General features: G+C 43.7%; 1 protein-coding gene across 1 annotated transcript; it reads right to left on the minus strand.

Moving 5' to 3' along the window:
- Window positions 1–450: 450 nt before the first annotated feature.
- NR3C1 (nuclear receptor subfamily 3 group C member 1) lies at window positions 451–165,402 on the minus strand. The gene is made up of 9 exons (XM_075900312.2): window positions 164,811–165,402; window positions 161,256–162,426; window positions 51,678–51,841; window positions 40,076–40,192; window positions 25,335–25,613; window positions 21,701–21,845; window positions 6,936–7,066; window positions 4,336–4,493; window positions 451–3,706 (listed from the first exon to the last, which is right to left on the minus strand). Exons 2-9 carry the CDS (start codon window positions 162,410–162,412, stop codon window positions 3,554–3,556), a joined length of 2,304 nt encoding a protein of 767 aa, XP_075756427.1. The 5' UTR covers window positions 162,413–162,426; window positions 164,811–165,402; the 3' UTR covers window positions 451–3,553.
- Window positions 165,403–288,358: the final 122,956 nt, after the last annotated feature.

The raw sequence follows: 288,358 nt of genomic DNA on the forward strand, positions 1-288,358 counted from the left end.
TGAACTTGACAAATGGTAGCGCTTTTAACCACTCAACCAGTATATACACAATCCCCTTTTAAACATTCTCTCCTTTGGTTGGCTCCTGCAGTCAAAACTCACACAAACAGTTCCATATGAGACTAAGTGAAGCAGGATTGGGCCACTGCTCCAGGCACTTTCTCCTCCTCTTTTCCTGTTCTCAACACTTAATTTTTGAGAGACGAGAGAGGCTATTTTTTAAGCTAGGTTGGCACTTACACTCTTGCTCTCTAACCAGCTGCAAAGCTCTTAACAGATTTTAAGTAGAATTTTGTTTTACAAAAACACTGTACAAAATTGAAGTTCCTCCTCTTGCTATCTCATGCTCTGGCTTATCCTATCTAAGGCCATTCCTTTCAGTTTCCATGTGCATTTATAACATACAGCATGTATCTCTAGGGCTGTCCAAATGTCCCTTTGTCAGATGTATGCACTATGTGATAAGGCACTGAAGAGACAGAAATCAAGATTCTCTCTGCTTTCTCCAAAGTATAGGTTTTCCCAGTGCTAAAAAACTAAACATGCAGGGAACATGTACATGATTACACATTTAAAATGGTGTGGGTTTAAGACTTTAACAGCACATACAGAATGAATTTTTTCTTCCAATACCATAGTCTCCTCTCTTCTTTGAATCCATAACTCAACAATGAATACATGGGCACACAGATAAAAGGGGTTAGAGCCTCTTTCCTCTGATGTACTTATTCTCACAAGGCAATACTATTTTGTTCATTTTCATTTCAATTACTTTTCTATTGGCAAACAAATAACAGCACAAATCTTTGTCCACATATACTATGAAACTTCTTGAGAACTCTAATTGAGGTATCTCAGACTAAAATAAGAGATTAATACATTGGAGTGTCTTAGATTAAAGTTTTAGATCACTCTCTGAATAAAAAGTTTTCAAGATCATACTTGTAATTGAAGAGCCTTTTTAAAAAGCAAACACTATTAATCTCCTAACTGTACCTCAAATAGCATGAATTATTTTCATCGAGTTGGGTTGCCAATAATAGTTAAAATACTTTTCAAGGTTTAGCTTAACTGTTACAAAATGTACATATTCTTTAGAGATCATTCAGAGAGAACAGAATTATTTTTATTAAATGTCATAGTTTACTCCAAAGTACTGAATATAACATCTTTGTAATAGGTATAACATTCAAAAAACAAATTTAAGAAATGACAAATATGCAGTTTCCTATTCACCTGGAAACAAACATTTGCTGAACACTAGAAATGTATTAGTGTATTGTGAACAATCTATGCTCTATATTTAAATATTGCTGGTACCTGTAAGCACATTATTGCCAATTTTTTCAAACTGTTTTTGCTATTCCATGTGAGGCTGTATATGAAATTAACCCCATAAGTTCAGTGATGTACATACATTTTTTCGGTTTACATTTTTCTGCAGTGGAGGTCAAGTAAACCTACAAAGTGTGAAGATTTACTATTGGAATGTGAAGGGTAACCAAACAGGGGTGGTTCCAAGTTCCAAGCTGTGGTTCTATACAGTGATCTAATGAATGTAAATTTCAGCCCTAGAATCAACCTACTCAATATGGGTTTCTTCCTTCCTAAGAAGATAAACAAATGAGAGAGAGAGAGAGAGAGAAAAGAGTACCTCTTTGGATATCTAACACCTATTCTGCCACAGTATTAATATTTCCAGAAAAACCACAAATTGCATGGGTTACCATTCAGCATATTTGTGACCCCCTACAAAAACTAAAATCATGTGTCATGGTAAAGCAATCTGTCATCTAAAAATCACTTATTTTACACTATACAAGCTATTTAGCAATCATTCAATAAGTTGCTTTTAAAGCTGCAGTAGTCCTTCCCTTCTTTGCTTAGACTTCCATTAGTGAATATACCAATTATATATATTTGAAACTATAACTAAATATAAAAATATATTAGGGATTTCATGTTTTATCAATTAGATTTTTGTCTATTTTCTATTAAATAATTGGGCTATTTTGAATAAAAAAATCTAATTTCAGGGTGGCTTAGTAAGTATTTAAATTATGTTTGTACAGAAAGTTGTTAAGGTGCACATAGAAAGGGCTACCACAGCTTCTCAACCTTTTAAAACATCATTATCAATGGTGACAAGAAGTTCACAATACATATGGTAATTTTATGGCACACTAGTAATTTGACATGAAGGGATGCAGCTTTACAAAGACAGAAGTCTGACACACAATTCTAAACTCCAAAATCAGTAGCGGAACCTTCCTGCTCTTCAGGAAAAGTAGATGAACCGATCAGTGACAGATGAAAATGTGAAAATGGGTGACTAAGCACACTCAGATTTGAGGTTTGTATACCCAGCAAGTTATAATTTGTCAGTACAGTTGATCTGTTTTACTGTCTGCTTTAAGATAAAGGTCTAATTGAAAAAAAAAAAAAAAAACCCTTCAAAAGCCAATAAATATTAAAAAATACTAGGCACAATTACAAGTCTGTCTCATAAGCCAAAGCTATTTTCCCATATCAACTTGTATGATGAAACATTTACGTGTATGGAAAATGTGAATTTCTCTACATAAGAACTATTTTTTAAGCTATGCATATTTTTTGTGAAAGTTTCCTGATGGGTAGTCAGGACTGATCTTGACATTAATGCAGCCCAAAATTACTGCACTTATGGCTGTTGTATTATATGAAAAATCAGTTCATTTTCTGTATAAAATAGCCTGGGCTAATTGTCTATGAATCTATATTTGCAACACATTTTCATAAATACCAAAAGTGTGTTTAATTCATGTTTACTTGGGTTAGATTTGAGAATACTCTATCCTCCACCCTTTAAAAAAAAGCCAAATTTGTATGATCATCTTGACAATTAAAACAAGTTACAAAAGCCAACCCATTTTCACATGAATATGCTCAAGGATTAATGGCTAGAGGTCATTTAGGAAAGCTACAAGCTGCCCCACCTTAAAAAATAGTTGTACAATAGGCATTTTGAAGTATTACAAAAATCATGTAAGAAAAAAATGAGCAAGCCTAGGTTCACGGTATATAAAGTTAAAGGAAATTGCTAAAACCAGACAGTAATAGCTATAAAAGGCACAACTTCCCTTTTCTGATATACACTTGTAAACTTTCTTCAGGTTACATGCATAAATCAAAATGCTACCTTAACTATACAAAAAACCCAAACCATTTTACTGGAAAAAAACAAACAAACAAACAAACAAACCAGAAAATGTTATCCAGCCAACTGCAGTAATTACTAGTAGAATGCTCATAAGTCAGCCTTAGATCTCCGCACCACTAGTACAGGTGCATATAATGGTTAATTTTCTTTCCTTTCCTCTCCCTCCCCATTCTAATCATTCAATGTGAGCAATCCGCTGCTTCTGTAGTTTAAGTCTTGGCCCTCTGTAAACCATATGTAGTGCATAATAACAAAAGAAACACCGTTGCAAGACAAAATTAACAAGTCTGATAGTTTGTACAAAAAAGCTATAGTTTAACATTTTCTTAAGGCAATCTTTTTGTATTAAGGCAGTCACTTTTGATGAAATAAGAGCTTCTTGATATTTCCATTTGAATATTTTGGTATTTGATTGCTGATGATTTCTGCCAACATCTCTGGGAACTCAATACTCATGGATTTGTCCAAAAACGTTTGGAAGCAAAAGTTTAGAAGATTTTCAACCACCTACAATTGACAAAGAGAAGGTTTACTCTCACACTAGAGCACCAACCTCCCCTCCTCCCACTTTTTTCAGTTTTATTCATTTTTGCTATAAAGAAGATTTTGTATATACCATTTTAAAATTGGGATAAACCGAAACTATTTTAAAATTTAGCTAACACATTCATATTTTAAAGGCTGTAATGTTATATTGACTACTATGTCTTTCTGTAATGATATAATAGGTTAAAAACTACTATAATAAATTTTAAAACATTTTTGTGTTACTCTTTTTTAGAAAGAGACAATACATTTTAAATCTGGTCAATTTCAAAACAGAAGTTAAAAGTAGTTTAAAGTATTATTACACTTGCCCCTGAGACTGTCTACCAAAATTGTGTGCAGTGCACAGAGTAAATAAACCAAAAAAGGACAAAATTCTCTAATGACCTTCTAATAATCTTCTGAGATGTTACCTATAAGACGACAGAAATACAAATACATTTCTCATTTTTTTAACGCTAACAATGTCCAACAAATTATTTTATCTTAACCATTTTATGTGGTCTGATAAGTTCAGGTTATAAGGGCATAGTACCTTTACACAAACTTATCTATACAGAATGCATGCAGTGCACATTTTAAAAACTTACATCATGCATGGAGTCCAAAAGTTTAGTCAGTTGATAAAATCTCTGCCAGTTCTGGCTCGAGTTCCCCTCTCTCTTCACTATGGCTTTCCCCAGCTCTTTGATGTACGTCATACGAATCTCATCAAACAGAGCCTGACTCTTCAGGCCCTCCTTGGGAACTGAAACATTGAAATTAACCTTTAAGATGTTACAGATCTCAGCTGGTTCTGATAATACATGTCATTATAGAAATGTTCTCTTCACATTATTTACATGACAAAAATTGGCAAAGGGGAATAAAATCTGGGATTTACATTTTAATATATATCTGGACCTAAGCAGGATTTGTCCTGCAATTGTACCTTCTGGAGTCTTTGGGTCAACTGAAGTACAGGTCTGTGCACTTGAAGTGAGTGTAGGGAGTTTCTTTCTTCTGTGCACTGAAAGTTTCTTCCTATGGTGGGCTCAGGAAGCCTGCATAAGGCAGCTGTTCAATTTGATGCAGAGAAGAGATAAGAACTGGATGGGTGGTGGAGAGTAGATAAGGAAGAAAGAGCCTGGGAATGAATTAAGATGGGGCTGGAAGGCAGACTGAGGCAAAGAGGGCAATGAGACTGGAAAGGGAGGGAAGGAGGAAAGGGTAGACGAGATTGTGGAATGGGAGTGAAGGGGGGGGGGGGGCTACAGCAGCCAAGATGGAAAATTTAAGACTGGTATTCAGTAGGGAGTGGAAATGGGGTGGAGGTAGAAGACAGATAGATCAGACAGGGATGCAGTGTGTTTGTCGTAGGAGAACTAGGACTGAGTGGGCAGAGCTTGTTTCAAGAAGGGCAGACATCTTTGAAACTACCTGCAAAGTATTTGTGATGGTCCACAGACTGACAACCTACTACTGCTATCAGTTACTATATAATTCCACATGGCAGATATCTGCATGGTGAATATAATTTTTGCAAAACTGCTGATTACCCACATCTTTGTCAGTATGATCCCTTATGATGGAATTAGGTTGTTCCAATTTGTTTTTTAAAAATCTAAGACATTTTATATGCCTCCTCCCTCACACCCAGAGGTAAAAGAGCTTTAAGACTACAAAATCAAGCACTCATAAGAAATGCTAGAGTTAAGATTGTGCAAGCTGAATTTTGCCTGCTTGTGAAAATGCATCATGATCCAGTCTTCAATTATATTCTCCTCAACCCCTGCCACCAATCTCTCATTCAGTGCACAGTCTGGACCCGCTCCATAGATAAATCAGGACTACACAGTGAAGAAAACTGTTGTCACTAGGACCCCTGCCTCACGTGTTTGCAGAAGTTGGAAGATGTAGTTCCTGTCTCATTCATTTTACAGGAAGAGAAGGGATGGTCTCATAGCAAAGATCTCTCAGTGCTGCCCTGGACAATTGCATTCTACTCCTGCTTCTGTCAAAGAATTACAATGTGATGCAAGGCAAGCTCTGAATATGATGCAAGGCAAAGCACTGAAACCAAACTCTTCACAGGTGGTCATTAAGTGGTTATCATTTTCTGGGTACCTGACCTGAAATCCTGTAGTCTGATTTACAGAAGTGCTTATCTTTTGCAAACTGAAGTCAATGGGCGCTGTACTTGGAACATACAAATTGCCATGAGACAAGCTCTAAAAATCAGGTTGTAGGTGTCTCAAACTGGACATCAAACACTGATGGGTAATTCTGACCATAACCCTTCTGTACCACCTCTGTAAATGGGGTTAATGCCCAAATTATCCTCTACTACAATCTCACGAGCAGCGAGATCTGTGTATCAGCTTGAACCAATGCTGCTTTGTGGGCCATTTGTACATGGAATAAGAAAGAGTACTGTTGCCGTTTCCTCAATCCTGAATGATGATTCTGACTTGCAAGTTTTCTTGGAGGCCAAAAATTCTCAAGCAAAAGTTCTTTTGACAATGTTACTTGAAGTCTCATTTTCGAAAGTGAAACATCTATGGGACATGGGTGCTTCTGAAAATTTACTTTTAGCCTGGGGTTTGAAGCAGATCCATTATTTTGTATAGAATAGCAGCACAGACATTATCTATAGGATGGTGTCTAGAGAATTAGAAAATGACTTGGTACACATCCCCAAAGATTTATACTATATATCCAAAACAGTCAAGGAGTTTGCAGAGTTTCTCAACTTCAGTTTCCAAGGACCCACGACACACATAAAAGTGTGGAGCTGAGAGGTTATGAATGCTTCCTTCCAAAATAACCTTTGTCCCAGTTTTTGGGCTTAGCAGGCAAAGCCTGCACTAGGTTCCTCCGCCAGGGGAAAAGAGGGAAACTACTTATGGAATAGCTTGGAGTTTTGCACATTCTGAAGATTTTCCCTGTGTGTTCTTGAAACAAATATCTTACCACTGGATAGTTTCAATTTAATAATATGTCTAGTTATAATCAGCAGAAGCAGTTTCTGTAATAGCAGCATGCAGTCATGCTAGAAGAGGAGCATTTTTTGCACAGCGTTCAGAAAGAAACTCAATTTTGAGCTTTCACTGTGTGAGAGATACCTGCCATAGCATCCACCTACCGACACACAATCTCATAATGTTTGTAAGATTCATTCTTCACACAGATTTTGTAACTGTCCACTTACCTGTAGAGAGAAGCATCAAGGTTTTCATGCAGAGATATTCTTCATATGACACTTGAAGCCGTGACAGCTCATTGGAAACCATAAGCATATGTTTGCATTGGTCATACATACATGGTAGATTCATTCTCTGCCTGAAAAACAAAAGCATAAAAATCAATTAAGTAAAAGATCTGGCTCTCCATTTCTTCATCTAAGAGGTTTTAAAAAAAAAAGGGGGGAGGGGGAAATCCCACAAAAGATTCTTAGTCTATGCAGTAAAGTTTCAACAGAGGAATTTCCACTTCCAACAACTGGTGAATTTATTTTGGACAACTGATCTGATAACTGGATCTAGAGGATGGCCAGAAAACGAAGTGGGAAAAAAATATTAAAATCCCACTTTGTATTCTGGTAGAGAAATCCAGTTTCACAACAGAAGCTTATTTAAGCCAGGCCACACACTCCTACTAGCAATCCTACTGGTTGCCAAAAGGCAACTTTTGAGATTTCATTTGAGGTAACAAAACACATTTTCTATTCAGTAGTTTTGCGACAGGTTTCTCTTCCCAAGACTGGCATTAAATCTTAGATTTAACAGTGTGATCCATCACTGGGTGCAATGAAATGAAATACCACATTAAGAGGGGATTTTCAAATGGGTCCCAGGGAGTGAGGTGTCCATATCCTATTGAAATTAATGACCCCTGAAAATCCACTCCCTCATTGCCTGCAGAATAAATAAATATGACAGGAAGGCAAAGGAAAGCTACGAGAGGGATCACAATGCAGTTACTCCTTTTGCACACCAGGAACCAGAAGAAAGAAAGGGCAGCTGCCTCACGGCACAGAACAGCCAGCTGCAGAGAGAGCCAAAGCGAGGAGGCCTGGGATATGGGAGGGACGGACAGACTGCGGTTCAGAAGGTCTAGGGGACAGACCGTTGTAGGGGTACTATGGGTATAGGAGCTGGTGGTGTAACAGTATTTAGCCATGGACGGAATGGCAGGAGGAGTGCAGGGCTATATGGGGATGAGGTGGGACACGTGTGTCTACATAGCACCCTTTCTTCGAAATGGCTCATTTCGAAATTTGGTACTGTCTACACAATGCCAAATTTCAAAATAAAGCGCTATTCTGAAACATCCCTTAACCCTCGTGCAATGAGGTTCAAAGGGACACTGGAATAGTGAACCTGTTGTATTTCAATATAACAGGCTTGCTTTTAAGACATGGAATAGCTATTTTGGGATACCTTTGGTATCTGCAGTGTAGACATAGCCATGGAGATATATACAGGTATGGTTAAATGAATGGGGAGTGTGGGTGCATGGGGACAGGGGAAAATATGCCTGGCTGAGTGGGGAGTGGCTAAGGGTCAGCCAGGGCTTGCATGGGGAGAGGCTCCCCATCTCCTTAACACCTTCCCACTTCTCCAAAAACTGTTGTATATCTCTCCTCTCCATAACCAACAACTCTCCATGTTCACTTTCACGTGCCTTCCCAGCAATTACTTCACTCTCCCCTGCTCCTCGGTTACCAGTCTCCTCCAAGCTTTTGCAGTTTTGAGGGGTGTAGGAAATATTCTTCTGTATTGCAGTTTAAACGTATTATTACTCATTTTTGTAATAATGTACCTAATAAGGAATTAAAAAAAAATCCAGAACCTTTTTTTGTTGTCTGTATTGTTACCGACATATTTTCTGGCAAGTATTCTGCAAGTAATTACCAAAATTACTGAAACTGGAGTGACGATAGTGTATTATTTTGACAAATAATATATGCAGAATTTTGCAAGTTTTAAAATATCGTGTGCAGAATTTTTAATTTTTTGGCACAGAATTCCACCAGTGACCCCAAAAGCAAAACTAGGACTTGCATATGAAATTTCCCATTTCTTTTCACACCTAGAATCTTTTTTAAGATCTCTTTCCAATATTTCATGTAAATGAAATGAACTCCAGGAACTTTCATAAAAAAAAAACCCGATTGAAACCAAGAAAGAAAATGAATTGAGATGAACAGTTTAAGAATTTGGTGACTGCACAGTAAGAAACATGAACAGCTTTTTAAAACTGTATTAAGACTGACATTTGTGACATTTTTCTTTTCCTATATATTTCCCTGTAAACTACAGATCAAGGCTGGGCAATAATTTTTGATGGGGGAGCCACTCCAAGAATTTGGAAAGTGGTCAAGGGCCACACTCATCCATATTAATGGAGGAGGTGCGGGGTCTGGGATGGAGGTTGAGTGCAGAAGGGAGCTTGCAATAAGAGACTGGGGTGCAGGAGTGGGTGTGGGGTCTGGGAGGAAATTGGGTGAAGGAGGAAGTTGTGACCTGGATTAGAGGACTAGCGTGCATGGGTCTGGGTTGTGACCTTGGGCAAGAGAGGGTTGTGACCTGGGTACAGATGGGGATGAAGGGGTTTGGGCTGTGACCTAGAGCAGAAGGGGGGTTTGACTTGGGGCAGGGCACTGGGGTGCAGGGGCTTGGGTTGTGACCTGGGCCAGGAGATTGGGGTACAGGATCTGGGAGGAGAGCTGAGTGCAGGAGGGGGGCAGAGGGTTTGGGTTATGTGGGAAGGGGGAAAAAGAATGTGGGAGGGGATATGGGGGCAGATTTGGTTTATGTGGGGTGGAGGGCCAGAGGGTTTGGGTTATGTGGGGTGTGGGGGGGAAGATTAGGGTGCCAGAGGCAGGCCGAGAACCAGCCAATGGGATTGTGCTGGGGGGTGGCAGTAGTGCTCTCCCAGGCTCACAGCTGTTCAAACAGAGCCCCACAATGCGGCACCATCCACTTTTCTCAGCAGTGGTGGGGGGGAGGGGCGGAGAGGCGTGGAGGAGAAGAGTTGCCTGAGCCTCCCAGGGCCAGATTCAGCCCGTGGAAAGTATTTTGCCTAGGCCTGCTATAGACTAATACAAGAATTTAATAAACAAGAAGCAGTTGAAAGTATACACCGTATTCTTACAAGGCAACAGACCATATGAGTCTGTGAATAAAGATTAAGAGACTCAACTTTTCTGTGAGACCTTGACATAATCTGCTTGGTTAATTTTCCGCTGTCTCTTTCAGGTACCAAAAAGTGATATTCTTTAACTTTAAAGTAACTGAAACACATTTTGTCACAAGGTTCAGCAATTTTACTCTTGTAAAGTATTACCATGCCTGGGCAGAAGGTTAACATAAATATTATAAAACAAGCCAGTCTATTATTTATTTTTATCTATTATAAATATACCCCATCAGTAAGTGTCTGAATGCCTGTACAAAATCAAACACAAATGTTAATATTACCAAAGCTACATAAAATGCACTCTCTACCAAAAGCTATAGTATAAGCATATCCCCCCTTCAGACAAGGCTAAGTAAACAGATGAGCTTTGCACTGTGTCCTGAAGGGCAACAGACAGGCTGTCAGAACAATGCGAAAACTAATTCAGCAGAGAGTTCTCAACTCTGGAAAACAGTCTGGGAGCAGGTCCCAGACATTCCATTCTGAGATCTCCTGGCCAGAGAGCATCAAATGACCTCAGCTGCTTCAGTGTGCACAGGGAAGAAGGAAAGTGAAAAAGGATTATGTACCAATGATGGAGCAGGGAACCAACAAGAGTCAGGGCTCCTGGGTTCTTTTCCCAGGTGATTTTGGTAACTACAGAGTAATTTCATTGCAATTATACTGTTACTAAAGGGTATGTCTACACAGCAAAGTTATTTCGAAATAACAGCCCTTATTTCAAAATAACTTTCCTAGCGTCTATACAGCCAAACCACTATTTCAAAATAAATTTGAAATAGCGGAGCACTTATTTTGAATTTGGTAAACCTCATTCTACGAGGAATAACACCAAATTCGAAATAGCTATTTCAAAATAAGTTCTGTGTAGACATCGAGGTAGACAAGCAATCAGGGAAACTTGAGAACTGGCTGTCCCGGGGAGTCCCTGTAAGCACAGACCTCAGATAGCCTTAGGCAGCAGCCCCACACAGTAAGCCCTGACCCAGTACCCTGCTGGAACTGGTTCCGGCCAGCCTTAAATGCGATTCAGAGTCCACTCAGCATAGACGCGCTATTTTGAAATGCATTTTGTGTGTAGATGTGATATTTCGAAATAAGCTATTTAGAAATAACTATTTTGAAATAAGTTATTTTGAAATAACACTGTAGCGTAGACATACCCAAAGCGTGCTTTTCCTTTTTGAGTATGTAAGTCTGTTTTTGTAAGAAGAACATTAACTAGGTAACAGATTTACTCATTACAGGTTGAACCTCTGTAATCCGGCAACCCTGGGACCTGACTAGTGCTGAACTAGAGAATGTGACAAACCAAGGGAGGTCAATATTGGCTAGCTGCATTACCAAGACTTCCATTGCTTACTGGGCTCTTAGAAGACATATAGGAGTAATTTGGAGTTAAACAGCAGCACAGAACATTATGAACCAGGACTGGTGAATGTAAAAAACATTATGGGACCATGGAAAACTTGGCCACACCCATGATAGATGGCGATCTGGCTAACTAATATCATGCCGGACCATGGATGTTGCCAGACCAGAGAGTGCCAGAATAAAGAGGTTCAAACTGGATTCCTATAATGGAGTACTTGCTTAGAAAGTGATTTTAAAATTGATGAGAGTTAGGTCATTTTACTGTTTATGAACCAATTATGTCTCATTCTTTTGATCATCTAGAAGTGCAAGGAAACAAACTAGGGAGTTATTTAACAATCAACTATCTCAGTATTTAGTCAACTGCCAATCTCATGCCATTCAACAAATGGTAAAGAGATACACTGTGTGTTTCAAACATAAAATAATGAGCCAGTCTCTAAAAGCAAGAACTGGATCCTAATGCATAAAAGTCTGTTTTAAAGATTACCTTCTTTGAACTGGTCTTAATAAAAATATATAGAATAGTGGAGTAAACTTTACATAGACTATACAATGTAAGTTAAAATCGATAAAGTTTACAGTTAAAGGGCATATGAGGTTTGTGTGGGAAGCAAAAGAGAGTTAAAGGCATGTGATTTTCAACATTTGATATGAGTCACTCAGCTCTCTTAAATCAATGAAAGAATAAAATCAGTAAACAAGGTGCTGACACTCTCAACAACAGACTGTACTAATTCAATAGTCTAACTTACAACCAAATATTATTAAAGGAAACTGTTCTGGGAATATGAAAACTTGCTTCTTAAAAACATTTAAAAAAGCCAAAATACTGAATTTTCTTTTCACTTAAGTAATGCTTTATAGGGCATTGCTATAACATTGTGGAGAAAATGAAATAGAGGAGCATACATCAGAATGAAGAACAGAGAGTTGATGAGTTGGTGAACAGGCAAATGAGAAAAGGAGTTTCAAAATATGATTTATAGAATCCTCTTTTAAAACTGTTTCATGCCACAGCTGCATGTGATTTGCTGTTGCTTCGTATGATTCATGTACAATTGGGACAACTGAAGACAATAGTTGAAATAAGTTGATATAGGCTCTGATATAAAGTGTATTTTGCAAGGCAATTTTTGACAATAATGATGCAGCACTGCAGAATTTTACTTTCACAGTGCTAAAATCTTAAAACATGTTCTGGAGCTAGGATATGTTGGGCTGCCAAGCTCCACCCCAGCTTTTAAAATGGGTCATATAAGTACATGCCATAGTAGGGCATTTGTAAGCCAATACACATACACCTTATATGTGGCTTTCTACATTTCAAGATATAATGTGACACATTTGTTAAGCATTAAAATATTAATCCACCAAAGAATATGGGAACGATTTTTAGAATTTGATTTTGTACTCCTTTCCCAGGCCTTCTTAATTTTGTTTTTTTTTTTGGGGAGGGAGGGGAGGAAGGGAAGGGTAAAGGTATTTTTATTTCAATGGGTGTTAGGAATCAAGATCAGTGATAAGTAACCTGAAGGCCACCAGGGTGAACTGTGGGTCACAACATTCTGCTGGTATTGACCATCTGAAGCCCCCCCCCTCCGCCCCCAGCAGCTCTCAGCACAGATCTGCACCCCTTCCCCTGTAGAAACAAAAAAACCTAGCTGTGGGCACTCTGCTAATCATCTGGGGGGCACTCTGCTAATCATCTGGGTGGCACTAGAATCTCTCCTGAGCAGCTGCAGAAATGCAAAGCTTACAGAGAACATTGTCTTCACCTCTCTGAATCACACCCTAGAGTAGCAGTACTCACAAACAATTAATAAATTTCTGACACTATCTGGTATGCTAATAAAAGCTGTGTGCATGCTACACTATGACAGAATTTTAAATACAGGCAGTCCCCGGGTTACGTACAAGATAGGGACTGTAGGTTTGTTCTTAAGTTGAATCTGTATGTAAGTCGGAACTGGCGTCCAGATTCAGCCGCTGCTGAAACTGACCGCCAGTTCTGACTTACATACAGAATCAACTTAAGAACCCCAAGCGTCCCCAAGTCAGCTGCTGCTGAAACTGATCAGCAGCTGATTCCAGGAAGCCCGGGGCAGAGCAACTCTGCCTCGGGCTTCCTGTAGTTAGCGCTGGTCAGTTTCAGCAGCGGCTGAATCAGGACGCCTGGGGCAGAGCAGCTGGGGTGCAGACCAGGGAGACGGGGAGCAAAGCCTCTGAGGACGCCGGCAGCGGGACAGCCGCGGGGCATCTGGGCTGTCCCGCTGCCGGCTTCCCCCGCGGCTTTGCAAAGCCACGGGGAAGCCGGCAGCAGGGCAGTCCAGGCGCGCCTGGGCTGCCTCGCTGCCCGAGCCCCTCCGCGGCTTTGCAAAGCCGTGGGGGGGGGGGAGGGCAGCGGGGCAGCCCAGGGAGATGCGGAGAAAGCCCCGGAGTACACAGGCGGCAGGACCGCGAGGTCCCGCAGTCCGTGTACTCCGGGGCAGCCCCGTTCGTAACTGCGGATCCAACATAAGTCGGATCCGCGTAAGTCGGGGATTGCCTGTACTAAATAGCACATTTTATTTTGAACAATCTTTCCTTCTCTCCTTATCCCATATAGTTTTGTTAGTTTCTAAGGCTACGTCTACACTGCAGAATTATTTTGGAATATGCTATTCCAGAATAGTTATTCTGAAATAGTTTATTTCAAAATAGCATGTTTACACTGCAGGAAAGCTTCAAAATCAGTCCGAGGCAGGCTTCCCTAACGTAGACATGCAATCTCGATTTAGAGCCTCAGAAAGAATAACTCAGAATGGCCCTGGTAAAGGGCTATTTCAAAATAGCAGAAGTGGAGCATCTATACATGCCTTATTCAAAATAGCTATTTCGGAATAGGCATTATTCTTCATAGAATGAGGTTTACAGAAGTCAGAATAATCCAGCTGTTATTCCGAAATAACTTTGCTGTGAAGACACACCCTAAGGTGCCACAGGACTACTTGTTGTTTTTAAAGTTATAGACAAACATTGCTACCCCTCTAATACTTGGAAATATTAAGACCAGGTCTTAATGAAACTTACCACTCTACCTGGGATTGTGAGTCTGTTCTGTTACCTAGGTTAAACAGGGTGGAGCCTAGTTCATACCCGGATGTGAGACCTTCAAAACACAACTAAGTTCAATGGAAAGTGGTATTAGCTATTCAACAGACAGTAGTCTTCCCTTTCAGTTAGCACTGGACCAAAGTCCCAGCATGGTATTAAGGCAGAGGTAGGCAATAATTTTTAATTGGAGCCACTCCAAGATTTTGGCAAGTGCAAGGGTCACATTTCTACCAATGGGGTTTGGAGTCCGGGACAAAGGTTGGGTGTAGAAGGGAAGTTGGGGTAGGAGACTGGGTTTAGGAAGGGGTGTGAAGTCTGAGAGGGAGTTTGGATGAAGGAGGGGGTTGTGACCTGGGGCAGTGGATTGGGGTGCAGAGTCCAGAAGGGAGTATGGGTGCAGAAGAGGATTCTGGCCTGCGGGAGGGGCTCTACAAGTGGGTGCAGGGCCTGGAAGGGAGATATGACCTAGATGAAGGAGGTCCAGAGGGTTTAGGTAATGACTTGGGGCAGGGAAATGGGGTGCAGGGTCAGGGCAGGAGCAAGAGGATTCTGGCCTGAAGGAAAGATGTAGGAGGAGGTGTAGGGTCTGAGAGCGAGTTGTGACCTAGGGGAAAGAGGTATAGAGAGTCTGGGTGGTGGCTTGAGGCAGGTAGTTGGGGGGGTGGAGTGAGAGGCAGGTTCTGGCTGGGAGACACTTACCTAGGCAGCTACCAGTCAGCAGCCCTGCAGGAACCTGAAGGCTTCAGTCACAAGCTGCTCCAGGTGGCTCTACTCTGAGTAGGGTGAAGGAGTTTGGGGAGGGGAGAGGAGGAAGAAGGAGACTTCACTGGCTAACCCTGCCATCAGCAAAATATCTCAGCTGCCATTGGTCAGAAACTGGCCAATGGGAGCTGAGAGATTTTGCTGAGGGGCAAGACAAAGCACAAAGCCTCCCTCCTCACTCCCAGAATGGAGCAGCCACATTTAAAGCAGCTGCCATTGCACTGTGCTTAAGTGTTCCAGTGAGGCAGCTGTGGGCCAGCTCTGGTGGCTTGGCGGGCCACATCTGGCCCCTGGCAGCCTCTTGCCCACCCCTGTATTAAGGGATGCTGTGTTTCAATTGATGCCATCTTTTGGGTCACAAGTAAAAAGGTGGCCCTGGCAACTTGTGTTTTTTTAAAATCTCAAGACATTTTTTTTGCAGTTATAGGGATATTGCCCTGATGTCCTAGCTAAAATCTCTAGCTTTGTTAATTATATTCTTCCTCCAATGCCCGAAGTTATCCTTGTAGTCTCAGTTGAATATGATATTTAAAGAGGTAATGTATTGTTTTTGTGTGTTATTCCATAGTTGCCATGCTTCGCTCAGAAACAGGGTCGGCTCGAGCAATTCCTGTGTGCATGTGCAGCTCCGCCCCCGGGCACACGGTGCATGTGTGGCCCCGCCCCCCCATGCGCTGCGTACTTTACAACTCTAAGGGGCGCCAACGGTCCCCGATGACAGCTCTAAGGGGTGCCGCGTGGCCCCCGGCCCCGGGCGCGCAGTGCCCCTTACAGCTGCCATTAGGTGCCCTCCATAGGTTGGCGCCCCAGGCAGCTGCCCGGATAGCCCCCCCCCCCTTAATCCGTCCCTGCTCAGAAATATCTGCAATTTACTGACAAATATCATTTGAGAAATTTCAGCCAGGAAGGTAATTTTGGGCAATATGTAACATATTGACAATAAGAAGTTAGGCAGAAAGTGCCAATCTAATGTTACATACAATGCCACAAGCCCCTCTCTCAATATACATGCCTTGCTCAAAATTAACGAAGTTGTGCATGCAAAGGAAATTTCAAGATTATAACTAAATAATTGAAATAAATTAGTTATGTCTGAAAATTAACCAATGCTGTTAATTTATCGTTTAGGCTGTCAGCTCCGTGGAGTACACTGTCTTGTCTCTAAAGCTTTATGCATGCTTACAGAACTATATTAAATAGCAGCTTTCAACGATAAAGGATTTTGTTCACCATTTAGGACATTAGATGGTGTTCATCCTATTATCAATAGTACCAGAACAATCAACCACATGAAGGTTACAGCTATTAACAAAGACATATTCAAAACATTTTAATGCATAAACAAAGTGAGAAGGATGAAAAACTTCAAGGCTTTTACATAATTACTTAAAGAAATGATAAAGGATTACAAAGGACAAGACAAGTATTTACACTAAAAATGAAATGGAATGAGCACACGAAAAGACATTTGAAAAACAAATGGCCAATTATACATAAAATGAAACAATTACTGGTTCCCATCATGAAATAAAGATAGGACTGGACAGAAATTCCAAGGATCTCAAAGTAGTTTAACTGCATTATACCAGTCTCAAATCACCCCAGAGTGAGGTGGCTATTATAACCATTTTAAATAAAGGAAAACTGAAGCATAGTTTAATAGGCCACTTCTGCTCACAGTGAACTCAAAAGCCACACTGACTTCAATGGTAAAGGATCTGGCCTTAAGTGTCAAAAATTACACAGCAAATATGTGGCATGATCTGGATGAGGATACATACAAATTTCCGGACTCCCAGTGTGGGGTGGGATTAACCCTGCAAAATAGCACAACCTCTTATGCAATGGATACAATTCCAATTGTAAAGCCAGTATTAGGAATCAAAACCTAAAAATCAGAGTAAATATAAATGAGCAAAACCACACTGACTTTCATAGCTTCACTGGCACTTTTGGCCCATTACAAAATATTGGCATTGAAATTGTAATAATGATATAAAAGTTTAGTGGCTCTATATTTCAAGCAACAGTTTATATGCTATATAAGGGATGATATTCTAGCTTGTGAATAAAAGAGAAGCCAATTTCACATTTTTCATAGGAAAACTGAATCTTGAACTGTTGACTGAAATTTACAGACTACTTCAAGTAATCAAGTGAGTCACGAACATTTTACTTAAAAGGTCACAAAATATATTGTAAGAAGAATAAAATCCTACAAAAAGGACAAAACCAGTAAAGAAGCACAAAGCCAATAAAGAAGGCGAAGTGACAGATAATAAAAGCAAAGCTATAGCATGGTTTTGAGTTATTTTCTTGATGGCAAAGATGAAAATTTATTTGCTTAAAAGCAACCAACAAGCAATCATACGGTAATTTACAAAAAGGAATAGTGCACACTAGAAAAAGCAAGCTAACAATTAATTAGTGTCTTGACAGTTTGTCCTCAGAATCATTAGCTTAAACACCTAAGATCAAATGTTTTTATACAATTAGCTCATCTTGACTTCCATTGATCCTGGGCGTTATTTTAGCATAGTGATGCCACCTCTGAAATCCACATGCATTAGGGCCTAATTTTCAAAAGCACCCACAGCTGCTTTTGCCTTCAACTAATGTCAGGAGTATTCCCTACTTCTGGAATAAGTCTCTAAAGCTTATTGTTTTCTTATCTGGGAATAAAACAGAGAAAGTGACTTCTTCCTATTAGGTGCTAATATACTGCACTAGGAATTCTCTAATGCCTCCATTTAATTTAGGACAGGTTTAGACAACATGGCTACGTCTACACTGGCATGATTTTGCACAAGAACTCTTTTGCCAAAGAGTTCTTGTGCAAAAACTCTTCCAGAAGAGAGCATCTACATTGGCATGTGAGTTTGCGCAAGAGATGTGCTTTTGTGCAAGAGCATCCATGCCTGTGTAGATGCTCTTTTGCGCAAGAAAGCTCTGATGGCCATTTTAAACATAAGGCTTTCTTGTGCAAGAAATTCATGTTGCCTGTCTACACTGGCCTCTTGCGCAAGAACAGTTGTGCAAGAGGGCTTATTCCTGAGTGGAAGCATCAGAGTTCTTGCACAAGAAGCACTGATTTCATCCATTAAAACGTCAGTGTACTTGCGCAAGAACTCGCGGCCAGTGTAGATAGGCAGCAAGTTTTTACACAAAAGCAACCACTTTTGCACAAGATCGCGCCAATGAGACACAGCCCATGATGGTAAGAAGGCAGTTTTCCCATCATTGCTGTATCATTGGAGCCACAACAATGGAAGGTTACCTGTAATAATTACTGTGGACTATTTTGACAATTTCTACTACCTAGACAGGTTTTTAAAGATGAGCCAAAGGGGATAGTCTCACTGAGATTCATATAAAGTCGAAAGAAGGCACAGAGCAGCAGCCCTTACAAGCAAATTACAAATTGTCTGGTAACTTCAGAATATTATATTTAGAAGAAACAAAATGGTGTTAGAAATACCACATATACCTGTCATATACTGGTTCTGACTGACTTAAATACATGGGCAACAGCAGTTTCTTAAATTAGCCTCCCTATTTATGCTTTAGCTTTTCTTTCAAACACAAGCCCGCCTTCCCCAAGGTCTCTAATCCAACAAGACTCAAACCTGAATGAAAGGGCAAAAATAAAAAATATAAGCATCTAAAATCTTACCTTCAGAAGAACTTAAAAGCCAATGAAAAGCCTAGTGGCACCTTAACAAAACATGTACATGTACGAGCTTCTGTGGGTACAAACCACTTCTTCAGATGTTATACCCACAAAAGCTCATGATACTATCTACATGTTTTGTTAGTCTTTAAGGTACTGCTAGACTATTCATTGTTTTTTAAAGTTTTTCCAGTTATAGACTAACTCGGCTATCCCTCTGAATCTTCAGAAGAGTTCAACAAATCAATATACATCACTTACCCCAATAATGCTTTATTTAAAATTAAATACAATACAGTTTAACTTAGATGCACAAAATTGTGTTTTCTACATGATTATATTGCTTACCTAAAAAGAGCATAGGTGAATTAGTGTCCGAAAGTGCACAGTACTATTCAAATACGATTTATTATAGTTACTATTCATCTGTTATATATTTACATGGTCTCCTGATCCATAATATCTGACATATGAGTCCATCACCTCTTACCCAAGGGAAGATTAAGCTCAGGTGTCAGAGGCAGGCAAGAACTTTTGGCAGAGGCAGGAAAGATTCTTAAGAAACCTTTAACCCATGCAACTTATTAGGATAAAAGCCTTCACAAATGTAAAAGAGCAGAATGGGTATCTGTCAGACCACTATCATCCTTCCCCAACAGTTTTTGGCCCAGGATTCACACTGAATTTTGGATATTGTTTTGATTTTGTGATATAAATCCTTTCATGCCTCTAGAACCATTAAGATGAAAATATTAATATAAATAAGTACTAGCTGGACTTACCCAGCATTGCTCGGGAAACTGGAGGAACAAAATTTAGAAAATTTAGGAAAGGAGGGGACCGTGAGCCAGGGAACCCCCAGAACCACAGACCCTGAGGGCTGATGGCTCCTGGCTCACACCTGGCCCTGTGAGAGCAGCAGAAACTTCCTCCCCCCAAGACCGAGCAGCCATTCTGTCCATAGCAATCACTACTTACATGCGAGATGGTGTCTAGGCAGTCTGGATGCTCTCTTTCAAAAAAGCGCATTGGTTTTTCGATGCGCTTTTGCAGTGTGGATGCTCTTTCGCAAGAAGTTTTTTGGACAATCTCTTCCGAAAAAAGCTTCTTGCTCAAGAAGCCTTTAGTCTAGACATAGCCTCAGGGAACAACTTGATTTTTTTACTCTCTTTAAAAAAAATTAAAAACAACGTACCACATTTCACAAGATAGCTTAGCTGTATTTAAATTAAATACTGAAAAAAACCCCTCTAAGTATTAGTCTTTAAAGTGCTGCATAGTCCTGTTTTTTTGTTTCAGCGAGACCAGACTAACACAGCTACATCTCTATTATTATTCAAGAAATCGTAGTGTCATTTGAGTTTAAGTAGTGCTGTAGTGAACTAGAAAACTTGTAAAATAGCTTTGTAACAGTTCTTAAGTCTTCTGAAAACATTATCCACAGAATAGAAACATATGATTTAAAATAAATCTAGTGTGTACACACAAATCTGATTTTAAAACCACAAATATTGTTCTGGATTGTATAATCAAAATATCAAAAACTAAAAAGTTTAAACTATGTTAGATTTAAAGCTTAATACTATTTTTATATTATATGCAGTATTGGCCTGATTTTCTTTTTGAATAATGTTATATGCTAGCATAACTCCACTTAAATGGGTGCATCTGCCAAAGTGGGTTTTATCCACAAAAGCTTATGCTGGAATAAATCTGTTAGTCTTCAAAGTGCCACAGACTGTCCGTGGTTTTAAATGGATTTGCTCGCAATTTACAAGAAAGCAACCAGAAGAGACTGAAAACCCCGTAAGTGCAAGAAAAAAAATCCAAATGTTCTAGAAAATTACTCATAAAATGCACAAGAACAAATGTTTCCGAAAATAGACAAAACTGGTTTGCCAAGAGTGTTCTCCTGGACACACAACTTGTCTGCAATCTGCAACTTTCTGAAATATGCACTTTTTATAGTAGACTCCTATTAAGGAGTTTGAAACAAAACAGATGTGGAATTACAAACACAATCCACAGGCTGACTTGTACAATTAGGGTGACATAGAAGCATGATTAGCTACTAGGCTATCAAGTGATTAAATAAATTAATTTGCGATTAAACATGCTGTTAAGCAATAATAATACTCCAGCTGACCCCGGGCTCCTGTAGCGTTGCCCCTTTGAAGCGCCACAGCGGCATTTCAAAGGGACAGTGCCGCGTGTAAACGCCTGCAATTAATGAATGTTAACTTTTTAAATGCATTAATTCTGCCTTGCATTAATTGCAGGCATTACCATGCGTTAATTGACAGCCCTATTAGCAATTCTTTAAATAGTTTCATAAAATTCTCTTTTTAATGGGTTCAAGTTAAGCAAACATTTTAATTATATAGCAGCATCCAGACTGCCACTGATCATTTCAGGGACAATGATAGCATTGTATGATTGTTTAGAAGTTTATACCATTTGCCAATCTTTTTTCAAGGAAGAACTTTTAGAGAAACATTACGTTAGCATCATTTTTTCCTGAACCTATAGGACTTATTATTGAAATGAATGATGTAGGTGCATCAGCAATCTAGAATCCATCCATCCACCAACGTACTTTCCCCCATGCTCTTCTAGACAAAAACACAAACTTTAAGCTAGCTCTCAAAGGCAACAATTCATTTGACGTATTTAAAAGTATACACATGTACTAAAAGGAAACTGATTTTGTAGGCACAATGTCAGTACAGCAGTGATTTTTGCACAATTTTCTTACCTAATGATATACATTATTAGTGGGATTTACTCTCAAGATATTCTTATGGCAGAATAATGTTTCAGAGAGTTTAATACAGCTCTAGTATGCAGGGAAAATGACTCACACTACTTACTCATTAATAATCAGATCTGGAGCAAAACACAGCAAGTTTCCATTTGACTGTCTATATGATCTCCATCCTAGAGCAAAAGCCATCAGGAACATCCATGAGTATTGCAGAAGGGTCATTTGATCATCCAAATGTAAATTTCGGAAACCTAAAATACAAAATATAAGAGTATAGGCAATGAACACATCATGCTTAGGAAATGCTCCTTTTCAAATCTATCAAACAATCATAGAACTGGAAGAAACCTGGAGAGGTCAAATTCAGTCCCCTGCTATCATGTCAGGACCAAGCACCATCTAGACCAGGGTTTTCAAACTCTGGGTCACAGATTGTAAGGGCAAGTCACTAGGGCTACGTCTACACTGCAAGGTTTTCGTACAAAAACCTGTGGTGCGTCCACACCTCAAATGCGCTTTTGCACAAGTAAATCAACAGTTAAATGGCAGAAGAGAGGGCTTTTGCCAGTGTAGGTAAACCTCCTTTTACAAGGCATAACTCCTTTTTGCGCTACAGCTATTGTGCAAAAAGGCAAGTGTGGACATTCCAGAGGGGTTTCTTGTGCAAGAAACTGCTATGGGGAAAAAGCACAGGTGGCTCTGATGGCCATTCAGTGTGGCCGCTCCCTTGCGCAAAAGCACATCGCTTTTGCGATGTGCTTTGAGGTGTGGACGTGCTCTTGTGCAAGAAGTTTTTGCACAAAAACTCTTGCACAAAAGGCTTCTTGTACAAGAAGCATGTAGTGTAGACGTAGCCTAGCTGGCCACGAGGCGCTTTGTTTACCTGCACCACTATAGGTATGGCTGATTGCAGCTCCCATTAGCCACGGATTGCTATTCCTGGCCAATGGGAGCTGCAGGAAGTGGTGCAGACCAGGACACTGCTTCCCACATCTCTGACTGGCCAGGAATGGCAATCCATAGGCAACAAGGACTACAACTACCCATACCTGCGGAGGTGCATGTAAACAGAGCATTTCCCAGCCAGCTAGCTTGCCCTGATCTAGACCATCTCTGACAGGGATTTGTCTCACCCACTATTAAAAATTATCATTACAAATAAAGCGTTATTAATACATAGCAACATGTGTTTCTTTTCTTTTCTTTTTAATTACTATGGTGCATGGAGACTTTAAGACATACAAATTGGGTCAAATTGCAATAAATAGATATAATCAAGTACTTCTGTATTTTATGTTGTTAAATGCTAAACAATGAAGATGTGGTATATTTTAAAATTGCTTCCTGGAGCAGATTTAAAATGCAGGCAGCTTTTAATCTATGGTGGTAGATCATGTCAAGCCCTTGTTGTTTTTAGCAAGATTTTCTGCCACACTGAGTCCTTATCAAATTTAGATTTGAGTTGACTTCATTTAACTCCATCAGATACTTGACATCCCCAAAAAAGGTCACTGCTGTGCTATTTTCCATAACTCTTTAAAATGATAATATCAGGTGAATTAATATATGACCAAATTATATAGCCTCTTAATCAGGTCTACTTCAAAATAAAGGCAGGCCATCACTGAAGGTAGGAAACTCCCCCCTCTGTATTGCTACTTGTATAAACATTAATAGTGATGTTTAGAACTAATTTCAAATCTGTTGGGTCAAGCCCTGTAGCCTTCACTCAAGCTTTGCTCAGACAAATCTCTCCCAAAGTGAAAACTTCAGGATACAGCTTATCTTCTTTTCTAAACATCTGTTTCACCATTTATGTTGTTAGGTACTAGGGTTAACAAAAGAATCTCTGTTCCTTATCGGTTCCATTTGCTTGTGTTGTTTATTTTTAGGGTTGCCAAACTTTCAAGACTGTTTTGGATTCTCTAGGAATTAAAGATGATGTCATGTGATGAAACCTCCAGGTATACATCCAAGCAACACTGGTAACCCTATATATTTTGTGTCTGAGGTAATCATCCTCTCACTGTAAAACATTTCCACAGCAACCAACTGTGATATCCCAAATGGAGGACAATTCTGCAGCAGTGCAAGAAACAAGAGTAAATAAACAAGCCTGTGCCCTTCATTCACCATTGGTAAGGCTACATCTGGAGTACTGCATCCAATTCTAGGCACCCCACTATAGAAAGGATGTGGATGCACTGCAGAGGAACCAGTGGAAAGCAACGAAAATGATTAGGGGGATGGAGCACATGACCTACGAGGAGAGGCTGAAGGATCTGGGCTTGTGTAGTCTGCAGAAGAGAAGAGTGAGGGGGGATTTGATACCAGCCTTTAACTACCTGAAGGGAGGTTCCAAAGAGGATGGAGACAGGCTGTTCTCAGAATGACAGATGGCAGAACAATGGTCTCATGTTGCAGTGGGGGAAGTCTAGGGTGGAAATTAGGAAACACTACTTCATTAGGAGGGTGGTGAAGCTAGAACTTTAACAGGGTTCAAAAAAAGAGCTAGATAGATTCATGGAGGTTCGGTCCATCAATGGCTATTAGCCAGGATGGGTAGGAATGGTATCCCTAGCCTCTGTTTCTCTGGAGGTGGGTGACAGGGGAGGGATCACGTGAGGATTACATGTTGTGATCACTCCCTCTGGGGCATCTGGTATTGGCCACTTTCAGCAGACAGGATATTAGGCTAGATGGACCATTGGTCTGACCCAGTATGGCCATTCTTATGTTTTTACCATTGGCATGGGTAAATTTATGTTTGAATCTAATCTTTCCTTGCAACTCCAAATAGGCATATTTTTCAAAAAAGATGAGACCGCCTTGTAAAATGAGAGGGCAAGTTATGTTGTAACTTTGTATGTCACTCTTCAGATTTATTAATGGAACAGGTAAGTCGCCAATAGCACTTGACTATAGCCAAACACAGCAGAAACAGGTGTGTCAGTTTTCCTGTTTATAGCACCCTCAAATGCTGAACATCACCACTTTATCAGTCTGTCCAAAGACCATACAATAGGATGCCATGAATGATGTCGGAACTGGAGGATTCATTTTAGCTACCTGTTTTCTAATGTGACAGAAGGCCAAAGCAAGCTGTAAATACAGCATCCTTACTGACTCCACAAATAGGAAATATATTTGCAATTCTCCTTTAAGAGTTCCACATAACACACTAAATTTTGTGGAAGCAGCTGTGGTAAATAGGTTTTACTTCTGGCCTGAGATTAGAGGTGACTATGACTTCCTATTCCGGTAGGAAGGATGGGTAAAGTGGAGGAAGTAGAAGACAAAGTGGCTATGAAGACAAAAAAATACTGGCCAATTCAATAAAGGAGAAAGGGATTGAGAAATGGGTTGCTTCCTGAATGATAGGGACCCTCTTGCTAAAACTTAACAATGAAGCATTGAAAACTTCTGTGGAAACAAAACCAGGAAGATTTCTCTTTTTCTGTGTTAGCATTTTTAAAAAACTATTCATGTGGTGGGTTTGTTTTATCCCCCAGGGACTGAACAGTCCAAGTTAATTTAACCTCATGTAGTAACCCAAAGAAACCAAAAAGAGATTTTGGGTCTATATTATGTCTGTTTTGAGGATAGGTATTTGAAACAAAATTGAGATAAGATATTAATCAATAAGAGTGAGTCCAGAAAGGTCTTAAAGGAAACAAAGTAAAAGATTAAATACTATGATTTGGGACAAAAACTCTTTAACCAAATATCTCTTATGTTACCTGGTATTGCCTTTGCCCATTTTACTGCAGCTACCACTTGCCGTCCTCCCAACATATTGAGAGTTGACATTATACGCCACGTTGAGTCAGGTAGCGTACTGTCATAGCCCGAATACAGAACTTCCGGCTCAATGACTTCCAGCAGGGAAACCAGAGTAGGGGTTAACTGTGGTAGAGATGCAGGAACTATGGTCTTGCTTACTGGACTTTCAGAAGCATCCCTGGCTGCTGTCACACTGGACTGCTGAATTCCTTTGATCTTCTTCTTTGTTTTTCGAGCTAGGGAAATTTTTAGAAATTACATGTAAATTAAGTAAAATAAAGAGTCTACAAAGTAATAAAAATACAAGATAGGAAGTGCTGCTTACATAGAAGTACTCTCTTTTTCTTTAGACGAATCACTGTTAACTTAAAATGTTTTCAGAGGTTTTTGTAAAAATGTATAACAGCAAAAGCTAACTTCCTCTTGTAAACTGATTTATCTCAGAGATTTCCAAGAAAGGAGAAGTCAAGTTAATGTACCAGAGATACAGAACAAGGTAGACAATGAACCATATTGAGTGTGACCAGTGGATTTCAATGAGATTTCTTAGTACCGTTCTTAGGATTGAGTAATTATCATAGGCTTAATATGCGAACTACAGAAAACATGCAGAAGAAAGGAAAACTGCATTTTATAAATAGGATACTACTGAATATTCAGAGCCAGGCAAAACATTTTTTGGGGATGCCACTGGGCAAGAAAAGATGATTTTTCTCTGGCAACCCTTCTTCAAACAAATTATTACTGCAGTAATTAAACAGTAAATACAGGCAGTCCCCGGGTTACATGGATCTGACTTACATCGGATCCCTACTTACAAATGGGGTGAGGCAACCCCGCACTAGCTGCTTCCCCCCAGCAGACCAGGGAGACGTGAAGCTAGTGCCCCCCCCCAGCAGACCAGGGAGACGCGGAGCGGCTTTTCTCAGCAGACACTTCAGCTTGAGAATAAAGGACTGAGGGAAGTGAGGTGTGGGAGAATAAAACTGAGCTCTGGAGAAATGTTTGGCTAGAGTTTCCCCTACAATATGTACCAGTTCCGACTTACATACAAATTCAACTTAAGAACAAACCTACAGTCCCTATCTTGTACGTAACCCAGGGACTGCCTGTAATAGTCTTATGATATACCAGATAAACACAGCATAAACGTTATATTGCCAGAGATGTTAGCTCTAAAATAGAAAGACTACTGGGTAATATCACAAGTAACAGTGTCTCCTGCTTCCCTTTTAACTGTAGACTGCCTACATATTTTTTTGCAATAAAGGAAATGAACAACTATTTTCTCAAATCTACATCTTGGTACGTACTGGGATACCTACTAGATATCAACAGCATACAAGAATGCCACTTCTAAGGGGGAAGAGACTTAAAACACAATATAGATATAATGTCCTCTAAAATACAATATAGATATAATGTGAGACTGTTGTTTTCTCATTTAATTGCATCCACACCATTGTCCAGATGATTACAAATTATGGATTATGACAGAAATTGTCTCAATTACCATTTTGAAAGTGTACAATGATATACAAAGATGCCACAAGCTCAAGTCTGATCTGCCATGAATGGCAAATGAACACACGATACAGAGCCTGTCTGGTTACTTACAACCCTCAGTTTAAAATTCAGTAACTTTTCAATTATTTTATTTCTACCCATGTTGTATGTAACATATGTTTGTCAAGGACAGACAAGTTACTTGCACTGAATATTGGAAGTACATTGATATTACATGTAAAAACATTGCACTGACATACAAAATATCCACAGAACATTTTTTTAAGGATATGCAACATGAGTAGATAAATTTTTTATGTCTCCTTGCCAACTAGTGCCTTGATGAGAACTAATGCATTATTAGAAAATGTATCAGATAACTTAGTGATTTTACATTTTCAAATTTTTGGAGGTAATATATACTTAAAATTAAATGAACAAATATATTACAGCAATTATAAGGCAGTAACTGAAATAGAACACAAAGTCAGAAAATGCAAAAGTTTAGCATGATGGCTGTATTTTGGGAATGGAAAAAAAACCCTTTTAAATCTTTTAAATGAAAAATGTGTTCATACACTACACGTCGCCAGAATCCTCTTTGTAGTTTACAATCACATTTTTTAAAACTCTCTCTCCCCTGTTCTTTAAAAAACTCAAAACAAATGTAGTAAGTTGATCTTCCAAAAGGGGCCAGAATTTTAACCATTATTTATGCTGTTGTAGAGTTACTTACCTGACTAATCCCAGCAACACTACTCAGGTAGATAATTCATTAATGTGAGTAAGAGGTTCAAAATCTCTGTTTTAGGCAAGTGGGTGAGTGCAATTACAGATTAGGCCCTAAGTGACTATCTGGACAAAAAAGTGAAATTAGCAAAAATACAACTGCCCAAAGTAAACAAGAGAAATATATCATTTCCTACAATTTTGCCATTCTGATATTTCAGAGCGTTGGCAATACAATTTTCAAACGGAAAAGTGGTTTTTAAATTGTCTGTGTCTGTTTAAATAAAAGCTTAGTATTATAATTAATTCTACATGTTTTTACACCAGGATTTTCCACTGTCCCAGATGCAGAGGCAATGCTTTACTGGAGGATTTATCCAGGAGCAAATCAACAATGTATTTGTAACCTTTCTCATGCAAATTATTCCAGCAGCAGCAACCTTTGTGCCTGTCAGGCTGAACAAGTACAGGCAGTCCCCGAATTACGCAGCTCCGACTTATGTCGGATCCGCACTTACGAACGGGGCTCTCTCGCCCCGGAGCTCGCAGGCAGCGATCCGCCACCTCGACCTCCGGGGCGAGAAAAGCTGCTCCCGATGCCCCAGGTCTGCTGGGGACCGTCTCCAGCAGACCAGGGGCAACGGGAGCAAAGCCGCAGCCACGGTGGGTTTGCTCGCGGTGTCCCTGGTCTGCTGGAGACGGTCCCCGGCAGACCAGGGGTACCGGGAGCAAAGCCGCAGCCGCGGCGGGTTCCCGCGAAGCGTGGGAACCCGCCGCGGCTGCGGCTTTGCTCCCGGTGCCCCAGGTCTGCCGGGGACCGTCTCCAGCAGACCAGGGACACCGCGAGCAAAGCCGCAGTGGCGGCGGGTCCCACGCCAGAGCAAAGCCTCAGAGGCGCGGCACCCTGCCGCTGCGGCTTTGCTCCCCGTGTCCCTGGTCTGCTCGGGGTGGGGGGGAGCGCAGCTAGTGTGCCCCCCCCCAGCAGACCAGGCTTTTGTTGTGGACCCTGGGGCAGAGCAGCTGGGGCGCCGCCGGTTGGTCCCGCAGCGCCGCTCTGGGCACTACTGGACCAACCCAGCAGCACCCTAGCTGCTCTGCCCCAGGCGTCCTGATTCTGCCGCTGCTGGTCAGTTTCAGCAGCGGCTGAATCAGGACGCCTGGGGCAGAGCAGCTGGGGTGCTCTGCCCCAGGCGTCCCCAAGTCAGCTGCTGCTGAAACTGACCAGCGCTGACTATAGGAAGCCCGAGGCACAGTTGCTCTGCCCCGGGCTTCCTGTAATCAGCCGCTGATCAGTTTCAGCAGCAGCTGACTTGGGGACTTGGGGTTCTTAAGTTGAATCTGTATGTAAGTCAGACCTGGCGGTCAGTTTCAGCAGCGGCTGAATCTGGACGCCAGTTCCGACTTACATACAGATTCAACTTAAGAACAAACCTACAGTCCCTATCTTGTACGTAACCCGGGGACTAAAGCAATAATGGGGAGCAGCTAGGTACTGCTCATGTGTGAAAAGGATAACACACTTCTGAACAGAGAATCACTCATTCTCTCATTTATAACTTGGTTATCTGATACACTGTTTTTCCTTATTCTGTTATGAACATGCTCCTCAATATTCAGTATTATTCACATGTCCAGTTTTTGAGACTTTTGGGGAAAATGTTACATTAGCTTTTTACAATCAAGAAAGTATATTTTTCCAACTCTCCAATATGTCATGAATGGTTCAACAGATGTGTTTGTATACTAAAAGATGTGTTTGTATACTAAAATCAACAGATTTTGTACAATTTCTCCTATTTTTTTCATCTGAGTCCAATCATAGCACACTTCCAGTGTACAGATATTTGCGTTAATAATAATAGAAAGAAATATTTATAAATAACTTCATAAAAAGAGATGGATTGGAGAAATAATAGAAATATTTGAAAAGTTAGCTATTAGTAATAACAAACAGATGTCATAAATTTTCTTTTATTTCAAACAATTTCAAGAAATTGACACATTACAATTTTCAACCATTTTACTATAGTTTAATCCTAAAAAAATTACATTAAAAGAATGTTATTACGATTGCACCGTCAAGCACTCAACTACAGGTTCCATATACAATCTTAATTTTTGGCTTGCCCCTGCATATTATATTACAATCTTTACTTATATGAATATATACTATTTTCATGGGACAATTGGATGAACTTTGCCCAGCCAATTTCAGTTCTCCTCTCCCAACTCGTCTGATTCCACCTCATTGCCTAGCAGTTTTCCTTTCCAGGTTCCTCATCTAATCTCAGAGAGAATTCCTATTTCCTTTCTGCTCCTTGTCCCATTCTCCCTCCTGCCTGGCTTGTTGTCCCACTTTCTTTGTGAAGCCACTCCCTGTTCTCCTCACAGTTCTTATCTTATGTCTAACCTTCCTCAACCCTTGTTCCTCGCCTTCTGGTTCTTAGACTCAGGGTATGTCTCAGGGTTTGTCTACACTACTGCAGTAAATCAACTTAATATATACAACTCACCAAGAGGGAGTTAGTGTAAGTTTAGGAAAAAGAAAGGCTCCCTGCTCTTAGTTCCAGTTTCTGGTTCTACCCAGACTCCAAACAGTTGGGAGCAGGTGTTACATGGAAAGTCTGGATTTGTCCCTGTAGTCCCGAGCTGGAGCATCCACATGCAAAGTCCTATTATATGTAAGAAGTGTGAGAGAATGTCACAGGCAAATTTGATCAGCAAGAGAGTTTTGGATTTATGCTCAGAGAAGACATCTTTCTGAGATTAAACTCTTAAAATTGACACAAGTCTCTACAATGAGTGTGAAAAGGGAAAGCCTTTTTCAAAGGCTTACAATTTGGCTAAATTGGGCATATTTTCACAATGATGACAAAAGGCACATCCTTTACACAAAGGCCATCCAACTTGTCCAGTTTCAAGCCCTCTTTTCCAAAGTCAGATGGTATAAGGATGTTAGAGGAATGGGACCTAACTTTTTAATAAGTCCAAAATTGTGGCTGGTGTACAAAAATGCACCCACAAAAAATTGCATGTGATCTTTTTCACAAAGTCAAATTTCCACTCATTATAGGAATCTTGTTGAAAAGTTGGCCCTAGAGGTTCAGTGCTTAAATCATCGTAGTTGCACAGAATAATTTAAAAAAGAGAAAATATTAACTGTAAGTGCAAGATAGTGGGATAGAATAGCCATTTAACTGCATGAATTCTTAGGGATGGTAGATAGCAGATAACAGAACAGTCGTCTAACTGCATGAATTTTAGCGCTTAGTTGACTATTCCATAGTCGCAGTGGAGGGGCCGGCAGCCAGTGCAATTTGGTTCCACTCCCAAGGAGCACCCTGCCACCCTGCGCTGGTGCCTCTCTATCCGAGGCAGCAGCACAGGGTTCCAGGCAGGAGTTGGTCCACGAGGGGAGCCAGTTTAAAAACCAGCTCTGTGCCCAGACCAGCTGCCTACTGCCCCACACTGCTACCTCTGATACAGAGGCAACAGCATGGGGTGGCAGCAGCGCCCATCCATGGGGCATCAGAGTTCCCTGCGAACAGAGGCTTCTGGCGGTGGAGGGAGTGGGTGAGGCTGCCACGAAGCAGCCTCTGTCTGTAGTGGCCCAAGCTAGTCATGGACAGAGGTTGCTAAGGCATCAGCCTTTGTCCACAACCAATTTTAAAGATGTGTTTGTATACTAAAGAGCATTTAATTCTGTTCAGCCAATCATGTTACTCCACTCCTTAAAGAAACTGAACCTTATAATAAGGGTGGTAATTTTCTCATGTTACTTTTGAGGAAAATTATCAATTAACTCCAGCAAAATTCAATAGCATCACTGATTTTTTTTTCTCAATCACCTTTGAACATCCAGACTTCTGCATTAAGGTGTTTGTTCACCCATTAGAATAGCAATCAGGGGTGTAGAAGTGTTCTTGAAAAATATGAAAATGCATTTATACTCTGATGGTGTCTGATGGCACCATCAGATGGCAATGTGGCTTCCCAGGCTTATTCTCTTTGTGCAATTCCCTAGCAAATCTGTTCAGTTTAATGGTGTTTCCCACCACCAACTACCAATTTCAGTAGATTCACCCTGAAATCTGGAGGTCAACCTCCAGCTCTCCCTGTTTTTGATGGGATGCACAAGCGAACTGAAGGATTGATTTTGAGCATGCAATTAGAGTGCAGAGTAAAAATTCTGTTGATGAACTGTGAGACAGCAGCACAGCTATAACACATTTTTTTCTAACACAAGTAAAAATGTTTATTCTCAACACAAGGTGAGGAGACAAGACTCTATAAAAAGGACAGGAATCACCTCTCAAATAAGAAGGTGCCATTTACATGATCAGTTTTACGAGTAAACCTCACTTCGGCAAATATTCAAATACGCAATATTTTCATCTTTGCATCTCAAGATTACAAACTGCCAAGAGAAGTTTACGAGTGATCAGTGCCGGACCAAGCCATACTTGCGCCCCAGGCAGCAGGTGCGTGCCACATGCGCGGCCCCGCCCCCGGGTGCGCGGCGCCCCTTACCACTTCAATCAGGCGCCCCCCCATAAGTTGGTGCCCTGGGCAGCTGCCCAGCTAACCCCCACCTTAATCCAGCCCTGTGAGTGATATTGCTTTGCATTTGGCTGCCATGCTCTTTTTGAACTGGAAATAAATTTATGATAGGCTTTGGGGATTGCTAGTTTCCTAAAGGCATATATTATCTCATTATTTTCTTATACTACCACATGTATCTTGTCTTAGTCTTATACTGCTAGGTCTTTGGGGCAGGGTCAGTCTTTGTTTTCTGTGTTTGTACAATGGGGTGCTGATGTATGACTGAGGCAGGCTCTACAGTAACATAAGTAATAATAAACAAACAACATTACAGAAAACTACATTAAAAACATTAGGTTTGAAAAATCCAGAATGAAAAGTTAGGAAATGCCAGAATCAATGTTGCTGTTGCTGCCATTTCAGGAACCCGGATCTGAAATGGCTCACAGCAGCCCAGAACTACAATTGCTGGAAAAGTCCTGCTCCGCCCCAGACTGAATCATGCTTAGTGTGGATGAAATCTTCAGGGATCTTAGGTGCTAAATCTAAGAAGTCTACAGAGCATGCACAAACTATGATTTTTCAAAGGCTTTTAATGAGACTACATTTTGGGAAGATCTATTCAAAACAACAAGGAGTCCTGTGGCACCTTAGGTCTACACAGGGAGTTATTTTGAAATAACACCTCTTATTTCAAAATAATAAGCAGAGCATCCATACTACCAAGCCTATTATTTTGCAATAATGGGCTGGTTATTTTGAAATCTCTACTCCTGCTTTCCTCAGGGAATAACTGTTATTTCAAAATAGTTATTTCGATATAGAGTTAGTGTGGATGTTCCACTGCTGCTAATTCGAAGTAACTACTCCTCAGAATAATTCGAAGTAATTACTCCCCTGTGCTTCCTGGGGCTCTAAGTCAAGATACCGTGTCTACAGTAACGGAGTCTGCTTCGGACTCATTTTTGAGGCTCCCTCATAGTGGGGGGACACTATTTCGAGTTTGTTATTTCAGAGTTATTATTTCAAATTTAGTTATTTTGAAATAATTTCCTAGTGCAGACAAGCCCTTAGAGACTAATAAATCTATTAGTGGATAAGCTTTCATGGGTAAAACCCCACTCTTGGGGGAAAAAAAAAAAAAAGAGAGAGAGAGAGAGAGAGTGAGTGAGTACAATGAGGGATATGTCTACACTGCACATTGTTGCGCAAGAAGATATGCAAATGAGCAGGGCTCGACAAACTGCTGTTTCTCCTCACCCATGGCGAGTAGATTTCAGCCAGTCGCTCCGTGTGCCCCATTCACCAGTGCTGCGTTCATGCACAGTGCCAGTCTGGCACATGCGCGATGCAGGGCTGGCGAGTAGCTCTCGCCGCAGTTTGTCAAACCCTGTAAATGAGGCGTGGTAATGAATATTGCTGTGCCTCATTTGCATACCTAATGAGCCGCCATTTTTGCAGAAGGAGCTTTTGTGCAAGAAGGAGCTGTCTATACTGCTCTTTCTTGAGCAAAAAATCCCTCTTGCACAGGAGCCGTTCTTCCTGAAAATAAGTGGCAGAATGGCTTCTATGCAAGAGGGGTTTTTTGCACAAGAAAGAGTAGTATAGACAGTTCCTTCTTGAGCAAAAGCCTCTTCTGCAAAATGGTGGCTCAACAGATATGCAAATGAGGCACGGCGATATTCATCGCCATGCCTCATTTGCAGGGTTTGACAAACTGCGGCGAGAGCTACTCGCCAGCCCTGCATCGCGCATGTGCCAGACTGGCACTGTGCATGCATGCAGCACTGGTGAATGGTTCTTCTTGTGCAACAATGCGCAGTGTAGTCGTAGCTCAAAAGAAAAGTTACTTAACAATTAATGCTGATTTGATTAACATTTGATAAGTAACCTGATAAATGAGTTTTACCCACAAAAACATTTGCCAAATAAATCTGTTAGTCTCTAAGTTGTCACAGGACTCCTCATTGTTTTTGCTGATACAAACTGACATGACTACACCTTCCACCAGTAAAAGTTCATCTCTGACACAAAAGCTGCCACCTCTAACCATGCACCACCCATATTTTAAGTCCCAATAGCAAAGCGTTGGGGTGTTAGAGCTTTTCAAAGAAAATGCTGATGGAATTTATTAATATGTGCCAAACAATATTAGAAAAATTAATTCAGCTGGAGGCAGTTACTTAGGACAAATAATTTAATCCCAAACTTTTAACATTTGGCAAACGTCAAACATCTGAAAACAAGGTGTTATAATTGGAAAGTTTAATAATCGATTGTGCTACCGTCCTCATGTATGGCAATGCTTGTAACATCTACAATTAAGGTTGCTCAGCACTTTCCAATAAAAAAAACTGTTTTCAGTTGCTTATAATGATGAGTGACATCTTTTTCTTAACGATGGCAAAAATCCCTATCAAATTCAACAGAGTCAGGATTTCGTCCTTTATAGATAACCAGATAGAACACAACCCCCTTCCCCCAACCCCAAAACAATGTCAGTTTTTATTCGGAGGTCATCAAGTGTGAAACTATAGAAATCACAAAAATATACAGCTGAAAGGTACCTCAATAGGTCTTTAAACCAGCATCTTGTGCAGAGGCAGGACCAAAGAAAGCTCTACACTAACCCTGACTGGTGTTTGTCAAACTTGCTCTTAAAAACCATCAGTGAGGGGAATTTCCACAACCTATCTTGGAAGTCTTTCAAGAATTTAACTATCTTTAAGCTAGAAAGTTTCCCCTAATATCTAATCTAAATTCCCCTTGCTGCAGATTAAGTCCATTACCTTTTGTCCTATCTTCAGTGAACATGGAGACAATTAAAAATGAGTAGTCTTATGGCACTTTAGGGAACGTCTACACAGCAACATTATTTTGAAATAATTAGAGTTATTTCCAAAGAACTTAGTTCACATCTACAAAGCAGGCAGTTATTTTGAAATGTCAAAATACTGTCAAGCTGGAGGACTTCTTACTTCGACTCCTGTAACCCTCATCGTACGAAGAGTAAGGGAAGTTGGAGGAAAAGTGCTCTATTTCGAAATAAGCTACACAACTGACATGGCTCAAGATAAGTAGCTTATTTCAAGGTAAACCCTGCTGTGTAGACGCACCCTTACAGACTAACATATATATAGCAACATGAGCTTTTGTGGGCAAAACCCACTTCATCATATGATGAGTTTTCGAGGAATAAAAAAAATCAATTAATGTATAACATAAAAGAATACCAATTCCGCACTCTCTTGCTGTAATTAGCTGGTGAAATTCCTTTGTAGAAGAACGACTATTTTTAAATCCATGATTTAATGCCCAGGTAGGTTAAAATGTTCCCCTACAGGTTTACGTGCATTACCATTTACGATGTCTGATTTGCATATATTTATCCTCTGCCATAGAGACTGACTAGTTTGGCTAATATATAGGATCGAGGAGCATCACTTGATGGCATATATCAGATTAGAAGATGTGCAGTTGTATGAGACCCTGATGTTGTGGCTTGTGGAATCTGATTATAGGCAGTTCAACTAGAGAACAAGCTGCAACCAAATACTACATAAGAAATTAAGAATGGTCATACTGGGTCAGACAAAAGGTTCATCTAGCCCAGTACTACAATAGTGCCAAATGAACACCTGTTCTCACTTTCAGGTGACACTGCAAACAAGAAGCGGTAGCATTATCTCCTGCAAATTGTAAGCAAAGTTTTTTGCCTGTCTGATTGGCTGAACAAGAAGTAGGACTGAATGAACCTATAAACTCTCAAGATTTAACATTGTTTTATTTTTTGAATGCAGTTTTTTTGGTACATAAATCTATATTGGAAGTTCAAAATCTGTGATAAAGAGAATGCACTACTGTACTTGTATGGGATGAACTGAAAAATACGATTTTGTTCTTTACAGTGCAAATATTTATAATAAAAAATAAATATAAAGTGAATACCTTGTATTCAGTGTTGTAATTGAAATCCACGTATTTGACAATTTAGAGAACCCAAAATTAGGGATGTTAGATATTATGTAATTCAGCAGTTCCCAATCACTGGTCCACGGACCCTTGCCTAATGGGCCGTGGCATACTGCCAGGCCATGCCCCCAGCTGGGCTTCACAGGGGAGCACAGCAGTGTTCCTTCTAACGTGTATGCCTGCTCGGCATGCACCAAAAATTTGAAGTCCACCCGGCTGCTCAGCTCATCTGGTGTGGGGCCACATGGCAGGTGGCTTGGCCCTAGCTTCAGCCCTTCCCCAGGACTGGAGTTGGAGCTGTGTGATAAGCAGTAGCTGGGGCTAGAGCCGAAGCTGCAGGGAAGTGAGGTGAGGGGGTCATGTCAGCAGGCGGGGTGGAGCATGGCGTGCAGGCAGCCTGAGGTCCATGTGCCGAGAGAGAGCTGCTGCAAGACGAACCTCCAGCACTGAGGAGGAGGCTGGAGCTGCATTGCCAACCCTGCCTATACCGAGTGCAGACCACACTGCGCGAGGCTGCACCATGAAGGCGGGATGGGGGCCTCCCTGGCTGCCAGCAACCTTGCCTGTGACCTTCCCTCGCCTGTAGGGGAGCCCCAGGAGCTGCTAGGTTTGATCCAAGGCCCAGAGTCTTGGTGGTACAATTTTCCCGTGCAGTGCCACCGCTGGGGGCCACACTGGGGGAAATTCCGAGTTGTTAATCCCTGTGCAACTGCCCCCATGCACTGGGACCTGCCACTTTTCACCCAGCTCCCCGCCTGGGTCATTCCAAGCAGCCTCCTTCCCCTCTTCCAGGTCTCTCTGCCCAGCCCTTGGGATACTGAACTGTGGGTTCTTAAGGGGTGAGAGGGTTCTAAGAGGAAGGGGGCTGACAGTGGGGGGCCACTGGGGCATCTGGGTGGGGAGCTGGCACTGGGGGGCTCTGGAGGTGGGGCTAATAGTGGGAAATCTATGAGGGCAGGGCTATGCGGATGGGGCTAATATTGAAGACTAGGGACTGGCACTGAAGGGTACTGGGGGGCTCTGAAAACAGAAGGCTGGCACTGGGGGAGCCTCATGGTGGGGGGCTCTAAGCCTTAAGGGGTGGGGGGACTGGCAGAGCAGAAGCTAGCTGTTGTAAGTGGCTCTGGGGACTGGGGCTTTTGGTGGTGCATAATGAATATGCAAATAATATTCCCCAGGGGCACTCCTGGCCCCACTCCTGGGGAGTCTTCCGCTAAGATTTTCCATCTTTGACCGGGTTGAATTTCTTTTGGGTGGGTTTAAATTTCTTATGAGCAACAGAAATATTGAGGTAGTGTGTGGATGTGCACCCACCAGTACAAGATCTAAATATATGTTTTAAATTGTCCACAGGTGTGGAAGAACATATATTAAAACAAGGGATAATTAACAAGGAACAATGTTTGATTATTTAATATGAAATCAAATACAAAGAAAATTAACACTCCCCTTGGTTGAGGAAGTGGGTTGTGCCCAAGAAAGCTCATGATACTATTTATATATTGTTGTTTGCCTATGGTGCTGCTATAGAACCATAGTTTTTTTTTTTAATTACAGACTAACACGGCTACTCCTCTGAGACCTTGGAGATCATGTATTATCATCCTTTGTAACAGACTGATGCATGTTTCAAAGATCTTGTAAATAAGGTTTCACCCTATAAAACAGCTTGCATCACACCTAGTACTTGCTGCTTCTGACTCATAAAAGCCAGAATTCTACCAGATAGCAAAGATCTGTCCTTAATGCAATATAGTTTACCATGTATTAATTAGTAACACGGGATTTAAATAAATCATTAAGATCCATGTTTTCGATATTTGCAACACTGAAAAAATTCAGTTAAAGAATCTTTTTCTTTCTTACCTTAACCTATTAAAACAGCAGTGGGAAATAATTTTTTATGGGCGTCCACTACAAGAATTTGGTAAATAGTCAAGAGTCACACTCTTCCATTATATTAAGGGAGGAGTTGCAGGGGTCTGGGATGGAGGTTGCGTGCAGAAGGGAGCTTGGGGCAACGGACTGGGGTGTGGGATCTGGGAGGGAGTTTGGGTGAAGTAGGGGATTGTGACCTGGGGCAATGGACTGTGGTGAGGAGGGAGTTCAGGGCCTAAGAGGGTTTGTGACCTGAGAAGAGGTGTAAGAGAGGAAGTCTCTGGGAAGGTGTATGGGGGCTGGAGCAGCGGTGCAGAATGTGTGGGTTACATTGGGTAGGACAGAAGGCAGGCAAAGGGTTGGGAGATGGAGGGAGAGACTTGGGAGCCAGAGACCTTACGTGGCTCCCAGCCAGCAGTCCAGCGGGTTCCTTAGCCTGGCCCCTGCCTTCCAGTCTGTGTATGTGCTATGGGGAGCCGCTACAGGATCCATGTTTATTGTTCTGAACTGAATGCTGTCAGCCCAGGGGATGAGGAGCACTTCACATGCTGCCTGTCCTGCAAACAGGAAGCTGCTATAGGTAAAAAACAACCAATGGGAGCTATATGGTGGGGGCAGCATGAGAAGCCTGTTTCCCCTCCCTTCAAGCTCTCAGTGTTCAGAAACACACACGTTGCCCTGCAGCCAGTTTTCCTGAGTGCCGAGCTGGAGCGGGGCAGGCAGGGAGCCGGCTGAAGCTCTTGCAGCCAGATATGGCCTGCAGATCACTTTTGCCCAGCCCTGGAGTAGAGGCTGGAGCCAGCTTCTCCAATTGTTGCAAGCAGCTGCTGCTGCTGCGTCTGCTCCTCCGAGAAGATAAGTGCCATGCCCCCCCTTCACCAACCGATCAGCTGAGCAACCTGCCTGCGGGGGGAGCTCTGTACCTCTGCATGAGGCTCAGAAAAGGTTTCCTGCCTCGTTGCGCTGCTGACTCTGTATCAGAGGCAACAGTGCAGGGCGGCAGATGGGGACCAGTCTGCCAGGGGAGCCAGTTTAAAAGCTAGCTCCCCTCGCAAGACTGGCTGCCTGCCATCCCACACTGCTGCCTCTGATATAAGAGGCAGCAGCGCAAGGTGGCAGCAGCCGCTGTCCATGGGGGGGTCCAACTTCCCAACAGACGATGACTGTTCTGTGGCATCTCAGCTCTCCTGCAGACAGCGGCTGCTGCCTTGGATAGAGGCTGCTTCGTGGGGTGCGTGCTGGTGGGAGCCAGCTTTTAGGGGGCTCTGTAATAGGCAGCAAGTGGGGGGGCAGGTAGGTTTACCGCATGTATCGGCTCTACCCTGCCACCCTCATTCTCTGCCTCGTGTACAGCTAGTTCGGATTAGGAAACCTAATCCGAACTAGCTAGTCCGTGCTGCGTGTAGCCGCGCGGCACGGAGTCCGAACTAGCCGGCATTTAAAAATGGCGCCGGCCGACTTCATGCAAATGAAGCCCGGGAAATTCAAATCCCGGGCTTCATTTGCAAGTGCGGATGACTACATTACCCCCGCTAGTTCGAACTAGTGGGGTAGTGTAGACATACCCAGAGAGAGTGAGAGAGAGAGAGACCCTGGCAATTGTATGGAAGTCTGATTTTATAACGGAACATCCCATTAATGTCTTTGTTCAAGCATTCTACATTTCCCATCTCACCCATGGCAGGATGCCACTGACTGAGGTTCAGGGAAGTAAAGATAGCAAGGCATATCTGTGGGTATTGGTGGGAGGGGAAGAATATCCTAATTTTTGTGCATGGGAGTATGTAATGAATAAAACAGGACATAGGTGCAATGGCATATTATAGCAGATTGTTAAAAGACAGAATATCGTAAGAGATGTAGATGTTGAAGGAGCGCTATAAAGATTAGAAGAAGAATGCAAAGAAAATTTTAGTTTTTGCCAATAAGAATGTGGAAGTATACCATACAATAATGAATAACTATTTTAAATATGTTAAGGAGTTGCCCAAATGCCTGCTTATATCTTAAAACTGAATGATCCTCATCTGGGGTTCAGAGACAAACAATCCATTCAAGTACATTACATTACCTTCTAGATTCATGCCAGCTTGAAGACACTTCCGGTAGCGACAGGCTGGACAGTTTTTTCTTCGAATTTTGTCAATGATACAATCATTTCTTCCAGCACATAGATAATTGTGCTGTCCTGTATTTACAAAAGAAAAACACACATCTATAATTAAAATAGTGGGTACATTTGTGCAGTTCATTTTGATCTTAGAGTTAAGAAATTGAGAAGTATACAATGTACTAAATCACCACACTCCTTTTTAGCAGATTTTGGTATAGTAATTTTGGTATCTACAATTTCCCATTATCCCACAGATTTCCTAGGAAAGATATAGGAAGAACCCACTAAAATGTTTAAAAATTCTGTTTAAGGCCAATTTATGCGGGTTTTAAACTATTTTTATCTGAAATTTATCTCAAGTCATCTCCTACTGCATTTTTAAAAATTTTTTAATAAAAATATCTTTTTATAGAGTCACAAAAATTTAAGATTATAATTCTCAGTAAGGAAAGTTAGAAACAAAGGGAAATTATTGAATAGTCTAAATGCACCATATAATCTCCTTGAAATAAATCTGATAATTAAAATTAAAAAAATAGACCAGTTCATTTAAAATATCTAACTTTCTTGCTTATAGGAAAATATCATTTCTGAAACAGCAATATGTAGCTTTTCACTTCTGTGGTTAAAGTCATCCAATATTACCAAAGCCAGTTTGAGTGTGTTCATTTTAAAATACTTCAGGATATACTGATTTTGCCACTTTTAAAACATGGAGGAAGGGATCATCGGTTTTGGAGCTTATGAAGTGGCTAGACTAAATCCCTTGGTATTTATGGTATTATTGGTATTTATGGATCGAAAACTAAGCTGACCTCAGAAGTCCAGAAAATTAAACTACATAACTTAAAGAGTTGCTTCTCTCCATGATGCAGTTTTCAGCAGCTAAAAAGGAGAAACACTACAGTATATTGGTTATTTTTAACTGTTTTACGTGTGACTAATTTTCTAAAGATCTTTTCCTGTTCAGAAATAACTGTCATTAAAGGACAGCTTCTTATCCAGTCTGAAAACTAAAATAGACATCAGAAGCTGGTCTCTCTTCAGCTGGCCTAATGACTTCATATAGGCTGATTAAAAGGTAATTCTTAGATCTCGTAGTCAATGAGTAAGAACGGAATCCAGCTCTCTCTATAATGGATTATTACAGTCCTGTTCATTGTCCTGGAATTTTCACATACCATTCAACGGCAGGTTGGACCTCCCTGGTCTGGCACCCTCAGGACCTGACTGGTCCTGGATGAAGGATTTTGCTGGATGAGGGATATATGGGTCCCCTGCTTTCAGCTCCCCCCTAACCCTGGACCAGCTGCCCTGCTGGTCCCCCCACCTTTGTGCTTACTATGCTGGGAAGCCCCGCTGCAGTACTCTGAACTCTTGGCTCTGCCAGAGAGACCCGCTGCTGTGCACTGAGCTCCTGGCCATGCTGGGGAGCCCCGCTATGGAGAACGGAAATCCTAGCTCCACCAGGTAGCCCTGGTAGGTTGTGCCTGGCTGCCTAACTGTGGTGTGCCAAGCAGCCCACCAGCAGGGAGCCTAGCTGCCAGCCCTCCACCAGGACTCTCTGGTCCTGGAACATCCATGATTCTGCTGGATGATGAATGTTTCAGGACCACGGAGTCCCAGATTACCGAGGCTCAACCTGTATTGCAATTTGCAAGTGGGAAAGAGAAGAAAGCTTTTTACCTTTGCATTAGTTATTCAGCAAGTTTTCTAAAAATACCTGTTAATTTAATATGTTTTGCTGCAATGTAACACCATTACTGCCCCACCCAGCAACCAGGCAAAGGCTATTCCAGAGTGTTTGTTTAAAAATAGGCACAAATTGTTTTGTGAAGTAACTGGTATCCTCTCTGTTCTATGTTGCACTAAGGAAGTAATTTCATTGTAAAAACTCCTTTTGCAACTTTCTCTGAGAATGAATCAAGTGTATAGGAAATAGATTTCACACTCATTTAATTGGATGGCATTTAAAGTCTTCAGAGTGTATGCCCATATTCTAGATTAATCGATATTTTGCTTATGGGAGGGTAGTCTGGAAAGTTTCTGGTGTAAAAATAAGCATTCAGCTTTCCCTGATATTTGAATCGTGAAATCTCCCTACTTAGTAGAAAAAAGGTTTGATTAAAGTGTGTCAGGTTAATTTGTATAATTTGGGTTGGGGTACAAAGACTCTTACAGTGGCTTCACTCAGGCTTAATTCCTTAGATAGCTGATTTCTTGAAGGGAGCTTTTTGCATTTCGTTTTGTATAAATACCAAAAATCTTCTATTTGGAGAAAACGAAGCAACAGGGACCCCAAGTCACTAAATTCCATCGAAAATGAAAGCAGTAAATAGACAGAGCACAACCCGGACACCTCATTATCAAATATGTAAGTATGTGTGTATGTATTTCTATCCATAGTTATACAAATATAGATACATGTACAACTAAATGCTGCAAATCAGCAGAGTAGAAAGACATATTAAATCCTGGGATAGGATGCAAAAGGGTAATTCTTCTTGCTTTCAGAATATGAATGCTGCAGAACAATTACAGAGGATGTTCCAAGTAGGTAGCCTTTAGGGCTACTGCTTTCTTCTTGATACACCACCACTTATGGGGCTGATGCACCCTCTTTTGCAGTCTATGATTAGTGATCCGTAGGGATATTAAAATGTTGTAATTGGTTAACTGTTAACCGCTGGAAAATTCAGCGGTTACACGGTTACATGTGGGGCGGCAGCCAGCTTTTAAGCCAGCTCCCGAGACACACCGGCTGCTGCACTAGCTCCTGCCTGCTGCCCCACTCCAGGGGAGCCGGCCGCTGCTACATGTTGATGTTTCTGATATAGAGGCAACAGCACAGGGTGGTAGTTGGCTCCCCAGGAACTGGTACGTGGCAGGAGCCAGCTTTTAAACTGGCTCCCACCTGTCGCTCTGTGCTGCTGCCTCTACAGAACAGCAGGCGGCTCCCCAGGAGCTGTACTGGGAGCCACATATAACCATTTGGGTAATAGATAAGCATGAGCTTACCTTTTTAAATGGCTACACTCTTACATCCCTGGTGATTAGCTCTCATTCCTTTCTGAGCTGGAATGCTTAATTGCTTCTATGTTTTTATATATCCCCTCCTCCAATAATTGTGTAACGAAAAGAAGAAAGGTGATTCCAAACTGCTCGGCTTCATGCAAAGCAAGGCTATGCAAGGTACAGAGATATTGTCTAAAAATGACCCCTGTCAGTCACCTTTGTAACTACACAAAAGCAGTTCAAGCAATATACTGGAAAAGGTAGCTAGTGATCAGAGATCAATTCAGAAAATTTTTAAGAACGCTTATTGCAGAAATGAATACTTCATATGCAGTGCTATACTGGACCATGATGGGAACAGGGAAAGATTATTGTTGATCTCACCACTCTTACATTATCAACCACACACCAGGCATACCGATTCTGGATATCAGAATAGACCAAAGAAATCTGCTGGTTTACCAAAAGGCCACAATGTAATTTATTGGTTCTGTCTCTTGAATTTCCAACACTTTCCCACTATTGCTTGTGTGCCTTTTCTCATGCTTTCCCCTTCTTCTGAAATGACACTCCTCTCCCACCTTTCAATATACTCATCCTCCTTTGAATACTTCCTCAAAACCCACTTGTTCCATTTGGGTCTTTGCCAGTCTCTACCACATCCTCTTCCACTGTCTTTTTCTCAACTAAAGAGACTATCAGGATTTTCAACTTATTTGCCCCTCCTTTACCCTTTACTTTGTCAATGAAGAGCATGAGCTCTTTACAACAGAGTCAAATAAAGTCTCATTTAAGTTTGTATCAGTGGTTCTCAACCTGCAGCCCAGTCAGCACAAGGCTGTGGCCCATATGATGTCCTCGGGGCCATACAGGTAGTATTGGATGTGCACATATGTTGCTCACAATGGTAAACAGGTTGAGAAATGCTGGTCTATATAAATGCGTCATGAAATGTTCTGATAATATAAAAAATTAATAATTACCACTATTATTGCAATGCTCTAAAAAGAAGATGTAAAGTATGTGAGTTTCTCATACACTTAAAATAAGAATTCTGCCTGGTGTACCATTTAATCAAACTGTACAAGGATAAAGATTATTTCATAAATATACAGTCAGTAATCTGCAAGGATTACAAAAGGAAGGTACAGCAAAAACAGACCTTTACGCCACATATTCTTAATGACATTTAAATTACAGGGCCTGTCATGTCATATTTTTTCCCCATAGTTCATTCAGGAGTGTCACAAAGCTAAAGCCGGCTAACTAAACTTCCCTTTTTAAAGCAGTTCCAGGAAACTGAAACAAGTCCATAGGACTGTGGCCCAGATTTTCAAAAGGGCTCCCATATTCTCCTGCTGAGAACAATGGCAACCACTGCGTGCACAGCACTTTTCAAAATTTGGCTCTGTTCTTTTAAATTTACAGTATAAGAAAGGTGAAAGATTTATACTATCTGAAGAGAAACCAGAGTACATGCATGACACCAAAAAAGTTCTCTGTCAGAGTCCAGGTTGGTCCTATTCCCTGAATGGACACCAATCTGCTGTGAGGAGGTCTAAACACTGATGACCATGTTTCTCTACAGCTCCTTAGGTCGGGTCAGTGATTCAATCAACCCTATTAATAGCTCTGGGTCACACTCTCCTCTCTTGGCAGCAGTATGGATAAAAATGGATGAGTTTAACTTTTTTTGTACATCAGACTTTTAAATTTAAATACTGTTTAATTAAAACGTAATACTAAAATTATATTTTAAATTATGATAACCTCTGTTTAGGCCTAAACTTGGTATAATCCATTGAAATAATTTAAATTAAATTAAAATATTAAGCAGTACATGTTTGCTGCCAAGCATTTTTTTTGTTTTTTGTTTTTAAAAAGAGTCAGACCACTGAACTCATGGAAGTCACTGCCTAAACACCTGAAACTAGAGTTTATGAAGTATTAAACTCCACTTACCCTTCCCTAGCCCCCCTTCCTGATGTACAAAATAAAGAAAACGTGTGGTCAAAAATAGAATCTCTCTTTATTGAACAAAACTCGGGGAGACTGGGAAAAGGAGGTGGGAGAGGGGAAGAGAGAGGCTGGGAGAGGGGAGGGCAACTAAAATGATCAGAGGTTTGGAAGAGGTCCCATATGAAGAGAGGCTAAAGAGAATGGGACTTTTCAGTTTAGAAAAGAGGAGACTGAGGGGGGATAGGATAGAGGTTTATAAAAGCACGAGTGGGGTGGAGAGGGAAAAGTTCTTCATTAGTTCCCATAACAGAAGGACTAGAGGACACCAAAGGAAAGGAATGGGTAGCAGGCTTCAAACTAGTAACAGAAAGTTGTTCTTCACAAAGCAAAGAGTCAACCTGTGGAACTCCTTGCTGCAGGAGGCTGTGAAGGCTAGAACTAGAACAGAGTTTAAAGAGAAGTGAGATAAAGTGATGGGGGTTGGGTCCATGGAGTGCTATTAGCCAGGGGGTAGGAGTGGTGTCCCTGCCCAAGGTTTGTGGAAGGCTGGAGAGGGATGGCACGAGACAAATGGCTTTGTCACTGTCGTCGGTCCATCCCCTCCAGGGTACCTAGGGTTGGCCGCTGTCGGCAGACAGGCTACTGGGCTAGATGGACCTTTAGTCTGACCCAGTATGGCCATTCTAAGCTCAGGGTTGGGGGTCTCAGTGGACCACCTTGATTTTCATGAAAACCTGCTCCTGGGAGGCCGCTTTCCTGTGCCTAGTGTGGAGGTCGTGGACGAGGTCCACGATGTCTGCACTAGACCAGGCGGGTGCCCGCCTCTTGCGGTCCTGGGCAAGCTCCCGGGAGCCGCCAGCCTGGTCCCGGGAAGAGGGGGAGGGCTGGGGGGCATCGGGTGGCTGGCTCGAGCTGTGCCAGGTGCAGGGTCTGCCAGCTGGGTGCTGGCAGGCTTTCACCTGGCACGGGCATCATAGCCAGCCCGTGCCCCTTTAAGGGGTCCGGGGCCGGGAGGGGGGCAGACGAGTTTCCCTGGTGTTGGCCAGAGTGGCCACCAGGGAAAGCTGGGGAGGGCTAGCCTCCCACTAGTTAGAATTAAGGGGCTACACACCCCTTAATTCGAACTAGTAAGGCTTAGTCCTCGTAGAATGAGGTTTACCTAGTTCGAATTAAGTTCTAACTAGCGGAGCGCTAGTGTAGCGCCTATCAAAGTTAATTCGAACTAACGTCTGTTAGTTCGAATTAACTTTGTAGTGTAGACATACTCTCAGATCTTAATGATTTATTTAAATCCCGTGTTACTAGTTAATACATGGTAAACTGTATTGCATTAAGGACAGATCTTTGCTATCTGGTAGAATTCTGGCTCTTATGAGTCAGAAGTAGCAAGTACTAGGTGTGATGCTTGCTGTTTTGTAGGGTGAAACTTAATTTGCAAAATCTTTGAAACATGCAAAGGATGTTTATATATGTTTTCCAAGGTCTCAGAGGAGTTGTAATTAAAAAACAATGGTCCTGTAGCAGCACCTCAGGGTAACAAAAATTTATGAATAGTATCATGAGCTTTCTTGGGCACAACCCATTTCTTCAGCCAAGGGGAGTGTTAATTTTCTTTTTATTTGATTTCATATTAAATAATCATAAGCATTGCTCCTCGCTAATTATCCTTTGTTTTAACATATGTTCTTCCACACCTGTGGACAATTTAAAATATATATTTAGATCTATGGTTTTTGTTTGCACATTCATACACTACCTTAATATTGATGTTGCACATAAGAAATTTCAACAGTTTCAGATTTCCTGATAATTCTGAATAGCCTCAGGTTTTCACAAAAGCTTCTCACTATATCATTAAGAGAGCTGAGAACTGTTTTGGACTGCAAGTTTAATTTCAAGGATCAAAGCCCCATATATCTGTGTGAAACTGATTTGGATCCTACTGTTTTCTGGGGAGAAGCCCTTAGGTAAGAGGTCAGCAAGAGGCTGCCAGCAGGCTGGATTCAGCCCACCAAGCCACTGGATCTGGCATGTGGCCGCCTCACTGGAACCCTTACACAGAGAACTCCTCACTCATGAAAGAAAAGGCTGCTCTCCACTCTGGACTGCAGGACAGAGAGACTGTATGCTGCTCCTGAGCCCCAACAAAATCTCTCAGCTCCTGTGGGCCAGTTTCCGACCAACAGGAGATGATAAATTTTGCTGAGGCCAGGGACAGTGTGTGAAGCCTTCTCCCTCCTTACCCCCTCTTATTCCTGGAGCAGACACCACAACCTAGACTTCAACAGATAGCCTGCCTCAGATTCCTGCAGAGCTGTTGGCTGGGAGGTGCCTAGGTAAGCACCTCCCAGCCAGAGCCTGCCTCTGGCATCCCACCCCTTTTTTCCCCTGCAACTATCTTCCCCAGACCACCATTCAAACCCTCTGTACCCGTTTTCCTCCTTCTCCCATGTCACATTTCCCACCAAGACTCTGCACCCCCTGCTACACACCTGCCCCAGGCCAAAATCCTCTCCTGCACGTATACCCCCTCCCTGAGCCTGCACCACATTCCCTTTCACTTGGATACCACCCAAACCCTCTGCACGCCCCTCTCCCAGGTCAAAACACCCTCTCATTCCTGCACCCCCTACTACAGTACCTTCCCCAGGCTAGAATCCTCTCCTGCACCCATATCCCCTCCTGGACCCTGCACCCCAAGCCCTTGCTCCAGATCACAACCTACTCCTTCACCCAAATTCCCTCTCAGGCCCCACGCCTGCTCCTGCACTCCAGTCCCCTACCATAAGCTCCTTTCTGCACCCAACCTCCATCCCAGACCCCATGCCCCCTCCATAGAAGCGTGGCTCTTGGCCACTTGCCAAAACCTTGGAGTGGTGCCCCATTAAAAATTATTGCCCACCCCTGCCTTATGTTGAGAGGTATTTAGGTTGAGAATAATGTCCACCCATGTTAGCATTGTTTGTAAAAGACTGGCAGCTAGCTAGAATGATTCACCTTAAAACGAGTTAGAATTGCTGCAAGCTAGAGCCATCAGACACCAAACCTTTTCATCTGCCCTTTAAGAGACAGCTTGATTCTTCCAACGCAAGACTGACATTATTCTTAGTGTGTGAGACTTATGGCAAGCTTTTAAATAAAAAAATCTTTTCCACCAACTGCTTGTCATGCAAGGAAGAAGAATTTGTTCTATTACATAATGCTTATGTATGTTACCCAAAATCCTATGGGCACATCTGTACAGCAGGGAGGAAGCTGAAATAAACTAGGCAACTTGAATAGTTTATTTTGGCTTTTGGTGCTGTCTGCACTGCAGGTAGTCCGAGAAAGAGCACTCTTCCTCCAACTTCTCTTACTCCTTGTACAATGAGGGTTACAGGAGTCAGAGTAAGAAGTCTTACAGCTCAACATTATTTCAACATTATGTTGAAATAACTGCTTGTACTGTAGACACAGACTTTGTTATTTTGGAGTAACATCAATTATTCCGAAATAACACACATGTGTAGACACATCCATGGGTGCTTTGGGGGTTGGGAAAGAGGTTGAGCTGCCTTACACATTGCAAGCTCTTATCAAGCCTATGTCTCTCTCTCTCTTTCTCTAATCGTTACCTCCCTGAAATCAAGGAGAAATCTTGATAGTCGTTAAACACAATGCTGTTATCTACTGATCTCAAAATGTACATACACACCTTTTACATACATACATATATACAATACAACAGGCTGATGAACATTATTATTTATAGCAAATGTTGAAAAACTGCTATAATACCATTATGGAATCATTTAAGATATCCTATATGGAAATTGATGTTATCACACATAGCTGGCATACAATATATTTCAACTTTTGACATTCAAATTCTCATATGCTATATAAGTTATCACATATTAACACACACAATTTACATAAAGATGATACCAATAACACAACCAAAACAAAAACAAATGATACTAAGCCAAAATAGCAATAAACCCTTTCACAAGGGTCAGTGAAAGAGCATTATAGAAATGTAAATGTACTCAACTCAATTTTTTTATTTTTTTATTTTTTTTATTTATTAATTTTTTTTTTTTTTTTTTACAGTAAAACTCTAGTGGTCCGGCATTCAATGGTCCGGCACTCCTGATGGTCCGGCACCATCTGGAACCCAGAAGTTCTCCGGGCAGCCGGACAATTGGAGCTGCTCTGCCCCCGGCTTCCCCTATTCAGCCGCTGCTGAAACTGACCAGCGGCTGACTCGGGGAAGCCGGGGAAGAGCAGCTTGGGTGCTGCCGGGTTGGTCCCGTAGCGCTGTCCCTCGGCGCTGTGGGACCAACCCAGCAGCACCCCAGCTGTTCTGTCCCAGACTTCCCCAAGTCAGCTGTTGCTGAAACTGACCAGCGGCTGACACCGGGAAGCAGCTGACTCCGGCAGCTGGGGTGCTCTGCCCCGGGCTTCCCTGAGTGAGCCGCTGGTCAGTTTCAGCAGCGGCTGACTTGGGGATGCCTGTGGCAGAGGAGCTGAGGTGCTGCTGGATTGGTTCCGCAGCGCCAAGGGGTGCATCCCCCCCCACAGCCCTCATAGCCCCCCCTTCCCATAGTCTGGCATATCTGATAATCCGGCACCCACCTCCTGGGTCCTAAAGGTGCCGTATTATCGGAAGTTTACTGTACTAAGAACATAGACTGGATCAGGGATATGAAAGGTTACCGGTTCTGGTTAATCAGTGGGGACTGGTGCAGCTCCCTGCCTGCTACAGGCAAGAGGCTGCTTCAGCCCCGCAGGGCCCGCTGTGGACAGGGGCTGCTCCAGCTGACTTGAGGAACTCTGTGTCTGTGGTGGGGTAGGGAGTCGTAGGCAGGGGTTGTTTCAGCCAGGCTGGAGCAGCCCCTGCCTGCAGTGGTAGGAGGGAGACAGCTCCAGCCTGTTTGTGGAGAGCAGGGGGACTGCTCCAGCCCAGCTGGGCTACAGTGGATATCTGCGGGCTCCCCCTTTAGAAGTATCTTCACTTGCTATAAGGTAAGTAACTTTCTCTTCTTCTTTGATGGATGGTTCCTATGTCTATTCCATTGCGGGTGACTGATAAATATTATTCAAATGGGAGGAGATTGTGAGGATGAAGGTGACAGCTGTTTAATGGATTACTGTCCTAAAGGATAGGTCACTCTTTCTGTGGCACTGAAGAGGAACCTGCTCTATTGCTCCTTGAGGTGGAAGGACTCTACTTCTTGTTTGAGACTCTCTCATGAGAATGGCCCCTGAAAAGGGGCAGGAACAAAGGATCTGGAATGAGCAAGGGGGTAAGTTCATCTGCATAATGAGAATGGATGATAATTAACTCCTTCTTATCCATTATTATTGCACTTGAGGTCTGGAAGAAGAGTGCTAGGATGTGTGGGATTCAGTGGTGGTGTTGTGTCTTGAATGCCTAATAGTGATAGAGATGGGGGAAATCGGAAAGAGCAAAAAATCATCAGTTGGAACATGAGACTTGCTATCCCTGGAGCATGAGGGGTACTATCTGTCTGAACCAACAGAGCCTGAGCAAATATTATCTGTGCCACGGTTGAGCAAGGTAAAGCTGATATTATTGGTGTTTGGAGCTCCTGCTGGCTGTCCTTTGTTGGTTCTGTCAATTCTCAGTTTTTGGGCTTAATCGGTGCCAGATGAACCAATGCGGCCAGATCATGGTCTGGTGCTGACAGAACCCTGGATTTATGGACTTTCTTTTCACAATCATGAGACTCAGGATGTTCAACGTCCTAATGGGCTGAGCAGGAATATCTCTGGATTTACGCAGGGTTGTATCCAACTTCTTAGAAGTGAACCTGGAGGAGGATTTGCTCTCACGTTTGTGAGAATGTTCCCTCCCTTCTTGACAAGACCCCAACAAAGGAACTGTGGGAGTACATTCCCTTGCCCATTTGAGACAGCTTGGCAGGAAGCACAATCCTTGCTGAATTAAGCTACTGAACTCTAACTGGATCTGACTGTAGTCTCCTGGCTTTCTCCATTAAGTGCTTCTTAAGACAAATTCCCATCCTTCATGTTACTACTGGGAAAAATGCACCAGATATCACACCGTGCCATGACATAAGATAACCTAGTACAGGCAGCACAGATGACCATAACTGAGAAGGAGCATAGGCAATAAGGGTAATTTCCCAATAGGAAGAACTATCCAATTATAAAACTTGATTAAAACTATGGAGTAAAATTCTTTACTATATAGTTTTACAGACTGAAGAACAAAGGAAGATAAAGACCCAGACAGTGGGGGAGTTGAACTAGGCAATGCGGTAACTGGAAGGAACTGGTGCTGTGGTTGGTCAGCTCAGCTCTTTACCTACACAGTTGGAAAGTTGAAATCACTGAGGATAGTGAGGGAACATTAGCAGATCAACTGACACTGCTCTCAAAATTCTCCTACTCGGGGCACTGTGTACCCACAGTGGAATACATAAAGATATTAGGATTTGTAGATAAAATAGTTAATTTACCATAGGGCTCTAGGGAGCAGCAAGGATGCTTGCACATTAGACTGTAAATGTATTTTATCATTTTAAACAGATAATAAACTCTTCAAAACACATCCTACCTTCCACAGCTCTTTTGAAAAATACTTTGCAGCTGCCACAAGTTAGGACACCATAGTGACATCCAGAGGCTTCATCAGAACAGACCAGGCAAAGTTTGGGAGGTGGTCCTGTTGCTGTCGAGGCGGTGGATGGAGAAGAGCTTGCATCAGATCTCACTCCAGGACTAAAAAACAAATGGGAGGGAAGAAATTTCAGTCATAATTCTTGGAAAAACATGTCAAACACATTTCATTAATAGGCACAAGAGGAGTCACAAATTTGAATAACTTTTCTAATGTGCTTACATAGTGTATTTTGTAAGTTGTTCATTTTTAGATCTGTGAAATCTATCATCTTTGTGACAGATTATATAGTCAGTGATATGTAGATATTAAAATATTGTATTGCTTATATCAGAGTCATTATGAAAACAATATCCTTTTTCCAGTTTACTAATTAATCAAAGAAATTCAAGATGGAACTTCACATCTTGAAATAGTTTCCCACAACAAGCAAGTCAGCAAGAGAAAATTCCTATTGCTTTCTAGACTTCAATCATACTGAAAATTAACCCCTATATTATCAGAAGTAATGGATCCACTCCGTCCAGGAGCTTAAAGTGTGTGTGTGTGTGTGTGTGTGTGCGTGCGTGTGTGTGTGTGTGTGTGTGTGTGTCGGTCGTCCAGGAGCTTAAACTAGGGTGGGGGGGGGGGTGATCGAGTTAAGTCACACAACTTCAGCTATGTGAATAATGTATGTGAAGTCAATGAACGAAGATCTACTGATTGCAGTGTGTCCGCTGTGTGCATTGATAGGCAACTTTCCCATCAACTCCCCTTTGGCGTTTCGTTAAAATAGCATACCAGATTTAATGGGAGAGCCATCAGCAGACAATTTATTTAATCTATACTAGACTCAATAAATCAAACTTTGCCAGACTGACTGTTACCCCATCAACAAGCCCTAAAACGGTTAACAATACCAGAGTTCCCAGATATCCTTAATGGAGAGGAAAGGGAATTGGAGGATTAAGAGAGGAATGTTCTTTAATCTTCTACTGTAAGTCCTAGGGATGTTAAATTGCAGTTAATCAGCTAGTTGGGTAGTCCAGAAGGGGGGTGCTCACTACCCCCCTGCAGCTCTGCAGTTTAAATTTAGTAGGAGCCCTGCAGATGCTTACTACATTTAAAATGCAGAGCCACAGAATCCTGGAGCCGGCATGAACCGGGACTGCTTAATCCCGGTTTGTGCAGGCTATGGGATGCTGCAGCTCTGCCCCCTCCATCACAGAGACAGTACTGGGAGGGAGCTATTTTTAAGCCAGCTCCCTCTCCCCTGCTGCCTCTGACACAGAGGCAGCAAGGGGGCGGGAGCGAGTAGTCGACTCAACTATCTAATATGCATATGCTTACTGGGTAGTCGACTACTCCCTTACATCCCTAGTAAGTCCCCATATTTTGTAAAATACACAATTTTATTAATATTGATTTAGATTGGTATTTCCCAAAGTGCTGAATGTTGAGTTTCAGGGTGAAAAAAAATTATGTACCACTGCCCTCTCAATGCATTCTTAAGGGCCTAATATCTTAATTTATGCATCTTCAGCCTCATTTCCTCCCCTCCTCTTTGCCTAAGGTAGTCCTACATCAGCCCACCTCCACTTCATAATTCACTTATCAATCTTCATACTACTTCTTCTTTCTTACACATTTTAAGGAGATGTGAAAAAATCAAAAGTTCCATTTGCATCTGAGTTAGCATCAGCTAAATATATGGGACAATTCATACATAAAAGGTACTGTTCCAGGCTCTCCAGCAGATAATGCTGCATCAGTTATACGTGCTTTACAGCCAAAACAACCAGAGACTATCAAACAAATAATAATAAACAAACAATACTAATACTGCAACTAATATTAAATACAAAACTTCTGAATAACAATGAGGTCTATGCAGTTCCTGCATTGGTCCTTTGTATCCATTTCCAGGGAACAATTAAAACTTTGGGGATCACTGCTTTAGATCCCTTAGCTGCTTAATAGTATAATTCACAAACACTTCCACTTGACCTAACGTTTTTGTAGAAAACTAAACTGCATTTAACATTTATTTTGTTGCAAATCTGTTTTCAGAGAGCTTTGCTGACAGGCTCAGTGTGTCCTGTTCAAACACAACAGCCGTTTGTCTTTGGGTCATCAGCAAGAGAGAGTTTAATAATTGTTACCCCATAGCAGTGGTCTCCAACCTTTTTACACCCAAGATCACTTTGGCCAAGCCAAGATCTATCCCACCCCTTCCTGAAGACTCCACCCCTTCCTTGAGGCCCTCTCCATTCCCCTCCTCTCTATCACTTGCTGTCCTCAGCCCTTACTCACTCTCATGGAGTTGAGACATGAGGCATGGGCTCTGGATTGGGAATGAAGGTTTTGGGTGTGGGAAGGGGTGAGAGGTGCAAGCTCTGGGAGGGAATCTGGGTGCAGGAGGAGATGAAGAAGGGGATGCTGACTTGGGGAGGGAGCTCCAGGTTGGAGAGTGTTGGGACGCAGGAGTTTGGGTTGGGGTATATGAGGGGCTCGGGGCAGGGGGGGGGTTAGGTGTCTGATGGGCTTGGGACTCAAGTTTGCAGTGTGTGGATGGTGCAAGAGTGTTGTGGAACAAGACTGGGGATATGGGGATGCAGGAGTTTGGAGCTGTGAGGGGCACAGAGTAGGGGGTTCAGGTGTATGATGGGCTCAGGGTTGGGGTGCATGGGAGGTGCAGGAGTGTTATGATACTGCGGCCAGATGGGGGCTTGGCCCCAATTGGGGGCTTCTTGACCAGGCTTAATTTTTAAATAAAATATTATGTCCAACACAAAACGTTTCAACATTGCCTTTACTTATGGGAGGGACTGGGAACCTATTTTGGGCCAGGGGTCACAGACCCACAAAAAAGTCAGTCAGGGACCACACAAATGAGATGTAAAAAAGCCAAACCAAACCAAAAACCCTGCAAAATCCCCCATGCCTCACTGATGTGGACCCAACTGAGACATCTCACTCCCCTGATACTCCAGCCCTGATGAGGGGTGGTGGGTGGGTACGACTGAGGTTCAAGGCCTCAGGCCAGATTAGCTCTTCTGCGGTTCTAGGGTTAGTGGATTTTGTGGGCCCCACAGGCTCTGAGGTGGGGCCAAAAATGAGGAATTCAGTGTATAAGACAGAGCTGCCAGTGAGTGGGATAAGGTTGGGAGTGCAGAATCAGGGTGGGAAGTAGGGTACAGGAGCAAGCTGGGGGTAAGTGTCTGGCCAGTAGGGAGGGGGTAGGGTGCTGGATAGTGTCTGGCCAGGGGAAAGGAGGTAGGGGCAGCTTGACTGGTAGCTGGGGGTCTCCAGGGATGCGGTTCTCTTGGGCAGGATCTGCAGGCAGCTTTGGAAGACACATATGTGCGGCATCTTTAAGAAATCCAGCCACTCCAGATCCTCTGCCGCTATGTTAACTACCACTCCCACCCTGCCTCCTCAGAGCATGGAGAAGGGAGGGAAGGCAAGAAAGTGTGCACGCTGCTGTGGGGAGGGGAGAAGCAGCATGTGAGCACCTCCTGAAAAGCCAGCTCTGGTGCGAAGCCTCAGGGCTTTCCCCCCCACACACTGCAGGAAGCTGGAGCTAGCTCCAGTTTTGTAAGGGGTGGGAGGTTGTAGTGCTAGTGCAGGCACCTTGTTGCGGGTGGGGGGATGGGAGTGGGAACACTGTCTTGCAATTAACTGGCAGTGCCATCACGATTGACAGGTCGGTGACCACTGTCCTATAGGGTGTATACAAAAATAATAAGAAAACAAAAATTAGCAGAACCATGACAAGCTTATATTAAGAAAGAGTTTGACAACTTTCCTCTTTTACAAGATTAATATCAATAGCTAAAGAACTGCAGCCACCCAACATCTGGAAATTTGTCTGAGAAAAATTAAAATCCATGCACACAAAGTGTATGAGCTAGCCAGAAACAGATTCTATTGAGACAAACAACAAAATGCAGAATTACTTAGAACATCTAAAAAAGACTGTAATATAGGTATGAAAGTAGGATTCTTTATTGAATGAGTTAGTGTGCCCAAAAAAAGAGTAATAAAAATAAGCAAGCATCCAATGTAGAGGTAAATCCACAAGCTTATTTATCAAATGATGAATAAGAACAGACCCAAGTTCTTGTTAGAGAAAAATGAATAAGATCAAGCACAAGGCTAAATTCTGCATATCATGATTTTTGTAAATGGATTTGGAAAGTCTTGAGCAAAATAAAAATAAAACTCAATGTACCTTTTATGATGCATAATAACTTAACTGAAAAGTCAGGCAAGCAAACATGTTTAGTGGTAGGGATCAATACTTACAGGAAGCTTTGATTAGTGTTAGAGAACAAATAGAACGTTTCACATAAATAGCTAATGGAGAAAATACACATTTTTTGTTTATTCAAGTCTGTTTTGGTTTCCTAATTTTATTTGTTGATTTTCTTATACCTAACCCCTATCCATCCTTCAAGTCCCAGACCATAACTTCTATCTCAAACACAAACATTTTGGCAAACTGAATAGAGAGGAAAAGTTTCTTTAAGGAAAATACTTTAACCCATATGATCGCTTTTATTGTAGTTCATTGTTGTTCACTGTACAGGGAGTCTGAGTCAAAACATCATGCAGAAATCATGAAAAATATATAATGAATAGTTTTACACCATCTCTTAAATACTCATTAATTTGCTAATTTTGCACATTTTAAAGGATAGATTACAAAGCAGCATTTCTTAAACTTCTTAAGACTGAGGAACACCAAACAATATTTTTTTTTTAATGGGGAACACCAAGGATTTTTTGTAGAGCCAAAGAGTGGCCATTTTGAATTCTGTTGTTCTCTGCAGCACACCTCCAACTGCCTAAAGAGTATCAGCTCCCTCCTTGCAGAATCACCTACAAACCATTGTTCAAACAACAGACAAATCAAGATTATTTTCTCTCCTCCCCCATCTTAATATTTTTCAGTGGGATACTTGATGTTTCTCATTAAGACAATTATATTTAGTACCAAACCTCCCACCCCCTACCATGTTCAACAATTTCTCTTCATTTCCTATTGTGGAGAAAATGTTCAGTTTCATTAACAGGTCAAGATGACATTCAGTACAACTGTCCATTCAGAGAATCCAGGAAACAGAAGAAACATGTACATGGAACAGAGTTACTTTTCATATTCACTTTTGATATTTGGCAGTTCTCACTATTGGTAAATATTTTTCTAACAATAAAAGCACACAGGACCAGGAAATTTGATATTTAAGGAAAGTTCCTGAAATAATTACTGCTATTATGAGTGTCTGTATCTACTATCATCTACAGAAGCATTCAAACCTTTCTAAAACTGTGATTGCTATTTAGACACTTAGTCTTTTCTAACTTCCACATTTCACTTTTCCTAAGAAGGTAGCTACTTTGTACCTCTTCACACATGATGCTTGAGTGAGGTGTTTTCACTATTTGCTTTCATAATGCTTCTCTGGAGTGCTTTAAATCATCTTAGTGGACGAAGACTGTAAGATGCACAAATAAGCCTATGACAGAAGATCTCAGCCTTCACAAAATCATAGGTTGCTGTTTTCTTGCATTGGCATTTAGAATGGAGAGTTATCATCAGATTATTTAAAATTCACTACTGGTGGACCAGCAGTGATGCCCTAGCCCAGGGCAGGAGCCCTTAAGCTGGTGCTGGGGCAGTACTGTTACTGGTGCCCAGCAGGAGTGCTCAGCCTGCCGGATTGGGCTGGGACCAGACTAGCAACAGTTCCCAGGTGGGGGTGCAGAGTCCAGCATCAAGGCTGGACCGGCATGGATCCTGGAGGTCTGGAAGCAGGGAGTCAAATTGTCAGCAGAGTCCATTCAGCCAATGACCAGGAGGGGATCCAATCTGGTGGCCGGGCTGACAGCAGGTCTGGGTGGGATGTGAAGCCCAGAGAGGAGCTGGCTGGGTCTGCTAATGGACCCTGGGAAAGCCTGAAATCCATCAGCAAAGGGGCCAGAATTTACCTCCCCTGATCCGGCAAGCTCCCTCATTTGGAATCACTCAGGGTATGTCTACACTACAAAGTTAATTCGAACTAACGGACGTTAGTTCGAATTAACTTTGATAGGCGCTACACTAGCGCTCCGCTAGTTCGAACTTAATTCGAACTAGCGGAGCGCTTAGTTTGAACTAGGTAAACCTCATTCTACGAGGACTAAGCCAGGTTCGAACTTACTAGTTCGAACTAAGGGGTGTGTAGCCCCTTAATTCTAACTAGTGGGAGGCTAGCCCTCCCCAGCTTTCCCTGGTGGCCACTCTGGCCAACACCAGGGAAACTCATATGCCCCCCTCCCGGCCCCGGACCCCTTAAAGGGGCACGGGCTGGCTACAGTGTCCGTGCCAGGTGCAAGCCTGCCAGCACCCATATAGCAGACCCTGCACCTGGCACGGCTCGAGCCAGCCACACGATGCCCCCCAGCCCTCCTACTCTTCCCGGAACCAGGCTGGTGGCTCCCGGGAGCTTGCCCGGGACCGCAAGAGGTGGGCACCCGCCTGGTCTAGTGCGGACATCGTGGACCTCGTCCACGACCTCCGCACTAGGCACAGGAAAGTGGCCGTCTAGGGCAGGAGAGCTGCCAGCCTGGCCACCCAGGAACAGGTGTGCATGAAAATCAAGGTGGTCCACTGAGACCCCCGACCCTGAGCCCTGAGCTTACAATTGTCCATCTAGCCCAGTAGCCTGTCTGCCGACAGCGGCCAACCCTAGGGACACTGGAGGGGATGGACCGACGACAGTGACCAAGCCATTTGTCTCGTGCCATCCCTCTCCAGCCTTCCACAAACTTCGGGCAGGGACACCACTCCTACCCCCTGGCTAATACCACTCCATGGACCCAACCTCCATGAATTGATCTCACTTCTCTTTAAACTCTGTTCTAGTTGTAGCCTTCACAGCCTCCTGCAGCAAGGAGTTCCACAGGTTGACTTTGCTTTGTGAAGAACAACTTTCTGTTACTAGTTTGAAGCCTGCTACCCATTCCTTTCCTTTGGTGTCCTCTAGTCTTTCTATTATGGGAACTAATGAAGAACTTTTCTGTATGCACCCTCTCCACCCCACTCATGCTTTTAGAGACCTCTATCCTATCCCCCCTCAGTCTCCTCTTTTCTAAACTGAAAAGTCCCAGTCTCTTTAGCCTCTCTTCATATGGGACCTGTTCCAAACATCTGATCATTGTAGTTCCCCTCCCCTCTCTCCCCCTCTCCCACCTCCTTTTCCCAGTCTCCCCCAGTTTTGTTCAATAAAGAGAGATTCTATTTTTGACCACACATTTTCTTTATTTAGTACATCCGGAATGGGGGCTAGGGAGGGGTAAGTGGAAGGAGGTGAGGGAGGAATGGGGTACGAGCCCCCGATGGGGAGGACTGGGCTGGCTCTGTGGGCTTCTCAGGGTGGATGCTCTCCTGCAGCCCCCCAATTGCTCCCTCTCCCGAGATGGCAGCCTGCGGCAAGTACAGCTGGTCTGATGGCCGAGTGCTGTGATGTGCCCAGTGTGGGTACTCCGGGCAATCCAAGCCAGGACTGCTTTGCAAGCGGGGCACCCCTGAGAACTGTCTATCCGGGGTGGGGGTCGGGTCCCTTTAAGCACAGCCCTCGGCTAGCCTGAGGCAGCAGCTCCATGCTCTAAGTCCTCATCTGATGCCCTGCCAGCACTGCTTTCGGCCATCCTTAACCCCGGTTCAGGGTCCACTTAATGTGGACATGCTAGTTCGAATTAGCAAAACGCTAATTCGAACTAGTTTTTTAGTCTGGATCCGTTAGTTCAGTACCACATGGGGAATTATTGGTTAAATTGGAAAAGATAGGGATTAATATGAAAGTTGAGAGGTGGATAAGCAACTGGTTAAAGGGGAGACTACAGTGGGTCATACTGAAAGGTGAACTGTCAGGTAGGAGGAAGGTTACTAGCGGAGTTCCTCAGGGATCAGTTTTGGGGCCAATTTTATTTAATCTTTTTATTGCTGATCTTGGCACCAAAAGTGGAAGTGTCCTAATAAAATTTGCAGATGACACAAAGTTGGGAGCTATTGCCAATTCAGAAAAGGATCGGGATATCATACAGGAAGATCTGGATGATCTTGTAAATTGGAGTGATAGCAATAGGATGAAATTTAATAGTGAGAAGTGTAAGGTTATGCATATAGGGATTAATAACAAGCATTTTAGTTATAAGCTGGGGACACATCATTTGGAAGTAACAGAGGAGGAGAAGGACCTCGGAGTCCTGGTTGATTATAGAATGACTATGAGCCGCTATTGTGACATGGCCGTGAAAAAGGCTAATACGATCTTGGGATGTATTAGGTGAGGTATTTCCAGTAGGGATAAGGAGGTGTTAGTGCCATTATACAAGGTATTGGTGAGACCCCATTTGGAATACTGTGTGCAGTTCTGGTCTCCCATGTTTAAGAAGGATGAATTCAAACTGGAACAGGTACAAAGAAGGGCCACTGGGATGATCCGAGGAATGGAAAACCTGTCTTATGAAAGGAGACTCAAGAAGCTTGGCTTGTTTACTTTAACCAAAAGAAGGCTGAGGGGGGACATGATTGCACTTTTTAAATATATTAGAGGGATAAATACCAGGGGGGGAGAGGAATTACTTAAGTTTAATACCAATGTGGACACAAGAACAAATGGATATAAGCTGGCTAGTAGGAAGTTTAGACTTGAGATTAGACGAAGGTTTCTAACCATTAGAGGAGTGAAGTTCTGGAACGGCCTTCCAAGGGAAGTAGTGGGGGCAAAAGATCTATCTGGTTTCAAGATTAAACTAGATGGGTTTATGAAGGGGATGGTTTGATGAGATAACAGGATCTTGGTATCTAATTGACCATTCATTATCAGTGGGAAATAGGTCAATGGAGGGATGATAGGAGTTACTATAGAGAACTTTCTGGGTGTCTGGCTGATGAGTCTTGCCCACATGCTCAGGGTTTAGCTGATCGCCATATTTGGGGTCGGGAAGGAATTTTCCTTCAGGGTAGATTGGCAGAAACCCTGGAGGTTTTTCGCCTTCCTCTGTAGCATGGGGTACAGATCACAGCTAGAGGATCCCTGCATCTTGGGGTCTTCAAAGTATTTGAAGGCTTCAATATCTGAGATATAGGTGAGAGGATTATTCTAGGAGGGGTGGGTGAGATTTTGTGGCCTGCACTGTGCAGGGGGTCAGACTAGATGATCATAATGGTCCCTTCTGACCCTGGAGTCTATGAGTCTATGAGTTCGAATTAGCTTAGTTCGAATTAACTAATTCGAACTAAGTTAGTTCGAATTAGCGCTGTAGTGTAGACATACCCTCAGACCTCCAGGGTGCCAGACCAGGGAAGTCCAACCTGTAGTTCCACTGCAAGCAAGTAGGGTTGCTAACCCTCCAGGATTGTCCTACAGTCCCCAGAAATTAAAGCTTAATCTTTAAAGAATATTTGTGATGATACTTCCAGGAATACATACAAAAAAAGAATTTATTTTGGCAATAAATGCAGAAATCAATCAAAACTAAACTTTTTTTTGTCAAGTACAGACTCAAAGAAATGTAGATTGGAAAGGACCTCAAAAGTGATCACCAAATTCAGTCTTCTGAACTGAGACAACATACAAGAATTCCTAGACCATCCTTGACAGGTGTGTGCCTATTCTTAAAAGCCTTTAATGAAGGGGATTCAAGACCCTTCACTGAAAGCCTATGCTTGTGTTTACCTAACCTTTATTTTTAGAAGGTTTTCTTATTATTTAATCTAATTCTCTCTTGATGCAGATTAATCCCATTACCTTTTATTGCATCTTCAGAGGACATGGAAACAAATAATCACTATCCACTTTATATAGCCCTTTGCACATTTAAAGGCGATTCTCCCTCCTTCAATTTCACTCTCATTTTCTCAACATTAACCATTCTTTATAATTCAAGTTTTCTCATCTTTTATAATTATTGATCTCTTCTGGACTCTCTCCAATTTGTCCACATCTTTGTTAAACTGGGCAGCCCAGAACTAGACACGATATTGCAGCTGGGGCTATACCAGTGCCAAGGAGATCAAGACAATGATCTTCCTATGTTTTACATATGATGTTTACCACACCCCAAAATGATATCAGCATTTTTAGCAACTGCATCACATTGTTGACACATATTCAGTGTGATTCTCTGTAACGAGTTTCTTTTTTGATGTATTATTGCCTAGCCAGATATTCCCCATTTTGTAGTTGTACATTTGAGTTTTCCTTCCCTAAGTGTAGTTCTTTGCATTTGTTTTTATTGGATTTCATCTTGCTGATTTCAGATTGAGTCTCTGATTTGTTAAAGTTGATTGGAGTTCTAATTCTGTCCTCCAACATGTTACCAGGGCCTCCCAGCTAAGCAGCATCTGCAAATTTGATGAGCATACTCTTCAGTCCCTTATTCAATTAATTAATGAAAATACTGATTAATATCAAATTCTGGCCTCACCCCTGTGGGTCCGTCCTGAATACATACCCCCTCATTGACAGAAAACCCTTGATAATTACTCTGAATACAGACTTTTATCTATGTTTGCACCCAGCTCACAGTAATGTCCCTACTTTGCTTATGGGAATGTCAGATGAGACTGTGTCAAAGCCTTAATAAAATCAAAATTCATCACAACTAGAGCTTCCCCTTTACCCACTAGGACAGTATCCCAGGCAAAGAAGGAAATTAGGATGACTTGGCATGAATGATTTTTGACAAATCCATGTTAGCTATTATTAGTATCCTTATGTGCATATAAATTGATTAATAATTTGTTCCAATAGGTATTGAAGTTAGGGTGACCGGTATATCATTCCCCAGCTTCTCTTTATTCCTATATTTAAAGACAAATACAACTGTTTGCCCTTCTCCAATCTACTGGATTGGAAACTTTCCCATCCTTCATGAATTCTCATAGATAATTGCTAGTGATTCTGAGATTGATTCAGCTAGCTCCTCAAGTACTCTAGACTAATTTCATCAGGCCTTGCCAACCTGATTATATCTTGCTTATCTAAATATGTTATTTCCCTCTTTCAGATTGCATTAAGTGTCTAAATATCTGGTCACTATTAACCCTTTTAGAGAAGAATAAAGCAAAATAGAGCACTTACTCCTTTTTCACAGAAAACATGATTAAAAGTTTCACCAACACTAATTGAATCTTAATGCTTGAACTGAAATAGCCAAACCAGGATGTACAAAACAGGGACTCCAGTTAGAATGACTGACATCTGAGACCTAAACACTAAATTAAGAAAAAAAATCTTTCAGCTTGTGTGCTGGAGAAATAAAAACCTTATGTCATATAAGATTTTCAGGCACCTTACACACTGCCTTTTATTAAAAAAGGTTAAAACCAAATTGGCCAACTTCTTCATATTTTTCAGACACACATTGTGGTTATTTTCTCTATTTCTAATACTTTCTTTCATCAAAGAGTACTTGAATTGGATCTTGGAAATGTTAGTTGGGGAAATTACTGATAGAAGTCCCAGAAAGAAAACTTCACTTCTGATCTTAGGTAGAGGGAGATCTATGACTAGAAAATGGCTTGGATACACAGAAGAAACTGCCTTCCCTCATTGCCTCAAATTATGTCCATGAGTGCCAAGGCAGCTAGGGTTTGGAGAAATGAATGATGTGAAAGGCCTTAGATATTATCCAATGCAATACAGAAAATACAATAAGGTAGTCTGTGACTATACTATATAATTATATGATCCCATCATCAGTATATGCCTCCAATGTTTACCCTCAATAGGTTAAATATTAATCTAATTCTACAGTGGGGAAACTGAGGCAACGAGCAATCAAATAATTTTGCTATGCTCTCACAAAAAGTCTGTGACACAGCTGGAAAGTGAACAAAGGCTTCTACTGCATGGTGGAACAATTCTTTCCCTCCAGACCAACCTTTTCTGAGGGGGGAGGAAGGGAGGAGAGGGAAATACATTTAGAGACGATAACTGTCTATCATTTAATAGTGTATTCACTGCTATTACCATTTTTGGACATGGGGAGAGAATGCTTCCTTTTGCATCACCTTGATATATCTCCCAGATCAAAGGAACCACTGTCTTCAAACACAGGCAAGATCAAAACTCCCATGCTTCCTTGTTTTCTTATGTAAGCTAACTCCTATTGCATGAAATTGCTTTTTTCCTGCCATATCACGAACAGGGCCCAAGAATGCACTAAACTCTTATTGCCACATTAAAATGCTACAAATTATCCTGGAATAGTTATAAGATTAAGTGAAGATCTGTTCTCAGTTCCAGAGATAAGCTCATTAGCTTTCGCACTTGCTGACCAATGAGCTTTATATTCATCTCTTTGAATTTCTTGTCTGTGATTACTTTTCTTACCATCCTTTGAAGAAATAATTCCCATATAAATTATCCTAGAACCAGTTAACCCATTAAAATGTGCTCTCTTTCTATATTGCCCTATTGTTGTCATTTTCTCTGCAGACAGGATAACATAAGAACAGTCACATATGGTTAGACTAATGGTTCATCTAATCCAGTATCCTGTCTCCAACATCCAGTACCAGAGCTTCAGAAGGAGCACAAAGAACAGGAGGTTGGCTGTTTATCTTGCATGACTGTGAAAGCAAACAAGAAATAACAGGTAGGGATAACTAATCTGTTAACTAGTTACTGATCCAGGAGAGAACCTTCCCTCATCATCTGCAGACAGGGGCTGCTCTGGCCAGGCTAGAGCACCCCTGTTTGTGGGGACCCGGCAGGGCTGGAGCAGCCCCTTGCCTGCAGTGGGCAGGGAGCTGCTCCAATTTCCACCAGTTAACTGGAACCAGTAAGCATCAGCTGTTAAGAGTGATGCTTACCAGTTAACAGGTTAAACTTTCATGCCCCTAACAACGAACCCTTAAGATACAACCATATCTGCTCCAATTCCTCAGACAAACACCTACAAGATCTTTATCAAGCATTTTTAAAACTGAAATACCATCCCGGGGAAGTGAAGAAGCAGACTGACAGAGCCAGACAAGAACCTGGGAGTCACCTAGTTCAAGATAGACCCAACAAATATAACAACACACCATTGGTTCTCACCTATAGCCCCCAGGCTAAAACCTCCCCAGCTCATCATTGACAATCTGCAACCTACCATAGAAAGCGATCCCTTACACCAGTGGCTCCCAACGCGGTGCCCGTTGTGCCATTTCTGTGCGCCCATGGAGCAATGTGGGCTGGCCCCGCCCCTGGGCGTGCGGCAGGTGCCAGCCCTGGGCGCATGGGTGGCCCTGGCCCCGGGGTCGAGGCGCATGTCGGTGCTGGCCCCGGGCGCGCCGCGCATGCCGGTGCCGGCTCCAGTCCCAGATGCGCCGCGCATGTCGGTGCCAGCCCCGGGTGCGCGTCGCATGCCAGTGCCGGCCCCGGATCTGGGTGTGCCGCACATGCCGGTGCTGGCCCTGGCCCTGGGACGTTAGTTCGAATTAACTTTGATAGGCGCTACACTAGCGCTCCGCTAGTTCGAACTTAAATCGAACTAGCGGAGCGCTTAGTTCAAACTAGGTAAACCTCATTCTACGAGGACTAAGCCTAGTTCGAACTTACTAGTTCGAATTAAGGGGCTGTGTAGCCCCTTAATTCTAACTAGTGGGAGGCTAGGCCTCCCCAGCTTTCCCTGGTGGCCAACACCAGGGAAACTCGTCTGCCCCGCTCCCGGCCCCAGACCCCTTAAAGGGGCACGGGCTGGCTACGGTGCCTGTGCCAGGTGCAAGCCTGCCAGCACCCAGCCAGCAGACCCTGGACCTGGCACAGCTCGAGCCAGCCACCCCATGCCCCCCAGCCCTCCCCTCTCTTCCCGGGACCAGGCTGGGGGCTCCCGGGAGCTTGCCCAGGACCGCAAGAGGCGGGCACCCGCCTGGTCTAGTGCAGACATCGTGGACCTCGTCCACGAACTCCGCACTAGGCACAGAAAAGTGGCCGTCTAGGGCAGGAGAGCTGCCAGCCTGGCCACCCAGGAACAGGTGTGCATGAAAATCAAGGTGGTCCACTGAGACCCCTGACCCTGAGCCCTGAGCTTAAAATGGCCGTACTGGGTCAGACCAAAGGTCCATCTAGCCCAGTAGCCTGTCTGCCGACAGCGGCCAACCCTAGGGACACTGGAGGGGATGGACCAAAGACAGTGACCAAGCCATTTGTCTCGTGCCATCCCTCTCCAGCCTTCCACAAACTTCGGGCAGGGACACCACTCCTACCCCCTGGCTAATACCACTCCATGGACCCAACCTCCATGAATTGATCTCACTTCTCTTTAAACTCTGTTCTAGTTGTAGCCTTCACAGCCTCCTGCAGCAAGGAGTTCCACAGGTTGACTATTTGCTTTGTGAAGAAGAACTTTCTGTTATTAGTTTGAACCCTGCTACCCATTCCTTTCCTTTGGTGTCCTCTAGTCCTTCTATTATGGAAACTAATGAAGAACTTTTCTGTATGCACCCTCTCCACCCCACTCGTGCTTTTATAGACCTCTATCATATCCCCCATCCATCTCCTCTTTTCTAAGCTGAAAAGTCCCAGTCTCTTTAGCCTCTCTTCATATGGGACCTGTTCCAAACCCCTCATCATTGTAGTTACCCTGCCCTCTACCACCCTCTCTCTTCCCCTCTCCCGCCTCCTTTTCCCAGTCTTCCCAGTTTTGTTCAATAAAGAGAGATTCTATTTTTGAACACAATTGTCCTTTATTTTGTACATCAGGAAGGGGGGCTAGGGAAGGGTAAGAGGAAGGAGGTGAGGGAGGAATGGGGTACGAGCCCCCGATGGGGAGGACTGGGCTGGCTCTGCAGGCTTCTGGGGGTGGAAGCTCTCCTGCAGCCCCCCAATTGCCCCCTCTCCACAGTTGCCCTGAACTGACAATTCCAAATGAACTATGTTTATGCAAAAAGCCATATAATCTACAATAAAAAACCCCCACAACTAAATCTCTTTCATCTTCTAGCATACATGTTAATAATTTCAGAGTTCTGTGATCCATTACAAAAAGGTATCCTAACTAGGTAATAGGCCTTACCCCTGAATGAATAGGAGTTCTTCTTCCAAAGAGCATAGTATAACAAGCAGCATTACCATAAACAGCCATGGCATGCTGGTAATCAAATGGGCAGGTTGGGTTTTGATCTAATAATGATTCTGTTGATATACTTCTGAAGCTGGTCTTATTTAGCTGATGCAGGTGTTCTAGGTAGGGCTAGTAGCAATGTCTATAACTAATGTTGCCCAACTCTTCCTATTGTAAGATCTATGATTCCAATGCAGGGGAAACAAAAGCTGGTCCAGAGAAGAGGGAAAGGAGTAGAAAGGGACTAGAAGAGAAACTGCCTGGGAATTGGAGGAGATGACACGAGAGACAGATTGGAAGAAGAGCTAAGAAAAGGGGAAATGGGACTGGCTGGGCAAGAGAGACTAGGACAAGAAATCTGAACAGTGGACACAGATTGTTTACATGAGAAGACTGGTGCTGGTCTGAAACTGGGAAAGGGACAGGTTGGAGGGGAGAGGGCAGAAGAGATCAATCTTGGGGGAATGGGCAGAAGACTTCTTGCCCCCTACAGCACAATTCCCTCTAGAGCTTAGCATGGAACCTAAGAATCTCAAATCCTGCTAGCAAATATCTGAGAAAGTCACTAACAATGAATATCTCATTCACACCACCAGTGCTAGCCCACATTTAGAGTGACAACATTAACGACTACCATGTGCTGCTCCATCAGTTTCAGTGAAAGATTATCTGTGCAGTGCATCTAATCCTGCTGATGGCCATGCATGTGAACGTGATGTCACATGATGAAATTTCTGTGTTTTCAGGTAGCTTTTTTAGGAATGTAGGAAATTACACAAACGAATGTACAAAGATTACGGCTGCAAACTCAAATACTAAAGATAGAAAGTGCTGGACTTAAGACTGTGCAACTTTAAACTGGTCTACCTGTGCATATGCATTGGCAATCATATGATCACACATTTTTCCAGGGACCCTGCCTCATTAAGTGAGCAGAACGGATGGTGTTCAACTAATAAGCAGCTATTTTCTTTTGTTTTATTCCCATTATTCAGTGTATAGCCCTAGTCTTTTTACTTAACATTATTTTAACACTATTATGAACACTTACGTTTTCCTATGGAATTCACCACTACCGAATCTGAGTGCTTCACAAACATTCATTGATATTAAAAACACCCCAGTGAAATAAACAGGTATTGTCATCACCATTTTACAGACAGAGAGCTGAGGCTCAACAAGATTAAGATAAGAAAGTATCTATTAATTTTTGGGTGCCAAATACAAAAAACCTAGGACTTGCTTTTTCTGAATACTTTAGTATTATATAGTACTTTCTATATTTAAGTACATTTCTCATTTACTTTAGCTGCAGCTGTGAATGCTCAGCACTTTTGAAAGGAGTCTACAGTTTCTCTAACTGGGCACTCATAAAATTAGGAAAATTCACAATGAACAGTTTGCTTTTAGTGACTTGACTAGCACCACAGAAGAGCTCTAAGAAGAGAAACTCCAGCTCTCCATGACGACATTCAGCTACCTTAATCATGAGGTGCCCTGTTTTACTGCAACTCTCTCTCATTTGCTATGCTTCTTCCAAAATGTTCATCATATGGGGCAGGGATCTTATAGATAACAGCTTCCTTCAGAACACAACTCTGATTCATTGCTGGAGCAGGTGCATCTTGTGCACCTGTTGTGTGTGTGGGGAAAAATAGTATCTGATCATTTAGTTAAAGACCATGTCAAAATGAATATGCACTAAGGTGCTGAATTAAGGTTGCACAGCACCTAAAATTTTGGTGCTGGACTTTGCAACAAACAATGTGTGTGCAAAATATATCCAAGTTTAATAGTCTCCTACAGTAATCATATATATGACCAGACTTTTAATACCATTCTTTGTATATCTCAAACTATCTTCACTCCTCCAGTTCTGACACTACACAAATATTTAGTGACTTAGAGCTTCTTCAAGCCAGTTCACGAGATGATGATACCATTCTGATGGCATTGCTTGCTGTTGTTTTTAGACAGTATGAAGTCTGTACATAAGAATATACCGTAGTTTCACCATTTCAACCACTCAGTTGTCTGAGACATTTATTCACAATTCAAGTTTGATTTAGACTGTCAAATCCTTGTGATGTGGAGCTAGCATTGGACAAATGTTAGCTGTGCCAAGCACACTGCACACATCAAATAAGCAGATTTTTAAAAAATCCCCAAAATTGTGCAATCTGGTAGAGAGAAGAAAAGCATTACTACTTTGATTTCCACAAGATGTCAGACAGTAAGTCCAGTGTGGTAAGGCACTAACCTGGGACAAGGCACTAACTTGGGACATGGAACACTTTGGTTTAGTTTCCAACTTTATCCTAGAGTCTACACATTATCCTGGTAAAGTAATTTAGATCTTGACTCCACTAGAGAAAAAAAGTGTAGTTTTAAAAGGTCAGAAATAATGGTTGTAAAAATGTACTTTGTTCTCCAGTGTGGACATGTCAGTATCTATAAAATGAAGATAATAATGCTATTTTGCTACTTCATGCTAGGTGTAGCAAGCATAAATTCTTAGAAGATTGGGTAATGCTCAGACACTACTATAATGGGAGCTACTACATTACCTAAAATAGATTTGAGTACCAAAAGATTATCAAGTTACCTGATGCCTAGCTTCTCCTTTCTTAAAGCTTTGAAATTTATGACAAAACTACTTTTAAAGAAACATTTATCAATTTTCATAGAGAATGGTATGACTATGTTTTTAAAGGGGTTGTTTTTTGCATCTCACTTGTGTGGTCCTGACTGACTTTTCTGTGGGTCAATGACCCCTGACTCATAACAGTTTCCCAGTCCCTCCCATAAGTAAAGACAATGTTGAAACATTTTGTGTTGGACATAATATTTTATTTAAAAATGAAGCCTGGCCAACAAGCCCCCAATTGGGGCCAAACCCCCATCTGGCCGCAGCATCATAACACTCCTCCAACCACTCAGACACCAAACCTGAAACTATCATACACTGGAACCCCCTGTCCTGAGCCTCTCACTTCCTCAAACTTCTGACCCCCCACATCCCCAGCCACAACACTCCTGCACCATCGACACACTGCAAACCTGTGTCCTGAGCTCATCATACTCCCAACCTCCCTGACCTGAGTCCCTCATGTATCCCAGCCCAAACTCCTGCACCCTCACAGCCACCAGCCTGTGGCTTGCTCAGCACCCCAACCCTCACCTGCCCCCAACACTCTCCAGCCTGGCGCCCCCTCTCTGAGCATCCTCTTCTCTACTTCCTCCTGTACCCAAATTCCCTCCCAGAGCTTGCCCCTCTAGCCCCTTCCCTTTTTTGTGATGGTATGCCCTGGGACCTATTTTCCCCCCATTTTCCTCTGGCATGGCCTTCCCCTTCCCTCCCCCCCCCCCCCCAACAACTTCCCACTCTGTGAGCACTCTACCCACCACTATTTTGGCTCTTTGTCTCTAACAGGTTGGCCACCCCTAGCCTACATCAGATAAAGACAACCTTTCCTGACTCTATGAAATACTACCAGATGCTGCCTTTTCCAAGATTGTGTGAAATTGTATTTTGTTTGCCACACAAACAGAAACTAGGATGAACACAATAAATGAAAACCAAAGAATTTCAGACAACAAAATGCAGTTTTAGTAAACATTTAACAAACTAGTTTTGTATATAGATGTAAACAAGTAGTCAACTATATGATTAATCGATAAGCCTAGGCTTATCGGTTAATCTTGTCAACTATTCACAATTCCCCCCACCCTTTGCTGCCTCTGTATCAGAGGCAACAAGGGCAGGAGTTGTGAAGAAGGAGCTGGTGGGGTGCTGGCTCAAAAGTCTGTTCTCCCCACCACCAAGTCTGCAGTGCCACCTGTCCCCCCCCAGTTGCTGTCTCTATCAGACACAGCAGCACGGGGAGAGGGTTGGGCAAAGGGAAGCTACTGCGAAGCAGCCTCTGTCTACAGGAGGAGTCTGAGCTCCCTGCAGAGCAATCTCTGTCTGCAGAGAGCCTGGGCCCACTGCAGGCAGAGGCTGCTTTATGGCAGCAGTTACTGTCCGCGGGGCGGGGGGAGGTCTGAGCTCCACGTGGACAGAGGCTCTCTATATCTCACAGAGAGCTCAGACCCCTCGTAGACAAGGGCTGCCTACCACCCAGTGCTGCTGCATCTGTGTGAGAAGCTGGTTTTTTAAACTGGCTTTCCTTGAGGACCAATACGGCCTGGCACTCTGCACTGATGCCTCTAATAGAGAGGCAGCAACTTGAGGTGGCAGCGAGCTCCCTGGGAGTGGGGCTGGTGCGCACTGGCTGCAAGCCCCCAACCCCCATGGAGCTATATAATAGTCGAATAACCAATAGGAATTCATGCGGTTACTTGATTATTCTATTACCTGATATCTAACATCTCTAGTTTTGTGATTAACATAAATCTTTACTAGGGATGTAAGCGACTAGTCAACTACCTGATTACCTGATAAGCATATGCTTATTCGGTAGTCGAGTAGTGACTCAACTAGTTGCTTCCCCCCCTTGCTGCCTCTATCAGAGAGAGGCAGCAGTGGGGGTGGGAGAAGCTGAAGCCAGTGCTGTGGGGGGAAGCAATTTAAAAGCCGTTTTCCCGCAAGCACTGTCTTGGGGGGGATGGGGGGAGAGAGAGAAAGGAAGGCAGAGACATAGTAGAGCGACCGGGCACAAGCCAGGAATTAGCTGTCCCGGCATGCGCCCAGTCCCAGATGCTGCACCTCTGCTTTTTAAATATATTAAGAACTGCCAGTTCTTAATTCCATTAACTACTCGATTACCTGATTAAATGCAATTTAACATCCCTAATCTTTATTCATAATTTCTTAATGTAAAGCAGCATAAGGAAACACTACCACCTGAGCAAAAGAATTTTACTTTCATTGCAGAATCATATTTTAACCATATCCAATATTAGTTAACTCTGACTCTTTTCTAATTAAATGAAGAAAAAATGGAGGTGATAGGGAGACAGGAATACACATTCAGAAAGACAAAGAAGTGCTTTAAATTGTAGAGTTATATTCACAAACCCTGAAAATAATTATTTCCTATTTCAGGATCCTACACGGAACTTCATTTGAAGGAAAAAATAATTAATTTTAATTAATTAATTTATATCTCATTTAACACATACACTTCATATGTAGGATTAAGCTACCTCACAAATGAAATAATAATCGCTTTCCTACTGGATTGCTAAAATGACATCAACATAGGAGTTCATTTGCTTTTCTTTATAAGCAAAGCAAAAGAAAGAAAAAAAGACAGAAATAAAGACTGGCTGTAAAGAGCAGAAAGAAATTAGCTTTTCAGAAATAAAATTATTTATCTAACAGCAATTTTTTGTTAATGATTTGCCAGAGATTTCTCAAAGCAAGCTCAGAGTTCAAATACTGGCAAAGAAGGGTGCAGTAAAACTCTTGGTCCTGTGAACTACAATGTCACTGTACAATGCCAGTGGATACGTTTGCATGAAAGGATTTAATAAACATTATTACAATTGGAAAAAGAGACTAACATTCATTTGGCTCCATCAGAGTTACACTGGTTGAGAGCCCCCAGGAGACTGGGAAGAAAAATCATAAGAGAATAATGAGTTAAGTTATACAAAAAACCAGATAATCTTATTGCTAGAATATTAAAACAGAGATATGAAACATCGAAGCTCATAAAACTGACAGACCTGTAATTACCTATGAAAACTTTAAAAGAAAGATGTCACAGATAAAGTTATTCACTGAAGCAGGAAACCTTCCTTCAATTCAATTCTTTGCTACTGACAAAAGTCCTTAATGCTTTTAAATACAACAGTCCATCCTTGTTTCTTTCAAGTCTTAATTATAAAATCTCCTTGATTCAATATGGTTATAGTACTTTTAGTCCCAACTGCATTTAAACACTACAATTTGACTAGAACACTTCTTTTAAAAATATTTCAAATTTGTTTTTTTAAATGTAAAATCTCTATTGTGACAATGTGAAAGTAAACATCTTCAATACTCCTTTTATAGAATCACTGTAAACAATAATTGTAAACATGATTAACATTCAACCAGTGTACAAAGGCTTTAGATTTTTTGATGATTAGCACTCTAAACTTAGTCGTGTTTTCAATTTTATCTACTGCTTATTTAAAAAAAAAAAACAATGCAAGAAATTGCATAATGTCAACTTGTTGACAAAACCGAGTATGTTACACTAGCATACAATGAAGGATATGCATTTGTCTCCAAGAAGCAATTTGGCTACTAGTCTGCAGCTCTATCATTTGGACTTTCTAACATACAGGTGAAGTTATACATGTAAGGTGAAATCTACATGCACCTCTTATTCTTCAAAATATAAAATTACAGAAGACAGCAGTCATTCTAAAGGTTGTATTTTCCCCTCAAAAGCCACGACTGTGTCTACACGGACGCGTCCTTGCACGAAAATGGCCACTCCTGCGCAAAAACATGCCTCCTATCTACGCTGGTCACGCGTTCTTGAGCACGTAAACTGACGTTGTAATGTAGAAAATCAGGGCTTCTTTCGCGAGAACTCTGATGCTCCCTTTCAGGAAGAAGCCTTCTTGCGCAAGAGCTCTTCCAGAAGAGGCCAGTGTAGACAGGCAATATGAATTTCTTGCGCAAGAAGCCCTTATCGTTAAAATGGCCATCAGTGCTTTCTTGCACAAGACAGTCTACACTGGCATGGATGCTCTTGCGCAAAAGCACATCTCTTGCGCAAAAGCACATGCCAGTGTAGACACTCTCTTGTGGAAGAGTTTTTGCACAAGGACTCTTCCACAAAAGAGTTCTTGTGCAAGAAGCTGCCAGTGTAGACGTAGCCCACATGAAAGTAGAGTCATTTATGATAATGAGTTACACATTATCAATTCAAAGAAATTAAATTAGGCAATTAAATGAAATGCTTAATAGTTTAAGGATAGGAGTGGCTCTAAGGAAAACTGCTAAAACATAGAAAACAGGCTAAGCAATGCACTAGGGATATCTGTTGAGTAGTCATTAACCGGTTAACCAATAAACGAGTGCTTATCGGTTAATGTACCAGTTAACCATGTCAAACCCGCTCCCAAATGAATTTTAGCGGTTACACGATTATTTTTTACGCCAGTCATACTTTTTCCATACCAGTCATGATTTTATAGACCTCTATCGTTCCCCCCCCTTTAGTCTCCTCTTTTCTAAATGAAAAATCCAAGTCTTTTTAATCTCTCCGATATAAAGAGAGATTAAAAAGACTTGGACTTTTCAGTTTAGAAAAAAGGAGACTAAGGGGGGATATATGATAGAGGTCTATATAATCATGACTGGTGTGGAAAAAGTGAATAAGAAAAAGTTATTTACTTATTCCCACAATATAAGAACTAGGGGTCACCAAATGAAATTAATAGGCAGCAGGTTTAAAACAAACAAAAGGAAGTTTTTCTTCACTCAGTACACAGTCAACCTGTGGAACTCATTGCCAGAGGATGTGGTGAAGACTAGGACTTTAACAGGGTTCAAAAAAGAGCTAGATTGATTCATGGAGGTTAGGTCCATCAATGGCGTCCCTAGCCTCTGTTTCTCTGGAGGTGGATGACTGGGGAGGGATCCCGTGACGATTACCTGTTATGATTCCTTCCCTCTGGGGCATCTGGTATTGGTCACTGTCGGCAGACAGGATATTGGACTAGATGGACCATTGGTCTGACCCTGTATGGCCGTTCTTATTGAAATACACAATTTCTAACATTCCTAGAATGTACCCTAGAAGATGATTTTGAGCAGTTACACAATTAACAGCCTTACTCCCAGGGAGCCACCTGCTTCCTGCACTACTGCCTCTATACAGGCTCTCAACTTAACAGCCTCTGGTTAGGTCTACACAGCAGTGATATTATTCCGAAATAACATAGTCCGTGTCTACACTACAAGCAATTATTCTGACATAATGTCAAAATAATGTCGAGCTGAAGGAGTTCTTACTCCGACTCCTGTAACTCTCATTTTACGAGGAGTAAGGGAAGTCAGAGGAAGAGTGCTCACATATTCCTGCATTACCTTAACAATGACTAATTATGTACAGGCAGTCCCCGGGTTACATGGATCCAACTTACATCGGATCCCTACTTACAAACGGGGTGAGGCAACCCCGCGCTAGCTGCTTCCCCCCAGCAGACCAGGGAGACGCGAAGCTAGAGCCTTCCCCAGCAGACCAGGGAGACGCGAAGCTAGCGCCCCCCAAACCCAGCAGACCAGGGAGACGCGGAGTGGCTTTTCTCAGCAGACACCTCAGCTTGAGAATAAAGGACTGAGGGAAGTGAGGTGTGGGAGAATAAAACTGAGCTCTGGAGAAATGTTTGGCTAGAGTTTCCCCTACAATATGTACCAGTTCCGACTTACATACAAATTCAACTTAAGAACAAACCTACAGTCCCTATCTTGTATGTAACCCGGGGACTGCCTGTACTTCATATTGTGGCAAAGTAGAAATATAGTTTTCAAATCAAATATGAAAAAAAATGTCAGAAACAGGTTAATTTACATTATTAAAAATAATCTCAACTAGAATATTCAACACAATTTTTCCTTGCCAATTAAAAAAGTCAAGAGTCTTTAATGCAATTTCAGTAATGTTTTATTGGTGAACTATGGTGATACTGTTTATTACTGTTACGGTTACTGTTTATTCATTATCAAAGATGTGCAATTTTGCCCATAAATGGAAAAAAGGATGAAAAATTATTGTTATCCATTTTGATAGATTAAAGGACAATGTTCACCTTAAATAGATAAATTATAGGCAGGGATGGTAGCATTGCCTATTAGGGATTGCCCAACTCTTTCTACCAGCCTGCCTTTTCAGTTGACTGTTACTTTTGGCAAACTTTACCTGTTTGGGCTGAAGTTTTCCATGCTGGGTGCCTGTGTCAGGCTCAATGTTTCTGGAAGATTTGAGTCAAAACTTTTCCACTATATCTGAGAAATAGGCTAAGGAAAAATAGGCCCATGTTAAAATTGTGGTGATCATTTCTTTCAGAAACTAGAGCATTCTCATGCTTTGGAGCAGGGGCTTGAAATTTTGCAGGTATAATCTGATTCAGGGATGTGGCTTTTCTTCTTTCCATGATAAAAATCTGCTTAAATTTGGCCAAGTCATATATATTTAAAACATTACACTTTGAGCATGCTTAGTGGTGTCTTGATTTTAGCAGCCAAATCAAACATTTCTTCTGTACTGAGCACACTCCAGACTGGAGATCAGCAGAACTTTTTCTGTAACTGCAGCTCTCGGTTACTCTGGGTCATGTTGGGTCTTGATCCTGAGAGCAGGGAACTTGTGTCTTATGAGCGCTCAATGAGCTGCTGTTGACTTAAAAGGAAGAAGCTGCTTGATATTGACACATCAGGAACAAAAGAAGAATGTAGGGAAAATGATATGGAACATGGTAACAGATTTTACATGGAGCCAAGATGCTGGGAATGAGTTTGGAAAGAGTCCCAAAAGAGGGTTTAAGATTGGTATTCAGTGTGGACAGCGAACTGGGAATGGCATGGCGAGAAGACACAGTCAAAAACACAGTGGAGTGGTAACTGGGACTGGCTGGGTGGGGATGGGTCAGTGAAGTCAGTGCTTACTACAGAACACTTTCCTCCAGAGCTTGAAATGGAAGCCAGGATTCCTGAGCTTCACTCTTTCTATGCTACCAGCAAACATCTACGAAACCCACCAACAAAGTGTTTCATTTGCTTCTAATAGTGGTTCACACAGAGGATAACAACCTACTAGTATTATAATTTATGGTGTTAGCACAAGTAGCAGAGATTTAAGTAGCGGATCTAAAGATCCCAATCTTATGGATGACCCCTGTGAGTTATGTGATGATACATAATGAACCTTCTGTTTGTTTCTGTTTGCTTTTTAGAAATTATACACAAAAAACTAAATCACCATTATTGTCATCAAGGTTTCAAAGTGAAATACTCAAAAAATTAGGATTGCTTATGCAAAGTTAATTTGGTTCCCTTCTAAGTAGGTATTATTATAAAGGCTTTAACTACATGATTACTATTACTGTTTTTTCCTCCCCAATTCACTGCACAGATGCATTTTTGAGTCTACCTTTACAAAACTAAGTTGAAAGATCTGACCACAATGTGTGTAAGTATCATGTTCATATACACGTGTAATTGTGTGTGTGTGCATAAATACACTTCCATTTTTAAATATGCCTTGATAACATTATTAAATACATCATCTTCCTGTTTCTATCACTAAGATTCATCAGGATACCTAACAGTTGTTAGGAGAAAACTGAATGAAACGAAAAGGAGGCTTTACATTAACTCAATTAATTTGAATAATGAGGTGCTTGACGTGGTGTTTTAAGGAAAAAGTATTGGTTGCTCTGATGACAAAAACAGAGATGACAAATCTGAGATATTGTCCCAACTTGAGGTGTCATTAGAGGAGGTTTTAACAAACTGATAAACTTAACAGTTTATCTGCGACCAGATGGCATTCACCCAAGCATTCTGAACAAATTAATATGTGAAATTGTGGAACTATAAACTCTGGTTTGCACCTTATCCTTTAAATCAGCTTCTGTACCTAATGCCTGGAATAGGTAATGTGACACCAATATTTAAAAAGGGCTCTAGAGGTGATCCTGGCAATTACAGACGGGTAAATGTTAACATTAGTACTAGGAAAATTAGTTGAAATTATAGTTAAGAACAGAATTTTCAGACACATAGATGAACATAACTTATTTGGGAAAAGTCAACATGCACTCTAGCAGATACCTTAGTAATCTACTATTGTTCATAAGAACGGCCATACAGGGTCAGACCAATGGTCCTCCTAGTTCAGTATCCTGTCTGCCAACAGTGGCCAATACCAGATGCCCCAGAGGGAAGGAATCATAACAGGTAATCCTCACGGGATCCCTCCGCAATCATCCACCTCCAGAGAAACAGAGGCTAGAGACACCATTCCTACCCATCCTGGCTAATAGCCATTGATGGATCTAACCTCTGTTAATCTAACTAACTCTTTTTTGAACCCTGTTAAAGTTCTAGACTTCACATCCTCTGGCAAGGAGTTCCACAGGTTGACTGTGTGCTGAGTGAAGAAAAACTTCTTTTGTTTGTTTTTAACCTGCTGCCTATTAATTTCATTTGGTGACCCATAGTTCTTATGTTATGGGAATAAGTAAATAACTTTTCCTTATTCCGCTTTTCCACACCAGTCATGATTTTATAGACCTCTATCATATCCCCCCGTAATTTCCTCTTTTCTAAGATGAAAAGTCCAAGTCTTTTTAATTTCTCTTCATATGGGACCGGTTCCGTCCCCTTAATCATTTTTGTTGCCCTTTTCTGAATCTTTTCCTATGCTAATATATCTGTTTTGAGATGAGGCGACCACATCTGTATGCAGTATTCAAGATGTGGGAGTACCATGGTTTTATATAGAGGCAATAGGATATTTTGTGTCTTATTCTCAATCCCTTTTTTAATGATTCCTAACATTCTATTTTCTTTTCTGACTGCTGCTTAACACTGAGTGGATGTTTTCAGAGAACTATCCACAATGACTCCAAGAACTCTCTCTTTTGAGTAATTGTATCTAAATTAGTTCCCAACATATTGTATGTATAATTGGAATTATTTTTTCCAAATGTGCATTACTTTACATTTATCAACATCAAATTTAATTTGCCATTTTGTTCCCCAATCACTTAGCTTGGTGAGATCTTTTTGAAGCTCTTTGAAGTCTGCTGTGGTCTTAACTATCTTGAGCAGTTTGGTATCATCTGCAAATTTTGCTACCTCACTGTTTATCCCTTTCTCTGGATCATTTATAAATAAGCTGAATAGGATTGGTGCCAGGAGGCCCTTAGGGGACCCCACTAGTTACCTCTCTCCACTCTGAAAACTTACCATTTATTTCTACTCTTTGTTTCCTGTCTTTTAACCAGTTATCAAACCATGAGAGGACCTTTCCTTTTTTCCCATGACAACTTACTTGAGAGTCTTTGGTGAGGGACCTCGTCAAAAGCTTTCTGGAAATCTAAGTACATTATATCCACTGGATCCCTTTTGTCCAAACTTGTAGTAAGGCTCAAAGAACCTCCTTTGTGAACAGAAGCAGCTAACGGAGTTTAGTGAGCGAGTTTAGAGGGGGAGTTGGAAGGGGACGACGTACTCTTGCCATTCTTTAAAACTTTTAAACTCAAATATTACTAAAACTACCCGATTTTAATAAAAGCCCTATCGATAACCTAATTAGCTATACGAGAGAATGCAGGCAGAAGCCCAGAAGCAGAGTGGAAGTTAACCTGTTTATTGCACCCTATGTAGCATGTATGATTACCTGCCCTATGGACAGGTAACGTAGGTGCATATTCAGTGTACGGAGCTCCTAGTCCTCAGAGATTCCTCCCCAAAAGATGGATTATTCTGATAAAAAGAGATATTTTGGATTCTGAGGGTACTCCTGACCAGACTGCAACAATTTTAAAAAAAAGTTATACCAAACTGCTGTACTTAACCAATGTCTCTGAACAAGTCAGTCCAGTAGTAACACTTCAGAAACCTATAAATAAAAAAATTGGTAAAATTCCCCCTTCATTAACCTATATGAAGTACTTTATCACTAATGGCTAAAGTGTGGCTTCAAAAATAAAATGCAGACATGTTATTTTTGCATTAGGTTTTGTTTTGTTCCTTTATCAAACACTGTAAGTTATTAAAAATGCCATTGACCTGTCACCCAAAGTGTGTGAAAGAAAATTCAATGTCCAGCTTTCATCTTTGAAACTCCACATTTCTGAACACAGAAACACATCCTAGATTAATGCATGCTTCCTTCCTTCAGGATCCACCTCTTCTTCAGAGGCCTGATTAATACAATTTACAGCCACACAGTATCTGGTAGTTTTAAAGTGCAATCAATTTTAATGGTATGATGGTTTAAATGAAATATATGCTTCATTGTCACATAATCTACTTACTGTGTCTATATAATAGCCCTCATAATCTTTGCATTCTTTTTTATCTACCTTTTAAAGTGTCTTTGCATTATGAGTCATTGCTCAGGTGTAAATGTATTAAGCATGTTTTCCTCATGCTTCTAACCCTTTCATATAATAACAAACTCAGCACAGGCATATAAAAACAAACTTATAATGGGAATTTAAGGGAGGACTATGCATTTCTCCACAATGGAAACAATATGACAGTAGCTAATTTTAGCTTTTCTAGAATACTTAAAAGCTGGTATCTGAGCATACGAAGTCCTTAAACACCTTCAGTGCAAAATAGCTTTTAAGAGTCTGTCAAAGTTTCTTTTAAATTTTGCTTGTTAAGCCATACTTCTTCCCCTTCGCCCACATACCTTGTGAGTCGTTTGCAGGGAATCTGAAGGTCAGGTTTAGATATATAAATGCCAAATATTTGTTTTCTCACTGTACAAGGCTAAAGGCAGAAAGCGATTCTCTCATATTAGTATATTACATCGTAACTTACAGAACAATAAGGAGATACTGAAAAATGTAAATTGTTTTAAAGGAATGTAAAATAAAGTTCAAAATACAAAACACACCATTTAGGTTTACATTTTGCAGTATACAGAATTAAAGAACGTTAGATTATAAAACAGCCAAATGCTTATACAGGCAGTCCCCGACTTACGCGGATCCGACTTATGTCGGATCCGCACTTACGAACGGGGCTCTCTCGCCCCGGAGCTCACAGGCAACGGTCAGCCACCTTGAGCTCCGGGGCAAGAAAAGCTGCTCCCGGTGCCCCTGGTCTGCTGGGGACCGTCTCCAGCAGACCAGGGCACCGCGAGCAAACCCGCAGCAGCGGCGGGTTCCCGCGCTTCTGAGGCTTTGCCAGAGCAAAACCTCAGAAGCGGAGGACCCCGCCGCTGCTGCGGTTCGCTCGCGGTGCCCCTGGTCTACTGGGGACCGTCTCCAGCAGACCAGGGACACCGCGAGCGAACCCGCAGCTGCGGGGGGTCCCGCGCTTCTGAGGCTTTGCTCTGGCAAAGCCTCAGAAGCGCGGGGACCCCGCCGCGGCTGCCGCTTTGCTCCCGATGCCCCTGGTCTGCTGGGGACCGTCTCCAGCAAACCAGGGGCACCGGGAGCAAAGCGGTCCGGCGCCAGAGCAAAGCCTCAGAGGCGAGGCACTCCCCCGCTGCCGCTTTGCTCTCGGTGTCCCTGGTCTGCTGGGGGGGGTGCAGCTAGTGTGCCCCCCCCCCAGCAGACCAGGCTTTTGTTGTGGACCCTGGGGCAGAGCAGCTGGGGCGCTGCCGGTTGGTCCTGCAGTGCCGCTCTGGGCACTACTGGACCAACCCGGCAGCACCCCAACTGCTCTGCCCCAGGCGTCCTGATTCAGCCGCTGCTGGTCAGTTTCAGCAGCGGCTGAATCAGGACTCCTGGGGCAGAGCAGCTGGGGTGCTGCTGGGTTGGTCCAGTAGCGCTGAGGAGCAGTGCTACTGGAGCAACCCAGCAGCACCCCAGCTGCTCTGCCCCAGACGTCCCGAAGTCAGCCGTTGCTGAAACTGACCAGCGCTGACTACAGGAAGCCCGAGGCACAGTTGCTCTGCCCCGGGCTTCCTGGAATCAGCTGCTGATCAGTTTCAGCAGCAGCAGCTGACTTGGGGTTTTTAAGTTGAATCTGTATGTAAGTCAGAACTGGCGGTCAGTTTCAGCAGCGGCTGAATCTGGACGCCAGTTCCGACTTACATACAGATTCAACTTAAGAACAAACCTACAGTCCCTATCTTGTACGTAACCCGGGGACATGTACCCTGACACAACAGGCAATGGGAGTGTAAATATACAAACAAATTAATGAAGAATGGCATATCTCTGTACAGGCTTCTGTCAAAAGATCAAGGGATGAGAGCAAAACCAGACAATTCAAGTGCTGTAGTTTCCCTGTGAATTTACTGTTATTTTACTACATTTTTCATCGCATCATGTGAAATGCCTTTCAAAATGTACACTTGTTTCTGAAAAGCAGGCTCTTCCTAGGCCCCATTTCCATTTGGTTTTCATTGACCAGCTTTACTTTGGCACTACACTTCAATGCTAACAAGGATGAGAATGGTCGTCTACTGCACAGGATCTCGGCTTTGACTTTAATTAATTTACCAAGCTCAGAGGTTGAAAAAATAGGCATACTAGAGTTTGTTTACACTCTAAAAAGACTGCATTGTTTCAGCTCACCTCAGAACCACTTGTTTTAGAGACATTCTTCTATATTTCTTTAAAATGGCGTCTGCTACCATTTTAGAGCTCATACAGGAGTGGAAAAGAAACATCTAAAGAGAGAGAGTGATGTGATTTTTTTTTGTTTGGATACTGTCCAGAATGTAAAGGTTTCAAGGGCACAGCCAGAGCTTTCTTGGAATGGATAAATCGTAATTGCTGTTGCAGCTGCAACCTTAGGTAGAGCTCTGATGATTTCAAATGTACTACAGTCTTGCAGTATTTAAGACAAATGTAATTCAATTATATTTTAATATTTTAGTAGTATTAATTTGTTACTGTAAAGCAGAAAAAATACTACATAGATGCAAGGATTTCTATGTAATTCATTTTTTTTCAATTCTGTTCATAGTGCATCTTTAACTTCCTTTACTGAATGACCTGAGAGAGAGTCACAGATAGCAGAAAGCAGCTTCCTGCCTCTAAAAAAGCATTTAAGTTAAAATATGGACTCAAGCCATCTTGGAGCTTCTTAAAATCTTGATGCTTTGAAGAATTAGACCGTTAAGCTTCAATATTGCAAGGACTTCTTGTTTTATGCATACATGAAGCTTCTTTGGTTTCAATGTACTTTGTGCATGAAGTTAAGCACATAAGGCAGTCTTTAGTTTGGAGGACCACCACTGCTTAAAAAGCGTAGTGAGGTTTGAAGTAGGTAGAGCCAGGTTCAAAAACCTATATGAACAAGACAGGGGTTATGAAAAGACAAATTCTGATTTCAACCAAAGAATGTTTGGAACTCCTTGTGTCCCCATTTTATGATGTAAATGTAAGCAAATATTCTTTTTAAAAAACTCTGGTAATACTTTCCATATACAAAATAAACATACTATTTTCTGGAAACAGATTTTTAGTTTACCAACTTTATAATACTGTATTTCATGAGAGAACACAAAGTCAATTACCTGCCAAAACATGAATCATAAAGTTGATATTTTAAGGACCTGCCAATAGTTTGTTCTATAAATATCTTACAACATTGGACTCACTGAAAGAATGATATTCCTGCAGACAAATATTTTCTAAATGTTATACTGATTAAAAGTGTCCAAGCAAAGAGGGCAAGAACAAAGTGTATTGACTGTACAAATCACATACCAAAAATTAATAAAATGTGTTCTGTGCAGAACATTTTAAAGTTACACACATCACATATTCTTTTTTCTTCTAATTAATTAGATTGTAATACAATTTAGATACAGAACAAAAAGGACCCCTACAGTATAGAGATTTGTACTGCACAATAGACAGAGCTCTGAATAGAACTGGGCCTTCATTATGTTGATGCCACACAACAATACAGAAAGACAAGTCTCTTCCCTTTAGAGCATACAATTTTCTTATATTATCTGAATAGGAAGCAGTTTGCAGACCCAGATTAGAGATTTTTTGGATCATGTGCACTATGGTATTTGGGGGCTCAGTGGGGAATGTTAGAGAACAAGTCTGCCTGGTTCCCTGCTTCTGCACAATGGCTCTGAACCCAGCACACAGGTGGAGCCCGCTACAGTAACTTTTCCTCCTTGCTGGCCCTGGGTAGCTCCACTCAGTGGCTGAGAGCTCAGGGAGATGGGGGTCCTTTGCAAATGAGCAGAGATGTAAAATCCAGTTTAACTGGTTAAATGGTTAAAAGCAGTACTGCCACTGGGTTAACCATTAACATCCCTACTTGCAATACTGTCCATCCACATTAGAACTCAGGGTATTTCTACACTGCAATAGAAAAACTATAGCACTGAGTCTCAGAGCCTCAGTTAATTAACTCAGGCAGTAAAACTAAACACTGCAGTTTAAACATTGGGCCTAAGATGGGTCCATGCTCCAAGATCCATCTTACTCACAGGGTCTCAGAGACTGAGCTCCACACTAAGCCCAAACGTCTACATTGAACGTTAGCTCCTCAGCCTGAGCCACAAGAGGCCTAGCCTCCTGATCCAGACCAGCCACAGGTATTTTATTGCTGCGTAAGCATACCTATGGTGTTAGATGACAGTTCTGTTTTGTTTATTTATGCTTGTTGGCCTGACATCCCCACAGTTGTCGCTCTTGAAGGAAGGGTGAGATTATGCATACCTGGTCTTGGCTGCCTATAAAGGCCACTCTTTCAGACAGAAATTTTTCCTAATAAGGAGGGAGGGAAGGAAAGGGAACAGAAAAGAACTCATTAACTGCTGAAGAGAATTCTCCCACACTGCAAAAGCGACAAGGAGTCCTGTGGCACTTTATAGACTAACAGATGTATTGGAGCATAAGCTTTCATGGGCAAAGACCCACTTCGTCAGATGCCACAGGACTCCTTGTTGCTTTTGCAGACCCAGACTAACACAGCTACCCCTCTGATACTTCACTCCCATACCTGAACTGCTGTCCCTCATGACTCCATAGCCATCTACTGGGGGAAGGAGATGATGGTGCTAGGAAAGGATGGCAACCTGCAACAGAAGCTAGAAGCAATAACCAGGGCACTAGGGCCTAGTTACCCACAATAGCAGCTGGGAATGAAAGCCCAATAGCTATGACATAGGAACCTGCAGTGGCAGTTGAGGACTACAGCCGATTACTTTCCCAGTCAGCAGGAAAATCCCTATCCCACTATCACATACTCAAAGGACTTATGAGAAGGGGTATATAGCTATAGCCTTTCTACAGCACCTACAATTCTCAAAATTCACAATATTTAGTGCACTCTTCCTCTGTGTGTTCTGAGTTGTTAGTTTTAAATATTTAATTATTTTAATTTTTTGGTATGATTTGGATTCCTTGCCTTCTTCCAGTAAGCTGGGATAATTCTCTTTGTGGGTTAATGTGTGTGTATGCTTAGGAAACAGCTTATGTTTAGAACCTGCTATTTTCTGTAAGGATGAACTGAGGAACAAAGTGCTGAAGATTATTTGCCGTGATGCACTCTGTTGATTTATGCAGTTTGAAGGAAACAGATTTTATTTTGTGCCTCTAGTGTGCCTCCCAGAAGAATCACTGCATCAGACTCTTCAGAAGATGAAGGGGATGGGGGGATTTTCTTGTGTGTTTACATGATTTAGAGTGGGGCAACTGGAGGCATCTGTGGATCTGACAGATCTCTTTCACATGCCTCCCTTTGATCTACCTCCTCAAGAGAGAGAAATTTCAGAACGTTTGCCTGGAGAGGACGAGCAAGAGGCCTTTTGCACTGGACTGAGTGCAGAAGGGGACATCCCAGTGTTCCAGGCTTTGCTCAAGTGAGATTCCTGGATGTAGCTTGGAGATAGGCTAACAATACCTAAAAAGGAATAGACTCAAATCCTACATATTCAAAGGGTTTCCTTGGCCCATTGCTACACCTGGAGACAGTGCTGGGATTAATATTTCTTGCATGAAGTAGCTTTCAGCCACTGTAGTTCTGCACATGCTATGGAAGAGAGAGATAGCTCCTGGCTCTGGCTCCAACTCTCTGCGGTCACAGGGCTGCAGGGAATGGGCTGAGCAGCTCTTCTGTGCTCAAACATGGTTTTCAGCCCAGGCTCCAGTGGCTGGTGGAAGCTTTCCTGGCCCTTTGATACTGTGCTTTAAGTTATTGGAGGGAAAGGGGGGAGAGCCAGCTCTTGTTGCTCCTGGGACTGATGCTGTCATCCCTGTGCAAGGTCCAGGAGATTTTGCTGCCATGGTGCTGCTTTTGCTTCCTATGAGCTTTGCTTCTTGAGATGGGGGGAGGTCCCAGGAAATCCTTCCTCAGCTGAGCATTTCTATGGAGATCCAAACTTCTCTCAACAGACACAGATCTCTCCACACAGGCATTTAATCAACAGAGGAAGTGTAAGAGACATCTGGTTTTCCTTCTCAACCCTTCTACCACACTGCACCATTGCAAGAATGAAAAGGGTACAAAGAGTCCCAGAATCTGCAAAGAAAAGAAACTCTATGTTGATAACGACAGACCTTGACAGCCAGGAGATGTTATGCCTCTCTCCCCCACTTCTTTTTCTTCTTTAAATTTGCTCTGCAGCATGAAGGAATGTTCTGCCTGTATGCATATATCAAGCTTCTAGGGCAACGGAGTGTTCTGCCTGTATGCATATATCAAGCTTCTAGGGCAACATCTAAAGGCTCCAGAGGCAGATGAAAACTTTAGTGGTTTCTTGAAGGTGGAGCAACAAAAAGGAGTTAACTCACTCCATGCAGTAATGATGGTTTTTCAAGATGTGCGTCTCCATGGGGCACAAGACTCTATGCCCAAGCAACTAAGTAGAGGAGAAGAAGGGAAGGTCATGGAGCACGCATAGGGACACACATCTCGAAGAACTATCATTACTGTATGAAGTGAGTAATTCCCTTTTCTTCTTCAAGTGATGTCCCCAGGGGTGCTCCACTGTTGGTGACTACAGAGCAGTATTCTAACTCAGATGGTGAGAATCGAAGTCACTGTTTGGTGGTAGAGGACAAGGCCACCATAGCCACCGCTGAGTCCGATGCTAGCTGAGGAAGAATAGCGTAGTATCTAGCAAAAGTGTGGTCAGCTGACCACGTGGCAGCACGATAAATGTCTTAAAGGGGGACAGTGTTTGAAAAGGCCGCAGAAGCCGCAATAGCATGGATGGAATGTGCTCGCAGTGGATTCAGTAAGGGTCCGTTGCAAATAGTATGGCATTTGATTCTGCAGGTTGATATTCACTTTGAAAATGCGCTGGGTCGAAATTGGTGTACTCTTAGAGTGTTCTGTGATAGAGGTAAAAAGGTTCTGAGATCTGTGGAAGGCTTGTCTCTCTCCAAAAAGAAGGCAATCCTCTTCCCTGGAATTGATCAGATAAACAAAGTAGAACAAAGGGAAACTATTTACACAGATAACTATTTACAACTAATTATACAAACTAAGAACCAAGCACTGAGGTAAGTTCGCCTGAGATGAGAGGTTGAAGATCTGTCCGCAACCAACAGTGGTTAGTGAGGAACTGAAGGGGGAGAGGGGGTCAGACCACGTGCATGAGGTGCTAAGGGGGGGACACACCACAATGTGCCTTTTCACACATGCACAGCCCAACTGCTTTGCAAAGCTCTAATCTGTGGCTCTGGATGACCTGTCACCAACAGTGGAGCACCCACAAAGAGGAACTCTTGGAGTCTCAGATTACCAGAATTGGTCTACCTCCAAGACTGCATACAGCAGCACACCCAATCTCCTGGCTCTGTGGACCTCATTGTGAGTAAGAACATTCTTTAAGAATCTAAAAATTTGCATTATTATTAATTGCATTGAGTTAGTGTAATGCAAACAGACCCTGGTTACCTGTGGGCAGAATCAAACCCGGAACATCTATAGCTTAGTATATGAGCTTCTACCACAGGAGCTAAAATCCAAAGGACTATAAGTTAAAGCTGTAGAGCAGATTCAATATTCTCTCTGTATGTAGTCTTGGTGCCACTAGTTGGGATCTATAACACCCAGAAGATGAGTGTGTTACATTAGCATCCTTTCAGGATCAGGGTTCATTTTTCTTGGTGCTATACAAACACAGAAAGTCATGGCTCTTGCCCCCCAAGTAATTACAATCTAAATGACAAGTATAGCAAAGCTGCTGCCCTAACTTGATCCCTCCTGGCTGGATGTGGCATTGCAGCATCTTTACCTCAATTTCCCTCACTATATTTTAGCCAAATCTAACTGTAAGAGAATCCTGGTTCTCTAGCCATACCACTTCACAAAACCCAGCCCCTTCTGAGGCCACTGAGTCTTTTACTAAATCCAGTAGAAATGTATATAAAAATCATCAGCTTGGCTGGGTTCAGAGAGTGGCTGGGTTCATGTGTGCCTTCACTAGCTCTAGACCAGGGGTGGCAATAATTTTTAATGGAAGAGGGGCACGTCAAGATTTTGGCAAGTGATCAAGGTCTGCACTTCTCTGGGGTGCAGGGTCTCGGACGGAGGTTGAGTACAGAAGGGAGCTTGGAGTAAGGGACTGGGGTGCAGGAGGGTGTTGTGACCTGGGGCAAAGGGTGCAGGCTCCAAGCAAGGAGAATGGGTGCAGAAGAGGATTCTGGGCTGGAGGTGTGGTTCTCTGAGCGCGTGAAGGTTCTGGGAGGGAGTTGTGACCAGGGAAAAGAGGGTTCAGAGGGTTTGGATGATGATCTTGGGCAAGGGAATAGGGTGCAGGGTCTGGGAGGAAAAGGTTATCTAGAAGAAGGTGGAAAGAGGGTACAGAGGGTTTGAGTAGTGGCCTGGGGCAAGTATTTGAGGGGCAGAGCGAGTGGGGTGCCAGAGGCAGGCTCTGGCTGGGAGGTACTTACCTAAACAGCTCCCAGCCAGCAGCCCTGCAGGAACCTGAGGCAGGCTGGTGCTACAATCCCAGGCTCATGGGCTGCCTGCACCGCATGGCTCTGCTCTGGGCATGGGGTAAGGGGAAGAGGGAGGGAGGCTTCACACACTGCTCCTGCCCCCAGCAAAAAATTTCTCAGTTCCTAAACTAAAAAAACTGGCCAATGAGAGCTGAGAGATTTTGCTGGGGGATTGAGGGGGGGGGGGGGGGGAATCAAAGCCTCCCTCTCCAGCATCCAGAGCAGAGCATGAACTGCTGTCTGCCAAGGATTCCATGGAGGTGGATGCGGGCCAGGTCCCATGGCTTGGTGGGCCACATCTGGCCCGCTGGCTGCCCTTTGCCCACCCCTGCTCTAGACTGTCCTGTCTACTCACTGGTTTCTTTCTCTCTACCAATCTAATTCCCAGCTCATCACAGCCCTTGTCTCCTGCTGGACTTTCAGTAACTTCTAGAAAAGCCTATCTGCTCTTTTCTCCTTCTCAGCCTTCTTTCAAGCTGCTTCCCACAGAGAAGAAACTCTCCCTTGTCTCTCCCAGTGCTCTATGGGAAAAAAAAATCCCAGCTAACCGGCCAGCTGGTCTTTCACTCCAATTTAGCCTGGCCCTGGCCCACCCTCAAGGTCATGAGTGGGCAATAATTTTTGCCCAGGGGGTCCACTTCAAAAAATTTTGAAGTTGCCCTGGGCCACCCCGGAAGGGGCGGGGCTACCTCATCCTCAGACCATAATTTGTCGGGGGGGGGGGGGGGAAGCCCTTTTGCCCCCTCTTCCCACTAGGCACCCATGCCCTGGAAGAAGCTTTGCACACTTTCCTACCCCCAGGCCAATCGGGGGGGGGGGGGGAACAGCAGGGCCTCTGCGGGTTGGACCCATCTGCTTGGCAGGCCGGATCCAGCCCACGGAGGCCCTTTTGCCCACCCCTGCTCAAAGTGCTCCAAAAGTTAGTAAACTGGCCTCTGAGTCTCCTATAAACACTTTCGCTGCATGTGTGGAGTAAACACTATCACACAAAGTGTAACAAGAGGAAGGAATTGAGGAAGGAGGACAAAGTTAAGAACAATTCATTCTTTGTTTATTATTAACATTTTTAAATTATAAAATTGCCAAATTCTGCATGTTTTCTTAACATGAAAAAAAAAACCAACCACTGACGCCAACATACTGATTTGCATAGTAAGTCTTGTGTCTTGAATTCATATGGAAAGATGCGTGCACGTAAAATAAAAACAATACAATAATGCAATACAATCTGTTACCAATTTTTTAAAAGGGAGGGAATAAACATATGCAGAAAAGTCTTACAGAGAAACACAAGAAGAAAATCTGTCTGTCATTGGAAATATGAAGAGCATAGTTTCTCTCAGTTCTGGTTTCCCATAGAACTTGCTATTCTACCCTACAGCCCAATGCCATACTGTGTAAGCTAGATGCAACATTTAAAAAAAAATTGTCATCAAAGTTCACCAGTATGAGATTTACATATGATCAAAATACATGAACAACAGAAATCAACAAAGTTTAGAGACTACAAATCATATTTCCCAAAAGTAGAAACCGCGGGGGGTTTGCAAAGCCGCGGGGGGGGGCTCGGGCAGCGAGGCACCCCAGGCACGCCTGGGCTGCCCTGCCGCCAGCTTCCCCGCGGCTTTGCAAAGCCGCGCGGGGGCGGGAACGGGGGGGGCTCGGGCAGCGGGGCTGCCCCGCTGCCCGAGCCCCTCCGCGGCTTTGCTCTGCGTCTTCCTGGTCTGCAGACCAGGGAGACGCAGAGCAAAGCCCCAGAGTACACGGGCAGCAGGACCGCGAGGTCCCGCAGTCCGTGTACTCTGGGGCAGCCCCGTTCGTATCTGCGGATCCGACGTAAGTCGGATCCGCGTAAGTCGGGGACTGCCTGTATACACATTTTTTTGCCCTTAAATCACAGATTTTCTTTTTAACTCTTAGAGATTCCTATCCTATGTTCCAAGAATGTAATAACATGTTTTAATTTTAAATAAGTTTAAATAATTTTAGACCATTTATTGTATGAAATGATTATAAAAACCCCTGCTAATGAACACAAGCAGTAGACATGCCATAAAAGTTTAATATCTTAGTTTCTGGAGACATTTTGTAAAAAAAAAAAAAAAGTCATAGTTATGGGTCACAGATGTACAAGTATCTTCAGAATGAATTTTCACACTTGATCTATTACTGAAGTCTGTGGCACACATCCTTAAATAGAAGTGACTTAAAAAAATAATACAGATTTCTGACACTCAAGTGCATTTGTGCAGAAGAAAAGCTACTGCAGTTAGAACAAATATATTTACTACAAGTTGGACCTCCCTGGTCCGGCACTCCTTGGGACCTGACTGGTCCCAGGTGAGGGATTTTGACCGGGGGGGAGGGATCATTTTTGGACCCTTGCCACCTCCTGGTCCTGCTTGCTGGCCTCCCAGTCAGCTCCTCAAGTCCTGCTGACCCCACTGACCTGCCGACCCGCTCCGCCAGGCAGCCTGGCACTGGTGCATCCCGGGAGTCTGGACAGTCACACGCACTGGGGCTCCCTGGGCAGCCCCATGTGCCGCACTCTGGGGTTTCCTGAGCAGGCGCATTCGCGCCTTGCCAGAGCTTCGTGAACAGCCCTGATGCGTGCACACTGCATGCCAGGGCTCCTAGCCCCAGTGGGCAGCCACGCACTGGGTCTCCCAACCCAATGTGTCAGCTCCGTTTCCATGCACTGGCAGGCTTCACTGTCAGCTCTCTGCAGGCAGCCCATTGCCCTGCAGGCCTCGTAGGGATCTTTACTGCTTGCTTTCCATCGGGACTCTCTGGTCCTGCAACATCCATGCTAGACCATGGATGTTGCCGGACCAGATAATCCAGTTAAGAGAGTTTCAACCTGTATTGATCTTCCTTTTTGACCTTTGTTTTATAAGATTCAAATTTAAATCTATCTATCCCTACTGTTTGGGTTAATTAAACCTCACTTCGGCAGGATAAAGAGTGCCTACCAACAACAAGAATAGTGGTAGAAATGTAGCCGTGTTAGTCTGGTGCAACTGAAACAAAAAACAGGACTGTGTAGCACTTTAAAGACTAACAAGATGGTTTAATAGGTGATGAGCTTTCGTGGGCCAGACCCATTTCCTGAGGAAGTGGGTCTGGCCCACGAAAGCTATTAAACCATCTTGTTAGTCTTTAAAGTGCTACACAGTCCTGTTTTTTGTACCAACAACAACAATCTCATAACTGAGAGCAGCAGTTAGTTGCACCCTATCCTACAGAGTGCAGACTTGAGTAAAATTTTAGCTTCAATTAAAACTGAGTTTTGTGGCTGTGGACATCAACACTATTTCTGCTTCTCCCTGGAGAACTACATAAACCTGTCAAACTTCAGACAACAGATCAGCAGTATTGCCAACCTTTGGTGCTCAAAAATCATAAAACAGGCTCCCTAGTAGTTATGGGAGAGCCTCCTAGAAAAATGACTTATAGAGTTCAGCTGTAATGCTAAATGCAGAAAATGAGAATCTAATGCATTGGTTTAAAGAAGTCTTATAACAGTCAACCTGAAAATGAAGTGTTCTTTTATAGAAAGGAAGTATACAAAAAGCAAGATTATTTTAAGCAAAATGTATGGAAAACAAAATTTTCTTTATTGCTCATTTCACTGCTTTATAATGAGAGTTTTTTAAAAGGGACATTGTCAGTTTGGAAATCTCATTGCTCTTTCATTTCAGAAACAAATATACATATTTATAAGCAACAATCTTGGATTACTAACTGAAGTTAATATATAGGTATGCTATATTTTCATTGTGTTTATTTTGTACCTTTTACAGCACAATCACGTCTTCCATTGCTAAAAAGAGCTATAAAAGCAAAAACGAATAATAAGGATCAGAAAACATGTTGCAATTTTGGGCTTTTTTTAAAGAATGGTTTAAAAAGAGAGTGGCAGAGCATGCTATTTAAAAGGTAGTTTACTACTCTGTTTAAAACTGGTACTAATAAAAATTAAAGGTATTGCAGTCAAGATTGCAAACTTTTCAGAGCAGAAAGCACATCTTCCATATGTCTGCACAAAGCCTAGTACGGGCTTATCTCAACTGAGATCTTTGGTTACTGCTGCAGTTAAACTAAAGTTACATGCAAACCAGTCCATTATGGAACCTTAAACTAGGATATCATTCTGGATTCCATTTCCAGAAAGGTGAGCAGTGAAGAAGGCAATCAGGAGATAAGGAATGTGTGTCAATTTTAGATGTTGGCCCCACTGCAAGTCCAGGATGACTTAACTATCCACTGAGTCACATGATGTTCAACTGACATTAGTTCAATTGGACTAATTATTATTTTTCAAAATTTGAACTTGATTTAAAAGTCTTAAAAAACCCTAGTAAACAACATGAAGAATCAGTCATTTTGAAATTAGATTCACATGCAGAAAACAGTCCCCTCTAAATCTGCTTCTATTTTTGGGCTGTTACAGCTTAAGGCAATCACATTCACTACTGAAACATAGTTCTTCGAGGTTATCTACTGACTGTTAAAATATTTTTTTAAAACTGTTAATGTTCATTCAGTATCTTTTGTGACATCAAAAATTATGTTCCGATTTGATGGACAATAAGGTGAGAAAGTTTGAACGCTTTCTTTCACTGCCAAGTCTGAGTAAGCAGTGAATGAAACTAGTGATACAACTTCCCTCATTAAGCGCTTATCCTTGGCACCCTGTGACAATTCAGCTGCCTTTTAAAATATGCAACAAAATCACCAATTGGAGACAAAGGAAGTCCATTAAGCAAATAAGCTTTTATTTCTTTAAGAAACACAAGCATTTTATTGGCTTCTTAGTGCCAGTCTCTTTTTATGACAGACTGAAAGATCTAGCCATTTTATTATACAGATTTGGGTCTAACAACCAAGATGCTCTCTAAGGTACGTCTTAACTTGAAATAAGTTATGCAAATTGAGCTTCGTCAATTGCATAGCCTATTTCAAAATAGTTTATTTCGAAACTAGGAGTGTCTACACAGCACTTATTTAGAAATAGAGCACTCTTCCTCTGATTTCCCTTACTCCTCATACAATGAGGGTTACAGGAGTCGGAGTAAGAAGTCTTCAAGCTTAACAGTATTTTGACATTATTTCAAAATAATTGCCTGCTGTGTAGACACGGATTAAGTTATTTTGAAATAATGTTGGTGTGTAGACATACCCTAGGTTTTGATTTTCAGCATGACTGCTTGTGTGAAATGGAGTTTTTTTTCTTTCTAATTTCAGACAAGTCTACCATGAGTAGATTTTTGTCTCCAAAGTAGTAAAGTTTAATTTCAAATTTAATTCTGCATCCATCAGTCTTTAGATAGGGATTGATATTTAAAATAGGTGAGAACAAAGAAAGTCGCTGCTTATGGAAAATTTCTGCAGAAACAATAAAGGAAAGCATTATAGAAAGAATGTCAGGAGTTTTCAAATATTTTACATATATTTGGAAAGGAGAGAATTGGTTTCAAAAACTGAAAAACCCACAAAATTTACAACATTGTAAATTTTGCTGGAAAACAAGTAAAGTTTTCTCATTATTTTAGTACTGTGCTATGAATGATTGAAAACACTCCCAATAGGCATTAGAGGTCAAGATTGAGAAGCACTAGTAAAAAAACACAAGGTAAATTTGTACATTGACAGCTTACACACTTGAAAGTAGGCCGTGTAGATCATGAGAAATAAGTTCATTTAAAAAATAAACAGTTTTAAAGTTCCAGAAATAGGTGACAAAAAATATACTTCTTCACCTTCCACAAAGGAAGATGCTAATTCTTGAAGAGAAGGTAGAAAATCATACTCAAGATCACTGGGTGAATTGAATGCTTTTCTTACAAAGCCAAGAAAATGTTAAAATGAGAGCATGCTGAAAAAAAAAAAAAAAAAAGTTTTTTTCGACAGATTCTGTAAATCTCATTTTTTGAGGAATACAGGATCTGTCGAAAAAGATTTATTTTCCACAGATCCGCATCTAGACTGCCTTTTTTTCCCCGAAAAAAGCGGTGGCAATGTTTATGCGAATGAGGCATGGGATATTTAAATCCCTGCTTCATTAGCAATTTCGATGTGCTAAATTTGCATTCCTCTGTCGACAGAGGGATGCAGTCTAGATGTAGCCCCACTATTCTGAATATACTCTGAAAAATATTACTGCTTATATCACAAACAGTTCCCAGTTTGTATTTCTGTAAAAATCTGAATTTTAAATCAATTGATTTCCCAAACCTAGTTATATGAAGTATACATCTCACGTTAAGTACTTGCTTCAATTTCATCAACAGTTGTACATTTATTGTTCTGTAGACACTATGAATTGATTATTTTATTTCTTGGTACTAACTCATATTTTTGGAATTGCTGTAGCAGCCCATTCTGCATATTCACTAACTTTAAGATTTTTTTGTACTCAAATTTGTAAAATTCTGTGTACATTTATGGTACTATACAAATAGTACTCAGTAGTACAAGCCCAAGCTAGAAAAAAAGAAAAAAGAAAAAAAGAAAAAAAAGGGGGGAAGAGAAGAGAAAAGAGAAAAACAAGTTTTTTGTGTGCCTCCAATTCTCCCAGGAAATGGCAATAATACAAACAACTTAAATCAGTTATGGGACAGTGTGGGGAAAGAAGAACATACACCACTCTATTAAATATCACACTGACTCATCTGTTGTGTTGGTTTTTTAAAACAAGTTTATTGTGTAAAAGCACTTTGAGGATGTCTACACTATGCAGAAGATCGACACTGCTGTGGCCGATCATCTGTGGTTCGATTTAGCGGGTGTAATACAGGTCCACTAGATCAAACTCAAAGCGTGTCCCTATCGGTGCCAGTACTCTGACTCCTTGCAGGGAATGAGGGAAGCTGACTGGAGTGTTTGTTCCTGTCAACCTTCTGCTGCGTGGTCAGGGATGTAAGATACGCCAACACTAGCTGCATAAGTAGTTGGAGTTGCGTATCTTACTTCAATCTTCCTATGTGGTGTAGACCTGGCCTTTGTGACTTATATAAGTCACAAAATTAATTTATTTTTAAATACCTGGCTAGATTTCTAGATTGTCTCCTTATGGTTCCCATTCCATCTATTAACTAATAGAAAACACATCCAAAGTTCTAAGATCAGATTCCCATGGTTCTTAAAGACCCATTTCTATGATTCACTTTAAATCCAGATGGTTGCTATGTGAGAAAACATAATCAAAGCCAAAAACTACAGTAGTATGAATTTTCATAACTACTGTTTTGCGCAAAACCAGAAATCCACCTATAGGAAATGACTATTTCTCTTTTCTGATAGAGGCAGCAAAGGGGAGGAGGGGAAATTAACTAGTTGACTGACTATCTGATAAGCATTTGCTTATCAGATAATTGACTAGTCTTTAATATTCCTAATACATACGTAAATAAATGGGGCATGGAAGGCCAATGGGCCCAAAAGTGAAACCTTCACACCACTGAAGTCAAGAGCAAAACTCCCATTGATTTCAATAGGGCCAAGATTTGACCCTAAATATGACCTAAGGCCCCGTTCTCCTTGAAATGAGCTTCCTCTTCACATTCATTCCCATTGCTGAAACAATTAATTTAAATTCCACATTTATCTTGTTCTGCTCTTGTTTGTTCTCCACTTTGTATCCATTTTGCTTTTATGATCAATATTCTGGCACTTCCATACATGTTCCAGTGTCATGCCTATTTAAGAATCCCAACTATTGAGATTCCCCCTTTTCCAGTAGGAGACTATTTTCCATCCTAATGCATCTCCCCCCTCAGCCATATGAAGTTGTACTATTGTCTCCCTGCTTCATAAGAGAGCGTGTTTGTGAATGAAGCCCGAAAGGCCATTGTTTTCTCAGCTTGTGTGTCGCAGCCGTCTTGTCTATTATGCCTTTCAACATTTCCTTCGGTTCTGTGTCCCAGATTTCTTCTGGATGTTTCAAATTATTTTTTAATTCTCAAACTGGAAGAGGAGACTGCACTTTTCCCATGCTGAATGTCATATTATTTCCTGACCACATTGTTAATTGATGTCCCTTTGTGTTCTCTCTTCCTATTATATGTTTATAACTCCTCCCAACTGTGAATCTTATTAGTGTGTTGTTTACTCCCTTGTTTAGACCTCTAACAAAAGTACATAATAAGGCCAATGTTAACACTCATCCTCGATCATCTACACCTTGGTCTCTACAGAGTAACTGAAAAGATTCATCAACCCCCCTACCATTTCAGAACTGTACCGCCACACATTATCATCTAGTTTTATACACTCTGAACAATTAGACAGCTTTCACCATTCTCAAAAATATTTTGTGATCATAGTATTCAGATGTCTTTGTCTTCTTAATTTTATCATATTGGTTCTAGTTACCATTTCCTCACCCAAAAACCCTGAGAAGAATGCAGAAAGTGGATTACAAATATTTTCCACACACATTTCTACCTGCTTGCTCTTGCAGTTTTACATTAAGTAATGCTAGAATTATGAATGTTTCAGTAGAATTGGTTAGGATGTTACAAATACAAGATTTCATTATAGTAGCATGACTAACCAGGAGAAATGTTGAGTATTATGTGTATATTAAGAGATCATTGAACGTATGGTACTTATCATAGTATTTTATATCTTTAAAGGGTTGTTCAATCATCAATATCTAACTCACAAAAGTATTGTATTGTGTCATTTTGAAAGCTGCCACTAGAAATGTTCCCCCCAGAGAGCAGAGGTGAGCAAAGGCATATGTGACTATCACAATCCACTTTCAGGGAAAGCAAAATAATGTGCTGACCTCTGCCCATGGTCCAGGACAGTTATGTATGGGCATCTATAAGAGTGGCAGCAGGACACCAAAACCACTTCCTAGGCTGTTTCAGACTACTTGATGACCACAATGGTCAACTGATCCAGGACTTCTGCTTAAGCAAGTTTCCAGTGGCTACTGAGTTACAGAAAAAGCAAACAATAGTATTGTATCATTAAAGTTGCTTTTTGCATATTATAATTTAGTCAACACGAGGGAAAATAGGAGATACAAATGCATAACCCTTTCCCAATGATACTTGTCTTATAAGTCTGCTGAGTAATGAAAAGTGAAATATTCTGCTTCTGAAAATTTCCTCATAAGTGTTACCATTTAGCCACAATAAGACAAATTATAAAAAAAAAGGGAAAAGATAAATTTTAAAACCCAATTTCTATGTGTGTGTCTGCCTTTCTCACACATGTACACACACAAATAGGAATAAGCCAACCAAATTAAAGACTGCTACTCTTGAACATCAATTGTTCAAGAATTAACATGTTTGACAGTTAGTCATTGTGACATCTAAACATTCTGCTTATATATGTAATTAGAAATAAGATTCTGATATTCATCTTGTCTTGCTGATTTTTAAATGAATGTGCATTACAATATATATTATTTTATTAAATTTGGACACAAAAGTACATTCACAACACAGCTATTTTAAATTATGTACATATACTGTTAAATTAGAGACACACAACTCTGTTGTTTCTGTTGTGGTTTATTAATAAAAATAAAATTTAGAAATAATGGTGAAAAAAGTTTAGCATTTAAACTTTTTGGTGGACAAAAGGGGAAAATCATATCAACAATTTTATTTTAATCAAGACCTATGTGTTGTATAGATGCTAGTAATTTGAAAGCCTTGAAATAAAATACACACACTTTCCCTCCTCTTCTCTCTTCAAGGGGTTATGTAGGGTATGTCTAGACTACAGGCTTTTGTTGACAGATACTGTCGGCAAAGCGCGTCTAGACTACATCCAATTCTGTCGACAAAGCAAGCTGCTTTTTTGATATGAGTGTGTAGACGCAAATGACAGTGTAGATTAAATAACGTTATATCGACAGAACTCGGTGGTAGTGTAGACGCAGGTATAGTTTTGTCGACAAAAGTTCACTTTTGTCGACAAAACCCTGTAGTCTAGACACACACCTACACTGAAAGCTCAAAAAAATACAAATAATTAAAACTGTGACTATATGGATAAATCGCTGTAACATTTCCATATAACCATGTATCATTCTTATATAACTTTGTATTAAGAGGAACTTTGTAAGTCCATATATATATATATATACACACACACACACCCCTATATATCTGTCCTTTTAGATATATCTTTATGTTAAACTTTCTTATAGAGTCCCTTGTGTTAAGAGAAACCTTGTATCTAGTCTTCTCCATAGAAACTTTGTATCAAGCACTTTGTTATAGACTTTTAGGAATAGTTAAGGTAAAGAAAAATGTCTTTTTCTAAGTAGAATAGATCTCTCCCCTTTTATTGATTGCCCTGTTGAAATGAATGAAGTGTGAATGGAGAATGAAAGCTGAGCACCTCCAGCAGCAGTTGCAAGGGTGAAGAGAGACTGAGAGCCAGATCTAAGACAATACCTGTGAAGTGAGATCATTGGAAAGAAGATTTGACATATAGATGGCTTTGGGAGTCAAGCAGCAAGTGTCTAGCATTAAGAAAGGTGAGGTGATGACTGGCTGCATGAGAGGGATATATAGGAGGCATCTTGCAGAGCATCTTGTCAACATCAGAGCATCTATCTGGATCAGCAGAAGCCCGGCTCCTCCCCTCCCCCATCTAATTTACCTGGCCAACTATTGGTAACAACAAGACGGTGTGTGTGTGTGTGGGGGGGGGGGTGAGAGAGAGAGAGAGAGTGCATGAGTGTAATGTATCATATGCATATGATAAAGTATTGATTGATCTATGTATGTTCAATAAATGTGGCGTGTTGCCTTATCCCCCTGAAAAAGATCCCAGGCTCTTCTTTTAAGCACAACAACTATAAATGGGAAATTCAAATCCTGGGCTTCATTTGCAACTTCGGTTGCCTACATTAACCACCCTAGTTCGAACTAGGGTGGTAGTGTAGACATACCCAATGAGATTAGGTAAATGGCATAAAACCACTGTACAGAAATTCATTCAAATTAAAGTGGCCTTAATTTATTTTAGTTTAATTAATTTTGGATTGGTTCTTTTCAGCAGCACCAATTAAGTAATAGAAATACAAAGCTTACATTTAGATGACTGTAATTATCACAACTGCAGCTCTTTAAATAAACTGCTCCTCCAAAAAAAAATTCAGGTATCACCTCTATGCCACGAATGTACATTATGAATGACCTGTCTCCTGTCCCAACTAAAATCCTGGCCTGTCACTGATGTCTCATGAAGAAAGGATGCTAAGAGGCAGGTAATTCGCTAATCATTTAGTCAATAGAATTTTTATTGACTACACGATTAGTTAATAAGGAAAGAAGTGCTCAGCCCTGGCTAGTGCTGAGTCTAGGACCTAACCCCACTGCAGCTCTGCAATTTAAGTGCAGTAAGAACCAGGAGTGCAGACAGCCGGGCACTTAGTACATTTAAACTGCAGAGATGCAGCTGGGGTAGATCCCAGACCTCATGTGTGCTGGGACTGAGCCAAGCTGCCTGCCCAGCCAGAGCAGCCCCTGGCCACAGCAACCTTAGCTGGTTGCAGGCAAAGGCTACTCTGGCAGCTGCCCCTATCCACAGGGGATTCCAGTGTGGAGCTGGGAGGGTGAGTGCCGGGGGAGAGGAGGAATGTGGGGGTGGGAGGCCTGCTGGAGGGGCGTCTGCCCATGGCCAGCCCAGGCCACTGCGGACAGAGGCTGCTTCATGGTAGCAGCCTCTGTCCATGGCGAGTCCCAGTGCAGAGCTAGGAACCCTGTTGGACAGGGGCTACTGCCAGAGCAACCTCCCCTCTCCCCATGCTGCTGTCTCTGATAGAAGCAGCAGCATGGGGGGAAGGAGGGAGGGAGGGCAGGCAGCACTGAGGAGACGGTGCTGGGGGGAACTGGCTTGTAAGACAGCTCACCCCAGCACAGCCTCCTGCTCCCCTCCCCTTGCTGTCTCTGATATGGGAGGGCAGAAGGGATGCAAGTAGTTGACTCAACTAACCGATAAGCCTAGGCTTATCAGTTAGTCAATTACTCACTTACATCCTATCAGGAAGGTCTAAGCTGCCAGCTAAAAATGGAGATAAGTCAACTGCTACTCCTCTTCTCTATAACTGTGGACAACAGTGCTATCCTGCCTGTCATGCAAGTCCATAACCTTGGTGGTCATTTTTGAGTTTGACCTTTCTCTGTTTCCTCACATCTAGGTTATATCTCAATCTTGACAATTCTTTTTACATAATATCTGTAAGGCCTTTCCTATCAATCCACACAGTTAAATTTCTTGTTCAAGCTCTCTTTATATCTTGATTACTGAAAAATCCTTTCTAGTATTGCCAAATGCTATCTTGCCGCACTCATCTTCATTCAATATGTTACTGCAAAGTTAATTTTCCTAGTATGTTGCTTCAAACTATGTTTTCTCTTTCAAACCTGCCAGTGATTAGCCCTTCTCTATCACATCAAAACCAAGCTGACTGTATTCACTTTCAAGGCTCTTCACAGTCAGACCCCACACTATCATCTCTCCAGTTATCAAGTTGTCAGTCCTTGTTTCTTGGTCAGAACTGCTCACTTGTCAAATTTTTGTGCTTTCTTCCAGACTGTCCCCTCATACTTGGAAGGCGCTTTCCATAAATAGTCACAAAGTTGCCTCATTAGCCTCCTTCAAAAAAAAATCTAAGAACCCCTCTCCTTTACCATGATGCCTGCCATAAATAAATAAACAAAAGAGAGAGAGAGAGAGAGAGAGAAATTAGGTGATTAGTGTTTAGCTATAGTGATTAGCTATAATGTTTATAATACTGCTTTATAATACTAAGGTTGAAGATGTTTGGGACAGGAATAATATTTTTGTTCTGTGTTTATACAACGCCCAGTACAATGAGCTAATGTAATGTGTTGATAACTATATCATCTGTACTACGCTGTGTCTAGGAGCCTCTGAACCAGAGAAGACCCCACTGTGAATGGTATTAAAAATGTTAAGAGGCAGGCAATTGACTAAGTGACTAATTGTGTAGTTCATACAATTTTGTACTGACTACACAATTAGTCAATAAGGGAAGGTGCTCTGTCCCAGCTCACACTGGTCCAGGAGCTATCCCCGCTGTTGATCTGCAGCTTAAGGCTTCTACTACATTTAAACTGCTGAGCTGCAGTGGGGGTAGATTCTGGACTGCTGAGAGCCAGGACAAAACTGGGACCTCTGCTATTTAAATGTAGTAAGAGCCATCCTAGACCCCCCATGGACAGAGGCTATTGCTGTAGCAGCCTCTGCCCACTGCCAGCCTGGGCCAGCACAAGGGCTGCTGCCTGAGTAGCCTCCACTACAGCCCCTTGCCCCGCTGCCTCTGATTGAGACAGCAACATGGATATGGGGCTAGGTGGAACTGGATTTTAAGCCGGCTTACTCCCTCACCCCAGCACTGGCTCCTGTCCCCTCCCTCACTACCTCTGATACAGCCTAAATGGCACTGTATGCACATAAAACAAAAAAGACGTCTGTCAAAGGCTTGTATAACATACACTTTTATTTGGCACGTAAGAGTTTGTAGCCCTTGTGGTTGCAAAGAAAGCCTTCCAAATGTTATGGGGAGATTATTCGCCTTGTCCAGTAACTAGAATTCTTCAAGATGAGTGTCTGTATGGGTGCTCCATTTCAAAAGTCCATGGGACATATGTGCTCATTCCCAGAGACATTTTAGTAGCAGTGCCCATTCAGTCTGCACATACACCTCAGACATTCTACTGAAGAATTATAGGGCTGCACAGGAAAACCACTTTCAGTTCCTCTTCCATCACATCATCATGGCTTGTATGTAATTTTTATCAGCACACTAACATGTAGATCATACATTTGCTGGGGTCTGCCACATAGTTTTGGAAAGTTAGAGAATGATTTTGCCCATAAATAAATCCCTGTGTGTAGAGGATGACATTTGTAAAAAAATGCAGGAGTTTAAGCTGAGACTTTTGGACTTTTTCTAATGGAATCTGCAGTGAGTGTGCAACCCATTTCATAAATTTATGAACTTGCTTACAGTCATGGTCATGAAAAGTGGGGAAGATATAACAGCTTCACCTGTCAAATGTTAGCTTATTAAGTAGATTTCTGTTCTTCAAAGGTTTGAGGAGAAACATATGGGATTAATGGTTGTCTTGACGAGAAAGACCAGAGGCTCATGAAAACTATTGTAGGTAGGCAGTCCAACGGCTCCAATAGAGCCACTGCGGGGGACCATAATACATAGGAGGTGGCATCCATTGTTCCTCATACAGAGGAGCATGAACAAGTCTATTACATGCACAGTTATTTTCCCCCATCAGAATAAGCAAGATAGCTCTTGTACTAGTAAAAGTGGAGTCTTGCAGCATGTATCTTTTGCTACTATAGTCATGTTTTGACAATACTGAAGGATTTAGGTACCAAAGGCTGCAGACATGGCATTATGTTCCCAGGAAAACTGATGTGCAATGAAGGTTCCCTGACCCAGGTCCTCAGCAAAATGAAGGGGAGAGATTCATTATGTGGAGTATGAAAGTAATATTCCAGTTATTCTAACTTGCTCTTAAAGAGCTACACAAAAGTTACATTTCTGGGGGATATGCATGTCCCAAATGCAGCAAACAAACTAGGAACACCTGTTGCACAACAGGATAACAAATTAATCCCAATGATCTGGGCACATCCCCACAACAGAGAATAGAGACCCTTGTGGGAGGTGGGGGAGGAGAGCATGAGGGAAGAAAGACCCTAAAAATGAAATATAATGACAATTTACTCTACAAAACTAAGCCAAGTAGTAATAAAGCCAGAAATAAAAATAGCAAGCTGAATCAACAGCAAAGCAGGCATGACAAACAATCCAATGTAAGCTAGGCAGTTGATAAGGAACTGAGAGAGCAACCCTATAAGCCTTCAGAGCAGGGCATTAGGAGTAGTGATGTGAATGTGTATCTGAGTACCTGGTTAACCAATGAGCCTAGGCTCATTGGTTAATCCTCACAGTTACACAACTGCCCCCACCAAGATGCTGCTGCTCCTGTGGAGCTGCCTGTCCTGCCCCCTGAGCACTCCAGCTGCTCTGCCCCAGGCATCCGGATTCATCCTGCGGGTGAAACTGACGCTGCTGGTCAGTTTCAGCAGCGGCTGAATCCCGACGCCTGGAGCAAAGCAGCTGGGGTGCTGCCAGGTTGGTCCCATAGTGCCGCCCCCTCGGCGCTGCAGGACCAACCCGGCAGCACCCCAGCTGCTCTGCCCCAGGGGTCCCCAAGTCAGCCGCTGCTGAAACAGATCAGTGGCTGATTCCAGGAAGCCTGGGGCAGTGCAGCTCTGCCCGGGCTTCCTGGAATCAACCGCTGATCTGTTTCAGCAGCGGCTCAATCGGGGACCCCTGGGGCAGAGCAGCTGGGATACTGCCGGGTTGGTCCTTTGGCGCTGCGGGACCAACCCGGCAGCACTCCAGCTGCTCTGCTCCAGGCATCCCCAAGAGCAGCTGAGGTACTGCCGGGTTGGTCCTGCAGCCCCGAGGGGGAGCGCTACGGGACCAACCTGACAGCACCCCAGCTGCTCTGCTCCCAGCTTCCCCGATTCAGCTGCTGGTCAGTTTCAGCAGCAGCTGAATGTGGGAAGCCTGTCCAGTTGCCCCAGCACTTCCGGGTTCTTGATGGTGCCAGACCATCAGGAGTCCCGGAGCATTGGATGCCGGACTAATGGAGTTTTACTGTATATATAGCCTTTGAACTGATGACATAACGGCATAGGCATAATGTTTCTGTTAAACAGCTAACCGTATGATCCATCTGAGAAACATTAAAAATATCAAATTGATAAACAAGAAAGTCTTCAGGCAAGGAACAAAGTGAGCAGTGGTCTCAGGCTTAACTCCTTGTTCCACTAAGCTCTTGTTAAAGCCTGTGGTTAAGTGCTTGTTTTAAGAGGGATTAACTTAAAACAATTTATGATTGTACATGCAGTGCAATGTTAGGTAGGCGATTAGGCAGTACTTGTAAATCTGTGCTACATTTGTTTGCACCCAACAAGCCACATTTTGCCTTTCATCTTTATAGAACCATTTCATGGTAAACAGACACAATGCTTTTAATTTCTAACTTGTTAAAAGCAGCATTTCATATATTTAACGTATTAGTTATTTAATAACAGCAAAGTCTAGTTGAGAGAGGAGACAAATTAACTAATTTTTCATAGCTACAATGAAGCCTGAACTAAACACAATTGTTATGGTGTTTAGAATTATTAATCCATTTATATTCCAGCTGTTCTCACAATTTGCTGAGCCTATGAAAAAGTGTGAGAGAGAATCAATTTCCAAAGTTACAAACAAAATAACTTCCACAGTTCAGACGTGATTAGTAAAAAGATTAGAGGAGCTAAAAATTCAAAGAAATAGCCAAGAAGTTACGAATTTTGTTGAAGATTAAAAGTCTACTTTGAAGCTACAAATTACCTTGAGACTACAAATATTTCAGGTCTCAACAAGTAAATTATACGTCTTTGTTTCTCTATCTATATATGTAAAGCAGCCATTTGTAAAAGTGTAAGTTTATGTTAGGATCATCCTAATATAAAAAGCCTCTTTAGCTGGGTATTTGATTAGTCAACCTCAACCTGCACTATATTTAGCTGCTAACAAATCTTGGTGTACTTCGGAAGCAGCTATTTAAGTGAACTAGGAATGTTTCCCTGCACTTTGGATGTATATTCAATACATATTCAGCGACCTGTTTGTTTTGTTTTTCCTTTCCTATTTATTTGTATTTTATTGTTTACATGTAGGAAGCAATCATATAGAACTTTGATGCCCCAGGGGGATTCTCAATTCGCACTGATTTTAACAGGCATACAGGATGTTAATGGCTCTCAGAAGTGCTGACATCTTACATATCGCACCTCTGATAGGGTCAGCGCACTAGTCATTTAGTGGTGCACTACATAATTTAGTTTCAATAGCCATTAAAGTGGCAAGGCATCAGGAAAAAAAATCTAAAATGTTAATACTAAAATGACAAGTTTTCTTATCTGAGAATTAAAACTACTAACATAGATTTATGTTATATTTACTGAGAAATATAAAATGGAAGAGTGCAACTTCCACCTAACTTTCTTTTGCAATGCACAGAGACAATGCCTGTTTAAGTGAGCATTTCCCAGTAGGGATGTTAAATGGCATTTAGTCAGCCAATCCACTAGTTGAATTCCACTGATGGAATTTCAGTCAATGGAGTCAGCTGCCCCAGCTTGTATCTGGTCCACTGCTATGCCTCTATCTCCCCTACCTTCTGCCTCTCCGCCCCCTGCGAAGATAGTGCTGGCGGGAACTGGCTTTTAAACTGGCTCCCCCCCTGCTTGGTGCCTCTTTTTGATACAGCAGCAAAAGGGGGGAAGCAACTAGTCAGTCACTAGTCAGCAATCCAATAAGCATATGCTTATCGGATAGTCAAATAGTCACTTACCTCCCTATTTCCCAATATTGATAACTTGCAATTTTATCACAATTCTCAAGTGTTTAACAACAATTTTTGCAGTAATAAGCATTTTTCTTACACTCCTAAACCATGGATTCATGGGAATACGAGACTCAACTTTAATTTTTTTATTTTTTAAACTTACTGCTGCATCTTTTTGAAGCCACTAAGTAGTGGACATATTTTTTTCTTTCCTATAACATTGTATAAACCTACTTAAACATATATATATTTCTGTCCCTTGAAAAGGTAAAAAACAATCCAACTGTAATGAAGGACCAGGAAGTATACAACAGGGAGTGCATACTGTTTGCTTGTAAGTGTTTTAACATGAAAATATATGCAATGAAAACAACATTCAGAACATTTAAAAATATTCCTCACAAAAAAAATGTCTAATAAATTACTTCAACATTCCCTCAGACAATTCAATGCTAAGTTACAGTATGAAAAATCTTTTCCCAGGTGACTTTAGAGGAAAGGTCCTCCTTCCTCATTCTCTGCCCAATGAAAAATATGAAGCATTTTATCCTGTAATTTTTATTTATTTTGTGGACAGATTATGTTAAAGGAATCTCTTCTATTCCCTCTTAAGCCTTCTAAAATTTAGCTACAAGTTCACAAAACATATTCAGCTTGTAAAGCTTTTCTGTTTTTCCAGACTTCAGAATGAGTTTCTTCCATGATTAATGCCAAGCAAATGTCATTTCTGCATAACTATCTAGTTTATTCTATTTAGTTCCACCATCATAAAAATGCAAATTAAGCAAAATACTTGCCTGTAATGCATACTGTTCTGAAACAATATTGTTCAGATTATAACCACTGTTAAAATAAATTCCCTCCCCACCCCTAGATTATAAAGAGAGATTACGTTAAATTGAAAACAAAATTTCTACAGAAGGCATAAGTAAGCCATCCCCAAGGAATGTTTACATAATTTCAGTTTAATTGTCAAGGCATTCACAAATTTCCTGCTAACCTCAATTAGCACATAATGTTTATTGAAAGCAAACTAAATAAAGGAGCAAAAATAGATTGTATCAATATTTCTATTTAAGTAATGGCATGTATGCATAGTACATACATAGGCGTTAGTGATATACAGTTCACCTTAAAAGGCCTTATTTCAGTATCCAAACAGATTTAACTCTTAGGTATGCACAATATTAGGATCAAAAGGACACTATCAAGGCTAGTAAGCCTAAAATAACTTGGCCTATTTTACACAGTCATCTGGGACCCAAGTGCTCACCATTTGGAATGCAGAATACATAGAGAGAGATAACCTCCTTGTTATTCAGTGCAAAAACAAGAGTCATAACTGTGAAGCCTACTGTACTATTTAAAGTTTTGTGAGCATAACTGTCTTTTAGTGTTTTTACACACACACACACACACACACACACACGTGCGTGCGCGCAAAAGCCCCAGTTACATAGGCAAAATAAGCTATAAGGGCTTTGCTTATTTGTTTGTGGAACTTCTAAAAGCTGCATCTACACAAGAAAGTTTTGCTGATATAGCTATATTGATAGATAATTTCTAATACATGCAAGACTATAATAAAACTAAGCAATCAGCAGTATATAAAAGATATGTGCCCAAGTTATCAGTTTATTATGAATCTCTCAATAAGTCAAAAGTCTCAGAAAAGGTACAATTATATCCCTGCAATCCTGAAAGGTGTAAAAAGCAGAACACCTCACAATCAATTGGAGATAATTCTCAATATAAGGCAACTTCTAGGCTTGCCAACCTCAATGCTGTCCTTTTAAGGTTTCTGAATAAACATATTCAGCTTCCAAACAATTTCAGAACAAAATACTGCACATCACTATTTGAGTATCTTCACCCTTCCGTTTTTGTATTTATGCCAGAGATGCTATCTAGCAAGTTTAACCAGAGGATGCTGCTGATCTTAGTTTTTTCATCTGAAAGGAAATGAATGAGTTAAAACATTTTCCTAACCCTAAATGCAAGTCACAAGCTTCAAAATAACTTGAATGCCAACTGGCAAAGACCCTATTTACAGTAAGTTGTTTACTTGCTGTCCACTAATCATATATACAAAAAATGAATCCATGAATCCAAAGAGAATGCAGGTTTCTACTAAACAAGAAAAGAAGAACAAAGGAATGATTCAAACATTCAGGATTGATTAGCATCTTAGAGCTGTTGTGCCATACTTGTCACTATTAAATCAGTTCCATATTAATGTGGGCTAACACTTTAAAAAAAAAAAAGGATGTGTAGCAAACTGTTTTGTTAATCAAGCTAAAAATAGGCAACCTGTATCCCAGAAGAGGTATAATATTTAGGTATCAGTAGGAAGTGTGTTGTTACAGACATTGCTGTGTATGCTCATATTTAAAGGGTAATGATTATATTTTAAGATATCTGTGGAATTTTAAGGCTATGTTTATTCTATTTATTATTAAGCTTTTTATTTATATTTGAAATATGCATCAAAGCAAAATAGAAGATTTATTCCTCCTTTCCTTGAGATCAGGACTATGTGCTCCCAAGCAGGGAGCAGGTAACCAGCCAGAGCACAGCAAGGAATATCTCCCTTTCAGTTGCTTACTTTTGTAATTTCATTTCAAGACTCACAATAATCAATGTTTTTCTTAGAGCCCAAGCAGCTAGATTCTGATTTCACAGGAATCTCTGATTTCATTTTTTAAAAGTTTTAGCAGTCATGGCTGCAGAGAGAAGCTTGAAAGTATGAACATTATAACATGAGAAATCAAATAAAGATAATCCAATTAAAAAAATAAAACAAAGCAAAACTCCATTTTAAGCCCATTTCATATTTTCGAGCTTTTGGGGTTGACAATACAGTTGCATGGCTGTTAGTTACATTACTGGCTGCTGCAAGACAAAAACGGCACTCTGTTCTTAAAGTAAGGAGAGATTCAAAAGCCTTTCAATTCTCTCTCACACATATACACACTCACACTTGTGTGTATTAAACAATAGCATATATGCTAAACTTAAAAGGATTTAAAAAAACTCCCACTGTCCATACAAGAGTTATTCCTGAACTAGACAATGAATAAAGGAACAGAAATACTGCCTAGGATATATTCTGCACTTCAATATGTCCAGAACAAGATTCTATGATTTAAAGCAGGAAAACATACTATGGAACCTACTTTGCTCCTGTTAGAGGAGGACAGCACACTTCTAGTTACTGCTTGGTGCTACCAAGATAGATGGCATGCCTAATGCACAGACCACTCTGTGGGGCACACAGTGTGCACTTGCCGTTAGAGAGACACTTTACAGAATTAATTCATTCATACACACTGGCTTTGCAATTACAAAGATTCAAATGTACATATAGTTTATTATTGTTATTTAAGCAGATTAGTTCAGCATATTTCAATGTTCCAAATTTTACAAAATAAAACATTCAGTAACAAAAATATTGTTTAATCCCCATAATTAAGGGCATTCATGTTTCAAAAGACCAGTTTCTCACAACCAGACAAAGCTTGTAGTATTCTGGCAGGTAAATACAGTACAGATACTTTCAGGGCCAGGAGAAGTTTAAAAGCTCTGGACCAGTAATCAAAAAGAAAAATCCTCAATCCCTGTACAGGCTATTTGCATTCATTTGGAGTTGGTGGTCAGGTCATAGTTTACTTGGCAAATATACACTCTAGGGTAATTGTAACTAAAGACTACAACTCCTTGAGAGGGTAGCTCAAGCTAAAGTTATACAACACACGGAAGTAGGACTGGGCAGATTAAGTTACCTTTATGTGAAGCTTTACTCCTCTATTTTCAATCTATGACATTCTAATGCTGTTCTTTTTGCTTAAAGTAGGTGTTTCATTCCAAGGAGTGACATCATAAAAATTAAATACAGGGAGTCCCCAAGTTACACAGATCCGACTTATGTCGGATCCGCAGTTACAAACGGGGTTTTTCTCGCCCCGGAGGACGGGAGTGGCAGGACGCCCAGATGCGCCACGGTCCCGCTGCCCGTGTCCTCCGGGGTGAGAAAAGCTGCACCGCGTCTCCATGGTCTGCTGGGGGGGGGGGAACCCTTCCCCCCCCAGCAGACCAGGGAGACACTGAGCAAAGCTGCGGAGCATGCAGACAGCGGGAAAGCCCAGATGCTCTGCCACTGTCTTTCCTCTCCGTCTCCCTGGTCTGCTGTCTCCAGCAGACCAGGGAGACGGGGAGCAAAGCCTCGGAGGATGCCGGCAGCGGGACCATGGTGCATCTCGGTCCGCCGCCCGCGTATCCCTGGTCTGGTGGGGGGAGGGGGCGCAGCTAGTGTGCCCCCCCCCCCCCAGCAGACCAGGCTTTTCTCTGGACTCCTGTGGTAGAGCAGCTGGGACGCTGCCGGTTGGTCCCGCAATGCCACTCTGGGCGCTACTGGACCAACCCGGCAGCACCCCAGCTGCTCTGCCCCAGGCGTCCTGATTCAGCCGCTGCTGGTCAGTTTCAGCAGCGGCTGAATCAGGACGCCTGGGACAGAGCAGCTTGGGTGCTGCTGGGTTGGTCCAGTAGCGCCAAGGAGCGGCGCTACTGGAGCAACCCAGCAGCACCCCAGCTGCTCTGCCCCAGGCGTCCCCAAGCTGCTCTGCCCTGGGCTTCCTGGAATCAGTCGCTAATCAGTTTCAGCAGCAGCTGACTTGGGGATGCCTGGGGTTCTTAAGTTGAATCTGTATGTAAGTCGGAACTGGCGTCCAGATTCAGCCTGCTGAAACTGATCAGCGGCTGATTCCAGGAAGCCCGGGGCAGAGCAACTCTGCCTCGGGCTTCCTGTATTCAGCCGCTGGTCAGTTTCAGCAGCGACTGAATCTGGACGCCAGTTCCGATTTACATACAGATTCAACTTAAGAACAAACCTACAGTCCCTATCTTGTACATAACCCGGGAACTGCCTGTAATGGGGGAATCACTTATTTGTGACCCCCTGATCAAATCTGTTCCATTTACAATGTAAAGAGATGTTTATTTTTTCCTAACTTGAAGAACTACACGTTCTACCTGGTCTCTAAATATCAGGATGAGTTATTTCTGGCTCGCCTATCACAAACAATAAATATTTTGCAATCAAAATATCATCATCAATTTTCTCAATACAGTGAAAGCTTTGTTATCCAGCACTCTGTTAATCAGCATTGCCACCAGCCACAATACTGCAGCATCTTCATTAGTGTGAGCCTGATCCCCTCCTATCCAAAGGATATGTCTACACTACAGCACTAATTTGAACTAACTTAATTCAAATTAGTTAATTCGAACTAAGCTAATTCGAACTAGTGCATCTAGACCTAAAATCTAGTTCAAATTAGCATTTGTCTGTTAGTTTGAATTAACTTTGTATTGTAGACATACCCTCCTAGACCATTTTCAGGGCATCTGACAGCTAACGTCATCATTAGGTGCCTCCTCCCCCTTCAGCTTGCCTCGAGTTGCCAGGAGCAAGATCTCCTGATAGGGAGTTGGGGCAGAGTAAGAAGCTTTGTTATCTGGTACATTCAATTCACTGGCAACCCCCATTCTCCATGAGTGCTGGATAACAAAATTTTCACTGTACATAAGCTGAGATAGAGCCCAGCTCAGTTTCCAAATGTCTTGGATTCACAACACTAAGAAGATTAAATGGTAGTTAAAAGTTACTTTAATAAGAAGTCATTTTCACACTGGGATAATGATTCTTCTCCCTCTGTGCACATAGGAGTTTACTTTTTCCACAACAAGTACAGCCGGTCCCCGAGTTACAAATGCGTTACGGACCAAACACTTGGTGTGACGTAGTGGAGGGTACCTTGCTGGTTGCTATGTTGGGCAGTGGGTTGTGAGTGACCTCCACTGGCTGCTGTCTGCAGTACTGCCCAGCAGGTCAGGGGGGCTCCGAACCTGTCCGACCAGTATCTCCCAGGGAGCGGAGCAATGGGAAGGCGGCGGAGTGGAGCCCTGGCTGGGGGCAGGGCTGGATGTGAGTTAGTTAGGTTTCTGGCTGGTATCATGGAGGAAGTAGCCTAGGCAACGGGCTGGGATTTAGGTGCCCAGGCTCCCCCATTTCAAGGGGGGCTGAGGCATCCTAGGCCTGCCCTGTAACCAGATTACATCTGTGCTGTGCTGTGCTGTATCCTGGAGAAGCAATAAACTCTCTCTATTCTACTGGCTGGTGAAGTCTGTCTGCGCCATTACGGGGGTGCAGGAGACAGGAAAACCCCAACACGCTGCCACACTTGGCTGTAACTCGGAATGGTCGTAACTCGGAACCCATTGAGTTACATTGCGACCGCGCTGTTCGTAAGCACGGATCGCATTCGTAACTCGGAGCCCGCATTTACGACTGTTTTGGTCATAAGTGCAGATGGTCGTAAGACGAGGTGGCTGTAAGTTGGGGACCAGTTGTATATTAAACATGTGAACTACTTGTACTCTAAGTCCTTCTCAAAGAATGTGCTTCTTAGAGTGGTGGACCGCCCGCAGTTCCCTTACTTTAATCAGCAGGGAGAATTCCTCCCACGTCCACATACATTTGAGTCTACATGTCACCAATGTGGGCTCCCCATCCTGGTGTTAGAGGCATCCGTCACCAGCTGCAGAGTCAGAAGGGGTCTGGAGAACGGTACTCCAGCACAGACCTCCTTCTCCTGGATCCACCAGTCTAGGGAGCAGAGGATGTCTGGGGGAACTGTCACCACCCTGTCCCAGGGGTGGAGGGAAGAACTGTGGGCCTGTGCCAGCCACTACCACAGTGGGTGCATGTGGAGCCTTGCATGCTGAATCACATACGTGCAGGTGGCCATGAGCCCCAGTAAGAACTTGCAGTTCCTGGTCGTGGTCATAGGAAACGCTCGCACAGCCACGACAGCAGGACTTGATTAGAGAGGCAGTGGCTGACGTGTGATAGATTTTGCCACTTCCCAGGGTAGACTTTGCCACATTCAAGAAGAGGCCCAGTTCCAAGAAAAGGTCCTGTACCACAGCAATGTGTGCCAGAATTTGGTCAGAGGAAGGGCCCTGCACAAGCCAGTTGTCCAGGCAGGGAAACACCTGGCCCCCGTGCTTCCTCAGGAAGGTGACAACTACAGCCACACACTTTGTGAAGACCTGAGGAGCCATAGTGAGGCTGAAGGGGAGGGCTGTAAACTGATAATGGTAAAACACAGGAACCTCCTGTGGTGAGGGGTGATGGTGATGTGAAAATAAGTTGAGGGCAGCATACCAATCCCCGAGATTGAGGGAGAGAATAATGGACGCCAATGTCATCATCTTGAACTTGCCTTTGGCAATGAAGGCGTTTAGGTCCCTGAGGTCTGGGTTAAGGTGAACCCCCCTCCCCTTTTGCTTTGGAGACTAGGAAATACCAGGAGTAGAAACCCCCACCCATGACCTGGGAAGGTGGGGGGGGCGACTTCTTCGGCTGCCCCTAGGTTTAGGAGCTGTAGCACCTTCTCCAGCAGGAGATGCTCATGAGAGGGGCCCCTGAAGAGGCATAGGGCAGTAGGGTCGGGGGGGAGCCCCTCTCTACTGTCTTGAGGACCCACCAGTCCGCGGTGATGGAAACCCAAGCACGAAAGAAAGGAAATAAGCAGTTCAAGAAGGAAAGCAGCAAAACTAGTAAGCTGTGCTCAGGAACACCCTCAAAACCCTTGACCAGGGCCCTGGGTTTTGTTGGCCGAATCCAACCCTTGATCAGACGAGGGGCGGGAATGGCATCTTTGTTCCTGCCATTCCTGCTCCTTCTCCTGTGCCAAGAGAAGTATGGGTGGGTGCCCAGCTGAGAAGGCTGGGAGGTGGGCACTCCTTCCAGGGAGGGATTGCCTCTGGGAGGGCGGGGAAATGTGGATCTCCAGGGACTTCGATATGGCCCAAGTCTCTTTCAGACCATGCAGATAATAATCGGCAGGGCTCAACAATTACTGTAATCTACCCGCTCGTGGTGAGTAGATTACAAGCTGGCACAGCCGCGCAGTGCGATCAGCGCATGCACAGCGTGCCAAACTGCGCGACTGGCGAACAGGGCTCACTGCCGCTTGGCAAGCCCTGATAATCGGTCTGCTCCGAGAACAGGCTCATTCCTTCAAAGGCTCATTCCGTCTTGAATGGCGGTCTGAAGCTCTGGGAGTACCCCAGACTCCTGCAGCCATCAGCTGCAATGAAGTACTAGGCCCAAGGCCATAGTTCCGGTGGTTGTGTAGGCTGCATCCAGGGCCACATGCAAGGCAACATGAAAGACCACCCTGCCCTCCGTGGAAAGAGATTTAAATTCAGGCCAGGAGTCCTGAGAGAGAAGTTTGGTGAACTTGCCCATCACGATCCAGGTGTTATAGGCCTAGTGACTAAGCAGAACCTGCTGGTTCACTACGAGGAGCTGCAACCTTCCTGAGGCATAGGCCTTCCTACCCAGAAGGTCTATCTTTCTGGCATCCCTGTTCTTAGAGGTTGATTGCAGCTGCCCCTGCCTCTCACATTGATTTACTACCTGACAACCAGGGACCCTGAGGGTGGATGGGAGAACAGGTGTTCATTCCCCTCTTGAGGCACAGAATAATATCTCTCCACCTTTTTATCAGTTGGTGGAATGGAGTCTGGGGTCTGCCAGAAGGTCTTCGTGATCTTAGCCAGTTTTATTAAGAGGCAAGGCCAGTCTGGTAGGAGTGTCAGCTTGCAGGATGTCGACTGTCGGGTCCTCTGACACTCTCTCCAGCTGCACTTCCACACTCTAAGCCAGCTGGCGAAGGAGGTCCTGGTATGCTGTCAAGTCCATGGATGGCATCGACGGGAGGGCCACTCCCAGGGCCTCGTCTGAAGAAGAGGATGAGGAGCCCTTCAGGCTGACATCTTCTGGGTCATGGGCCTGGAGGGGGCCACCTGGGAGGCCACGGAGGAGACCACCATCGAGTCCTGGGCTGCAGGCAAAGCACACTGACCCCTGAAGCCCTGGGTGACATTTGGCCCACAGGCAAGGACTGTCCCAACATAGGGGAACGGACCAGCGGTGTGGCTGAGGTAGGAGTCCTGGGTCCTGAGTAGACCGACTCTGGCTTAGAAGGTCCTGCACCTTGTGACTGGGCTAGGCCCAGGGAGTCCAAAAGGGCCCCTGAACAAGTGTTTGCCACTGCGGTGGCCATGACTATTATGCTGACTAACAGGTGTGGGCTGGGGTGGCCAGGGCTGCTGCTGAGGCTGCCTGGAAGGATTCTGGTGCCGGGAGTAAGGTTGGTGCCAAGACCTGGAAGCCCGCGGTAAGAAGACCAACTCGGCCTCAGAGTTGGTGAAGTACTCAGAGGCTGACCAGGGCAGTGATGTGGCAGTGGCAATTGGTCACCTGTGGATAGGGGCAGGCTTAGCCATAGAATCAGGCTTCCCACAATGTCGAGGAGGATGTGGCAACATAGTAAGCCCCAACGGCGTCCCGATAATAAAGGTGATGCTGTGTGCCTGGCTTGGGTCGGTGCCGGCACAGTAGTGGAGATTGGTGCTCAAGTTGGTACAGTCACCAGTGCGGTGGTCAGTGTTGGAGCTGGTACTGGGGCTGGAGCGTGGGCCGGTGCTGAAAGCAGTGCCAGGGCCACCAAATGAGGTGGTGCCGGTGTCGAAGTTGTCAGCATCGAGGTGGACCTGTGGTGTCCCCTCTGGGGTGCTGGGGCACTCCATGCTGTAGCATTGGTTTGGTGTCGTCGTGAGTCTTGTTCCTTCCTCGAGGCTGACTCCGAGACCGGGGATGAGGTTAATTCGATGAGGTCTCTCACAGCCTCAAAAGCATCCAGCATTGATAGCTCCAGATCTTCCACCAGGCTGGTGTCCTGGTGTGGGCTGGGTTGAAGTTGACCCAACCTCAAAGGTCCAGGTATGGAGCCTATGAGTGACCTGTGCCCCTCCCCAGGGTGCACTAGTGGCATGTACCGCAACAGAGACCTGCTTCTTCTCAGTCTCTGTTTCTTCTGGGATACCAGGAATTGAGATCGATGCCACCACCTTCCCGGTGCTGGAGAGGCCTGTGAGTGGCCAGGTGCCTTGTGCACCAAAGCCAGTATGCTCTGTATGGCCGGTGCGGGGTCCAATGTCGGTGCCAGACAGAGCGCCACCTCCATCAGCAGAATCTTCAAGTGGGACTCACACGCCTGCTTGGTGCGTGGCTTGAACCCTCTGCAAATCTTACAGGACTCAGAAAAAAGGCCTCCCTGAAGCACTTTAGGCAGGCTTCATGGGGATTCCCACAGGGCACAGGCTTCAAGTGCTAGATCCAGGGCTTGAAGCTTTGGGGCCCAGGCATGCACCACAGCAGGTGCTGGGAATGGAAAGCAAGCCCCAACACCAGAGTAAACTACCTACGATAAGAAATACTTACAAAAGACAACAAAACCAATTAACAGGAACACTAATCTACGAGAACAAACTAAATGAGAACTGTTAAGAGGTGCTCGCAGTGCAAGAACAGAGCATATTCCAATGATCATCACGAGCAGTAAGGGGGTGGGGGTGGACCAGCAGGGGTATATATTAGCCTATATAGTGGTGCCAGTACAAGGAGCTCTCCTGATGGCCCAAGGGGTACTGCTAAGGGAAAAATTTCCAATGACATGTGCATGCATATGGAATGGACATGAGCAATCACTTGAAGTAGAGAATCAAATCAAGAGACCCCATAGAAAGAGTAACCACTCAAGAAAAGATACACAGTTCAAAGCTGAAGTCTATATATATATGAGAGAGTTTGTCTGTTAGTCTGTCCATTCATCCTTGAGTCTGCTTGTTCAAGAACTCCTCATACACGGAAAGAACTAGGACCACCAAATTTGGTATGTAGCTTCCTCTTATCAAGGGAAAGGTTTGGTTGTGCCAGGACAATGGGATGTACATGGAATGTGAGTGTTTCCCATCAAATGGAAAGGTAGGAGGTATGATAGCAGGGACAATTATATCCCAGAATGACTAGTGGGGGCAGCAAGTGCCCAAGTGCCGGGGGGCAGCTGTTGGTCTGCAACAGCCCTCCTCTCCTAGGGAGAAGCCATTAACCACCCACCATCCCGAGCCCCCTCAAATGTCGAAACCTCCTGCCCATGTGCCCCTCCTCACTCCCAACTCACTGATTCCTGAACTCTCCACATCCCCAGCTCCCTGCCCTGAGCTCCCCACATCCCCAAGCTCCTGCCCTGACTCCTGAACCCCCCACATCCCTATGCCCCTGGCTCTGAAAGACCTGAGCAATAATGGATAAATTTTCTAGTACCATATAAAAAGCACTATAATCATTATGGAAACTCTTCTTTGTATAATATGAATATAACATATACAAAGGTAAGAAATTGGTCACACAAATTGCAAATAAACTTGAAAACAGAAACTGTTTATAAAAAAAAATCATGAAAATAATCTAGAGGAAAAAAACTGTGAATTCTTCATATCTTAACAATTGAATCCATGAAATGGCACGCAGATACCACAACAATGGTGCTATACCAGAGTAATAATGTTGTCATCAGTAACTTACTGGCCCTGCCTCATTTGTGCTTATGGCAGTTTCTTGATAATATGATAAGGCAACTTATGAATTAAGTTCATAGCAATAAATATGAAGACAGCAAAACCAGCTTTAGCAAGTTAACATTAGCCCGTTCAATCACATCATAAGCTCAAAACCTTTATCTTATAGATTTCATCAAAGCCATGATGATGTTGATACTCTCTGGCATCAAAAACTATCAAGCAGACACCAAGAAATTCACTCTTTTTTCCAGAGTGAAAAATAAGTGCACCATAAATAGCTGCAGAAATATGGATTTTCTAATTAAACACGGTGGTCCAAATCCATTTGTTGTAATTTAAAAATAAATAGTTAAGAGGTATTCATACAAACTCCATTTCCATAGTATTCAAATACCAGCAATCTTCAATGTATTTATCTCCACCACACTCCAACAGGTCAGAGAACATCATTATCCCCATTTTACAGAACTAAGGCACCGAGACATTAAGGGCCAGATTTTAAAAGGTATTTGGGAACCCACATATATTTAAAAATTTGGCATTAAGTGCTCAAAGTCACACAAAGTCTGCTGCAGACTACTGCCAAATAAAGAGGAAAAAGATAAAAATCAAGTATTTAAATTAGGGATGTAAGCAACTAGTTGAGCAATCAACTACTTGACAAGCCTAGGCTAATCAGGTAGTCAAATTGACTACTCACTTCCCCCCCTTGCTGCCTCTGTATCAGAGGCAGTGGGGATGGGGCGAGAAGGAGCTGGTGCTGGGGGGGAGCTGGATTAAAAGCTGGTTCCCCACAGCACCATCTCTGTGATGCAGGGAGGGAGAGGACGCTTCCGCCAGGTCCCAGTCCATTGCACCTCTACATTTTAAATGTAGTAAGAGCAGGGTGACTCTTACTACATTTAAAATGCAGAGGTGCAGCAGTCCGAGTCCTGACTCATACTGGGTCTGGGACCTACCCCTGCTGTGGCTCTGCAATTTAAATGTAATAGGAGCCATGCTGCCTGCACACCCAGCTCCTACTACATTTAAACTACAGAGCCGCAGCAGGGGTAGCGCCAGAACCCAGCACAAGCCTGGACAGAGTGCTTCCCCTTATTGACTAATCATGTAGTCAATACAAGGTGTTACCCACTTCTTAACATCCTCAATTTAAATACCACTGACAAGTCAATGGGAGTAGGCAACCTAAATAACCTTTGAAAATGGAACATAGGAACATTTGAAAATTTTACCTAAAGTATTTACTTCCAAAAAAGTCTACTTTAGACTTTTTTGAGCAAGATTAAATAACAAAAAAAGGGTATGGAGAGTGAAGTTTCAATAATATCACACGATTAACTCAGCATATCTTGTATGGTACTAAACTTGTGTTACCTGTATCCGCATGCTAAAATACAAATTTAAGAACTTCTGTATAATAACCACATTATTTTTCTCATACATACACCCCAAATATAAACTTAAATACAAATATCACATGTTGTATGAATTCATTCATTTCTGGTGAATCCTACAACAACTGCAGTGAGTTTTTAGGAGGAATCTGAATGAAGAGATGATGGTGGTTTGGCTAACAATTTAAGAACAGCACACACAAGTATCCAATACATTTTTGAACTCATTCAATCTCTATGCTTCACAGATACTGTATTTAAAACTTAGTCATAATTTTCAAAAACAACTGGCAATTAACAAGCATATACAGATACACCTATATTAATCAAAAGAGAGGTGAGAGTCAAGGTGATTTTGAATAGTCGTACTCCTATAAAAATGTATTATGATTACAGGCTGAACCTTTTTAGTCCAGCACTCGTTGGTCCAGCAGCTTCTGTGGGCCAGCATGATTTTAGTTGGTCAGATGTCCACTTAGCGTGGGTGTGACCAAATTTCTCCACGGCCCCATAAAAGTTTGTTTATAGCCACTAGCCCTGACTCTCAGTGTTCTGTGCTGTTATTTAGCTCTAATTTACCCCAAATATCTCGTGAGAGCCCAGTAAGTAGTGGAAGTATTTATAATGTTGTTAGACAATACTGACCTCCCATGGTTTGGGACCAGTCAGGCCCTGAGGGTGCTGGACTAAAGAGGTTCAACCTGTCTGAGGAAGAATTCCTCATTCAGTTCAAGAAGAATTAGGAAAAGCACCCAATTTCAAAAGAAAAATCAGGTGCTGAAGTGCAGCAATCACAAACCATGCTAATGATTTTCCATCCAAGAGATATCTCTATTGTATGAATTCCAGTTATGGGAAACTTGATTAAGATGAATGAATGTAGAGAAGCTAAATGTAATGCAACCTACTGTATATTGGCTGCACATATGGAAAATTACTTGGACAGTCTTTTTAGATTTGTGATGAGAGAAGGGGATTTAGATGGGGACTGGCTGGAGCCCAGGATAATGCTAACTACTTGATGCAAGAGGTCTGTATATGTCCACTCCAAAAAAAACTTCATCAATATATCTCCCCATCCCATTTCCCCACCAAAATGCCAGACTTCATGCAATCAGTTTTAAAATGACAGGAAATAGAAAAAAAAAAAGAAGTACAGCTAGGAAAAAAACGTTAAGTATCAATATAAGAGGGTAGACAGAGTGCTGAAATCTTTCAGAGAAAAGATACTGAGTTAATGACATTGTTGGTATAACTTTGACATTGTTTTAACAAAGAAAAAATGATGAGTTTAAAGAGTACATCATACACAAAAGGGGGCATAGTATAACAAAGCTGGGGATAGTTGGCAATATTAGTAGAGGATAATGTTAAAATCTTTGAAAGTAAGATATCAAAGTCTTGGCTGACAAATCAGAAGCAAAATAGATGTTAAGGACAATCAGTATAGATGGTTATAATGCTTGAATGTTGCCATAACAAACTATGCCAATAAGATGGGCAGAACTTTGATCATGAGAGATGTTTAATTACTCTCACTTAGAACTACAACAAAATACATAAAAGCAAAGGAGGATACAGGTTTCAAAAGTAAAATTTTCTTATGAATAAGGCCCTACTTGAATTGAAGGGTAATTGTCAAATAATTGCTTCTGAGTTGTGCAGAAGACATGGGAAAAAGTGGAAAAGTAATAGGAGACCTATAGCAACTATGGCTATTTGGAAAAGCCAGATCACGCAGTCTCAGTGACATATCCTTTTCATTATTTACTCCTCTCCTAATATTTATGCCACACGAAATCTTACTCAGTGATGATTTTGTGTTTCCTCGGGTTATTATGAAACACGTTAAATGCAAAGATCCCATGACCATTATTTTATATTTGAAATCTTCATGAGCATAAATGATAGAACATATCTGATTTATAGAAGTGATTTATGAGTAAATGAAAAATATTCCTAAATGTCCATCATCTTAAGGAAGTGAATTATAACATTTAAAGCCATAAACTATTAATAAAGTTTTATGGGGTGACAGGTGCAATCCAGACTAGTAAGGGGTTGTGTCACCTCTTGCCCTGCAACACTTGTGTGCCTTATAATGCCCTGCAGCTGTAGCTCACTGCCTGAGACACTCATAACAAGCCTACATGCATGCAGGTCACTTGAGTGTGTGGTTCAGAAGCAGTGACCCCAGCAACTTGTGTACACTCTTGCTTTCACCAGCTTATGTTACAACCAGCAAGGTGACCCCACCATAATACCATTTCAAGGTTTCCCAAAACTATGTGATCTGTAACGTCCAGCCCTCTCTTAGGGTATGTCTACACTGCCACCCTAGTTCAAACTAGGGTGGCTAATGTAGGCATTCGACATTGCAAATGAAGCCCAGGATTTAAATATCCCGGGCTTCATTTGCATCTTGCCGGGCGCTGTCATTTTTAAATCCCCGTTAGTGCGGACTCCGTGCAGGCCCCCTCCTTCACGTGTGCAGGTGGCAGCTTTTTATAGCGGCGGCTGCTGCCGGAAGGGGTGGGGTGGCCAGATCCAAGGCGTTTTTAAACTGCAACCTGTGCTCCAGCAGGGGCCTTGTGGAACTCTGCTCAGGTTTGCTGACAACCCCACCCGCCAGGGCATGCTTGGGCTCTGCACCCCCTCAGAACGCACTTGGGATCGCTGCCCCCTGTGCACTGCCGTTCTCTCTCCCCAGCGCCCCTCCCCACTCTGGTGGGGAAGCGGCGGAGTCCTGTCTGGCGGGGAAAGTCGGGGTTTCTACACCCCTCCCCTGACAGCGGGAAACCTGACCTGAGGCTGCAGTGGGCTGGGATCCCTGCTCCATGGGTGGAGTAGAGGGAACTGAGCTCCCTCTCCTACCCTCCTGCTGGGGGTACAAAAGTGTGCTGCTTGGAGGCTTTCCTTGATGCAGCAGGGTGCCAAGCCAGGTAAGCATCACCCTCAAGCCCAGACCCCGCACCCCCTGCCAAGACCCTACACTCCCAGCTTGCTCTGACACCCTGCCCCAAGTCCCCTCCTGTACCAAGCTCTCTCCTGTACCCTTCCTCCTGGCCAGGATATTGCAGATCATCTTTGTGATTTATACAAACATCATGAAGTATTTTCCAACCATAAATGACAACAATAACTGGATTCAAAATCCATTAAGTATAACATGAAAGCCAGTCAGTTTTTCTATGCAAGATTATGAAAACCTAATTGAAATCACTTCAGACGGCCAATTAATACAAAAATGTAAAGAGGTTTCTCTGATTACATTTTGGGGCGGCTTATTTAAAAAATATTCAGTTTTATCAAGAGGCACAATTCATCAGTTGTTATCCTTCACCAGCACGTACTTGTGTGAAACTGGGTTCTCGAATTACACATCAACAAAAACGAAATACAGAAATCGACTGAATGCCACACCAGATATGCAAATCCAACTTTCCAGTATTAAACCAACTATAAAAAGAATTTGCCAAGAAAAGAAGAAAAAACACTCTTCGCATTCGAAACTGCCAATATAATGCATATTAGTTTTTTAGCTTTATTTTTTGTACCCATTAAATGTGATTTTTGTTTTTAAATATGTTTTAAAATTTGTTTATTATCATCCTTACTTATTTGTGGTCTACTTTTTCAGCTCCATATATAAGACTGTTATTAGGGGTTCCACGAAATTCTTTCATCTAACCTGCTCTTAAATATCTCCAATGATGGAGATTTCACAATATTGCTAGGCAATTTATTCTAACGTTTAACTACCCTGGTAGTTAGGAGGTTTTTTCTAATGTTCATTTTGAACCTCCCTTGCTGCAATTTAATCCCCTTGCTTCTTGTCCTATCATCAGAGGATAAAGAGAATAATCTTTCTCCCTCCTTCTTCTAACACCTTTTTAGGTACTTGAAAGCTTTTATCATGCCACCTCTGTCTTCTTTTTTCCAAACTAAACAAACCCAATTCTTTCAAAGTCTTCCCTTATAGGTCATGTTTTCTAGACCTTTAATCATTTTTGTTGCTCTTCTCTGGACCTTCTCCAGTTTCTCCATGCCTTTTCTTGAAATGTGGTGCCCAGATCTGGACATAATACTCCAACTGAGGCCTAATCAGCGCAGAATAGAGAAGAAGAATCACTTCTCACATCTTGCTTACAACACTCCTTTTAGTGCATCCTAGAATAATTTCTTTGCAAGTGTCACAAAGTTGACTCATATTTAGCGTGTGGTCCACGATGACCTCTAAATTCCTTTTTGCAGTACTTCTTCCTAGGCACTCACTTCCTATTTTGTATGTGTGAAACTCACTGTTCCTCCCTAAATGGAGTACTTTGCATTTGTCCTTATTTAACTTCATCCTATTTACTCAGGCTATTTCTTCAGTTTGTCCAGATCATTTTGAATTATAACCCTGTCCTCTAGAGCAGGGGTTTTCAAACCAGGGATGTGAATGGGTCACCAGTAAGCATCACGCAGTAAGGTGATGCTTACCATGTAAACAGTTAACCAGTACCGAGGAGCGGCCCGCTGTGGGCAGATGGCTGCTCCAGCGCAGTGCGGGAGTTGGGAGCCAGTAGCCTGCCTCTCCTCCCACCCGATGCAGGGCTGCTGGCTCCTGCTGCCGCTTCTACCCCCAACGTGGAAAAACCTAACCGGGTCAATGCTAACTGCTTAACCAGGATTTTACACCCCTATTTTAAACACAGGATCACAGCTTCTAAGGTCAAACAACTAACTGGCCATGGGATGCTTTGTTGACCTGCACCACAGCAAGTACGGGCTATTGCAGCTCCCCCTGGCCACAGATTTCACTTCCTGGTCAACGGGTGCTGTGGGAAATGGTGTGGACCGAGACACTGCTTCCCACAGCTTCCACTGACTAAGAACGGCGATCTGCAGCTAACGGGAGCTGCGATCACCTATACTTGTGGAGGTGTAGGTAAAAAAAGCACCTTATGGTCAACTAGTGACTTGCCCTTACAAGCCATAATCCAGAGTTTGAAAACTCCTGCTCCAAAGCATTCACAACATTCCTCCCAGTTGGGTATCTTTCGCAAACTCTGTAAGCATACTTTCATACTGTCATTATCTAAACCCATGGTGTCCAACCAGTTCTGAAGCAGTAGCCACTATAGTGAACTAGCTATACTCAACAACCAAAGAGCCACATGTGGCTACTGTGTTGGACATCAAAGAACAAAACTGTTGAAGATATTGAACAGAATCAGGCCCAAAACTGATCCCTGTGGAATCCTGCTTATTATGCCTTTCCAGGATGACTCTGAACCATTAATAACTACTGTCCAAGTAGTTATCAATGCACCCACATTATAATAGCTCCATCTAAGTTGTATTTTCCTCATGCAAGATTGTATCAAATGCTTTACTAATGTCTAGATATACAGTGGCTACCACTTCACTCTTATCCACAAGATTTGTTATCCTATCAAAGAAAGCTATTAAGTTAGTTTGACATGATTTGCTCTTTACAAATCCATGCTGACTGTTATTTATCACCTTATTATCTTCCACATGTTTGCAGAGGGATTCTTTAATTATATGCTCCATTATCTTTCCTGGTACAGAATTTAAGCCGATTGGTCTGTAATTTCATGGGTTGTCCTTATTTCCTTTTTTTAAAGATAGGCACAATATTTGCCCTTTTCCAGTCTTCTAGAATTTCTCCTATCTTACACAACTTTTGAGAGATAGAGACTAATGGCTCAGATACCTCCCCTATCAGATCCTTGAGTATTCTAAGATACATTTTGTCAGGCCCTAGAGACTTAAAGACATCTAACTTGTCTAGGTAATTTTTAAACTTGTTCTTTTCCTATTTTAACTTCTACACCTACCTCCTTTTCTCCAGAATTCACTATTGTAGGCATTAGGGATGTAAATACCCATTAAAATGTTAACCATTTAAACAATGTAATTTCAATTGTTTAACCAGTTAACCGAGGACTGGTGCATAGCAGCTGGGTCCTCTGGTGGGGGCTGCTCCAGACAGGGGTTCCTGCAATCAGAGTCCTGCTGGCCAGCCCCAGCAGATTGGGGGCTGCTGAAGCCTCAGACAGCCCTGCCGCAGCACACTGCAGGTGGGAAGCTACTTCAGCCCCAGACAGCCCCACTACTGGTGGGGCCCTTCTGGCTGGGCTGGGCACAGGCAGGAGGCTGCTCTGGTCCCATATAGCCCCGCTGTGGGTGGGTGGGAGGGGGACTGTTCCAGCTGGTCCTACTACTACCAGGGTCCTTCCAGCCAGGTCTACCACATTCAGGGAGATGCTCCAGCCCCAGCTGGCCCGCTGCACCATGGACAGTCGGGGGCTGATGCAGCCCCACGTGATCCCCCCATGCCATGCAGAGGGTCTTCTCCAGCCCCAGCCGCCCCTACCACCGCTGAGGTCCTCCTGGCTAGGCCTGCCGTGGGTAGGGGCTGCTCCAGCCCTAGCCAGCTTCACCGCTGCCAGGGTCCTGGAAGCTGGGGCAGGAAAATAGGAGACTGATCAAGCCCTGACAGTGCTGGGATCCTGCCAGCCAAGCCCGCCATGGGAGGGAAGGCTGCTCCCGCTGGCTGAGCTCTCTGGTTGACCAGTTACCCCAGTAAGTATGCAGGTAAGGCTAATGATTACCGGGTAACCCGTTAACCTTTTACATCCCTAGTAGGCATTCAAACTACCATCCTTCCTTAAGCGCATAAGCACTTCTGATCTAATGTTGGTTTGGTGGTACCATAGGATGCGGTGAAGGCTAGAACTTTAACAGGGTTAAAAAAACAGCTAGATAGGTTCATGGAGGTTAGGTTCATCAGTGGCTATTAGCCAGGATGGGTAGGAATGGTGTCCCTAGCCTCTGTTTCTCTTGAGGTGGGTGACAGGGGAGAGATCACAGGAGGATTACCTGTTGCGTTCCCTCCCTCTGGGGCATCTGGTATTGGCCACTGTCAACAGACAGGATACTGGGTTATCTGACCCAGTATGACCGTTCTTACGTTCCGATGAAGACTATCATTGAAATGGAAGTAGGAAAAACAAGAAACAAAAAGAAAACAAAAAGTGTTCCAATGAAAGGTACCAGAATGAAAAGCAAAAACTAAATATTTTGTTTGGTGGGTAAATAATTATTGTAGACCAAGACTATTTATTGCAAAACAGAGTGTTGACCCTGTGCACACAACAACGATACAGGTCAATTTCCCCAGTACAGACAAAATCTACACTTTCTTTTTTTCCTCCTTTTTTTTAATTGCCTTGTGATGGCCTACCTATATTAGGACTGTCCTTGTTTAACATCTACAGTAAAACTCCATTGGTCCGGCACTCCTGATGGTCCGGCACTCCTGATGGTCTGGCACCATCAGGAACCCGGACCATTGGAGCTGCTCTGCCCCGGCTTCCCCGATTCAGCCGCTACTGAAACTGATCAGCGGCTGACCCCGTGGCGCTGTGGGACCAACCCGGCAGCACCCCAGTTGCTCTGCCCCAGGCATCCCCAAGAGCAACTGAGGTGCTGCCGGGTTGATCTCGCAGCACCAAGGGGCGGCGCTACTGGACCAACCCGGCAGCACCCCAGCTGCTCTGCCGCAGACGTCCCGATTCAGCTGCTTCTGAAACTGACCAGCAGCGGCTGAATCGGGGACGCCTGGGGCAGAGCCGGACTATTGGAAGGGGGGGCTATGAGGGATCTGGGGTGGCATCCCCCCCACACCACCCTAGGTCCCTGATAGTCCCCCCTTCCGATAGTCCGGCAATCTGATAATCCAGCACCCCCTGGGTCCTAAAGGTGCTGGATTATCGGAAGTTTACTGTACCTGCTTGTGAGAGGCTTTTGAAATTATGCACTATAGGGATAGATTAGAGGAGCTGTAAGCCATGGTTATTGCACATGATTCAGGAGCTTTACACTTTTACACTCACAATTCCTCACCAACTAGAACAATGTTATGTGTTCATGGGACAGTCTCAGCTAGAAATAAATTGTGACTCTGTTTAGGTAGTATGTAAGAATTCGATATATTCATGTAGTTAATTGTGTTCTTTCCACTAACTTTACAATTGCAGTTTCATTTATATTCAGAACATAAGCATCTTTTTTTAAGAAGCAACTGAATATGCTCTATTTTCCACTACTTGCATGTGATGAGTTTTTCTTTTGCTTTGTGTTTTTCCTTGTGGCAAGGACTTAACATAAGAAACTAAGTAGTATACCTACCATGAAACCACAACACTGTAATAAAAAGTTACATGTATGGTTTACCAGAAATCTTAACTACTAGCAGCTCAGACATTGTTTCGTTTTCTCTTCCTTTGCATTTCTGTCCATTCAAAGCAAGCCCTAACCTTTTAAACTTGAACAGAGAAGTAATCAATTTAAATGTATTTTTAAATTTCTTTTTTTGTAGATATTTGTTGACTTGCTACTCACCTTCTTTAAGATTTTGGGAGATGTCCTAGGCACATCTTATAATAGCAAAGCTACCCATGTCTGCCATTGACCTAATTAACCCATCCTTATTCAGTTATGTTGGCGGAACAAGCTCTTCCACTAACATAGTGCTGTTTCCACCACTGGTATTTAGATTGGGTAACTTATGCCACTCAAGGACAGTGGTTTATTCATACTCCTGAGCAACAGAAATTGTACTGATATAAGTGACAGTGTAGACATAGCCTTAGTTGTATATTTAAGTAGGGTATCTCCCTAGATTTTAGAAAGTATGAGAAGCAAGTCAACAAATGCCTCAGACTTTCTGAAAGTGCTCATCACTACAGTATCAGAGTACAGCATGACACCATAACATCTGAACATGAGGTTATCCAAGATGAGTACCTGGGGTGGATACGTCTCTTACAAGGGGCTGGAGGTGAGAAAGGTATCCTTTTGCAGATGTTCTAGGGATCCACCCACCTATCCAGGGAGTTGAGAACTTCCAGGTACACAAAATTAACGTGCCCAGAGAGTCTCCTTGGACTGTCACTACTGAAGTCAAGTCTAGAATGCTGAGTTGTGTACATGCATGAAGACAAATACCCTAAAAGTTGACGGCAAGAACATACTATTATCTTTAGGTCAGATTTGAGGTTTTCACAGAGGATAAAATCTGACTTAAAGTGGCATAGAGATCTGCCCCTGTGAAATTTATCCACTGAGATGGTAATAATTTCAGTGTCTCTATATTTAATTTCAGCCCCAGAAAAGACAGTAGATCTCTGCTATTGCTGCTTCATACAGTTAGTGAATGCACTCAGGACTGAAGATAAATCAAAGAGCAATATTGTGTACTGGCAGCGTGTATTTCCAACAATGAATCAGAGGAATTTTTCCAGGATTAATCTGGTCAGTTCTCATATCTAAAGTGGCCCTAATGATACTTCCTAATTCCTAAAGAAAAAAAAGTAACAGGAATAAAAGCTTTTCCCTTTGTGTTAGTACAGCTCCCCTAAACTGCAGAGTGCCGTTCCCTTGCCACTTTTTCCCCACTTAATCATATCTAAAAATCAGTTAGAAATACTAATTTTAATATTCCCCTTGTATGAATCATCCCACCAGGTTTCAGCAATACCAACTAGATCAAATTTATAATCATAAATGAGTAATTACAATTCCTCTTGTTTATCACCCAGGTTCCTAAAATTGATGCACAGGCAATGAATCCATGTCCTTTGGTTCCTTGATCAATTTTGTTCTCAATAGCCTGATTCTGTGCCAAATAAGTGTTCACATCTTCCCTCATTTTTAAGCTCCACTTTGTTACTAGTTTAATATCCTGCTGATTACTCTAGCCAGACTGTCCCCAATAAAACTGGTTTCCCTTCTTCTGAGAGGTGGGGGTATCCACACTATATAGCCTTCTCTCACAGAAAGTGTACCACAACATCGAAGTCCTACACTATATGCCAGAGGTTGGCAACCTTTTCAAACCAAAGAGACAAACTATATCAAAATTCAGAACAAGTGGTCAACAAAGAGCCAAAATAAGAGTGCCCATTTTCATGTCTGAAAATATATAACTTAATATTATTGATAATTGACATGTTTAATAATAGCATAAATGAAACAACTTTATTTAATGGGACTTCTGCTGCTGCATCTTTTTGCACATTTCTTTGAAGTTTACATCATAACTGGTCAAAGTCAGCTTCATGGATGCATTCAGACTGTCTTCTGTCAGTCCTGAGTGCAAATTACCTTTGCAAATTACCAAGATCTTCCTGTCACATAGAACGCCATGCAGAATGTCAGCTTGGCCTTACTTTCAATATTTGGCTCCACCTATATGTGTGAGCCGGCTTTCTCTCATTTTAATTACCCAAATTCCCTCCCTTACCCCAAGCTCTCTTTTGCACCTAACCTCCATCCCAGACCCCGTACTTCCTCCATTAATATTATGGAAGAGTGTGGCTCTTGACCACTTTTCAAATTCTTGCAGTGGCTCCCAGTCAAAAATTATTGCCCACCCCTGTTAAAGACTATAATCATGAAGAGGTGTAAAGAGCCAGAGCCATGATGAATTGCTGGGGCCAGAGCCGCAGTGAGCTGACAGGGGGCCAGGGCCAGAGCCATGTGGGCCAACAGGGGGATGCACAGGAAGGTGGTGCTATCCATCCCCACTCTGCCCACAGCTCCGCCTGTAGCCCCACACTCATGACTATGGCCCCACCTGTCAAAATATTGAGCCCCACCTGTTGTTAATATTGTTGGCTGCTTTCTCCTCTGTCTTTATACAAGGCAAATGCTTATCAGATAGACAACAGGCTAGTCAACTAGTCACTCCCCCCCCCCCATCAGTTGTGCACCCACCTCACTGTAATTTCATCTAGACCACTTTTTCCCAGTTTGCTTATGAGAATGTGTAAGATCATGTCAAAATTCTCTCTACAAATTAAGATATGACAATGAAGGCATTGTAAATACATATTACACTCCTAAATGATCTCAGATTATTCATACATTGCATCATCCTTTACCGATAGACCATTCATCTGTCAGCTAGCATCTTCATTTAACTAATTTCCCCTCTATAGGCAAACTTCACATCCTCTGCTCTTAGAAAACTGAGAATGAACTTAAATTTAACAGCTGACTCAAGACAATACAAGATTCTACACAGTGCACTACAGTATAGTAATTCATGACGACTTCAGTTTACTTTGGGAGAAAACCAAACAAGTGAAGTGATAATAGTTTTTACAGAACTTTTGTATCCAGCAAGCTAGAACTGTTGGATAGCTTGAGGTTTTTTTAAGTAATCTGAATATGCCTTTCAGTGACTATTCTATCTACTAGTATCCAATGTCAACTGGGGTAATAACAAAAAAAATAAGCATGTCCTTTGCATTTTTTAAAATTTAACTATGAAACTGTTATCATTTGTTTAAGGAACAGTACATAGTCATGCTGATCTTCTGAAATTGAGAGAAAATGGTCATAAATTCCAAAGCATTTTAGTAAGTATACCTCTAAATATCCCCAATTCCATCATAAATCTATTTAGCTCTGTTTTGAAAATATAGGTTCAGATTAACTCTTCTCCCCATCATAGTTATTAAATATGCTGTTCCTCCTTACATTAGCAGATCACCAAAGAGAGTATCTGTTGAACCACAAAAAGCCAACTTCCTTAATTATTGGATTACCCATTAATTTTTATGGATCTGATACCGCCAGACCCATACGTGATGAGAAGGTAATATCTTACTGAGAAAGAAGTTCTACTGGGTGACAGAATCTGGCTACATCAGATGCAAAAGTAAAAAACAGATGTCAACTAAGAAAATGGAATGATATTTCACTTGTTTTAGCTGGCACAGTTTTGGAACTCAAAGCAAATCACTTATTTTTAGTAATGAAAAACTGAGGAACAAAATGCAAACTCATGAGTTGGACATGAATTTGAAACACAGAAGTTAAAACTGGAAAATAGTTCAGGTTATTTGAGCCACCTTCCTGTCAAAGCAAGATAGCCCTCTACTACATTTTTCCAGAATTTTCTCCAATTTTAAATAATTTTACCACTTCAAAAATATATGATCAAACCATAAATTCACAAAAATGATGGTGCCTCACACAGACTGAAGATTTTTAAGTAAGCATCCTTCAGGACAAAACCAGATCTCTTTAAGACTGTGATACTCTACATACAACCAAACGACTTTACACTCAGGATTTGATGCAGTCAAACTCCTGCAGTTGGTAGCAGCGTAGCCTTTAGCCCTACTGGGACCATAAGAGAGGCCCAACTTGAATGTATACATATCACCAAATTAAAAAACACAGTAAGAGAACTAAAAAAAATGCCACTGTGGCTTAACAATCAAGTAAAAGAAGCAGTGAGAGATAAAAAGACATCTTTTAAAAAGTGGAAGTCAAATCTTAGTGAGGAAAATAGAAAAGAGCATAAACTCTGTCAAATGAATTGTAATAATATAGTAAGAAAAGCCAAAAAAAGGAGTCTGAAGAACACCTAGCCAAAGAAATAAAAAAGTAATAATAGTAAAATATATATTTTTAAGTACATCAGAAGCAAGAAGCCTGCTAAACAGCCAGTGGGGCCCTTGGATGATTGAAATGCTAAAGGAGCACTCAAAGATAATAAAGACATTGCAGAGAAGCTAAATGAATTCTTTGCTTCAGTCTTCATAGCTGAAGATAATGGGAGATCCCCAAACCTGAGCCATTCTTTTTAGGTGACAAATCTGAGGAATTGTCCCAGATTGAGGTGTCATTAGAGGAGGTTTTGGAACAATTTGATAAACTGCTCAAGATAGTTAAGACCAAAGCAGACTGTGAAGTAGGGATGTAAAGGATTAGCCAACTATCAGATAAGCAAATGTTTATCGGACAGTCAACTAGTCGTTTCCCCCTTCCGTCCCCCCACTTGCTGCCTCTATCAGATAGAGGCAGCAAGAGGGGGTCACAGGCTCCAAGCGGCACTGCTGCTTTGAAACACCGCAGCTCTTGTGCATTTCAATGCAGAAGTGCTCGCGTGGAGCCAGCGGCACTTCCCGCTGGCCCTGGGCACCATGCAGCATTCCAACTTTGAAATGCACAAGAGCCTATGCTGGGGCTCTTGTGCATTTCAAAGGTGGAACGCAGAAGTGCCTATTGACTAGTTGATGTAATTTCCATCGACTATTCGACTGAATCACCAATTAACATCCCTACTGTGAAGTGTTTCAAATATCACCAAACTCAGTGATTGAGCAACAAAATGACAAATGAAATTTAATGTTCATAAATGTAAAGTAATGCACATTGGAAAAAAAATAACCCCTACTATACATACAATATGATGGGGACTACTTTAGCTACAATTATTCAAAGGTGAGATCTTGGAGTCATTGTGGATAGTTCTCAGAAAACATCCACTCAGTGTGCAGCAGCAGTCAAAAAAGCAAACAATGTTAGGAATCATTAAAAAAGGGACTGAGAATAAAACAGAAAACATCTTATTCCTTCTATATAAAACCATGGTACACCCACATTTTGAATACTGCGTATAGGTTTGGTCACCTCATCTCAAAACAGATATATTGGCATTGGAAAAGGTTCAGAAAAGAGTAACAAAAATGATTAGGGGTTCCATATGAAGAGAGATAAAAAGACCTGGACTTTTCAGATTAGAAAAGAGGAGACTAAGAGGGGATATGATAGAGCTCTATAAAATCACGACTGGTGGGGGAAAAGTTATTTACTTATTCCCACAATGTAAGAACTAAGGGTCACCAATGAAATTAATAGGCAGCGGGTTTAAAACAAACAAAAGGAAGTTCTTCTTCATTCAGCACACAGTCAACCTGTGGAACTCATTGCCAGAGGATGTGGTGAAGACTAGGACTTTAACAGGGTTCAAAAAAGAGCTAGATAGTTTCATGGAGGTTAGGTCCATCAATGGCTATTAGCCAGGATGGGTAGGAATGGTGTCCCTAGCCTCTGTTTGTCTAGAAATGGATGAAAGGAGAGGGACCACATGAGGATTACCTGTTGTGTTCCCTCCCTCTGCAGAATCTGGTATTGGCCACTGTCAGCCATCTAGCCCAGACAGGATATTGGGCTAGATGGACCTTTGGTCTGACCGAGTATGGCCATTCTTATCTTCTACTGCTATTGTCATGATCTGTCATGGCTGGTTGCCCCTTTGTTTCACTCTGTCTCCTTGGAACTGGGGAGACCTTAAGAGGATTTATTTTGGGGATCCAACCTTTTTTTCCTAGAAATCCTTCTAATTGATGCTTCCTGAGGCATGGATGACTGTTAATATCTAAGGGTATGTCTACACTGCCACCGTAGTTCGAACTAGGGTGGCTAATGTAGGCATTCGAACTTGCAAATGAAGCCTGGGATTTAAATATCCCGGGCTTTATTTGCATGTTCCCGGGCGCTGTCATTTTTAAATGCCCCATAGTTCGAACTACCTGCCCATGGCTACACACGGCACGGGGTAGGTAGTTCGAATTAAAGTGCCTAATTCAAACTACCGTTACTCCTCCTGCAATGAGGGAGGGCATTTAAAAATGGCGGTGCCCAGGAACATGCAAATAAAGCCTGGGATATTTAAATCCCGGGCTTCATTTGCGAATTCGAATGCCTACATTAGCCACCCTCGTTCGAACTACGGTGGCAGTGTAGACATACCCTAATTTTATGTGGTTCATGTATCTTGCATGGGTCAACCACCTTCACTACTGTTGTGGAATTTGGTTCTCATCCACTAAACCAGTGGTTCCCAACTGCCAGTCTGCAGTACTGTGCCAGGCAATGCCCATGACTTGATGACTGGCCTGGCAGGACTCTGGAGCAAGGCCCAGTCTGCTCAGAAACCCCCTTTCCCTCTCTTCAGGATTGTCTCTTCTCACTGTGCCTAGCACTGTGCTGGCTTCCCTGTATGATGCTGCCTTGATGTAGGGGACGCTACCCAAGTCCAGCAGCAGGAGGTTCCCCAAGATAGGGGCTGCAGCTCAGTGAGCTGCTTTCTAGGACCCAGCAGCAGCAGGCAGGGGCTCTAGGAGCCAGGGCTGGGCTTGGCCCCTGCAGCAGGAAGCAACTCGCACCCAATACTTACAGTGACTCTGAGCCCAGACTCCGGCCTAGATTTGGGAGCTGCAGCCGGGAGGTGGAATTTCTAGTAGGGCCAGTCTCACTGCTCCCCAGAAGCTTCTCCTAGGACAGCAACCTTGCCTCAGGGTGGGCAGCGCTTGGGGGGGCAGGTAAGAGACACACACCCCTGCACCCTAGATGGGTGCCCCCAGTGCCCTAGGGCTATAGGAGAAGGGTTTTGCCCTGGGCTGCTCTCAGCAGAGCTGCCTGTGATCCCAGGGAAGCATGTGGGATGCGGGGAGCCAGCCCTGTGAGGGTCAGGAGGAGGCTGAAGAGGGGCAGGGGCAGATAAGGGTGGTGGGGGGGAACAGGGATGTGTGAGGTGGGGATAGGAGGGGGATGCAGGAAGTGCTGAAGGGAGGTTGGGGAAATTCAGGGGAGACTTATGGGGCAGATGAAATCAGGGGTGCAATAGAGGGAAACTCTGAGGGGGGTTCATAGGGAAAGAAAGTGGAGATGTGTGGAGGGTAGGCTGGGGGAGACTGTGGGAACAAGAATAGCCTTGCTGGGGAAGGGAAAGACACAGGGCAGGGCTTATACAGAAGGAGACAGGGGAGGTATAATGGCAGCTCCCCCACCCCATGGAGTGGGGGGGGAGGGCAGAGGTAACTGGTAGCCTTTGAGAGCATCAGCTCCTATGCCCCTGACAAAATTTCAGTTGCTAAATAGGGTGCCACACAAACCCCTGCCCCGTGGGTGCCTCTTCCTGAACCCCTCCCTCTGCAGTTGCCCCGGAGGAGGGTCTGCCCCACCGAGCAGCCAGAGGGGCATTCTTTCTGTGAATTTTTTTTTTGTGTGGAAATATCTGCAAACTCTGATCCATTACGACATGTATTATGTGCATACAGATAAAATGTAAAACAACACGTGACCTGTTAAAATAATTACCATAATGAATATGAAAATATGCAAATAAAATGTTACCAGTCCGCCAAAAGTTTGTGAATGGGTTTGCCAACCGCGGTGTAAAAAATGTTAGGAAGCACTGCACTAGACCCATTGTTGGCTAGGGATGCTAGAAGTTGCATATTTTAGTAATTGTGTAGCTGCAATGTTACTAAAATATTTCGAACGTTACCAGTACCCAGTGCACTCCCGGCCTCACTCCTGGGGAGCCCCCTTCTACCTCACATTGCTGCTGCCTCTATACTAGTTTAAATATCGGCTCCTCACATACACAGACCAACTCCTGCCTTCCTCACCGCGCTACTGCCAGTATGGAAGGCAGCAGGGGTGCGGGTGGGAGCGGAGGCAGCTCCGTGTGGGGAGTCGTCTTAAAAGCCTACTCACACCTCCCTGCCCCTTACTATCTCTGATACAGAAGCAGTTGGGGAGGGGGCGGGGGAGGAGGATTGCGTGTAGTTTGGATTAACCAATACACACCTCCTGACCAGAGTCTGCACCTAGCACCCCAATCTCTCCTGAACCCCAACTCCTTGCCCCAGATCACAAACCCCTTCTGTATTCCAACCCCCTACCCAAAGCTCCCTCCTGTGCCCAAATTCTGATCCATACTCTGAACATCTCTATTAATATCGTATCCAATTATTGGAGTGGCCATAAATAAAAAATTATTGCCCATCCCTGGGCTAGACCTTCTTCCAGTATTTACACAATGAAATTAAATTAGACAAACCCACTGCTTGCTCCTACAAGGATGCCTGTGCAACTCATAGGTGAAGACATTTATACAGTAATACTGGATTGTCTTTATGACTGCCTCAGTCTTCTACAATTCTAAGAGCACAACTAATCTGCCACAAATGCAGTCACAAGAGGTGTGATGAGGAGTAACAACCCCGCGCTGGGGCTGCGAGAGTTAACCCTGGCTATCTGGTGGAGAGGGCTACACCTCCACATGCTCCATCTGGCAGCCAGTTACAAAAGTCTATAGAGCAGCTCAGTCTGGGCTGATTGCCAACGAGGAGGGAGGTGCTCCAGCAGCTCCAGCAGGGGAAGCACAGGTGACCCAAACACCATCACCAGTAAGCAGGGAACTGCAGCTGAAGCCCCCAGGCTGGCGGAAAGCGCTGGAGAAGACTACATGGAAGAGGCAAATAGGAAACAGCCCAAGGTAGGAAGCTGTATCCCAGATGCTCAGCATGTTGCAGTAGGATTCCCTTCTGAACTAATGGTGTCCACACAATCACTGACAGGGCTCTGAGCTTGAACCCTGTGGAGAGAGGTTCTCTTACCCCCTTCCTTATCAAACTCATGAGGCGACACACATCCATTGCTATTAACTCTGACTGCTAGGCTACACTGCCCTGTGTGAAGGGGGAAGACGGGTTGACTCTGGCCATTAGGCATGACTGCCATTTGCGAACAGGGCATTGCTAGTGAGTGACTCTGGTAGCTAGGCCATACTGCCCTGCGGTATGCTAGCTACTAGGAGGCATGTAGGGTTGAGCACCACTTGAAGGCTTTTAGGGGCCCTACACTTACCCCCCCCCCCAAGGGGAACAGGCAGGCACACCCCACAACAAGGGAGAAATACAGATCCACATAAAACACAGATGCAACCTATTATCATCACATTCTCTATCCACTGTACTTTAACTGGTTACAGCCTTGCATTATAATATTATACATAGGATGCCATTATCCAAATATTTCCAGGCTTTCCTTGGGAAATAAAACCAGCACAAACAGTGCTGCATACAAAAGATCTAGGAGTAGCACAATAAAGGAGAAACTGAAGCTGAACACAGCCTGGGAGAGAAGAGATGATCTTTTAAACTAATACTGTTGATTATTTTTACATTCTTGGTACTAAACTTGGCAACAGTATCTTGGGAGGGAGTTCTGCTATCTGATTGCACAAAATAATTTTTTATAGCTGAGATTTTTGAAAATTCCATATTTTCTAATTTTTGGTAGAACACACAACGACAATTTTCCCTACATAAGTGTTATACCTTAAAATGAAATAATTCCTCATGTATTTACACAAGTCACATATATCAATTATTTTGTGGCTTGAGTTTGACTACACATCAATTTTAAGGGGAAATTGAACCTGTCCTTTTTCCTGCTAAGACCATTCTTTAAGACTGTGCGTTATTCCTGAAGCAGCTTACAGGACTGTCATGTACAATAGCACATATTTAAAACAATAATTTACTATTTGCATCAGTCAAGGGCCAGAAACCTATTGCACTAGACCAAGGTGGGCAATAATTTTTGATTGGGGGCCACTCCAAGAATTTGGTAAGTGGTCAGGGGGGCTGCACTTTTCTATGATATTAATGGAGGGATGTGGGATCTAGGAAGGAGTTTGGGTACAGGAAGGAGCTCTGAGAAGAGGATTGGTATTCAGGAGGGTGTTTGGGTTCAGGAGGGGTTCTAACCTGGGGCAGAGTTGCAGAAAGAGGTCAGGGTCAGGAAGAGAGTTTGGATGCAGAAAGGGGTTGTGACATACAGCAGGGAGTTGGTGTTTAGGAGGGGGGTTGGGTGCCAAGGGCAAGGTCCAGGCTGGAAGGTGCTTACCCATAGGTCAGTTCCCAGCCATCGGTACAGCAGGACCCGCAGGCCTCAATCTCCCTGCCACGGCCCCACACACCACTCAAAGCAGCCAGATGCTGGGGCACCATGTGTGTGTCTAAGCAGTATTCCTGTTGGAGACTTGCTACTCCCTGCCCCATGTGCTGCAAACACCTGCAACCACTGCCCCTGGTTGATCCAAATGTCTGGCAGGCCAAATCTACCCACTGGCCATGTTTTGCCCACTATACATGCCCAAAACAAAAAGACAGTCCCTGCCCCCAAAGAACTTACAATCTAAATAGACAAGACAGTCACCTTGAAGGAAAAAGAAGGATAATACACAAACACAGTGATATGATGGTGGCAAACAGCTGTTAGTTTCACTTTTCTCTCTCTCAGGAGAAGATGAACTAAATGGAAATAAGCTAAGTGGGAAGTAACAATGGACACTGAAGGGAAGGAGGGGCAGGGTAGGGAAGAAGAGAAAAGATGGACAAGGAGTGGAGTGATGCTACGTAAAGCGACTGGAAGGAAAGTGAAAGACTGTACCAAACAGCCCATCAGTACAGGACAGAGAAAGTACAGTAAAAGCAAAGACAAAGTTCTTCAATGACATACAAAGAGCTACATTTACTGCACTACTTTAGTTGTTAGCAGTGCGTGCAAGCCTCTGCTGCATTTAGAGTATGGTAAGTGAAGGAGGAAATGATTTTCATATTTTCTCTGAAATATATGAAGCAACAGAATTTAGTGGTTAAAGCATAAAAACAGGAGTCATGGATCAAGGGTTCTCTTCCCAGTTCTGCCCCAGAGCTTCTATGTGGCCTTGATTTTAGCAAAGCTTTTGATATGGTCTCCCACAATATTCTTGCCAGCAAGTTAAGGAAGCATGGATTGGATAAATGGACTTTAAGGTGGACAGAAAGCTGGCTAGATTGTTGGGCTCAATAGGTAGTGATCAACAGTGATCAATGACTAGTTGGTTTCAAGTAGAGTACCTCAAGGATCAGTTCTAGGGCCAGTTTTATTCAAGATCTTTATTAATGACCTTGATGAGGGGATGGCTTACACCCTTAGCAAGTCTGAGGATGACACTAAGCTAGGGGGAGAGGCAGATATGTTGGAAGGCAGGAATAGGGTCCAGAGTGACCTAAACAAATTAGAGGATTGGGCCAGAAGAAATCTGATGAGGTTCAACAAGGATAAGTTCAGAGTCCTGCACTTGGGACAGAAGAATCCCAAGCATTGTTACAGGCTGGGGATTGACTGGCTAAGCAGCAGTTTGGCAGAAAATGACCTGGGGATTACAGTGGATGAGCAGCTGGATATGAGTCAACAGTGTGCCTTTGTAGCCAAGAGGGCAAATGGAATATTAGGGTGCCTTAGGAGGACAATTTCCAGCAGATCTAGAGAAGTTATTATTCCCCTATATTTGGTACTGGTGAGGCCACAACTGGAGTATTGCATCCAGTTCTGGGCCCCCACTAAAGAAAGGATATAGACACATTAGAAAGGATCCAGCAGAGGGCAACCAAAATGGTTAGGAGACTGGAGCACATGGCCAAAGAGGAGAGGCTGAAGGATTTGGCCTAATTTAGTCAGCAGAAGAGAAGAGTGAGGGGGGATTTGATAGCTGCCTTCAACTTCCTGAAGAGAGGTTCCAAAGAGGATGGAGCAAGTCTGTTCTTAGTAGTGACAGATGGCAGAACAAGGAGAAATGGTCTGAAGTTACTGTGGGGGTGGTTTAGGTTAGATATTAGGAAAAACTATTTCACTAGGAGGGTGGAGAAGCACTGGAATGGGTTACCTAGGGAGGTGGAGGAATCTCCATCCCTAGAGGTTTTTAAGTCCCAGCTTGACAAAGCCCTGGCTAGGATGATTTAGTTGGGACTGGTCCTGCTTTGGGAAGGTGACTGGACTCAATGACCACATTGACACATCCTGAGGTCTCTTCCAGACCTATGATTCTATGATTGGGTAAATCAGTTAATCTCTCCTGCCTGTTTTGCACACTGATAAGCTGGTAGGTAAATACTTTCTCAGAGGTATGTTGTGAACCTTAACTCATTGAAGTTCATGATGTACTTTAAGATCCTTAGATGAAAAATTCTACAGAAGTGACCTGTATTTTGTCAAAACAGATAGAAAAACTACGTAGCACTATAAAGACTAACAAGATGGTTTAATAGGTGATGAGCTTTCGTGGTCCAGACCCACTCCCATGAAAGCTCATCACCTATTAAACCATCTTGTTAGTTTTTCCTTTTGTTTTAGCAAGATCAGACTAACACGGCTACCTCTCTACATGTATTTTGTCAGTGATATCAAATACATTTTCTTGCAAATTTTAAGTCTACACTGATAATCCATTATGGATTTTAGCATTTTATACCTTAAAAGATTTTCAGTTATCTACTGAAACTTTTAATATTCTGGTTTTTACAAAGTTCAGTGCATTTAAATGCAATTGGCAATGATTTGGAAGGTAACAATAATAAACACACCAGAAAATATGGCACTAAACTGCAGGGTTCTTATTTTATCTATGTTATCTAAGTAAGTTTCATCATTATTAGAACACAACAATTGCAGAAATTAGTAAAAAAAACCTTTAAAAATTGACATCTCACAGCGTTTGTAAAAATGTGCATATAGAGTGTCTAGCACAGGAACAGACAAAACATGCAGCATCAAACTACTGATTAATATAGTTTTAAATAGTAAATAATATCACAGACTGTATTACAAAGCAGCCTGTTGCTCTCAGAAATAAAGTAAACCCAGTGCAATACTTGAGAGAGTACAATGAGTGACTCCCCTTGAACTAAAGACATATAGGCTGTGTCTACATTGGCATCCTTTCTGGAAAAGGGATGCTAATGAGACACATCGCAATTGCAAATCCGCGGGGGATTTAAATATCCCCCGCGGCATTTGCATTTACATGGCTGCCGCTTTTTTCCGGCTTGGGAATAAGCCAGAGAAAAGCGCCAGTCTAGACGTGATTCTCCGGAAAATAAGCCCTTTTCCAGAGGATCTCTTATTCCTACTTGAAAGGAATAAGGGCTTATTTTCTGGAGAATCACGTCTAGACTTGTGCTTTTCTCTGGCTTATCCCCAAGCCGGAAAAAAGCGGCAGCCATGTAAATGCAAATGCCGCGGGGGATATTTAAATCCCCTGCGGATTTGCAATTGCGATGTGTCTCATTAGCATCCCTTTTCCAGAAAGGGATGCCAATGTAGACACAGCCATAATGAAACAAAAATGCCTTACTGTTTACTTAGGGTTGGAGGTTCAAAATAAAAAGTCACTAGTATGGAGAAGAGTGTGACAGCAGCTGTTTACTATACATGGACATCTGATACCAACGTAAGTGGATGATAGTTAAGGAATTTAGTAATCACATTTAAGGTATCAGCTTTGGTTGGTCCATACAGGGGCTGTGAAAAGATGTTTAAAAATGTAACAGTGTAACTGTTTTTACTGCAGGATCTGCAGTATAAAAATTTATACTGCAGAGTCCGCAGTGCCCAGGAAGGCTCTGCTGTTGGCTCTGCAGCTGGCTCCCTGGGAGCCCACCCCTCAGAGCAAGCATGTAATCTGCAGCAGTGGGCCAAGCTGGCCCACCATGGACAGGGCTGCTCCAGCCAGAGCAACCCCTGCCTGTGGTGATCTGCTCAGGCCAAGCCTGCCACAGACAGGGACTGTTCTGACTGTCTGTGGCAGTCCATGTCTGCAATAGGCCCTGAAAGGCTGAAGCAGCCCCCTGCCCAGGGCGGACAGGGAGCTGCTCCTGCCCATACCAATTAACCATTTACCTCCCTATTCCACACCATGCGGAGTAATTCTGGACTCAAGACTTCAGATTTGAAAATGCAATCGTTATCCTCAAACTGTAACATCACTATACCCAATTTACAACTGGGGAAACTGGGGCACCGGAAGTGAATCAAGATGCCCAAGCAAGCCAGTGGCAGATGACATTTTAAAAGTATTTCATTTTTTAAATTAATATGCATGCAAATATTTCAAGTTAAGTTTCACAAAGTATAATTTTATATATGTATTAATTATTACTATATAAAATTCTGAAATGAAACAAATGTGTAGAAGCACTAAACTTGCATCAGGATCGGTTAGTAAGGATTTCTATGCTTTACAGTGCTACAGTCAATCCTGTAGTTAACACCCTGGAGGCAAAGGATCTCATTGCAAGCTCAGGGCCACAGTTTGTTTGCTGTATAAGACAGAAAAAGCAATGTGATTACTACAGGGTTTAGAAACATCACTGGATCCTCAGTAAACAGACTTGTAACATTTAGCAGCTGAAAAATTTAATGATTTCTCTCTTTGAAAAAGAATTCCCTCCTATCTTTGCGGGGGTGACAAAATTATATCAGAACTTTGAATAGAGAGCGGTAAGAGAGGAAAATCTCAGCTTTACATCTGGGCAAACTGCCAACTCCTAGCCAAGGAAACTGAGTTTGTTTGTGATCACAAATGTGAATGTATATTCTACACTGTCCCTCCTCTCTCCCCAACTACTCCACATTCTTGTGAACAAGAAGAGTATTGAGGTTAACTAGAAACTGGTCTCTCTGAAAGTTTTAGCAGAGGTCTCCACTTGAATATCCCGAAATAGATTCAAAATGGTAGACAAAAATGAAAACCCGTATCTGGTCCAGTTTTTTTAAGTGCCAAGCAATGGGTGCAGTGAGTACACAGAACCTGTGGAAATCAACCACTTGATTTCAAGGTCATATTCACTATTTAAATAATTAAGAAAAAATTATAAACTATGCCGTAAATCTATTAAAAAAAAGCAGTCCTATCTGACACTGCATATTCCACAAGTGGTGGTTTTAGGATTCTCAATTATGACCTAGGTTTATCCAAACTACTGCATGTTGACTTGAATATTGCCACACTTGGAAAGGCAAGTGCTTAACCTTCCTGAATGCTATAATGTTATTAAAAGTCATGCAACAAAAAATTTCAAGTCCCCGAGTACTTAAAACAACTGTATAGTACAGCAGTTCTCAAACTTTTTGGGGTCCGGAGCCCTTTACATGCGTAAAAAATGTATGTGGAGCCCCAGCAGTCCACTGATTGTATGTGTTGTACCTATCGATGTTTCCAGTTTGTCAACCTCATGGAGCCCCTGAAGATGTCTTGCGGCACCCTGGGGCTCCGTGGAGCATAGTTTGAGAAACACTGGTATAGTAAATTGTCCAATATGAAATCAGGCACTGTTTCTAGTTCAAGTCTACATTATTTAACCTTCTCCCTCAGCAGTGAAATCCTAACCCCACTGAAATCAATCCACCAATTACTTTAGAGGGGCCAATATTTCACTCCAGATTTGTTTTTCTATTTACTTCTTTAAAAAGAATAAAACTAAACGGTGTTTTCAACCTATATCCGTATGGCACAACAATAAACTGTACACTTACAATGGTCACTGTCTTGCAACTGATTGGTACTCCCCTGTTCTGAATTCGATATTCATGAAAACTGGAGCTTAACGAAACAGAATGTATACTTATATTTTTAAGTCAATCTTCCTTCCACCTCCCAATCTCCCATGTTGAAAAAGTTTAAAACAGAGAAATTTAGTTAAAACACACAGTCTTTAACTGAATCTATTTTTACAAATAAATTTTACATTTTCCTTTGAGGTCTCAAAAGTTGAAAAAGGTTTCTTTTGATAAAAGACACAAAAATCACAGCTACAGGTTTTAAAAAATAAAGATACATTTTAATATCACTGAATTTATAGCAGCTTGTTGCACTTAAATTCTCATGCATGTTAACATTTAATGTTTCAGCATCCCATTAATTTAAAAGTGAGATCTTGATAAACGCTGGTTGACTTTGGAGATGTAACATGCAATACCAACAACCAAGAATGTCATAATTTGACAGAAATCTTCAATTAAGAGTTTAAATTAGTATTTAAAGTTTTTTTCTATTTCTGGATTTTCATGTGAACTGCAGTGAATGCGGCATATGAACTTGTGACAGTGATCCTCTGGTTACTACTACATGCTATCTACAAGACATATTAGTCAGATAAATATTAGTATCCCGAGCCTGTGTTCCAGTTCCAGTAGAAATGAAAGAATCCCACAAACTCTTGTGTTAAAGTTAGACCAAATAGATGTCCCTTGGCAGTACTCCCCCCCCCCTTTTTTTTAAATCAAGGCAGGATACGTGCAACATTGGACCTTCCACAGAAAAGACCAAGAAATGGGAAAAAATTCTAGAAGACTGAGTGAGAGAAGGAGAAATAAATGCTGCTATAACTAAGCAATATTTTAGAAATCACTCACCACAACAGGGGTTTCTTACACATTTGTTTAATGGGTATATAGAAATATATAAACACCACTGGTGAGATACATATAATAGAGAACAGAAACGTAAGAAATGTATCTATCAAAACAGACAACCTCCCCTGTCTTCAGTGCATTAATCCATCTCCTCAGAACTACCATTTTAATTTGAAAAATCAACCATTGTGATTTATCTATATAGCACACTCTGTACATACTAGCTAGGATTCTAATTGTGCTGACTTACTTGTCATTCAAGAGAAGTTGACACGAAATTAATGTCTTGACATTCCTGCTACAATGAGAACTTGAAGACAACTACTAACAGAATTTAAATCTTCTGTCATGCTAGATATTCCACCTCAGTTGGGGTTAAGAATATTCAAGCACAATATCTGTATTACTCCCAGAACTCAAACATTCATAACTGTATTAATTCCTGAAATAAATATGAATATACATAAACCCATATTGTACTATAAATGGATTTCACATTAAAGAATGTTAGAAAACCTGTGCTATGAAAACCATTAAAACAACCCACATATTCAGCCATAAAGTAGCTTAGTACTTTGGGGTGCATCAGAATTTCAGGTCTGATGTATGCACTGTCAAGATTTGGGAGACAAAGGCTGGAAAACCAAAAAGGCAAACTCTCTCGATATGCTATACAATGTAAAGGAAGTTCTGATTCTATCTTGTAACGAGTTTTGTGTGTGGGAACTCCACCAATTATGGAACATAGCTATACCTCCTCCTTGCAAGTCAACAAGTAGTTTTATTCACCCAGAAATGAGGGATTTTCAAACCCAACCTTATACTCATGCTGTGGCTGGTGTTTTCTTCTTTAGCTAGTAATAAACCCATTTCAGAACACCATAACTAAATACTGGACAACCTTTCTAAATGAGCGCACACCAGAAAAATCCAAATATACCGTCATACTAGGTTTTTTTTTCTGCTTTGGCTTCACTCACCTGGAACACAGGTTACATCTAGCAAAGCCCACAAATCCCAAGTGAGACTACAATATTCAAAAAATTAGACCAAGTTTCCATGGATTATCACCTCCAAGATTCTGCGTATAAGGCAGCCTGGCAAAAATCTCATACTGCATAGGAAATTATCATTGCTCATTGCTTTGATAGAATGTGGCTCGACTATCAGTGATTTGAAGAGAGACCTTTGGCTATGAACACTTTTTTTTTTAATTTACCATATTACTGGCTGAGAAATCCTTTGATTTTGTTTGGCAACCCTTTTTAGAATTTAAAGGAGACGAAGGAGAGGGATTCAAAATGAGAAGAAAAATAGCCAGTGGAGTATTAAAATTAAGGCATGGGACTGGTATAAGAACTTGCAAGCAGGCCTATCACCGCACAAACAAACCTAACAATAGGCTCCTGAACATATTTGAAATATTAAGAGGATTATTTAAATTGAATTTGGGGAAGTTCTCTTTCGGGGTACTTTTTTTATTTCTCAAGTTGAGCCATATCCTATTTCTCAAGTACTGAAATTCTTTCAGAAAGAGTTTGAGAGAAGCGCATCACTTCTTGCATTATGATTGTTAGAGGTTAGCTGTGGTATATATAGGGAATCTATTGATAGGTTCTGAGGCAACCCTCCTGCCATACAGCTCCTAGCTACCCGCTGCCTGCACCCTGAGCTGTTTTTAAAATTTTTGAGCTGAGTCAGCCCTCTGAGTTATATTGTTTGATTGCCTACTTCCACAACCCAGAGAGGCTGGGTGGCCTGTTGAGGTGCCTGCTCTGCAGAGCTGGCCTGACCTCCACCAGCTCTTGCCCCACAAAACAGAAGTCAAACTACGCCCATCCCCAACAGCCATCCCCCAGATCTGGATCCCAACCCTGATCCTGTTGAGCCTCAGAGTCTATACAGCATATTGAGGTAGCCCTCAGCAAGAGAAAAATTCAGAACCCCTGTATTAAATTACATTTCTGCATGTCCCATACTTGCAACAAGTCCAATAACTAAATCAGGGGTGGGGAACCTTTTTTCGGTCAGGGGCCGCTAATCTAAAGAAAAATCAGTCGGGGGCCGCACACAAGTGAGAAGCCCCTGACTGAGAAGATACTCCCCACATTCCCCTTGCACACCAGAGCAGGGGCAGATGACCGTTTTGCGGGGCCTCAGGCAACATAATTCTGCAGGCCCCCCCCCTTTGCCACGGCGCATGCGCAGCAACGCCATGCGCATGCGCGGGGCTTTCTGAAGCGCGGGGCCTGGGGCGGCCGCCCCGTTCGCCCTACCCTATATCCGCCCCTGCACCAGAGCCTAGGGGAGCCCAGGCGAGTAGATTGTGTTCTCCAGTCCTGCAGGTGGGTGGCAGGGGGGCTGAAGTGCCAGCCTGAAGTTCCCCATCCCTGATTTAAATAATCAGAAGGCTAGTTCAATATCTCTCCAACTCGACCATTACCCATCAGTTAGGCTGAAAAAGTGTCTTGATGAATGACAATACTAGATATATCTCCTGAAAGAAGACATTATATATTGGTACACTGGTGGTATTGAGAAACATGAGAAGGCTCCAATGTGTGATGAAATGGAGTAAAGATAGAATTAAGCTCTGCAGCATTCCACACAAAGATTTTAGGTAGAGAGAAGACATTATCCAGCAAGACATGTGGAATTTGCCCAAGAGAAAATGAATATGACGTACAACATCCAATCCTGATAAATCTTGAAAGCAAATTAGGTGCACTCCGTATGAGACACTGGAGTGAATACTGGGGTGAGGTCTGATATACCCAACTGTCTAAACATTGATACTCAACCTCTTCCCATAATGATAAAAAGATCCACCCCCAATGCCAAAGATGCTGAATGGCAGCTCCCAGACTGTACAAAGAGGGCTGGACGGCTGAAATTCTCCTTATCTGACAATGAACATACTAGAAATATCGAAGTCAGAGAGTATTAACAGCTGATTTTATAATCATGACAAAGACGACTAGGGTCAAATAAGTTACAAAAGCACAGAATTAAGTGCTTTTCTTTGAGGGGGATGGGAGTAATTATAGAAGAACAGCCATACTGGGTTAGAACAACAGTCAGTCAAGCCCAGTGTCCTGTCTTCTGAGCGTGACCAGTGCCAAAAACATCAAAGGGAATGAACAAAACTGGGCAACTGTGAGTGATCCATTCCGTGTCACCAAGTCTCAGCTTCTGGCAATCAGAATGCAAGGAACACCCAGAGCATGGGGTTGAGTTCCTACCACCTTGGCTAAAACCACTGGTGGACCTATCCTACATAAACTTATCTAATTATTTTTAAAGCCCACTTATACTTTTGGCCTTCACAACATCCCCTGGCAATGAGTTCCACTGATGGACTGTGCATTGTGGGAAGAAGTACTTCCTTATATTTGTTTCATGACATAACATCTGGTTCTTGTATTAAATGAATACTTCCTTATTCATTTTCTGCACCCAATCATGATATTACAGACTTCTACCATATCTCCCCTTTGTTATCTCTTTTCTATGCTGAACACTCCCAGTCTTTTCTATGCTGAACACTTCTCAAACGGAAACTGTTCCACACCTTTAGTCATTTGTGTTCCCCTTTTCTATACTTTTTCAAATTCTAGAATCTCTTTCTTGTGACAGGGCAATCTCTTTGTAAGTTTTACAGTCACCTTTGGACTTAACTATCTTGAATTATTTTGTATCATCTGCAAATTTTGCCCCCTCACTATTCACCCACTTTTCCAGATCATTTACAAATTTATTGAACAGCATAGCTCCCAATACAGATCTTTGGGGGACCTCACTGTTTAAATTGTGTCTCACTTGCTGAGGCACACAGGTAAAGGAGCCCTTTGTTGATATTTTGGCAACACAGACAGAAATATATTTCAGGAACCAACTTATCAATAACAGATTCTGTTTCACTATGCAAAATCTTGTGAATCTAACAATTCCTTAAATGAAATGAAGTGGTGAAAGATGTTAACTAAATCTCCATTACTGTCGTGAGAATCACCTCCCCCTTCATAACTAACTTCTTTACCAACTAACATCAGTTACAAGCAGCATAAGTCACTTAGGGGCATGTCTACATTACAAACTTAAGTTGACCTATGTCAACCCCTCCTCCTGTCCATGGTGAGCATTCTCACATGGAGTGTTTCCACTGATTTAAGAGGGGAAGCATGGGGCACTCAGTGTCCACGCTCTCAGCTCTGCATGTAACTCCCTACCAACAATCGGGCTGTCACTGAGGCTCTCAGCTCACAAAGATCTGCCACCTAAACTCCAGGTGAAGAGTTCCTCACCAACAGCCCCCTTAGGCTCTGGATGCAGGCCTTTGTGGGGATAGCCAGGCTTTTGGTGGGAAGCAAGAAACAGGGAGCCTGAGCGGCAGCGCATCCAGCAACAGGGAGCACTTCCACTCGCCCATGGGTGGCAGCCCGAGCTGTGAGCCAGGCTTTTTTGTCAATTTCATGGCTTCCGCACCAGCTACCAAACTGAAAAAAAATGACAGCCAACAGCCAATATAAGTAACACAGTGTCTACATGGACATTGTGTTACCCTGACTACACTGATATAAGCCCTAAACTTTTTGTGGAGCTGGAGTTATGTTGGTGTAGTAGTGCACTTATGTTGGTAGAGGCAAAGCTGCAGTCAGACACTAACATAAGGCCGATTACATCAACTCAATTCTGTAAGATAGAATTGTACCTACTCTTGGACAGTATTTATGCATGTTAAATATTTCACCAGGAAAAAAATCATTAAGTGGAACATCTGGTTTCCAAAAGCAAAACAAGAGCAAGGCAATAATATCCATCCCTAGGCAAATATGTAACACAAAAGAAAAAATAACCAGGGCTGTTGCAAGTGTTAAACCTACTTTCTATAGCACAGTGTTGGTTTCAAGATATGATGAGAGTTTTCCATATGTGCTTCACAATTTCAGCTAACACATGAGAAATCATGTTGTGGACAAGTGACCATTTGAAAAGCTTTCACATCTTGGTGACCAAATGAACTTTTACGTTTTTAAATCCAAAACCCTTAGCGTTTAAGGCTACGTCTAGACTACAAGCCTCTTTCGAAGGTATCTTTCGAAAAAGCCTCTTTTGAAAAAGCCTCTTTCAAAAAAGAGCATCTAGACTACAATCAGTACTTTCAAAAACACAAGCCGCTTTTTTGAAAGAGAGCACCCAGGCAGTCTCGATGCTCTCTTCTGAAAAAGCACAGTTTGCATTACATAGCACCTTTTCTCAAAAGGGCACTTGTGAAAAAAGGCATTATTCCTCGTAAAACGAGGTTTTCCATGGCTGAAAAACCTGCCACGTTCTTTCGATTTACTTTCGATTTACTGCGGAAGCAGTCTAGATGTAGGGGAAGTTTTTTCAAAAAAAGGCCACTTTTTTTTAAAAAAAAACAATCCTGTAATCTAGACACACCCTAAGTTCCGTTTCTATTTTTGCCACTAAGGGTACAACTGCAAACATTATTTTTAACAGTCATGAATTAACAGTTTGACCGATGGAGAGTTACCTTACCCATCCAGTATTTTATTAGCCATAGCCAAACAAAGAACAAGAATTCAAAACATTTGTTTTTGAAAAAGTGTCTCATTACTATTTAAAAAGTTGGAATCAAGAGCAAACTCTATAACAAGTTTGGAATTCAAAACTTGGATCAGGATTCAGAGTTATGTTTTTAAACTAACACACTTATACTGATGGGCCCTTTTCCTTCCCCGTGTAAAATGACTTCTACTTTTACTAGCTAAATAATTTTAATGTCACTAATTTTAATTTTTCTTCAAGACAAACCCATATTTAACATATGTGAAAGACATTAGCCAAAATGTATTCATTGCAATTCCTTGTGGGCTTTATCTTGATGAAAAATTATTTAAAGCAGTACTGTACTGAAGGAAAAAGGGTGAAGAACTTAGACAAACAGCACAAGAACTACATAATTTTTTAATTTAACATTCATTAGAGATGGTCCACTGGTGTTATTTGCCATTGAATAAAACTATCAGAGACAGTGATTCTGTCCTATAATAACAGAAATACTATATAGTCTACGCTAGAACATTTCATATTAACTGACAAACAAAAGAGATGACTACTATCCACTCCCAAATGTGTCGTTTTCCTTTCCACTATGTTGAAGAGATGATAGTTTTATTTTCCTCTGTACATGTCACTCATTAGCTTTAATGTACATGTTCCTTCTAAATTACTCCCTGTAAACAATAAATTAAAAAACAGATGTCATATTCCCTTCTCTGAAAGAGTTATCCTATGCCATCATTAATTTAAAATAATAGCCAAAAAAACAAGTAGGGCTACTTTTCTATATTTTTAGTCTTCTGTCCTTGTACCCCACTCTGTCTTGCTTAAAACCTCAACAGAAAACTGTAATTATAAATGCTGCACATCAGAGACACACTGTTTTGTACAGTGATAAGAACACTGCTGGAACTAAAGATACAGTAATACACAAACATCAGAAGGAACAGTAACTCCTGTCATATGCAAGACAAGTCTTAGACTAAAAGATAAACAGATATATTTTAGATTACTTATGGCGCTTAGACTACAGGTTAAGGTAAATTCCCGTCTTATTTCTGAGGCTGCCAGCACATTATTTGGCCCCTAGAGTAAGTCACAACAACTTTAATATTGCGCCCAGCTCCAATGGCTCCAAAGGAGCCACCCTAACAACTATCACTGAAGCGCAACTTATTCTAGCCACAAACCCTGCAGCAGGTGCACCGACATATCCCTTATCCCAGAAGTACCAGAAGGAAATCTAGTTCAGACAGGCATGCCAGTGTTATGACATCTGGGGATTCCCCAAGAACTAAGATATGCAACTTTGGTGATCCTCTGCACAGACGATCACAAAGGAACAATACTGAGAGCCAGGATCTGGTGTGTAGCCTTGAAAATCCAGTGAAAGATACCTCAGAATATAAGTCCTACCTACTTTCAAAACAAAATACTGTTTGTATATTCGTGAGTAATTTTATAAAAAGCCAGATTTCACCACTTTTACACACATTTGGTAATATCTTTCTTCTGAGACTATTCGCAGAATAAGATACTAGTCAACATGGCAGAATCTGGCCCAAATTACTCCAGTATAAAATATATGAATGCTATGGACTGAACAGATTCAAATCCATGTTCACTGTCTACAAGTTAACAGCACATTCCATATTTTTCTAAATAAACGCAATACCTTTAATTCTGCTTGTTACAAGTTTTATGGTGCATAATATTAGTCAACACCACCAAAACTAGTTTTAAACCCTTGTTTTTAGGTGGTTTTAAATGTTTTTTTTTAAATAGGTGAATCCAAATACAATCACTCTGCTCAATTTCCAGGTAAGATTGGAAGTCAAAATAAAACCACATGGTAAATACCCTAATATTTATTTTTAAATTAAATGGTATTGTATCAGATGAGGCAAATTTGAAAAAATTCCCTAGACTTCTAAATATTATCCTGTGAAAAAGCAAGGGTATGTCTACACTACAGCGCTAATTCGAACTAAGCTAATTCGAATTAGCGCAGCTAGACCTAAAAACTAGTTTGAATTAGCGTTTTGCTAATTTGAACTAGCATGTCCACATTGAGTGGACCCTGAACAGAGGTTAAGGATGGCCAGAAGCAGTGCAGGCAGGGCATCAGATGAGGACTTAGAGCGTGGAGCTGCTGTCTCAGGCTAGCCGAGGGCTGTGCTTAAAGGGACCCAACCCCCACCCCGGACAGACAGTTCTCAGGGGTGTCCCACTTGCAAAGCAGTCCTGGCTTGGATTGCCCGGAGCACCCACACTGGGCACATCACAGCACTCGGCCATCAGACCGGCTGCACTTGCCGCAGGCTGCCATCTGGGGGGAGGGGACAACTGGGGGGCTGCAGGAGAGCTTCCACCCCCAGAAGCCCGCAGAGCCAGCCCAGTCCTCCCCATCGGGGGCTCGTACCCCATTCCTCCATCACCTCCTTCCACGTACCCCTCCCTAGCCCCCCTTCCTGATGTACAAAATAAAGGACAATTGTGTTCAAAAATAGAATCTCTCTTTATTGAACAAAACTGGGGGAGACTGGGAAAACGAGGTGGGAGAGGGGAAGAGAGAGGGTGGGAGAGGGGAGGGTAACTACAATGATGAGGGGTTTGGAACAGGTCCCATATGAAGAGAGGCTAAAGAGACTGAGACTTTTCTGTTTACAAAAGAAGAGATGGAGGGGGGATATGATAGAGGTCTAATAAAAGCACGAGTGGGGTGGATACAGAAAAGTTCTTCATTAGTTCCCATAATAGAAGGACTAGAGGACACCAAAGGAAAGGAATGGGTAGCAGGGTTCAAACTAATAACAGAAAGTTCTTCTTCACAAAGCAAATAGTCAACCTGTGGAACTCCTTGCTGCAGGAGGCTGTGAAGGCTACAACTAGAACAGAGTTTAAAGGGAAGTGAGATTAATTCATGGAGGTTGGGTCCATGGAGTGGTATTAGCCAGAGGGTAGGAGTGGTGTCCCTGCCCAAGGTTTGTGGAAGGCTGGAGAGGGATGGCACGAGACAAATGGCTTGGTCACTGTCGTCGGTCCATCCCCTCCAGGGTCCCTAGGGTTGGCCGCTGTCGGCAGACAGGCTACTGGGCTAGATGGACCTTTGGTCTGACCCAGTACGGCCATTCTAAGCTCAGGGTCGGGGTCTCAGTGGACCACCTTGATTTTCATGCAAACCTGCTCCTGGGTGGCCGCTTTCCTGTGCCTAGTGTGGAGGTCGTGGATGAGGTCCACGATGTTTGCACTGGACCAGGTGGGTGCCCGCCTCTTGCGGTCCTGGGCAAGCTCCTGGGAGCCGCCAGCCTGGTCCTGGGAAGAGGGGGAGGGCTGGGGGGCATCGGGTGGCTGGCTCGAGCCGTGCCAGGTGCAGGGTCTGCTGGCTGGGTGCTGGCAGGCTTGCACCTGGCATGGGCACCGTAGCCAGCCCGTGCCCCTTTAAGGGGTCCGGGGCCGGAAGGGGGGCAATAGAGTTTCCCTGGTGTTGGCCAGAGTGGCCACCAGGGAAAGCTGGGGAGGGTTAGCCTCCCACTAGTTCGAATTAAGGGGCTACTAGTCCTCGTGGAATGAGGTTTACCTAATTCGAACTAGCGGAGCGCTAGTGTAGCGCCTATCAAAGTTAATTCGAACTAACGTCCGTTAGTTCGAATTAACTTTGTAGTGTAGACATACCCTAAGAGAGGACTTTGTAATTCATACAAAAAACGATTACTTAAGAATTTTAGATGTAAACTTTGTAATTCTGCTGCAAAAAGCACTAGCACTAAAAAATTGAAAACTTACTTTTGATTAAACTTAAGTAAAGGAAAATAAAATTACAATTTTTTAGAAATCCACACCATACCTAAAGAATACACATGAAACTTAGAAGAAAAGTAGAAATGAAAGCTTGTCTGCATTCAATAAACAGTTAAACTGCACAGTATAAAGACAGTATTATTTAATGCAGAACTTTTATATGCTGTTGTAATTGCTGCTTCACCCAGCTGACTTATGAAAAACTATACAAGTAAATAGGATTTGTTTAAACTGTAGTTTTATGGCTATCCCCAGCTGAAGAGTAAAATTAAGCTGTAAAAGTTCAATCTACTGTTTTTAAAAATAGCTGAAGTATAAACACCACAGCATGCAAAAAAAACCTAAATTGTTTTCTATAATTAAAATTGGGCTTAAACAAAGAAAATTGTACTGAAAATCATATGAAATATAACATATTTAATCAGACCTACACAGCTTTTCATATAAACCTACTCAGCTCTCCTAGTATAACTGGACATATCAAGCACAGGGAGCTAAAAATGGATTTAATCTTGCATAACTGATCATTTAATGTACATGATCAGAGTTTCATAATACTTTAAGTCACAATGCTATAAAAAATTCCTGATACAATCCCTTTTTGGTAAAAAAAGTCACAGTATCTTTTAAAACTAGAAATACAAATACACTATATCCTCCATACTCTGGATGTCCCTAGTTTGGGAACACCTGTGGTACAGACCTGGGCAGGAATAGATGGAAGTTCTCTCTGTGCTGCCGTTCACCCTCTCCTCAAGACGGGGAAACAGCGGCATAGCAACACGCTCTGCTGGAGGCTTTTCCCCAATGCTCCCATAGCAGCAAGGGGTGTGAGTGTGTGTGCACGCCTGGGAGCGATGGGGGACATGGAGCACCAGGTAAACGCCCTACGCTCATCCCCTCACTGTCTCCCTGGCCGGGCAAAATCTTTAATCCAGAAAACCCTGCTAACCCAGGATTGCAGGATTAAAGAGATTCAAGTGTATAATTTTATTCCACAAATTCATATAATCAAGACAAACATTGTAGATGTCCTAAACAGTGCAGTAAATCTATCCTTTCAACAAATTTACCTCTGCATAAAAGGATCATACATTTCAGTAACATTATCAGTTACGCATTTTAAAGGCTACACTCACACACACTCACACTTGTATAATCCATGTAAGTCTCTGTGCAAGTTTACTTTAATTTTTCATTCAAAAATCCCAGAATCTATGAGGCTACTGACATAAAGATCACTACAAATTAACTCTGACACAGTGGGGTGCATGCAGTACTTTCTATGAGAACATGGTGAGTTTTGTGCTTAGATCCTATGGTGGATCACATTTTCCATTATCAACTCACTGTACATGCTTGGATTTTTATATACTGTAAGTTATCTAAATAGAATGCTGAAAACCCAGTGAGCCACCAAACACTTTAGTTAAAGATGTTTTTAGGTCTCTCTTCAGCACTAATTACTCTAAAAGCCCCTCTCATATTGTGAAACTGAATTTCCTGAAACAATTAGCTTTGAAGAGTCAGGCAGAACTTAGGCACCAAAAAGACAGACAGCAGTTGATGGATGTAATAGGAGAGAGAGAGAAAGTTCATTTGAGAAGACTTGCTAGAGATAAACATGAGAATGGATTTTTTTTTAATTAAAGAGATCCCAATTTCTTTTCTTACCAAAAGTCAGGTGACTCGACTCTCTCCCAGTTACTCCTTTCTCTTGCTAATATCTACAAGTATGTATGTTTGTTTTTGGAGACACCTTTTGACTACAACTGACCAGACAAACTGTCCCTAATGGAAAGCACAGTTCCACTTCATCCTTCTTTGATTATGGTCTTTGGCCTCTTCTTCTCCTTTACCTTTCTCCTCTCCCCTCCCCTAAAGTCTTCCAGCACTGGATGTATCAGCAGATCCAAGGCATAACTACAGAAGCACTACCAATATTAGGACTATTACATTAACATTGCCTGCAAGGCTAAAATTATAAATTTCTAGCTTCAGGCCTACTAGATAGGATGAAATATACTGTGTTGTTGTTTTCTCTCACCCTCCTAACACATACATACTGTGCCACACAGAGACAAGTCTCCTGCATCTGAAAGGAATGAAACAGTTGTGTAGTGGATTAAATAGTAATATTGTCAATGTAATGACTTTGTAAGTTAACTTCTTATTGGGGGAGATGAGATATACAAAGTATATGTTGAAAGTTGTGCAACAAGTTTCACTGCTATTTATGGCATATATTTGAGCCAGTGATATACCACACAAACATGTCAAATTATTCAGTGAAGTTACTTGAAAAACATATTTAGTGAATACTATTCACCCAACCATGTTTAATAGATTTCCTCCCAATTTCACTCTACTTTTTCTGTAAGAGAACAAGGTGCATCTTCTCTATTATTTATATCCATTTCCATTCTTTTACAGTTGATTTTTCCACTTTAGTCTGATTTTTTATTCTTCTTTCCCAGCTAATAGCTACAGCTCATCTTTCTTGATGCTCAGAATTTTTAAAAGCCACAAAATAGTGGAAATGAGGGGAGATTAATTAGAAGGCGACTTTTCAGCTTGAAAAAGAGATGTCTAAGAGATTATGTTAGAGATCTATGAAATCATGATAGGTATGGTGAAAGTAAATAAGGAAGTGTTATTTTACTCCTTCACATAACACTAGAACAAATGACATTAACAGGCAGCAGATTTAAAATGAACAAAAGGAAGTATTTCTTCACACAACACACAGTCAACCTGTGGAACTCTTTGCCAGAAGGTGGTGTGAAGGACCAATACTATAAGGTAAAAAAAAAAAATAACAAGAAATTCATGAAAGATATGTCCATTAAGGTCTATAAGCCACGATAGCCTATGTTTGCCATAAATTGGCAATGGGTGACAGGGAATGGTTCACTTGATTACTTGTTTTGTTCATCTTCTCTGAAGCAGCTGGTACTGGTTGCTGGTACTGATCAGAAGACAGGATACTAGGCTATATGAACATTTGGTCTGACCCAGTATGGTCATTCTTAGGACTCCTGTCAGTTTTACTGCCGTCAGCGAGCCTTCTCAACATCAGTAGTTGAAAAGCTGCTGTGCTACAGCTTGGAAAGCTTTGCTTCTGCTTAAGGATGTTAAATTGTGGGTAATCAGCTAATTGAGTAGTCAATAAGGGGGAGAACTACAGAGCCACAACCAGGAGCTAACCCCACTACAGCTATGCATTTTAAATGTATTAAGAGCCTGGTAGCTCTTAATACATTTAAAAGGCAGAGGCATAGCTGGTGGACCAGGTGAGCTGGGAATCTGCTGGTTGCTGGCTTTCTCCTGGTCCCCGGTTTGCCCTCCCCCTGCTGGGCCTCTGCTTTTTAAATGCATTAAGAGCCACCATGCTCTTAATACATTTAAAACACACAGGCACAGGGGGGGGTGACCAGGAGCAAGCTGGGACAGCTAATTCCTGGCTTGCTTCCAGTCTCCCCTGCTGCACCTCTGCGCATGGCTCTTAATATATTTAAAAAGCAGAGGCACTGCGGAGCTGGGGGGAGACTGGGACTCTGCCTCCTTTTCCCCCCAGAGATGGTGAGGGGGAGGGGCAGGGGAAACAGCTTTTAAGCTTGCTCCCCCCCAACACCAGCTCTGGCTCTTTGATAGAGGCAGAAAGGGTGGGGGGAGGGGAGCAACTAGTCAAGTCACTACTCAACTACCCGATATGCTTATCAAATAGTCAACTGGTCTCTTACATCTGTGCTGCTGCTGCTCAAAGGAGAAAATTGTCTGTAAACTTAGGAATCCAACACTGCATTAGTTACACCATTGCACATTTGGAAGGTTATTTTCATAACAATAAGGGCTACAAAAAATTATATTCTGCAGAAAATTGACATTATTCACCTTCGAAAGCTTTATATTCTCCACAGGCAAAAGGACTTTTCCATATCCTGATTATCACTTATCCCTTGTAAGACAATATGCTATGCTATACTAAGAAGTTGAAATAATTTAAAAATTGCACTGCATCAGTTCAAGACTACAAGCTTAGTGACCATGTCAACATTAAGTGTTTTCTTTAAATGATATGATTAAATACCATGATCTGACCAAAAGAGAAGCTTGCCTTGCCATATATGTTAGTCAATACTTAATTGATAAGTAATACCAAAATCAAAGAGGATGTGTCTACACAAGGCCTTATGCCAGCATAACCCTTTCAACAAAGAGTTTGTCTGCTGGTTTAGGAACACTACCTCTCCAAAATGACATTATGCCAACAGAATCGTTCTTCTGTCAGTAGAGCTGTAATCACACGGGGGTTGATGTCAGCACTATGGTGGTGTGGTCTTTTTACACAAACTCTGACTGAAAGAGAGAAGTTTTAAGTGTAGACCAAGCCATGGAGTAAAACACTAACAAAGCATTTTTGTTGGAATGTAACTTTAGAAATTCTCCTCCAATGCATCAACATAGTAAGCACAGCCAAAATCTCAATCTGGATCTAAAGGAATCAGTTTCATAAGAAATAAGAATAATAAAGGCTCCTTGGCAACTGTTATTTCTGTGGCAGGTGACCAACCACACCAGTTTGGTTTTGGTTGTCTTTTTTTTTTTAAACTTCGGCAAGTCTTGTCTATAAAGTATCAATTTTAAACCATCAAAAGCTAGGACAATACACCTATTAGAACACTTTAACAGGATTTCTATTATTTTAATAGCAACTGTGCCTACAGTTCATTAGAGACTAAAGGACTATTTTGAAATACAAAACAGTTAGTCTCATTTTCAATTGAAAAATAGAGCAAAACACAAAACAACTGTATTGGATTCATAGTTTTAATTGTCTCTTTAAAATCAGACTTAAGAAAGCATTCTATCCTCACCTCCCCCTAAATACATCTGGAAGTTTGAGGTTTACTAACCAAAATCCAGCCATTGGTTTCAAAAATTCTTTTTCCTTTCTATGTCTTAATTAAATTCATTTGTGGGAAGATTCATCATCTCAAAGAATGCAGAAAGAAAGAGTTAATGACAGGTAATGAAGTCCTGTGGGAGATAGGCATGTCAGCACTTTTACGTAAACCATTTATCTTTTGTACAATGATATATTACCAGTTCTGTTCTAAAGATGTCATTGGTCAAGTCTAGTGCTTAGCTACAACCTTATAGCTTTTTATCTGGCATGATGGATTTTAAAAAAAATCAATCATTTAAAAACATACAACTGGATTTCTCATTAAATACAGGTTAATTTAACAACTATTTAAAATTAAATTTGAAAACTGATAACTTCTATTAAGGCCTGTTTCTATTTAATAATTCAAATTAAGTATAAAAATATGAAGGAGTAGGTTTTCTGACAACTTTTAAATCCAGTTCAGTGGTCTGACTTTAACTAGAGCTTGCGGAAATGCTTGATCAGTTTTTGAGAGCAATAGTCTCTTCTGCAGGTCCAGAGAGAATATTCAGTTTATTCATCTAGTTCATTTCAATGACTAGTCCATTCAAAGTTAAGAAACCAATTGGGTGTTGAAAAAGCAGAAAAAAATTGTTTTCCTCTTCGAAACTATGTATAAAAATTAGGTTTAAGAAGATGAGATCTATTAAGTCAAAAATCTTGAAGAACATGGTGATCAGAAACAATCAGTTCAGGTCACATACTACAAATCATGCTTGTTTTTAAATGCAAGACATGTTCTGGTAAACTTTTTTCTCATGTATGTATGAACACTTATGGGTTTTTTTAATCGAATAAAAAATGTAAATGCCAAAAATAGCATTTTAAATTGAATTTCTATCCATACTGTGCTCAATGCAAATCACAAGTAAACAAATTAATATTTTGCATTTTCTAACACAGAAATGTAAAAATTATGAAGCTGAATAAATGTCTTTCAAGATTTGTAAACTGCTTATTTGGATGATTATAACTTCTGTGATAGATCTGCATTCTCCTTGTTAGCAAAAAGAAGCACCAAATTTATGGTAAAGGCTACATTTCATTGCAAACAACATCTTTTAATGGTTACCAACTAAAAACTCTCTTTAGGCAAATAACTAGAAAGTAAATTTGATTTGTCCTTTTTACATGTGTTCTCTTTTTTTTCCATTATATCCCTTTGGTATATATGATCATGCCTATTTTCTTCCATAATTTGATCTGCGAAAGTGGGTCTGGCCCACGAAAGCTCATCACCTAATAAACCATCTTGTTAGTCTTTAAAGTGCTACATAGTCCTGTTTTTTGTTTCAGCTAGACTAGACTAACACAGCTTCATCTCTATAACTAGAAAGTACAAATTCAAATCACAGAAAACAATTAGTTATTTACATTGCTTTGATTTAGCTTAATCCACTCTGCAGTCTATGATGTGTCATCCTTCAAAGGGCTCCACTGGACCCTTAGATGGAGTTTTAATAGTGAAACAATATTTTCCAATTTTAACTTTTAAATACGTTCCTCAAGTCTGCCTCACTGTAGCAGCAGCAACAAATATGAAATAATGCTTTTCTTAGTTAATTTGGACTAAAGAGATTCTACACACAAACTACTAGAAAAATAACACTAAGGAGACTAATCTAGTGACAAAAATATAATGCATAAAATGGTGGTTATGTGAAATAAATACATCCAACTAATTAACTTCTCATAAACTTATTTAATACTTGTGACAACCAAAGTGTAGTCATCTTTAACTATATCATCTTGCAATATAAAAGTGATAAATATATATAAAATCCACTTTTTACACTGATCACCTTAAAATGCAACTTATGATTATTTTTACCATGCAAGGAATTAGAACAGATGTCTTAAAGACTACCACCACAAAATACTTTAAAGTTTTATATTATTTTCATAGAGCTAGCTGTATTTCCATTTTGACATAATTCTAGTAGTTCTGAAAAATTCCTAGGTTCTTTATACTAGAAATTGCTGTAAAACTTAAAAAAGAAAAAGACAATTATGATAAATATCCAATATTGGTAATGAATTCCAGAAACAAAGGATCACTTCCAGCATTGTTAGCTATGCATACTTGAACAAAAACAAAAAACTTCACTATAAGCAAATTATAATATGTATCACTTCAATGTGAATGGAAAAGGTCTTGAAAGCTGTATCGGCATGCCAGTAAGCTCTCCTGCCACAAACTTGTAAATAGCAGAAAATAATAGAGTAATAAAATAAAACATTCCAAAAAAGTAAAAAATATGGCTTTCTTCATAAAAAGTGTTTATGCAAAGCCAACAGCTGCAGATTTCTAAAACAAACTACAGAAAAATTCAGCAAAAGCTGACAATTCGTTGAGACAGATACCTAAAAAAAGTGTTCCTATCAATACATACTGTCTAAGAAATAAAGAACTATTGAAGCCATACTATTATTAGGTGTCTCTATTAAGCTTAGGTTGAGCACTTGGGGCATGAATGGGTGAGAGAGTGTGAGAGAGCAGCCATCCATTTCTATCTTATGTCTCTCATCCAGAAGTGGAAAGTATTATTTCCTTGCTATTAGAGACCTTAATTCAAGAAAACAATTTTAAAAATGGACATTCCAAAATAACTTTTCGAATGTTGGTATCAATTTTAGGAAAATAATTATTTTTATTTCAGAATCAAAATGTTCCGTTGTTTCAGTTCCAGTTAAATTTTGCAAATATTGGATTGTGAGATGCAGCTGAATCCTATCACAAATAATTGTATCTTTTATGTGTTACTATTAAACAAACTGCTAGAGATTTCATACTTGGAATCTTGTTGTCCTGTGTACGGTATCGTAAATACAACATCAAGGTAAACCTAGTTCAGCTTAAAATCTAACTCTACAAACTTCTCCATCAAGAAAATTATTTTTGTTCTGAACATTCAGAATAAAATTGAAAAGAAAAAAAAAGAGGGTAAAATTATTAAACCATTTAATTATTTAGAGTAAGTTAAATGGCTTTTGCATATGCTTACAAATTGGTATGAATCATTTTGTGCAGCAGATCTCTATTGAGTCTTCATATTTTCTCCTTAAGTCATCTATATTACAGCGTGCTTTTATAAACAGTATACCAGTAATTTTCTTACACCCATAGCCGAACAAATAAAATCACTTTTCTTTTATACTATGTATGTGAAGTCTGCTATAGAAACCATAGGTCACAAATGAGAGAAAAAAGATTACCAATTTTTCTTAAAAATCAGCACATATAAATTGCAATACTGAATAGCTATATCTACTATTTTAATAAAATTAAAAATAAAATTACTCTTACCTCAAGTAGCCATTAGAGAAAACAGGCCTGCCAGAAAAGTTCAGAGTTCCCAAGGGAGTCATATTGTCATCCCCAGATACTTGGCACCTATTCCAATTTTCTGAACCAGCAGGCAGAGATGGAATGACATTAAAAACTGGTTTCTGATCCTGCTGTTGTGAGAGAGATGCAGTATTCAAGTCATAATGATACAGTTGTCCTCCAGAAGTACTGACACCATGAACAGAAATGGCAGACATTTTATTACCCATTAGGTTTGACCCAGAAAAATTAGCTTGACAATAAACCGGGCCCATTTTCTCTTGCTTTATTACCCCAGGAGTGCAGAGTTCAATAAAGTCTTCCTTTTCTGTCTTCACCTGCGGCATCTGCATTTTGGGGCTGGGTAAAAGATCTCCATGCTCATTAATTTTAGGCTTAGTGTCTGGTAAGATGGGAGGCTTGCAATCTTCATTTGCATTTCCTTCCAAGAGAAACGATTCATCTGCTGTCATAGGAGACAACAAGTCCCCTTCATCTAGCAATGGGTCTAGTCTCCATGGGCTCCCATTTGGTTCCTTACCTGGCGAAACTGATGGCAATTCTAAATCCTGCAGAATATCAAAGGTACTTTGGTCTTCAGAAAACAACTTCAAGTTGCCACCATTAGTGCCAGCCTGGCCTAAAGGGAGATTGCTGTTAGCCATAATTGGAAAATCCCGCTCAAGAGGTACCCCAACAGATACTGTCCCCTTCGAACTGTCTGTCAGGCTAGCGGACTTGTTCAAGCTTGCAATGCTTTCTTCCAAGAGCCTGAAGTCTGTTTCCCCAGAAGAGATGCCAATTTGGCCCGGCTGTGGAAATCCAAGTTCGTTTCCCATCACTTTTGCATCTGTCTCCCCCATATACAGTCCCATGGAGAGCAACACTGCCTTGGAAAGATCCGGCTGAGGAGCATTGCTTACTAGTCCTTTTGAAAAGTCACCCAAAACAGGCTGCTGTTTAGAGTCTGACTGAGAAGATGTAGGCAGGGGAGATGTAGATGCAGGAGCCCTGACAGTAGCTCCACCCCTGAAGGTTGGATGAAAGTCCATCACAGTCCTTCCTTTGTCACGGAAGTGCACATTTTTCTCTGCTTCCTCTCCATCCAAGGAGCTTAGTGATTCTTTGGGGTCCATTATTTTAACACTGGCTATTAAAAGAAGACAGACAGTTACTTAGCACAGAGATAAAACACAAGAAACACAAATTAGCAGTATGGTGAAGCTAGTTTAGCCACAAAAGTCTGATTTTAAGACAGACACACATGTAACTATTTTTGCAGTCACTGAACAAATGTGATTGCTGGTAACCGTAACAGTCAAAAGCTTTTCTGAACTCTGGTTCAGAATGGTGAACGGAAGCAAAAGTACTTCCCCTCTCAATATTCATTTTTCACTATTCCACCTCTCACCTATTTGAAGGAGTATCTGATTAATAATGCCTTCAATTCACTAATTTACAATTGCTCAAATATTTTTTTATTAAAAAATTATTAGGCTTCACATGTATTTTTCTTCTATTACAACCTCCCTTTCCAAATCAGTCTCCTCTATAGGAGTTCAGATGTAACTGCTGGTATGGGTAGATGCAATGTTAGAATCCTCCAACCACTTTCTCCATTCCCTGCCTAGACATATAACTCAATGTTTTCCTACCGCTTTGACCTACCGTGACCTTTCTATATATATATATATAAATAAAATGGAAAGTTCACTAACTTCAGATCAGATGATCACTCTTCCTAAAGAATTCTAAAGTGTAACTTACATATCCTGAAATCTAAACACAAAATGGAAGCTAAAAAAAAAACCACACATCATTTCCTGGTCTTCCAATAAACATCTAAAGGGAAAATAAGGTCTTATTTTGATTCTGTACAACACTATGTAAAATTCAACCATGTGTACTGTCCTTTAAAATTTGTGCTTATGATCAGTTTCTGTGCTCTTTACTTAGGGTGTTGAAATAATCAGCATGGTATGGTTTCTTAAAATGTCCACAATAAACTTACATCTATCTTAATTTTAGACCCTCCACACTCTGCAGTCCATACCGATCAGGAAAATAAGCCACCCTGCTTCTGCTATGGCTGTATAAAGAAGTTCATGCTTTTCTTTCTGTACACAGAAAGTTCAGCCTTCAGTCAACAATCAATAGGAATCTGTATGTGCAACTATTTTTTCAAATGTCAACTTAACAAAATGCTGGTTAAAATGTAATCGTGTTGATACTCCTCCCTCCCCCCATCCCACCCTCAAGTTTAAAAGCGTGAACTTTCTTATGTCCAAATAAAGTTCACATAAAGCATTAAAAATAAGATTTAATATTGAACAGAAGAATCTTCTAGCTTCCCCTCCCCTCACAGTGTGTTCAGGTGAGACTACGTACGTATAGACACATACAAACGGTGCCTAATGTATTTTCACGCCTGTTTCCTGACAGCTGCCGTCAAACTCGAAACCAAAACAGCGTGTGCAAAATGGAAAAAAAGTCCTTCAGCAACATCCTCCCTTTTAAAAGTTACAAGCAACACTAAACTACTCCTCGGCCATTTAAAGTAGACGCCACAACATAAAGCGGGCCGGGAGGAGGTAGGTTCTAGTGGTCGTGGGAACAGAGGAGGTGGGGAAAGGGGAGCAGAAAAGAACTGGAGTTATTGCATGTGACAAGTTTGCAACAATCCAATATCATCACCCAACAAACTGTCCAAAATAACCCGCATGCAAAACAAAACAAAAATAAACCTCAACAGCAATTAGCTGCACCATTGATTTAACTGTGGGAAAAAAGGGGGATGTGCAAATACTTAGACACGAACTAAAATAAACCCCCTTTTACGAAGTGCAGTTTTCACAGGAGAAATGTGTCGAGACCTGTTGAGCTGTCTCCTGGCACGCCCACTTCTGCCAAATAACATCAGCTATTGCTACAAAAGTCGCCAACTCGAGCGCTTTCCAACCCCTCTTGGCTCTCCCATTTCTTTGCCCGCCCCCCAGAAAAAGACTAAGCAGCAGCCACGTTTGTTTGTCGACAGGGAACCCTTCATCGACCACAGGAACATCGGGCAGTACAAATAAGTCAATAAAGCCAAACAGATCGGAGGGGTTCACCCCCCCCCCCCCCCACACACACACGCACAATTTTCAGAGAGGAAATAATTTGCTCAAATACCAAACCAACTACTGCATTCACCACTTCGCCCCAAGAAGCATGTATCGGGTCTCAAAGGCGTGGGACCAGGCTCGGGCTTTGCACGGTTAAGTCCCCAACTCGTCCCACCTCCAGATGGACCGATGGCGATTTCCAGGACAGCGGCCCAAAGGAAAGGAACGGGTGCCCCGTCCCAGCCCGGCCCCACGCACAGTAGCGCCTCGCCTACGACAGACTCGGCGGGGGGGGCGCTGACGGCGCTACCCCTCTTTTCCCCCGAGGAAGCGACTCCCCACAGCCTCCAGAAAAGTTTGAGGGCTCACCCAACGGGAGCCCCCCCACCCCGCCTGCGGAGCTCGGAGTCCCCGGCCAAACTCCCCGTACCTTGTTCGGGAGGGGGGTCGCTGGAGCCACTAGCCACCCACGTCCATGGCTCCTGCAGCGGCAGCGAGCGGGAGGAATAAACAACTCGGCGTGCGGAAGGAGGCGCGGTGAGGGGCGAGCTGAGGAGGGGGGCGCCCCTGCGAACGGAGAGCCCGAAATCCCACCCGGCCGGAACAGCCCCCGAGGCTGCCCTGCCTCCCTCACAAGCTCCTCCCGCCTTCCGCGGCGGGCGCTGACGGCCTCCAGCAGGCTTCGCCCGCTCCAGTCTGCGCCTCGCACCCGGCTGAACCGTCCCCTCCTTGCCCCGGGCAGCCCGCGACTCCGGCGGCGCTCGGCCCCGCCACAAAATGGAGGACGGCGGCAGCAGCCTCCTCCTCCTCCTCCTCCTCCCAGACGCGCGGCGGGAGCGCTCCGGCAGGCGAGCGCTCGCTCGGCGGAGACAAGGCAGCCGCGCTTGCTCGCACGGCGCGGCGGGGGCCGAGTCGGTGGCGGACGAGGGGGAACGGTGCAACCTGTTGGCGGAGCCGCTCAACTGCAGCCCCAAAGCTGGGAGCGCCCGTGCCGCTTGGCTCGCTCCTTCCCCTGCCCGGCTCCCTCACCCCGGCCGCGGACTCTCCCTTCCCGCTGCTTCCCCAAGTTCCTTCTGCTTCCCCGGCCGCCGCCCCCTCCCTGCGCTTGGACGGGGCCTCCTCTGCCCGGCTGGGCTGGCGGGGGGAGGGCGCGGCTGAGGGGGCTCGGGCTAGGCAGGGCGGGGCTGGCCTTGCGCAGGACTCGGGCCGCTGGGCTGGTTCTCGGGACTGCCCCGTTTCTCTCCCTTGCCACTTTAGCGTTGAAAGGGGATGCGGGGGACCGAGAGGCTGGGGCCGGTTACGCGCTCTGGAGACCCGACCGCCAGAAGGAAGGTGGCAGCGACTCTGGGGAGCAGCAGAGACTCCCGTCCACCACTGAGGGAATTTGTGTGGCGGATCCCTGGCACTACCCACTTTTTTTGGGGGGGGGGACACACCGGAGAAAGGTGGAGAGGAAGGCTACAAGGGGCTAACTATACGCACATCCTTTTTTGCATCAGGGGAGGTTCACTTCTTTCTTTCCTTGTTACACCGATCTACGTTAGTTACGGGTTTCCAGCATGCCTGTCACCAGAGCAGCTGTAGAGTCCTGCTGTGGGGATACACAATTTGTATTCCCATCTAACCTGTGATCCACAGAAGTTATCCCCGGGTATCTGCAGATTTGTAGGGCTCTAGCTATGGGAACATTGGGTCCTCCTCTCTGCTCTTCATTTATCAGCTACTTTTGGAGGGGGGATCACTTCTTACTCTTTCATATATTCTCACACCCTCTATACCCTTCTTGTGGTGTCTGCCTTGTCTTCTGATCCTACCTTACTAGCTATTCCACCAGTGGTTCCAACCCTTGTCTTCCCCTTCCTGTTTCTGTCCTTCAGGGTTTTGTCTTCAGTCCCCTCCTTTTCTTCCTCCAGTCTTTTCCTGGACAAACTCATCCATTCCTATGATTTTAGATATAATCTCAATGATAAGGGCAATCAAATCACACTCTCTCTGTGCCACTACTGTCTCTGACATTTGATCCTGGATGCTGCACCCTCATCCAACCTCTCAGCTTAAACAGATTTTATGTTCAATTTTTGCTTGTTTTCTGGACAGCTCCTATTTTTCCTCTTGACTGGTAGCTCCAAGCCTGTCCCCTGCAGTGTATTAACCGATCTTGCAGTGATAGATGGTGGACGGATGCTGTTTAAGTCCTAATGTGTTTCTACCGTTAGGTAGCACTAAAGAGCATTTCTTCAAAGTAGCAGCACTATCTGTTGAATTCTCCTAGCAGCAAGAGGCAGCATTCCAGTATAAGCAGTGCAATGAGGCAAATTTGGGGACAAGTCTGGAGTACTAAAACTAGAAGAGGATGAGTCCAGATCTTGGAGGGAAATGTATAGTGCATAAAAGCTGGAGGAGGAAGATTAAAAAAAGTGTGAAGGGTAAGATTAGAGGAGGGAAGACAGTGGTAAAGAGGGTAGAAAGAGGAGACTGGGGGAGTGAGAGGATCTGTCCCCTCATAATCAATGGCAGTTTAGCTATTCGCATTAAGTAGGGTGGCTCCCTTTCTACTAGAAATGGCCCCCTTCTCTATAGAATAATTCGCTCTTCTCTGAGACCCTACAGATGTTCCTTTCAGTTACTCCAAACTGTTTTGGGGAATAGGACTGGAATGAAACAGGGTACTGTCATTTCACTTTAGCTCTGTCTTCTGTAGACACGTGGCTGGCCACATTTCTGCATTGAACTCCCACATGGGAATTTATGTGATTTGGATGGGAATTGCATAAATTCCCTGTCTGTGGCTGCTGATGAGCAACTGTGGGAGGGCTTAGCCAATCACAATGGGAGGGAACAATGATGAAGCATAGACCAACATTTCACTTCTCCACATATCCCCTGTGCACTCCAAGGATATGTATCTTTGAGAGGCTTTAGGTCTGCGAACAGCATTGCATTCATGAAATGCCAGAATCTTCAAAAGGGGAAACTGATTTAGGTACAATTTTACATACAAATGGATGGTCTTCAATGGATGTCGCTAAAATACATTCTGAACAGGTAAACTAAGATAGTGGAGGGTAAAATACTGAAGGGGTATTGCTCATATAGCAAAAATTAATAAAACATATAGGCTATGTCTACACTGGCGCGGACTTGCGCCAGAAGTATGCAAATGAGGCTAAGCATGGAACATCGCCGAGCCTCATTTGCATACCTAATGAGCCACCATTTTTGCGGAAGAGGCTCTTGCACCAGAAGGAGCTGTCTACACTGCCCCTTCTTGCTCACGAAAAACCCTCTTGCACAATGCTGTTATTCCTGAAAATAATCAGCGTAGCGGCATTGCGCAAGAGGGTTTTTCTTGTGCAAGAAGGGGCAGTGTAGACAGCTCCTTCTGGCGCAAGAGCCTCTTCTGCAAAAATGGCAGCTCATTAGGTATGCAAATGAGGCTCAGTGATATTCCACGCTTAGCCTCATTTACATACTTCTGGCGCAACAACCTGACAGTGTAGACATAGCTATACTGGGATATGTCCTTCAAATTAGCAGCTAAAGTTTGTTCACCTTGTTATAGAGATTGTAGAAGTTGGACTGCAGCTAGACCATTAAGTTAATCTCACTGCAAATGCGGGACACAGGCTAATAAGAAACTACAAAAGACAAACAAAGGTTAAAGAAAGACACTGATGCTAAACAATATCCCATGAGTACACTAGCCCCTGAAAAAATACAATAAAAGTTTCTAGAAAATGTGTTGCCTCTTTTAGAGTCTACAAGTCCACTCAGTCCTATTTGTTCAGCCAGTCATTAAGAGAAGCAAATTAGTTGAAATTTACTGGACAAATGCTCCCAGTGCCTTACTTTCAGGTGACATTTAAATAACAACAGGTGTTCTGTCACTTTTATAGCCCGCATTGCAAGGTATGCAACATTATTGTGCCCCTTTATGCTTTGGCCACCATTCCACAGTACAAGTTTTCATGCTGATGATGCTTCTTAAAAAACAATGCATTCATTAAATGTGAGACTGACCTATTTGGAAGAGAATTGTATGTCTCTTGCTCTGTTTTTCATGAATTTTGCCATATATTTCATGTTATAGCAGTCTCAGATGATGACCCAGCATATGTTGTTTGTTTTAAGAACACTTTCACTGCAGTTTTGACAAAATGCAAAGATGGTGCCAATGTGAAATTTCTTAAAATAGCTACAGCACTCAACTTGAGGTTTAAGAATCTGAAATGACTTCCAAAATCTGAGAGGGATGATGTGTGGAGCATGCTTTCAGAAGTCTTAAAAGAGCAACGCTGATGTGGAAACTACAAAACCCAAACTACCAAAAAATAAAATCACCCTTCTGGTGGTAAGTTCTGACTCAGATGATGAAAATGAACATGTGTAGGTCTGCACTACTTTGCATCGTTATTGAGCAGAACCTATCATCAGCACGGATGCATGTCCTCTAGAATTGTGGTTGAAGCTTCAGTACATCTGGCACGTAAATCTTGTGATGCCAGCTACAACAGTGCCCTGTAAATGCTTGTTCTCACTTGTTTACAGTGTCATGTGAAGCAGGCAGTATTGCCTGAGTGATTGGCTGAACAAGAAATATGACTGAGTGGACTTGTAGGCTCTAAATTATTACTTTGTTTTTTGAATGCAGGCTTATTTGCACACAATTCTATATTTGTAACCTCTGTTTTGTATTCTATGTTCACACACTTTGTAGTCTGTGTTATTACTGACATCAATGTACTTAAAAATGTAAGAAACATCCAAAATATTTAATAAATTTCAATTGGTATTCTATTGTTTAAGATGTGATTAATCACAATTCAATTTTTTAATACTTGAGAGCCCTAGTTTTAATGTACATTGCTTTAAACTGTTTTTAAACACAGAAAATCAGTAATCACCTTGAAAAGTTTGGCCATCCTTCTCTCTCTCCATTTAGCTTAGTGGTGGGCAACCTGCGTCTCATTGGGGTTGTGTGTGTGACCCACAAGACACATCCTATTTACCATTGTCTACACACAGGATTGCCATCCACGTAGGGTTTTTTTTCCCTACTGGGATTACAAAAATGACACACATTTAAAGCAAGGACACACACACACAAAAAGTGAGGGGTGTACTGATAGCACACAACGCTGTGAGAACCATGTGCTTACTCTACATCCAATCGATGTGCTGCTACAGTTCAATCAGCCCCAGTGTTTCCTCTAAACTGTGCGGCAGCACATCCCCACAGCTGATTAATCAGTCTGACCAGCCCTGAGCCTCTGACTGGGTGGGACTGATTAATCAGCTGCAGGGCTGTGCTGCCATGCAGCTTAGATGGAACACTGATCGGCACACTCCACAAATTCTATGTATACAAGCGCAGTTAGCAAAACTATACAGGAGACTGTCTTGGCTACAACAATATTACGGTCCACCAAGATAAACAAGGGCCACTTAGGCAGCCAACTCACTAGCCTAGGTTGTCCCTCACTGATCTAGGTCCTTCCAGGGCTCTAAACAGCATGGTATATAGGTACCTATAATTCTATCCTAATAATCACAATACTCATTCTTAAGCTTACTTTTGTTAAATGAAAAGGAATGTTTATTATAGCATGTTGAGAAAGATTCCATTTATTTAACAGATTAAAAGCTGAAGGCCTAAGTGGTTCATGACATCTTTGCCTACCACTTTTAGATTTTAAAAACTGATTTTCATTTGTAGTAAAAATGGAAAGATTTGGTCATTTACTCTTGATTGCAGAAGCTGACTTTTACCTAACTAAAGCACCTTGCTCTTGTGCCTCCATTTGGGGTTATCTGAGGAATATTTGTGTATGTACAGTAAGTCAGAAAGCCATCTTAATCTATTCTGATTTCTCTAGAAAAGTGATGGTTAAGTCGTGAGCATGGGTGACTAATGACTTTTGAGCAGGGAAAAAGCCTGGAGGAAAATGCTGAAATGGTTCTTGGATTTGAATCATATACTGTTCACTAGCAAGACACATCAGGCCCTGTAAGCATAAGCAGTAATATTTGAATTAAAGATGTTTAACAGATGTGGCCACAAAACAAAGAATTATTAATTTCCCCAATGCTTTTAGATTCTGGGTGGACATATTTGGAGGTGGAGGTGGAGGGCTTCTTAGCTAAAAATTGACAAGTAGCTAAAGGCTTTTCAACTCTGGAAACAGACTGTCTCAAAAGTTTTTGAAATGTCACATTTTCCAAGTGGATGTTAAGACACATCTAAATATGCAGTGTAAACACATACAATAAGTCTTAATTTCACATTAATTTACATTACAGATATTGAACTAAAGCATTCTTAGAGACATTTCTGTGTAATCTTTATCTATTTTGGACTGTCACATATGAAATGACATTGCAGATTAGGCCTTTACACTTTTGGAGAATGACGCGATGGATTTGTAACTTAAAGTAAAACATATGCCCTGTGTTTCCCTCCAGCAAAAAAGCTTTAGAAGAACAAAGATACAATCATAGAACACTAGAACTGGAAGAGACCTCAAGAAGTCATCGAGTCTAGTTCCCTGCCCAAACAGCAAGACCAGGCACTGTGTAGATCAGTGGTCTCCAACCTTTTTACACCCAAGATCACTTTTTAAATCTCAGAACAGGTAAAGATCTACCGCCCTGTCCCTTCCTTGAAGCCCCGCCCTCTCTATTCTCCTCCTGTCCATCACTTGCTATCCCCAGCCCTTACTTACACACTCTGATAAACAGTTTATTTTTAAATTATGCGATATATAAAATTAAAATCACATGTTTTTAGTTATGAAATAAATGGTCTGTTTTTTATTCATGCTATTTAAATCTAAAATGAAGCATTTATAATTATACATTTTGTGGGGACAGAGTTCTGTGGCTGGGGGCAGGGGAGAGGGAACAGGGTGCTGGGAGGGCAGAGGACAGGGTTCTGCAGCTGGGGACAGGGTGCCAGTGGGGACAGAGTTCGGGGAGTGGTGACAGGAATAGGGACAGAGTTCTGTAGTTGGGAACAGGGGAGTAGGGACAGAATTCTGTAGCTGGGGACAGGAGAGTGGGGACAGAATTCTGTGGCTGGGGACAGGGGAGTGGGGACAGTGTTCTATAGCTGGGGACAGGAAAGTGGGGATATAGTTCTGTGGCTGGGGACAGGGGAGTGGGGACATAGTTCTGTGGCTGGGGACAGGAGAGTGGGGACATAGTTCTGTGCCTGGGGACAGGGGAGTGGGGACAGAGTTCTGTAGCTGGGGACAGGGGAGTGGGGACAGAGTTTTGTGGCTGGGGAGTGGGATCTGGGGAGCGGGGAGTGGGGTGCCAGTGGAGACAGAGAGTCCCCTGCATCTGCCTCCTCCCAGGCTTCCTCCCCCCCAGAGGGAAACCAGCACATGCCTGCCCTGGGGCCGACTCCCCCGCCCCCGCGCAGGGAAGCCCCATGCATGCGCGCCTGCCCCAGGGACAACTCCCCCGCATGCACCGGGAAACCCTGCGCACACCTCCCCCAGGGCTGACTCACCCCTCCTGTGCGGTGCAGGGAGCCGATGCTCCCTCCCACAGTACACCCAGCAGAGCAGCTAGCGCACTTCTGGAATTGCCGGAAGTGGCGCTAAGCTGTGGGACTTCTGTCCATCCCCGGGAAGCCGACACTACCTCCATTTTCACTTGAGGTAGGTAGTGGGGCTTCTCGGGGGTGGGAGAGAAATGGGGGCGGGGTGGACAGGATGCCTCGCGATCGACTGGTCGAGGCCTCGGAATCGTGATTGACCTGTTGGTAACCACTGGTGTAGATCATGCCTTAAGTGTATGTCTAACCTGCTCCTAGGGCTCATCTAGACTAAGCTAGAGTGTCAAAAGAGGATATGCAAATTCTGCAGGAATTTGCATATCTTCTTCTAATCTCACTTTTGAAAGCAGAGCTTTCCTCCTCCCTTTGTGGAAAGCTGCTCTTCCTCAAAACATGAGGTTTACACGGCTTTTCGACAAAGGGGGGGGATTGCTGAAAAAGCCGTGTCTAATCTACTTTCACTTTTGAAAGCTCTGCTTTTGAAAGGGAGATCAGAAGAAGATATGCAAATTCCTGCAAATCTGCATATCCTCTTTCGACACTCTAGCGTAGTGTAGTTGAGCCCTTAAATATCTCCAGTGATGGAGATTCCACAACCCCCCTACACAATTTATTCCAGTGTTTAACTACCTTGGCAGGCAGAAAGTTTTCCAACCTAAACCTCCCTTGCTGCAATGTAAGCCTGTTGCTTCTTGTCCTATCCTCAGAGGCAAAGGTGAACAATTTTTCCTCCTCCTCCTTGTGATACCCTTTTAGATACCTGAAAACCGCTATCATGTCCCCTCTCAGTCTTCTCTTTTCTAAACTAAAGAAGCCCAATTCTTTCAATCTTCCTTCATAGCTCATGTTTTCTGGGCCTTCAATAATTTTTGTTGCTCTTCTCTATAGCTGCTCCAATTTTTCCACATCTTTCTTGAAATGTGATGCCCAGAACTGGACACAATACTCCAATTGAGTACACCAGGCACTCACATGCTATGATGGGTGCTATATGAGATCCTAAACAGATAACTCACAGAAGAGGTTATGTGGAGAACTAGAAACTTGGGGAGAAATTAGGGGTCATCTCCATTAATTATCTGATGCTTCACACAGAAGATCTACTTCAATTTGTTGATGCATGTATACTAGGCTTGTCAGGTGTCCGGTTTTCGACCAGAATGCCTTGTCAAAAGAGCTGTTGGTGGCTCTAGTCAGCATCTCTAACCAGTATTAAAAGTATGGTTGGCAGTGCTAGGGCCTAAGGCAGGCTAGTCCCTACCTATCCTGGCTTCACACTGCACCCCCCAAGAAGTTAGCAGGTCCAGCTCCTACACAGAGCAGGGCCAGGAGGTTCCCATGAGCAGCCCTTTCTCCATGTACCAGCTCTTCATTCCCATTGTCCAGGAACCATGACTAATGGGAGCTGCAGGGATGGTGCCTATGCGCAAGAGCAGTGCCCGGACCCTGGGCTGGACCTAAGAATAAGACCTGCTGGCCATTTCCAGGGCACAGTGTGGTGTCAGGACAGGCAGAGAGCCTTCATTAGCTCTTCTGCAACCCTGACTGGGTGTCACCCAATGTAAGCCCATGCCCTAACCCCAAACCCCAATCCTCTGCCTCCCTACTAACCGAGGGTATGTCTACACTACCACCCTAGTTTGAACTAGGGTGGTTAATGTCGGCAACCAGAGTTGCAAATGAAGCCCGGGATTTGAATTTCCCGGGCTTCATTTGCATATTGCCGGGCTCCGCCAGTTTTAAATGTCCACTAGTTCGGACTCCATGCCCGCGGCTACACGCGGCACGAACTAGGTAGTTCGGACTAGGCTTCCTACTCCGAACTACTGTTACTCCTCGTGGAACGAGGTGTACCGGTAGTTCGGAATAGGAAGCCTAATATAGCCTGATATAGGCTGCCTTTTCCTACACTCACAGATTCATCTCCGAAAAAACAGAATCCAAAAACACAGAGTAGATGTAGAAGAGTATCTGCTGGCTTGAGGGAACTGGAACACCATAGTATGTGGTGCCACTCCTTCTCTTGAAGGTGTCTTGTGCCCCAGTTCCTGCTTCTTTCTACCTCCGTAAGCTGTCCTTTCAAGATACATGTTTAAAACAGTGCACTAAAATGCTCCCTTGCAGCTGGTTTTGCATTGTAGTGTACAGGACATTCCTTTTGAGGTGAACAATACAAACACCATATACCAATATATCGCTATTTATCCAGAAGAAATAAAATTTAACTTGCTTTACAGAATGTATCACTCAGTAATATTATAGAACTCTGTAGGACAGTGCCTAAAGAATCTCTTCCTCATTTTAAAGTGATTAGGACATTTAAGTAGATCTGAATGTAATTTCCTGTGATATAATATGATCAACCTAGCAAGGCATTCCTTTGCAAGGTGTGCAATGCCTTGCTTATTATCTTTTAAACATCAGAGTATTTGTTATCAGGTCACTGATCATAAAGCTTACAATTTGCTAGAAAGTTGCAAATCCGCTGCAAAAGCAGAAACTCATGGGTTTTTTTTAGGTGAAATATTAAGTTCATATTGCTCATTGTTTTAATCACTGCAGTGCACATGGATTCAGATTTTAAAACAAATTCATTTTTAACAGATTTGTATACAATAAAGCAGAAGAAAAATGTGTTGCATCTCCACTTGGATATCTCTCATTCTGTTTCCAGTATATAATGGCGCTAGGAAAAATTATTACTGATTCATGATTCTGTTAACTACAAACGCTACTGAGACTCAACTTGAGCAGAGCCTACAACTTCATGCACAGGACACCTTCCAGAGAGGCAGAAGTATAAAGCTATCATACTTCCAAATTTTACTCACCTAGCTTCTTGTCTAACTCACATGAGAGATCTAATGTGATTAAGAAAAATGATGCATGATTTGTCCCTTTGTTCTCCTTCAGAGTGCTGCACAGAAGTTTCTTAAACCCTCTTCAAACTAGAAAAATATATTAGCTAATGCATTTTGACTTACACTTTAAAACAGTTGTGTAGATTGGTTGGTTATTGTCAACCCTAGATTAAACCTTTTCTTCACTAATGTATATGTAATATATACAACTCTGCCAGTCAGAGTTGGCAGCAACAAGGGCTGGTTTCAGTAGCTAGAGGTTCCTTTTCAATAACAGAATTGAAAATCAGCTTAACCCCCCCACCCAGTGAACTGGGACAGTTACATATCATCCCCTTGGCACCTCTAAGGTCAGGCGTGCACTAGGGATGTTAAATGGCATTTAATCAGCTAATCAACTAGTCGATGAAATTTCCATCGATGAGTCGATTTGTTGATAATGGGGAGAAACTGCAGAGCTGCAGTGGCAGCTAACCGCTGCAGCAGGAGCAAGTCTGGGAGCTAACCCCACTGCAATTCAGCCTTTTAAATTTATTAAGAGCCTGGCAGCTTTTAATGCATTTATAAAGCACACACATAACCTCCTCTACCCCCCGCCCACGAGGAAGGTACTAGGGGGACCGGCTTTTAATCCAGCTTCCCCCTTCATCGGCTCCTGCTCCAGCTGTCATTGGGGGAGCCTCACTGCTGGTGCACACAAGGGTACGTCTACACAGCACCCTTAGCTCAAAATAAGCTATATAAGCAATAAGCAAATTGTATAGCTTATTTCAAGTGTATTTTGAAATAAGTTAGTTCATAATTTGGCGGTGTCTACACAGTGGCAAATTTCAAAATAATCCGCTGTTCCAAAATGTATCTTCATCCTTGTGGAATGAGGTTTACAGGGATGTCAGAATAGCACGCCTGTTATTTTGAAAAATATTTCAAAACAACAGGCATGCTGTCAAGACCTGGAATAGCTATTTTGGGATACCGGAAGTATCCCGAAATAGCGCTGCAGCACAGATGTACTCTAAGTGGCCTTCTTGCATCAGACACACTGTCCCAAAGTAGGTCTCATACTTAGACCTAGGTATCAGTGATTTCAGCTCTGAAGCATGTAACAAGACTCTAACTTGAGCCTAAATTAGCTCCTTTATTATATCATAGAGAGAGAAATAGTCAAATGGTGTCTAGGACCCTTAAACAGGGCCCAAACCCCAGACTAGATTATCAAAATAGTGCCTGCTGGCCTTAAAATCTGTTAAACACAATTTCAAACACTTCCTATTTTCTAGTCTAAACATAGTTCAAGTGAGGTGTGACAGCATCCAGGGTGTGTCTGTGCAGTGTATGTGAACAGTGGCTACAGCAGATCCAGATAATACAGAAAGGCTTGGGTATTTGAAATGTAAACCGCCTACAAGTGAGTTTAATTGCTGAAGATGGTACTCTTCTTTTTTGTACCACTCTGCCATCTCTAATTTACACTTAAACTGAAAATATACGTAAGTGTCTTGTGGTCAGATTAGAAACAATGCTATTCTTGCATCTTAGAAGTGTATTTAGCTTTCTGATCAATCCCGCACTGAATCTCTTCCCAACAGTGCTCTATCAATGTACCTCATATCTGACCCAGAGGACTAGCATGACCATCACTATTAGCAGCTGCAATAACGGCAGTGCCATGAAAGGAAATTTGAGGAAACACTCTATTGTAAATGCAACCAGCACATACGCACCATTCTAACTGTGATTCAGGTCAGTCATTGGCTTCTCTGTCCCATTGAGATCATCCATATGGGTTCCAGTTAAGGTTGCCAATCCTCCAGGATTGTCCTGAAGTCTCCAGGATTTAAAGATTACGTTATGTGATGAAATCTCCAAGAAATACGTCCAACCAAAAATTGGAATGAGGGTTGCCAATGCATTAATCTGGGATACTGCTTTTTTGATGATAAGAATGCCACTCTTCTAGGAGCTTTACTAAGACCACTAACACATTTCATATAGGCCACACAAAACCTATCTAATATTTTAGTTATTTACCATGAGCCTAAACAGAGTGCACTTTGGTGAAATTTGCTCATTCGATTTTAAATCCTCAGGTGGAATTTATAGTGTATATTTATCCTATTTTCTCTACATGATCATTATATCAAATTTAGACAAAATAATGCTCTTCAGACAAATGTAATTTTAAGACTAATGACATAAAAGCAGTTTTAAAAGTTTAAACTAAAAAGGAGTTTGTTTATGTTCATCTTAAAAGTTTTTCAAAGACATAGAACACCAACCACAAGTGGCAAAAGAGTTAAATTAGAAAAAGAGGGAAAATCTCTCCACAAACTTATAAGTTTCAATTTAAGGGGGAGGTAGTAAATGGCTTGGGCAAAAAGTAAATAAAAAAACAGAAGCAAGATCACAGAGGACCAATGTGGCTTCCCTATGAAGTGTCCTCTTATTGAATCAAATTCTGCTTCCAGTTAACACCAGAAAAACTCCACAAACGTTACTGAAGAATTTGGCCTAGGGACTTTAAAAAGTCAGTCTATAGCTTTATGTGAGGAATTGGAAACCTCTCAAAATTGATGCAATGCTGTCTGGGGCCTCACTTCTGGTGACTATCCAAAAATATTAATATCTGCTGAATGCAAACTTTTTCCATGAGCTGTTACAATATTCCACAGATCAGAATGATTTGCAGTTGTCAAGGTATTAGGTTAAAAAGTATCAGTAGGTGACTATACATTCTTTGGGATAATATGACTTGCAGTATAATAATATTTGAAAGATAGAGATTGGTAACTTTGACAGCCTAATAAATAAGGGCATTAAACAAAAATTCATTATAATATATGGAAGGTAGGTAGTATTTCATTTAGACAGTCATTTGACCATTACAAGACTCAGAAGTCCTTTTTAGAGCAGGCCTGCCGTCAGTTCTCCTGGGAGACCCTAGCACAAGATCGATCGACATGGCGCATGCTGATCCACCAAGGCTGTCAAACATCTGAAGCCAGAAGGACAACCATAGCACAAGAGAAGCGAGCACTCCGTAAAGCCAGAGTTGCAAACGCTGCAACAGTGGTGCCTACACATGTCTGCCTGACATGTGGCAAAACATTTCATGCCCGCATTGGCCTTATCAGCCATCTGCAGACACACCGTGGACAGCCCACAACCCGTTAAATGTCAAGGTCCTATTCGAACACGATGGACGAACATCATCATAGAGAAAAAAAGATGTGTGCATTTATAACATTTTAAATATTAAAGGCCTTTCTGCCAGCACAAAAGAACTTCACTGTGTGCCACCAGGAACAAAACAAATATACCGAAGATCTGTCTCCTCCAGCCTTTATTCTGGGCTCTAAAGAGAACCTTATCTTTAATGTCAAAACTATATGTATTATGATCGATCGTAGATCATAATACACATAATTTTGAAGTTTAAAAATGTACCGTGTCAACGGAAACTGAGTAAGATAAGAGGGCCCAAAATTATATTGGGGAAAAAATGTAACACCCACACTAGAAGCATAGAAAATCAATAAAATGCTGCCATATAACTACTGGTAACTTTAAGTACTGAAGGAAAATTCTTTCGTTACAGGTTGTTGATAGGAAATAATAAGAATAAAACTGACAAATGGATAACAGACATGGAGACCACTGAAGAACAGAAGTTATTCTTAGAACTAGGATAGAAAATCCTGAAGTTTTCCATGTAATATACTGAGAGGCTCATGAAACAAGATAGTAACTATCTGCTCCAAAACCTTTATGGAACCAGAGAATGGATTGGCAGCTCATAATTAGGGTGGGAGGAGTCAAGTTTCAGTAGATAGGGTCTATGTTCAGATAGGACAGAAGATTATTAGGTAAGAGATTGATTTAATAGTATTTCAGGTTACAATGGATAAGGCATTCAGCTAGGCCACAGATGACATTCCTGACTTCTGCAATTAATAGAGGTAATGAAAATGGGAATGAAAAATCAGATGCTGAAAACCAAGAACTATATACCAACATAAAAAAGAATAGAGAATGAACACATAATGACACATTATGGTCATTTTCTCAAAACAGCAGACGCAGCATAAACCAAAATTTTTCTAATGAAATATTTGCAAATATCAGGAATTATCTGAGTGCTACTCAGAAGTTTAGAAGACTAAGAACTTGAACTTTGAAGCGAGTTGCTAATTGTAATAGATCATATTTGAAAAGAATAAATCACAGAGGGTATGTCTACACTACCCCCCTAGTTCGAACTAGGGGGGTAATGTATGCATACCGAACTTGCTAATGAAGCCCGGGATTTGAATTTCCCGGGCTTCATTAGCATAAAGCCGGCGCCGCCATTTTTAAAAGCCGGCTAGTGCGAACCCCGTGCCGCGCGGCTACACGCAGCACGGACTAGATAGTTCGGATTAGGCTTCTATCTAGTCCGTGCCGCGTGTAGCCGCGCGGCACGGGGTTCGCACTAGCCGGCTTTTAAAAATGGCGGCGCCGGCTTTATGCTAATGAAGCCCGGGAAATTCAAATCCCGGTCTTCATTAGCAAGTTCGGTATGCATACATTACCCCCCTAGTTCGAACTAGGGGGGTAGTGTAGACATACCCTCACATTTTACCTTACAACATCTTGACAAATTAAGTTCAACCTCTCTAGTCTGGGACTCTCTGATCCAGCAATATCTGTGGTCCAGTAGGACCATGGATGTTGCTGGACAAGAGAGAGCCCTGGTGGCTGGGAGTGGAGCCAGAAGACTGGTGGCCAGGAGTAGGGCTGGGAGTCCAATGTTTAGGGCAGACAGTGGACCCCAGCTGAGTTTTCTGATGGATGTCAGGAGGGTCCAGATTCCCTCAGCAGAGGGGCCAGAATTGCCTCCTCTGCTCTGGCAAACTCTCTGGTTCAGGACTGGTCAGGTTCTTAGGGTGCCAGGTCAGGGAGGTCTAGAAAGTTCACCTTCTCTAGAATGTGCTTTCCAAAAACCCTGTACTCTGTTCTATCTGCCATCACTGAATGCTGAAGCCGTAGTTATCCTTGTGACACATTCAGCTCCAAATGAAATAATTCGAACTCTCATTCCCATGAACTTTAATGGGAGGTGGTTTGTCTGGCATTGAACTTAAACAGGGAAAGGGCTAACACATGCTACACTAACAAAAAAGTAGCAAAGTGTGGAGAATGTATATGTGAGATAGGTTATGCTGGTGTGAAGGGTCCAATTCTGTGAGGTCCTGATTCCTGAACCTTTTTCAATGGCAGGATCAGATATGAATGGAGGAGTGAGATCACAGGAAAATGAAATTGCTCAGAGACAGGAAAATATTCTTAATGAAATTTAAAATCTCATCATATAACCAAATATAAAATCCAAGGAATGCCAAAACTGAATATGATGAGCTTGTCCACCAAATTCATCCTAACCTTAGAGTGAACAAAATGCAAATTCATATCTTGCTAATGAAACAAAACATAGGTCTGGTGTAACTTGACATATCCATTGACTAGCTTTAGGAAAATTTTGCCCAAAGTGTTTACTGAAGCAACAAGAACAATGTTGAGTGCTGAATGTAGCAGTCACTGGAAATTGTATTGTCAAAACATTAAGGTATTTTTGTCTTTGTTTGTTTGCACTTCCTTTGTAGAAAAAACAAGACATCTAAACTGTATTGGAGATTAATCTGAAAATGTTTAATTTCTACTGAAGAGGCTTTCTGAAGAGTTGAATAAAGTATGATTAAAAGACTTACCCGGCATTGCCAGGTCCTTCAGGGCTGGGGGCTGGTGGTGTGTGTGTGTGTGGGGGGGGGGGGGTGTTATATGGTGCAGGAGTCAGTACAGGACCTTGGGACTGTGGGGTCGCAGGGCAGGAGTCCAGGAGTACGGGTTGCAGGAATCAGAGTAGATGTCTGAAGAGAGGTTCAGGTGGGAGGTTAAGGATGTGGAGGGGGTTCAGGAGTGAGGGTTGGGAAGTGAGGAGGGGCTCTGGTCAGGGGTGGGATTGCAGGAGCCAGGGCAGGGAGTTAGGAGGAGGGGAGCTCAGAGGAGTGGGTTGGGCTCAGAGCAGGGGGTCAGAGTGGCCCAGGGTAGTGGGAACTGTGCACCTCACCCACTGGCTTGTCTATGCAGCACTGGCAGTGATTCCCAAGGAAGAGCAAGGTGGTGGGTGCCACCAGTCAGTGGCTTCTTGCTGGGGCATTTGCTCCCTCCCCCCCCCCCCCGTGGTCATTCTGCAGTATAACTCTTCCTCCTACCAGACCCTCCCTTTCACTTTAAGAGAAACAATCAAATTCCAGGCACATCCCATTGTCCCGGCACAACCAAACCCTGACCCTGCTTAAAGTTATGATAAGAGGAAGTTGCATACCAAACTTGGTGGACCTAGCTCTTACTGTTTAGGAGGAGTTCTTGAACAGACTCACAGAAGGATGAACAGAGACACATATTTCTAAAATATATAGATAGATAACAAATGGTTGAAATGTGGTGACAAATGAGACAATAGAAATGCTTTATAAAAAATGGAAGAGAATTAGCTTGTTTAACAGAGGTTGAGAAGCAGCAGCATTTTCAAGAAGTCATTAGGGATGAAGTCATATAATTCAGTGCACACAAATAACTTGGTTGTTTTTAAGTTTTGTGGAAACATCTGGCAACAACATGCATCAAAGAGGAAATTTTTCTGTTTGTGCATCAAAATCTTGCTGTGAAGAAAAGAAAACTTGAGCTAATTACAGAATGCCTGTACAAGAACAGCCACCTTTCTATTTCACAACTAATTTTTCCTGTGATTCAATGTCTAAAGTAAAATTGATAAAGTGCAATGGGGAGAAAGTATTGGATAGAATAGAGTTCAGAAGAGATGAAACTCAGACCTTGGCAAAGAGGCCATACAAGCATCTTTATGCTGCAGAATCCTCACTGATACTGTATGGGCAGGGAGAAGAATGACTTAGCTATGTACGGAGGCTTTCATAACCCCTGCATGCTCTGTTCCAACTCTGAATATGCTTATATTGAGGGGAGCACTGAGGGAAGGACCAATGATCCAGAGGCCAGGAACATCTGCATAAAAGAGATACATGTGTAGACATACATTAGAAATGGTAGAGCTCATAAAATAATACATTTCTGTGGAAGAATCTGGAACACTAACATTAAATTGACCTATGAGGAAAGACTGAAAGAACTGGGTTTGTTTAGTTTGGAAAAGAGAAGACCGAGAGGGGACACGATAACAACTTTCAAGTATGTAAAAAGGTGTTACAAGGAGGAGGGAAAAAAATTATTCTCCTTATCCTCTGATGATAGGACAAGAAGCAATGGGCTTAAATTGCAGCAAGAGAGGTATAGGTTGGGCATTAGGAAAAAACTTCCTGCAAGGATGGGTAAACACTGGAATAAATTACATAAGGAGGCTGTAGAATCTCCATCATTGGAGATATTTAAGAACCGGTTAGATAAACACCTGTCAGGGATGATCTAGATGGTGCTTGGTCCTGCTGTGAGGGCAGGGAAATGGACTTGATGACATCTCAAGGTTCCTTCCAGTTCTAGTGTTCTATGAGTCTATGATTCTATTAATTGAAAACCAGCAATGATGTAAATACAATGGATATCTGAATTAATAAATTTTAAGTCAGAAGGATCACCATGATTATCTAGTCTGATTTCCTGTATAGCACAAGCCAGAAAACTTCCCAAAAATAATTCCTAGAGTATATCTTTTAGAAAAGCATCTAATCTCGATTTTAAAATGATCAGTGATGGAGAATCTACTACAACCATTGGTAAATTGTTCCAATGTATAACTATACTCACAAAAATTGTTTTATTTGCAGTCTGAATTTGTCTAGCTTTATCTTCCAGCTTTTGGACCTTGTTAAACCTTTTTCTGATAGACTGAAGAGTCCAGTGTGAAATATTTGTCCCCGCTACAGATACTTATAGACTAATCAAGCCACCTTTAACCTTTGCTTTGTTAATTAATAGACAGTTGTGTACCACAGTGTAATCTCATGTGAATAATAATTTTCAGGAACACAATAGATGTTTACTTGTTCTATTTTTAAGCCAGTCCTATCTTTCTGAGTTACTAATTTCAGCAAAAGTTTAATACATTTGGAACCTGTCACATTAAAGTGGAATTCTAAAGTGAGTAATTTGCTAATGAAAAGGAATTCAGAAGCCAACATCATGCAGTTTTAAAATCCAGGTTTCTAAGTAATATGTAGGAGAAGAAAAAGCTAGTGAGAGAAAATATTATGATCACTGTGTATTTTCTGAAATGTCAGATAACTTTTTAAAAAAAATTCTCTCAAATCCAAATAGGAAAGAGCTATGAAACATCTGATTTATAACTCATTTCAAAATAATAACTCTTGAAATAACAATTTCAAAATAGTATTTTCACACTTACAGGGATGCCTAGAAATTAGTGTGAGGCAGGCTCCCTTAATATGGTTGCACTACCTCAACTTGTAGCCCCAGGAAGTACTGGGGAGTAATTACTTTGAATGACTCTGGGGAGAAGTTACTTTGAAATAGCAACAGTGGAGCATCCACACTACCGCTATTTCAAAATAAGCATTATTCCTTCTGGAAAACAAGAGTTATAATTTCGAAATAATCAGCCCCTTATTTCAAAATATCAGGCTTGCTAATGTGGATACTCCATGGCTGTGTCTAGACTGGCAAGTTTTTCCACAAAATCATCTGCTTTTGCGGAAAAACTTGCCAGCTGTCTACACTGGCCGCTTGAATTTCCGGAAAAGCACTGACAATCTCATGTAAGATCGTCAGTGCTTTTCCGGAAATACTATGCTGCTCCCGTTCGGGCAAAAGTCTTTTTCCGAAATACTTTTGGGCAAAAGGGCCAGTGTAAACAGCACAGTACTGTTTTCCGCAAAAAAGCCCCAATCGCGAAAATGGCGATCAGGGCTTTTTTGCGGAAAACCGCGTCTAGATTGGCCACGGACGCTTTTCCGCAAAAAGTGCTTTTGTGGAAAAGGATCCTGCCAATCTAGACGTGCTTTTCCAAAAGGGCTTTTAATGGAAAACTTTTCCGTTAAAAGCATTTTAGGAAAATCATGCCAGTGTAGACGTAGCCCACTTGTTATTTCAAAATAAGGGGAGTTATTTCAAAATAATACCCTAGTGTAGACTAGGGCCAAGCGTCAGAACCTGGTTCTAATTCACTGTTTTAAAAAATGCCACAGTCATCAGCATTTTTCCATGTACAGACTCAAAGGAATATATGCTTCCTAGTCTGCATCTCTTAGGGCATTCAGATTTCTCCCTGAATTCAGCAGCAATGTGGGGTGCTACAAAAAGGCAGAAAGCATGATACTGCAAAATGCTGACCCATCTTGCTGCGCTCCCACTGACTTGAATGGGAGTTCAGGACAGTCAGTATCTTGCAGCATCAGGCTCTCCATATGTACATTTTTTTACAGCAAGGCTGAATCAGAGTTTTCTCTATTTTTGTAAATTGTTTTTCTCTTGTTCAAAAAGCTTAATTTACCTATGGGTGATTTATATCATTACAGTCACATTAAATACTCCCAGAGTGGCAATTCAAACACAGTTTGCTCAAGAGCTTGCTATAATCACATATGTGTTAATTGGAATGCTTCTTAAAAACTTGATTGCAGGAATAAAGAATCCCACTGTCCTTAGACCCAGAGTTGGACATTCCAATTTCCATCACAAATGCTCAAGCTGCCACAATTTGTAAATTTGTAAATGAGACAGAATTATGGTAAAGTTTGCTTTGAAAAAATAAAGCAAGATAAATTAGAGCTTTTGTGCAATGGGAGTGGTCATGGGTATCTGTGCCACAGCCAGACAGCTTGACATTTTATAAAAATCTAACCGCTTCCAACAATTGCTGGCAGCATGCACAACATAGAAGCACATTAATCTCTGACGCTGCCTGAAAATGCCCCACCTATTCTGGCAAGGGGACTCTGAGATACTCAATCTACTTTTGAATTTACACCATCAAGCATGCATGCTGCTTATCAATATATTCCTCTGCTAAATCTGAAGTGCTGGACCATGCTGGGAAAGTCTGGCTTTCAAGGACATCTACAGTCGCCCTCAGAAGACTCATATCATGACTCAGGGCTAAGAATAGACTTGTGAACCAGCTCTATATGAGATCCATCTGACTTTTATTATTGGGGTTGCAGTGGGGGCCAAGGAGCCTCTGTCATGGATTGGATCCCATTGTGCTAGGCACTGCGATTAAGAAAGGGTTTCTCACCAAAACTGCTATTTTCAAGCAGTTGTAATTTAGTCAGCAAACAGAAATTTCAAACTGAAAATTTATATTCATGGTCTCAGTGAATCAGAGTCATTTTGGGAGAGGAACAGTATTTGAATTTTAGGTTTTGGGGGAAAGGGGTCAGGAAACTATAAATAACTACATTTTAAACTTTGAAACTTAGCAAGTCAATTTCCAAGGAGAATTGTGGTGTTGGTTTTTTGTTTTTGTTTTTGTTTTTTGTGTTTGTGTTTTTGTTTTTTTTGCAGCCCGGTAGGGAGGAGGGAGTGGAACTTTTCAAACTGATAGTTATTCACCAATATAAATGGTGCATGTCATATGTTTGTTACAGGGCAAATCCTGCAACTTCCCACACAACTGTGAACTACTTGGAAAAATACTGTATGCAAGAGACACATTCCCCCTCTGTTTTTTTAATCTAAAATGATGTGATAACTTGTTATACCTATTGAAATAAATATGCACAAGCTAGAATGTATGTTAGGGTATGTCTACACTACAGCGCTAATTCGAACTAACGCATCCAGACTAAAAAACTAGTTCGAATTAGCGTTTTGGTAATTCGAACTAGCAAGTCCACATTAAGTGGACCCTGAACCGGGGTTAAGGATGGCCGGAAGCAGTGCCGGCAGGGCATCAGATGAGGACTTAGAGTGTAGAGCTGTTGTCTCAGGCTAGCGGAGGGCTGTGCTTAAAGGGACCCGACCCCCACCTCGGACAGACAGTTCTCAGGGGTGCCCCACTTGCAAAACAGTCCTGGCTTGGATTGCCCGGACTACCCACACTGGGCACATCACAGCACTCGGCCATCAGACCGGCTGCACTTGCCGCAGGCTGCCATCTGGGGAGAGGAGGCAATTGGGGGACTGCAGGAGAGGTTCCACCCCCAGAAGCCCGCAGAGCCAGCCCAGTCCTCCCCATCAGGGGCTCATACCCCATTCCTCTGTCACCTCCTTCCACTTACACCTCCCTAGCCCCCTTCCTGATGTACAAAATAAAGGACAATTGTGTTCAAAAATAGAATCTGTCTTTATTGAACAAAACTGGGGGAGACTGGGAAAAGAAGGTGGGAGAGGGGAAGAGAGAGGGTGGGAGAGGGGAGGGTAACTACAATGATGAGGGGTTTGGAACAGATCCCATATTAAGAGAGGCTAAAGAGACTGGGACTTTTCAGCTTAGAAAAGAGGAGATGGAGGGGGGATATGATAGAGGTCTATAAAAGCACGAGTGGGGTGGAGAGGGTGCATACAGAAAAGTTCTTCATTAGTTTCCATAATAGAAGGACTAGAGGACACCAAAGGAAAGGAATGGGTAGCAGGGTTCAAACTAATAACAGAAAGTTCTTCTTCACAAAGCAAATAGTCAACCTGTGGAACTCCTTGCTGCAGGAGGCTGTGAAGGCTAGAACTAGAACAGAGTTTAAAGAGAAGTGAGATCAATTCATGGAGGTGGGGTCCATGGAGTGGTATTAGCCAGGGGGTAGGAGTGGTGTCCCCGCCCAAAGTTTGTGGAAGGCTGGAGATGGATGGCACGAGACAAATGGCTTGGTCACTGTCTTCGGTCCATGCCCTCCAGGGTCCCTAGGGTTGGCCGCTGTCGGCAGACAGGCTACTGGGCTAGATGGACCTTTGGTCTGACCCAGTACGGCCATTGTAAGCTCAGGGCTCAGGGTCGGGGGTCTCAGTGGAGCACCTTGATTTTCATGCAAACCTGCTTCTGGGTGGCCAGGCTGGCAGCTCTCCTGGCCTATACGGCCACTTTCCTGTGCCTAGTGCAGAGGTCGTGGACGAGGTCCACGACGTCTGCACTGGATCAGGCGGGTGCCCGCCTCTTGCGGTCCCGGGCAAGCTCCCGGGAGCCGCCAGCCTTGTCCCGGGAAGAGGCGGAGGGCTGAGGGGCATCGGGTGGCTGGCTTGAGCCGTGCCAGGTGCAGCGTCTGCTGGCTGGGTGCTGGCAGGCTTGCACCTGGCATGGGCATCGTAGCCAGCCCGTGCACCTTTAAGGGATCCGGGGCCGGGAGGGGGGCAATAGAGTTTCCCTGGTGTTGGCCAGAGTGGCCACAAGGGAAAGCTGGGGAGGGCTAGCCTCCCATTCATTCAAATTAAGGGGCTACACACCCCTTAATTCGAACTAGTAAGTTCGAACTATGCTTAGTCCTCGTAGAATGAGGTTTACCTAGTTCGAACTAAGCGCTCCGCTAGTTCGAATTAAGTTCGAACTAGCGGAGCGCTTGTGTAGCGCCTATCAAAGTTAATTCGAACTAGCGTCCATTAGTTCGAATTAACTTTGTAGTGTAGACATACCCTTACAAGGATAACAGAGCAGCCCAGGGAATGAAGGTCAGATTCTGTCCTGACTTGATTCTGCAAGGCACATAAGCATGGTCAGTTTTCAGAATGGAGAGAGGTTACTGTTGATGGCCTACAGGGGACCACATTGGAATCAATCCTGATCAACATATTTATATGTTGGGAAAGTGGTAAACAGTAAGGCTACGTATACACTGGCATGATTTTTCGGAAAAGCTTTTAACGGAAAAGTTTTCCGTTAAAAGCATTTTCGGAAAAGCGCGTATAGATTGGCAGGACGCTTTTCCGGAAAAGCACTTTTTCCAGAAAAGCATCCGTGGCCAATCTAGACGCGCTTTTCCGCAAAAAAGCCCCGATCGTCATTTTCGCGATCGGGGCTTTTTTGTGGAAAACACTACTGTGCTGTCTACACTGGCCCTTTTCCAGAAAAGTTTTCTGGAAAAAGACTTTTGCCCGAATGGGAGCAGGATAGTTTTTCCGGAAAAGCACTGATGATTTTACATTAGATCGTCAGTGCTTTTCCAGAAATTCAAGCGACCAGTGTAGACAGCTGGCAAGTTTTTCCGGAAAAGTGGCTGATTTTCTGGAATAACTTGCCAGTGTAGACACAGCCCCCGGGTATGTCTAGACTACATGGCTCCATCGACGGAGCCATGTAGATTTGTTTATTTGGCAAAGGGAAATGAAGCCGAGATTTAAATAATCGCGGCTTCATTTAAATTTAAATGGCTTTCGCGCTCTGCCGGCCAGCTGATGATCAGCTGTTTGTCAGCAGATCGGGGCAGTCTGGACGCTCCTGTGCCGACCTTAAAGCCCTTTGTCGACCTCCCCGGTAAACCTCATCCCACTAGGCATAAGGGGGAGGTTGACAAAGGGTTTTCAGGTGGGCGCGGGAGCATCTTGACTGCCCCGATCTGCTGACAAACAGCTGATCATCAGCTGGTCGGCAGAGCGCGACAGCCATTTAAATTTAAATGAAGCCGCGATTATTTAAATGGTGGCTTCATTTCCCTTTGCCGATCTGTCTAATCTACATGGCTCCATTAATGGAGCCATGTAGTCTAGACACAGCCTAAGGTGGCAAAATTTACAGATCATACTAAATAGCTCAAGATAATTCAGTCCCAAGCAGACAGTAAAGAGTTTCTAAAGGATCTCACAAAACTAGGAGCCTGGGCAACAAAATGGCAGATGAATTTAAATGTTGATAAATGCAAAGTAATGCATTTTGGAAAGCATAACCACAACTATATGTACAAAATGATGGGGACTAAATTAGCTGTTACCACTCAAGAGAAAGATCTTGGAGTCATTGTGGATAGTTCTCTGAAAACATCTACTCAATATGCAGTGGCACTCAAAAAAGCAAACAGAACGTTAGGAATCATTAAAAAAAGGGATGCAAAATAAGACAGATAATATCTATCCTTGGTATGCTCACATCTTGAATACTATGCGCAGATGTGACCACCTCATCTCAAAAAAAGATACGTTGTCATTGGCAAAAGTTCAGAAAAGGACAACAAAAATTATTAGAGGTTTGGAATGGCTACCATATGAGGAGAGATTTAAAAGACTGGAACTTTCATCTTAGAAAAGAGGAGACTCTGCCCTGATCTACACCAGGACCTTATTTTGAACTAACCCCCACAAGGTCAAATTTATAAGTGGTGCATCCCCACTAATAAGCCCATTATTTGAAATAACAGGCCATGGAATTTGAACTGTAGTGTGGATGCTCTGGTGCTGCTAATTCAAAATAATAATAATAATAATAACATCAACAACAGCAACAGATATAATTCTTTTCCATATTCATGACAGTGAACTTTGCACCATTGTCATCATGAAGTCAAACATTTTTTGGTTCTGAGTAAGATTTTGAAGCACCAATTTGAAAAAGGCAGACAATTTAATTCCCTTGAACTCATCTATTTTCAGCAACAACGACAAAGTCTTACAAACTAGTGACAACAGAAAAGTGATTACTATACAAACGTTGGAGACTTAGTAGAGAAGGGAAAAATAAATTAGCAGACTTCCGATTATGGCTGCATGCCACACAGCAAAGAAGGAAATCTATGAATTCAAGGTCTCCATATCTGTTATTTCCTTTGCTAATATTTCCATCAGGAAAACAGTGCAAAAATGAACTGCCACCCAGCAAAGATATCTTTACTTGGGGAGAAGTGTGTGTGTATTTGTGTGTGGGGGGGAGGGTGTTTGTGAGAAAGACAAGAAGAACCCCTTAGTGTAACTCAAATGAAACATCAGAATCCTTTCCTTCTTTCAAAACATTTGTGCACGTATCACCACATCTTTGGGTGCGCATCTCAAGGAAATAATTTATATAATTACAAGAGATCATACTGCCTAATACAATCTTCAAGTTGTGTCAAATGTCAGCAGACGAAGCAAGCATGGCTTGCAGCGGGGAAATCCATTAACATTTTATTGCATGGTGTGACAGAGTGGCGCCCCGCCACCCCTGTCCAACTCCCAAAGTTCCTCCATTTGTCACTGCCGCACTGGGGTCACTGCGGTTCCGATCTCCCATACTGGCAGGAGGGGATAGGGGGGTCCGGGCCCTCCCTCATTCCCGGACCCCAGCCCAGGGCCCTAAGGTCAGGATCAATTAACCCTGCCTTGCTGGGGGGGGGGGGAGGGTGCTGGTCCGCAACCCACCAGCACGCCGGCTCCTCGCCCTGCCCTGGGCTACTTCCTATCCCCCTCCCTACCCGAGTCGCGGCGCCGCTTTGCTGCCGCGCTCCCGGTCTCTGCTCGCCTGGGGGTGTCCAGGTCCCCCTCCTCCTTCGCCCTCCCACTCTGCTTAACTCTGCTCTGCTCCGCCTTCCTACCCCGCTCCGCTCTACTCCGCTTCCTTCCTCCTCCCTCCGCCAGCGACCGCCGGTATTTTGAACCTCCCGCCTCCTGTGCGTCTGCGTGGTGACGTCCCAGGCCACGCACCCAGGCTCCGCCTCCTCGCTCCCCTCCCCCCAGCCCACGGCCAACGGGGGATCCCTGGCGCCGCCGTTCAGCTGAGCGGTGGCGGCCGAACACACGGCGCACGTCCTCCTCGGGGGGTGCGTCACCCCGAGGACCGCCAGGGCGACCGCGGGTTTAGTGCGGGGCGGGCTCACCTCCTAAGGTAAGTCGGATCCGCGTAACTCGGGGACTGCCTGTATTGCAGAAAGAGATTTATGGGTCATAGTAAACCATAAGCTAAATATGAGTCAACAATGTGACACTTGCAAAAAAAGCAAACATGATTCTGGGATGCATTAACAAGAGTGTTGTGAGCAAGACATGAGAAATCATTCTTCTGCTCTACTCTGCGCTGATTAGGCCTCAATTGGAGTATTATGTCCAGTTCTGGGCACCGCATTTCAAGAAGTATGTGGAGAAATTGGAGAAATTCCAGAGAAGAGCAACAAAATGATTAAATGTCTAGAAAATATGACCTGTGGGGGAAGACTGAAAGAACTGGGCTTGTTTAGAAAAGAGTAGAAGACATGATAGCAGTTTTCATATACCTAAAAGGGTGTTACAAGGAGGAGGGAGAAAAAATGTTCTACTTGGCCTCTGATGATAGGACAAGAAGCAACGGGCTTAAATTGCAGCAAGGGAGGTTTAGGTTGGACATCAGGAAAAACTTCCTAGCTGTGAGAATGGTTAAACACTGGAATAAATTGCCTAGGGAGGTTGTAGAATCTCCATCACTGGAGATATTTAAGAGCAGGTTAGATAGACATCTATCAGGGATGGTCTAGACAGTACTGGGTCCTGTCGTGAGGACAGAGGACTACACTCGATGACCTCTTGAGGTCCCTTCCAGTTCTAGTGCTCTATGATTCCTCCCTCCTTGGTCAGAACTAGACTGAATTCAGGGACTTCCACGGCACTCTGCAAAGCTTTTTCCCCTCAGACATTTGAAAAGGAGTCTGGGGGTGTAATTCGGTCTTTTGGGTCTCTTGGTTTGCAGGGAGCAGATTATATTCAATTACACTGCTGCATTTATTATGTTTGGGTGTTTATTTTTCTGGTACTTTTAAATTATATTCACGGTGTCAAGAGCATATGGATACATGCTGATTTGATGTTTGTATATACACTTGTCTAAATAAATATATTAATAGAAAATATGCAAGACCAGATACTCAGGTGGCATAAATCCAGGCAGCACAGAAGTCAATATAGCCAACTGGATTTATGCCAGTAGATCTATCACCAAATGTTTAACAACATGAAGCTGACAAATTTGACATCTACACTGTATTCAAGTGGCAAGATGTGGAGTGGGGAAACAAAGCTGACGTTCTTAAAAGAAAAAAAGCAGTTGTGTAGCACTTTAAAGACTAACAAGATAGTTTATTAGGTGATGAGCTTTCGTGGGGCAGACCCTCTTCTTCAGATCTGCCCCATGAAAGCTCATCACCTAATACCCTATCTTGTTAGTCTGTAAAGTACTAAATGACTGGGTTTTTTTGTTTTACCAAGATCAGACTAACATGGCTACCTTTCTGTTACTGTTCTTAAAAGAGAAAGAGCAAGTTAAATGTGCATCTATGGCATAGGTGACAACTTTCTCTCTAGCTGACTGCTTCTTGATCCACACCCCCATTCCAGGCCCTGCCCCAAATTCATCACTTCCCCCAAGCCCTGCCTCTGCCAGATTCCACCCTACCTTTGCCCTGCCTCTTTCCCACCTCTTCCCTCTCCTTTCTGAACCCTTCACATCAGCAGTTCATGGTGCTCTGGAAGTTCTGGAAGGGCAGGGGGCGGAGTTGTTCAGCAGGGCCACCAGCAGGTGAGAGATGGGGGGGAAGGATGTACAAAGGGGGAGCTTGGCTAATAATGGGTGCCCCACCCCCAGTGTTGGCACCTGTGCCGTAGAGCTACGCTATAGGCTTGCCAATTTTTGTTGGATGTATTCCTGCAGGTTTCATCACACGACAATCGATAATTAAAGATTAATCCTTAATTCCTGGAGACTCCAAGCCATAGTCTGCTCTCAGTTACACACCTGTGAGTTCATAGTGACTGCACGAACTTCACTGGAATTTGTCTGGATTCACACTAGTGTAAATGGGAGAAGAATTTGGCCCTACATACAGATACCATGGATTCTGAACTCTTTATTCATTGACACCAATGGTAGTTTTATATGTTTACAGACTAAAGCAGAAGGATTTGGGGCTTGAGCCTACCACACCTTATTTAGGCTAATGATATAATTGAAATCAAGTGCATCACTCTGCTAGAAGGGCTTGCAGGAGTTGGCTCCTGAGGTCAGTGTTTAATAGCAATCTTTTTGGAAAAATTTAAGAAAATATTGCTCCATTGTTTTTTATGCAGCATGTGAAACATATTGGCTAATTTTCAAGTAACCCACTCTGTCACAATGTGAGAGGTTATGTAATGCAAAAGTGCTGCAAGGGAAGTGATTTATGAAGCTACTGTAAAAGCAGAAAGGGCCAGAGTTATTTGCAGTGAATTACTGTGAACATTTCCTGCAGAAACATCTCTGGGCTGCAAAGACCACACAAACTAACAAAAACCCACTGTCTGCGCTACTTATTATTGTGTCCTTTACTTCAGATAGGGAAAATTAAAGCTTGTGCATGTCTTAGGCTGTGTCCAGACTCCATGCCTCCGTCGACGGAGGCATGTAGATTAGCCAGCTCGGAAGAGGGAAATGAAGCCGCGATTAAAATAATCGCGGCTTCATTTAAATTTAAATGGCTGCCCCGATCTGCCGATCAGCTGTTTGTCGGCAGATCGGGAGAGTCTGGACGCGATGCCCCGACAAAGAAGCCTTTCTTCATCGACACAGGTAAACCTGGTTTCACGAGGCTTACCTGTGTCGATGAAGAAAGGCTTCTTTGTCGGGGCATCGCGTCCAGACTCTCCCGATCTGCCGACAAACAGCTGATCGGCAGATCGGGGCAGCCATTTAAATTTAAATGAAGCCGCGATTATTTTAATCGCGGCTTCATTTCCCTCTTCCGAGCTGGCTAATCTACATGCCTCCGTCGACGGAGGCATGGAGTCTGGACACAGCCTTAATTTGCAAACACTGCCAGCTCACCATTTTCCTACAAGAGATTATTAAATACAAACCAGATCACTAAATACAAACCAAAGTATTTAAATCTCTTGTCTTCACAGCATTACTCTTTTATGGCTGTATTGATTGGTATCCATCCTCTGTCACCCGGATCTACTGTTGGTCACTTCAAATTATTCAGTGAGTGCTCTCAACCTGCATTTGATATAGTTGGAGAAGCAAAGGGAAATATTGACTGTCTTATTTCTGCTCCACACCATCTGGGAATTGACATGTTTGTGGAGTGCAAAATAAACTGAAGCAAAAAGAAAAATCCCAGAGATGCTGACAGAGTTGAGGATATTTTTAAGTGATTGGTTTCTAGGCGATTTGCTCTGGTCTGCCCAGCAAGTACAAAATAACCATCACATTGTCTCCTCCAAATTAAGAATACTTGGCTTTATATAGCACCTTCCAAGCACTGTAAAATATTAGATTCCTTTAGCAATGGGAAACACCCAGTGACTTGGGTGGGAGCAGAATCAGACCCTACGTTCTTTCAACAGCACTTAGAAGGAGGAAAGTAACATAGATTCCCCACATGAAAAATGGGGACCGAGGTGCAGCGTGCTGAGTTTTGAGCTGCAGCCCTATTGGGCATGGCACAACTGGTGAGGGCGGGGGCAGAGGGCCACAATATTTACCAAATTTATACAACTGTTAGTGAATTCAGCTTGACACCTGCTGTAATTTAGTGTGGACATGTGATGGCTCCATGTGGGTATTTCAGCATCACTAGAGTTCAGTAGCATTAAATTATGCCTTCCCCAGCTCTACACCACATGGTAATTCTCCTGCCCAGGGGGAATAATGTAATATCAAAGCTCCTTCTCCTGACAACTAGATTCCACCTCCTTTCAGACACAGTTTTGCCCATTTTTAAGAGTTAATGGGCCTATACATTCAGTTATTACACATTTAAAACTCTTTTTGTCCTGATTGTCCACCATTTTCCACCAAGTGGGGACGAATTCAATGTGAAATATCACCGTTGTACCTTGGTACAGTGGTACATTACTATGTATTCAGAAAAGGACTGCACAAAGTTCAGGACAGTAGAGAACCAAGCTTACTGCCCACGTAGGTCAAAATAAGACATGCAATTTGAGCTACGCAAATTGTGTATCATATTTCGATGTTGTTTCAAAATAAATTATTTCAAAATTTGGCACTGTCTACACAGCACCTATTTCGAAAGAAATTGCTATTCTGAAACGTCCCTTACTCCTCGTGGAATGAGGTTTACAGGGACGTTAGAATAGCAAGCTTGTTATATTTTGAAATAACGGGCGCTCTCAAAAGACGTGAAATAGCTATTTCGGTATACAGAAGTACCTCTGTATCCTGAAATAGCGCTGCAGTGTAGTGTAGACGTAGCCCATGAGAGTTATGGGTATGCAAGTGCTGTAAGGTCAGGACCTGGGCGGCTATATGAAATATTGAAAATGGATGAATGAGTTAGTACAGCAAAAGGGAGAGAAGAGAAAGGTTACGTTCAAAGAGAAGACCAACAAGTAGATATGTGACTCATCAGTTAGCTCTGAAGTAATTTGTTTCCAGTTTGGAAAACAAGTGATACAGATGAAAACAGAGGAGAGATTCCTGGAGGCAGAATGAATGTTCTAAACGTATCCCAGATCAGGCAAAAGTTAAAAAAAGAGCTGTTTAAACATGCAGGGAATATGGTGAATGGGAATGGCTGAGGAGTGGGAGTCATTTGATCTGCGTTCTATTTTCAGCCATGTTGTTGACTTTCTGGGAGGGGTTCAGGAGCTGAAATCTCATTTTCTAAAGTGATTTAAGCACATGGGCTCCAAAGTTACTCAAGTGCTTTTAAAAATTTTACTTTTACCCTCTCTGTCCCTTAGTTTCCTCTAAACCTTCTTTACTACACAGAGCTGTTACAAGGCTTAAATCAATAATGTTTGTAATGGACTGTGAGATCTTTAGATGGAAGGAACTAGAAAAGTATGAATAACGATAATTATTAATATTGTTTTTGAGACTTTTGGTATTGTTCAGCAGGGGGAAGGAAGGGTTTGTACAGAGCTGCAGATAAATTCTGGTCTCTATTCACAGTTGTGTAGAAATAACTGGAATTTTCAGATTTGAACATATTGCCACTAGTGATACTTGTATGCTTGTAGGAAAGGTCAGGACATGTCCTACATATAACTACATAATGAAGACCAAGACCTGAAGTGATTGCAAAAGAAAACAGTCATTAATTTAAACACCCTTTACCAGAACTCTAGTTGGTACAGTTCAGCATAACAATGCTTGAAGAGCAGGGGTTAAGAGACAAGAAAATTAAAGGCCCGGAGATGGCAAAAAACCCACATCTCTCAGATTGTCTGACTAATAACTAACTATATGTTGCAAGGACTTCCAATTGCCTATTAATGCTGTCAGCTTTTGTAAGATAGGTATCTCTTTAACACCTCCTGAATGGTAGGTCTTAACATGGTAAAACTAGTGATGCGTAGCAGCTGAAGGGCACCTTTTTAATACAGTTTGTTTTAATGAAACATAGAAACACAAACGGGTGCCCAACCAGCTACTATAATATTTGAGAGTATAGAATGCAGTCTCCTGTTCACATGAATGAAGCTGAAAGCAAGCGGAATGACACCTTTTGTATTCCTTCATAGCTTAGGAGTAATGCAGATGTATCCCCTGTCTCTCTATACATAGAGAATATAGATGGTGTGACATGCTATGGGTTTGGGAGGCACCCAGATACTAGCTCCACAGATACAATGACAAGGGAGGTAACCAACACATGGGTGGGTGCTGTTGAACAGACACCATCAGCCATTGTCCAACAAGGGAGCCATGATTTAAGGACTTGGCTGCATAAAGCCACAGGAAGGGAATTGCTCAATTTCACTTAGGGGCTCAGCTGTGCACACCAGACATGCCCAGACTTGTATTTTCCAAGGACATAGACTCACTAAGGGTATATAAACCAAACACAAAAAGAGGTCCATGCTGTGTCTTTCTCCTTTACCCACCTACGCTGCAAGCAATCAGGGCACTGAAAAGATTCCAATTTGGGAGGACTGGCCCAGATTTCAGGGGTGAAATCTGTATACTATGGATTGCAATATCCAGTGGGGTAAAAAAAACTGCTTGATCTAGTTATTTCCAAATCAAATAGGGTTGAGAATTCTGACTGCATATTTATCATTTATTTTCTTGTGGTAACTACTCTGACTTTTTGCCTATGGCTTAATACCACTTAAATTCTATCTTTGTAGTCAGTAAACATCTTTTACTGTTTATCTTTACCAGTGAGTTTGTATGAAGTGTGTGGCAAATCTGCTCAAGTTTACAAAGGCTGGCGCATGTCCACTCTCCCTTGATGAAGTAGTGAAGCAATTCATAAATTAGTCTGTTCCTGAAGTACAGTGCCTTTTTCTGTGTGATTCATGAGGGGCTCTGGGAATATTCCTACAATTCAGCGGGGTGCTGGGATCTCTATGGGTATGTCTAAACTACATGGCTCCGTCGATGGAGTCATGTAGATTTGTTTTTTTGGCAAAGGCAAATGAAGCCGCGATTTAAATGATCGCGGCTTCATTTAAATTTACATGGCTGCCGTGCTGAGCTGACAAACAGCTGATCAGCTGTTTGTCAGCTCAGTGCGCTAGTCTGGACGCTCCCCTGCCGACATCAAAGCCCTTTGTCGGCAGCCCCGGTAAACCTCATCCCACGAGGAATAACAGGGCTGCCAACAAAGGGCTTTGATGTTGGCAGGGGAACGTCCAGACTAGTGCGCTGAGCCGACAAACAGCTAATCAGCTGTTTGTCGGATCAGCGGCAGCCATGTAAATTTAAATGAAGCCGCGATCATTTAAATCGCGGCTTCATTTGCCTTTGCCTATGTGTCTAATCTACATGGCTCCATCGACGGAGCCATGTAGTTTAGACACACCCTAGATGTGGTTATGCTGAGTGATCACAGCATCTGGAGGGATTGCTGCTGGTCACTAGCAAGGCATTGTGGAAGACATCCCAGGCTGGGGAGAGTTATGGGGACACAGTGGTCTCATGGTCCCAGGCTGCACCCGAGGGTCGGAGGGTGGGGAACAGAAGATTTAGGACAGGAAGACAATCCAAATCCTTAGAAAAAGGGGAATAAAAACCTCTTTGCTCTAGTCTTCTATCACCAGAGGGGACAGAAACACTGCCTGTGTCTTTGAAACAGACCATTTCAATTAATTACCTGGAAAACAAAATGGCAAATCATAGTATTGTGGATTGGAACCTTATTAGTTCCTTGTTGCTTCAAAAATGTTACAAGCTTACTTTGGGAATTCTTCAAGACAACCAGAATTAGTGGAAGTGTCTATGGGAGAACCAGATATGGTATATTAAAAAGAACTACTTTTAAAGACATTAATACGATTGATCAAATTGGGCAGTCCATCAATACTGGGAGAATTTACCTGTCACATTACATGTAGCATATAATAATCTTCAACTGTTATATCCCAGAATGATGGCATTTTAGCCAGCCTTTTATTAAGAAAGGGCTTTTTTATGATTAAATCCCAAATAAGGTATACAACATATCCAAGAAAAACTGCTTGGGCTAGAAAACAGAAATTATGGATTCTATTTAGAATGTAAAAGTTTTCAAAAGTAGAAAACAATGGTAGATTGTTGGCATTATAGAAACGCGTAATAAAACCTGGACAATAAAGCAGAATTACATCAATGTACAAATTCAATTAGGAAGGCAAAATAACAATATAATCTGAACTACTGAGCTAGCTGCATACATTCTAGCTCCAGGTTCAGAATTTGTTTGAATTAGATGAGGAGCTATAATCAGATTTAAAGTAGGCTCCATAAACTTCACAGATATGAATGAAATGGATAATGATTTTCACTCTTGATTATGTGACCAAGGTTAAAAATGGAAGATAGGTATGCAATGAAAATAGTTTGGCTAATGCATTTTCAGCTGTCCTTATGACAATTAACACCTTTTTAAAATTCTCTTTTCTTTAGTGAGGTTAAGAAGCAGTGCCTTCAAACTGATCTAAGCCAAGATACAGAAACCGACAACCTCAAATACATCTTTCTTTCCATTGCTGCTTTCTCCATAATTTAATCAATAGGGGCATGTCAATAGGGGCATGTCACTACAGCGCTAATTCGAACTAACTTATTTCGAATTAGTTAATTCGAAATAAGCTAATTCGAATTAGTGCATCTAGACCCAAAAACTAATTTGAATTAGCGTTTTGCTAATTCGAAATAGCGTGTCCATACTGATTGGACGCTGGGTTGCATTTAAGGGAAGCTGAAACTGGCATCAGGTCAGTAGTTGCTTTGTGTGGCTGCTGTCTGAGGCTATCTGAGGCTCGTGCTTAAAGGGATCCCCCTGGACAGCCGGTTCTCAGCTTTTCCACTTGCTTGCCAACCTCGCCAAGGGACAGCAAAGCGTTTTCCTTGCCGCCTGCCTGTGTCGGTGGTTCCCATTGAGGACGCTGCCGCAGTTGGCACCATGAAGCCAGAGCTTGCCCTGGCCATTCTGCTCCAGTTTTTGGATTTGCTGCTGCAATGGCTGGAGGCTGCCTGGCACCATCTGGTGCATGTTAGCCCCCTGCCTCTCCTCCTGGCCTCTCTGGGGGCAGTGGAGGAGCCACAGAAGCACCCAGATGCCAGTGTGCCCTGCCACATCTGGCGTCTGGACACCAGCAGCGACCGGTGGGACTGCATCATCCTGGAGCACTGGGGAGACAGACAGTGGACCCAGAACTTCAGGATGAAGAAGGACACCTTCCTGGAGCTCTGCAAGTGGCTCACCCCTGCTCTGTGGGGACCGGACACTCACATGAGGCCCGCCATCCCCCTCCAGAAGCGTGTGGCCATCGCCCTGTGGAAGCTCTCCATGCCGGACAGCTACCGATCCATCGGGAACCAGTTTAGCGTGGGGAGATCCACCGTCGGACCAGTGCTCATGCATGCATGGCATTCACCGGCCACTGGGCCGGAGGAGGGGGAGGGGCTGAAAGGAGGGGATGGGCCGCCCCAGGGAAAACGGGGGGCAGGAGGTGAAAGTGCCCCCATGGGAGGGTTCGGTCTGTCCTGGCCGTACTATGCGCCGCCCGCGGGTGTTGCTTCCAGAAGTGGGGCGCAGAGCAGTGCCAGGGAATGAACACTCCCAGCCACCCGGGCACCCCAGTGATTTGCGGTTTGCTGTGTCTCTCTGCAGGTGGTCAAGGCCATCAACCGGGTGCTGTTCCGCAGGGTGGTCTGCCTCACCAAGCCAGACGCGGTCATTCAGGGGTTCGGCGCCCTTGGCTTCCCCAACTGCGAGGGTGGGGGGGCATCGACGGGATGCACATCCCCATCCGTGCCCTGGAACACCAAGCCTCCCAGTACATCAGACGCAAGGGGTACTTCTCAGTCCTCCTGCATGCGTGTCTGACCACTGGGGCCAGTTCACGGACATTAATGTGGGCTGGTCCAGCAAGGCACGCGATGCCAGGATGTTTTGCAACTCCATGTGCCATAGGCTGCGGGCCGGGACCTTCTTCCCTGACCGCCACATTAGGGTCGGGGATGTGGACATGCCTGTCTGCTGGTGGAGGATGCGGCCTACCCCCTACAGCCCTGGCTAATGAAGCCCTACACGGGACACCTCAACCCCTCCCAGCAGGCCTTCAATGTCAAGCTCACTAGGGCCATCGGCCGACTGAGAGCCTGATTCCGGTACTTCCTCACCCGCATCGACCTCGCCGAGCACAATATCCCTCCCATGGTGGCAGCATGTTGTGTGCTGTACAATTTATGTTGCGGAAGGGGGAGGCTTTCCTGCCAGCCTGGATGGCTGAAGCTACTGTTTCACTGGCCAGTACCTGCAGCCCCACACCAACACCATCCGGGAGGCCCAGCGGGGGGCCGTCCAGATCCGGGAAGCCCTGAGGGAGAGCTTCCATGTGGAGGAGGACTGAACTCTCTCTGGGTATGTCTACACTACCACCCTAGTTCATACTAGGGTGGTAATGTAGGCAACCGCAATTGCAAATGAAGCCCGGGATTTGAATTTCCCGGGCTTCATTTGCATCTCGCCGGGCGCCGCCATTTTTAAATGTCCGCTAGTGCGGACTCCGTGCTGCGCGGCTACACGCAGCATGGACTAGGTAGTTCGGACTAGGCTTCCTATTCCGAACTACCGTTACTCCTCGTGAAACGTGAAATGTTTCTACCTAGTCCATGCTGCGTGTAGCCACGCGGCACAGAGTCCGCACTAGCGGACATTTAAAAATGGCGGCGCCCGGCGAGATGCAAATGAAGCACGTGAAATTCAAATCCCGGGCTTCATTTGCAGCTCCGGTTGCCTACATTACCACCCTAGTTCGAACTAGGGTGGTAGTGTAGACATACCCTCTGCATGCCCCACTGGTGCCTTCTTGCACCCTCACTTTCTTCCCCTTTCCCCTTCCTAACCCCCCTTCCTAATGTAAAATAAAAACACCTGTTTTGCCAAAAAGACCCTCTCTTTATTTTACATAACTGTGGTGGGGGGAGGGAGGAATGAGGGTGGGACAGAGGAAGGGGAAACCTGGGAGGAGGGATCTGGAAGGGGAAGGAAGGGGGGGGAGGAAGGGAAGGGAAGGCTCAGGGTTGGGAGTCCTGCTGGCTCTCCCGTCTCGCAGCACTGTGGGTGTGGGGGTGTCAGGGGTGGGAAGTGGGTGTGGAGGGTGGGGAAGGAGGGACTGGGAGTGCGGAGGAAGTGGGAGAGGGAGTAGGGGTGGGAGAAGAAGCGAGAGCTGGGGCGGCTGCAGGGGCTGGAGCAGGAGGAGGCAGGAACCTGTCCACCAGGGTCTGGAGGTGACCTCTGAGGGCACGGCCCTGCTCCTTCAGTGCCTCCAAGCTTTGCTGCCGCAGCCGCAGCCGCAGCCGCAGGTCCTCCCAGACCCAATGGTCCTGGGTGCGGAGCTGGTGCTCCAGTAGCTGCAGGTGCCGCCGCTGATAGTCCTCCAGGTAGCAGGTGTGCCTGCTGGCCCGGGTGCAGCTAGCTCTTGCAGGCGGGATGATGCGCCCTGCAGTCCCAGGTGCTACGGCTGAGGTGAAACAAGAGCAGTGGTCAGTTCTCCCTGGGGACACAGTGGGTGAAACCCAGCCCCCCTCTGCAAGGTGAGGTCAGTATGTGGGGAACAGGCCAGGGCCCCTGCATGACACCCAGCTGCTGCTCATGGTGGGCAAGGCCCAGGCGCACGGTCCCTGGGCTCCCTCTCCACCCCGCCATACACATAAGGGGAGCATGATGGCACTCACATGTGGAGCCCTCCCAGGCCTCAGACGACATAGCCGATGTGCTCTGTGGGATGCCTTGGGGGTCCTGGGCAGGCTCCTTGCAGGCTCCTGGCTCTCGGCATCCTCCTCCTCCTCCTCCATGTCAGGAGGCATGTAGTCTAGACACACCCATAGAGAAAATTTTTGCATCCAGGGACCAAGCATAATTTTTTCGGGCCCTAGTATAAACTTATAGCACAGGTCCTCCTCCTACACATGTACCACAGTTTGCAGTATGGGGTCCATGGACTCTGGACCCTGGTATAATGTATCCTCCTCTCCTCCCCTTGTGGGGTGCCTAGAATTGCATCAACAATTGCAAGACTGGTAAGGGACTGAGAGGGAGAGGGGGGACAGACAGAGATGCTGGAAGGTTATTACAAAGAAAGGCCTGCCTGGAGGTGATATAATCCTTCCCACTAGCCTTTGCAATGGGAGCTAGGAATGTTCAAGTGCATTTGCTGCGCTCATTCCTAGTTTATTTAGAGTAGGACACCCCTACAGACAAACATGACTGAAACATGCTCAGTGCCTTCTGAGGAGAATAATGGTACATCTACACTGCAACACTATTCCAAAATAACTTAGGGTACGTCTACACTACAGCGCTAGTTCGAACTAGCTTAGTTCGAATTAGTTAATTCGAACTAAGCTAATTCGAACTAACGCATCTAGAACTAAAAACTAGTTCGAATTAGCGTTTTGCTAATTCGAACTAGCAAGTCCACATTGAGTGGACCCTGAACAGGGCTTAAGGATGGCCGGAAGCAGTGCCGGCAGGGTATCAGAGGAGGACTTAGAGCGTGGAGATGCTGTCTCAGGCTAGCCGAGGGCTGCGCTTAAAGGGTCCCGACCCCCACCCCGGACAGACAGTTCTCAGGGTGCCCCGCTTGCAAAGCAGTCCTGGCTTGGATTGCCCGGAGTGCCCACACTGGGCACATCACACCACTCGGCCATCAGCCCGGCTGCACTTGCCGCAGGCTGCCATCTGGGGAGAGGGGGCAATCGGGGGGCTGCAGGAGAGCTTCCACCCCCAGAAGCCCGCAGAGCCAGCCCAGTCCTCCCCATCGGGGGTTCGTACCCCATTCCTCCCTCACCTTCTTCCACTTACCCTTCCCTAGCCCCCCTTCTTATTGATGTACAAAATAAAGATAACGTTTCTTCCAACATTGACTCTGTCTTTATTGAACAAAACTGGGGAAGACTGGGAAAAGGAGGTGGGAGAGGGGAAGAGAAAGGCTGGGAGAGGGGAGGGCAACTAAAATGATCAGGGGTTGGGAACAGGTCCCAGATGAAGAGAGCTACAGAGACTGGGACTGTTCAGCTTAGAAAAGGGGAGATGGAGCGGGGACAGAATAGAGGTCTTTAAAAGCAGGGGTTGGGTGGAGAGGGTGCATTCATAAAGTTCTTCATGAGTTCCCATAAAGAAGGACTAGAGGACACCAAAGGAAAGAATGGGTAGCAGGCTTGAAACTAGTAAGAGAAAGTTGTTCTTCTTGACAAAGCAAATAGTTAACCTGTGGAACTCCTTGCTGCAGGAGGCTGTGAAGGCTACAACTAGAACAGAGTTTAAAGGGAAGTGAGATCAAGTCATGGAGGTTGGGTCCATGGAGTAGTCTTAGCCAGGGGGTAGGAGTGGTGACCCTGCCCAAGGTTTGTGGAAGGCTGGAGAGGGATGGCACGAGACAAATGGCTTGGTCACTGTCTTCGGTCCATCCCCTCCAGGGTCCCTAGGGTTGGCCGCTGTCGGCAGACAGGCTACTGGGTTAGATGGACCTTTGGTCTGACCCAGGACGGCCATTGTAAGCTCAGGGCTCAGGGTCGGGGGTCTCAGTGGACCCCCTTGATTTTCATGCACACCTGCTCCTGGGTGGCCAGGCTGGCAGCTCTCCTGCCCTAGACGGCCACTTTCCTGTGCCTAGTGCGGACATCGTGGATGAGGTCCATGATATCCGCACTAGCCCAGGAAGGTGCCCGCCTCTTGCGGTCCGGAGCAAGCTCCCGGGAGCCGCCAGCCTGGTCCCGGGAAGAGGGGGTTGGCTGGGGGACATCAGGTGGGTGGCTCTGTGCCGTGCCAGGTGCAGGGTCTGCTGGCTGGGTGCTGGCAGGCTTGCACCTGGCACGGGCACCATAGCCAGCCCGTGCCCCTTTAAGGGGTCCGGGGCCGGGAGGGGGGCAGACGAGTTTCCCTGGTGTTGGCCAGAGTGGCCACCAGGGAAAGCTGGGAAGGGCTAGCCTCCCACTAGTTCGAATTAAGGGGCTACACACCCCTTAATTCGAACTAGTAAGTTCGAACTAGGCTTAATCCTCGTAAAATGAGGTTTTCCTAGTTCGAACTAAGCGCTCCGCTAGTTCGATTCAAATTCGAACTAGCGGAGCGCTAGTGTAGCGGCTATGAAAGTTAGTTCGAACTAACGTCTGTTAGTTCGAACTAACTCTGTAGTGTAGACATACCCTATGTCCCTCATCTACACTTCAGGCAATTATTTCGAAATGCTGTCACAATACTGTGAAGCTAGAGAACTTACTCTGAGTCCTGTAACCCTCAGGCTGTGTCTAGACTGGCAAGTTTTCCGCAAAATCATATGATTTTGTGGAAAAACTTGCCAGCTGTCTACACTGGCCACGTGAATTTCCGGAAAAGCACTGACGATCTCATGTAAGATCGTCAGTGCTTTTCTGGAAATACTATGCTGCTCCCTTTTGGGCAAAAGTCTTTTTCCAAAAGACTTTTGCCCAAAAGGGCCAGTGTAAACAACACAGTAGTGTTTTCCGCAAAAAAGCCCCGATCACAAAAATGGCGATTGGGGCTTTTTTGCAGAAAACATCCTGCCAATCTAGAAGTGCTTTTCCGAAAATGCTTTTAATGGAAAAGTTTTCTGTTAAAAGCATTTTCGGAAATTCATGCCAGTTTAGACGTAGCCTCATTGTATAAGGAATAAGGGAAGTCGGAGGAAGAGTGCTCTATTTCAAAACAAGTACGGTTCTGTGTAGACGCTCCTTATTTCAAATTAAGCCCCGCAGTGTAGATGCACCCTAAAGCTATGTCTACACTGCACATTTATTTCGGAATAAGCTATTTCAGGATAGTTATGCTGAAATAGCTTATTTCAAAATATCACGTCTACACTGAACGGAAGCCTCAAAATTAGTCTGAGGCAGGATTCCCTAATGTTGATGCGCTATTTCGATTTACAGCCTTGGGAGACACTGGGGAGGAATAACTTAGAATGGTCCTGGTGAGGGGCTATTTCAAAATAGCAGAAGTGGAGCATCTACACAGCCCCTATTCTGATTTTGGAATACGCATTATTCTTTGTAGAATGAGATTTATAGAAGTTGAAATAAGCCTCCCATTATTTTGAAATAATTTTGAAATCATATTATTGCTGTGTAGATGCTCGCATAGTTATTTCGAAATAATGGCTGTTATTCTAAAATAATTTTGCTGTGTAGAGGCACCCTAAGGGTATTGTTGCTTCATTTACGTCAAAATGGACGCCGTACTGTGCCGATCAGCTCTTTGGCGGAACAGCGGGGCAGTCTGGATGAGCCGCGGTCAACAAGGGAAGCCTTTGTCGACCGCTCTGATATGCCTTGTGAAATGAGGTTTACCAGAGTGGTTGACAAAGGCTTCCCTTGTCGATGGAGCCATGTAGTCTAGACATACCCTAAGTGTCCTGGATCCCTGTCCTAGCCAACACACAGAGCACCACTGATGGACTCTGGGAAATATGTTTATAGCTCTCCCCAACCTCAGTTGTGATGACTTTGAGGGAATGACAATTTTGAGAGGCACTGAGAAATATTTTTAGCAGATAGAGCTGAAATCTATGGCTTATGTATATCATTATGATAAGGGAAAAACAAACCCAAACCTGAAATGCAAACATTCCCAAGTATGAAGAAAGTTCAGAGGTGGATTTGAACTATGTATTTCAGGGCCATCTCTCACAGGATTGGTATGAGAGGCAGTTTGAGCCTCTTGTGGTGAACTAGATAACTGATTGTTATTTACATGTTTTGCATATCTGGGCTTTGCCCTTACTTTTCAACCATAATGTGTAAACTCTGCAACTCTGAAGGCCATTATGAGCAACTTGCCAGGAAGCTGAATTTAATTTGCATGCCAATCAGCTTTTTATTTTATTTTCTCTTTTTAAAGTAAAAGAGAAGCAAATGGCCATAATATTTGCTCATGCTTTTGTCTTCTTTGTTCCGAGCAAACCACAGAAAACACTTGTTCATTAGCTTTAGATCTTTAGATAATTGGGTGTGTGCACAAGCTGCAGTAACATGGCAATTGACTGCATTGGACCTTCAGGCCACGTGTTACCAAAGCAGGTGGCTGTACTGAGACCAAGGAAATCACACGATATGCAGTGCTCAAATTCCACCAGTTCATCGCTGCATCAAGTGTCTCGCTCAACAAGCTGTCTTGTCCTCTAAAATCTCACTCTTTCACTAATTTTTTTGATAAAAAAAAAAGTCTCTAACTGTTATGGTGCAAAGGAAAAAAAAATTAAGGTGAACTAATGTAACCAGACATGTCTGTGAGAGTCACCAGAGAGCCTGGAACAATCTTTCTTAATGAGCCCCATCTCATTGAGGAGTTAATATGGATGCCCAACTGTAATACGCTGTATGTCACTGGTGGTGCTCCTATGGGATGCGGGGTGAACTTCTCTGGACATCCGTCTCTGGACAGTGGGTTGGGACTTGGCGTACTGCTCTCTGCTGCACCTCTGTGTGTCTGTCTGTGTGTGTTAAAGTAGTCCAAGAGAAAAATGGCAGAATACCTCAAAGAAAAGAGAGCTGGGGCCCTGCTGCCACACACAGGGCAAAGGTCAATGGTGCTGAGGAGGAAGGTTGCGGCTTCTTAGCCCTTCTATGTCCAAACAACCAAAGCTGAATCTCAGCACTCCAAAACTAAAAGTAAAGATAAGCTGCTTCCTCTGCTTCCTGAAAAGACTCAGAGGGATGGTGATCTCAGTTTTCCCAACAGACAGCTCCTAGACCTAGGGAGCTGTGTCACCACATCTGTTTGCACCTGAATGCTACCCAGTCTACCCAGGATCTTTTCTTTTAAGGACCTGACATTCTTCAGGACTGACAAGTTTTACAACTGCAGCCGGAGAGGGTTGCTTGAGCCTTGAGGCCCTCTTTAATCTCTTCCTAATTGAAGCAGGGAGCTCCCCTGCCACTCCAGTGATAATACAGTGATGAAAAGTATTAACTATTTCATCCCTCATTTAAGAAAGGAGACATATGGCCACAAATCTAAACAGTTTACTGTGAGGAAAGTCTCATGGTGCCACAGGGTTTCATTTGGGAGATAGCACTTATTTCCCCTCCCACAACAACAAAAAGACAAATCTGAGGAGCCTAGCAGAAGCCCAGTTCACATTAAAGCTCCCCTGATAAAAAAGCCAAGTTCAAGGTCAGGATATTAAAATGCAATTACTTTCGTAATCGAGTATTCGATAAATTTTTGTATCGACTAATCAGTTAGTTGACAAGGATAGGCAGTACCAGCGCTCAGTCTGGCTCATGCTGAGTCCTAGCCTAACTTGCCCCGTTGCCGCTCTGCACTATAAGAGACAGGGGAGCCAGTGCACAAAGATGCTGGCTCAGGCTACGTCTAGACTTCAGGCTTCTTTCGGAAGAAGCTTTTCCAGAAGAGATCTTCCAAGAAAACTTCTCCCGAAAGAGAACGTCCACACTGCCAAAGTCCATCAGAAAAGCAATGTGCTTTTTCAAAAGATAGCATCCACACTGAATGGATGCTATCTCACATTTAAGCTGTGATTACTATGGACAGAGTGGCCATCAGGACACCTGTGCTTTTTCCTCTTTCCTCGTCTTTCGAAATAACTCCCTCTTCCCTGTCCACACATGCCTTTTTCCGAAAGAGTTCTTTCGAAAAAAGGCTTCTTTCTCATAGAAAGAGGTTTACCAGTGTCGGATAAACCCCTCTGTTCTTTTGATTTTTTTTTAAAGAAAGTGATTGCAGTGTGGACATAAGTGAAGTTTTTTTTGGAAATCAACCATTTCCCCAAAGAAGCTCTGTAGTGTAGACATAGCCTCAGTCTCTGCTCCTTAGTCCTTGGTCCCTGGTTTCTCATCAGCGTCTTCATGCGCCAGCTCCCTTGTCCCTTACAATGCAGAGCAGGAGGGGGGAAATTATGCAGACTGATCAGAGACCCGCAGGAGCAGGAACTGAGCCAACGTCTTCTCACACTGGCTGCCCAGTCCCTTAATAGTGTGAAGCCACAGTAGGGGAGGATGCGACTAGTCGATAGTGTTAAAAAAAAAGCAACAGCTTATTGGTGAGTCGACTAGTTGCTTACATCCCTATTTCAAGGAGTCCAGTTATTTGTTATTTTCAACTCCTGTACAAACTATTGTGAACAGCATCTCATTGTGGTGATTTATATAGGTAGAGTTTGGATGAATACTGCCACCTCATCACCTTTCTCCCTTCCCTCCTCATTTGAGTAGCTGCACGAATACATAGCTTGTAAAGTTAGTTTCTGTGTTCAACTAAACCCCTTCACAACCATGATTCTGCAGTCTGATCTAGACAGATGGGCCTCTGTGCCACATGGACCCCCATGGACTTGATCAGGATCCTGCGATGTTACAAGGGTCAATCTGTGTGTATCAAATTGCAGGACTAGACAATGGGCATGTAATCTATTGTAGCAGTGCAACCTTGTGTGTTAGTGGAGAGAACTAAGCCCTACATTCTTTGTATTATTATGCTCTTTTATATATCAATAGTATATTTTATCTACTGTACATTTTCAGATATGTCATTTTTTGGGGACACCCATAACTGCTGAAAAAATTGATGTGTTCTATGCACAGATGATATACCTTTCTTAAAATTACATATCACATCCCATTGCATTATGTTTGAGATTTTACAATCAGCTGAGGAAAGGAATTGTCACTGATACTTATTTTATAAAGATGACCATAGTGGTAAGCTGTGGGGGGAAAGGTTAATTTTAAAAAAATCCTGTAATTCTGCACTGTGCTTTTTATTTTTGTTAGTTAATTTGAGAATACTTCAGATTTGGGTTGAAAAGGGAATCCATTTTCAGAGTCCCTTCAATTGCAGGAACTCAAAAGTTTCTGAATATATTTGCTTAGTTATTTAAAGAAACCTTGCTAGATTTTCTAAAATTACATACAAATTTATTGGCCTTTCTAGTGTTTTGTTAAAAAATAATGGTATATGGGCATTGTATTGTTTGCCTGTGACTATGCTATTTTCAGGGTGCATGGCTTCCTGTAATTATTAACCACATTTGCTGTTTCCTGGGTGCTTCCTTGCAAAACTTAGCTATTGCATCTCATCAAGCTATATACTACTTAGCACATTTTTTTTAAAAAGAATTTTCACATAGATTTCCTAAAGCTCTATCATTTAACCAGAGAGAAAACTGTCCAACAACATTGGCGATGAAGTAACTCCTATCCCTTACAAAGTAGGTTTTTCATGCCTTGAATCACCAGTATTGAATGAAGAGCTTGAATGTTATTCCACTACCACTTCACTCTCTCAAATGATGCCTATTTCAGATCAATAGAGGGCCATAATTAGGGCTCTACCAAATTCATGGCCATGGATTGCACAATCTGGTTCCCGCTCTTGAAATCTGGTCATTTGTGTGCTTTTACCATATTGTAGCGTGCGGCTCTCGTCGCCCTTTTGGTCACTGCCCTCCGGCAGTGACAACCATAGCCTCTAAGCTGTCCCCTTCCGGGGGATGGTTCGTTGTAGGCCGGCAGGCCTTTAGGAGGCGGATCCTCCGCCCTGGTACAGTGGATGGCTAGCCCGTCCTATGGCCCTACTGGGCCTTAAAGTAGTCCGAGTCCTGGCCCTTTAAAGGTCTGATCCGGATCGTGGCCGAGTGCCAAACCCCTCATACGGACGCCCAGGCCCTCGAGCAGGGCAGGGCAGCAGCTGGCGGCCAGGCCCCCAACGCAAGGCGGGCCGCAAACAAACCCACAGGTCTGTAGGAGTTCCTAGTTCAAGGGCGGGGCACGCAGGGCAGCTGCAGCTGTGGCAAGGGGGGGGGGGGGAGAGACTGCCACCCGGTTGGTGGGTGGCAGGGGCGCAGGCCCACCCACTCCACTGCGCCCCGGCCCAGGGGCCCTGGATGCAGCCGTTCAGCTGCTACGGGCTCAGCAGGGGCTCCAGCCCGCAACGTGCTGGCCTAGGGCGGTTCTCAGCCCACGCTACCCCCTGGACCGCCTCTTGTCTCCCCCTTCCCTCTTCCCCAGTACCTGTAGCCCCGGCAGCCGGTCGGGGAGTTGAAGCCCGCATCGTCTCCGCAGGGGCCGGTGGTCCAATCCAGGGATCCAGAGGTCGGGGAGTTGAAGCCCGCGTCGTCTCCGCAGGGGCCGGAGGCCCAATCCAGGGGTCAAGAGGTCGGAGCTCTGGGGTGTTCCGCGGGGCCGGTCCGGCCCGGCGTTCTCGTACCCACCGGGGGTCCAGCTGGTCCAGCGGCTCGGTCCCGTCCTCTGGGTCCGCGAGTGGTTCAGCTGGCGGGCCCGACCAGGCCTTAGTAGCCCGGGCAGGGAGGCCCTGGCCGGCCTTTGGGAAGGTGGCTGAGGGCGGCCTAGCCCGGGTCTTAGCCTCCCCAGGCAGGAGCTCCAGCCAGGCCTCCGGCTCCCTCGGAGGCTGGGCCCTGACTGAGCTCCCAGGCAACCTTCTTATAGTCCTAGTCCCACCCCCTGACTTCCGGTCAGGTGAGGGGGCGGGGCTAGGCCGGGCCCAAAATGGCCGCCAGAGGGGTTCCTCCGCCTCCGGCTCAGTGGGTGGCCATTCCACCCCACTACACTCCTCCCCCCTTAAGTCCAGTTCCCGATCTCCGGGACTGGGCTTCTGCTCTTCCTCCCTGCGGGACAGGGCATCGGCATTTGCATTGTCCCTCCCCGCTCGGTGTTTCACTGTGAATACATACGGCTGGAGAGACAGGTACCATCTCATGATGCGACTGTTGGTGTCCCGCATCTGATGGAGCCATTGCAGGGGGGCATGATCTGTGAAAAGAATAAAAGAGTCTCCAAGGAGGTAATATCGCAGCGCCTCGATGGCCCACTTTATTGCTAGGGCCTCCTTCTCAATTGCGGCGTAGCGACGCTCTCGGGGAAATAGTTTTCGGCTGATATACAGCACTGGGTGTTCCTCTCCCTCAATCTCCTGGGACAGCACTGCCCCCAGTCCGCAGTCTGACGCGTCCGTCTGGACAATGAAGGGCCGGGAGAAATCGGGGCTGAACAGGACCGGCTCGCTGCACAGAGCGGCTTTTAGGTCCTGAAAAGCAGTCTCGCATTCCGGCGACCACCGGATCCTTTGAGGACTGTCTTTTTTGAGGAGCGCCGTGAGAGGCGCGGCTCGGGTTGCAAAGTGTGGCACAAACCGGCGATAGTAACCTGCCAATCCTAAAAACTGTCTTACTTTCTTCTTTGAGGTGGGTGCCGGGTAGTTTTGGACCGCCTCCACCTTCCCTACTAGGGGCCGGACTAGGCCCCGCCCCAGCTGGTACCCGAGGTAGGTGGTTTCTTGCCAGCCAATTTTACATTTCGTGGGATTGGCGGTCAGGCCGGCATCCCGCAATGTCCGCATTACGGCCGCTACCCGCTCGAGGTGTTCCTCCCAATCTTGGCTGTAAATTACCACATCATCTAGGTACGCGGCCGCATATGCCGTGTGCGGTGATAGCAAGCGGTCCATCATTCGCTGAAATGTTGCAGGGGCCCCATGGAGTCCAAACGGCATCCTTTTAAAGTGGAACAACCCCGAGGGAGTTGAAAAGGCAGTTTTTTCTCTCGATTCGGGGTCCAGGGGGATCTGCCAATAACCCTTTGTAAGATCCAGGGTGGTTATAAAGTCGGCTCTCCCCAGGCGTTCTAACAGTTCATCTGTTCGCGGCATGGGGTAGGCGTCAAATTTGGAAATTGCATTTACTCGTCTGAAATCGATGCAGAAGCGGACACTGCCATCGGGCTTCGGCACCAAGACGATTGGGCTACGCCACTCGCTCTGGGAGCGCTCTATCACTCCTAGTTGCAGCATTGACTGGACTTCCTCCTCGACTATCTTCCGCATCCGGCGGGGGAGAGGCCGAGTACCTTCTCGTACCACTTGGCCTGGAGGGGTCCAAATGGTATGTGTTATTACCCCAGTACAGCCGGGTTGGGTTGTGAAGGTCTTTCGAAATGTCTCTATGAGATGACGTGCTTGTTTCACCTGGGTTGCAGAGAGGGTATTTCCCAGCTGTGGTTCTTTTTCTTCCCCCAGATCAGGTATTTCCGGCCCTAAAGGGGGCTCCGCTGGGTAGGGGGTAATCATCAGGGCCTCCCGTTCTCGCCAGTGCTTCAGGAAATTCACATGAAATATTTGGGTTTTCTTCTTCCGATCTGGTTGATAGATCTCGTAGTTCACCGGCCCGACCTGACGAATGACCTCATAGGGCCCTTTCCAGCGGGCCAGGAGTTTGGATTCCTCTGAGGGGAGCAGAAGTACCACCAGGTCCCCTGGTTTAAAACTTCTTTCCTGGGCTTGTCGATTATAGGTCCGTTCTTGGGCGGTCTGGGTTAGTTGTAGATTTTCCCGAGCCAGGGCTCCGGCCTGTCTCAATCGCTCCTGGAGCTGGAAAACATATTGCAGGAGACCTTGTGACGGTGAAGGGGTCGACTCCCACGTTTCCCTCACGAGATCCAGGATCCCCCGAGGGCGATATCCATATAGGAGTTCGAAAGGGGAAAACTGAGTGGATGCTTGTGGCACCTCCCGGACCGCAAGCAGCAGTGGAGGCAGTAACAGGTCCCACTGTTGCAGTTCTGCTGGGGAGAACCGCCTTAACATCCCCTTTAAGGTCCGGTTGAACCGCTCTACTAAGCCGTCGGTTTGGGGATGGTATACTGACGTTTGTAGTTTATGTATCCCTAGTATTGTACACACCTGTCGGAACAGTTGTGATGTGAAATTAGTCCCTTGGTCCGTAAGGAGTTCTCGGGGAAGCCCCACCCGAGCGAAGATTTTTACCAGCTCCGAAGCAATGGTTCGGGCGTAGGTGTTTCTCAGCGGTATGGCTTCTGGAAACCGGGTGGCATAGTCCATTACAACCAGGATATAGCGGAACCCTGCCTTACTTTTGGGCAGCGGGCCGACTAGGTCCATGGCCACCCTTTCAAAAGGGGTCCCCACCACCGGGAGGGGGACTAACGGGGCTTTCGGCACTCCTGAGTCGGAGGCTAGCTGGCAGTTTGGACATGACCGGCAGTAGTCCCGAACGTCTTGGTATACTCCAGGCCAAAAGAACCGGGACAGTACTCTCGCCAGCGTTTTTTCTGTCCCCATGTGGCCAGCCGCCGGAATGTCATGGGCCAGTCGCAACACCGCCCGGCGATGACAGTCCGGGACGAGGATCTGGGTCTTGACCTCCTGGGTCCGGGGGTCTTGCATGACCCGATAGAGGCGGTCGCCTTTCACTTCAAAGTGGGGCCACTGGGCTGCCTTCTGGGGGTCTACTACGGTACCATCAACCGCGGCCACCTGTTCATAGGCCGCCCTCAGTGTGGGGTCTTCCCTCTGGTCCCGCGGAAAGTCGGCCAGGGTAAGGGTTTGGGCATTGGCTTCTGCCGGGGCCTGGGGTTCATCGGGCCCCTCCCCTGCCCTTTCCCCACGAGGCTGCTCACCCTCAGGTGCCTCTTTGGACCGATCTTCTGGTGGTCTCTCTCCCAGAAGCTCGGTCTCCACTTGCTCCTGGTCAGCCGGAGGCCTGGGGGTTACCTCGCGCACTAGGTCTGCGAATCCGGGCCAGTCTCTTCCCAGGATGATAGGGTAGGGGAGCGTCGTGGCGAGCCCTACAACCATCTCGGCGGACCGCCCTCGGATTGTGAGTCGGAGCTTTGCTCGGGGATAGGCCTTCACATCGCCATGTATACACCGCAGGTACAGCTCCCCTTCTGGCTTCAGGTCTTCCGGAAGGAGATCCCGCCGCACGAGGGTCTGCATACAGCCGGAGTCCAGAAAGACGGCCACTCCTTCGGAGTCCTTCGGTGCCTGGATCAGCAACTCCCCCTGGTCGACCGGCAGAATGTAGGGGTTGGCGGGTGTCGGGGCCCCCGACCTCAGCCCCATAGAATCCCTGGGTCCACGTCTGTCCCTCTGCCCCATATAGGTTTCCAGCAGGGTTTCCAGTCCTTCCCCTGGGGGTGACGTCCCCCCGGCTGAGTAGGCGGGTTCTTGGGCTGGTCTCGGCCCTGGCCCGGCAGGTTGGGGCCCGCACCTGAATAGCTGCTGAAGGTCCAGCTGCTGGAGTGCTTGGAGATGCTGGAGCTGAAGGCCCAGCTGCTGTACCAACTGCTGAGCCATCTGCCAGTGTTGGGCGGCCAACTGCTGGCGCTCCGTCACTGCTCTCACCACTCGGTCCAGTTCCATCCTGTTTTGGGGAAACGGGGGAAACTCCCTGTCCGCTGTGTAAACAGTCCACACAGTGGGGGAAAACAAAAGGAAATTTTTTTTTTTTTTTTTTTTTTTTTTTTTTTTTGACAAACTGAGGCACACGTTCCGTCCCTTACGTCAGGGTCGGGGTCGCAGTGCCCACATTCTCCACCATCTGTAGCGTGCGGCTCTCGTCGCCCTTTTGGTCACTGCCCTCCGGCAGTGACAACCATAGCCTCTAAGCTGTCCCCTTCCGGGGGATGGTTCGTTGTAGGCCGGCAGGCCTTTAGGAGGCGGATCCTCCGCCCTGGTACAGTGGATGGCTAGCCCGTCCTATGGCCCTACTGGGCCTTAAAGTAGTCCGAGTCCTGGCCCTTTAAAGGTCTGATCCGGATCGTGGCCGAGTGCCAAACCCCTCATACGGACGCCCAGGCCCTCGAGCAGGGCAGGGCAGCAGCTGGCGGCCAGGCCCCCAACGCAAGGCGGGCCGCAAACAAACCCACAGGTCTGTAGGAGTTCCTAGTTCAAGGGCGGGGCACGCAGGGCAGCTGCAGCTGTGGCAAGGGGGGGGGGGGGGAGAGACTGCCACCCGGTTGGTGGGTGGCAGGGGCGCAGGCCCACCCACTCCACTGCGCCCCGGCCCAGGGGCCCTGGATGCAGCCGTTCAGCTGCTACGGGCTCAGCAGGGGCTCCAGCCCGCAACGTGCTGGCCTAGGGCGGTTCTCAGCCCACGCTACCCCCTGGACCGCCTCTTGTCTCCCCCTTCCCTCTTCCCCAGTACCTGTAGCCCCGGCAGCCGGTCGGGGAGTTGAAGCCCGCATCGTCTCCGCAGGGGCCGGTGGTCCAATCCAGGGATCCAGAGGTCGGGGAGTTGAAGCCCGCGTCGTCTCCGCAGGGGCCGGAGGCCCAATCCAGGGGTCAAGAGGTCGGAGCTCTGGGGTGTTCCGCGGGGCCGGTCCGGCCCGGCGTTCTCGTACCCACCGGGGGTCCAGCTGGTCCAGCGGCTCGGTCCCGTCCTCTGGGTCCGCGAGTGGTTCAGCTGGCGGGCCCGACCAGGCCTTAGTAGCCCGGGCAGGGAGGCCCTGGCCGGCCTTTGGGAAGGTGGCTGAGGGCGGCCTAGCCCGGGTCTTAGCCTCCCCAGGCAGGAGCTCCAGCCAGGCCTCCGGCTCCCTCGGAGGCTGGGCCCTGACTGAGCTCCCAGGCAACCTTCTTATAGTCCTAGTCCCACCCCCTGACTTCCGGTCAGGTGAGGGGGCGGGGCTAGGCCGGGCCCAAAATGGCCGCCAGAGGGGTTCCTCCGCCTCCGGCTCAGTGGGTGGCCATTCCACCCCACTACACATATGTTATACATATTTCAAACAGGGGGTATGACCCACAAGGGAATTAGAGGGGCGTTACAAGGTTATTTTAGGGGGTTGTGGTATTTCTGTACTTCTGTGCTGCCTTCAGAGCTGGATGGCCAAAGAGTGGTGGAAGTTGGCCGGGTGCCCAGCTCTGAAGGCAGTGCCCTGCCAGCAGCACCACAGAAGTAAGGGAGACAATATGCCAATATGCCAATATACCATGACACCTTTACTTACGTGCTGCTGCCTTCAGAACTGGCCAACCTGGGCGCATCTATACTGCAGGGCAAAAGTCAAATTAAGATATGTAACTTCAGCTATGTCAATTGCATAGCTGAAGTCGAAATAGCTTAATTCGGCTTTTGGTGTTGTCTACACAGCAGGAAGTCGAAGGAAGAGCACTCTTCCTCCAATTTCCCTTACTTCTCGCAAAATGAGGGCTACAGGAGTCGGAGTAAGAAATCCTCCAGCTTGATGTTATTTCAAAATAGTAGCTTGCTGTGTAGACACGCACTTCGTTATGTCAAAATAACATCAGTTATTCCAAAATAACGGTGCTGCGTAGACATGCCCCCTCCCGAGAGTGGAATTGCTGACTGAAGGCCTCGCTCTGCAATATGATATCATGCCAACCTTACTTCTGCAGTGCTTCTGGCAGCCACTCTAACTTCAAAACTGGACTCCTGGTCAGCAGCTGCCATTTTCCATCTGCCCAGCTCTGAAGGCAACGCCACCACCTGCTGTAGTGCAGAAATAAAGGTAGCAGTACTGTAACCCCCATTACAGAAAACTTTGTGACCCCCCCCCCACAACTCTTTTTTGAGTCAGGACCACTACAACACCATGAAATATCAGATTTAAACAGCTGAAATAATGACATTTGTTATTTTTAAAATCCTATGGCAATGAACTTTAAAAAATGGACCATGAATTTGGTAGGGCCCTAGCCACAACAAATAATGTTATTGCTGAACAAGGAGTGTGGGACGACATATCTCAATGCATGCTTACCATTCCTACTTATTCTCTTTGGCCATCTTACTGGGTATGTCTACACTACAAAGATAGTCCGAACTAACGGACGTTAGTTCGAACTAACTTTCATAGGCGCTACACTAGCGCTCCGTTAGTTCGAACTTAATTCGAACTAACGGAGCGCTTAGTTCGAACTAGGTAATCCTAATTCCACAAGCCTGTGTAGACCCTTAATTCGAACTAGTGGGAGGCTAGCCCTCCCCAGCTTTCCGTGGTGGCCACTCTGGCCAACACCAGGGAAACTCTATGCCCCCCTCCCGGCCCCGGACCCCTTAAAGGGGCACGGGCTGGCGACAGTGCCCGTGCCAGGTGCAAGCCTGCCAGCACCCAGCCAGCAGACCCTGCACCTGGCACGGATCGAGCCACCCACCTGATGCCCCCCAGTCCTCCCCCTCTTCCCGAGACCAGGCTGGCGGCTCCCGGGAGCTTGCCCGGGACCGCAAGAGGCAGGCACCTTCCTGGGCTAGTGCGGACATCGTGGACCTCGTCCATGACCTCCGCACTAGGCACAGGAAAGTGGCCAGCTAGGGCAGGAGAGCTGCCAGCCTGGCCACCCAGGAGCAGGTGTGCATGAAAATCAAGGTGGTCCACTGAGACCCCCGACCCTGAGCCCTGAGCTTACAACGACCGTCCTGGGTCAGACCAAAGGTCCATCTAGCCCAGTAGCCTGTCTGCCGACAGCGGCCAACCCTAGGTACCCTGGAGGGGATGGACCGAAGACAGTGACCAAGCCATTTGTCTCGTGCCATCCCTCTCCAGCCTTCCATAAACCTTGGGCAGGGACACCACTCTTACCCCCTGGCTAATAGCACTCCATGGACCCAACCTCCATGACTTGATCTCACTTCCCTTTAAACTCTGTTCTAGTTGTAGCCTTCACAGCCTCCTGCAGCAAGGAGTTCCACAGGTTGACTCTTTGCTTTGTGAAGAACAACTTTCTGTTACTATTTTGAAGCCTGCTACCCATTCCTTTCCTCTGGTGTCCTCTAGTCCTTCTTTATGGGAACTAATGAAGAACTTTTCTGTATGCACCCTCTCCACCCAACTCCTGCTTTTAGAGACCTCTATCCTGTCCCCCCTCCGTCTCCTCTTTTCTAAGCTGAAAAGTCCCAGTCTCTTTAGCCTCGCTTCATATGGGACCTGTTCCCAACCCCTGATCATTTTAGTTGCCCTCCCCTCTCCCACCCTCTCTCTTCCCCTCTCCCACCTCCTTTTCCCAGTCTCCCCCAGTTTTGTTCAATAAAGACAGATTCCATTTTTGAACACAATTGTCCTTTATTTTGTACATCAAGAAGAGGGGCTAGGGAAGGGTAAGTGGAAGGAGGTGAGGGAGGAATGGGGTACGCGCCCCCAATGGGGAGGACTGGGCTGGCTCTGCGGGCTTCTGGGGGTGGAAGCTCTCCTGCAGCCCCCCAATTGCGCCCTCTCCCCAGATGGCAGCCTGCGGCAAGTGCAGCCGGTCTGATGGCCGAGTGGTGTGATGTGCCCAGTGTGGGTACTCCGGGCAATCCAAGCCAGGACTCCTTTGCAAGCGGGGCACCCTGAGAACTGTCTGTTCGGGGTGGGGGTCAGGACCCTTTAAGCACAGCCCTCGGCTAGCCTGAGACAGCATCTCCACGCTCTAAGTCCTCCTCTGATGCCCTGCCGGCACTGCTTCCGGCCATCCTTAAGCCTGGTTCAGGGTCCACTTAATGTGGACGCGCTAGTTTGAATTAGCAAAACGCTAATTCGAACTAGTTTTTAGTTCTAGATGCGTTAGTTCGAATTAGCTTAGTTCGAATTAACTAATTTGAACTAAGTTAGTTCGAATTAACGTTGTAGTGTAGACATACCCACTCTGAGGATGTGCACTAAGGCCATGTCTACTCTAGGAGATTATTTCAAATTTACTAAATTCAATTTCTGGACACCCAATTTTACAGATTCAAAGTTCCATGTCCTCAGTATGGAGAAGAATCAAATGTAGTCCAAGGCAGGCTCTGTCAATGTGGACATGCTACCTTAGACTCAGAGCCCCAGGCAGCACTGAGGAGGTATGGGAGGCCTCCTGGAGGCCAATTAGTTTGAATGAGTGGCACTGGAGCATCCACAGTAACGTTATTTTGGGCTTACAATTCAGGAATAGCATTACTCCTTGTGAAAAACAGGATTACAAATCTCAAATTCCATGCCCCTTATTCCAAAATAATGGGCTTCGTATCACTTATAAAATCGACCTTGGGAGGCTTATTTTGGACTGAGGTCCTAGTGTAGATCAGGCCCGAGTGACAAAAACCATTGCATTAAACACACCAGAAAGCCAAAGGATATGCAAAAAGACCACTGTGTATCCAGCCTATTTGGCATGCTAATTCCAGCACCTAGTTCAGGTAGGTCTCATGAAATTGTGCTCCCTAATATTGGGCAAGTAAACACATAGGGTCTGACTTGACAGTCTTAGCTATTCCCATATGTTGTCTTAGTGAGACAGAACACAATCTGCAATATCTCTCTCACTTTATCCATTTCATTGGTATTTACTATCTTCCTGATGGATTTAATGCTTCAGATTGCTTTCCATGAAGCGATACTATGATGACAAGTATTGTTTTGAGTTATGTGGCGACTAAATGAAGAATCGAGACTCATTTTGCCACTCTCATTAAAGAGCTGAACAGACACCTGTAAAACCTTGCACTTTATGAACTTTAGAACCTCCTGATTTAGGTGCACTTATAACTGGGCACTGATGGAAACAGTTCCAGTGAAGTCAAATCTTGAAAGGTGCCATCCACGTTTCTGCAATTCAAACAGATTTAATGAAAAGTGCAGACACACAGCACATCTTAGCATTTGACCTAGAATTCTTCCCATCTCTTGTTTTTCCTGTGATAGGGAGGGTGGGCATGGCTGTATGTTTGGTATATTAAAAATATTAAAAAATGTTCAGAGAAAGGAAGTTAGAGTCCTAGCATAAACACTTACGCACATAAGTACCTTTATATATGCGAAGAGTCCCAGTGAGTTTTAACACGACTGCTTTCATGCATAAATATTTGCAACATCTGGTCCTTAATTTAAAGCTAAAAGCAAATAAACTATAATTTCCAGGATTCTTTATGCCAATGTGTAAAACCAATGTCAAAACAAAACTCTAACAAGAAATATACTACAGCATATTTTTTCTGTAATATGATCCCATGGCAATGAGATTTACAAACAACTTTACCCCAGACACGGTGCCATGGATGTGCAATGGATTCTCCTTGCCAGATTTCTCCCCACCCTCACCCAAATAGAACTCAGTTTTCAATCATGTTAGATTTGCACGTGGCTGAAAATAATTTTTCTGTGTCTCTGCCTGCAAATAAAATGACGTCATTTTGCTTATGCCAGACTCATATTATTCTGGAGTTTTATGTCTCATAAACAAGCATGGAGCTTTGTCAGTATTTGGATGGCAGCCCTCAAAGGAACACTAAATGGCTGAAGGAAGTGGCAATATTGATTCAGAAGGGGAGGTTCTTCCTTCTCAGTCCATACTGATCCAATACATCAGAAAGTCTGAATCTGCAAAAACAAAGAACCCTGTGGCACTTTAGAAACTAACCGATTGATTATGGTATAAGTAAAACCCACTTCATCAGATGAACTGAAGTGGAGTTCACAAAGGCATGAGTACAGGCAGTCCCCGGGTTACGTACAAGATAGGGACTGTAGGTTTGTTCTTAAGTTGAATTTGTATGTAAGTCGGAACTGGTACATATTGTAGGGGAAACTCCAGCCAAACTTTTCTCCAGAGCTCAGTTTTATTCTCCCACACCTCACTTCCCTCAGTCCTTTGTTCTCAAGCTGAGATGTCTGCTGAGAAAAGCCGCTCCGCGTCTCCCTGGTCTGCTGGGGGTGGGGGGGGGGGCGCTATCTTCGTGTCTCCCTGGTCTGCTGGGGGGAAGCAGCTAGTGCAGGGTTGCCTCACCCCGTTTGTAAGTAGGGATCCGATGTAAGTCGGATCCATGTAACCCGGGGACTGCCTGTATACATAAGGCCAACAAAAGAAAGCGATAGTTGTTTGACAGAAAGATAGGGAGTGCTGTACTGCTAGAATGGCTGTCTCCCGGATGAGATGTAAAAGTGTGTATAATCATTAGCAACAGCATGGCCTAGTTCAGTTTAAAGCTCTCAGGAATCTTTCAGGATGAAAGGAATTATGTAATATTATATATTTGTTAATAATACTGCACACACACTTTTGTTAAACAGCCAGTTTCAAGTTCTGTTTACCTGGCTTTTTGGAAACATTTATCTTCCCATTTTCTTCTCTGTCTGACTTTGTATAGTTCAGAGACAAATTGAGTTTTGGTTTCACTCATGTAACAGGAGGCGCTGACAGAATTGCTGAGGCCCCAGGCATGGTGTGGAGGGAGCCTGGCTCTTCACTCCCAGAAGGGGTAAGGCCTCTGATGGAAAGGGCGGGGCTGGTGGGAGCGAGTCCTCAGCACTACAGAAGCAGGGGTTGTGGCCAGGAGCCCCAAGGCCTTTTGAATCACTGGGCACCAGAGCAGTTTTCCCCCTTTGCCTGCCCCATCAACAGGCCTGATTATACAACCCTCCCACTTATCTCCACGCACACTTCTTTCCATAAGTAAAGTGTAAAGTAACACAAGATACAGATTTTAGTCCATGACCAGAAACTACACACAGAGACAGATGTAAATCCCTACATAAATGTTAGAAATGTTTGCAAGTCAATGTCAATGACAGGGTTAACAAGTAACATTCACCTTTGTTTACCTCTATGCACAATAACTTGGGCTATGTCTAGACTGCAAGCCTCTTTCGAAAAAGAGCATCTAGACTGCAACCAGTACTTTCGAAAAAGCAAGCCGCTTTTTCGAAAGAAAGCACCCAGGCAGTCTGGATGCTCTCTTTCGAAAACGCCCTGTTTGCATTCAAGAACACCTTTTTTTGAAAGAGCACTTTCGAAAAAAGGCGTTCTTCCTCGTGAAACTAGGTTTACTGCCGTCGAAAGAAAAGCCGCGTTCTTTCGATTTAATTTCGAAAGAACGCGGCTGTAGTCTAGACGCAAGTGAAGTTTTTCCAAAAAAAGGCTACTTTTTTCGAAAAAACCCTTGAGTCTGAACACAGCCTTCCTGTCTGGATCCTAGGTGAAGGTAGGCACAACTAGCGGCAGGAGTTTAGGAACCAGGAACTGAAGCCAGGCTCAGAACTGGAGTTGGAGTCAAGTTGAAGGTCAAAGCCATAGCCAGAGTAAGGAATTGAGCTGGGGGTTAGTATCAGGATCAGTGTTGAGGTGCCAGGGGTCAATCAGGAGTCAGGATTCAAGTCACAGATGAGCTTAGTGCTAGGAAGTCAAAGGCAGAGAAGCTGAACAGACATGGAAGCTTCTCTCCAGGAACTTATATAACAGTGTTCCTTAATTTTTTTTAAGACCAAGGAACACCAAACAATAATTTTTTTATGAGGAACATCAAGGATTTTTGGTTGAGCAAAAAAAAAAAAGTCAGTCGAAAAGAGTCGGGGGATTATTGAGGAAAAAAGGGTTGGGGGAAAGTTATCGAGGTCACCTCTGACTGTTTAAGAAACACTGTTATATAAAATCAAGGTGGCCCTCAAGGATGGCTAAGACAACTGTCAATCAGATAACTCAAGATGGAACTTCCTGTGGCATTCAACTGCTGAGAATTCTGAGTCACAGAGAGCAGCCAGGTTATAGGTGCTACCAGTTGGCACAGTCTGTTGGTTATTTGGTAGCCCTACAGAGCTAGGTTAAAGTACTACTGCTCTTCACACTTGTTGGATCTGGACCCTAGTTGTCATCTATAATTTATAATCACCTCTGACCCAGTAGAGCTGTTCAGCTCAGCACACACAATCACTTTCAGGTTAATAATAGTTCTCTTTTCTTCTATTCCCAGCTTTGAAAAGAAAGACTAACAGTCTTAACAGTGATAGCTGTACTTTAGCTGATAGAGCTGTCTCTCGGACTCATCTTTGGACTGAAATGAAGATGGAATGTGTTTAATGGTAAATAAAATAAATTCTATTATGTAGCTGGCTAAAGCAACTCCATTTTCCAAATGGAAAACATTGCAGTCATTTCAATCTGCCACTTACCTTAACCAATGCCAGCTGACAAGCACAAATGGAACAGAACACAGAACTACACACATAGTATATTAGTTCTTAAAGAGGCAATTTTTTCTTCCTTAGTACCGAATGCTCTTTGCCACTATACAATGTGGAGAGAAGCAAAAACAAGATAAAAAGGGACACTCTGGTGGAGCAGGTGAAAGTGAAGGGGACCATTGTGTGTAGGTTGTTATATTTTCCCCATCCACAAAGAGTAAACATGTATTTTTCAATCTATATTTAGTTAATTTAGGAGGGGATTTTCAAAAGAGCCTTTGGAAAGTCCATGAGATTAGGGCACTTAACACTTTTCTGCCATTTTGAAAATCCTAGACTTAATTTTGGTGTATATATTTTCTTTTAAACCATTTAGATGCTACAATGAGGAGCACCCTAGAAAAGGCTCTCAGCATGTCGCAGGGAATGCATTTCCCAGTACAACTGAGGGAAGCAGAAAAACTGATGACTTACTGAATATTAAGAGAATGAAGACAGGCGACACACTAACACTGAACAGCAAATTTGCCCATGAAAATAGGAGCTGCCCTTGCAGACTGCAAACTGGAAATGTAACGGTGCAGGGAAGAGAAAACAAAGTCATAATTGCTCACCTGTCACAGAATCAGAAATATAGAACTGGAGGCATCTTAATAAGTTGTCTGGTCAGGCACACTGAGGCAGGACTAAGTATTATCTAGACCAACCCTGACAGGTGTTTTTCTAAACTGCTGTTAAAAACTGCCGATGACAGAGATTCCACAATCTCCCTATGTAATTTGTTCCATTGTTTAACTACCCTTACAGTTAGGAAGTTTTTCCTAATGTCTCCAATTTAAATTTCCATTGCTGGAATTTTAGTCCATGACTTCTTATCCTGTTCTCAGTAGATAAGAAGAGTTTGTCACTCTTTTCTTCATAACAAGTTTTTATGTAATTGAAGACTTATGTTCCCCACTTAGTCTTATCTTCTCAGGAACAACCCCAATTTCTTTAGGTTTTCCTGGTAGATCATGTTTTCTAGATGTCTACTCATTTTTATTGCTTTCCTCTGGAATTTCTCCCGTTTGTCCACATCTTTCCTGAAGTGCAGTGCCCAGAACCAGACACAATACTCCAGCTGAGGCCTTATCAGTGCTGAGTAGTGAGGAAGAATTGCTTTTCATGTCTTGCTTACAATACTTCTGCTAATACAGCCTATAATAATGTTTGCTTTTTTTGGCAACAGTATTGCACTGACTCATATTTCAGTTGTGATCCACTGTAACCCTATATCCTTTTCTACAGAACTCTTTCCTAGGCAGGTCTTTCCCATTTTGTATTTGTGCAGTTGATTATTCCTTCCTACATGTCGCACTTTGCATTTGTCCTAACTGAATTTCATCCTATTTATTTCAGACTATTTCTCCAATTTGTCCAGATCATGCTGAATTCTAATCCTGTCCTCCAAAAAGCTTGCACTCCCTTCCATCTTGGACTCATCTGCAAACTTTATAAGTGTACTCTCTGTGCCATTATCCAAATCATTTGCAAAGATATTGAATAGAACCGGACCTAGGACAGATCCATGTGGCATCCCACTTAATAGGTCCTTATAGCTTGACTGTGAACCATTGATAACTATTCTCTGAGTATGGATTTCTAATCAGCTGTGAATTCATTTTATTGTAGGTGTGTTTAGGCTATATTTCCTTAGTTTGCTCCTGAGAAGGTCGTATGAGACTGTATCAAAAATCCTTGTTCAATTTGAAATCTATCATATCCACCACTTACCCCATATCCATTACGCTTGTTATCCTATCAAAGAAGAATATTAGGGTAGTTTGACATTATTTGTTCTTGACAAAGTCATGTGGACTGTTACCCGTCATCTTCTCTTATAGGGACCACAAATTGTTTGTTTGATTATTTACTCTTCTATCTTGCCAAGTACTGAATTTAAGCTGATTGGTCTATAATTCTCTTGGTTGTTCTGATTCTCCCCACCTTTAAAAAAAATAACATGTATTGTTATATGTGCATACTTAGGGAAATGTTACTGGATCCATAAGGAATGAACTCAGGAAGCAGCCATGCTATATGGCATGGTCCAGATTGAAACGGTCCAAGGTTCTGTATCAATTCACTTCAGGAGGCCAATGCATTATATACGAACAGTCTGAGTTAGAGCAAAAGGTCCATCTAGTTTAGTATTCTCGCTTTCAACAATGGCCAATGCCAGGGGCTTCAGATGGAGTAAATAGATAACTATTAATTGATCCATTCCGTCGTCCAGTCCCAGCTCTTGGCAAATAGGGGCTCAGGACACTATTCCTACCCATCCTGACTAATAACCATTGATGGACCTATCCACAATAAACATATTTAGTTTTTTTTAACCCTGTTCTAATCTTGGCCTTCCTAACATCCTCCGGCAGGGAGTTCCATGGAACACCTATATGTCACAAGGCTCTGTAATGCCCCTCCCCCACACCTCAGCTTCCCTTCTCTCAGAGCTCCTTAAAAATTCCACAGCATCCAAAAGAATGCAAGACAAAATTCCCCTGCAGGGGTTCTAATTCACTGAATTAAAACAAATTTGAAATAGAGTCTTTTCCCTTGGCTCAGGAATTGCACAGCCCTTCTCTTTGAGGGTTGTGATCTGAAACTTGGTCTCTGGTCTCTCTCTCTCCCTCCCCCTCTTGGATTCAGGGGTCTGCACGGACCTCCTAATGAATGGAGCAGGTTGCAACACTGGAGGTAGAGGACACTTCAGTCCACTTAGCTGGAGCAGCCCCCCCGTCCATCCCATTTAAGCAATTAACCAGTTAAACCAGTTAACTGATTAAATGGGCTTGCACATCCCAAGTGAATGTGCTGCAATGGAGGTCGAGCTCAGTTTGCAGCAATATTAAGAACTTGAGCATCTCTGTTTGCTCCCCCCGCTACTTTAATCATCTGCTCAATTGTGTCCCTAACAAATGCATGATTTTCATTTCTATCCTGCCTTTCAACTTCCCAGCACTCCTTTTCTCTGCCATGGAGGACCACAGCACCTCCCAGAACATGTCTTCTCTGCTGCATCTTGGGCACTTTCTTGTCTGGTGGAGATGGTTGGCCAAGGTGTGTGGGGGTATTATTGAAAGTCGCCTCTGGTGAAACATAGGGGGCAACGCACAGAAGCAGGATTGCTACATTCAAGCACAGCATTTCAACATTTCAGTTAAACACACCGTTTGCAACATTGCAATCACTATCTCACTGACCACAGCTAGGCACACATCTCTGTGAATACCCAAAGCATGGTGAGTGTTAGTGGGGGAAGGGAGCCCTCCGCCTGGAGAAGAGAGCACACAGTCTTTGCAGGAATTGCAAAGTAGCATTCTAGGGACAAATTCTAAAGTCCCACACATCTTCACAGGCAATGATCATTCTAGCAGACAGCTCACAGCTGAGGGTAAGCTGGGAAACAAGGATACATCTTCTGCGAGTGTGTGGCTTCCTCCCTGCTCACCCATGTGTTGCTTTAGTCTCTCCCTGCACAAGTGATTATAGAATGGCACAGGAAAGTTTCCTACAGTGGGGGAAGGAACAAAGCTGTTCTGCCATGGAACCTGCATCAGAGGATTAACAAGTATCTCTCCTAAGCTTTCTCGGAGATCTCTCTAAAGTATTCCTATGAGATCTTAGGATGCATCAATGCCCTGCTCAGCCATATTGATTAGTTGTGCAGGTAAATGTCCAGCTCACAGACACACAGCCAGCCACCTACATTTATATACCCTGAACCCCCTTCTGCACTACACACGCCACTGCTGCATACCCTGCACCTCATCTCCTGCTTCCCACTCCCCAGAGAGCAGCTACTGAGACTGGCTAGGCACCTCAGGAGTGGAGAACAGCTCAAGGCTGCCTGCCCCATTGGTGACCGTGCCTGGAGCTCCAAATTCTCATCAAACTCCACCTCTTCATCAATAACTTCATTCTCCAGATTAGGTCCACTTTCCACTACCTGTGCCCTCCAAAGCATCCATGGGGCTCTTGGTGGTGGAGGTGGGGTCACCCCTGAGGATTGCCTCCAGCTCCTTATAGAAATTGCAGGCCTTTGGTGCAGCACCAGAGCAACAGTTTACCTCTCTCAGGCTACGTCTACACTACGAGTTTTCTTGGCAAAAAATATGCTAATGAGGGACTCATTTACATGAGTTGTGATCTCATTTGCATATTTTCTACCCATCCGTTTTTGTGCTAGGGGTTTTTGCAGCGTGAATTTTTTTTTTTTTTTTTTTTTGCGCAAAAGCCCCTAGCACAAAACCGGACCAGCAGAAAATATGCAAATAAGATTGTGTCTCATGCAAATAAGTTCCTCATTAGCATATGTTTTGCTGAGAAAACTCGTAGTGTAGACGTAGCCTCACTGTATGGTATGCCTACCCCAACTCCTTTATTTTTGAGCTGCCCTGCAGCTTGTCCCGACCATAGGCATCCCAAATCCTATGAGTCAAAGCACAGCTGGGCCTGCACAACCTCTTCTCTCCATATATTGATCAGCTCCAGCAGTTCTGCAGTGGTCCATCAAGAGAGCGTTTGGTGCGATAACCCACCACCACTGCATGGGAAGTCCTCACCTGTGATGAGACCTCTCCAGAGTGAGCCTGCAGGAAATGGAATTTCAAAAGTTCCTCGGGCAAGAGGAAAAGGCAGATGGCTGTTTAACTGGCTGCAGGGAAACGGAGTTCAAATTGCTGACCAGAGCAATCTGGGAGACCAAATAAAGCAAAGAAATCAAGCATAGTCCCCACATTGGCACTTTGCTGATGCAAATGTAAAGGAAAAAGACAAAAGTCTCTTGTCAGAATAGATGTATTTTGTTGCTAAAACTGGGCATTTTTCCCAACAGAAGTCACATCACAGTGTGTGTACACTAACTGTTTTGTCAGCAAAAGGCAACTTTTGATGACAGAACTTGGTAGTGTAGACAAAGTGCAAGAAAAGATAGTTTTTCTCTCCTTGCGGTTTACACTAGAAGTTCAGCCTGAAAGTCTTGATGATGGTGGAGAACTAGCTGAATGATACCTTAACAAAAGCTAAGACAATTAAAATTGTGCTAGTGAGAGGAAAAGGTGTTTTTAGTCAGGCTATTTACGGTGCTTTGGGATTCTTTGGTTAAATTTTTGGCTTTTCTCTGTTACTCCGTTAGTGCGCATACAGGGTTAGATTCTCCATTGCCATGTGAATGAAAAATGCTTCTGAATTAGGATGATAATAATTTACACCTACTTTGCACTGGTGCACAGATGCAGAGGACTTTTAGAAAGAATTGGACTGCTGGAGTCCCTTCAAAGGCAGCTTTATTTTTTTCTTTATGTGCATTTACCATATGATCTTCATCTGCACTCTGAGTGCCTGCATGTCTCCACATCTTTTTATTCCTTTTTGTTGTTGTTGTTGTTGCTGCAAATCTAATTGTTTTTTCTTGTGGCATCTTGAACTCTTTTGCCTTAATGTCTATTCAGAAAAAAAAAGGTGTGGTCTCAATTTGGGCTAGCTAAGGAAGGTTAAAATAACACTGAAGATGTGCTGGTTTGTTCTCCCTCCACCCCCCCCCCCCCCCCACACATTAGAAGCTTAAACTAAGCTCCAGGCTCTTCTGTGGCTTTGGCTTTAATGTGAGCTGCTAATTGAAGTTAAAAGCTGCTATGACTTCACTATTTAACACCAATTAGCTAACCCAAGTTAAAAATACCTAGAGGTTTTGTAGGTTGGTTGGGTTTTTTTTGGCAGTGTAGACACATCCTGAGATAGAAACCTGCACTTTTGTCCTCTAGCAACACAATATCTGCACTTAACTCCTTTTATGAGATGGGTTAAAGTTCTTTGGGAAGGCAGAGTGTCATGGAGTTGCTGGCTAGTTCAAGGAGAGTCCAGGCTAGCCATGATGAGCTGAGTTAAAATGAAGAGCTCATCTAAGTAGTAAATTGAATATTAAGCCCCTGCGGCTGATAAAAGATCATTGGGGCTCGTTTGTACATAGGCTTTTACAGAGAGAAGTTCCCAGTCAGGACTGTTATGGGCAAGTGTTGCTCTGGCCGAGCTGGGGGCCCGCCTGCAATGGGTGGGGCTCTGCTCCAGCTCAGTCAGGCCACTGGTTAACACTGTCATCCCTAATATTCACAACTTCCCCCCCTCCACCCTATATTCCTTTCTATTTCTGGGGCTCCTTGCTTTCTCCTTCACATCACTCCCTCAGGCACCTTTCACAACGATAGCTGGGCCTACACACAGTTGTGAAGGTCTGCCCTTTCCAAGTCCCTTCTTTTCCAGCAAGCGTCTCAATGGCTATTAGCCAGGATGGGGAAGAATGGTGTCGCTAGCCTCTGTCTGGAAATGGATGACAGGGGAGGGATCACATGAGGATTCTCTGTTGTGTTCGCTCCCTCTGGGATTGGCCACTGTCGGCAGACAGGATACTGGGCTGGATGGACCATTGGTCTAGTATAGCTGTTCTTATGTTCTTATGTCTCTGTGTTGGTGTGTTTCACAAAGCTGTTCCTTGTTGAATAAAGGCAAAATGTTAGAATGACAAATCATCCTTCTTTTGTTTTCTACAAATTCAGATCGCAGGCTCTACCAATAGATGCACAGACATTTTAATCATTTTCTGACTGGGACGTACAGGCCAAAGTCACCATTGTATCCTAGGAAAACTACATGCAACGTAATACTGAAGTGCCTCTGACATAGACACTTTACTGCTTGTTGTCAAAGTGCTGCTTTGAAGTGCTCCTGGCTGGAATTGCTGCCCTCTGGTCTCTGGCTACTCCAACCCAGCAGCCAAGCACTGTGCCTTCATGTTCCACCCCTGACTAAACATTTGACCCTTAGCTTCAAAGTACAGCACACAGCTAAGACCATGGGAATTATCCTTATTGAGGACTATCCTGCATAAAAACATTGCCAGCATGCTTTTAATCTGTCAAAGGCACATTCAACTCTCATTCTGCATTTACTCAACCTATTGTTTGAACTGCTCCTTATTGCTGTCCAGGTGTCCTGTATAAGGTTTCATGAGCCATGGCTATGGTGCATCTCCTAGGATCACTATGGACATTTCAACATCTCCCACTGTAATCTTGTGATTGTGAGAGAAAGTCCCCTCTTGTAGCTTTCTGATGTTCCTGAAGATGTGTGCATCATGTACCTTCCTGGACCACCCTATGTTGAGATCAGTAAGATGCCTCTTGATCTACAAGTGCTTGCAACACCATGCAGACGTACCTTCCTAGGGTATGTCTACACTACCTCCCTAGTTCGAACTAGGGGGGTAATGTAGTCATACGGAGTTGCAAATGAAGATTTGAATTTCCCAGGCTTCATTTGCATAAAGCCGGCCGGCGTCATTTTTAAATGCCGGCTAGTTCGGACCCCGTGCCGCGCGGTTACACGCGGCACGGACTAGCTTCCTAATCCGAACTAGCTAGTCCGTGCCGCGTGTAGCCGTGTGGCATGGGGTCCGACCTAGCCGGCATTTAAAAATGGCGCCGGCCGGCTTTATGCAAATGAAGCCCGGGAAATTCAAATCCCGGGCTTCATTTGCAACTCCGTATGACTACATTACCCCCCCTAATTCGAACTAGGGAAGTAGTGTAGACATACTCCTATTGAGGTACTCTGTTGCAGGGTGGTCTGGTGCCAAATTTGGAAAATGTGGGCCCTCTATTGCCCCTCCACATTTAGGTAAACCAATTTCTGCAAAGCAGCCCACTATTTCACGCACATTTCCCAGAGTCTTGGTCCTTCATAGCAGGATGAAATGTATTGCCCTGCACACTTGCATTAACACAGCCCCAATGGTCAACTTCACTCTAAATTAATTTGCAACTGACCAGTAGCTTTCAGCTTACAGACAGCAATTGCCACATACTTCTGTACTGAGAGGGCAGCTCTCATTCTGCATTCTGGTGTCCTTGTGCTACAGGCCTCTGGCTAGCTCCACACACAGTTCCAGAAAGATTGCTTTCTGCCCAACAGTTCTGTAGCTATTGCTCTTTATCCCACAGCGCATTGCTCACACTGTCGATGATATTCTCCCAGTATGGTTTCCTATTTTTATTATGTTGATTTTTGGGTGTGCACATAACTTTGGTTGACAGAATTTGGCAGTGTAGACAAAGGCTTAGAAGGAGGGAAATCCCCTTCCAAACCTTCTTTATATGCTATATATTTTGGAGAGTTTGTGCTTCCATCTGTTTGTGAGTCCTTTTGTTCAAGAACTCCTCCTAAACTGTAAGAGCTAAGACTACCAAATTGGTATGCAGTTTCTTCTTAGCATAACTTTAAGCAAGGTCAGGGGTTGGTTGTGCCAAGACAATGGGATGTGCCTGGAATTTGATTGTTTCTCACAAAATGGAAAGGAGGGTTGTGGAAGGAGGGACAGTTATACTGTAAAATGACCAGAGGGGGCAGCAAGGGGCCACAGATGGGGGCAGTGACAGCTATCCCCACATTGGGCCAGGTGGAGACAGGGGTGGAGAAAGGGACAGCTCTCTGCTATATATTTCATAGAGTTGGCTGTTTGTGTGATTGTCTGTCTGTGTGTCTGCCTGTCCCTCTGCCAGAGAAAATACACCCTTCCCCCAGCTGTGCCTGCTGCAGCTGCAGAAGGCACTTCTCACTTGGTCCCAAGCTGCTCTAGTGAAAGAAGGCTGGGGTAGTCCTCACTTCCAGGCATGGTGCATACTGAACCCCTCAGCCCCACCCTAGAACAATGATTTAAATGAAGAAAAACAAAACTTATCTGAATGAAGTACCTGAGCAATGCTGGGTAAATCTTCTAGTACATTGTGATGGAGCGACTCCGCCCCACTCCGGTGGCACGAGATCGCCCCGCACCGAAGCCGCGCCGATCCCCATACTGTCTGGGTAGGCGGCTGCAAAAACCCTCAGCTGTGCCGCTCTAGCGCTGTGGTACAGCTGAGCTGCAGCAGCCTCAGGAGGACGGGAGGGAGTCTGGCCCCCACGGTGTGGGGGAGGAGGGACGGAGGCACGGTGGATGCAAGGGGCGGGGCAAAAGGGTGATGTGAGGTCAGAGGGGGGTGCGAGAGGCAGAAACGCCAGGCGGGGGAATTCAAAAGGTGGAGGAAGTATGCCTGGGGGGGGGGGGGGGGGGTTCAGGGAGGAAGGTGAGGGTAGTGAATGGACATCCCTGCGACCATGAACCGGACTCGCGGGGGGGGAGGGGGGGAGGTAGGAAGTAGCCCGGGATAGGAAGTAGCCCAGGGTAGGGCTGCCTGCATATTGCCCGAGGGCTGGTGAGTTTCGGCAGTAGCCCCACCAGCCGGACTGGCCCTTAGGGACCTGGGCTGGGACACGTGAGAGAGGGTAGGCCCAGGTTCCCCTACCCCCCCACGAGAGAGTGGCCCTGAAAGGGGGCGCAACTGTGTGTGTGAGAGAGAGAGAGAGAGAGGGTGCAGCCACGGACCCTCTTACATATATCATAAAGACATTAAAAGCGCACAAGCTTTTTTGTTTCTTTGCAGATCTCCTGTATGATATTAAGGTAGCATTCTTCTTATTTTGGAAGATTCAGTGACACAAGCATGGGCTTTCTTCTGGGATATAGCAACGTTAAGGTGGAATTAACTATAAAGAAAAGAAAACTCTCTGCAGATCTACTTCTGGGAGACTAAGTGGGTCAAATTATTCTCAGAGCAGGAAAGAGATAAAGAATCAAAAAATTCTGCTGGTGTTAATTGTAAGAGCATTGCTTGGAAAGAAGTAACACTTCAGTTTAATGGCTGCCTGTAATGGGAATGAATATTTATAAGCATGCTAACGACAGCCACAGTGTAATATATGTACTTTATGGGTAATTTATAATGAATTTACTGCAAACAAGTCATTGTGATAGTCATAGATTATAAGGTCAGAAGGGACCATTGTGATCATCTAGTCTGACCTTCTATATAACACAATTCAGGGAAGTCCTATGGTCTAATTCCTGTTCAAACTGGAGGATATCCTTTAAAAAATCCCATCTTCATTTAAAAATTTCCAGAAATGGTGAATCCACCACAACGCTGGTAAAGTTGTTTCAATTGTTCATTATCTTCATTGTTAACATTTCATGTCTTATTTCTAGCCCAAAGTTGTGTCACTTCAGCATCCAGACATTGGATCTTGTTATATCTTTGTCTTCTAGTTTGAAAATCTACTATCACAATTTAAGACTGTTACAGTAAATTCATTTACCTGCCCATTTCATTCTAAATTACACAGATGATCAGTAAGTCATTTAGAGAAAACCAAGCAAGCCACAGAATAAATTTTATTTATTTAAAGTGCATTAAAATTGTTTTATGCTGTGAAAATTCTGCACATCAATTGTAAATTACACATTCCCATATCCTAATAGACCATTGAAAAACTATAACTACCCTTTGGAACTCAGTTCTGCTGGTGTAACACTTACAATAATCTACTATTCACAAAGATAATACCATACAGGAGACAATGATTGTTTTATAACCTTGCAGACAGTGGTGTACATGAATTCAATACTTCATGTTTATTGTTGCTACTGGGAAATCTGGACCCCAAGGTGCTAGTTAAATTGATTTCTTAAATATCTACAAATTAGATTTATTAAAAAAATGTTTGGTGTCCCAAAAGAGCAATTTTAGAAAGATTTTACACTGCTTGTTACAAGTTTGTCAAACTATCTACTTTATCCACAGTCTTTAAAGTGCTACATAGTCCTGTATTTTACTTTATCCACAATCATTCAAAACCAAGGTGGCAGCACAACTTCCCCTCAGGTTATTACCAGTAAATTTTGCGTTGAGTAATAAACTGGAAATCCTTCCCATCCATACGTTAATACCACAGAGCCGGACCCATATCAGGCTCCAGGGCTAAATTGGTATTTCTGACGCTGGTTCTGGGCTGGCAGCTCTTCCGAGGAAGCATCAGAAAGCTCTGTCCAGTAGTGATCCATAATGTGCTGCAGCTGTTCCAGCCGCCAAGCCTCCTCAGGGACTGTTCTAGTACAAGAGGCACAGTGTGAACCTCATCAGATGCTTGTTGACTCCCCTCCATCCCGATACTGGATTCAGAGGTGAGAAGGTCATTGTCCCAGTTAACCAGGCTGCAGCGTAGCACTGGTGGCTTAGTACACAGCACAATACCCAGCAACCACTCAAATGCCTCGTAAAAAGGGCCTGATAGTGGCAAGATCCCAGAGGTGCAGTTCTCATCTCTGGTTTTCCAGTGTCACTCTTGAGCTGCTTAGTCTGCTCCCTGCATTGGGCAGTGAATTCCTAATGCTGCCATCTTTTTTGTTATTAGCTGGGGTGCCTGGGCATTTGAAACTCCTGCTAAAGTCAACCTGCGTGCTCACCTTGCACCAGCAATGAATTCAAATCTGGCTGTGCTCCATTACCAAGGAGCAGCATGCTTGGCAAAGGAAAAGTTAAACACTGAGCAAGCTGTACTTGAAACAGAGAGTGACCTCTATTTCCTGGGAGCTGACTGGGCAATCTTGCCATGGAAAGGACAAAGGACACTGTCCCTGGAGAATGTGGGACTGCAGGAATGGACTCACAGGCTCCAAGTCTGTGGGGCCTGGGCTTGAGTTGTGTCCACATTGCAAAGGACCCAAACTCCCAGGAGACTTGACCTCAAACCTTTCCACTGCTGTGGGATCTTGGGGCCTAGGTCCAGGCCTGAATTAGATAGAATTTTGCATAGGCAGAATGGGATTTTCACATGAATCTGAGTCATGGCTTATCTTGCGCGGTAGATGTACCCTCACTCACAAAGTGTAACCACAAGCAAATTGCAGTTTTTTATTTCAAGTTTGATGCCTTAAATCGCATTGTGTTCCCAGTACAGGCATATGCTGCAGATGGTTTCGTTTACATGCTTTCAATAACGCAATAGGTAGTCACACTGTATGGATTGGTTTGTATAACTGAAGAATGGGCATAGCAGGAGAAGGACTAATGCAAGATTGTTTTTCCCATAGTAACAGTTGGATGACCCTATAGTCATCTGATAATCTTTTAAATCCATAGAAAGAGGATTTTTATTTAGTATTAATACATATTAGTATTATTAAATATAACAGTTATGTTCAATGTGATAAATGAATGCACAATACGATTTAAGAGTTTACTCTGTCTTCCTCTGACCATCATTTTTCCCTTCTTTCTATTCTCACTATACTCTATTTCTGTGCCAGTCTTATACGGAGGGATCTTGTTATTCTTTGCAAGAACTGGTGCTTCTGTTGGCATAACTAACATTATTCAGGGAGGTTATACAGGCTGAAGCTCTCTAGTACAGCATCCTTGGGACCTGACTCATTCCAAAGAAGAGAATTTGCCAAACCATGGGAGGTCAATAATGTCTATCAGCATTACCAACATTGTTTAATGGGGTCTGAGAAGATATTTATGGGTAAATTAGAGCTAATAGCACAGAACACTGAGAGCAAGGACCAGCGGCTGTAACAAACTTTATGGGACTATGGGAAACTTGGCCACACCCATGTTAAGTGGACAAACTAAAATCATGGTGAACCATGGATGTTGCCAGACTAGAGAGGTTCAACCTGCATCCCCAGCATAAACAGCATCTATTCTAGGGGGGTTATGTTGGAATAGCTGTGCTGATAAAAGGGTTTCTCTACACTACAGAGCCTAAGGTCTACAACAGTAATATATGTTATATACTTTGTTAAATATATAAACACCCTCACAACTTTATTCTGGGCCTCCTATTTATCCTCAGTGTTTGTCTCTACCCATGTACACAAACTCAGCATGGGCCATAGTTAGTTTTGGCCTGCAGCCAGCAATATGAAGTAACTACCTATGTGGCTGCTTGTTTACATTCTCTCCAATATTGGATATTGAGGCTTGGGGTATGAAGATTGCTGGAAAAAACCTCAGAATCCTGAGTGACACTGTGTGGGGCACATCCCAAAAATGCAAAAGTTGTACATGTAGAGGCACTGGGCACCCCTGAACATATTTTCAAAAGAATTCTCATCTGTGGGCTTCCAGAATGTTGTGCACATCACTTCACCACAACAATAGGGCACAACGGTTGGTTCTTGGCTCCAAAAGATCCAGTTCATGTCTGTGGGGTCTGAACAAAACTGATTTTCTACAGCTCCCAAATGTTCTTGGAAAACCCACAGAGCCCATTGCACAACAGTTTCTAGTTTCCAGAATTTGCCACTAACAGGATAAGAGCTTGCTTAATAGTTCTTCTGGGGTTGTTACTTTTGTCTCCTAACTAGATAGTGGGCACAATACAGCTCAAACATTATTCCGTCTTCTTGCAATGAAGTTGCTTAATCAGATTACATGTTTCCTTTAAGCCCTCATCCCTCCAACAATTCCCCACCAAACGGTTAGCCATTTTACCCCATTTCATGGGTATTTTTCTTCAGCTCTATTTAGGAAAATAGCAGAACTACAAATCTGGCTTAATCTCCTGTTTGGTTTTCCTTTTCTATTTTTCCCAGAGAGGCAGTTTCTCTAGTGATAAGAGACTTCTACTCATTTACTTCACGTGTCCCACTTCAGGCAATCTCCCACAATTCTCAGTAAGACAAACCCTATCTCAGGCAAAAAGATGCAACATTGGACAAAACCACATTATTCAAAAACAAAACAACCAAACAAAGAGGAGGTTCATTGTACAACCCGGCAATAGCGATAAAATCTTTTAACAACAGCAAAAGTCACATTGCCCTGAATAATGTGTAAATGAAACCATGATCATGCTGACACAAAATAAAAAACAAGGATACATTTCACAGGAAGCAATAGTGTTACACTGGTAGAAAGCAGGTATAAGCACAACACACACAATTCACAGAAAGCAGTGAACTGGCAAAAAGACCAATGCACTTTGTAGAGGGTATTTCCAGATCAGACTATATTTTTTTCCCCAGAGAGTCCAAGTCCCTCCTTTGCCCTCCACCTGTTCCACCTTTGATCTCAGTCTTTACTCCCTAGATTCCTTCCTTCTGTTGCCCCTACACCTCCACTTTCCCAATCTTCCTGACCTCCTGTATTCCCTTCCATAGACACTTTGTCTGAATCTACTACCTCTGCTATCTTCCAGGGACAGCTCTTATCCCTTCAGCATTCCAGTCAGGCATCCTAGCAACCTAGCTGCCAGGAGTTGGAGCACTAAAAGCACACATCTCCCTTTCCACCAACACCATAGCGGTAACTACAAGAAAAATAGTTCCTGCTCAGCCCCTGAAATCAAAGGATGGAGCATGCTCAGAACCAACACTAGTCTCAGGAGAATTTAACTGCCAAGTTGTATGCAATGTTTGTAACCATTTTGGTCCCGGATTATTAGAACAGAGGTGCATGAGGTAATATTTTGTGTTGAACCAACTTCTAAGGGTAAAAGTGGGTCAAAGGCTTGTCTCCCTCACCAATAGAAGATGATTTTAAAAAAAGGTATTGCCTCACCCACATTTTTTCTCTAAACTCTAATAAGTTGGTACTGAGCATGGGCAAACTGCAATTTTTCAAAGTCTTCTAATTCTGTCAGATTTTGGTAGTTTTTCAAGGGAATAGTAAAAGTAAATTCCTGAACCCAAGTAAACCTCCCTGCTAAATAAAATACGTCCTTCCAAGCATAGTGGGTGCTTAAGCTTCTCCATGAACTTGTTTAACATCACCAAATGACTTTTTTTCTTAATCTTATTTCAGAAAAGGTCGAACCATTTTTGCTGAAGCTTTCCATAAAAACTCAGCTTCAGGTAAATACCCAAAATGGAAGTTTCAGCCTTAACAATTTAACAAACTTATAAACAACAGGGTGTTATGTGAAGTGTGGGGCAGCCCAACTTATGGGTGTAGTTACCAGCTCCACATAGTATAGTCTTGGTTCTTTTCTAAAGGAAGAAATTTATTGCACCAAAGTAGCTACCTCCAGCACGAATGTTTTATTTTGTGTGGGATTAATTATTGAGATGAGGCTATTAATAAATAATATAGTAATATGCTAGCCTATTTATTATCTGTTGGCTCCAGATCTGGATTATTTTTGCTGTGGTCCTTGAATAACCAAATAGCCCGTCGTTAAATGAAGGGATGAATGTCACACACTTGTTTGCTACAAATGGCCCTAACAGAAATACCCAGCTCATGGTTAGCACCTCAGATTATCCTTGTCATAGAATGTAGAATTTCATGGACATTTTTTTTATACAGATTTTGAGCAGGACAGCACTTAGGTCTGGGGTTTGAGTTATGGGTGGCCCCTCCCCAGACTTTGCGAGTTTAGTAGCATATTCCCTCTGGCACGGGGAAGCTTAGGCAGATGCCTCATTTCATGCTGTAATTTTCCATTGACTTCTGTTTGCTGTTGAAGCCTATTAAGTGGGTTGGGTAAATGTAAGGTGATTCTACGGCCATATCCACAGGCTGCTCTTATTGCAGAGGAAAACATTATTCCGTTTACTGTAACTAATAATCTTGTAGGGGATACTTTGTTGCTGTAAATACTGTGTCTGTTGAACCGACAAATACTCTTTATTTGGTTGCTACTTTGGTTGTTGCGGTTGCTCCAACATCTGGGTAAGTTGTGCTTTCTTTCTGACTAACATACTAAAAACACAATAGATTTGTCTCCACCTTATACCTTCTTTTTGCCAGTAAATTTCCAACTCTGCAGTGAAAGCCTAGACTCATTATCACCCCTATTTTCTCAGAGCAAGCTTTTTTCCCCCTCAAAACACTTCCCATAGAAAATGTGGCAGCAAAGTTGACACAGCCCTGTCGCTGAAAGCTGGCATGTGTGAATGCTGTCTGTTGACTCTTTTGCTGACAAAGTATGTATAGGCCCCTTGAGCGGCTTTCACTCTGTCTACAGACAAAGCAGCATTCACACTTGCATTTGCCATGGCAAAACTTTTTGTAATTCCTGGAAGAGGGGGGTTAAGCACCTGTGAACCACAAATTTCTAAGTGTAGACAAAGCCTTAGAGTCAAATACCAGTTGCCTTATGAAATTTGTGCAAGTGCCTTTTCTCTCAAAATCTCTTCCCCCTCTCTCTCTTCTAATCACCTCATTTAGGCTATATCTACACTACAGCACTAATTCAAACTAACTTAATTCAATTAGTTAATTCGAAATAAGCTAATTCGAATTAGTGCAGCTAGACCCAAAAACTAATTCGAATTAACGTTTTGCTGATTTGAAATAGAGCGTCCACACTGATTGGACGCTGGGTTGCATTTTAGGGAAGCTGAAACCGGTTCCGGCAGGGGATCAGGTCAGTAGTTGCTTTGTGTGGCTGCTGTCTGAGGCTACCTGAGGCTCGTGCTTAAAGGGATCCTCCTGGACAGCCGGTTCTCAGCTTTTCCGCTTGCTTGCCTACCTCGCCGAGGGACAGCAAAGTGTTTTCTTCGCTGCCTGCCTGTGTTGGTGGTTCCCATTGGGGACACCACTGCAGTTGGCACCATGGAGCCAGAGCTCGCCCTGGACATGCTGCTCCAGTTTTTGGACTTGCTGCTGCAAGCCTGCCAGGAATGGCTGGAGGCTGCCTGGCACCATCTGGTGCATGTCAGCCCCCTGCCTCTTTCCCGGCCTCCCTGGGGGCTGTGGAGGAGCCGCAGCAGCACCCGGATGCAAGTGTGACCTGCCGCATCTGGCGTCTGGACGCCAGCAGTGACTGGTGGGACTGCATCATCCTGGAGAGCTGGGAAGACCAACAGTGGACCCAGAACTTCACGATGAAGAAGGACATCTGGAACTCTGCGAGTGGCTCGCCCCAGCTCTTTGGCAACGGGACAGTTGCATGAGGCACGCCATCCCCCTCCAGAAGCGTGTGGCCATTGCGCTGTGGAAGCTATTCATGCCGGACAGCTACCGATCCATCAGGAACCAGTTTGGCATGGGGAAATCCACCGTCAGAGCAGTGCTCATGCAGGTAGAGCACTCACCGGCCATTGGGCTGGGGGGGAGGGAGGCTGCAAGGAGGGGATGGGCCGCCCCTGGGAAAATGGGGGGGGGGGGGAAGGAGGTGAAAGTGCCTCACATGGAAGGGTTCGGTCTGTCCCGGCCGTACTACACACCGCCCTCAGGGGTTGCTTCTGGGAGTGGGGTGCGGGACAGTGCCAGGGACGAACACGCCCAGCCACCTGGGTGCCCCAGTGATTCGCCGTTTGCTGTGTCTCTCTGCAGGTGGTCAAGGCCATCAACCGGGTGCTGCTCCGGAGGGTGGTCAGCCTCGTTGACCCAGACGCAGTCATCCAGGGGTTCGGTGCCCTTGGCACCGAATTAACTTTGTAGTGTAGACATACCCTTAGAGCTATGGTATGTCATAAAGGCACAGCCCTAAGGAAGGGTAACTATAAAATTGTGCTATTCCAAGGGAACTTTGGGTGGGCAGTGTGACTCCTGGGAGAGCAAGAATTGCCACTGTGATATGGCTTTTATAAAGATGCTCATATCTGAATCTTTTGTAGTATGCAAAGCTATGGTCTTAAGTTGTTCCGAACCATAAAATGAACACTACAGTCTATGGTGCATGCTGAAGAACTGAGCACCAAATTTTCTTAGGCTCCTGGGAAATTTTAATTTCAGATTATCTCTTGAATAGAAAATACTCAGCATCAAAAAGAGGAAAACTCCCAAACGTCATGTTCCATAATATGTAAGCCCCGCCTTTCATTTTTTACATTTATGCTGCTCAGTGTTGTGATGGTGGAATATTACAGAATGTGTAGGACATGCCAGATCTGCTTCATAGTGCTATATGCTTGGTTGGTCCAGCATATTTATCCATAGCTATAAACAGTTAATATTATAAACAGGCCTATTTGGTGATATTTTTATAGGTGAACTTTGAGGAAGGCTTATAACCTGCTTTCTTACATTCAAAGGAGATCTTATCCCATTTTGCATATACAACGCCAGATCCTGATCCAAATTAAATGGATAGCCAAAATGTCACTGACTTCACTTTTTTAAACAAGGAGACTATGTCTACACTACCAGTTTTACCGGAAGAGGCAATGCAAATGAAGTGCAGATTAGCATTTTCTTGCGCTTCATTTGCATTGCCTCTTCTGGTAAAACTCGTAGTGTACACATAGTCAGAGGATATGTCAGGATATGCAGGCAAGTTATTTGGTCTTCAGTTGGTAACTATAGTGTTCTTCCATTGGCAGACCTAAGCCCCACATATGACAAGGTTTTTTATCCCAGGGTTTTCCATGCATTTAGCTTTTGTTTTCACCTCTTCCGCTTGCGCATCTATTACTAAAGTGACTCTTTATATGATTACTTTTGGCAAGGGTGAGTTGTTTATATGTTATCAAGGCAGATTTCTACTAAAATAGAGACATTTTTACTGCAGTGGCGGAAGAAGCAGAACATGGGGCTGCTGGGTGGCCCCCGGCCTGCAGCTCTACTACCCCAGCCTGTCTCCTCCATTTCAAGAACAGGCAACCCCACTGGAGGACAGGGCGGGAGGGGCACAGCTGGGCTTGGTGCAGCCGAGCTGAAGAAGCTGCCAGTATGCAGCTACCCCATGTTGACTTTCCCCGGTGTACTTTCCAAGAGAGCAGGTCTCTCCTGGGAACTGCAGCAGAGAACGGAGCAGATCACCATCAGCTCCTCTAATGGCTGTACTGCTTCCTGTCCCCCACCCCAATCCAGTCCTCTGGCATGGCTGCTACTGGAAGCTGGAGGACATGTGACCCTGTAGAAGGGCAGGGGGTGGGGCTGAAGGTTCTGCTCCTTTCCCCACTGTGGTTCTCAGGAAAGCTCTGAACCATAGAGCACGCCTGGGAGCTGCAGTGGAGAAAGGAACAGAACATGGGGCCACTGGGCAGCTCCATGCCACAGCTCCTCCTCTGTACCTCCCCTTCCCCTTTCTCCAGCCCTGTCCTCTGGCAGAGCTGGCTGCTGTATGGATGGATCATTTAGAGACCCTATGTAGAAGGACTGGAGGGGGTACAGTTGTGCTGGAGGAACTTCAGCCCTATGTTCTATTGCTCCTCTTTCCAGTATGCCATACCAGCTATATAAATATCTTGCTGGTAGGGTGTACCACACTGTACCGCCCTACTGGCACTTCAATCAATGCAAAGATGGAAACAGAAGCCAAAACCAAAACCCACCAGAACTGGTCGAGCAAAAAACCAACCAATCAAACAAAAAACCCTCAGCAAAATAGACTCTGTCTCTTTAAGAAGGGGCGGGGGAATGCTGCGTTCTCACAGAACCCTTACTTTCGCTTCGCAGGACCCTGGAGTTCTGCAGAGCACCAGTTGAGGAACACTGCACTAGACCATCAATAAGCATCTGGGCCTCCCATGCTGCTCCTTCTGGCTACTTGTGAGTGGGCTACACTCTGCTCTCTATTTAAACTCCTCCTTTAGCCTGTGAAGGCTTTGCAAGTGTGATAGGGCAAAGCTGTCTAGGTCCAGACCTGCCAACAGGGGAGACAAGGGCACAACAGCCATGGGGTTCAGAGATTCAAAAGGGCCCAGGTCTCCCTGTGGCATGCTCCAGGTGGCTCTGAGGGCTGCTGCGGGTGGAGGAGGGGGGGAGGTTGGCACACTCCATGAAGCACTGAGGTATGCCTGGGGGAGTATGTGGCATGTTCCAGATGGCACTAAGGGCTACCTGCCCCAGCCCTGCTCCTTCTGCCTGATTCTCTACCCCTGCCCCCATACGCACACTTTGTCCAGGGGCCCAGCAAGTCTGGCAGCCCCCCCCCCCCCATCTAGGTCTAAATAAAATTGTTAATCATTTCATCTCTATCATGAGGTTGTTACATCCTGTCACATATATGCACTGATAAGAACACACAAACACCCCTTTTAAATACAATTTTTAGACGTACAGAGAAACAAGTGGTAGTTTATGATGGCAATTACGAAGAGCAATGACTCACAGTGAGATATTTTAAGTGTAGAAGGGTGTAGTAAAAGAAAGGCCTGCACACCAGGGAATCTGAGTTCTGTTCTTGGTTCTTCCACAGTCTTGCTGTGAGAACTTGCTCCAGTCTCCATACTGCAGATCTCCAATGTGGCCAATGCATACCTCACAGGATTTTGAGGCTTATATGTAAAGGGCTGAAGAAATTCTCAAACAGAAGGTGGTGTAGAAATTTAAAATATTATGTGACAAGTCAAACACAGAGAGCAAGGAGAAAAAAAGTAGATACTTTTACTGGCTGTATTATTAGACCATCCCAGGGACGGCTGGGGAGGGGGAGGAAGAGAACATAACGGAGGTCCCTGAAAATAAACAATTAAATCGTAATCAATTTGTGAAATGAAATAGTTCACAACATCTACCAGTGAATAGTAAACTAATTGCTTAATTGATCTTCTGTGGACTTTATAAACAATGTAAAGTAATAGTAAATAAAAGGTAGGCTAAGCACCACAAATACACACACTTTTGTGTCTGTACACATGTTTTCCATATATATTGAAAGACAGTCATCAGAAGGAATCAATGTGAGTTTAGAACAGATAATGAAGCAGAAAAGAAAATCCTAAACCTAGTTAAGGAGCTACTCAGTGCAACTCTCAGGAATGAGCTAAAAATAGATAGCCTTGAATAAGCAGTGCTGCAAACTACGGACATGGCTGGATTTAGCAAAGAACAATAATGAAACCTAGAGTAACTGTGTGGAATACAAACCTGCAGAAATTCTGTGCCATAAACAAAAGGAAGTCTTTGAATGATATTAATATAGGGAAATTATAATGCTTTAAATTTAAATTTAAATGCAAATCAAAAATTATTTTAGAGTAATTAGCCTTGAACAAACTCAGAAATGATGGCAATAATAATAAAAAGAATACAATGGTTCCTCATATAATCCATTGATTCAACAATGATGTTTTCTTGCTCTTTTTTTAGATTCTGGAGCAACTCTAAAGTCTAAAGTGTGAAAAACATGTTTGTGAGCAGATTGGGCAAAATCATTGGTGAGCGTCTTGGTAGCTATAGTAGTGGAACAATGCTTTTCCCTGGCAACTAACAGTTGATTATTATTTCTGTCCTTTTAAAAGGCTTGGGAAGCTTGAATGTTGTAAATCACTATGCAGATCTATTTGAAGCAGTCTTCTTAGACCAAACAGCTTTATTCCACAAAGTGTATGCAGATCTTGATGCTGTCCTTTTAGCACTTTCTCAGGTAGCCTTGAGTCTGGTGTCTTTGTGCCAATTCTCCATAGAAAATTTTTCTGGGGAGTCAATGTTCAGGCACCCTAATGATGTGTCCAACTCAGTATAGTTGGACTTTTATCAACATGGCCTCAATGCTGTCAGCATTTGACTTTTGGAGAACTTCAGGTTGGTAATTTTGTCTTTCAGGCTGATTCCCATAATGTTGAGCAGAGACTGAACTCGAAGGCCTCTAGCTATTCGATATGATTGTATGGTGTCCAAGTCCCACAGCCATAGAGGAGAGATGTGAGCACAAAAGCATTATGCAGTTTTATTTTTGCTGCAAAGGTGATGTGTTGGGATTTTAGGGCTTTGGTGCATAGCTTTTCTAGTGACTGAGGAGCTTTCTACATTCTGTGCATGATCTCTTTGTCAAGAGATCCATCAGTGGAAATGCTGTTGAGATAGCTAAAATGATTGGCTGGCTTTAGTTGGAGCCCACTAATGGATATGCAAGGGATACGGCCTGGATCAGGGATGTTAATATCGGTGAATTGAATAGTTGATTAACCTCGTGAATTCTTATTGGTTACTTGACTATTCTATAGACCCTGGGGGCAAGGCTGGCAGCCAGTGCGCTCTGGCCTCACTCCCGAGGAGCTCCCTACCACTCCATGCTGCTGTTTCTATATGAGAGTGTTATGGGTCTAGCCTGAACAGGAGGGAGGAGAGCCCGTCTATTGGGTAGAATACGCCCCTCCCCCACGGCTCTGCTGGGCATGCTCGCAGTGCAGCCTCCGTATAAAAGGCGGCCGGGCTGCTCAGTTGGGGTGGACCTCTGGGGAGGAAGGAGCTCCATCCCAAGCCGCAGAGCCACAGCCGGACCTGCTGCTGGAACCAGAGCCGTGGGGACTGCCACCGTTGCTGCATCACCGGGTCGAGCACGTCCCCAACGCCAACTCCAGGGGGCCGCCTGCCCCGCTGCAGTGGACATCCCCTTCGCTGCTGCCCCAGACACGGGACCTGCTAACATTGCCGCCGCCGCCAGCCCAGCATCGCCAGGTGGGGTCTCCGTCGGCCACAGGGCTGGGGTAGGAAGCAACCCAGGGCAAGGGGCAGGGAACCCCACAGTGGGCTCGGCACATTTCGGGGATAACTCCCCGCCGAGCCGGTGGTGGGAACCACCCACCACTACTAGGGCCCTGGGTTGGGGTCCAGTGGAGAGAAAGGGCCCGGTCCCCCCTACCCCAACCCCTCAGGGCACAGACTAGGCCTCCGGGCCCGCGAATTGTGCTGGACTAGGCCTCAGGGCTTGCTTTAACCACAGACCAGGCCTCAGGACCTGCAGATTGTGTGGGATTAGGCCTCAGGGCCTGCTTTGACTGCAGACTAGGCCTCCGGGCCTGCGAATTGTGTGGGACTAGGCCTCAGGGCCGGCGATTGGGCAGAACTCGGCCTCCGGGCTTGCTTTAATCTCGTGGAGGAGAGGGTGGGGCGGGGGGACCCCGCCACAGAGAGGCATCAGTGTGATGCGATAGGCAGCCAGTCTGCTGAGAGAGATGGTTTTTAAACTGGCTCCCCTCATGGACCAGCTCCTGGCTGGCACCCTGAACTGCTGCCTCTGATATGGTGGCAGCATCCCCTGTCCAGAGGGAAGACTGAACTCCTGGACCCAGCATGAGCAGGAACTGAGCTGAGCTGCCTGCCCACCTGGCTCCTAATACACTTTAAATGCAGAGCCACAGCAGGAGTAGGTTCCAGACCTGGCACAAGCCAGGACTGAGCTGGGCTGCTGGCCAGCCTGCTAAAAAATTTATTGGCGGGGGAAATGTGTGTAGTTTAGAGCATTAAGCATATTTCTAGCTTTTGCTTATCAGTTGATTGGTTAATTGACTACATTATTCTATCCCTAGCCTGGAGTGGTGAACATCACAGTTCTCTCAAAGGGTATGTCTACACTACAAAGATAATTCGAACCAACAGCTGTTAGTTTGAATTAACTTTAATAGCGGCTATACATGCAAACCGCTATTTCAAATTCAATTAGTGGAGCGTTTAATTCGAACTAGGTAAACCTCATTCTACAAGGAGTAACGTCTAGTTTGGATTAAGTAGTTCGAATTAAGGGCTGTATTGCCAAACCAGGGAAACTCTTCTGCCCCCTTTCCAGCCCTGGAGCCCTTAAAAGGGTACGGTCTGCCCACGGTGCCTATGCCAGTTGCAAGCCTGCTAGCATCCAGCCAGCAGACCCTGCACCTGTCACAGGATGAGCCAGCCACCCGCTTCCACCCTGCCCTCCACCTCTTCCCAGGACCAGGCTGGCAGCTCCCAGGAGCCTGCCCGGGGCTGCAAAAGGCGGGCGCCCACCTGGTCTAGTGTGGAGATCGTGGACCTCATCGAGGTTTGGGGGGAGGCCTCCAATGCCCATGATCTCCACATTAGGCAAAGGAATGCAGCCGTCTACAGCTGCATGGCTGGCACCCTGGCCACCAGAGGCCACATGCGGACCCAGGAGCAGATCCGCTACAAAATTAAGGACCTGCGTCAGGCCTACTCCACAGCCTCCCAACCATGGGCCGACCCAGAGGCCTACCCTCACTTTGAGGCCCTGGACCACATCCTGAGGGCTCACGCAGTCCAGAGTTAGGGAGGGGAAAGGGGAAGGAGGGGCGGGTGCAAGAAGGCCCCCGTGGGGCATGCAGGAAGAGTTCAGTCCTCCTCCACATAGAAGCTCTCCCGCAGGGCTTCCCGGATCTGGATGGCCCCCCGCTGGGCCTCCCAGATGGCGGTGGTGCGGGGCTGTGCGTACTTGCCAGCCAAGTGTTCCACCTCAGCCACCCAGGCTGGCAGAAAAGCCTCCCCCTTCCGCTCGCATAAATTGTGCAGCTCACAACATGCTGCCACCATGCTCGGAGAGGTCGAGGAGGGTGAGGAGGCATCGGAATCGAGCTTTCAGGCGTCTGAAGGCCCCCTCCACAATGATGCGGGCCCTGGTGAGCCTGGCATTGAAGGCCCGCCAGGAGGGGTTGAGGTGTCCCATGGAGGGCTTCATTAGTCAGGGCTGTAGGGGGTAGGCAGCATCGCCCACCAGGCAGATGGGCATGTCCACATTCTCAACCCTGATGTGGCGGTCGGGGAAGAAGGTCCCAGTGTGCAGCCTCTGCCACACAGAGGAGTTCCAGAACACCCTGGAGTCATGTGCCGTTCCGGACCAGCCCACATTAATGTCCATGAACTGGCTCCGGTGGTCAGACACAGCCTGCAGGAGGACGGAGAAGTACCCCTTGCGGTTGATATACTGGGAGGCCTGGTCTTCTGGGGCACAGTTGGGGATGTGCATCCCTTTGATGGCCCCCCCGCAGTTGGGGAAGCTGAGGGTGCTGAACCCCTGGATGACCACGTCCAGGTCGGTGAGGTGGACCACCCTGTGGAGCAGCACCATGTTGATGGCCTTGACCACCTGCAGAGAGACACACCAAACCGCAAATCACTGGGGTGCCCGCGTGGCTTGGAGTGTTTGTTCCCTGGCACTGCCCCATTCCCCACTCCCAGAAGCAACCCCCGTTGCGATTCTGGCTGCCATGGGCTGCGTGTAGTACGGCCGGGACAGACTGAACCCTCCCGTGTGGGGCATTTTTGCCTCCTCCCTCCCTGTTTTTCCTGAGGCAGCCCATCCCCTCCTTGCAGCCCTCTTCCCTTCCTGGCCCAGTGGCCGGTGAGTGCCATACCTACATGAGCACTGCTCTGACGGTGGATTTTCCCACGCCGAACTGGTTCCTGATGGATTGGTAGCTGTCCAGCATGGTGAGCTTCCACAGGGTGATGGCCACACGCTTCTGGAGGGGGGTGGCGGGCCTCATGCGACTGTCCCGTCGCCGCAGAGCTGGGGTGAGCCACTCGCAGAACTTCAGGAAGGTGTCTTTCTTCATTCTGAAGTTCTGGGTCCACTGTTGGTCTCCCCAGCGCACCAGGACGATGCGGTCCCATCAGGCACTGCTGGTGTCCAGACGCCAGATGCGGTGGGGCACTCTGGTGTCCAGGCGCTGCTGCGGCTCCTCCACAGTCCCCAGGGAGGCCATTGGGAGGGGCAGGGGGCTGACATGCACCAGATGGTGCCAGGCAGCTTCCAGCCATTGCTGGCAGGCTTGCAGCAGCAAGTCCAAAAACTGGACCAGAATGCCCAGGGTGAGCTCTGGCTCTATGGTTCCAACTGTGGCAGTATCCCCAATGAGAAACACCGACACAGACAGGCAGAGAAGAAAACACTTTGCTGTCCCTCGGTGAGGTAGGCAAGCAAGCGAAAAAGCTGAGAACCGGCTGTCCAGGGGGATCCCTTTAAGCACGAACCTCAGATAGTCTCAGACAGCAGCCACACAAAGCAACTATTGACCTGATGCCCTGCTGGAACCGGTCTGAGCTGCCCTTAAATGTGACCCAGCGTCCAATCAGTATGGATGCTCTATTTCGAATTAGCAAAACGCTACTTCGAATTAGTTTTTGGATCTAAATGTTTTATTTCGAATTAGCTTATTTCGAATTAACTAATTTGAAATAAGTTAGTTCGAATTAGCGCTGTAGTGTAGACATACCCAAAGGCAGGCTGATTGTGAGGCTAAACAATTTTGACACATCAGCAAAATGACCTACAATGCACTGGAGGTGTCCCTATGTGTGTGTGCTGCGTGGGAACACTGAACCACAAAGAGTCTTTTGATTTATCATAAGCTTGAACAAATGGCAATAATAATAATAATAAAAAGAATGTGATGGTATGAGTCAGAAAACACGGGTTTCTGGATGTGAGGCTACTTTTTGCTTTGATCATTTATGTAAATGAATACTTTGTTACTCAAAATGTACCAAAGTCTTTTAAACTATCCCACAGATTTAAAAGGTAACTTAGACACAAAGTCTGGTAGGAAATTCCAGCACAGTACCTTGTGTGCTTGGAAATAGTAACGGACAGATTTCAAGAGTCAAGGCATGTAATTAATAAGCCAAATGCATGTGCAACTAAGAATTACAACTGCATATGCAAAATAGATAACTGCATGCACAAATAACCAGATCTGATTATATGTACTTCTGAATTTCCAGTTAGTCATACATGTACTTCTGCTTCTAAACTTTAAAAACTAGACCGTAAATCTGTAACAACAGGGGTCTCAAATGCCCAGCCTGTGAGTCATCTACAGCCCAAGCACTTCCCCGATCTGGCCCATGAAATAGTTTGAAAGTTATTTAATCAGGCCCGCACAGCTACTGGCCCCAAGGTGGAGGGAGCATGCGGCACGTGGGGACTCACTTGCATACGTGGCTCCTAGCAGCACCCTGGCCACCAGCGTCCACCTAGTCCTGGCTGCAGAGGAAGCCTCTTGGTCTGGGAAGCCGTGCTGGCCGCCTCCACCGTGATGCAAACCACACTGGCCAGGGAGCAGCCTGAGCTGATGCGCTTTGGCAGCTAGCGGGGCATGGCCAGTGGGTTCCACTTTTGGTTACCCCAGGCGGGGCAGGGAATCCCAGCAAGAATGCTTGGGTGTTAGTGGGGAAGAGAGGGGCAGGCAGAATCCCAGTGAGAGAGTACAGTATTAGCGGAGTGGAGGGCACCATAGCACAAGGACATGGGGATATCGGGGAGAGGACTCTATTTCATGTCTGTTGTAGGATCCTGGTCTCTGACTTGATCTAACTTCTCTTTAAACTCTGTTCTAGTTCTACCTTTAACTGACTCCTGCAGCAAGGAGTTCCACAGGTTGACTCTTTGCTTTGTGAAGTGAGATCAAGTCATGGAGGTTGGGTCCATGGAGTGGTATTAGCCAGGGGGTAGGAGTGGTGTCCCTGCCCAAGGTTTGTGGAAGGCTGGAGAGGGATGGCACGAGACAAATGGCTTGGTCACTGTCTTCGGTCCATCCCCTCCAGGGTCTCTAGGGTTGGCAGCTGTCAGCAGACAGGCTACTGGGCTAGATGGACCTTTGGTCTGACCCAGGATGGCCATTGTAAGCTCAGGGCTCAGGGTCGGGGGTCTCAGTGGACCACCTTGATTTTCATGCACACCTGCTCCTGGGTGGCCAGGCTGGCAGCTCTCCTGCCCTAGACGGCCACTTTCCTGTGCCTAGTGTGGAGGTCGTGTACGAGGTCCACGATGTCCGTGGTAGCCCAGGCGGGTGGCCACCTCCTGCGGTCCCGGGCAAGCTCCCGGGACCCGCCAGCCTGGTCCCGGGAAGAGGGGGAGGATTGGGGGGCATCAGGTGGGTGGCTCGATCTGTGCCAGGTGCAGGGTCTGCTGGCTGGGTGCTGGCAGGCTTGCACCTGGCACGGGCACCATAGCCAGCCCGTGCCCCTTTAAGAGGTCCGGGGCCGGAAGAGGGGCAGACGAGTTTCCCTGGTGTTGGCCAGAGTGGCCACCAGGGAAACCTGGGGAGGGCTAGCCTCCCACTAGTTCGAATTAAGGGGCTACACACCCCTTAATTCGAAATAGCTAGTTCGAACTAGGCTTAATCCTCGTAAAATGAGGTTTTCCTAGTTCGAACTAAGCGCTCCGTTAGTTCGAATTAAATTCGAACTAGCGGAGCGCTAGTGTAGCGCCTATTAAAGTTAGTTCGAACTAACGTCTGTTAGTTCGAACTAACTTTGTAGTGTAGATATACCCCTAGTCCTTCTATTATGGGGTATGTCTACACTACAGCGCTAATTCGAACTAACTTAGATCGAATTAGTTAATTCGAACTAAGCTAATTCGAACTAACGCGTCTAGAACTAAAAACCAGTTCGAATTAGCGTTTTGCTAATTCGAACTAGCATGTCCACATTAAGTGGACCCTGAACCGGGCTTAAGGATGGCCGGAAGCAGTGCCGGCAGGGCATCAGAGGAGGACTTAGAGCGTGGAGATGCTGTTTCAGGCTAGTCGAGGGCTGTGCTTAAAGGGTCCCGACCCCCACCCCTGACAGACAGTTCTCAGGGGTGCCCCGCTTGCAAACCAGTCCTGGCTTGGAGTGCCCGGAGTACCCACACTGGGCACATCACACCACTCGGCCATCAGCCCGTCTGCACTTGCCGCAGGCTGCCATCTGGGGAGAGGGGGCAATTGGAGGGCTGCGGGAGAACTTCCACCCCCAGAAGCCCGCAGAGCCAGCCCAGTCCTCCCCATCGGGGGCTCGTACCCCATTCCTCCCTCACCTCCTTCCACTTACCCTTCCCTAGCCCCTCTTCTTGATGTACAAAATAAAGGACAATTGTGTTCAAAAATGGAATCTGTCTTTATTGAACAAAACTGGGGAAGACTGGGAAAAGGAGGTGGGAGAGGGGAAGAGAGAGGCTGGGAGAGGGGAGGGCAACTAAAATGATCAGGGGTTTGGAACAGGTCCCATATGAAGAGAGGCTAAAGAGACTGGGGCTTTTCAGTTTAGAAAAGAGGAGACTGAGGGGGGACAGGATAGAGGTCTCTAAAAGCAGGAGTTGGGTGGAGAGGGTGCATACAGAAAAGTTCTTCATTAGTTCCCATAAAGAAGGACTAGAGGACACCAAAGGAAAGGAATGGGTAGCAGAAAAGAAAAGAAAAGAAAAGAAAAGAAAAGAAAAGAAAAGAAAAGAAAAGAAAAGAAAAGAAAAAAGGCTGGGATTCTCTCCTAATTCCTTGCACCCACAATCAATCATAATCTACCAAGTCAGAGAGATCAGAGTGGATAATGGTGCATGATGCATCAGGTAGTGAAGTTCCCAGATCTGGCTTCATTCTAATAATGTGTCTGGGGCTTCCCAGAAAAAAATAATCCCCAAGTGTCAGGAGGTCTGTGATGAAATCAGGAGAGTTGGCATCAGTAACAACTAGTCAGGTTCACAACAGGTTTAAGTTAGTAGTTTCACAGCTTACACCTATGGATGGGATGACTCTGCACACACATCTTTCAGGCCACAGAAACGTGCTGGCAGCTGCATGGAGTTAACAGCAGGAAGCTGCTCTAATCCAGCTGTGCTGCCAGAGGTAGTGATGGGATGCCTGGTGGGTTTTAAATCACCAGGAGGAGTGGGCAGGGCCGGAGGACCCATGGGGAGGAGCATGTGGGCCAGCAGGCAGAGCCATGAGATGCATGGAGGGGTCAGAGACCTCCATCTCCTCCCCCAGACCCCTGCCAGAGGGAGGTGCCTGCTGGCCTGCTAGGAGGATTTGAGGACTGGCACTCACCCTAAGTTAAATTGAGTTTGAAACCCCCCTGTAACAATTAGCTGTAAGTTTCTCACCATGTTGATTTTTCTGTGCTCATAGCTCTACTTATAGCAATGGTGAGCATGGACTGTGTTTTACTTTTCATATGACAATTTGACTACAGCTGGAACATTAAAAAAGGGTTGTGAACGTTTCCATTAAAAAAACAAACTTAGTTACAAATATTTTCATTTGATAAATTTTGATCCGCTATAACTGAGAGCATAAAGGGTTAAGTAGATTTTTAAAGGCGGTCTGAAAGGTGTCTCAGTTGTCAGAATGTAAATCTCAGGCTGTTAAAGTTAATTAGCAGATTTTAAGCAGATGTATTAAGAATGTCAACGTTAAGATTCTCTCAGGCTATAGTGCTACTATTGTAGGCATGACACAGTTCCTTACATTAAGAAAAAAATAATAAAAAATAAAAAGTGCTATTGATGTAAATACTTGTATGTTATAGGTAAATGTATGTAGATAAAGTATTCTCTTCCTTTTCTAGTTTGGGTAAGTGGACATTTTTCACTGCTAATCCTATCAGAAAAAGGAGTAAAATCAGCTTCAGAAGGGCTTGTCTACATATAATGAATAATCCAGTATTCCTTTTTAACCAAAAAGAACTTTAAACGGATTTTAGTAAAGAGAAATTACTGCAGCCTTGAGCAGCAATAACATATGTACCAGCAACTTACATGGGTTTGATGTACTTATTTTCTCTGCAATTCTATAAAACATGCATATTTGCCATGGCAACCTCTTCCTTACTTGTCAATATTCTATTGCTGAAATAAAGAATGCCTTTTCCAAAGAGGAAGTCTCAAAGGTCATTGGGTCTTCTAAGAATTTAGGGACAGAGTGTGTATGATTTAGTGAAAAATAAAAAGGATTTGTTTTTGTAAATACACCACAAAAAGCTTGGATATATTTACTACAAAAATAGATTAGTTACTTTCAAATACTTATTAGGGAGACGGTGGTTAAGAGCCTTTGTATGCCTACAGCATGAGCAAGTATCAGAAAAACATTTTACCTACTTTCAATGAAATATATAGCTTTAACAGCCTTACTTTGTTTAGAGCACATAGGTTAGAGCTTAGGTGTGGTCATGGGGATCTCAATCATTGCTCCTAGTTGCTTTTCTTGATTGCAGATTGGCAACCAACCTGAAAGTTCACAGTTGAAAGCCCCATTGGCCAGGTATTCTCATGGAAGGTTACTTGGATGTGGAACTTGAGTCTGGGCAGTTTCAGAGCAAGATGTAAGATTCATATTGCTATGGCATATCTGTTCATTGAAATGAAGCTATGGTGAACTCCAGCAACAGTCCTCAGGGAAGACAATCAGCCACGAAGAATCCTTTCTTGGAGAGCAGCTTAAAATGAGGAAAGACAGAAGATGTTTGGTTCAATTTTCCTAGTTTTTGTACAATGTTCTGTATAACCTACTACCTCAACAGAATAGCTTTAGAACTTAAGATAGTTTAACACATTAGAGATTAGTGGAGTCAGCTGGCCAAATGATTGACATTTCAGCCAGACTCTCTTCTCCCCCTTCCTCTGGCCTCTATGAATTACAATGGATATTATTTATATAATCTAAACATGTAGTTACCTATTCATTTCAGTAGTCTGCATTTTTAAATACCTTTTTATAAAAAATAATTCAAATTTTGCAACTGTTTTCCCAATACCACTAAAGATATAAAAAAGTAAGAATGCAAAGAATGGTGTGAAGAGGTTGGGTAAAGCATATAGTGCAAACCCCTCCCCTCACAGCCGCCCCCCCAAAACCCAACAACAAACAACAACAACAACAAATATGAACTATTCTATCCCCAGGTATTTCAGCTCACAAGTTCCTCTATCAAAGGAGAACATTGGGGAACTTGATATGCTATCAAATGATATGTAGGGTCTAGGCACAACGAGGGTAGCCAAGCCTTAACTTTAAAATCCATTGCTGAAATTACATTACATGCAATTAAGGTAGTTTCTTCATACTCCTTCTTTGTATGGTTTTCATGAAAAAACAAAAGATGCCTTTATGAACTCTTTGAGCAGTAGTATACATTTTACTCCACATTTGGAGGACAACTTTGTTTAATTATGGACCTCCTTATATAATGCTAACTTCAATGACTCTAAGTTTGTAATTTGTATCAGTTTGCAAATCTACCAGCAGTTTGCTTGAAACCTATTCTTATACAGATAAAAGCCTGGGTAAATTAGTCTCCAATGAACTGGACAGATAGTTTTAGAATTGCGTTGTCATACATGTCCACAATTGGACAAAGAGGGCATCTTACAGAAATATATAGTGGGCCTGGTTTTCCTCTCTACTACTCTAGGTCTAGGCCCTGGCCTTTATATCAAAATAATCCCCCCCAACCCCAAGGTTGGATTTATAAGCAGAATGTCCACACTATCAAGCCCGTTATTTCTAAATAATGGGTGGCGGAATTAGAAATCTGTACTCCTGCTTTTCATCAGGAGTAATGCTAATTAAATAGTTATTTCAAAATAACAGCAGTGGTGCTGGTGCTGCTATTTTGAAAAAAAATTACTCCCCAGTGTAATTCGAACTAATAATTAGCCAGTGATTCCTGGGGCTCTAAGTCCAAGGTAACATGTTCACATTAACACAGCCTACCTCAGACTAATTTCGAGGCTTGCCCATAGTATGGACACACTAGTTTGAATTTGTTAAATTGGGAGTTATTAAGTCGGATTTAGTAATTTTGGAAATACCTTCCTAGTGTAGACATGGCCCAACAGTATGAAGTAATCATAATCCAGGTATAAGTTACATTCACAGCTGCAGTAAGGTCTCTATACTGCTCTGGAAGAACAGAGGGGAAAGAGTGGAAAATTGTAAGCATTAGGACTTTGTAAAAGATCTATTTTTCTTGGGCAGTGGGAGGAAGATGGGAAAGACTTATGATGGTAAACTATTTGCAGTATCTCCTGGCACAAACTGTACCCCATAGAGCTAGTGTTAGCATTTTATTTAACTCAGTAACAATACAAAGGAACCTGCAAGCTTGTATTCTGTAAGACATTGACTTAAGCAGTTAGCATAGTTATCAGTTAGGGTTTGAAGTCTGTGAACTCTGGCATAGGTAAATAGCCTGACAGTCACCTGAGATTTGGGGAGCTGGGAAAGATATGTTTAAGGGGGAAGTTTATACTGGGTAAGCGCATGAACATTGAACCGATACTTAGCTGTGTTAGGATAAAAAGTTGCCAAATGCTTCAACGTAAACGTCTCTTCGCAACAAATTCATGTATGGTAATAAGATAAAATTATTAATATAGTAACCCAGTGAGGAGTAACCTTGGCTAGTGAGTGGAGGCCTTCCTTCATTTCAGTGGGCCATAAGATTGTTGTAACGAAGACCGTCTCAGTATCCTGGGATAGGGTAGTTTTGCTAACTGTGCTTGCATACCTAGAATTTTCAGAGTGCGCCGATTGAACTGTAACAGTGCTTTGATTGGATGCAGAGAGAACACATTGCTCTCACAATATTGTATGCAATCGGCATGCATCTCACTTTATGTGCCTTTGCTTTATGTGTGTGTCACTTTAGTAATACTGGTAGGAAAAAAACTATGTGGATGAAAACCAGCAGAATGTGGTAATCTCAAGTACTGGCAACAGTAGATAAAATGTCACATGGGCTGTACATAGAACCCCAATGAGCCACACTAACCTTTATGATAGAGGCACCCCAATATTACAAGGGTGAGAAAGTTGGACATAAACAAGGGAGGCTAGGCTTTTGAATGAATGTTTATGACAGCTCATGTTATAGACCCTGTAATAGGCCAGACCACCATGTAAGAAGAGTTTGTTGATTGATCTTGATCTGGACCACTGGACTCACTTGGCATGCCAGGGAAAGGGTGGACTTTTGTCTTTTATCACCCCAATGTAGAGTGTGAGTACAGGAGTACAAATATTAGGAATGGTATTGGTATCCCGCTAACTTTCAATTTTCGCTCTCTTTTTAAAATGGTTCAGCGCTTTTCTATCTATATTCATTGTGCTATTAAAAGGGGTTAAAGTTTTGCTTTCCCTCAGTCCAAGTGTCTTTACTGTGCATACCAGGGTTCCCAATCCAGATACAAAACTTGATCATCTTGATTCTATTGTGCCTGATTTTGGGACTAGAATGAGCTTTTCAGATCAATGTGATTTAGAAATCAATAACCACTGCAAGATTGGGCAATGACACTGCATTTCAATTTAACAAATTGATCCAGCTCCTACTTAAGTTGATAGAGGATGGGGGGAGAGGCCTTGCCACTAGATTCCAGGGGTGCAGGGTTGAGAATAGCTTTAAGAATTGTGGACTAAAAAACCTACACAATACGATATAAAATGTAATTTAAATCACAAGAATAATGGGCCTCAGTGACTCATGGAATACCAATAATATCAGGGACATTTGCTCACATCATGGAATTACCACACACTTTGGCAACATCAAGGTTCATTGCTCAAATGAAGCTTATTATGTGGAAAAGCAGATTTGTAGCAATTAAGGACTGAGATGCATTGGCAAAATGTCATGATGAAGCCCACTCTATATATTGTGCAGGCAGTAAATGACTTTAATTAATACAAAGAGTTTATTTTCATGAACAAAAAAATGATGATATGTATGCAGCTCAATACATTACATTTGTCTCCATGGGCCAGTTTTCTGAAGACTGTAATCTCTCAAAAGGAACAGATTGTAAATCCTTTAAACGCACAGATAACTGGTCATGAGAGTAGCCTTGTTCACGTACAGTAAATTACCATAAGTACCACAAGCACTATATGGTGCATAAGTCCTCACTAGAGGGATGTACATTCTAGCGTGCATGGAGTTATTATGTACTTACTGGCCCACATGTACTGATGTGCACTAGAATTCCACTTGTATGCATTTATGCAGTCCTGTTTGAAATGGGACCACATTCATGCACAATGAAGAACTTCTAATGTGTGGCTGCAGAATCCACACAAATCAGTTAGCAAGTGACACCCCCGTGTGCACTAGAATATATATCCCTGTAGACGAACTAATGCCCAGTATAGACTAGCCCACAGAGTTGTTAAATGATGAAGTTCAGCCAAATATAGTACAAGGTTTGTTATCCGGCATTCATGGGGAATGGAGGTTGCTGGTTAATCAATTATGCCGGTTACTCGACCTCTACACCGATGGTTCATGAATTTTTCACTATTTGCTAGCCATAGTTGCAGGATGGGTTAGATAATATCTGATAATGGTACTATATGCAGAAGCATGTCCTGTACAAACTTTACTGCCATAAGTTTACAAATCTGACTTCCACAATCACTAAAAAATGTACAAAAATGATGCCAAATGGCTATTGGAATTTTTCTGGTTAACAGAAGGAGGAATTATATTGCCATCTATGACAGATGCTGGTTAATTGACTTTTCTGGCTATTGAAGTGCCAGATAACAAAGCTTTTATTATAGTAGGACTATTTAGTAGGTTATTGATTAGGGGATTCAATGCAATAGAATGACAAGAATTTATTGTTGAAGTTGCACCCCATTGTGTTGTTTCAACAAATGGCATAACTGCCTCACTTCAATGGGACTATACAGATGAACAGTTATTTGTGAGGAAAGGTTTTGCAAGCTCTTCCTTCTCTTAGGAAGTTTTAGTGTTCAAAAAAACATCACAGTGTACAGTTGCTAAATATTTCAAGTATAATAGGTCTCAATTCTGGCAATAGAATGGCTTGCAAGCTTGTTAAATAATTCTTGTCATTCAGATTCATTGACTCACCTAGTCAATAAGCTAGCTATCACCATTATTTACCCACTACTATACAGACCAGACACTTGGAACACAGAAAGGAACATACATTTATGTAGAAAGATTTAAGTGGAGAACTCAAAATTTCAGATTTTTTTTGTTGAGTACGCAAAAAGGGTATAAATGTTGGTAATAGCCAGTGGGATATTGTGTGCCACAATTCAAAAATGATCTTAATGAAATCAATATGAGTTCAATGGAACCAAGATTTTACCCTGTATCTTTAAAAATTATGCATGAAAGAATGTTATGAAGAGATTATGAGCAAAGATTCATCTACAGTATCTGGGGACACCCAGAAGTACAAACTTCCAAATATCTTATATTTTATGAGCCTTTCCCCTCAGGAGAGCTTAGATTATTTTTATGTGAAATCTCTGGAAGGCAATATATTCCCGGAGAGGGAATTGACCATTAATCATCACTGTCTGCCACCTCATGAAGTTCTCAAATATATTACTATCATTGGATCGTACTGAGAGAATCCAAAGGGGGAGAATCCAAATAAGAGGTAGTTGGGCAGACAGAATAACCCAACTGTTGTTGCACTCTGTACATAGTCTGTTTGGACAATCTGTTCTCATTAGGCAGGATTATTTTACATTCAAATCCAACTAACAGCTCCTCAAGTGACAGAAACATCCTGTCAATCCAGGCAATACAAACAGCGTGTAAATGATTGCTACTTGTTGATCCCCAACTATGTGTTTGGCACTGTCCAGAACACAGAGCTGGGGAATAAGGACGTGAACCTGCAAAACCTCAGTCAGAGGGCCCAGTTGCCTGAATAGGGGTGATGTATGTAAGAGTTTTCAGGCGCAGGTATACTCCAGCAGCTAGAGATACTTGCAGATTGTAGATCCGGTGATTAGCGTAACCAACTTTCTACTGGCAAAAAAACTGAACACTCTAGCCTTGCCCTTGCTCTGATGTCCCCACCCCTTCCCCATCCCTTCCCTGAGGTGCTGCCCCACTCATTCCCCTTCCCTCAGTGCCTTGCTCTCCCAAACCCTCATTTTCATTGGGTTGGGGCAAGAGTAAGGCTCTAAATGGGAGTTTGACTCGAAATGGGGGTTCTGGCTGGGCTGGGGCAAGTAGTTCAGGAGCAGAAGGGGGTGAGGGCTCCAGTTGGCATCATGGGCTCTGGAGTAGGGCAGGAAGAATGATTTGGGGTGCAGGAAGGGACTCTGGTTGGGGGAGCTGGGATGGGTGTTGGGACTCAGGCTTACCTGGGTGGCTCCTGGTAAGCAGCACTGAGGCAGACTAGACTGCCTGACATCTGCCTGTTTGGGGCACCACACTGCACCCTGGAAGTGGCCAGCAGATCCAGCTTCTAGGTGAGAGATGGGATGGGGCCGGAGGCTCCTCAGTGTGCCACACACACTGCTCTCGCCCACAAGCACTGCCCCCCAGTCCCATTGGCCAGGAACCCAGTCACTGGGAATGTGGGGCCAACAGTACATGGAGCCCTGAGCCAATCCCATTCCTCCCCACCCCCCCAGGATCCAGATCTGCTGGCCACTTCCAGGATGCACCTCAGTGCCCCAGGATAGGCAGGGACTAGCCTGCCTTGGCTCCACAGCACAACTGACCGGACTTTTAATGGCCCAGTTGGTGCTGCCAGGGTCATTTTTCAACTGATTGTCCTGGTCATGGGTGGCAGGTTTGTATAATTTTTGGTGGTGCCCCATTAGCCATGCCCCTTGACCCCCTCCCATTAGCCACACCTCTGGAGGTGACATGCTCGGGGCAAGATGGACACATGACCAGAAGTAAAAGGTGTCATGTCACCCCTCTCCAAGGGCTTTTCCCACCATCCTCCTACCAACAGGGATTAGTTTGACCCCCACCAAACCCCCCTCATGCAACTATCCTGCAATTGCATTGACCCAATGTGTGTGACATTAAACTGGGGGCAGAGAGGCTGGGGGAAGTGTTCCCTCTAAGGCTATGTCTACACTCGCAGCTTCTTGCGCAAGTACAGCCGTTCTTGTGCAAGAACCCAAAAAGCATTCACACTGCCCGCCTGCTCTTGAGCAAGGAAATTTACATCACAGAGTGGTAAGAGAGGGCGTCTTGTGCAAGAGCTATGCTCTTTTCTAGCAGGTGTAAGCTCTGTTGCGCAAGAGGGCAGTGTGGATGCTCGGCAGGGATTTCTTGCAAGAAACTCCTATGGCTAAAATGGCCATCAGAGCTTTCTTGGGCAAGAGAGTGTCCACATTGCAATGGATGCTCTTGTGCAAAAGCACAGCTCACACATGGCAGTGTGGACGTATTCTTGCGCAAGAAACTGCCAGTGTAGACATAGCCTAAGAGTTTCCTCCCATGAGCAGAATGAATTTTGTGTTGTGCACCAGTACTGAGTTCATGTGGCTTGTTTGGATGTGCCACTGTGGCACCCAAGTTATTAATAAATATTTTTAAACCTTTACCTTTTCTCTCTGCTGCCATGTCTCCTCCCCTTGCTCCATCAGCTACCCTGGTCCCTGCTGCCCCCCCCAACTCCTTTCCCTCCTCTGCTGTCCTGACTCCTGCCCTTCTCACTGCCCTCAGCCCTTCTGCAACCTGCCCCCCTCCACGAGCCGTTCTCTCCCCCTTGTGCCCACTCCTCCAGTAGCCCCACTCTGATCATGTGAGCTACCCCTCCTCATCCCCTCTTCTAACACCTACATCTACACACCTGCCCTGCCTCTCTCCTCTGGTGGTGGTCCCTCCCCTGCAGGTGTCTGCCCTTCTGCTTCACCCCCAGAATCCCCTGGCACCTGCACCTTCCCTTAACCCTGTACCCTCCTGGTGCCTCCCTCTTCCCTCACTGCCCCTGCCCCCTTGCCCTCTTTTTCATTGATGCCCACCCCCTCACCACTCTCTGCCCCTGTTCCCCTCATGCCCCTGTGCCCTCACACATGACTTGCTCCATCCCGGCCTTCCTCATGCCCACCCCTTCTTTCAAGCCTTCTCCCAGCACCTCCCTCTGCCCCCTCTAGCCCCTCTCCGTACAAGCCCCTTCCTCTCCCAGCCCTTCCCCTTTCTTCCCCCTCCCACTTCCTATCCGTAGAAGCCCTTCCTCTCCCAGCCCTTCCCCTTTCTACCCCCTCTCCTCTCCCTCTCCATACAAGCCCCTTCCTCTCCCAGCCCTTCCCCTAGTTTTCCCCCTCTCCTACCTTCTGCCTTCCACTTTGTGGGGCTGGAGTCTGCGCTCCACCCCAGAAGACCCTGAACCTGCAACTCAGCTGTGTGGGTCACGTCATGCCCAGGCATCTCCCGCCCACCTGTTTGAGCAAGCAGTTTGAGCACACCGCGCATGGCAGCAGCAGCCGGCAAGGGGGAGCTGAGTGAAAGTTGCGTATGGCAGGGCCAGGACAGGGACAGTGAAGAGACACTGGGGCCGGGGTGGGAGGACGTGCGAGGGGGCTGGGGCCTGCTCCTGCTCCACCAGCTTCAAATATTGGTGGAGCAGGGCCCCCGGCTCTTAATATTGCTGGAGCATGGGCACCACGAGCCCATATAACTTGCTGGCTGCCCATGGTCCTGGTGACCCTACCTGTGATGCAATCATAGGCGAGGCGTGTGGATACTACCATAGTACAGCTACATTAAAATGAGATAATATTAGATCTCGCTTTCCAAAAGAGAAATATAATTTAAAAAACCCTCCCCCTTTCAGTCAATGCATGCAGAGCCATCTTCTTTGTAGACTAATTTGCTTTTTTTCAAGCAGTGTCTAGCTTTACCAAAGCAAACAGCAACAGCAAAAGCACCTGTTAGACCATAATGCAATTCTCCTCTCTCCCATATTAAATTTAAAATACTACTTATATGAAGAGTAAACAAATTAATGCTAAAAGGCCAGACTTGTTAAAATAATGCTTTTTGTTCAACAAGATGGATTTCGTAAGAGTCTTACAAAGAAATTCTGCTCTTTTCATGTTTATAAAATGAATACCTGGGTGTCAGGGTGATCAGACTTTGATGCGGAGCAGAGGTAAGCAATTAGTAGCAGCAATGGAAACTGCATAATGTTCCCACCGGGGAAGACACTGGAAGACAAGGAAGATATATGCCACGGGATTCTTTAGATCTGAAAATGATGTTACTAGGTAATGAAAATATTATTAAGCCAGTTGACATACAGTGACAGCATTTGGTGTTCAAGTGCAAGCCTAAGGAAAGACTGTAAATTACAAGCATGCGTTTCTACCCCTTGAACATTATCAATCATTCTACCTATGAACACTAGCACACATCACACAGGTTGGACCTCCCTGGTCCAGCAGCCTCAGGACCTGACTGGCCCCAGATGAGGGAATCTGCCAGACCAGCGGAGGTCAATGGAATCTCCTCTGCTGCCACCTGCTGTGGAGCTCCTAGCTGATGGCAGTAGAGAAGCCAGCATTGACCAAATGGGGTTGGGAGGAGCATGTGGGGGAAGAGGCAGGGTATCTAGGGAGCCTTGCGGCTGAGGCTGGGAATGCAGCCCTGCAGCTGTCAGTCCATGTTCCTACCCTCATGGGGCTGCACTCCTGGCTGTCACTACCAGCCATTAAGCTGCATTCCTAGCCCTCAGTTATGAGGGTCCACAGCCGCCCTGTCTCTTCCCCTGAGCATTCCCTCGGCCCTGCTCCTCCTTCTCCCTTCCTGAGTTCGAGCATCAAGGTTGTGGCACCCTGAAAGCTGTGGGAGAGTGGAGAAGGGGTGGCTGAGCATGAGGCCTAGCTTTTTCCCATGACTGTTCCAGTCCAGGGGCATCCAAAGGGATGCTGGACCACAGATGTTGCTGAACTATGGAAGTTCAGACTATAGAGGTCGAACCTGTATAAGCTACATTTTCATCAATGAACTTTCCCAAATGTATTATAAATACGCAGATGGGAATTGCCTAAGATGCTTATGATAGTAGCTAATACTACAGGACTTTAATTTTTGTTCTATAGATTTCAATAGGAATCTTATCTGAACATGGACTAGGTATTAATTGATCGCTTTAGATTAAAAGAGACTATGAAGGAAACATTAAACCCTTTATATTTGTAGAAGATAAACTCTGTGCCCTAGAGAGAAAGGGAAAAAGAACAATGGGTGTAGCTTGGCTTACAAAAATATAGAATCAGGTTGTACCTACTTGGTTGAAGTTGAGTAGCACCTTATATTCTGCATGACATTAATTTCAGAGGGACTGTTGCTAACCTAGGCACTACTTAGTTGAGTGATGATTGTAGAATAGAGCCCAGAAGTGCTATGGTTTGGTAAAGAGTTAAATTGTTGGAAACAAACAAAAATACAGATATAGTAGTAATGTAGTAAGCACAGGTATCGGATCAGCTTGTTTGAAGTATCACCTAAAATCAAGCATCAAGATAATAATTCTTGTCACCCTGCAGATACTCCTTTAAAAATGATACTGGTCAGACAGGTTCTTGAGGTACGCAAGGATAGACAGCAGCACCAGCAGCTAGCCATTACAAGTCATTTTCTGTGGGCAACTAGCAGAGAGATATGTGTATAATAGGAATGGTGATTGCAAGAAGGGTAAAAAGAAAACTTGGTAACATGACAAACAAAAAAAATCCTGCTTCTATTTGGCTAGAAGTGGTAAATGTGGATCCCAAAAAAATTGGATAGGAATCAGTCTATGTTTTGTACACTTGAAAATATTTGTTGTTTGCACTGTACTTTCTCTGCCCACTCCTTCCATGTTAGAAGCCTACCCTGAAATCTATTTTCTACATCTAGTTTCTGAAATCTATGCTACACACAAACACCTACATCCACTTTTGTACATACACAGTGGTGCATAATTGTGGAGCTTTTTGCTATATCATGTATGATCACAGGGCAATTGGCAGAGTAATTATATTTATTCAGGATTAAAAAAAAACAAAAAAACAAAACAAAAACAAAACCCCCCAAAACCATGGCTGTATAGATAAATATTATAAATCAAATTTTGGCTCCCAAATGTGATCAGATTAGTGTTCTGTAAAATACTTTATCAGTCAGTAGCTTTAGGCATAATATTAAACCCAGTAATTTAAAGGCCATTTTAAATTGTGCTTAGGGAGAAAAACTGCATCCATTTTGTTCAGCCTAACAGTGTGACATTTCAGAGGGTAAGGGGAATTCTCACTTGAAATAAACTCAGATATATAGAACGTCTGCCAAGATACAAACTTTAGATATCTGAACCCGCATAGTTACCCTATTGATACATGCAACTAAAAAAGTTGTTTTAAAAAAAGCACTTTTGGAAACGTTTTCACGGGGCTGGATTTCTGTGTCATGTATTATTAGCAACAATGTGAAGTGTTTACTGCATTTCTCTTGAACAGGAAATGCTAAAAGAATGATGATAATCTTCACATTTAGAGCTGACTGTCGAGCAGATGATGTTTAAAGAAGAAACCTTTCCGTCTGCCAACTGATCACTACCCTAGATGGAAATAAGTTGAGGAAGTTTTGTGTGCTAGCCCAGAGGGAGACAAACATGAGCAGCAGTCACTCATTTTTGCCTGCAGCTACTTTAGGCTATGTCTAGACTGCAAGCCTCTTTCGAAAGAGAGCGTCTAGACTGCACGTTGAACTTTCGAAAAAGCGGCTTGCTTTTTCGAAAGAAAGCATCCAGTGAGTCTGGATGCTCTCTTTCGAAGAAGCCCTATTTACATTCAAGAACGCCTTCTTTCGAAAGAGGAACTTTCGAAAGAAGGCGTTCTTCCTCGTAAATTGAGGTTTACCGCCATCGAAAGAAAAGCCGCGTTCTTTCGATTTAATTTCGAAAGAACGCGGCTTGAGTCTGGACGCAGGTGAAGTTTTTTCAAAAAAAGGCTACTTTTTTTGAAAAAACCCCTGAGTCTGGACACAGCCTTAGAGACCACTGGGGATGATGTAATTGCAAATGGCCCATGTAGATCTTTCATGCAGAGCAAAATTGTCTTAGCTATCAGCCAAAATCATGACAGCAAAGAAACGTGTGGAATGTGCTATTTAGGGTGCTGGGAGCCTTTAGCACCCAATGGCTGCGTCTAGATTGGCATGATTTTCCGGAAATGCTTTTAACGGAAAAGTTTTCCGTTAAAAGCATTTTTGGAACAGAGCATCTAGATTGGCACGGATGCTTTTCCGCAAAAACACTTTTGCGGAAATGCGTCTGTGCCAATCCAGACGCGCTTTTCCGCAAAAGAGCCCCGATTGCCATTTTCGCAATCGGGGCTTTTTTGCGGAAAATAAAAATGAGCTGTCTACACAAAAGCTTTGCGCAAAAGGGACTTTTGCTTGAACGGGAGCAGAATAGTATTTCCGCAAGAAGCACTGATTTCTTACAGTAGGAAGTCAGTGCTTTTGCAGAAATTCAAGCGGCCAGTGTAGACAGCTGGCAAGTTTTTCTGGAAAAGCGGCTGCTTTTCCAGAAAAACTGGCCAGTCTAGACACGGCCAATAGGTTCATTGGAAGCCAAAGGTATTTCACACATTAAAGTAGGTGCTCAGACTCTCACAGGACTGAGACCTTAGTTGCTGTGTCCCCTATTCAATTCACTGGTAGCATATGGTACAAAGGCACAAGTATAGGGCCTGACTCTGCTCAAGGTCTATTTCATAGTAAAATCAGTTTCAGTCTCACAATTTGCCTGAAGACCAAATCCTGCCCTCTATTGCATTAATGGGGGAAAGAGGCATAGAGAGTTGTATTCCCCTCCTTCTCCTCCACAATACACTACAAGAACATTTAACAGTGCACTAGAAAGGGGGAAGCATCGACTGCCTATAAAAGGCACGGCTTGCTAGCTTGGCACACCAGTGGGTGCTCTGCTTTTCTCCACATAAGCTGTGGTGAGAAGCAGGCAATCAACTTTGTACAGGAACGTGTAAACCCCACCCACCCTCCATGGTCTGTATTCGGATTCATTGCCAAGGTACCTCCATTTTCTATTCCACCCACTGCAGCTCCAAATAGCATCAGGAGGATTTTCCCCTGCATGTGCAAGAACCATGCAAGCTGTCTTCTAAACCTTGCTTCGATATCAGGGCGCTTGCACAATTTTATAGCAGGGGAAGAGTGGACTGTGAACCATTGCAGCAAACTGCAAACACTGGATATGATGGAAACCACTTGAAGCCAGGGGATGTGGCAGGATTCCAGTTCCAGCACCTACACTTTGATGTGTGTTTTGGCTCTTTCAAACTTTGTCTTATTCCCCTTATTTTTTTTTTCCTTCAGACTTTCGCCATTCTGAAGTTATCCAAGTATTCTGGTTTGAGATCAAAAATGTGCTCCCAGATGTATTATACCAGTGGTGGATGATGAGATCTTTCTGTATTACATATGTTTACGCTTTAGTGTATTTATTGCTTTGCCAGTGCTAGTCCATTGGAACCTGTCCGGATTCCACTAGCTGCTCCACAGGGGGCTAGAGGAGGGCCAGTGAAATGCAATACATTGTTGGTCATTGCCAACAAATTTAAGCATTTTGTTTATTGAGTAATTTATCTCTGGCACATTAGGAGATCATTAAAGAGAACTGTGATAGAGAGGAATAATTGCTTTTCCCGTGATTAAGCTGAAATGAATGCAGATGTATGATTAACAGAACATGGTATTTATATAATATCCTCATCATATAAATACAGTTTCTGTGTATAATACTAAGGGCAGAGCCTATGAATCATTCATATGGTTTGTGCGACTGAGTGAATTTTGGCTCCTTCTGTATTATCATCACTGAGGAAATGGATTAGAATTGGGAGAACTATTTGTCACAAATCTGACACAGGAGAATTTAATGATTATTTTCCATTTAGAAGCTATAACCAAAAAAAGGGTTTTATTCAAAATTACATCAGAAGAGTAACCATTTCCAGCATATGATAAAACATGGTTTTAATATTAGTGTATGGAGTTCTTTGTTCCTTCAGCAATAATGAGTCTTAAACTCTTTCCTTTGGTTTAATTCCTTCTCAAAAGGAGTCTGCCCCAGCTTGCATGGAACTATCAACCTAGAAAAGACCTCAGATTTTGGCCAGATAAATATAACAGATTAGTATAGATGGGGGACCCAAACAAAAAATCCTTTCCCAGACTCCTCTGAACCTTGGGGAGATTAGATTTGTATAAAATGAGGCCCACCTCCAGAAAATTACTATACCACCTTTCATCCTTCAGAATCCTAAAGGACTTCCCGAGCTATGAACCAACCAAATCCATGACAGCTGGTACTGAGAAAGAAACCAGGCAGTTTCCCTACTGAGACAACAAGCATTAAAAGCCTAGAAATGGCCCAACAAAAGTAACCTCCCTTGAACTGTGGGTTGGCACATTGAGCTTTATTTATGTAAATCAATGTGGCTCCCCAAAGAAGAGGATGGTTAAAAGTCAAGAAAAGCCCATTTGGAATTTATCATAGAATCATAGAATACTAGGACTGAAAGGGACCTCGAGAGGTCATTGAGTCTAGTCCCCTTCCCCCATGGCAGGACCAAATACTGTCTAGACCATCCCTGATAGACATTTATCTAATCTACTCTTAAATATCTCCAGAGATGGGGATTCCACAACCTCCCTGGGCAATTTATTCCAGTGTTTGACCACCCTGACAGGAACTTTTTCCTAATGTCCAACCTAAACCTCCCTTGCTGAAGTTTAAGCCCATTGCTTCTTGTTCTATTCTCAGAGGCCAAGATGAACAAGTTTTCTCCCTCCTTCCTGTGACACCCTTTTAGATACCTGAAAATTGCTATCATGTCCCCCCTCAGTCTTCTCTTTTATAAACTAAACAAACCCAATTCTTTCAGACTTCCTTCATAGGTCATGTTCTCTAGACCTTTCATCATTCTTGTTGCTCTTCTCTGAGAAAAGCCCTCATCATATAAATAGCTTCATTTAAGAAGCTTATTGAGGGGTGCACAGGAAGTAGCAGACTCCACTACAGGAAGCATTTAAAAATGAGGTACAGTGGGGCAAGTTCATGCCTTACTGAAAAGTACCTTGGGATCCTAAACATCTACGCCTCCCTGTTGAAAGATCTAATCTGAAATACACCTACATCATAAATTGCAAAGAACTCTTATCTAGTCTGGAGCAGCTAAAAGCTGAGCTGAACCAGGTTAACGTGGAATAAGAGATTCCTAGAGTCTAGAGGTGTTTCAGACATGATGTTTTCAGCATTAAGCAATCGCTGCGCTAGAGAAGTTTTCACCACTATAAATATCTTAAGAGGAGTCCCAACATATCTCCACAAGTACTCTATCCATACATTCACTAACATAAACATTCAGAGGGGCAAGGAACTCTATGGTCTGTGCGTTCATGCAGTATGGATTAATGGGCTGCAAATAAGAGTTTGAATCGTCATTCTAGGAATTACATAGACTAGCATTCCCAAGCAGTACCCATCTTATTTCTAGGAAAATGGGTTCTCCCAGAACTAATGAATGTACCTTCAGTCAGAAGGATATTGACAGGACAGAGAAAACTAGAGTTGAGAGGAGGAGAAATTAATATCCGATAATATAACTAAAATGGGTTATCTAATGGTAGCTGAAAATCATTGTTTTAAAGTAAACAGGAACCTTCACCTACAGATATCAAACATTTTGAACTCTACAAAATGAATTTGATCTTTGAGTCCTAGTTTAGCAAAGCACTTAAACACATGATGAACAATTTTATTACATTCATTACTGAGCGGCTTCCCTCTCCTGGCTTCTAGTCACAGATCTGCTTCAGTTCCCCTTGGATGGAAGGAGGACTTCCTGTCTTTCCCTGCTGGTCCTCCAGCTCCCACTACTCTTTGGTTGAAGAAGCGACTTTACAGAAGTGGTGGACTTTTGTGACTTAGCTTGAGTGCTATCAAAACAAATTCACAAACAAGCAGATTTTCAAACCTCCCCATCTCAAACATACTCTCTTGCTAGACAGGTTCTTGACCTTTCTGTCTCACCAGTACAGGGATCCCATATTCCTTTCCCACAACAATATAGCTCTTTCTTCTCCTAGAATTGGAGGGGATTTCCAACACTCCCACCTCCAGGTGGCATTGTAGGGAAAGACAGGACCTCTAACTACTCTGTGTTTCATTCCAATGACACTGTGGCAAATACAGCAGTTCCATTTACTCTGGCTAATTGCTTCACCTTCCTGGACCACTGCTATCCACTAGATGAAGTAGAAATGGCTGATTGCGTGTTACAGGCTGACCAGGCTGATTCCCCAAAGTTCCGAGTAGCATTGGTGTACAGCAGACACAACTGTGAAATTACCAAATTACTATGGATTTGTTGTTACAAAATTTTATGGTTAATTTGTGAAAGAATCACACACATTAAAAAATCTTTGAATGAGGAACCTTAATTATAATAGGAAACATAAGTGAAAACCCAAAGTGAATTGCTCTAATTTCAACCTGATTGAGAGAATATGTTTCACATTCTCAAAGTTTCTCTCTTCTGGCTATTACGTATGGAAACATTGCATGGTTGTGTTGACGTCATCTTGGTTGCTGTGGGTAATACTCGAATACATTCATATCAAATATTTGTCACTGAGGGATTTAACATTTCCAAAACATAGCCAATAAGTAGAAAACAGTATCCTACAGCTAGAGGGAAACATAAGCCAGAACTGATTTCAATATTGGCATGAAAACCTATTAAACCCAACTGACTTACTCTGTTAATTGACCAAAGTTATTTAAGCTTTGGCCCTGTTCCTGTTCCTAGTGCAAGAAATGGAAGTTGAATCACTGAGAAACAGACAGTAGGGCAAATACGAGGACCCGAGTTAAGGAAGCGCTTGCTAATTACATCCAACACGAAAGCCTTAAGCACGTACCTAAATCCCAACATATGCTTAAACAGAATGTTAAGGTGCTTTTTCCTTAAAACTCTAGTGACTTACATTTTTTTACATCTGTTATTTGACTCCATTGAGGTTGCATGGGATATAAAAATCAGCACAGAAATTATCTTTACAACTGAGACACCTCTGAGGGATGATTTTTTATACAATTCATCATTAAACGAATTAATTTTTTTTTCAGAGCTAAGAGTGTTGCAATAATTAGTAGGGGAGAAAAAATACTAAATGAAAGTTGGATAACAAATTCCACCCATGATTGTTGTAATAGCGTAAATAAATGAATGCTTAGATTCCAGTGGAATATATTGCTTGTGTTAAAGGACATCCAAAAATATTTAAGACAATATGGGATCCATATGTGGACTTGAATATGTTTAAGGATATGTTTGACTTTACCGAAGATTAATAGCCTCTGCAGTTAATGGATTTAAAATTTTAAACACGTGTATAAAGATTTCTATAAATACCTATTTACTTGCTGTTTTATAGAAATTAATATTTAAAAGGTATTAAGCCCACACAAATATTTGAAAAACTATTCAAGGCAATGATTTCAATGTTACTGTGCTACTCCTAAGGAATAGCTGGGGGAACAAGATAGTGATGTCCAATGAGCTCCAGGAACCTTTTCTATAACAATTGTGTACCCAGAAAGAGGCATCATGATATATTTTAGGGATAGTCCAATTCCATTCATTCAAATGGAAAAGTGACAATTCACTGAAGGGTTAGTTTGCTGGAAAATTTTAATGCATGTTTTATCAGAATTGCAACACTGGATCTGAACACAAGTGGATATTGGGGATATTTAGATCCACATCCAGATATGGAGTCAACGTTGACTGTTGTAATTAGAGCTGGTGAGAAAGTGTTTTTCCCCTCCGTGCAAAATGTCTTCAGGATGCAGTAGTCCATCGGCACACCAAGCACTGATCTCTCTCCCCACCTGGACTTTCAGGTACGATGTTGCTGTCTCTCACCATGCCCTGCAGCTGGGATGCCCATCCGCTGTGTCTCATCCTTAAATACAGTTTTAGCTCTTGCCCTGAGATATCAGCAGGCCCACTCTTCCATCATTCCCCAGCCTTCAGTCCTCTCTGGACATCATGCTCCAGCTCTCTGGCTCAACGAGCAAACAGGCATCTCCCTGTGGTGCTCTCAGCCCTCTCTGGTTATAGGAGTCTTGCCTGGGAAAGTTTGAAGGTGACAGCCTGACTGCTTTCCTGCCTCTGCTTTCCCTGGCCTAATCTGGCTTCACTGCTCACAGAGGGAACTCTTACACTCTCTCCTTCAGGGACATCCCATCCTTGAAGCTCCGAACTCAGGCTCTTTCTCTGAGCTTTCTCTCTCTCAGGGCTCTGGACTTGGAAGTGTCTTGTGCCTTTGGACTGTCTCCCATTTATAACTCCCAGGGGCAGCCCTGCCTTCTTTATTGTACCAAAGTAGGCCCCACTTGGCTGGAAACAGGAAATCTTGGCCCCATGTCATTTAAGGGGCCAGCTACCCTATGACACCATCTAGAGCTTCCATTTATTCTGTGTTGAGAGGACAGCAGGAGCATATCTACACTTGGTGCTAGGTGCGTGATTCCAGCTCCTGTAGGCAGACCCGTGCTAGATATCCTTTGAGTCTACGCCCTAAGAATAGTGCTACAGCTCTGATAGCCCAAGAAAGGCACCATGAGTTTGCTGCCTTGAGAACAATCCCATCTGGACTGTGCGCTGTTGTTATTTTCACTATGCTAATTCAATGAGAGCTAGCGCAAGTACATCTGTATGAGCTGGGAATCACAGCCCTAGCTCCGAGTATTGACGCAGCCTATAGGGGACCACTGGGCAGCGCTGCATCAGCTGTTAGCTGCCTAAGCCATTCTTTCCTTGCAGTTTATCATTGTGTTATGCCCATATTTGGAGCATTGGCACAGACAATGCTTGCCGGTTGTACCTGACCATTATGTCTTTCAGGGTGGAGGAAATACTAATGGAACTCCTGCTTAAGTAGTAGGATTACACGTGAGTGATTGGAGGGGGAGGGGGGTAATCTGTAATGATATCTTTATCCTGTTCATTTCTCTCATTTCCCCCCTTACAATCCCATAGTGGACTCTCCTCTCTCTTACTTCTATAGTTTGATTTTTGTAATAAAAGGATCTGTAACATTGGTCCTTTTATTCAGCATCCATGAACATCTCTTTAGGGCTAGGAAAGGGTTGAGGGCATCAGGCTAGATTATGACAGGGAAGAGAGATGTGCAACAGATTAGAGGAGCTAGGGAGCAAAGCCACTCTTAATATAGCCCTGGATGTAGATTCATTCTTCATGGCAGTTGTCGTCAGGAGGTCAGATTCATAAAGACACATGTCTGGCAAGTTTGCCAGACTCATTTATAAATGTGGGTCACTTACAATGTGAGTCATTTACATCCCTATTACATTAATGGATTTCTTAATTGTGCTTACTTTCTTAATTTTGCTATTAAAAATCTCAAAGAATTTTTGAAAAATCTCGTATCTTCACTCTTTCCCTCACTCCTGCATGGCCAAAAAGAAACTTCCCTTGGTGTAACTAAACCATAGAAAATAATAACACTTTTGTCGCCATATATACATTGTCTTCGCTCTCTTGGCTCCAGGTAGGTTTCAGTTTTCTAAGGATGTTTCACTACAGTCAGATTTCATTCATATTCATTTTCAACAGCTGGCTCCATTCTTAGGGCCATGGAGACACATGTATAGCGGGGGTGAGGGGGAGGGGACAGAATTGCTGAGCCTCTAGGCAAGCGGGGAGTGGAGGGGCTGGCTCCAGAAGGGGAGAGGCAAACAGCAGGCAGCTCTTTGCACTGCCTGGACCACAGTGCACCCCCCCCCCCCACCAGTGACCCCTTCGGGTGCTGCCCCAGGCTCCAGTGGCAATGTAAAGGTCCTGGGGCTCTGACCACCACTGCAGTAGCAGCAGCAGGGACTGGGAGCTCTGGGCTCTTTTTAATCGCTTTTTGAGTTGTTTCCTTTTGCCCCTCCCCTGCATTGACAGTCATGACTGTGACGCTGCACGAGCTGCCGCATAGCTGCTCTATGTTGACGAGAGAGAGCTCTCCTGTCAGTGTAATCAAGCCACTCCAACAAATGGGATTACCTGCGTCAGCCAGGGAGCATCCCCAATGACATATTGGTGTCCACACCTGTGCTTCTGTCTATGTAACTTATGTTGCTCAGGTTTTCTTCACACTTCTGAGTGACAAGTTATACTGACAAAAGTGCTAGGGTTGGCATAGCCTTAACTGCTCCTGTGTTGGCTCAGCAGAAGATCTATGTCCCTAGGCTGGAGATGACCCCCAGTTTATATCATATATAATGGCCATTCACCGGAGGCTGCCAGATAGGAACTCAGGGTGGCTCACTTCACACTCCTGCAGCCAGGGGCGGATATAGTGCAGGGCGAACAGGGCGGCCGCCCCGGGCCCCGGGCCCCGTGCTTCAAAAAGCCCCGCACATGCACCGTGGCGCTGCTGTGTATGCGCATTTCATCACTGTGCATGCGCCGTGGCAAAGGGGGGCCCCGCGGAATTACGCTGCCCGGGGCCCCGCAAAACTGTCATCTGCCCCTGCCTGCAGCACACAGTCCTGCACCTATTGCAGCTGAGGAACAAACCTAATTATGCACCGTTTCTTTCCTGATGGTGGTTACACAGTGCTTCTTGTTTACAGAGCACAAATTGTTCTGACAAACAATTAAAATAAAATGTAGCACATGGGTACAAACCCCTGATTATTCCTATTCACAACCAGAGAGCGACAGTTATTTATATATATATAGAATGTGGCGTTGATGGTACGTCAGGGCTTGTCTTCACTACACAGTGGAGCAATGTTGAAATGATCGCTTCACCAGCGGTCAGTTTATCACATTTCTTTAGATGTGATAAACTGACCACTCCAGTCAACTCCAGTACTTCATGAGGATGAGAAGAGCAGTTGGAGTGAATAGGAAGGTAGCCCTGCTGATCTTACTGTGTGGAAGACACCGCAGTAAGTATGTCGACTTCAGCTATTTACGTAACTGAAGTTGTGTAGGGTATATTGACGGCAGGGGTGTAATGTAGACTAGGCCTAACTAAAGCTAATACATTAACTGAGGGAGGGTGAATCTCCATCCTGAACTGGCTCAAATCTTGTTTGCTTGGAAATTGCCCTGTAGCGCCCTGGTATTGTAGGAGTCTGATGCAAACGTGATGTTGTATACTCTACCTAAAATCTCAAGACACGGTATGGTGAATTAAGGACAGCTTTCCCCCTAATAATCATAACTAATAATCATAATGTTTTTGTTGTTTTCTTTAAATTTGCCAATGAAATATAAACAGGTACTTGTAATAATACATGTGAGTAAAGTGGAAGGCACAAAAAGGGTCCAATCCACATACCATGGAAGCCAATGGAAAGATTCCTTTTGTCCTCAATGGGCACTGGATCAAGGCAATCTTCCACTGATCTGCTTCACATCACAGTGTAGGAAAATGTTAGGCTACTTTGAATAAAAGTTAATTGGAAGATGACATGTAGTAGTTCTGCAGAAAAAGACCTGGGAGTTACAGTGGATGAGAAGCTGGATATGAGCCAACAGTGTGCCCTTGTATCCAAGAAGGCTAATAGCATATTACGTTGCATTAAGAGGAGCATTGCCAGCAGATCCAGAGATGTCATTATTCCCCTTTATTCAGCTCTGGTGAGGCCACGTCTGGAGTATTGTGTCCAGTTCTGGGCCCCCCACTACAAAAAGGATGTGGACGCATTGGAGAGGGTCCAGCGGAGGGCAACCAAAATTATTAGGGGGCTAGAGCATATGACCTATGAGAAGAGGTTGAGGGAGTTGGGTCTGTTTAGTCTGCAAAAGCGAAGAGTGAGGGGGGGATTTGATAGCAGCCTTCAACTTCCTGAAGGGAGGTTCCAAAGAGGATGGAAAAAGGCTGTTCTCAGTAGTGACAGATGGCAGAATAAGGAGCAATGGTCTCAAGTTGTGGTGGGAGAGGTCCAGGTTGGATATTAGGAAAAACTATTTCACTAGGAGAGTGGTGAAGCACTGGAATGGGTTACCTAGGGAAGCAGTGGAGTCTCCATCTCTAGAGGTGTTTAAGTCTTGGCTTGACAAAGCCCTGGCTGGGTTCATTTAGTTCAGATTGGTCCTGCCTAGAGCAGGGGGCTGGACTTGATGACCTTCTGAGGTCTCTTCCAGCTCTATGATTCTATGACATTAACAGTGTCATGACAGATAAATATAATGGTTACTGACATCTTAAGCTTTGACAAAAGTTAAATATTGTACAAGACATTTTGATTAAGCCAAAGAAGAAAGTTCCCACAATAAAAATTCCGATGAAATCAGATGTTTATTTAAAAAATTGTTCCCCCAAAATGCCTGAAAACCAAACACTATAGCACTGAAAGTGAAACTGTTTTGTAGCAAAAACAAAAAACCCGTAATTTGTTTCATTGTCCAAACTCATTTGTTATCCAGTAACATCGATAACTACATTTGTGTGCATGATTTTTAACTGGAAATGTCTGATGAAATCAGCTGACACGCTCAGACCTGCCAGGAACAAGAATAGATTTTTAGTATAATATCCTTTTGGGAATGCTCAGTGCATGCTTAGAAGCCCAGTGACAGGACAGACTGACGGGATCATGGATAGACTGGCGGAGAGACAAAACTGATTTTAAATTACCCCCTACATGAAACTGCTAAAATAGGATCAGTTTTCTGAAACTCTTAAGGTTCCTCTTAAACTTGAATCTGATAAGAGGCGATTATCCATTTGTTCATACCTCTAGACAGACAGACAACTAGCCCTTTTGTGAAAACAATGATGACCAGACTGAACTGAATATGTTGGTACTCTCATGAAAAAAGATTTGCTTTGGAAAAAGCTCTTCCACCCTAACACAGGTACTTGAAATAAAATTAGTATCACTTTCTCTTGTTTTGCATGAGACGGGCAGAGCCTTGGCCTACAACCAGTTTAAATGACTCAGGGATGATCACCCAGAGGAAGAGTGATTCTCTAGCTATGTCTACACTACGTTTTTTTTTGCGGAAAGAGGCAGTGCAAATGAAGTGCTCATTAGCATTTTCCCGTGCTTCATTTGCATAGTCTCTTCCAATCCTTTTTGTGCAAGAGGTTTTTGTGCAAAAACAAGCAGGGTCTAGATAGTGTAGACAAAGCCCTTGTGGTGCAGAGCCTCTTCTTTCATGCTGTCTCCCTGCTGTCTACATAGATGGAAAAAAAGAGGCATCCCTGCAGGAAATGGGTTGCTGCCTGTGGGGCTGGTCAGAAAATAAGATTTCCAGGAATCAAAAATGGTTGAGGTTTCAACATCTGTTTCTGTTCCATATTGGGATGAAGACTAGACTTTAAAAAACACAAACAAACAACCCCCCCCACCCCAAACACACCAGTATCCCAGTGGTTAGGGTATAAGCTTTAGGTGTGGGAGACCCAAGTTACAGTCACTGCTCAGGCTTGTCAATGTGGGGGGAAGGAGGGTAGAAGGCAGCTGCCTTGGGGCCCAGCGATTTAAAAAGGGCTTGGGGCTCCTGGCTGGCTGGATTCCTGGGCCCTAGACATCACTGCCACCTCCCTTGCCCAGGCCTAGCGAAGTCTGTCATCTGCCCAGTCACCACTGCTCCGCATCACTTGAAGCAGGGATTTTAACCTGGGACTGAACCACTGGGCTTACTGGCTGTTTTAAGGTATTTTTCTTGCATTCTCTCTCTCTCTCTCCCCTCCAGCAATTCCAGCCTAGGCCGAAGAAACTTTCCCAACACATTTTTTGTCAAAACCAATATGTTTCCACGGAAAGTTTTGGTTTTGACAAATTCACATTTTCTGTTAAAAAAATGCCTTTGTTGAAAAATTCCCAACCAGTCTTGCCACATTTGCATTGTGAGTCCCATGTGGCCTTTGCACTCCATGTAGGAGCAGCAAACCAGCCCGGTGTACAGCAGCCCTAAGAGTAGGAGAGTGCAGACAGGATCTCTAAGTCACTTTGCAGAATATCTCCTGACTTGTGCTCTGTGCAGTTCAGCAGCATCCCAGGGTTTAACAGGAACGTCGCAAAGTTGGCATAGGGACCATGGTGCATTCCCTTGTGTCAAAATTGCAGCGCCTATGCATTTTGCTTTCTTACGTCCCATTGACTTCAATGAGACTCAGCTGTGTCAAGTGCTCCCTCTTGAATAGGGATGATTTTCTGAATTGAGACTCTACTTCACAGTTCTGTAATATTGACTCTCAGGCCAAGTCTACACTAGACCTGGAAGGTTGGCTCAAGGTACGCAGCTCTAGCTACATAGAATACGTAGCTGAAGTTGGCTTACCTTAAGCTGAGTTTGGCACCATTCCCACAGTGAGATGCTGATGGAAGCAAATGCTCCCATTGGCTTCCCTTACTCCTCACAAAAGCAGGAGTACTGGCCACTGGTGGGGATGCCCTCTGAGTTCGATTTAGCAAGTCTTAACTAGACTCACTAAATCAAACTCTGGAAGATCAATCACGGCAGGGTCGGTCTTCTGTGGAGTGAAGACAAGGCCTCAGTATTTGACAGTGTAGCATGACTCTGCATGCCATCCATCAGTCACAATTCACAAAACCGTAAGTGAACCAGCATACAGTTTTCCCCCATTTTGGAGGTTGTTTCATTAACTCCTAAAGCAATCTTTATAACAGGCACACCGCAGATCATTTCAGAATGGTCTTCACAGTTTTACAGAACAACTCCCCTGTTCACTACAGCAATCACGAGCCTGATCCCAGGCTTTGCTGAACCCAGAGATAACAGTTTGATCAACTTAGTAATAGCCTCCAGAAATTCAGGAGCAATTGCATACCAGATCCTCCACTGATGTAGTGAGCATACCTATGTCAATCTGCAAAAGTTCATCTTGACTTCAATAGACTATGCTAATTTATACCAGCAGAGACACTAGCCCAATAAATATTATGTATTCATGGACATTTGAGAGGAATGTTAAGTTTCAGTAAAAAAAGAAAACCACGAGGAGTCCTATGGCACCTTAAAAGACTAACAATTTTGTTTGGGCATAAGCTTTTGTGGGTTGGAACCCACTTCATCAGATTCATGAAATGGAAACTTCATTTTGGCATGCAAAGATGCCGAAGATTTGCAAAGATACACATGCAAAGGTTGCTGTGCTACATTATCATCCTGAGGACCAATACTAATGAGGTCAATTCTGTCAGGATGGATGTGGACCATTCCCAACAGTTGATGAGAAGATGTGAATGCCAAAAGAATGAAAATTACTTTCTGTAGTGAGCTACCCACTCCTGCCTTCAATATGTGGACAAAAAGATAAATGAAGAAGTGGGAAAGTACCAGGAAAGTTCATGGTACTATATATTTGTTAGTCTCTAAGGTGCCACAGGACTACTCATTGTTTTTAAAGTTACAGACTAACACGGCTAATCCTCTGAGACATTTAAAAATGATAAAAATGAAGCTGTATCAATATTCAACTGCATGTGAAAAGTTGGATCCTGGTTCCCAAACCCACAGACTTTGGGAACTGACTTCTTGAGACTTCAAGCATAACTAAACATGGTTGGGCTTTCCAGAACAGGAGGGGGATGCATTCCTGGAAGAGGAAGGGATTAAGATATGAGAAGAATTTTTACAGTAAGATTTTTGCTAACTCAAAGAATGTTGACATTTTCCAGGCTCTCTTGTAGGGCCCTAATCCTGCAAGCTGCTGAATGCCTAACAGAGGTCCTGTGAGTGCCCTCGACTCCTTTAGGGATTCAGCACCATACAGTATAAGCCCCACAAGAATTCTCCTGGAGGGCATTCAATGTAGAGCATGCATTCATGTCTGTAGTTGCCAACGGGTGAAATACTTTTGGGAGGAATTTTATTTAGCCAGAGAAGATTTCTGGAAATATTTACAGGTTAGCGTCTGCATGTTTAAATTCTTTGACAACAAAGAAAGTAATTGCATGTGGCCTGAGCTTGAAGAGCTCTGTAAATATTTCTTCAGCTTTTCCATACCCAGCAGGCTTTTACTTTGCTGTCTTGATGGGCACAGACATACTCCCCAAGTTAGAGAGAGCTGAGTTGGATTTGCCTATGGAATTTTCCTCTGTTGAAGGGAAAGCTGAAATGTCTTTCAGTCTAAAGGAAATGGAGAGAGAAAGTCAGTTTATTAAACAAACATAAAATCAAGCAAATAAGTTGTTTCTTAGATATAAGCAATCAGATCCCATCTTTTTTGTAGCAAATGCAGAAATGGCAGCCATGAAAAAAATTGTAAATAAAAGTTGGTTTGTCAGTTCTGTCAACTCCATTCTGATGCAAACATGGAAGATACTGGTTGTAGCGTCATCTGTAACAGGAAGATTAACTCTCCCCATATACTTCAGACAGAGTTCAAGGCTTGAAGCCAAACTACCCCAATCCTGGCAAATTGTTCTGAATGTTTGCTGAAAGTTGTGTAAACCCAAATCAGGAAGTTTCTCTCAGCATCCTGCTGACAGTCGGCATCCCATAACTGTGCAGCTCACATTGCCCCCTGCAGCTTGAACACTTCACACCTGATAAACTTAAAAAACAACAAACAGTCTGGTAGCACTTTAAAGACTAACAAAACATGTAGATGGTATCAGGAGCCCTGATACAGGCAGTCCCTGGGTTACGTACAAGATAGGGACTGTAGGTTTGTTCTTAAGTTGAATTTGTATGTAAGTCGGAACTGGTACATATTGTAGGGGAAACTCTAGCCAAACATTTCTCCAGAGCTCAGTTTTATTCTCCCACACCTCACTTCCCTCAGTCCTTTGTTCTCAAGCTGAGGTGTCTGCTGAGAAAAGCCGCTCCGCGTCAACCTGGTCTGCTGGGGGAGGTGCTAGCTTCGAGTCTCCCTGGTCTGCTGGGGGGAAGCAGCTAATGCGGGGTTGCCTCACCCCGTTTGTAAGTAGGGATCCGATGTAAGTCGGATCCATGTAACCCGGGGACTGCCTGTATTTGCAAAATGAATCTAAAGCAGGCCTGGGCACAATACATCCCGCGGGCCAGATCCAGCCCACCAAAACACCGGATCTGACCCATGGAGGCAGCGGGGAGCCCCAGGCAGGCTCCCCTGCTTGTCCCACAGCCCCGCACACCACTCAGAAATGCAGCTGTTGGGCCCTGTTTCTGTTTCAAAACTGGAAGGGAGAGGGGAAAACTTCAGGAGCTGCCCCCGCCCCCAGCATAATCCCATGGGCCAGTTTCTGGGCAGAAACTGGCCAATGGGAGCTGCCTGTTTGAAGAACCATGCCCTCTCTCCTGGGCTCATTTATTCACACAAGCACATGGCCAGGCAGGTGGGCTGGCTGGCTTGGAAATATTTTAAGCACTGCAAGCCTTAGTTCTGCAGGCAGGCAGGATGTCTTGCCTGTAGGCTGGTAAGTCTCCTGGCCAGAGCCTACCTCTGACACGCCCCCCTTCCCCAACCCTCTGTCCTCCCTCTCATACCCAAACCCTCTGCCCCCCTCTTGCATCCGTACCCCTCCCAGATCTGGAACCCCAATCTCCTGCCCCAGATCATAATACTCTCCTACCCTAGATCACATCCCAAACCCCTGCAGGCTAGTCCCCTGCCCTAGATCACAACTGCGTCCTTCACCCAAACTCCCTTCCAGACTCCATTCTCCCTCCTGCACTCCAATCCCTTACCCCAAGCTCCCTTCTGCACCCAACCTTCATCCCAGACCCTGCCTCTCCTCCATTCATATCTTGGAAGAATGCAGCCCTCGACCTCTTTCCAAAATTTTGGAGTAGGGTTGCCAGGTGTCTGGTATTGACCAGATAGTCCGGTATTGTCACCTCCTGCCCAGTAAAAAAAATTCAGAAAATACTGGACACTTAAAATTTCTGGTATTTTCTGATTTTTTTCCCCTTACAGGAGACAAAAATACCAGACACCTGGCAACCCTATGATACACTCAGCAACTGGGCCCAACCCTTAGACCTCCCACCGAGCCCCCCAGTGCTTACCTGGTTCCATAGGGGCTTCTCTTGTGGCTGCAGCAGAAAAACAAAATGGCCACTGGCAAAAAAGCATTTTCTTAAAAGGGCCATTTTTTATTTTTTTTTTTTGCTCAACAACTTTGGTCTCCCCTCCCCTTTTTTTTTTCCTCAACAGATTTTTTTTGGGGGGGGGGGGAGGTGGAGGGTGTTCAGTATTTTTGGTTAAGCCATCTGGCAACTCTATCTTAGAATGGCCCCCCATAAAAATTATTTCCCACCCCTGATCTAAAGGCTGAAGTCAACTGCAATCCATGCCACTGACTTCAGTGGGGCTAGGATTGCACCTTTTTTTAAAATATTTTAATAGCTTATAACCAAAAGGCAACATTATCAAGTGGTTAGAGAAGGGGTTGGGATACAGGACCTCTCCTTGGACAAACACAGCCACCTTGCTTTAGTGTCCCCCTTTGTGAAATGTGGTTTGAGATAGGTTGGGTCATAGAGTGTCTAATCACTTGCAACCATTTACATCCTACTGTTACCTGATCATGCCACTGAGTCTTCCTGCCGGCTCCCTGGGACACCACACCACCTGGTCCTCCTGAGCCAGAAGCTACCCTAGCAAAGACCCAGCATTAGGGTAACAGCCCCCCAGCAGAGTAACACAGACACTGAGAACAGCTCAGCTCAGCTCTGGGAGGCTCAGTTACAGGGACTTGACAGCACCCAGGAGCACAGTCTCAAAATAGGAACCAAAATCCTCAATAAATCCATCTCACTCTGTATAAGTTTTATGAGAGAAATCTCATAAAATTTACTTTCTTTGTCAATGAAAGAGAGAGAGTTGCACAGCTATTGATCCACCCCAGGCAACAATTATTTACACTGGGTTTGATAATAAACAAGACTGGTTTTATTAAGTATAAAAATAGGACCTAAGTGGTGTCAGACAGATCAAAGTATGTTGCTAAGGTAAAATAAACAAAGCATGCCAGCTAAGCCTGATACACTAACGAGAAATTGTTATAAAACATAATTTCCCATTTTAGTTCTTATTTCAGGTAAAATTCTTGTATGAAGCCAGCTGAAGACAATCATTGTTTGCTCCCCATCTCTTAAATAAAATTTCCCCAGGATAGGAATCCTTTGTCCAATTTTTTCCCCACCCGTACCCAGAAGAGTACAAAATTCAAATTGATTCCAGCACCAGGTGGAATCCTCATGTGCCTTTGTAGGCCCAATCACAATCCAGGCTTACTAGACAAACAAAACTATTGAAGATCATTGTCTTGAGCACTGGGCCATTAAGTTCTTTAAGTACCACTAAGGGCTTTCACTAGAAGATCTACATTAGTAAGCAGTTTGCACTTTATATTTCTAACTTCACATACAAGAATGCACACAAATAGAATATACACATTCAGGGATTACAAGCTCTTGAATGATAGGTTACATGCCCCATTTTGCATAAAGCATATTTGAGTTATGCACATTCATATTAAAAAACACATTTCCATAAAAACACATTTCCATAAAATATATGGGGGCAGTGTCACAAGGTTAATATTTTACTTCCTTACAAGTTGAGGTATAAGGAAAGAGATGGCGGTGAATTTTTGTTTGTAATGCAATTGTTTGAAATCTTTGGGTGACAATTATAGTAAATGTAAGCTCCCTGTACCATAGGAGCCTCTGACTTTTACTGGGAGGATCCTTGCTGCTGCAATCTAGCCCTAGAGACTACAACTCCCATGAGTCCTTGAGAAAAAGGAGGGAAACTGTTATTCTTTCAGGCAATGCAGGGAGAGAGTTGGGGAGGGAGGCTCTAATTTGGAGAAAGGAGTCAGATTACTGGAGCCTTTTCCAGTCCAAAAGCTGCTGCTGGAAGCTAGAGCCTCCTGGGGCTTTTATCTAGCTGGCTTCTTCAGGCACTGTTGGTGATTGTCCCTGAAGAAGAGAGATCCTGGTTGTGCCTGTGCCTGTGCCTGTGACTGATAAGGACCTACATAGAAGGTACTGTGAGTAACTGTGGCTGTTTGGGAAAGTGCTGCCCACGCAGAAGACAAAGTGACTCTCAGTCCAAAAAGAGACAGAGTGATCTGCCCAGTGAACCAGAGCTGCTGACTTTTAGTGGGGTTTGCTCCAGTATCAGAGGGATTTTGCAGTTGTTGCTACTTGGATAGACAAAAACACAACCTGTACAGTGCTATCTCCACTCTAGCTGCAGATCTTCAAGTGCACCCACACAAGGAAGCGTGTGGGACTCTGAGTTCCAGAGGAGTGCACACTCTGGGGTGGGATAAATGGTGGCAGGGTAAATGCCAGTTAGAGATGTTTCTTTTATTTCTGTGTACTTTGTGAATTGATTTTATTCTCTTTTAGTCTGTTAAATCCTGTTTCTTTAAATTGTTAAAAAAGTGTGTTAATTCTAATGTAATCAGTTAGATATATATTATTTGTAATTGTTGTTTTGGAGTTTGATCCAGATTGTTACTGGAATAAGTTTATTTCTGGAGACTCCCAAGACACACTGTTAAGTGGATCTAGACAGGTGGAGGCATTTCCCTTTTATATTCCTTTAGAGGCAAGGGACAGCAGAAAAAGGGGTGGATAGGGGATCCCCAATTATCTAACACTACTGGGGTACTCAGGATCTCCATTTATGTTAAAAACATCAGGCACCCAGACACACAGATGAGCATGACCTGCTCCATAGTAACCCAGGGATAAAAAAGGGGTTACATAAGGATTAGAAAAATCAGTTGTTCCTGCATGTTTTTCTGGACTTCTGTGCTCTGCATGTGAGGGAGTTACTCAAACAGAAGAGGTACAAAGGATCTTGTTTTATACTTACACCAACTGGTGAAAAGGAATGGATGAAAAGCAGAGCTTCCTTGAGGTGGGGGACAAAGATATTCTGTACTTTATCTAATCAAAAACACAACAGTCCTGCAAAACAGGCCTTCACCTAGTAGAGCCAAATTGCTGATAAGGTGGCAAAGTGCCAGAAAACCAGTTGGGTGTGCCTCTGTGTGCATTATTGAAATTGCTAGATCCCTCTGAAGCTGCCAGAGATCAGTTAGATCATGGGACTGAGAGCCAGGAACTTCTATATTCTAAACAAGGCTCTACCAACTACTCCATGTATGGGCCTTGGCTAGTCATTAACCCTCTCTGTGCCTCCACTTATGCATAAGGACAATGGGCAAGAGGGAGAATGTGTATGTTACGCAGATGTTGTGAGGAGCAATTAGTTAATACACCCAAATCCTTTTTTTCATGATGAGAATCGAATGATAGATTCCTTTAAACAGCAAAATGATGATGGTGGTATTTGAAGACAGACCAAATTAATTAGTGAACCTCAAACACTTTGTGGTATCTACTTGATCCATTCTGACTTATGAAATCCATGGGGTTGATGCCTGATTTCCAGAGATACAGACAAATCATGGCAAAGTAACAGTCTTTAGCAGATTCAGTTAAGTTATTCCTGGAGCTATATATCGTACTTCAGAAGGTATTACTTTTGGGAATTAAGATCAGATCTGACTACCCATATATTCTCTTACTGTAGGGGGATTAGGTTAGTTAGCTACTGGGCCATAAACTAACTATTCAGTGGGATCCTGATTATTCAAATAGCTTGGGCAACATTACATTTGTTTAGTTAACTGAGTTTGTGTGTAGTAGGAGTCAATAGCATGAGATTGGGAGTCTGAAGGGTATATATACACACTAGTAATTATAACCCTACTGTATTTCAGTTCTGGCTCATCTTCAAGAGAATCAACTCATTAAGGAGGCAACCCTCCCAAATATGGCTGCTCACAAATATTTTAATCATGCAGGTACAGCCCTGGTTTATAACATTCGTGGGTTGAATAGAATTAGGGTCTTGTTTTGTTTGCCTCATATTCTTCATAACAAAAACCAAATGTGCTTCCAACAGAGATGCCAGAGTCCAGTTAGGATTTACTATTACGGTGTGTATTCGACAATTTCAGTGCACTCCTTTCTTTTGAGCAACTTCTGTACTTGTTCTAGATACTTTACATGACATTTTTAACAGTATGGAATGCCTTCAGCAATAGTCCCACTTCTTCATTCACCTTTCTTCCTTGAAAATCACTTATGTGAAGTCTTCCCACAGTAACATGTCCACTGATGGCCTCCACATGGTGCTCAGGCAGGGAAAGACAGTGAAGATAGCTCCATTCTCATCAGCCGCCCCCCTCTCATTCATTATAAACTAGCAATTGTAATATATGAATATGTCTTAGCCATATTTACCCATATATTCTGAACACTACTGTCAAATTGGAACAGCTATTTTATGTGTTATATCAGAGTTAGATTGAGTGCTGCTCGTGCCAGGTATCTCATCTCCTATGTCTTCTTCAAAATGTTATGAATGAACAAATAAATAATAGTAACAGTAGTGAGCCAGGAGCAGATTGGTTTTATTACTTGGCAAAATGATCTGAACACAATTGCCTCTTACATGGATATTCTGCCTTTTTTCATTTTGAAAGCAACTTTTTTTTTAAAGAGTAATCTTGTGGCACCTTTAGGGTGCATCTACACTGAGGAGCTATTTTGGGATACCAGAAGTATCCAAAATAGCTATTCCACATCTATTGAAGCGGCCCGTTATTTCAAAATAATGGGTGACTTATTCTGATGTCCAGGTAACACTCATTCCACGAGGGTAAAGGGGCATTTCAAAATAACAAGCTATTTCGAAATTTAGTGCTATGTAAACAGTTCCAAATTACGAAATAAGCTATTTCGAAATTCACTCCAAATAAGCTGTGCATAGCACAAATTGCATATCTTATTTTGAGCTAAGGGTTCTGTGCAGACGCATCCTTAGAGACCAACAAAAATAAATCTATAATATAATGAGTTTTCATGAGCAAAACCCATTTCTTCTGATGAGATGATTATGAGGTGAGATGACTCAAGATCATCTCACCTGAAGAAGTGGGTTTTGTTCATGAAAGCTCATAATACTATACATATATTTTGTCTCTAAGGTGCCACCGGACTACACTTTTTTTAAAGCTGTTTTTAAAGTTACAGTCTAACACAGCTGCCCCTCTGAGACTTTCACTTTGGGCTCCTATTCCAAGCAGTTACTGTTTCCTCACACCTGTTTTCTGTTGTTGCTACACACATTTGGGCAAAGCAATCAGGAGAAACCTCCTGAATTGTTCACTTGAAAAGATAATTCTATGAAAGCAGATGACACTGACAGTGCTACCCAAGTACTGAGTGGAAGGGAAGAGAATTTTATATTTCGGTTTGATAAGACGGACATTCAAATGGAAAAGTTTTGTCTTTGGTACAATAATTCTGTAAATTCAAATATAAAAGAAGGTGGATAAAGATGGCATGTGATTCCTGGTGAACAACACAAGTTTGTACCTATTACACTAAAGCTGGACTAACTGAAAATGGAAGTTTTGTTGAAGCCATTTTTGAGTGGCTCCTGGGATGATGAAGAGATTTTTATGTCATCTTACTGCTTCGGTATCTAGAACTTCCAAGCATCTAGAACAGTTAAATTGGGATTGATAGCGGTGTGAATTCCCTGATTTGAGATTAGCGGAGAAAGGCGTGAAGACTTGCCCTCTTTCTATACAGGGAAAAGGGCAAAAGAAAAGAAGAGCTCTTCATAGTGTTATTGTAGTTAGCCAACATCAAAAAGCAAGGAATACTAGTGTGATGCCCCCCAGGAATGTAAATATTTAAAACCAAAGGTGACAGTCACTTTTGGTACTAGAAATGTTAACGGTTAACTGGTTAACTGGTCAGGGCTGGAGCATAGCTCTTTGGGGGGCACTCCAGCTTGGCTGGAGCAGCCTCTGTCTGCTGGGGATGGGGGTGCTCCAGCCCATCTGCTGTGGGGGGGGCTGCTCCAGCTCGACTGCAGCAGGTTGAGGGAGTCGCTCCAGAGAAGCCCCTCCCCTGCTCACTCCTGTTTAATCAGTTAACCAATTAAATGGGATTTTGCATCCCTACTTGGTACCTCGGACATCACCTGCCTCAGTTCTCCTCTTCCAGCAGTAGGAGAGCTTGTGGATGGACACAGTCTGGTGCTTTAACTGCACCCCTTTCAGGATAAAGAAACAGTCCCACAATACTAAACCTTCAACAGCCTCATGCTAATACCAGCTCCAATAGTCCTTCCTTCTGTCACATCACTGTCATAGGCGGTGACAGAAAAGGGGGCTGCCAGAGCTGGATTCCCGTCATTATATAAGAGAAGGGAAGGCAGGCAGGGCATTCTCTGTGAGGGTTCCAAGTCTCCAGAATTTGCTTATCTTCTCTCTCCCTTCTCCCAGGCACTTTTTCCAAAATAGCCCACATCCGGTGACCTTCTGGGCACACTACCAAAGACATCTGTTTGGTAGCTTTTTGCAGTGGGTATGCTTCCCACAAAGACAAAGGGATGGAAAGGGCTTCTCACAGTCAGCACCCTACTGAAATGATTATTTTAATGCTGTTGGTAGTTCCTTGCATTTATTGCAGTGTTAGTCACTTGTTAGGGTGTCCAGAGCCTTGGCGAGGCATTTTAAATCTAAAACAACAACTACAGGTGGTTAGTCCAGCATGCAGGCTCCCCAAGCTATCTGTCCTTACATCAGTGGTTCCCAAACTGCAGTCTGTGGACCACTAGTGGACTGTGAACACCTTCTAGGTGGTCTGTGGCTCGAGCTCAGCCCCTCTTCCACCCTCCATCCCTCTCCCCATAGCAGGGAGCCTGCAATGGTGCCCTAGCCATGTGCTGCCCCTTTTCGCCCCATGAGGTTGGAGCACCAGTGCTGGCTTCCCTCTGAGGGGAAGGGAGCCCCAAGCCTCCCCACTGGATCCGTCTCCTGTGGAAGAAGCAGAGTGAAGCTGAGCCAGAAGCAGCTCCGCATGTTGCTGCTCCCCTTCTCCCTCCCCCAGCTAGGGAAACAGCAGCATGTTGATGCACTGCCTGGAGGCTTTTCCTGCTCCTCCTCCGGAATCCGACCTCTTCCCACACCTTCTCCTTGGTCCACTGCAGAAATCCTCCCTATGCTTCCTGCTGTCCATTTCTCTCCATTACAGAGGGTCCTTCTTGCTCCCTACAGATCTCTTCCCTTTTGATCTTCCTTGGCCATTTATCAGCTGACCCTACCCAGTCATGTGACCACACTGAGCACCTCTGTCATTATGCAGTTATGGCCTTTCCTGGGCAGAAGAACTAGCTCAGAGAGAACAATTTTCTCCATAAACAACATCAAGGGGGTGAGGAAGAATATATTTCTAGTCAAAATTTATTTTTAACAGATAAAAAGAACTATAAAACTAAAAAGAATAGAGGGAAAGTTCCTCTTAAGATACAGTGTTGGTCTCCTTTGGAACGGTCTGCACTGAAATGAACACAGAATGGCTTCTACTCTCAGAACACTGCAGTGGTTTTAGAGATGAAAAGGTATAGAACACAGAATTATCACAGTTCTATGTATACAAACAC

Source organism: Pelodiscus sinensis, chromosome 16 (genome assembly GCF_052426305.1).
Source record: "Pelodiscus sinensis isolate ZL-2025 chromosome 16, ASM5242630v1, whole genome shotgun sequence".
NCBI lineage: Eukaryota > Metazoa > Chordata > Testudines > Trionychidae > Pelodiscus > Pelodiscus sinensis.

Excerpts from the sequence above, each read along its gene's own strand:
- NR3C1 (XM_075900312.2), bottom strand. The coding sequence starts at position 162,412 with ATGGACCCCAAAGAATCACTAAGCTCCTTGGATGGAGAGGAAGCAGAG. Across the intron at positions 7,067-21,700 it reads CCAGATCTGATTATTAATGA|GCAGAGAATGAATCTACCAT; the intron begins GTAAGTAGTGTG and ends TTTGTTTTTCAG. Across the intron at positions 4,494-6,935 it reads CTTGATGCTTCTCTCTACAG|TTCCCAAGGAGGGCCTGAAG; the intron begins GTAAGTGGACAG and ends TCAATGTTTCAG.